Source organism: Phasianus colchicus, chromosome 1, assembly GCF_987193195.1.
Source record: "Phasianus colchicus chromosome 1, bPhaCol1.hap1.1, whole genome shotgun sequence".
Lineage (NCBI taxonomy): Eukaryota > Metazoa > Chordata > Aves > Galliformes > Phasianidae > Phasianus > Phasianus colchicus.
The window spans coordinates 53,998,478-54,251,173 of record NC_143436.1 but is presented as its reverse complement, the minus strand read 5'-3'; the positions used below and the strand labels follow the sequence as shown (position 1 = coordinate 54,251,173).

The following is a 252,696-nucleotide window of genomic DNA, read 5'->3' as shown; positions in this document are numbered from 1 at the left end:
GCAGGAAGGATGAGGTGGGTCCAGAGGAGGGCCATGAAGATGACCAGAGGGCTGGAGCACCTCTCCTATGAAGAAGGATTAAGGGAGTTGGGTTTGTTTAGCTTGGAGAAGAGAAGCCTCTGGGAAGACTTAATCGTGGCCTCCCAGTACTTGAAAAGGGAGCTTAAAAGCAGGAGGAGGACTGATTTTTTACATGATCTAATAGTGATAGGACAAGGGGAAATGGCTTTAAACTAAAGGAAGTGAGATTTAAGTTAAATATTAGAAAGAATTTTTTTACTCAGAGGGTTGTGAGGCACTGGCACAGCTGCCCAGAGAAGCTGTGAGTATCCCATTCCTGAAGATGTTCAAGGCCAGGTTGGATGGGGCCCTGGGCAGCCTAATCTGGTAGGCAGCAGCCCTGCCTATGACAGGGGGTTGGAGCTTGATCTTTATGGTCCTTTCCAACCCAACATGTTCTATGATTCTATCTTTCAGGACCTCTTTTGATGTTCCCAATAAGCCCCTCAATGGCTGGAGATAAGATATAAAATGTGAATACTCAGAGGTGCAGTCTCCCTGTAACTGTGCATTTTTAACCCAAGAACAGATAAAGCTTTCTACATTTACATCTTGCTATCTCAAAGAAGCCCAGCCACAAAGGTACAAAAAACCCCAACAGAACGGCACCACAGGTTTGCTTTCCCCCTGCATAAACATGCTGACTTGCACCAGGTGAGATCTGAACACGTGGAGAACTTGAGAAGCTGCGTGTAAGCATCCGAAGTACCTTCTCCTGTATTGATACATTGTAAAAAGTGGAACAAGCAAGTTGTTAAAAGGAAGAAAAATTGCTCATCATAAGTATGATGTATCTTTCACACTTGCCCAGTTTCCCTGAATTTCTTCTGGCAAGAAAAATGCACTGGGAAAGAGTCCCTTAAAAGCCCATCTCAGTAACATCAGGCATGAACACAACACCTCTGTGCACATCACTTCTTCTAAACCTGTTGAGTTAAATGTTTGCCTGGATATTTCTGTTGTTCCTCTCACCCTGTGGTCTGTCAGCATTAGCAAACAGAGTCTAACGTCTGTGTGCACAGTTACCCACTCTGGTTCCCTCCCTCCCTCCCTCCCTCGCACTTAGCTTTTATTCTGGAGAGTTCACAAAAGGAGAGGGATAAAAAAGTACTCAACTGCACACCTACAATGTACTGGTGAGTAGAGCTATGGCTCAATGCAGGTGGGCAGCTGTGCTCATCCCCATTCCCAGACAGGGAAGCTCAGGCACAGAGACCCTTGGGAGGTTTGTCCAAGGCTGGAGAAGTTCTGGAACAGAAATGGGAAGAGAAGAAAGCACATCTTGTGATTGCACAACCACAGCTCTGGAGGCCAGCATTGGCATCAAGGAAGCCATTGGGCCGTGGCTGAAGCACTGGCAATTTTGTCCCCTCTCCAGCTGGTAAGTGAATTTAAACAGACTCATTCTGGTCATCCTGGTCATGGTTTAGCGATGGAGATCTGTAGTCAGCTTGGTGATTGGACCTGATGATCTTGAAGATTGCTTCCAACACAGTTATTCTGTGCTGATTCTATGATGCTCCTCGCTACCCCTAGAAACCACAGTACTAAAAGGGGCAAGAACTGGTCTCTTCTGCCTTTGAGTTACTAGGAAGCTTCATCTGTTCCTTTGAATCATGACCCAGCCTTGTTGCCTGTCAATTATTTTACTTGATGCCAAAGGGGGCTGCGTCACAGGGGCTGCAGCATGCCCCACATACCCTCTCATGCCCAAATATACAGCCATGGGCCATGCTTTAAGGCTCTGGGCAGATAGGAGGAGCAGTAGATATGCCAACACCTGCAGAGCATGCCTACTGTTTCCTGCTGAACTGGGGCCATTTGTGGGGTGCTGCAACCCTTCTGTCCTCTCTTGTCACCCCCTTCTGAGGAGTTTCCATCCTGTCCCTGTCCAGAGCAGAATTTGGGGACTGGAGACAGCAGACAGAGCACAGAGCTGTGGTAAAATAGAGCTCTGTTCTTCCCTCTTTACACAAACAAAAGTCCCATTGAAAGCAGTCAGACATTGAATCTAATGATTGAAATATATATATGCGTACATATAAAAAATTGGAGTATTACTGTTTCAACTCTACTCTCCCTTGATTTTAATTTTCTTTGTGGAGTTCAAACATAGAGTATTCCTTCAGTGCTTACTTTCAAAGCCTTTTCTTTTGGCTATCACATCTAAACTCTCTTCGATTTTTCTCCCAGCTGTGAAAGGCAAGGACAACGAGGGACAGAAAAGTCAGAGGCTGTCTTACAGCACTGGCACCTTTAAAGATCATCCTTGAAATATAGGAGGAAAAAAACCCTGACAGGAAATAACCCTGCAGTTTTTTTAAAGCAAATTTTCTTCTTGAGTATGAGGTCTTTCCCCACTTTCAGAGCATGAACTAATTTAAAGTGTGCATAATCATGTTTTTTCTCTAAACCTGTCAGGACTGTTTTTTCTTTTTTTTCCCCTCACTTTCGCTCCTGTTTCATCTCTGGACTGGACGCTGCTAGGAGAGTAGGTGCCCTTGGAAAGGAGAAATGCCTGAGCTTATGCCAGCATCACCGTCCTGGTTTTTCAGCACAAGCAGGTTTGTGACATGTGCCCTGTGCTGCACGCGCCCTGCCTGAGCTGCTGCCTTGGGTAGAGTGAACTACAAGCATCTTTCTCAGGTTTCTCTTAAATACTGAAACATAGAATCATTAAAGTTGGAAAAGACCACTAAGATCATCTATTCCGGCTGTTTGTCTACCACCAATATTGCCTCTAGACCCTCAGTGTCACATCCATACAGTTCTGGAACACCTCCAGGGACAATGACTCCACCACCTCCTTGGGCAGCCTGTGCCACTGCAGCACTGCTCTTTCTGGGAGTAAATTCTTCCAAACATCCAACTTCACCTTCCCCTGGTGCAACTTGAAGCCATTACTTCTCATCTCTGTGACTCAGGAGAAGAGACCAACCCCCACCAACTTTCAGGTCACTGTAGAGAGGGATAAGGCCTCCAGTGAGCCTCCTCTTCTCCAGAATGAACAAACCCCAGTTCCCTCCCCATAAGACATCAGCCTCTGAAGTGTGGAGGTCATTCAAGGGCTGGCCTTGACACACAGCCTTCCTCATCCTGGATAACAGTGAGACTGTCTTCCCATGGAGGAAGCTACTCCAGATGAAGCTGAGGAGGAAGAGGAGGAGGGTTTTGCTGGAGCATCCCAAGCACTTCAGGGTGTGTGTACCAGGACCGGAGGTTCCTGGTGTAGCACCTGCCAAGAGAGAGCAGGAAGGGAAGGTGGCAGATGTAAATGTATGGTGTTGGTTTATAGAGTGCACTGTGTGTTTGTAAAACACCTCGGCAGTACAGCCGGGGAGGGCAATTAGCTAATTTCTTCCTCCTTTATTTTCTCTGCATGAGGCATTTATTTGTGCAGTGTAATTAGTGGGGATCTGTGCAGGTGTGTGCCATCTGGAGTGCACCCAATTAAGTCAAGAGAATAAAAAATGGGCTGGGGAAGATGGGAGAGGAGAGCTGGGAATAACACCTCAATGGGGTCCCTGTTCATCCCAGTGGCTGAATGTCTCAGAACCTGGGAGAGACCCAAGCTCATTTTACAGAGAGGCTCACTGACTCAAAGAAATGGGCCCTGATAGGGGTTCACCAGGCAGACCACATTTGTGGCTCAGAGCAGCCATTGCTTTTCCAGCATCTTGCACGTGCTTGTGCCACCAGAAGTACAAGGTTGTGGCTGGCTACTGCTGAGGACTGGGGAGCAGAAGATGCAAATCTGTAGAAAAACAGGCTCCTGTAATCCCATGGCTTTGCAAATGAGGGTGTGAGGATGAGGAAGCGTAGTAACTGCCAGGATGCTTCTGATTCTTAGAACAATGCCACTAAAGTCATGAAATTAATATGCTGAGGTGCACATCTCTGGATGCTTCTATTCAAAACTCACTTCTTTTGCTATCAGTCTTTGGTTAGACAGTTAAAGAATAATTAGAGGGCCCCAGCCAGTGCTTAGAGAGGCAAACTACATGAATCAATCTGCGCATAGGTGGGGAAAACTCAGGCAAGTTAAAGAAAACACCTCTAGGGCCCAGAAAGGGAGAGCATCTGCATACTCTGCCTCTGTGTGAAATGCATCTCTTCAGCTAGATTTTTCAGGGGATTACTCTGAAGAGGCTGTGTTGGCTTTATTTCCTAAATGTGTCAGAGAGGCTCTTCTGAGATTGCTGATTGTAGTCGCATTTCCATTCTGTTTTGTGAGAGCTGCAGATTCTCAGCTATGCCTGTTACGAAGCCACGTTCTCTCCAGTGTGTTAAAAAAAAAACCATACCCATATAGCCACGTTTACCCATCTCCTCTATGGGGACTTGAAATATTTTCTGCATATGTTATAACACTCTCAGCATCTCTTGAGCAGCTCAAGTATTTCTTCTGTTTAGAAGTGTCACAAACCCGCTTCCTAAACCAGAGTTCCAGATGTGTTGTTGCAGGGGATCCATTAAATGTTTATTTATTTAGAACAAGTAAGCATGCCCTGCTCCTAAGAATGTGGCCCATTGCATCTATCTAAACTGCAGTGCAGACTGGGGAACCCATTGGTACCATTGGTGTCGGCTTGTGCCTCAGCACCTGTGGGCTCTGTATTAAACTGGGCCCTGCTGGGAGCACTATTGCACTGCCATGTATCAAAAGCATCACTGCTTCTCCTCCACCCCGACCCTGCCAAAAAAAAAAAAAAAAAGCAGTTTAATACAATATATTTTGCTGCTTTTTGTCCCGTATGCAGCAAGCTCATGATTCTCTATTCCTCTGGTCTCTCATTTGGTGGGTGCCATGTGCTGGTCTTGCTATCAGCACCTCACTACCCTGTGTGTTTGTCCCTTTAAGAAAATTATTGTGTGTCAGATCTTGTATAATGAGAACTCCTGATAGCAGAGTAGTGCAGACACTTTGTTCTCCATGTAATAAAAATGAAATCATGGGCCCAGGTGACACTGGGAAATATTAGGTTGAAAGCATCCTTACTGTTAACAATTGCACTTAATTGCTATAATTGTGGTGAGTTAAAATAGGGTCAAACCCATTGCTAAGGTAAATCTGAAGTGAGGTCATTTGTGATGTCAAAACTGAAGTCGCCTGCCTCAGGCCTTCCTTTATGGCCGTAACAAGGGGAAGCACCCAGGGCTGCACAGCAGATTGCAGAAGGAGGCTCTGCTGCTCCATTGCTTCAGCTGGTGATTCCAGTGAAGGACAGCAGTGCTGGGGGAAAGGGAATGGCACTGCCCCCACAGAGGAACCTGCACGGCCTTCCCTGATGGCTGCCAGAGACAAATGTGCAAACCATTGCTCTGAAGTGATTGATATAAAATGTAAAAGGATTAGTGAAATTGGTTTGTAAGATAAATTAATGCTGACCTTTCAAGTGATGGGTTGGAGCCAGCAGCAAGAAAGCAGGTTTTGACGGAGACCAGTGTTGACTGGCTAAAAGCATCACAAGATAAATGAGGGTGTGTTTGGTGATGCCTAGGCACGAGGTCACGTTGTTGTGTGGGGCTGCTGCTGGCCAGCAAGGTGGTTGCTCTGTGTCAGTGGGCCACTTTCTTACAGTGTCACTGAGCTATCATGGCTTGTGTGCCTGCATGTATTGTCCTTGTATCCACTGAGTGAGCTACTGTTGGTGTAATATCATTATGAAGTTAACAGTAAGAGTTGGCATGTTGTTTTATGTGATAGTCCCTCTGTACTTAGCATTGGTGAGGCTGTACCTCAAGTGCTGTGTTCTGTTCTCCAGGGCCCCTCACTACAAGAAAGACATGGAGGCCCTGGAGCGTGTGCAGAGAAGGGCAGTGGAGCTGTGAGGGGTCTGGAGCACAAATCCTGAGGAACTGAGGGTTGTTCAGTCTGAAGAAGAGGAGACGCAGGGGTGACTTTATCACTATCTACAATAATTTGAAAGGCAATTGTGTCAAGGTGGGCGTCAGCCTCTTCTCCCAGGTAACTGTAATAGGACGAGAGGTAATGGCCTTAAGTTGTGCCAGGGGACACTGAGGTTGGATATTAGGAGAAAGTTCTTTAAAAAACAGGCTGCCCAGGGAGGTGGTAGAGTCACATGGTCCAGAACCGTGTGGATGTGGCACTGAGGACATGGTCAGTGGGCAGTTCTGGTCACAGGTAGACAGTTGGAATGAATGATCTTAGAGATCTCTTTCAACCTTATCGAATTCTACGATTCTATGTGATGAAGAGCGCGTAACTCGATGATTCCACTGAGCTCAGTGATCCCTTATTAATAGAAATAGAACTACTCTATAGAATAGATTATCAGTAGAAACAATCCAGCAATATTGTGATGATTTCTCCAACTCTTCCTGGAAACCAGGAGTTTTGCCAGCTGTGCTCACCTCTAAGTGTTCAGATTTCCTTTTGCTGCCCACTGTGAATGCACAGACAGCCGTGTCTCTATCCTGGCGTGACAAAGCAATGAGAAAATTGTATCTTTAAATACCAACTTAATCTAATCTGGGACAAAAACAATGAAAGGCTTTAATCATAATTGCATGGTGCCTGCTGGCTGTCACCAGAGGGCAGAGACAAGGTTGTTCATTGCCACGTGTGGATAGTTCAGAAATTAAATCTCCTTTCCACAAAGGCAATAGATTCTGATCTAGCTTGTGTCCTTTCCAAATATTTCAGCCCTGTAACCAGATCGCTCATTTCATCAGCATCTGTCACAAACGCTGTCTTGCTTCTGTCAAGCTATGTACAAAGGGGCAAGGAGAAATGTCTTTGTCGTACTGTGGGTGCCTGACTTTATAACATCACAGCTTACACAAAATACTGGCTCACAATAGAAATAGGAGACTCACTTTCCCTTTGCAAGGCTTTTCCAGAGCTTGGTATTTGCAGTGCCTGCACTCTGTGAGTGCTTCCCAGCTGGGCAACCACAGCAGGAACAGGGGGAGCCCGATGGGGATTCATCTTTGATCAGGAGCTGCTCTTACACAGTACACATGGAAAGCTGTGCTGTGGTCTCAGCTTAGAAGAATGAAGATTTTAAAGCCCAAGGCAGTACAGTACAACTTGTTCGATGCTCATCCTATATAGGGAAGGCAGATTCCCTACAGCTGGCAGCATGGATACCTGTGGCAGGGGGAACTCAGGCGTCTGCTCTCCATGGCTGCATACCTCCTTGATGGAATCTGTGAGCAGATAAGTTTGTTTAGGAAGAGTTTAAAAGTGTTTACTGTCCTCCTGGTGCCTCCTACGTAGTTAAGCTGCATGAAAACACCGGAGGGCTTTGCATCCTGGGGAGGCTGAAGGTGCTGCTCCAGATGGTGCTGGAAACATGTCTGAAAGATCCAGATTATGTACAGGGTCTCAACAACTGTTTCAGCATATAAATTCAGGTGAAACACTCAGCTCTGTGCGTTTCCCTCTCAGAATTGGGAAAAATTATTCCCATAGGCAAGGAAGGATTTGTCCTGTGGCCGAGCTCCAGGGCCATAGCAATGCAGAATGATGCTGAAGGCTCTTTGCAGTGTGTTAGCTCTGCTGTACCTCCACATCTTTAATTTCACTGCTTTTCAAAATGAAAACAAAGAAGCTAAGATGAAATTAGCCAGTGACCTAAATATGACATGGAGGACTTGTGGGAAGCAAAGTGGACGTGCAGCAGGAAAATTCAGCATCACCAATGTGAACCATGGTGTTACAGATGCATGGTCAGCTTTTTGTCCATTGCTTCCTCCTTGCTGCCAGCTCTGGCAGGTATGATACCTACTGCAAACACACAAAAGCTCTCACTGTCTTTTACTCCTAAAGTAAGATACAGAGGTTCTGTCTTGTTCTCTACTTTCCACCTACCACGTTTTTTAGTTAGCTCAGATGATGAGGGATCTGATACTTATAAAATGTTTGTGATCTTGAATTTAGGATCAAAAATAGAATAAAAGGTACAAGGAAGCAGACTTGCTCTTTCACCTGTCCCTTTTTTTGATCTCCTTAGTCCTTAAGGGTGGTGAGGCACTGGCACAGCTGCCCAGTGAAGCTATGGGTGCCCCATCCCTGGAGGCTCAAGGCCAGGTTGGATGGAGCCCCGGGCAGCCTGGGCTGCTGGGTGGCAGCCCTGCCCATGGCAGGGGGTTGGAAATGGGTGGGCTTTAAGGTTCCCTTCCAACCCAAGCCATTCTGTGACCACTTTGCTCCAGGTTATCTTATTCTTTAACTGGAAAAATATTTATATACTATCTCAGGCCACAGAGGAGGGAAGAAGGCTTGTCAATGCACATTACAAAGATACTGTAGGGTGATGTTATTTTGTCTTACTGGCTCACATTAAGATTCTGCATTTATCATTTTTACAACTTAAGCCTTAAATTGTTGTAAGATAACCAAACTATAGCAGTCTTATCACACTTACATGCTTATACTTTTATTTTAGTTTTATGGTTGTGATATTGAATCCTCTTAAAAAAAAGGCAAGTAAGTTGCTTTGACTGCAGTGAGAGTTATTTCCATGCTCAGCCAAGCTTGCATTTTTTTCTCAGTGCATCTTTCATTCTGAACATCTTATGTTTATTTTTTGGATAACTGCAACCTCTGTAGTGCTTTATCTCAGAATGCAGTTTTGGACTATCTCCCTTCAAGAAAAGCTACTCTACGCAGAACAGCCCTGCATGAGCTACCAGAAGAGCTACTGCTGCTCAAGTGTCTCTGTGCCATGCACTGCTGCATGGCCAGTCTTGGTGTCTACAAACAAACCCCTGGACTCACTGTTTGCAGCTCCACCACCAAGGCTTAACTGGAGAAGGGATTCCACAAGTGGAGAAACCAACGCTGTTTATCAGAACCAGGAGTTATTGGGCTGACTTGCCAAATCAGACTAAGAGTTTATATGGCCATTATGAGGACTAAGAATAAAGTGTGTGGACATGCAAGACATCGGTACGTAAACATTAAATGCTCTGATGTTTTAATTATTTTGGCCTGCAGCAGCGAGGAACATTTTAAAGGCTGGATCCTTTGTAGTGCTAAATATCCTCAACACCAGTTGTGTTCCTCAGAACCCACCGTGCTCCGCGCCTTCCCATGAGGTGCCTCGGGTAGAGCCCCATGCTGTCTGCCCTCCCAGCCAGCAGCCGCCACCACCCTGGGGGTGGAAAGTACAAGGGCAACTTGACGCCATTGAGAACCACAAGACATTCCTTGTATGTGAAATTTCTGCAGATTCAAGATTTCTACATAGCTGTGCTGCCACTTACTTACAGAAACATGTTTTCACAGCTTAAATGCATTAACCCCTAGTGGGCCTTAGATTTCTGTGTAGGATTTGACATGACATGTCTTCGAGAGATCTTCAGGACAGGAAGACAAAACACCATTCCTGGAAATTAAAAAATAACTGAATTTAGATCAAACACTTGGAAAGTCTGGCTTTTGCTCTAAAAGATTAACCAGTATTTAGAATTTTTTTTTTACCATTGGAGATTCCTTGTGTAATTATTGAAAAGCAAGATCAAAAACCAGCATCATCTTTGGAGTGTCAGTGTCATGCCTGGACAAAAACAAGCCAGATCAGCCCTAACAATATTTGCTCCTGGCCACACTGCAGAATCCCTGGCTATGCTTAGGATAGGAAGGAATTTCCTCATGTGGTGAGTTGGCAAAGCCTTTGGGTTTGTTTTGTTCTTGTGTATTGCTCAAGGACTGTCTTGGAATTCTATTTCAGTTTTTTTTTTTTTTCTTTCTGCAGCCTTGTGATCAGAGCTGAACATTAGCCTTGTCTCCTCTATGGGCTCTGTTTTGTTTCTGAAGATTTCCTCTGCTTTTTTTAGGTATGGATTGGTTTGATTTACTCTAGTAATCACAAAAAATAATCTAGATTTTTGTCCACCTACAAATGAGATGCAGGGAAAGGAAGAGGGCTAAGGGAATAACTAGCTGCTCAACCAGCTACAGCCTCCTGGTCCACTCCCTAGAAAATCAATGGATTGTAGGATGCTCTGATGTTCAAGATCACAATCAAAGCACGTGTTGTGTCAGTTGCAGCACTACACCTAAGCAGCAACCTCTCCACTTCTGTATATGTAGCTAGATGTAGCTAGATCATTGCCAGGCCTAGAATAAGGTGAACAAAATTTCTAATCTCACAATTAATGACAACGTGCCTTTATTGTTTTATTGCTGTTATGCTTATGAAAACAGTCTGTATGTGTGATGAATATTTATGCACGCTTAGTTTTCTTATTTCAGGCACATTGTTTCTAGATCTTTATAAACAGTCCCAGGGTTTTCTTTTGGTGCTCTTTTGGCACATAATTGGCCATACTTGAAGCCGATGGGAGAGTCTGCATTGGACTCAGAGCGGGCTTTGCCTTGGGTCAAGTAAAGCCAGCAACTGGATCCAACAACAACTACTTGATCTCCAGTTTCCAGTTTCTCCAATTGTTTTGTCTGTTCTGCAAAAGCTAAGTTAATTACAAATAATAAGCTCTAACTTGGCATACACCCCTCTCATATTCAACCCCTATGATTAGAAAAACACCAAGACTAGATATCTACATGAAGTCTGTCTTGTGAACTTGTAGGCAAGCTGGAAACTAGACCTCAAAGAGAAGAGTAAGTTGAATTCTTCCTCCAAAAGGGATATTCACTTCAAGACATTGTAGCTACAATGAACAGCATTTGCAATTCCATATCTCATCCCATTAGTTAAATTGGTTTGCTTCAAGGGGTGATGGGGGAGTTTTCACAGAGAAGACACAGATGTCCTCCTTTCCCTCTAATGCCCTGGCATTAAACCAGTGCTCATGTGGCTTAATATCCTCCTTGTTCATGAGTTTTCCCTAGATTAGAGGCTGCAGAGGAGGCTTGTGTAAGGCCATAGCCCCAGCTGTATACGTGACCAACAAAGTGCTCTTTGCTGCCACCAGCTCCACCAGAGACAAAGCTTAAAAGGCTCTTTGACATGGCCCAGCCCCTCACACTGAAATCTCTTTCATTTAGGAATTCAGCAGCAGATGTCCTTTGACTTCCGCTGTGTGTGAGCATGTGCTTTTCTGAACCAAAAAAAGAGAATTTGGTCCTGCCAGGGTAGACAGGAGCCCATAGTAGTGCACAGAAGGCAGGTGGACAAGAGGGAGCTCGTGCTCCTTCTACCACTATTTCATTACTGTTCATCATTTATCATAATTGTGATTTCACTGTTATTGCTGTGTATCTTAGGAACACACTCTGAGCACACTTCCTATTTGCACCTGACAGAGAGGGAGCATCTCAAAAAATCCCCGAGGGTTTTTGAGATCACAAAGCTCAGAAAGATAACACAATTAGCACACATAACTCCCCTTGGTTTTCCTTATGCCTGCTGACAAGGTTAGCAATAACCCGTCTTTGTGGGGGATTGTTTTGTCTCCCCTCCCAACGCATCCAGACTGGCAAGCTTTAGGTCTGACTTATTAGAGTGTATCTCATTTTTCTTAAGGAAACGGTGGTGAAATTAGAGGCATATTACATAAAGACATCACAAGTTATAAAAGGATGAATACCAAAGAAAATTAAGAATTAAAAATCCACCCTTTTTATTTTCTTCACTAAGTTGAAGCCTGACCTGAAGACTGTTCACAGTGGGCTTCTCTCTGCCCACCTCTAGCTTGAACTGGGAACGGTTTAAACATCTCTGCTGGGAGGTGAATGGTGAAGCCCAAGCTCAGTGAAGCTTTAGACAGTGAAGTGTTTAGACTGAGTGTGGTCTGTGATGTGGCTGCTGGTGCTGGAACCAAGCTGACTGTCCTCAAATGAGCTCCTCTTGAGTTACGGTAACTCAAGCAATTCTGACTTTATCCTAGATGCCAGCCCTCAGTAATTCCTGGAATTAGAGTCTAGGCTAGGAGTGTGTGTTTTAATAGAAAAACATCTATAGCATCTCCAGTTTTTTTCATTCTCCTAAAGAAATGTTAATTTTTCTGATTTCTGCTGATTTTTCCCATGGACCCACTGACTCTCCCACACGTTCTGCCTTATGATAGAAGCACTTTTGTGGTGAAAGAAAGTAGAGCCTATTCATGGGAAAAGGTAGATAGTTTGAATGCTTCAGAGGATCATCTTGTAAGTAGCTTGTCTTTATTGCTTCACAGTACACATATAAGTTGCAGTCCTTGCTAATCTGGTTGATGCAGAGCTAGGGATGGTATGCAGTGATACTGATGGATTATCCCTGTGGCTAAGGACTGAGAATACCCCATTACTTCTGTTTGAAAATCTCAGTTACGTTCTCATCAAAACATCCCCATTTTCTCAGGAATTTCTGTACACTCAGCACAAAATGCTTGCACAATAGGCACAGTGACTCTTGCAACTATTGTTTACAGTGTGCTGGCTAATCCTTTCTGTGATCCAGGCGGTGCCTACTGGGTTTGGCTTTGGACTGGGATTAGAAACTGGTGCTGATGCATACTGCCATGCTGCCTGGGGACCTCAGCAGGATCATGGCCACGCTGTGCCAAGCAGCATACAAACCCACAGCTCAGAGCCTATTGTTTGAGTCTATTGATGTCTAATTCTGCATTTGACCCCCTTTCTCCTTCCAGCCCTTAAGACATCTATCCTGTTCCATTCCCCTGTCTTTTCAGGGATTCGTTTCTTACTATCAGTCAATGTCTATATAGGGGGGATACCAGGATGATGCCACCCAAAGGCCACAGGAAACTATTACAGCTCAAGTGGATAGCTCTGTTTCCTCTGCTCAAGCACCTCTACTATTCAGTGAAATTGCTCTTTCAATGGGAATTTTCCTTCTGGCCTGTCCCTGTTGCACATGACTCCAGTGCTACTTTGGGGTCTGTGTGAGCCAGTAGGGAGCCTTTCTTCCTCCCAGTTTGTTCAGCTTCAGGGATTCACGTTGCTTTTGTCCCAGTTTCATGTCAAAAGGATGGTTGCTGGGTCTAGGTACAGCACACCCTGCTCAGGCTCCATTCCTGCACTGCCATGGCCTTGCATCCATGTCTTCAGTTAACACCAAGCCTCGTCTGCAGCCTATTGCTCCTGCCCTACAATGCTGCTTAAATTCAGTTTAAAACCTGGCCATTTTACTGCTTCATCCCACATTCCTCACAGACAGTAGCAAGCTAATAACAACGTGCTGGTGCCATCTCAGCCATCACAGGCTGGAGCTGGCATGCCCAGTCTTGTTTCATAAACTTCTTTGTCCCGTGAGAGGTTTGAGAATTTAATACACATTTGGTCTGTACCTCCTTAATTGAGGCTGACCAGTCTGAATCACTTTTGATAAACTCTAAGCAGGAATTTCAAACATAGTTAAGTTCCTATCACTTTAATTAAAGTAGATCAGTGGGTAGAGAAACCCTGTGAAATGTTCCTGTTGAGGAGAAGGCTGTGCTGGGTGTGCCTCTGAGGAACCATCAGGGAATCTGCTCAGGGCCATGGCTGTTATCATGGGGCACTGAGGAGCTTGAGAGCAAGACCTCTCACACTAAGAAAGAGTTAAGACAGGAGTGACTATGGAGTAATCACTTCTACTTAATCATGAGAGTAGCTGAGAAGAAATAGAGGAGCTACTATAAGATGATATGAGACTTAGATCTGTAGAAAACTGGTCTGTGTTTTCTTGTACAAGAAAGAGCCTCTCTGATATGGCCAAGATTTCTAGATACTATAAAAACTTTACTTTAGATAATACTTCTGTGCTATTACAAGGTCAATTTGTCTGTAAAATGTTAACATGTGGTAAAGGCTTTCTTTACCTACTGCATTACATTTTTAGGATGTGACACCGTGTGGACATGGGAAGCTGGAAAGAGAAAGGACAGGCATGACATGGAGTTTACTTTGCCAACACTGGTGAGTTGCTGGTGCTGGCCACAGTGGTGAAGGACACCTCTGACGGACTCAAATTCATCTGAGAGGCTGTTCTATAGCTTTCATTGTGTCTTCTCTCCAATTGACGTTTGTAGAAATTAACCACAGATTAAAATAGATTACTGCACTGCTCACACGGGACACAGACTTTAGGGTTTAGGCAATGCTCTGTGGCTAACGAGAGCCAACAAGTTTTGCCTGAGTCATCCCTCTGGGTGAAATGTGCCCTGCTCCAGTGATGACAGCAGATGCCAAATGTCAACAGAAGGGCAGTCATCTCCCATGGTGATTAACCAGGCAGAGCCTGCTTGGAAGAGCCATCGAGACGATCGATCTTATTCTTATCCAGCAGTGATAGCAGTCTGCCAATGAGATTAGAAGGACTACACTTAATGTAGTCTTTTGGTAGTGAGGGAAGATTTATATTCTTAGCATAAGCTGCTTAGGAAAAGCTTCTTTTACTTAGAATTTATTATTTGTTATTGACATTTTATTACGTTGATAACCATCCCAAGAAAACACTTCCTACCTGTTTAATACATAGGCATATTCTCTTTGAAACCAAACATATTTTGAGAGTACAAGACTGGTGATAAGCTAGGTTAGACCTACTTAGTTACACTAAGTAAACTTAGCATAATTATTTTTTAGAGCACTAAAGCATTGTCTGATGTGCTTCCCAAATCATTGTGTTTTTTCCTGCTGGCATTGATATATACAACTGATGGTCATTTCAGATCTGTGGACTGTACTAGAGAGAAGCTCACACTGAGCCAAACAGGATCTCTGGTTTGAGCAGGAAATTCCACATTTGATCCTGTAGGGTGAAACATGCTGTGTTTCCTCAAACATGACTTTGGTCTGCATTTTTATTTTATTATATTTTTTCTCAAATGAGCAGTGTCCAGAGCCAGATGCATTTCATGTTGTAGATGAAATGGGCTTTTTTGTTTGTTTTTTTTTTTTACCATACTCTTCATATATACAGAATGACAGTGCAGTGTTTGTGCATCATCACCTAACGGTGCATGTGAGCGGTACTATGTAGAAGAGTCCCAAGCTGTTGTACAATGAAATTCTACAATAACCTTATTAACAAAGAGCAATTAAGAGCAGCAGTTAACCTATGTTTTTCTACCCTACTTTAGGTGTCAATGTATACCCAGGAACTGCAAATACTGGTTGGAAACACGTTCTGCAGTCCAGAGGCATAATTACAGAAAGCTTGTAGTTGTCTTTATCACAAAGTTTTAATTAGCAGGACACATTAAATAACCAGCTGATACAGATCTTAATGAATCATTTATAGGCCTACATCTAGGATAATTATATGTAGCTGGTCACATGAAATCACTTGCATACGCCTGGGCTTATGTGAAATGGAATATGCATCTTCGTCGTGAAATAAGAGGTGAAAGAGAGGGATGGGATGAAACTGGGGCACCAGCCTACCTTCCCCAAGCTGTTTTTGTGTGGAGTATTGCCAACAAAATAAATAAAGCTGGCTTCAGGAAGTCTGCCGAGCTCCAGGATGGGCATCTCGGGCCAGTCTCCTTTCTTTTGGCACATTTGTCTCTTCCATCATGATGGGTACCCTATGGCACTCATTTCCTACCTTCACTGCATGCTGGCCCATGGGCAGGGGTCTTGGTCTTAGGTCCTTTCACAGAATTGTAGGGGTTGGAAGGTTGATTTCAAGAGATCACTGAGTCTAAACCCCCTCCTAAAGCAGGTTCCCTACGTAGATCACAGAGGTAAGCATCCAGATGAGTCTTGGGTATCTCCACTGAAGGAGACTCCACAACCTCCATGGGCAGCCTGTTTCAGTACTCTGTCACCCTTACAATACCCTTAGCTTGTAGAACTGGGAGTTGTTATTTTTATCAAGTGATACTTCAACTGCTGGTTGTGTGTACTGTTATGTGCAAAAAGAAATAATGACCTCCTGTATGGCACGGATGTGTTGTCCAATGATTTTTTGTATAGTGACTTATTTGGCTTGCTCAACTGGAGCCCCAGAAGGAGCAGAGCCCCTTTTTGACTGCAAGTCAAAAGCAAGGGATAAACAAACCATTGCAAGTGTATATTTGAAAAGATTAAGAGCAAAGTATTACCAACACAAGCAATATTGTAATCAAAAGTCCTTTAAAAGCAGCGTTGACTAATTTTCTCAATTATCCACAGAGTCTGCTGTTAACAGGTTTCCCTGGTTTCTCAGCACCAGACAAACTCTGCTGATCTCTGCAAAACATCTTCCACCTTAAATACAGAGTTCTCCTTAAAATTAGTGGTTTTTTTCAGAGTTAATATGTTAGTCTCCTGATGTGCCACAGCAGGCGTCTGGAGCAGATCTTACCAGACTTTTTATGCTGCACTTCCTCCTAGATTGGTTTGAGGCAAGGGAGCACTTGTGGCAAGAGCTGATGTGATGCAGGGTTTGACAGCATCTTTCCACACCCTAGTTTTTGTTTTTGTCAAGGACGGAGGAATGGAGTCTCCATGTATGGCTGCTTAGCTCCCATAAGGGGACAGCCACACAGCAGGGCATGAGCCAGTGCCCCACTTCCAAGGTGGCAGAGATGTCCTCTGCCACTTTTTCCTGAAGGAAAAAGAGAAATATGTTAAAAGAGATTACTCTCTCTCCCAGAGCAGGAAATGGTCAGTATGTGATCCAACCCTGAGACAAGAGGCACTTTCTCTGGAGGACTGTGCTCCACCGTCCCACCCAACAGGGTAGATATGATCAGAACCACATATGATAGCATGTTACGTGCTGAAGCTGACAGCTGCCTGGCCTGACGTCTGTAATAACTTTGCACATTGTGGTTGTTGCTGTTTTTATCCTCTTACCCCCTTTGGAAGTAAGGAAGTCCTATTAGTCATTTTCTGGGGAGAAACTGAGATGTGGCTTGATGAGGCCACACAGGGAGCCTGCAGCACAGCCATGCAGCTATCAGACCAACCGTCCTCATTCCTTATCAGTTCTGCTACATACTTGTGCATAGCTATGAAACACAGACATGGCTCCCAAATGGCTGTGAGGAATAGGACAGAGCCAGGGAAGCGGAAGAGCAGTGCCTGCTCCTGACACCAAAAAGATGGTATGGGAATGCCCTTAGTGGTGGCAGAGGGTTCCTGCCCCACGCCTTCAGTGAAGCAGATTTTTCCCAGTTTCTTGTTAGACACCCAGTCTTGGCTTTCCAGCCACCGCCAACACTGTCTGGGCACAGGGCCACGTTTACTCTGGTTCTACAGCCAGAAATATGGTGATCTCTGGTTCATGCTGGTGTGTGGTTGGGCTGAATGCATCAAAATGCGTCATCAGAAGTCACTAGCTGCATAACGCCGAGCCATGGCAGGGAAACTGGGGGGCATATAGCACAGCACTGAAGAGAAAAGCAGCACAAGCAACCAGGCACAGGGAATGCTCTTCATTTTCAAATCACTTTAATAGAAGGCCACTTCCTAAAGTAAAGCATCTCTTTCAGAGTGCTGTGTTTCAATTTCTGAGCTGTATCAGGAGTGCAGTTTGTTTTGCAAGAGCCAATGTACCAATTACAGGCTGAGACTTTGAGAGAGGCACGAGGGACTCAACCACACATCTTCCATTAATTATCTCTTGGCCACATTAGTGCTACAATGATAGCACCAGTAATATGTCACAAGCTCATTTTCTGTCATTAAAATCAGCAGATGCAACCCTGATCCTTGCTGGGAGTGCATCTTCTCAGCAAGAAGGTGCTGTTTTATCACAGGCACTTCTAAAGCACAGTGCCATTTAAATGCCAGATTGTGCTGGAGCAGAGCTCTGCTCCTGCTTCCCCAGACCTCCTGGAGCAGGGGAGAGTTGAACTCTGCAATAGTCCTCACAGCAGTGCCGAGCCTGGACTGAGTTTGTCTGTGCTGACCTCCTCCTCTTAGTGTGATAGAGAAATGGTCTGAGTTTCAAAAAGCTGATGCATAGGCACTGCTGGTAGATATTAATGCATCGGTTGTAGGCTGCTGGAATGCAAATAATTTGGCTGTTGTTTCACCCTGGGTGTCAGATCCAACAATTCAGGCTGCGTCATGGTGAGGCACCTTCTCCCTCTGTCCCTTGCAGCCATGGGCTGGGCGCAGAGTATCGAGCCCCAGGTTGCTGCTGTATTCAGCAGCAGGGTTGCTGCACATAGCCTGAACATTGTTCCAACTTCCAACTCCTCTTCCCTCTTCCATCCTGCCATATATGTTTTGGGGGCCGGAAAGCATCTCTTTTCAGGGTATGTCTAGTGCCAAACTCAGTGCGTTGAAACTTAGCAATCCACTCACCTTAGCAATGACAGCTTAGGCAGCAGCTTGCTCCGCCAGCCTCTTCCGTCTGTTTCTGAGAAGAAAAAGAACAAAAACTGCTCAGTTTGAAATATTGCGTAATATTGCCATTTGAAAGAGAAAATGTGGAAAAACCCAGCCACTGCTATTGGCCATATCCTTCCCTTACCCTTCACAAGGAGTGGTGCTGGTACACAGACGTGTGCCTGTGTCTGTCCATCTGGCTGCACGGTGCCTCTGAAGGCGGCAGCTGGGCTGGACGCGGGCAGGAGGTAACCTGCTGTGGGAAGACATCCAGATTGTAAATTAGCCCCAAAAAATAACAGCAAGAAGAAAAAGATTGCACCGTCCAAAGATTAGAAGTTGAAAAGGATAGGTTGACACCACATTAAGCAGCCTCTTCTGGCTGCAGTATGAGTGGTGGGTGTCAGCAGCAACAGAGCAGGTTGCCTAAACCCCCCTGCAGGTGCTCCAGCCTGATGGGTGTGCAGGCTGCATGGCTGTGGGGAGCTGCTGAGCCTCGGTGTGCACAATTACCCTGGCACACACTGGCTGGAGAAGGTGCTATGTGGCTCAGGTGCAGCCTGGGCTCCTGTGCTAATGCAGGAAGGATCCAGTCTGAACTTCTTTCTGTGCACAGACATTGGTTTCTTTTCTTTTAATTATTAGCTTTGTAAGATCAGAGATGGGGCTGCCTTCCAGCGCCAGCAATCTCATTTCTGTTGCAGGGTTATAAATGTGTCTGGGACCTCGGCATGTATCTGCATGGCCCAGGGGCTCCGAAGCATCCCTGAGTTGCAGCCAGGAGGACCTGCATCCATGCACACAGCAAAACAGCCTTTCGCACTGTAAAAAGGTGGGCCAAAAGCTGCTGTTTCAAGGCCAACAGGAAAATATATTGCACTTCCCTTCTGTGTGCCACAGAGCCTTTCCGAGCAAGGCTCCTGCTGTGCTGCTTCAGGGCAGGAGGCTGCTTCCCCATCCCATGCTGCTGCACCAGCAAAGCTGGAACATGAGCCCATGTAGGCAAGAGCTAATACTGCTTGAGCAAACACGGATGAAGAAATAACTCTTTGGCAGAAACGTTTTAAAGCTGCAAACATTAAATATTACTATGCAGTGAAATGCTGGAGCAGTGAGATCCATATACATTCACCATGGGCTGTATCTCATACAAGAGAGACAAGACTTCAGGAATAAGAGGAAACTGCTTTTAAGCTGATTTCTAATAAAACCAGGCTTATTATTTAATGGTGTGTTTTATGCCAGGAAGACTATTGGTAGAGCCTGGCACTGCTGTGTATGGCCCAGCTCCCGTCTCTCAGGAAGCAGTTATCAGACAGAATTTTAATGGCTCTTATGAGCCGTACAAAAGGCTAGTAAAATCAGAGGGAATTCTTAAACAGAGTTGTTCTGAGCTTTTCATGAGGCCTCTTTCCTCACCTTGCTACAGAAGCACAAGTCCTCGCTGCACACCACAGAGCGGTATGGCTGCTGGGTGTCCCAGTGAGAGGTGGGTGGCTGTGCCCCACAGGCGAGATGCATTCACTGCTCTCTTTGATAACCTGGCTCCTGAGCTCTGCTCCTCCCTGCGTGCTGTGCTGTGTCCTGTCCCTCTGGATGGAGCCATCTCTGGGGCCGTGGTTCAGTGCATGGTTTAGAAACTGAGCGCAGGGAAAGGGAGAGAGGGAAATCAATAAACCTCAGTAAGGGGATAAAAAAGGCAGTAGCTTCAGGGAAGATCTAGAGAGCTTGTAGTTATCATTAGGAGGGACAAGCAGTGATGTCTTCGTGGCATATCTCATTAGAAAGTGCTGGGAGCTACTGAACTGGACAGTGGCTTCAAATGCCAGTGACCTCCAGGATCTGGAAGTGAACGTTGTAATTGATATAAGGATGGAAGCTGCTGCACTACAAAGTGGCATTTTGGATGCTGTGGGAACAGGTGATGTAAAGCATCCTTGGCGAGATCTGTTTCCCTCTACTCTTTTGACTCCTGTCAGAGGTGCATGTTCGAGCTTTTCTCAGGGCAGATGGATTCTGCAAATAGAATCATCTTTGAAATACAAAGTTTTGTCGAATTCATTATACACCTTCTGACTTCAAAGCCTTGCCGTTTCTTCTTCAGTTTCAAACAGAGTGGTTGCTTTCAGGGCTGTTACATTGGAAACAGACACTGCATGTCGCCAGCACATTATGGCAGCCCTGGGAATGTCACATGGGCTGTACCACATCCCTGCCCACAGCTAGAGTCATGCGGTCCTGCACTTATCTGGACCTCGGTGCTCTCCTTGGTGAGGACATCCCCAGCTTTTCCCATTAGATGAGGTGCAGCCATGTGAGCCCATCCCAGCTCTGCCAGGCTCAGAGGGCAGGGCAGGTGAGAAGGGCTGGGGATAGACTTCACCCTTGGAGCTGCCGTGTCCATCTGAATGCCAGACCTCCTTGTTGAGGTGTTCCAACGAGAGGCTTCTTCCTCAAAAGGGAGGAGTTGTACAAACTCAGCCTCACGTCACAGCATGGTGGTTATCCACTCCAGCTCAGCAAGCGGGTGCCGGCAGTCAGAAGCTCCTACGAGCTCCTAAAGCTGTCTGCATTACTTCACATGAGCTACATGTGCTTAACATTGACCAAAGTTATGGTTTTGAGGTTTCATGTCTCATTTTTTCTTTTGGGGATGTGTTGGAGCTGCTCTCAGGGATGTCAATTAGAGAGCTTTCTCTTTGTATCTGCTTGCTGCAAAGAGAGATGACATTTTTTTGGCCAAAAGTTTTCTTGGAAAGAAAATGTCACTTTGTGAAACTGAAATGTCAGTTTAGTGAAGTTGTTCATATGCAAAAAGAAATGGAGAAAAGAAGCACCCAAACTTCAAAGCAGAAGAAACACTCCTTTCGACATCTTCTGATTTGCCACAACTTTGTTTTGAAAGGCTTCAGGTTCATTTTGGAAGTTTTAAAAGGCTCAAAGCCAAAATGTTGCAACCGAGCAAAATGTTTGCTCCATCCTCTATTCATTCTCTTCTTTTTTATTATTATTTTAGAACTGGCATCGAACTGAAGATCTATTTTTTGCCCTGCTCTGGTTGTCTACAGCATCTGGATAAGCTGGAGACAGCATTTGCTAAACTGAAAAGTATTTAGGGAGAAAAAGTTCTCTGTCTCTACTTTGACTCTCAGCAGCTGGACCCTTTATGGATACTCTATAAGGGCACTGTATGACGACTTGCAGCATTCCTCCATGTACGCTTGCACCGAGAAGCTTTTGGGGGATTTTTGTCTTATCATTAGCACATTATAAAAATGTCAACTATTTCCAAACCTTTCAAGTTTCACTGCAAGGACTACTCTGAATTTCAGCCCTGGAGTCGGTTTATGTGTGTGGTTTGATCATCTGTTCCTTCTCTCGTACAGATGCTCTCAATGTGGGCAGCAGAGCAGCCCTGTCACAGCAGATTAATGGCAGAACGCAGCATTGCTTGTGGAAGCAGAGTAACTAAAGATGAACAGCGTTGTTGTACCATCTGAATAAACTCTGAAATTAGAACAATTTTTCTCAGTGTTTCGGCATCCGAAGTACAAAGTAATAACCCTGTCAGGAGCAATATTTGCTGCTGTCTCGTGTGGATGCATTGGGAATTAGCTGCAGCCTCCTGGGCAGAAGGTAGGTGTGTTGGTGGTGGGGGACTGTACTAAACAGAAGAGTACACAAGACCCTTGGTTGCTGTGCAGGATGGAAGTACTGGGAAGATCAGTGCTGCTTTGAACATGGCATTTGGTTTGGTTTCCTCATGAAAAGGACAATTGAAAAATGGGGAATATATATATATATATATTTGTATAGCAGGCAAAATGTGTTGTAGACTTTGGTAGAAGATGGCAGTCAGTATGTGAAATCCACACCTGAGGCAAGTACCAAATAGTGGATGGTGAAGAAAGCCTTGCTGAGTGCTCCTTGCCTCAGTACAAATTGGACGAGGGCAAAACCTCAGCGAAGGTTACAATATTCCTGTAAACCTCACAAAAATAGGAGTAATCTTGTAGCATTACCAGGCTGGGGGAAGTCACTTAGCCATTTTTTGAATTTGTTAAACTGCTTGCTTCTGGGCTTCCATGTACATTCTTTTTTGGAGGAGTCTCAGAGGAGACCTCATTGCTGTCTACAACAACCTGAAAGGAGGTTCTGACAAGGAGGGCATTGGCCTCTTCTCCTAGGTCACAGAGATAGGATGAGAAGAAGCCTCAAGTTTCACCAGGGGAGGGTCAGGTTGGATGGTTGGAAGAATTTCCTCCCAGAAAGAGTGGTGCTGCAGTGGCACAGGCTGCCCAGGGAGGTGGTGGACCCACTGTCCCTGGAGGTGTTCCAGAACCGTGTGGATGTGGCACTGAGGGATGTGGTCAGTGGGCACAGTGGGGATGGGCTGGTGGTTGGATTTAGAGGTCTCTTCCAACCTTAACTATTCTATGAAATGATTTTCAGAGGGGCCAGCCAAAAGATGCTGAGGAAACTGAAAATTCAGCTCTTTGCTGTCTCAAGGTGAGTGCTCAGGCATTTACATTTTGGAAATGCGAGGTCCAGGCCATTGCATAATAAATCAGATGTGCAATTACTGTTTATTCTATATCTGCTCACAAACATACTGAACCACAACTAGCCTTGAAACGAAATCCTCCTCTATAGCACATCCAACTTCACAGGTTGTGTTTGACAACAGGACAGGATTGTGCCTTCAGTGGGTGCTTCCCTGCCCTCCTCGCAGGCCACATCCACGTGCAGCACTGTCTCTGGCACTGCTGCTCAGACGTTTGTTTTCCAACATGTAACCAATGGCCCTTTCACCACTCCTTTATGCAGCAGCTACCCTGCACAGTCTGGGCCATGTAAACAAAACCCTTGCATTTGCATCTTGCTGAAACGGGTGTTCTGAAATCCTTTCCAAATACTTTTGCCAGTGACTGCTGCAAAGATTTTATAGCAGTAAGAATGTGTATATTGGGCTTTCTTTCAGAGGTACTGAAAGGGACATTTTATGTGCTGGTGGATTATTTTACCAACTGAATAAATGTCATCTCTTTTTCAAACAAGCAACTTGGAGTCTGGCAAAAGATTTATAAATGAGCTTTGCACATCCTGAGCGGGAGCTGAGCGCGTTTGTTATGCAGAGCTGCTCAGCTAAGTGGCAGGCTCCAACTGCCCAATACTGTGCACCTTTCTCTCCCCCTTGGAGAAACTGGATTCTTAAGGCAGAGATCAAGGGGAATATGTGAATACCCAGACCCGAGGGGAGAAGAAATATTTACAAAATCTCACACAGTTTTGGGTCACACCATTGTAAATTTGAATACTTGACTTTTATCCCCTCTCTGCGGTTGTTTAGGAGGATGATCAGGCTGTACCTGTTCTATACAAGGCGGTGGCTTATTGCAGTCTCAAGCCTTGTTTAAATGTAAAGCTTTTCCACTTGCTAGCGTGTTGCTGGAGTATTTTTCCATTGAAAAATGTGAATGTACCAGGAAGATGTCCTCAAAGGATTTGTCATCTGGCTTCGTATTTAGTGTACAAGGAAGGAAGGTATTGTGTTAAAATGAAGTTTCTGTTTCTAATTAGGAGATAATCTAGGTGCTGTTCTCTGCCACTCAGAGTAGAATCATAGGATCATAGAATCATTAAGGTAGGAAAGGACCACTAAGTCCAACCATCAACCCATCCCCACTATGCCCACTAACTGTATCCCTCTGTATCACATCCACATGGTTCTTGAACACTTCCAGGGAAAACTTCCACTGTGGAGAAGTCTCTCAGACACTGAAATGCCCCAGGCAGCACTACTGATGAGGTACCATAGAGATGGTGGCCCTGTGGGGTCCGTCTCCTCCATATTTGTCTGGATGCCTCCGCCAGCAGCACAGCCTGGGGGACACAGCATCCTGTGGCCATGTGGGCTGTGGAGCCAGCTTCTCCAGTAGTTTCTATTGAAAAAAATCTCTGTATAAGCCTATTCCCCTCCTTCTTGTCTGTATGACTTTGAAAAAGGCAGGGTACACCTGAAGTCCCTGCAGCTCTGTGTCTGTAGATGGGAGATGGGCAGAGGCTGGTGCCCAGGGCACACAGCCTTGTGTGCACTCCTGAGTGTGAGAAGCATCTCTGCTGTTTGTCCTCATTATAAAAATGTACAGGCTGTGGCATTGCAGGAAAGAAAGGTTGAACATTAGAGAAAATTTCTTCTCAGAAGGAGTGGTGCTGCAGTGGCACAGGCTGCCCAGGGAGGTGGTGGAGTCACCGTCCCTGGAGGTGTTCCAGAACTGTGTGGATGTGGCACTGAGGACATGGTCAGTAGGCATGGGCTGGTGGTGGACTAGGTGATCTTAGTGGTCTTTTCCAACCTTAATGATTCTGTGAGTCTATGAAATCCATGTTTTTTCAGTCTGAGTGTGCTAAGCGAGTTTTAAAGTTGTGGGCAGCTCTTCTGATGATTTAGTCAGTACTGCTGGGTGATGAGCAGGGTGTCAAGAGGGAGCTGGAAGCAGGCAGTTCCTCGACCACAAAGGGCTAAGTGCCTTTGGGCTGGCTTTTAGTGGAATTAAACTAGTTCCTTCTGGAGCTTTCGTAGAAGAACCTTAAGTTGGTTCTCAGGTTTGCCTGGTAGCTGGAGTACAGGAGATGTTGGCCTGAGCTTGTGTGGAGGTTAGGTCAGGAGGTTTCTTTCCCACTGTCAGCAAAAAGGACAGTACGTTTGTTCCCAGACAGTTTTTAATTTTTAAAGCTGATAAGTGCTTCACTTCGACAGAGTGTTAAACATTTACATGATCTGGTAGGGTGCCTCCTTCATATCAAACTCAGATGTCTGATCTGCAAAAATAACCCCGAAAACGAACCGAAAACAATTCTCCTCATATGTAGAAAGCTTGGCCAAAAAAACTTTCTTCCTTCTGTGATCAAAGCAGGAAATATGTAGTTTGGTTTGTGCAATGGCGTTAGGTTTTCTTCCTGCCTGTGACATAGCTTTAGTCAGTTGTCAGCCAAGAGATATGTTTGGATTTTTCATCCCCATGTGGATTTGTGAGAACATGCACTAAGAGACCAGACCAACGCTGTCATACTGCCTGCACTGATCTAGCAGTGTTTATGTGGACTCCAGCCACCATTCATTCCTTCTCCAGCATCCAGAGGCTATAATGGATTATTTTACACATAGTCATGATAGTACTTAGCGTTTGCAAGGCATTTTATAGAGCAGGCCAACAAAATTACTGCCATTTTACAGCTGGAAAACAGAAGTGAGGAGACTCAATGGGACTGGGAGGAGGATCGCACTGCCCACAGGCCCAGCACAGGGTCCTGACAGATGCTGCTTGCCATGGGACAGGGCTGTGAGGAGTCCTGTGACTGCAGGGTGCCCCCAGGGACACATGATGCTGCCACAGCCCCAGGCCCACACCATGGGGAGCACTTTGTCTCCAAACCCAGTCGCTTGGCCAAGAGCCACGTAGCAGTGTGCACAAAAGGGAAGCGCCTACGCCATCCCTCCCTTGGCTGCCTTCCATTTCGAGAAATCCCAACATCGAGACTTGCCTGGGGCCTCTCAGGTGTCTTGTCTCCATATACCTGTGTATGTATAGGACTGGGTGGGCTCCTGGAGTCCGTCTCAGCCCTGCCTTCCGTGCTGGAGGTATTGACATTGACCCCCTTGCACCTGGCCCCACACAAGGCACAGCAAGGAATCCAGCAGGAAAGCTTGTTGGGAAAGGTGTTTTGGCAGGTTTTAAAGTGAAATACAGGCCATCAGAGAGATGTAAGGTGAAGTAACCATAACCACCGCTTCCGGCCCTCCTGTGCTCCTGTGCTCAAAGAGCCTTTAGGCAGCTGCAAATGCAAGAAATACTTGAAATTATAAAAATTGAAGAGGCAGGTTGGTAGCTCATATTTCTTACAGTACATGAAATTCCAGTAGGTCACTGGCTGGGCAAAGAGTATAAAACATAATCCCTGTGCAGACCGTAAATATTTTGTCTGTTGCCAGCAGTGGAGGGGGAAGAGGGAGAGGGGATTTCATGATGACTGGGGCTGTGATTTCCCAAAATATTTGATGCTTTCCTCGCACCTTTGCTGTATGTGAAGCCAGGCGTTAGCAATGAGGAGGGCTGCTAAGATGATCAGAAGGCTGGTGCATCTCTCCTAGGAAGAAAGGTTGAGGGAACTGGGCTTGTTTAGCTTGGAGAAGAGAAGGCTCTAGGGAGACCTCATTGTGGCCTTCTAATACATCAAGGGAGCTTTGAACAAGAGTGGGAATGGCTATTTACATGGGTTGATAGTGATAGGACAAGGGGGAATGCTTTTAAAATGAGACAGGGAAGGTTAAGTTAGATAATAGGAGGAAGTTTTTCACTCAGAGAGCGGAGATACGCTGGAACAGGTTGCCCAAGGAGGCTGTGGATGCCCCATCCCTGGAGGCATTCAAGGCCAGGCTGGATGTGGCTCTGGGCAGCCTGGTCTGGTGGTTGGCGACCCTGCGCATAGCAGGGGGGTTGAAACTAGGTGATCATTGTGGTCCTTTTCAACCCAGGCTATTCTATGATTCTGTGATTCTATGGTTCTGTGGTTCTGTGATTCTATGATTCTATGAATGACTGTATGACTCCTGGAAGCACACTGGTTCTGTTTGGAAACTGCAGTGGGTTCATGTTAGATGTCTGCTCCTACTTGGAGCCTCCCACATGGCCATCCTATGGCACGTCAGGGCCTATGGTGCGATGTAATGGGTGATGAGACACAACCTCTGGCAGAGCTGGGCAATGTCAGGTCTTAATGCATGGTGCTCCCTACCGCTAACCTTAAAACAAAATAAAAACAAAATCCAAGAAATACTCTCAGTCTTCAAAAACAAAAAAAGATTTCTATAATAGATTGTCATATTTACCATTTGAATATCTATACATTTTTAACACCCCCTCATCCATCCCATGTGTCTAGGCATGGTTTGTTGTTGAGCCTGCTGGTGCGCTCAGGAATGTAAGTCCTCTGCAAGGAAGGGTGCTGACAGCAATATGAGCTTTGTTGTTGGGGACAGTTCTTGTTAGTTTTGAGGCTTTTGTTGTTGTTGGCTGATTTATTTGCAGTCATTTCAGCAATGCTTTTGGTTGCTCAAGGAGCGAACAGAATGCTGTAATGTTAAAAAAAAAGCGAAAAAAAGATATAATCAGGTTTTTAAGTAAACTGTGAGGAAAACATGCAAAAGGAGTTGCAAGCGTTAGGGACAAAGAAAATAGAATGGTACAATGTTGCTCAGTTCCTTAAACCTTATCTTATGCCAAACATGCCTGGTTTTTGTTTTCTTTATTTAAGGGATGAGTTGTTGGAATGAAAAAAACCATCTTTCTATTAAAATGACTTCTTTGTTTGCTTCTCCTGCAGTCTGCCTGCAAGACAGCGAGTTCCCCTTAGTACCAGGGTATGGCATCTGCCTCTCATCTCAATGGCTCTGTGCAGCTGAGGGCTCCAGAGGCCCTCCAGAACCAGAAGGAGCCCCTGCCCACGAGGTAACCTCCTGGGGGCTGCTTTCCCCCTGTCTGTCAGTCCTGAACTGCCACATATTAAGAGGTGGTGATGGATAGATGGGGAAAAACGATCACTTAAAATGCAGAGTGAGTTAAACTATTTCTGTCCAGATCAATGCAGCAGTCACTGCTGATCTCCAGCATGTATGTTGCTTTGTGTTTCACCTTGAAATTGTTTTCTTGCTTACCTGAACATTTGTCCCTGTTGCAGTCTTGGTGTGTCTGGGTGGGAATGGAAATTCCCAGTGGCAGAGCACTGCCGTTCCCTGTCTCCGTGCTCAGGGAAGCCTGCTATTCCTGTTTCCTTTAGTTCTGATCAAAACATAGCATGTATGTATGAACTGGCTGCACACAAAGCATGCAAACACTGTAACGCTGTATGGGAGGGGTGTAGAGAATCGTGAGAAGCACCTGGAGCCACTGGCTGGAGGAGAGCTCCGTTTATCCTGCTTGGCTCTATTTGCTTTCAGTGCTGCCTAAGAGAAAGTGATGTTGGTCCAGGCCACTAAACAAAGGTTGGGAGCATCTTTTTACCCTCTACATTTGCAGCAAAGAAAAGCTTAGGCCAGGTGCTGGGAGGGCTGTTCCTGGCAGCAGTGGACTCTGAAACAGACCATACAGGAAAGCTGTAAATTCTTCATCACGCATGGGTTCAGCAAGAGGAGAGACTGAAATCTGTCAGGATGGGTGTAGAGATCATGGCTGAGCCTTGCTGAGAACCAGAGGCTCGAACCAAGGGGCTTCATTCCATCCCCAGCACTGTCTCTGCTCTCACGGCTGCCAGCTGAAGAGCCACGAGGCACCAAGTGACCACTGAGTACTCTTTCCCCTGGCATCATCTCCCCACTTCTGGCAAACAGCTGTTGAGAAACCTTCTGAGCTGAAGATCGCATGTGCATCATCATGTTTAATAGTTACCAGCGGTCTTAGCCAGCAGGAATGTGTCAGCTCTCCCTGAATTCACTTCAGCTTTCGGTTTCCAACAAAAAACAAAGGAATCTGGCACATGATGGTGGCACGGGGCAGCCTGCTCTGGGGCCTGCCCTGCTGCTCCCCCACCTCCCACTGCAGTGCAGCCTGCAGGCAGTTCACCAGCTGGGGAAGGCGAGAGAAAGTGCTGCGCCCCTCACTGCTCTCCCCACACCATCTCATTCCTGTTTGCTTCAGTTTGCCCTGAGCACCTTCCTAAACCGTGCTTCAATTTACTTCTTTCAGAGCTCATGCTGGCACTTATCATCCCCTGCAGGTACTTCATCAGCTCCTGCCTGAACTCTTTGCTCTGTCCATGGATAAATGATGCCCATGGCCCCAACTAGTGGAAAATCACCACCCCCTACCCGGCATTTAAGGAACCGTTCTCTGCGGTGGATGTGTCTGGTAGGCAAATGCCTACTCCCAGGCCGTGGGGAGCAGCTGAGGTCCCTGGGTTTGCTCAGCGCAGAGCAGAGGAGCTGAGGGGAGGCCTGATGGCGGCTGCAGCTCCTCACAGGGAGCGGAGGGCAGCGCTGAGCTCTGCTCTGTGTGACGGCGACAGGGCCCGAGGGAACGGCATGGAGCTGCGTCAGGGGAGGGCAGCTGGAGGTTGGGGACAGGGTCTGCAGCAGAGGGTGGTGGACATGGAACAGAATGCCCGGGGCTGTGGGCACGGTCCAGAGTGCTAGAGTTCAAGAAGCTCTGGACACCGCTCTCAGACACTGGGTCTGAATTTTGGCTGGTGCTGCGTGGAGCCAGGAGTTGGACTCCCGGCTGAGCACGAGGGCACAGCGCTGTGCAGAAGCGTACGGGCACGCTCAGGCGAACGGCACTGCTGGAGCAGCTCGAAGCCGAGCGGAGCGCTCTGCGGGGCTGCGGACAGCAGAGGGCTCTGCTGCGGGGCGCTCGCGGTGCCAGCCCCGAGGTGCCGCTGCTCCGCTCCCAGGACTTTGCTCACGGCGGGGTCTCCCGGCCCGCGCCACCGCCATCCCCGCCGTGCCGTCCTGCAGAGGGGTCACGCTACGGCACCGGTGCCCAAGGCAGCTCGACCACTTCGGCTGCGTGCGCTTGCTGCCGTTAGCGCGTTCACAGCACAACCCGCAAACTAGAGGAGCGGAGCGCGGCGGGGCTCCCGCCTCGTCCCAGAGGAGCGCTGCCGGCGGCCGTGCCTCCGTCCCGCGGGCAGCGCCCATTCCCCGCACCGCGCTGCGGCTCCGCACCCCGCGGAGGCGAGGGGTAGAGCTGAGGGGCGGGGCCTGGCGGCCGGAGGCGCCGCCCCATTGGCCGCGGGGCGCGGCGCTTTGCATGTCCCCGCCCTTCACGCCGTCCCATTGGCCGAGGACCGGCGGCGCTTTGCATGTACCCACCCAGCCCTCCCCCCTGCGCCGCCCGGCGCTGCGCTGCGGTGCGGGTCGGGCCGGCGGCGCAGTGCAGGAGCCGGGCTGGCAGCGGTGTGAGGGCAGCACCGGCAGCAGCAGCAATAGCAGCAGCAGCAGCAGCAGCACTCCGCGGGCTGGCGGCGCTCCGCGGGCTGGCGGCGCTGGGAGCACGGCAGCGGGCTGCCCCGCAGGGCTCGACGCTCCGCCTCGTCCCCGCCGGCCGCCGCACCCCGCCCGGGTCCCGCGGGTGCAGCATGAAGCGCGGCGATGATGGCACGGCGGGGTAAGACGGCGGCGCGGACGCTGGAAGACCTGACGCTGGACTCCGGCTATGGTGGAGCGGCGGACTCGGTGCGCTCCTCCAACTTGTCGCTGTGCTGCTCGGATTCGCACCCCGCGTACCCCTATGGAGGAAGCTGCCGGCCGCACCTAACTGACTCCATGCACAGTCGCCACAACAGCTTCGACACCGTCAACACCGTCCTAGCGGAAGACTCCGAGGTGCTGGACTGCGCGGGGCAGCACTGCTCCCGGCTCCTGCCCGACCTTGAGGAGGTCCCCTGGAGCCTGGAGGAGGTGGAGGCGCTGCTGCAGCCGCCGCAGCCGCGCCGGGATCCGCGGGCGCCGGGCGGCGGCGGCGGCGGCGCGGCGGGGCGGGATGCGGCGGCGCGGCTGTCCACGCTGGTGAGCCGCGCTCTGGTGCGCATCGCCCGCGAGGCTCAGCGCCTCAGCCTGCGCTTCGCCAAGTGCACCAAGCACGAGGTGCGCAGCGCCATGGAGATCGTGCTGGGCTGGACGCTGGCCGCCCGCTGCACGGCGGCCGCCCTCGGAGCCCTCTCGCTCTACAACATGAGCGGCAGCGGAGGGGACCGCTTCAGCCGCGGCAAGTCGGCGCGCTGCGGGCTGGCCTTCTCCGTCGGCAAGTTCTACCGCTGGATGGTGGACAGCCGCGTGGCCCTGCGCATCCACGAGCACGCCGCCATCTACCTGACGGCCGGCACCGAGAGCCTCTTCCGCGACATCCACGCTCGGGTGCTGGCCGGGGCCGGGCCCTCCGCCCCGCTGCCGCCGCCCGGCCGTACCACCCCCGGTGCGGCCGCCGGCCCGGCCGAGAGGGAGAAGGAGGGCGCCGAGGGGCCGCGCTTCACGCTGGAGGCTCTGGAGCAGACGGTCAACAACGACCCCGAGCTTTGGGGGCTGCTGCAGCCCTACCAGCACCTCATCTGCGGGAAGAACGCCAGCGGTGAGTGAGAGCGAGCGGCCACCTGCTGCGCCGGGTAGCGGCGGGGGGAGCGGGGCCGGGAGGGGCCGCCGCCGCATCGCCCCTTTCTGCATCCCGCTGTCAGCCGTTCCGCGGCACCGCGCCGCCCCGTGCCCAGTCCGTGCCGGGCGGCGTTGGGAGCTCGGAGTTTTCCACAGGAAACGGCAGCAGCGCAGCGGAGCGGTCGGAGCGAGCAAACTTTGCTCCCCGGCAGGCAGCGGTTTGGCCGGGCGCTGCGCGCTGGCACGCAGGCTTTCTGCACGCATCTCCGGCGTGTTGCTGCTTGTTTACCCGGAGCTTGACACGGCGGCGCACCGACTTCGCGGGGGTTTCTGTGTTGGTTTTTTTTTAATCTTTGATCCCGAGCGAGAGGGTGGTTGGGGGGGTGATGCCTCGAAGGAGTGCCGTTCGGTAAAGCAGGACTCCAAAGTTGACGTTCCTCACGCTGCTCGGCGAGGGGGAGCGCGGCGGCAGCCCGCAGCCGGCTCGGGAGCCGCGGTAGGAGCTGGTGTTGTTCTCCTACGTATCAGCATGCACGGGCACATCGGCTCCCATACAAAACAGCTGTCAAGCCGAGATGCAAATGTCAGAGCAAAAGAAACCGGGAAAACGAGGAGAACTGGAAGCACAGAGCAGGTTAACCCTGCCGGGGTGCCAGCGGAACGCGGCCCATAGCCAGTGTCTTCTTTCCCCACAGAGACCCAGGGGGAGGATGCTGAGTGCAAGTAAAGGGGCGAATCCCCCTTCCCCCTTCCCCTCCGGTCTAAATAGCGGTGTATCCGCTGCGTTTGCCCCATTTGCCCCAGGGTGCGTTCCCCAGGGCCGTGCCCAGCGTCCCGTCCGGACGCGCTCGCCGCAGGATCCCCCGGTGTTTGGTGGTGTGGCCGCAGGCAGGCGGGCAGCCTTCCCCGAGCGCCTCTCGTCCTCCCGTCCCGGTGCTCTGCCCGCAGGTTTCAGGCGTTGCCACTCTGGCGTTGCAGCACCGGCTCGTATCGAGGCAGTTCCTATCGCAGAGCGACTCCCGCTGAGCCGTTCATTTTGGTTTGCGGAGCTGTGACACCTTCTGTATCAGCCTGGGGGATTGACGTGAACTTCAGCCTGCCCTCATCCGTCTCCCTCCGGGGACATGATTCAGACTTTTCGTCTCCATTTTGTTGCAGCTTTACCTGGCACAAATCTCAGCCCTGACTTGAGCAAATGGCATTTTTTCAAGGTGTTTGAGCCGGACCCCAGCAAGTTGTCCATTTTGTTTTGCCTCTCTCCTGGTGTCATTACGTTTCCCATGCAGTATGACTGTAATGCTGTTTTAGCTCCTTGTGAGTTGCAATTTGATGTTCTCTTATGTGCATTTGGAGTTACAGGTGAAAAAAAAGATTCAGGCCTTCTTATAAAAAAAGCCATTTTTTATTGCTGTTTATATTCTGTGCTTCATAACCCAAGTATTTCCATGGCAGCTAAAGCAGACATAAGTCATTAAAAACATCGTGCTGCTCCTTCACCAGGGAGAGAGGCATCTGGTTATCAAGCCCTCACCATTCTGACGTCTGAGTGTTCAGTGATTGCTTGTGAATGTTTCCTTCCCAGGCACTTGAAAGGGGGGAAAAGTCTGATGGGAGAGGTTATCTGACCTGCTCAAAACTCTTGGGAAATCCGTGGTAGGTTGCTAGAAAAGCTGGAAGCCATGTCTTCATATGGTGGCATAACCACAAGTTGTTCATCCTTCCTCTATGCTCAGTGCTTGAAAGACTGCAACAAACAGGCTGCCCAGGGAGGTGGTGGGGTCACCATCCCTGGAGGTGCTCAAGAACTGTGTGGATATAACACTTAGGGACATGGTTATGGGCACGGTGGGGATGGGCTGATGGTTGGACTAGGTGGTCTTCAAGGTCTTCCCCAACCTTACTGATTACACGATTCTATGAAACAGCATGTAGCAGGCTTCTCCTTACGTCTCCGTGGACTGTCCCAGGGAAAGAGGCAGGTCCTGATGCCCTGAAGGGTTGGTGAATTGGGTAGCGTGTGGCATGCAAACATTGGAATGGGTTGACTTGGTCCATTGGACATGGATGACAATCATAGGTTGAGTCTTTTCCAAAGGTACAATGGCCAATATTTTTTGAGCTGGCATAAAAGGAAAACAGTGCAAAAGCAGACCCCCAAGCAATCATTGTTCCGCTCACAGTTTTGATAGGGAGAGGTGGTGCCATCTCTGCCAGGCAAATGTCAAACCACAAAAACATCTCTAGGTTAAATTCAACACCTTGAATTCTGACGGGACTGTGAAACAGGCAGCCCATGAAGATCACAGGATACAAGTATGAGAAGCACATGGTTGGAGCATGAAGCAGTCAGAGGCTGCTTTGAATACAGGCTGTGAGTGCGGGCATTGGGGCCCGCGGTCTGAGGATCTGAGAGGCACAACTATTCATGCAGGGTTTCCCTGTCAGCTGTGCTGAGCACTTAGTGGTTACAGCTGAGGTTTTTTACCCTTGTATCATACCCAGTCATCTTGGAAGCTGCTGAATAAGATCAGTATTGCAAGATAACCCTCTCCTTCCCATAAATGATGGTCATGCGCCTTCAGATGAGGATGTTGTTTTGGTAAGTGCGTCAGCCCGCTGCGTTTGTCATGGGTACATCTGTGCAGATCCTGCAGCTGCCTTGGCATGAGCCATGCTCTCATGCAACGTGGTCATGGTTTCTCATGCAGGGCTGGAGGTACCTGGATGTAGGTACATGGATTAAGTTCTTTACAGAGCGAGTGGTGAGGTGCTGGAACAGGCTGCCCAGAGAGGCTGTGGATGCCCCATCCCTGGAGGTGTTCAAGGCCAGGTTGGATGGGGCCCTGGGCAGCTTGGTCTAGTATTAAATGGGGAGGTTGGTGGCCCTGCATGTGGCAGGGGGGTTGGAGATTCATGATCCTTGAGGTCCCTTCCAACCTTGGCCATTCTGTGACTGTGTGAAGGTGATGGCACTCATTAACACATTGCAGGCCAAGTCCCCATCTCCTTTACAAGCCTTTTGGCAAACTCTTCTGTGCTATGGGAGTAGGGATGGGAAAAGAGGATTAGGTAGTAGCACCAGGAACAAGCTGCAGGCATCTCTGCTGAGTTATCCTAGTTACTGTATCAGAAGGAATAGACCTCAAAAGCACTCTGAGGTAGTATTTTCTTTTTCCTGCACAACCAGAATTTTAATGCCATGCTTGAATGAAAATTAAAAACTTTACGCTTGGGATTTCATTGGCTCTCAAATGTTTCAGTTATGAGCTCTGTCTGAACAGTGGAGTACACATTTACATCCCATAGCAATCACATGGAGCATTATTTTCCTTGAAATAGTGGGAGCAAAATATTGTATACTCAATAAAAGGAGTAAAAAGTGGCACCTCTGTGGCTTAAGCTGCATTATTATTTTTTTCTGTATTGCTCCTGAAATCCCTACTTTTATGCCAAGTCTCAAAGCTGCTTTGAGAAGGGAGGGAGGTTTCCCCAGCCCTTGGATCCAGCACAAAGAACAGGAGTAAGTCCATGGGAGAGCTTGGAGGGGCAGTCCAACTGGCTGAAGTTATCTGCCCTGTATGATAAAGCTATTAGGCAAAGTCTGAATTCATAGAGTCATAGAATGGCTTGGGTTGGAAGGGACCTCAAAGATCACTAGCTCCACCACTCCACTGTGGGCAGGGGTTTTGCAAACAGATTGTTTCTGTCCAAGTCGTGGGGGGTCTCATTATTTGCTGCAGAGATGGCATTGAGCATGTCTTCCTGCTTCAGCAGCTGAAGGAGGTGCTCAGGTTGGGGTTGGTGTGGAATATCTGTGCACATCCTTTGGATGGGATGGGAGGGCTGGGGAAAGGAGAACAGGGTTTTGTGGAGCGGCCAACATGCATAGCTAGCCTTCATCTGTTTGTGTACAGCTCCTAAAAATAGTTATTTGGAACACAACAACTGTAGCGCTGTGGTTTCATCCTATTCTTAATATAATTTAGAGAGAAAGTCACAACAAGTTGGAATAAACCAAGGATTAGGTCAGGCTTGGCTGACATGTGCCAGCTAACCTCAGTTTAACCTCAGCCTCTCCTCATCCGGGGGAACTAGCGGGACTCCAAGCAAATGAGATAGACTGATATGTGAGCACAGCTTAACCAAGTCAGTTAATGCTTTCAGCTTCTGATACACACGTGTGTACAGGGACCGTTCCCTTCACTTACTGGCGAGCGCGCTGTGTCAGTTGGTTACTTCTTTCTGTTGTAATCGAACCATGTGAGATGCTATCATGGCTCTGGGGGTGTTATAAAAGTCCATCTAAAACTGATTTCAGGCGCTGACATCGGTAGCGGGGCAACGCATGAGATGTGGTTTTACTTAAGTGACAGCCTCCTGTGCAGCCATCCATGGCCGTGGGAGGAGCGGGGCTGGGACTGGAGGTGGAGGCCTGGCAGGGGGCTGCTGACTGACTTCCTGATGAAGGGCTGTTTCCCTCTGGACATTTTTATTCATGTAATTTGTTTCGGTAATGAGAGCAGCTTGAAGAAGGGAAAAAAAAAAACCAAAACCCACAACAGAAATGATTCTACTAGAAACACCTTAGTGCTAAAGCATAAAGATGATGTATGCCGATGTAATTATTCCCTTTATCGTATTGGAAAGTACCTTGGCAGCAGGGAGTTTTAGGGCTGCAGCTATAGAGCTTTGCTTCTGATGTAAACGAGACTTCGGGGTTGTGATGCAGAACCAAGGTAGGGGAATAACAGTGTCCCTTGAGCAGCGCAGTGGTTTCCTGACTTTCTGACTGAGGGGCAGCATGCCTCCGCCTTTTCTCTCTCATCCTGGAAGGGAAAATGGTTCTCTTTTCTGGAAAGCTTTATGGCTTTCCCCATGCCTCACTCCCAGTGGCAGTGGGAAAGGGCAAAGCTGTGCTCCACTGGGTCACAGAGGAAGAGAGCCTGTTCCCTAAATGTGGGTGCTAAGAATTAGCTCCTCTGCTGGGAGTGATTTCCTCCAGCCTGCCGCAGAAAAATACAGGGCACTGGAGGTAGTTGGGGAGCTTCCTTCAAACTGCTCCCTGAGACCAGCAGCTTCCACATAAAATAGCTGCTGCTGGTGTAGTGAGGGTGAAGAGAACAGTGAGGAGGTGATGGAGGAGGGCATGCCTGTCACCAGGATGTGCCATCTTGCTGCAACACTGCTACTGTTAGCAAGGCACCTGGGCAAGATTCTTTTGATGTTACCTCCCTCAGAAACTCCCATATGATCTCTGTGGCTTGCATCAGTGCTTGGCCACTTTCCCATTGCCCTCTCAGTTTCAGCATCCTCTTCTCTCTCTCTGTCTCCCTGGTGGGACCATGCCACTGCCACATCCTTCCCTGGCACCAGTGCTGTGCACCAGCCCCTCCGTGTTTCCTTCATGGGACTGTCTGCAGGGTGTTTTCTTTCCTCCCAGGTGCAGGAGAATTCAGAAGGGGAGAGGAACCAGTAGGGGTAGTAGTAGGTGCCTCACTACCTTTATTGTAAAAATCTTTTTCCTTAAATCCAGTCTAAATCTCCCATCTTGTAGTTTGAAACCACTTCCATTTCTCCTATCCCAGCAGACCCTGCTGAAAAGCCTGTCCCCTTCTTTCTTATAGCCTCCTTTTATGTGCCAGCTGAAGTTTCATGCACAGCTCTCGATCTGTCCTTGCTTCCAGAACTACCTACAACAAAAAGTTTCCAGCAGTGAGCTCAGTGTGGCCACGTTTCTCTGTCAGTGAATAAGCTTCCTATTTCCCCAGAAGGTGATAAAGCAATCCTTCTGTAGTAGGCTGTGAAGAGAGAGAGTCTTGTGGTCAGTTGCTCATTTTGCTTTCCGCGAAGAGAAATCTTTCTTCTTTAAAAGCAGAAGAGACGTGGCCTCTGTTGAAGGGAAATGAATCAACGGATATTAGGAAAAATTTCTCAGAGTGGTGCTGCAGTGGCACAGGCTGCCCAGGGAGGTGGTGGAGTCACTGTCCCTGGAGGTGTTCTGGAACTGTGTGGATGTGGCACTGAGGGAGTGGGCATGGTGGAGGTGGGCTGATGGTTGGACTGGGTGATCTTAGAGGTCTTTCCAACCTTAATGATTCCATGGTTCTATGACATGGTCTTATTTTGGTAGCAGGGACAAGGGATGTGTTTCTGAGAGTACTGCAAGACCTAAGAGCCACTGTTGGTGTTTATGCATTCAGCAGAATGGACAGGTTGCACTCACTTGTACAGATGCCTTGCGAGGGCTGCAGAGACTTGTCTTGATTAATTAATTTAATCCCTAATACTGAGCTGGTGCTTTTGAATTGTCACATCCCTTCCTGTAGTGGTTTGTGGGTGGTGCAGAAGTTTCACAGCGTGGCTTACAGTTGGTTTCTGCTGAGGTAGCTAGAGGGGCTTCCATTTTCCAATCTAGAAAAAATGCAGAGAGAAATTCTGTTGGGGCAGACATCCTCAGGTGTAACGCCTGATGGATTCATATGGTCTTTCCCTTCTCTTGCCTGTGGTCAGAATTGAGCTTAAAGAAGATATGACCCATCCCTTGTGTGTATGTGTGTGGGGGGGAAGTCTTTGACAGTTGATTTAGAGTTAAATGATGCTGGATTGGTAGTGACAAAATTATACCACTCATACAAACAGTGGGCATTGAAACAGGTGGTGGAACCCTGTTGAACTGATGGTGGGCAGGGCAGGAAGGCGTTGCTGAGTTGGGTCCATGCTGTTCAATGGTGCCCTACTTGTACAGTATGCTGGGGCCAACTCCTGGTCCCAGCGGCTCTCTAGAAGACCTTGTGTAGATCTGCTTGGTGGTACATGGATATCTGTTGCTGGTGGGATATAGTCTTGAGGGGTGGGAATTTTGCTGATGTAACACTCCAGGACTGAGCTCATCCTACACTTGTGATTAAGGCAGTAATGAACGTTTCCAGTAAACCGGGGGAGAAGGGTTGAAATATCCCCAGATGTAGAAGCATAAGAGACAGAAGCTTTGTTCCCTGGGTGTTGTAAGGCAGCTGAAAGCGAAAGTATGAGGAGGGTGTGAGCTGCGGCCGTGTGGGAGGCGGGATGCTCGCCAGCAGATAGGAGCCCACGCTGTGTTCAGCTAAGCTGGAGAGACAGGCAGTACCTCTGGGTCAGCTCATGCACAGCCTGATTCCCCACCCCTTCGCTGCTGGGGCCATGCGTGTGAGCAGCACATTGACTCCAGACAGCCATGAGTGAGTCTCATGAGCAGGAACGCCCAAAGAGATTACAGAAAGAGGCCTCTTCAAGGAGCGGATTTCTGTCTTCGAGAATTGTGGGGTAGCACCTGGACCTGTGAGAATCCGAGGCTTTAAAATTAATAAAAACCACCCTGCCTTTAAATTGCAGTGCTATGAAATACTGCTCCCAGGTGGAGTTGCAGTGGAGGTATGGAGAATGCATTTGCATTTTCAAGATGGTCAAATAATTGGAGGAAACTTTGCGTCCCGCAGTGTCTTCCAGTTTCACTGGCCCTGTGGTAATCTTGAACAAACACTGCTGGGCTGTAGTGCTTTCGCTAATATATTGTGCTTGGCTGTATGGGGAGCGTTGGGGCTGCAGAGCCCAGAGATGATGGGGAGTGAGCAAAGAGCACAAGGAGGGGAAGGATGGACTTCCCTGAAGAGAACTGAAGGGGACCCTGCCAGCCTCTCTCAATGGGTACCCAGCAAAAGGAGGTCACAGGGAAAGCTTCTGTAATATGGGAGCATGTGTGGCACTGAGGGACGTGGTCAGTGGGAGTGGTGGGGATGGGCTGGTGGTTGAACTAGGTGATCCTAGTGGTCTTTCCAACCTTAATGATTCCGTGATTCTATGTTGTAGCATGCCAGCATATCACAGAAACGAGTTTCACTCAATCTTTAGAATGAACGATGCTGGGTGTAGGCTTTGTACACAGATTATTTCACAGCGCGTTGTTGCAGTGTAGTGAACAAAGATGCTAGGGATAGAGTCAGGAGCCTTAGGCTGCTTGATGCATATAAACCAGCAGTTACAAAACTCAGTACTTCAGAAAAGTTATCCTTGTGCTGCAGGTTTTTCACTTCTGTAGGTCATGTTTGGTGTGGAGCAGTACGGGATGGAAGATGCCCCAGATGAAGTCCCAAACCCAATCCTGTAGCACTCTCCTGGGCAAAGCTCCCATTGATGCCAGCTCCAGTGATTTGGTAACAAATTAAAGGAACTCTTGCGTCAAAGCTGTAGGCCCAGATTTAGTTTTGCTAAAAATAAGCTTTTTCAAAACTGAAGATCGGTTTCAGTATCTGACTGTAGGTGTTTATTCTTAACTTGAAAGGAGAAATTTTTGTCATTGTTTTACTAGTTCGTTGTGCTCAGCTTGAAGGCTGCGAAGTGAGCTCTGCCAGGAGCAGCCTGCAGCCCGCCGTGCTCACTGGCTATAGCCTATTTCTGCTGGCCCACATAGGAAACGTCCTAAAAATAGCTCCAGCAGCATATGTTTTCAAAACTAAATTAGATTTTAAAAATAAGAGCTTCGGTTTAATTATCTGGCAGGCTCTCAGCGAGGAGAAGGGTTTTCAAAATACCCCGTGCCCTTAACATGGAAAAAAGGGACATAAACAACTTGCCTCTGAGTAGCTGGGACATGCTGTTGCTTTACTACTGAGTTTTTCCTATTAACCACTTCTTTCTCACACCACTGTGCTCACTAAAATAATTGTCCTGTGCATCAGATAGCTCTGAGCAATGCAAAGTCTTGCAGGCGGAGTGAATGAGTTGAAAAAAGCAGGAGTAATTTCAAGACATTTTACAGGTTTCAATTTGGGGATGAGATAAACACCCATCTCATGCAAAGGACAACGAACTTCTGCAGCCATCAGTTGGGAGCTGGTGTTGATAAGTAGGTGATGCTGCCTGCCTGGCATACATCAGCAGTTAGCTGTGGGGGCTGAATGATTCCACAGCAGGATTAAATTCAACAAGAGAAAATACCAAAGCATACCCTCCTTAAGCATACAGACAGTCACGTTGATTTTCAGGAAGGATGTAGGCTGTCACCTCACTTTAGCTCATTGATTCTGTGTGTGCATGGGATAATTGGTGGGTTCTGCAAGGAAAGCTGTGGTGATGGGAAGGTCGATGTCTGCTGGCCCTGCCTCTCTCTGCTGACTGGGTACTGGGATGGAACCACCAGTGGCAGGGCATGTGGTCCTGGAGGAATGTTATCAGATGGGTGTGTGTTGTCCCACAGAGGCGCCTTTAATTACAGATTGTGCCTGTGTGATACAGGAGCTGGTGAGTCATAAAGTGTTTTCTAAGGTTTTGGCTGGTCCTGAATGCTCAGGCTCTGGCCATTATCACAGGTAACCTGGGGAAGAAAGCACATGGTGAGCTACTCTTCGGGAGAGGCCCTACTGCCATTACCCACACCACCGTCACCTTGAGATTAGATGACACCAATTTGCCCGACCTAGGGCTATGCTCTGAGGCTCCTTGGAGTTTCATTGGAGCGCTGCTGCCTGCTTAGTAGTTGCTTCTCATGCAAACAGCACAGCAACACCCAAACTGAAAATCTGGCTGTAAATCTGACTGCTGTAACATGGGAAGGAGCTGCATGAACACCTTGTGCAACGTGTGTTGCAACTCCCAGCAGTGGTGATGAGACGTCCCTTGGCTGGAATGATAAGGTGTTGATGGCATGTTGGAGTCTCTAGGATTGGGATTTATGCCTTTTTTTGGTCTGACAGGCTCTGAGGTGGATGCAAATAGCATGATCAGCAGGACTAGGGAGGCCCTTTACTTGGCACTGGTGAGGCCACATCTCAGTTACCATGTTCAGTTTTGGGCCCTTCACTACAAGAAAGACATTGAGGCCCTGGAATGTATCCAGAGAACAGCAATGGAGATGTGAAGGGAGTCCTCCCAGGTATCTAGTGACAGGATGGGAGGTAATGGCCTCAAGTTGCACCAGGGGAGGTTCAAGTCGGATATTAGGAACAATTTCTTCACAGAAAGAGTGGTGCTGCAGTGGCATGGGCTGCCCAGGGAGGTGGTGGAGTCACCATCCCTGGAGGTGTGTCCAAGAACCGCATGGACTGAGGGACGTAGTTAGTGGGCATGGTGGGGGTGGGTTGGTGGTTGGACTGGGTGATCTTAGGGTCTCTTCCAACCTTAATGATTTTGTGATTCAATGGAAACATACATTTTTGGGGTAAAGGCAGCAATGAAGAGAAAAAGAAATGAGAAAATGAGGAATTAGTAGTTTTCCTGGTGTTGATCATGGGTTGAGGAGCAGTCGTGTGGATGGGTTCTGATGTTCCCAGAAAAGGTTTGCATCCCTGCTGGTGTTACACTCATACACTCTGAAATAGTTGTAGATATTGAAGTAAGTACACGAATATTGGCTCTGGCACGAGGAAAAATGGGAACAATTCAGCACCTGCATAAAACATCCTCTGAGCCTGGAGTAATTAGTTCAGTTTCACTAGCCTCATTTCCAGAAAGGAAAAGAATAGAGAAGCAGCAGAAAAGATAATGGAAGCCTGGAGGCCTAAAGGGGGTGTTTCAGTATGGTGATAGTCAACTGGAGTGGCATTATTTGGTGCAGAAAGAAGGCACCCAGGAGAAGCTGTGATTGAACCATGCAAAGAGTGAGTGGCAGAGCGGAAGCAGATCAACAGCTTAATATTTTGCAGAGAAGCAGAATGCAAGAAGATTAAATGAAACTGAGAGTAAATTTAAAATAACTATAAAGAGCCTTCTCCTTTCAGCAACGTACTGGGGCTTTGAGGAACTCAGTATTGCAGGAAGGGACTAGGAAACAATTGACTGGGATTATGCAAGTGAAGGAGGATATTTCTAAAGATATTAATATTCTCTCATATTGCAGAGGAAGTACTATTTCATGTTTTAGGCAAGGCTTCACTTGGACAGCCTTCCCAGGCATTGCACAACACATGGCAGGCGTTCCTGGTCTTCCTCTGTGCTCTGTAACCATTCACTGCTGACTAGGCACTCTGCAAGCAGACTCACAGCTACGACTTCATTCATTTCAATAGTCCCATGAATGAGTAAGAGATGCAAAATTGGATGATCTACCATTTTGGGCTTGTTACATCTGTCTAACAGCTTCTGTAGGCTTTCTTCTTCCGTTTGGACACTGGCTTTCATATGTGATCTCTGCCTTACAACTATCTGTTGTCAACCCTCTAGATATAATTTTTTTTCCTTGACATCACAGAATTATCTACGTATGCATCCTGATAATCTACTGCATTCCAGCTTAATCTCTCTAGAATGTCTTTCTGAAAATAGTCTGTCCAAATGATGTTATCGAAGCAGAATTTAGAAATAAATGCAATTTTGAGTTACATCAAATAGAAACCCGGGCATTCGTGTTTGATTAGGGACAGGTGTTTCACTTCTGTGCAGCTGTTTTTGTGTTGTTCCTGGAATTTTTGACCTACTGAAGAAAGAAACCCTCCCTAAATCTGGCACCAGCGCTGCAGCACAGTGAGCTCAGTGATCAGTGGGAGGCATGCAGAGTACCGCTTCATTACACCAGACTGTTGCATCAATAATGCAGCACTGTAATGTCTTAGAGGAAAAATAATGGGCTCTAATGGTGTAACTAGTGTGTTCACTGATGCTGTAGCACAATTAATTGTGGCTTTCTTGGAATTTAGTGCTGCAAACTGTTTCTGTTAAAAGTGGATGCAGGGCATTTGAGCTTAACTAATCTAACAAGGAGGCTCATGCCTTTTCCTTGTACTATTGGGACCATCTGCAGAAAAATTTTTAAAATGGCTCATTAATTGAAAATGATGGGAGTGGATTTCTCTGTTCATTGGGTAGCGGCATGTTATAGGTTGGTTGGTGCTCTGCTTTCTCAGGCCTCTGCATTGTGCCTTCCTGTGAACTTCATTAGGCCTCCAGTTGTGCCAGGGGAGGCTCAGGTTGGATATTAGGAAACATCTCTTTCTCAGAAAGAGCAGTGCACAGGTTGCCCATGGAGGTGATGGAGTCACTGTCCCTGGAGGTGTCCCAGAACTGTGTGGATGTGGCACTGAGGGACATGCTTAGTGGGCATGGTGAGGATGAGCTGATGGCCGGACTAGCTGACTTTAGAGGTCTTTCCAACCTTAGTGATTTTACAGTTCAAGTATTCTCACCTTTTTACCTTTTTTTTCTTTCTTTTTTTTCCCCAATTGGGACTGTAGGGGTTGTGAGAAGTCTTGGCAGGAAGATAACAGACCACCAGCACTGCTAGCTGGTGCCTGCCCAAGTGCTGTGCCCTCTGAGAAGTGAGCATCTCTTCACTAGATCACAGTGGCCGTTTTGAGACAGTGGGTAAACTCTGCTTCGTTCTGTGAATTATTTGCTGTTGTGGCCAAAACCCAGGGATGGAAGGTCAAGGAGAGCTCTGCATCTGGGTTACACTGATGAAAGATTTTACCCATCTTTCTGTCATCTTTGTGTCGCTTCTCTGATCCTTGATGTAGCTTTGGCTCGCCATCAGCATTATGGTCTATGGGAGAAAATGTTGTGATCTTTTCTGGATCTTCTGTTTTCATACTGTTTGCAGAAGCACGGTTATCGGTGGCCATCTTTTGGGTCATCGTGCTTGCAAAGAGTTGGGTGAAAGCTGCCTGTGAATAATATGGAAGGCTGCTGGGGGCGACGGAAGGCCTGGCAGGCACAAAAAAACTGCAGAAATCTCATTTTCTTAAAAACTAGGTAAGAAATGCAACTTCCCATTTTGCAAGGTTTTTGAGAAATGGTCTTCATGTGCTCATTCATGTTTCTTGTAAACTCACTTAACAGTCATGCTTCAGGTACAGAAGATGGAGAATTACAGCTGCAGCTCCAGCTCCAAGCAGTGGTTGAAAGCACCCCTAAGGATCTCGGTACCTTTGGCAGGCACAGCTTGCGCTGTTTTTGTATCAGCAGGCTCAGAGATGTGTCCTGATTTCTTTGCTGTGTATTATTGAAAGGGGAGATATAGAATAGGAGGGAATACATTTCTTAAAGCACTTTATAATGTACCCTTGTCCCCGCTTTGAAACTGAACAGTATGTTTCTGATGAGATTTTAAGTGACAGTTGTCTGCTAGAAGAAGTTTCCTTTTTCCTATTATAAAAAGAAAGAATTATTCAGTTTTATCTTTTAGTTTGTTTCAAAAGAGCCGAAATGATACATTCAGTCATTTCATAACCACTTACTTTCAACACCCTGTTTATCTGATCTTTTTGCCGCAGTGGATAACTTATTTATACAAAACTAGATATTTTTTTGGTAGCTGTTTTATCTGCTTTTTCACATGTATGTAGCAGCTTTGTTTTAAAAAGACTGTGTCAGAGAGAGGTCATAACTTCAGTTCACAGAAGTGACAGTGTGCATTTAAAAGTAGGGCGCTTTGTTTCCTTTTATGTAGCACAGAGAGGCAGGCAGAGATGTCCGTGTGATGAGAACGTGGGATTGGGACTTGCTGGGAAGATTTCCCGTGTAATTAAGTGAGAGTTCTTTGGAACTTTGCTGGTGGCACTTTCTGTTAATAAACATTTCCCTCATTACCTGAAGATGCAGACAGACATTTGGCTTATTATAGGCTACCTGTAGCCATGAGACCCAAAAGGCATAGCCAACTGGTGGCACTTTCCTCCCTGGGGACAAGGGAGAGCTTCTGATGTGCTTGGCCATTGGAACAAGCCGTGCTTATTTTTTCTTGCATTTGCTACATTAATTTGATGGCAGCTTTCTTCCGAAGAGTACAAAAACATAATTTATGTTATTTTTAGAGCTGTATGATTTATATCCTGAGATATGTCTCAGTGGTTTCAAATTACAGAGGAGCATGGAAATACTTGCTGATTTTTCCCTTCCCCAGTCCATAGATTTCAAGCTGTAGGTCCAAGCTTAAAACTCAGCAGTTTGTAACGAAATCATAATTTGGTTTCGTGGCCTCAAGTCTTTCCTTAAACTTCTGCTTCCTCATATCTGATGATCTTCCTTATGATCTTTCCTTGTGGAAAAGAAAGCTACTTTGGTTCCATTTAGGTCAGATGTACTATCAGGCAGGTATTTTGGTGCTTTAGGAATGGAAAAGTTCCCCTGAAGTCAGTGAAACAAAAACAAACAAACAACATCACAATGAATGAGTCTGTGAGCTGGTATCTCCACCAGTTATAGAGAGCTGACCTAGAAAACATCCATCCATCCTTTTGTAAATCACAGTGTTTTGCTGCAGTTTCTATTACTGGAGGACACTTGTTGGGAAAAAACATCTTTTATATTTGAGCTTTCATGTAGCACTTCCCTCCTCTTCAACAATTTTCAGCGATACAGGTCTTCATGTTTCAAGCGCCGCTGCTAATGGAGGCAGCCCTCGGAAAGCACACACTCCAGCCACCACAAAATGAATGTCTGACATGAGATGTTAGTGCTTATTATGCCACAGCTTTGGCATGCCACCCGCTTGTGAAGGCAGCTTCAAGGATGCGATCCAGATCTAGCAGATATGCCACAGCCTGTTGCCGTCTGGTTGTCTGATGCACGTGATTCTCTGACACCGAGTGGTTCCCGGCGGCCCTGCTGCCTGGAGGTACTGGGTAAGCTGTCAGCTAGCCCAGAGCTTGTCTCTATTTTACATGTGTAAATGCAGTGTTTGGAAGAACCAGCTCCCTTGAGCGCACACAAATGAATCCTGTACTTGTAGCGTATATTGTATTCTGAGGATGTTGAGGTTTGCAGTCACCTTGCTTAAAGCAAGAGAGCACTCTCAGGTAGGTGCAGCTGCAGGCAGTTGTGGCACTAATACATATGATGCCTGCATTCTAGTGTCGCTTCAACTGCCTGACTCTGGGAGCTCTTTTTCCTGACTCTGTGGAAGCTGGAAGGGATGGGAAATCCCAGGCTGTGCTCACTGGAACCGGTGCATTGCAGCTGTGCCTTAGACTGAGCTAAAAGGGATGTAAAGCAGGAGTGGGTGCTGCCTTCACATATGGAAATGCCACGTCTCCTGGCATGCCCAGCCTGGCTCCATGCCCCTGCTCCACCCCTGGTCCCTGCCAGGTGGAAGGTGTGCAGTGTCTGTATAGCTGTGATCTGTTTGCTGCCCTTTCCTTAGCTGGGAGCCCGATGTGCCTGGAAGCAGTGCCCAACTTCAGGCAGCTCAGTGGCTGGAAATTCCTCTTTCCCCATTTGGGACGCCCCTTTTGGTGTCTCATTTCTGTCTTTGTTAGCAGGATGCTCAGCTTTAAAGCATTAGGGGAGAGCGTTCTCAGAGTGCAAGGGAAAGCAAAGTCTTAAGAGCTTTGTCTCCTTGATTCTCCTTGCAGAGACAGACTGCTCCTTTCCGACCTGTGCACTGTGAAGCAGTCAGCTACAAAGCCTCGCAATTTCCAAAGAACCGGAGCCAAAGCAGAGGGGCTCTGGCAGCCTTCTCGGGGTGACCTTCAGAGCCGCTGCCGGCTCCCACCTTGGCTCAGCAGCCTTGGGAGGCTCCCCGGGAGGTACTTGAGTGCTGAATTGTTTCCAGGACCACAGCAGAGCCTCTGCACAGCAGCTGATCACACTCAGAAACTCCGCACCTTTTTATGGCAGCAGAGGGAACTGGAAGGCTTAACGAGTGCTGTTGGCTCCTCCAGAAAAGGAAGGAGGGATTTATGTTGTTCTCCAGGCTCTTAAATAAAAACAGTAAAAAGCCAGAAACGTTCTCTGACTTGTGAGAAGTAAATGTGTAAACTTGCTGGAAATGGGGGAAGTGTTTGTGTGCTGTGTTGCACCAAGCTGAGCAGCTTCTAGAGAGGAGGAAATGCTTAAAGGAAGTGGCAAAGAAGGACAGATCCCCATAGGAATAGTGATTGCCTTGCTGTGGGAACACGGGACATTGCCTGCTCTGTTTCTGCATGCATACATTGAATTTCCAAGGTCTGTTCAACACTGCTGGTGAAGATGTATTCAGAAAAAAAAAAGAAAGACACAGGAATGACTTAGCCCTCCTGAGAAAGCACCATTTGGGCATCAGAATCAGTGGCTGTTTGTTTGTTTATTGCTTCAGAAAGAAGCAAAACCGAAAAAAAATTCTTCCCCTCCAGAGAGTCATTAAAGTTGCTGGAAAGTGCACATGTCTGTAAAGAGTGTGTGTGTTTGCACTGTATCGATCTGAATTTGCCTGAGATTTAAATGACCGCATTTGTTTGCTGTCCGCTGTGAGGCAAAGCAGCTGGAATTGCACGTGCGTAAGGAAGAGAAAATGCGTGTAACCAGGAGTGCTGTGAGAACTCAGAGAACTGAGTGACCAGCCAAATTCAGTTTTAGTTCTAATTGCTCAGGAACAACACAGTGAGCAGCTTCCAGAATCTCCTCAAAGTGCAGGAAACACATGTCACACATCATGCCTTCAGCATGGCCAGCTGTTGATATGCCTCAAAGAAATGCGTGCGGCGGTTAGTTGCACAAGTCTGGCTTTGTCTGGGCTGCCCACGTTTGAAAACCTGGCTCAGCATCTGCCTGCATGGTTTGCAAGGTGTTGGTGTGGTACCTCAGGCACTGTGCCTCTCCAGCACCTTGCAGGATGTGCTCTGTAACAGATTCAGCAGGAACAGGGAGAGCCAAGACTGTAGGAAATGCAATCATCAGCAAGTGGTTAGGGTCTGCTATGAGTCTGGAGTAATTCTCTTGCTGCGGCATTTCAGTGGTGTGTCTGTAATTGCTTTTTTAATTATCATGGATATCCATTGCTTTTGTTATCTGTAAAGAAAAGGAAGCAGGGAAGAGCAAATAATGTACCTGAGACAGCAGCACTTGCTGAATTCATGGAGTGAGCTCTGATGCCACCTTTAGTTCTCCTCATCTGTGACCCAGCACTGACTGAGCTCAGTGGGCATGTGCTGTAGCAAGGCTGGAAAGCTAAGCTTTCCTCTCTCTCACTCCTCCTCGAGTAGTGCCCAAACCTCAAGTCTCATCGTTCTATATTTCTTAATGTGATGATGTTGGGCTGACTAGAAGTGTCTGCAGCTGCAATTCAGTGCGTGATAGGGTATCCCTCTGGGCGATTGATCTACTCTGCCCTCCCTGTGAAGGAAGCCAACCTCATTCACTCCTCCTGTTCTTGTCAGTAAACTAATGTCTAAGTGGATTTGGAGACTGAAACACAGAAGGAAGGTGGACAAGAACTCTCCCTCCCATTTATGGATGAGGCTCTGAGCACCCTGGTTGAGCTGTAGGCATCCCCATTCATTGCAGGGGAGTTGGACTAGGTGGCCTTTAAGGGTCTCTTCTAACTCAAGCGATTCTGATTCTGTGATGTGATCACCCTAGAGCACCATAGTTAGAACCATAGCTCTCCTCCCACTCCTGTCATGGGTGCCTAGAGGGAAGGATCCTTTTTACACAGTGCCCAGGAAGACTGCAGAAATCTGCTCAGTGTTTGAATGTTTCAGCTGCTATCGAGGTCGTTTGCCTATTTTTACCCATGCATATGCTACACAAAAATAAGAAAGGTGGGTTCTCAGAGGCAGACAGCTCTGAGTGAATGCTCTTCCCAACACCAGTCTCTTTCCTCAACATTTAAGTAATGGAGGCAACAGCAAAGACCAAGTTACGCCAGGTGAAGATGGGATATAGAAGTGCTCTCCATTGTTTTGCAATAACGGGAGCTCTGCAGTGCCTCTGACTGGCAGCAATACCAGCAGCTGTGTTTCCTAGCACGCCCTTAGCAGTGTCCCTTCTGGTGGTGCTTCTCAAAGGCATGCTGCAACAAGGCCTTCTGCCCGCATCTGCACTTGATACCTTCATAACAATGTACAAAGCAGAACCCCCAGGGAGAGGCTTCTTTGTGAGAGTTCTGCTTTACTTCTAAATTGGAATTGTGAGCTTTCATTTGAAATACAGTCTGCTGGCAGTAATAGGGTTGATTTGGGGTTTTTGCCTCAGACACGATATCCAGCTTTGTTGTTCTTCGATTAGCAGTATGAGGCATCCTTGGAATTAACGGCTTAAACTCTGTGTTTTGTCAGGAGGCGTAATCTCCCTCCTCCCTTAATGTCACATACCACATATGATGTAGCATGTTACTAATTATTGCGTACAGGCACAGGCAGCCCCATTCCATACATTCTCATTTCTGTTTGTTGCTAATTAGGAATCGTCATGCTGCTGGTGGGCTCTGGTGCTCCATCTGTATTGTCTGTAGGGTAGGCATCTGCCAGAGGTGGTGGTTACTTCAAATTAGATCTGAACATCCATCTCTCCCTTGCTATTTTCCCCAGCGTTACAAGCTTCCCCAGCTTTAAAAATGTGAGATATGGAGAATTAGGCATAGATGATCTTGCTGTCATTCATAACCTGATGCAAAGAAAAGCTGGGAACACCAGGCCGTGCAGTACAATCCTATTTAGCTTGAAAGGATGGCTAGGAAATAGAAAGCAAGTGTGGGAATACATGATGAATTCCTAAAGGCGACCTGCAAAGTGCTTTAAAAATTGAACTGTTCCTTTAGCAATATGCAAACAGCAATAGGAAAGGGAGCATTTAGTCACATACTTTTTCTTTTAAACCTCTGAAGTTTTCTGAAATTGCTGCAGCAGCCTGCCCCCAGTGTGCCATGGTGCCTCAGAACACTCTGATGTCTCCGGTACCCCACTGGGCGATTGATGTACTCTGTACAGGTTCTGTGCTGTGGTGATTTTCTATTATGAGGTGGTACAGTTTAGTATGGGCTATGATCATACTGTCTTATATCTTTTTGGGATAACATAAACATTTTTGAAGATTGTGGAAGAAGTGTTGCTCTTTTGTAAGCAGAATTTTCCATCCTTTCCAAATCTGTCCTTTTTTCGTTGAGCGGAGAGGTGAAATGAGTGGAGATAATTGCCTTGGCCATATGGGCAAGCCAACCAAGTGTATGGACTTGGTATTTCAATTTCTGAGTTCCTATCAGTGATGCTGAAAATAGTTGGCTTTTTAAATGCTATCAGTTCTGCCACTTTAGGATGGCATGAAATTTGTCTGTAGTGTTTTGCAGCTTTTCGCTTTCACAGTTCGGCTTCTGATGGCCAAGTTGGCTCAGCTTTCTCTTGGGAGCTGCTCTATCTCAAGTTCCAGCTGGGCTGAAGCTCATGTTGTGCTGGGATCAGCAGAGGAGCCACTGAATTTCTTTCCTAATGGGTGCTACAAAACTTAATCAAGTGAGCTGGATCTGCTGAGCGTGGCTGTATCAGTTAGATTTAAACTGTTAACATGTATTAACATCCTACTTGCACAGGGGATTAAGGGACAAAGCAAATTGCCACTGCTGTTGCTAGTGGAGGAGATGCAAACAGCCTAGGATTTGCATTTTGGTCTCCTCAACTTAATTCTATGCTTTGTGGTTGCCAAAGATGTATTGTTTACCAAATTACTTCAAACATCATTGAACCATGCAGGTGACTAAGAGAATGTTAAGGGAAATCTACAGCGATTGACTAAGTCCATGTACTGTCACTAGAAGATACCGATACAGGCCTGAAGCTCTTAAAACAGTGTTTCCAAAGTCCTTCCCTTCCTCTCAGCACTCTTCTTTCCCAGTTCAATGGCCTACAAGACCCTCTGGCGCCCTGGTGCACAAGGAAATTGCAAATACTGAGTCATGGTGAGGTGTGAAGGCTGGTGCTGCTCATGGCCTGTGGCTCCTTTGGTGCACTGTTGGTGGCATGGGCAATGGCAAGGCTTACTGCCACCAAAGGACTGGGCTTTTGCTGGCATTGTTCAGTGAAGCCTGCAGAAGCCTGTGGTGTGGCCAATGTCCATATCGAAGTTTGGCATTGATATCCAATCCTGGCTTTCCAGGAAATGACGCTCAACCTCTGCTTCTGGAGAAGGAGGCTTAGCAAGGAAAGAGAAAGGTAGTTTAAGAGAGACATGGGGAGCTGCACAACTTGTGATAATCTCTGGCTAAGCCACCTGGCACCAGGCTTATCTGCCAAGTTGCTGATACAGCAGTTGGAAATCAGTCGTCTTTCTGCAGGGCTTCCCAAGCAGCTCTGGCTGTGTCCTGCTGGAGGGGAGTCACCGGGGCATGGGCGCTGCAGGGAGGCCTGGCAGATGGGGGGGCAAGTTTGTGTTAGCGGCCAAAAAGTGGCCAATTCTGGCACAGGCCAAACAGGGATGACAGTAGCTCTTGAACTGCTGTTTATTTTTAGGTGACAAAATCCATCACTGAGAACTGATCACTGGGAGAGTTTCTCAAAAATGTACAAACCCTGCATTTCATTTGTCAGCTCGTGCCAGTACCACAATAAACCTTCATGGCAGTGATGTTTCTGCACCATACATAGTTTCAGGAGAGACACAAATTGAAAGTCAGGATGAATGCAGATATCCTGGAAATCCTGTCTGGAAATGCCTGTCACCTTTGAGTGGTGAGAGCAAAAGAAAAAAATGGCATTTTCACGAGGGCCATGAACTCCAGACAGGCTGAGTGAGCCTGAATAAACTTGTTCTTCTGTTCCTGTCTCAACAAGGTGAACTGCCTCCAAAAACACAAAGCACGCAAGAGAAACTCCCAGCATCTGTTCCAAGAAGCAGGAATCACCGTGCTGTGGGCCTTTTGATCTACAGCTGTGGCAGCAGGCCTGGATGGGTGTTTAAACGCCCTGTGACGTCCTATGTTCAAGGCCTGGCACTCACACCCATCCCATCCCAAAGCATAGGATCAGGATGGTGCTGGGATGCGGTCCAGGCCGCACGTGGAGCAGAGTTTCTCTGCTGTCCAGAGTGGGCGCATCGTTTCAGTGCCAGATCCGCTGTTTGCTCCTTCCTTGTGAGGGACAGGAGTACAGACTACTGGACATTACAAGGGATGTGCAATAAATAGTGATTTTGCGGTATAATGCTGGGGCAGAGATGTGTGGGTAGGAAGCAACAAGCCCACACCATGGCCGCTTGGTCTGCTGCTGGCTTACAGCCACCTGCACAAGCCTTTCTTCCGAGCTGCTCACGAGTTTCCATCTTTTGCACACTACCCATCCTCACTGCCGCATACTGCTATTTTTCAATTACATGTAAATTGTCTCCACTTCCTCTTCCTTCCCTGAACTAATTTCCTCAAAGCCTTCAAGCCTCCTCGATCTGCAGATCATTTTGGCAGCCTCTCCAGCTGTGTCTCTCCCCCCCCCCGGTGCCTCTGCGACCTCCCCATGCAGGTTCACTCCGACAGCAAGCACTCTGAAGGCAGCTGTAGGGAGCTGCTGCCAGAGCCCCTGTGTTGGAGCTGCAGAGCCCTGCAAGCCCCTTGCAATTGTCCCTTCCATGTTTTGGATTCTTAAGGGAGGGCTCTCCATTTTATGTTTCTGCTGGGTATGAGTTTCAACTCTATTACTGTACATTTTGTCCAAATGAAGGCTTCTTCCTGAGTGTGCACGTTGCCTCTGGGCTGCAAGGTTGCTATGTGGTTGTTCTCAATCTTCCACTGTGCTGGTCATGGTCCTCTGCCTTGTAACATCCTCAGCGCTCATCAAAGCAAAATGCATTTTCTTATTAGGCCCTAAGTGGAGGGCTGAAGCAGATGCATATCAGCCCTCTTCCTGTGATCAAATGCTGGTCGGTGCCATTTGTAAATGTGATCAAGATATTTACGTGCTACTTCTGGTCTTCAAGACCTTTTGGTAAAAACAGTGATACAGCATTTGTAACATGATGGCAGTGGGAGATACGAGAGGTTCTGCAGGCAAAATTTTCAATTAAAATATGGTAAAAATTGTGTATGTACGCATACATTTTTTAGAGTGCCAATTGCCTAGTTTACCTCCATTGTAGATATAAGTGGGTTCTCACAGTGGCCACACCAGCGGAAGATGTGGCTGTTTGGTTTGTGTAGCTGAGCGAATGTCTCTGGACACGTTCCCATTAGTCATGCTGATCTCCAGCAGAGAGAGTCGGCATTCAGCATTCTGTTCTGAGTTCATCCAAATCAGTCCTCCCACTGGCTCCTCCGACCAGCAGTGGTCTATTTACTGCCTTATTCCAGCATGAGAACTAGTGTGCAGGGCACACCGTGCAGCTTTGCTTTCCAAGACAAGCCGAGAAGGTTATTATCCCTGTATGCTACATTAGCACCTTTCCTAAGAGCATTAGTTCACACTGTGCAGGGATTGGGTCCAAGGCTTGGCTTCCAGCTGTGCTGAGCTCAATCTGTGGCGGCCAATGACTGTTCTCCAAACTCTTACCAGGGGAGATGAGCTCAGACTATGACCTGGGACATGCCCATTCTTCTCTGGTTTTGTGGGGCTGTTCCCAAGATCATACTCTTTCATGGATGTTTATAATCCTACAGTAAAGACTGTTTAATTAATCTAGAATTAATTCCGTCAAGAGTTGTATGTTTGGAAGGCAGTGTGATTTCTCCGGGCAGAATCATTCTTTATTGAACCTCTCTTTTTCTCGTCATGCTGTTTTATGCCGTGTACTTTACTTCTTCTAATAAAGCAATTGATTGGAATTTCCTAATGTTTCATCTTACCCCATCCTGATGTTGTACCTATTTTCTACAAACTGTTTTTCTCCACACTGCTGGTGTCTTGCTAGTTCCATATGAGCTTCAAGACTGCTCAACAGCAGTTTTATGGTCTGTGTGTATATATGATTTCTTTAGATCCCTTCTGTGCTTCTCATTTGGTCTTACTGAGTTATAAAGTGTATGCTAAATTTATCCCTTGTTTAATTCCGCTAACTTCAGTGGATGTTTGCTGAAGAAAGAGTTTGGTGCATTGATTAAATGGGTATACTTCCACATTTTCTCTTCTTTTTTTTTTAAGGCTTATCTAGATCATGAATTTTATCTCCTGCCTAATTATTTCTGTGTGCTTTGTACAGAACACATAGAGAAATAACTACTGAGTGCTTCATCCGTCTGGATTCTTGTTATGTGATCCCCTGCCTGGCTCAACAATAGACCCATTCTCTCCCCTGTATTTTCTTTGGTTATATTTATAAAAACATAAACTTGTTTCCCATTACTCTTTCAAGCTAAAAGCAAAACAAAAACCTTACTGTTTGTTTCCTTAACTTTATACCTTATAATATTTTACCTCCAGCACATATTCAGACTTTGTAACTTTTCTGTTTCCTCTCTCTTTTTTTTTGTCTCACTTAAGAAATGAGCTCACTTCATGCCAAGAGCCAGAGGAGCCACTTATTTTGACCCACTTCTTTCTCTTTAGCACTGGAATTATTTTCACATGTATTTCCTCCAAGTTAGCCTTTAGGACATTCTATTCTGTGCATTTTGAAATGCTGTTTTCTCAGTGTTTTTAATTGAAGATAAGGTTGTTTCCCTGCAGAGAGATGGAAAATACCTCTCTTAGTACTCAGTTCATGCAGAAGGGGCACCAAGATTTCTCTTCTAGGTTTTTAGTAAATGCCTCCCAGTTAGCACCAGATTTAGCATTACCTCATGTCTCATTGCATTCCCTGTTGAAACGTGTTATCATTACCTTCACAGTTCACAAGGTCCTCTGACCTATATATTATAGAATGTCAGGTCTTTCCCAAGAGCTGGCTCAGCAATTAAAACTTCCCACTGGCACAGATGGTTATGATAATAGGACATCATATATTTATACAGGGAGAGTGAGAGAGAGAAGGAGAGCACTCCTACATTTTTCAAAGCAGTGTACAAACATTAGCTAATTAACCCTAATAACAGCTCTGCAAAGAAATTAAATGTGATTATTCCCATTTTATAGATGGAAAAGCTCAGGAAAGCAGTCTAAACGATGAGGCAGAGGCCGGCATGAGAGGTCACTGTTGAAAGGTGAGATGAGATTCGAGATCCCATTGTCATCCTGGCCCTGCTGCTGTTCAGTCCAGCAGGCTGCCAAATGCCAGGTGAGACCTCCTGAAACCCAGCAGGTTCACAGATTTTGTATGGTTTTGTGTTGTCCCTGTTGGGAGAACTGGTGCGCTCATTTGAGAGAGTTAAACTGCTATTTTTATAACTCATCCTTCTTTTTCACCATCCTCAAGTAAGAAGAGGTATTTGACACTGGAAGTTTATTTTCAGTCTACATTTTTGGTGATGAAAACGAGTAAGTTTGTTCTATAGCTGCACCCTGGATCTCCACCAGGTTTCAGGGCAGGGTGCTTGGTTCCCATGTGACTGCTGTTGGTTCAAGTTCAAATATCATCACTATGGCTGCTTCTGAAAATGCTGAAAAAATGGAGAAGTAGTTCAGTAGTGAGTTTGTTGTTCATCAGCCTGAATGACTTTTTCTGCCTTCTTAATAAGGGACTCAACATAGACATCACCAGTCCTGGCTGGGCATGAGCATATTCATACCTGAACAGTGCAGCCGCCCAGGATGGAGTCTCACAGCTCTCATGGAAGCCATGTCAGTATTGGAGTCAGTGGGCAGTGTCCCAGGGCTGCGATGGCACTTCAGCCTTCAAGTGGTTCCTAGGATTTGAATCACAGAATCATAGAATCATAGAATGGCTTGGGTTGGAAGGGACCTCAAGGATCATGAATCTCCAACCCCCCTGCCACAGGCAGGGCCACCAACCTCCCCATTTAGTACTAGACCAGGCTGCCCAGGGCCCCATCCAACCTGGCCTTGAACACCTCCAGGGACGGGGCAGCCACAATCAGTCCAGGCAGTGTGTTCCAGCTCTTCACCACTCTCATAGTAAAGAACTTCCTCCTGATATCCAACCTAAATCTCCCCTCCTTCAACTTAAAATAATTTCTTCTTGCATGTATTTGAATATACCTTTGAGTGGTATATATTTGAATGTAGGTTTGGACTTGGTCTTCCTAAGAAGATGTGAAACCCCATGTTGTACCTCGTGCACCTTCCTCATCTTCTCTCACCTTGTCTATCACTTCTGGTTTTTGAGTGCTGGGCAGAAGTTTTGTATCATGTTATCAGCTGCTATTTTTAACCCCTGCAACCAGCGCCAGAGATAACCTGCACACTTGCAAACCATTCTGGGAATGCCCATATCTCTAAGCATACAAAGTCAGATGTGGAGGTTGCAAGTGTTTTGGGAAAAGATGGTGGAATTTTGCATGTTGTTTGCTTTTTATTTTCAGGTAACCATCTATCTGGCTGAACGCTTGAAGGGGGGTTAGCGATATGGTGTTTGCTCTGTCATTATCAGTCACAGGTCAGGCTGTAGCAAAGCTTGTCCCCGAGGAGGGCTGTCCTGGTAAGGGCAGAGCAGAAGCATTTGAATTGAAAATGCTTGTGCTATCTGAATTTTTATGTGCCTTATGGAAAGCGTGGGGAGCTGGAAGAAACAAAAAACATTTCTTTTTCCGTGACTTCACTATTGTAATTTACAGTGTCATGAAACCCAGTGTATATCTAGATAGCCTTCAACCCAGAAAGCCGGGAGGCAGTGCAAAGCTGTGCTGGGGTGATGAAGGGCTCTTACTCATTGTCCCGCCCCTCTGCACAATAGAAATGCTTTCTCAGCAGCAGGCATGTGCAAAACCTGAAATCCCTCTGCTGCCCCTGAGCCTGGGAGCTGAAGCAGCGTGTTGCTGTCTGTGCCCAGCGTGTGGGACGAGGCCAGGGGCTTTCCTCAGTCCCTGCTGCTGGGTGGACTGAATGGCCTTCTTGCCATCGCCCTGCAAGCTGGTGAAATGCAGTTATCTCTGCATGACAGGCAGAGGGGACCCAAAGAGGGGCTGCCTCCCCACAGCCAGGAACTCTGCTCTGCTTGCCCACGGGCTGAGCCTGAGCTAATGCCTTCAAGAGGAAACTCCACGTTGTTTTCATTATCTATGGTTTGTGCTCAGGCTTAGTTTTTAAATGGATCATTCAGCACAGTGGTGGAATTAGACCCAGTAAGGTTTAAAGTGGATTTGGTTTATGAAAGAATGTAAATCTAGCAGTGCCGCTTCCAGAGAAGCCTCTTGGAAAGTGACACCACTTAATAAGGCTCTAAATATTTTGGTTTGTTTGCTTTTTTTTTTTTTTTTTTCCAAATCTGGCACCTATGAATTAATTTCCATACATTAAGAACTATACCAACCAACACCTGCTTGCTGGTGGCAAAATTCAGGAGTGATGCTTATCCATTAGGTGAGCCCCATGCTGTGAGCAGGCCTGGCGAGGTGGGGAGCTGCCCTGTTCTCCATACGAGCTGAAGGTTCCTAAGTCTTCTTCTAAAAGCCCAAATCCCTCCTTCACCCATGACTTCAGCACCACACCTTTCCTATGTGACTGCCCCATAGAGAGCCTGTTGCCCCACAAGGGTTGTTTTTGGCATGCTATAGCAAGCATACAAGCCAGCTCTATGTAAGAGTGGTGCACAATGAAGCAGTATCAAAAGAATACACGGTATGATTTGAAATGCTCTCTGGAGTTTCTGTTTATATTCCGAATTAAATTAAGGTTTCTGAAATTTCAAATCAAGGGGAATAGGGGTTTACTGACTGAGAGGTGTAGCTCACAAGAGCACATTACAGGGGCTGGGTAAAAAGGCCCTGAGGAATCTGATGGAGCTGTTATATGGAATACTGAGGAAAACCAGGCTGTTTTCCAAATTTTGCCCTTAAATGTACTTTCCTGTCTTCATTAAAGCTGGTGGCAACCTTACATATACATCTGGGGTCAGTGTTTCATGTATTAAAAGAGGCAGGCTCAGGGTGTTTATTATTGGTGCACAGATTGACTCTGTGGGGGATAAATGCAGTTTATTTTCATATGGTGATGTATAAGAATGCTTCAAGGAGCTGCAGGCACCAGCGGGGGCTTAAAGCAAAATCTGGAAAAATGCTCACAGACTTAAAAAATTAAACTACAAATCATGACTTTATTTCCAGTTTAGCGTGATATTTTCATTCCGAGGAAAAAAAAAAATAAAAGATTAAAAAAATCAGTTTTCATATGGCACTAATGGATTGGTTTGAGCAGATCGATGCTCAGGCTATGGACAGTGTCTTGCAGTGAGACTGTGCGGCGTGAACGAATACAGATGCTGTTTCCACAAAGTTTGCTGTGCATTACAAGTGGCCTGGCTGAAGCAGAGGTAAGCTGTGCAATACCCAGTATACCCAGTTACATGAAGAGGGCACATTGGGCATGCTTTTCACACAGCAGCAGCAGAGGGCTGAGACAAACGGGCAGCTGCTTGTGGCACTGGAATTAGCATAGGTGTGTGGAAACACTAATATGCTTGGGGTGAAAATACTATCAGCTAGAAATTGGAAGGAGATTATTAAAATGCAGAGGAGCAGGGGAGGCCTGAGGATACCTCACATAACTCTCTAATCACATGTGAGTATTCAGTTTGATGTGTTGCAGAAAGCAAACGTTATTCGCCTTCCAGGACTACAAGAGAGTACGTCCAAGAGCAAATAATGCATTCTTAAGTGTACCTACTTAGCATTCCTGTGAGCTGGTGTAGCATAAGCTGGTTTGTACTGGGGGGAATAAGAAGGGCCCTCGATTTCTTTCTTGGTGGGATCTGCCAGCAGGAACTAGCTGTGGCTGGAAGTCACACTTAAATGCATTGTACATTTGTCTGTCATGCAGGCGGCTTAAAACTGAAATCGCTTTGGCAGTGGTATTTTTCTTCATTTAATACCATTTTTCAAAGGTTCTGGGAAAGTGCAGGAGGAAAAAGTGGAGATTTCTTGATTCTCGGCTGAAGGAGCAGCCTACCGATCCATTGCTTTGGTGTTGGGCATGCTCCCAACCTTAAATGGCCCGTTCTCAACCCATTAGCACAGTTGTCATGGGTTAATTCTCACTGCCTGGCTGGCCTAGGAGGGTAGCTGCACTTCTGTTTCACCGCTATGATCACATGGCAAAAAAACCTAAAAGGCCTTTTAATCTGCTTGTCAATAGCATTAAGAGATGGCTGTTAAGAATTGAAGGTGTGGTGTTAGAGGGTTGTGGCCAGGCTGCCAGCAACGATGTGCTATTTGCTTTTCAAGCTACCTTCAATTTCATGTGCATTTGCTGGTAATTTCTGCCTATCTGTGCTTCTTCAGTCATTCCTCTCTGCTTGTATCCTATGAAGGTCGTATCCCCCATCTCTCAGCTGGTGAAGGTGAAGTGATGAACGAATTCTTTTTAGAGAAGACTTTGCCTAGTCTGTCGTTTCCAGCAGGGTGGTTACAGCTAAACATGGGTTAACAGAATCTGTAGGCTTTTGATTTGGTAGTGTTTATTTTCTCGTACTTGCTGAACAGGTAAATTTACCCTAATTTCAGTCACGCTGTGCTGCAGCCCAGTCCCCTGGAGTTCTGGTTCACGTCCTGTGTTGGTAACTGGAAGTCAGCCTTGCTTCTCAGAGACTCCCATGAATGAAGGCTGATTGTGTGTTGTTGCTTTTATTCCCTTTCTCCTTTGATATTGCAAAATATTTTATGTGAACGTCAGCGGAGGTATTAGTAAATGACTGTGACACTGCTGTTTTGTTGTTCTGCAATTATCCTTATGCTTTTGAGAGAACAAACTGGAAGGAGTTTCTTTATTCTCAACGCAGTCTAATGCATGTGCATACATGCATAGCGACAGGTGAGCCATGCTCAGCAATGTGCCTTGTGTTCTCTGTGATCAGCCTGTCCCACAGCACTGCTGTCTGAGCACTAGTCAGTCTGTGGGCTGTGACACTCTGGAATTTAATAGGGGAAGGGGATAGCATTGCTTTCTCCCCAGTTGTACTCCTGATCCAGCATAACGCTCCACTTGTCTGAGGCAGATGTGCTGCCTCCCTTTCTCTGTGCCTCCTAAGCCAAGTGCTCCAGCTAGGGTGTGGTGTGCTCATAGCAGCCTACAAAATGCATCCACCTGACAACTGCCCTTGCTTGCTGTGTGCTGGGCTGCCTGGTGAGGCTGTGCTGCTGGGGCAAACCAGAATAACAGCAGCAGCAAAACTACTTCAAACAGTGTGATTTATTTATTTGTTCACGGCAAGATGGATTTTGTTGCCGAGCAGCTTTTGTCCAGCACCTGTAAACTCATTCAGGTTAGCCTGGTGTTGGTCTCTGTGCTCCTCCACCCAGTTTCTGCACTGCGCTGCTTCCCAAGCATTTTCTCTACTTGCCATGAATGCTTCCTACCTGCTGTCATTTTTCTGAGCTCCTTGATCTCATCTTCAAGGCAAGCCCAGGATGTGGCATCCCAGCTGTATGGAAATGTTTCTGTCTTCCAAATGTGAGTACTTCCCTATGATAACAGAGGCCTGACTCACTTGCAGAGCACTTTCTGTGGTTTAAGCCATAGAGACAGGGCTGGGGGACCACACCTTCAAGGACATAGTGGTGATGGAGCAATCACCTTGAATTGCTCAGGGCTCAAATACTGTCTGCTGGAGGTGAGGTTGTGTTGAGTCTAGGTCCTACCTTTGGAGCTTGCTGCAGTGACAGCAGCAGAAACTCAATGAGTGAACCCAGGGAGCCCATCTGGACAGAGAACAGCATTTAGGGTGATTCAGTTTCTTTTCAGTTACTGTGTGTGTGTTTCTAGCTATATTGAGGAATGCTCTCTGCAAGAGGTTCAAACCACTGCTAACATCTATATCCTCTATATCCTGATGCAGTGTTCAGATTAACTCCCTCCACTTGAACCAGATTGCATCCCAAGAGAAAATCTCTTTTCAGGGAATAAGATCAGGCAGCTTGACTGTATCATTTTATATTGTCATTTGAAAGAATCCTTTCTCTGCAGCTGGGACTGTTCCTCTGCAAGAAATGAAGGTTATAATTTACTTAGCTCTAGCAGGGCAGTGGATGCTGCATGGCTACACTCGCATCTTATTGTTTTCACAGTGGCAAGCAGCACTGTCTTCTAAAATTCAGAGCCTAGGGTTTAATACAGCTTTAAAGAAATGGCAGCTTTCGAGTAGAAGGGTTAATCTATGTGTCTTTATAATTCCCACATGAAGTGAAAATTAGCTTCTTTCCACTTTGCTGGAAAATTTTACTAAGTGGGCATCTGAAGGAAAGATTGTTTTATTTTTACTTAATATGCTGTATTACATTTTACCTGCCTCTTAGCAGTAACTGAAACCAAAGTGTAGTTGTCAAAATGAATATGCTGAGCACGTTTTGCCTGCTTGTGGAGGGCTGTCTCTGTGTATTGAGTCAATGCTTGGTCCTGGATGTGCACAGCTGACAACTGAATGGTCATCCTACTCCTGCAGCCTTTCAGGACAGTGTTCCTGGTTTCATATGGTCAAGGCCAGCTCCTGAGTACGTCACTGGAGAAGCACCTGGAGACTTCTTTGGACCCGCACTTTGAGACTCTGTGGGGTTGCTTGCCTGCAGGGAGAGATGGGATGTAATTTCCATGCTGAAATGAATTATTTTAGCTTGACGTCCCAAACTATGTTGCACTCTTCATTCCTTAGGGTGACAGGAAGTATTTTCTCACCAGCAGTGCCTTGGGGCCAGGGAAGCATTCCTACCCTTCCTGCAACAGCTGGCGGAGGAGAGCACCTGCTGGGGATCCCGTTGCCTGGTGTGCTGTTATTTCTGCTTTAGCCTGTCAGCTGTTGTAACAGGAGTTGCATTTACTGTCTTCTGGTGCCGTGGGGTGAGATCAGATTGCTTCTTATGGGCTGGAAGACTTTAATGCATTGGTAGGTACTGCCATATATAGTGCCTTTCCCATTTGACAGAAAGGCTACCAAAATAGCGCAGGAGCAGAAGATACGCAACCAACTGCTCCCTCCATCCCAGTGTGAAATGTGATGGTGCTGGAGATGAGCTCAGCCATGTCCCATTGGAAAAGTCAGTTAGAAGTCAGGAGAGGAGGGCCCAAGAAGGGAGAATCAGCTGTGTGGAGTACTGTGGCATTGCTGGCAGCTCCTTGGGGTTCATGAAGTGTTGTTTTGGACACGCAGATTGGCTGGGGATAGGCAGGAGTGAATAATAATTGACTTCCAAAAAATAGATTCTACACAGACCTGATGGCAAATTAACATGGGTTTTAGATACTGAAAGACAAAGCTATTGTGATTTGGTTTGCCTTTTTTTTTCTTTTCTTTTTGTCACCAGTTGGATTTTGCATGAGGTGACTGGGGTGATGCAAGAGTTCTAAGAAGGCAGTACAGGTAGATGTAAGCATCCCTCATGTTCTCATGTAAAGATACAGGAAATACATATTTTATTTGTATGTCTGTGAACATGCATATTTAGAAAATTGTGATCTTAACTGGAAAGCTTTTTTTTTTTTTTTTTTTTTTTAAATAATGCTATTTCTAGTTCCAACTCTTTGAAAGAAGGACTAACTTTTTTTGGCTATACTGCTCTGGAAAGCAAGTCCAATATTTACATATATTTGTTCATGCTAGAAGTTATACAAGCCTTTCGCAGAGCAGTTCAGGCATTGATACCAGTGTAGGTTCACAGAGGTTAGATGATGCAAACATAGATCAGCAGAAGTTGGGTTCCAGAGAGAGTTCTAAGTTTTCAGAGCCCTGGAAGGCACTGACAGTCATCTTAATGTGGAAAACTAACACACAGACCATAAATATGCTGAGTGCAGTGGATTTTGTGGCCACGAGCAAAGCACATCAACTTTTATTTTATTTTTTTTAAAGTAGCTATTTGTCTATTTTTGTGCAGCATTTGCTTGTCACTGCCAATACAGCTTCCCTTCGCCCCTTTCTCAGCTGTAATAAAACAATCCACCTCTCTGTTCTTCCACCCCACCCTCCCAGTCTACCCCTTCTTCTTTTGGAGGAACCCAGATTTCACTGTACTGTGTTTAGCAGCTTAGGAGCTTGTATGCTGTACATGCATGCTCTTTGGAGCATGGTTTTGCCCCACCTATCAAGCTGGCTTCCCCCTCCTGTGGTTTCACAGCCCTTTGGCAATAGTGGAAAATAGTTTCACATATCTGAAGTAACCATAAATGATTTCTCCATTTTCTTCCTGTCTGTTCCGGTTGCAATACATTTTCCTATGTAGGTTTTGTGTTTCAACCTTACCAAGCTTTCAGTCTTGTGGGGGTAGACTGGTTCTTGTTTTCCTAAATTAAGCAAGCTCGAGCCATGCTGTTGCTGTTACGCTCTCAAATCAAACCTTGTAATCTCTTCATAAGCTGTGTTTTGGCCAGATCACGAAGTTTGCACTAAGATAAAATCCATAATCATTTGCCTGAACAAAATCCTCAGGGTAAGGCTTTTTTGCAGGATGAGCTCACTGTGTGTTTGAGTTCAGTCCTTCTCTTTAAACCAGTGGTCATGCTTTGAACCAAGTTTTCATTCTTACCTCTATAGAGTTTTCTTGTTTCCATTGTGAAGGCTTTTATTTTGATTCTGACTGCTCTCTCATATATGACCATGAAGGTCTTTTCTTGGTGCCACTCTAGAGTATCCAATGTTATATATCTGTGCAGTGCCTTTATTTCAGAAATAGTGGAAGACAGAACTGTGGCTACAGAAGCAACAGTTCTTCCTCTTCAAAAAAAACGGAATGAGGAAAGCATCCATATGGAGCTTAACAAAGTGAGGTAAATTGTCTCCTCTTTTATGTCATGATGCTCCAGAGAAGTCAGTGTGAGAATACAGTCGTGTCAGGACAGAAACTGGGTCCTGTGTTGCAGTGTGTATTGTGGAGATAAGCCTGTTGGGTGGACAAGCATCCTTCTCTCTCTCCTTTTTTTTTTCCTTTCTTTTTTTTTGCATTCTCAGAAGCTGTCAAAGTAGCAGCATAGTTCTGGACCTTTTAAAATAGTGGCAGTTATGAGCCAAAAGAAAAGAAAATGTGGTGTGTTAAAATGATGAGTAGCTTTGACAGAAGGATGTAATTATGCTGGGGATTCTGGTGACCTCATAAACCACATGAACAGATTCAGAGTCACTTTTCACCAAATTCCCGAGGTGGGAGATGGTGAGATTGTATATGAAAATGAAACCAATTGTACTTCAGTCGCCCCAGCTCACTTTTCACACTTCTTGCTTGTGATTGTTTCAGATCTTTCTCTTCTTCCATCCCGTGTGTGCTCAGTGCAGAGCAGAGGAGCTGAGGGGAGGCCTGATGGCGGCTGCAGCTCCTCACAGGGAGCGGAGGGCAGCGCTGAGCTCTGCTCTGTGTGACAGCGACAGGGCCCGAGGGAACGGCATGGAGCTGTGCCAGGGGAGGGCAGCTGGGGGTTGGGGACAGGGTCTGCAGCAGAGGGCGGTGGGCATGGAACAGAATGCCCGGGGCTGTGGGCACGGCCCCGAATGCTGGAGTTCAACAAGTGTCAGCCTCTGTTGTGATCTTCAGGCAGAGTGTGTTTGTGTGGCAGTGGCTCATGGGACACCATGCATGGGACTCCTTCTGGAGTTCAGGGTTGGGCTGGTGGGGCTTCTGTGTGGGGCTCCCACCAAGGTCAGTGGGATTACCTGGATGTGGGAGTAACAGCAACGTTCAGCTGTCATATATACAGCTTTATTCTATAAATGGCACCTTAGCAAACATTGGTCTGCATACAATCTATACCATGTTCCTAGGTTCATAATTTCCATTTTTCTCTCTGAGGTCTACTGCTCTGTAATTCTAAGTCTGAGAGCCTCACAATAATAGTGCCTCACTGTCAGGAAAAGTCCCTGGGTAAGCAGATGCCTACCACGCTCAGCTCCATAAAGTGCAGTGCAGGCTGATGACTGAAGATGCATGTTTTGCACATATCATGGGGAGAATTTCATGCTAGTGAATAATAATAAAGTGATTATTAGTGGCATTAGTAATCATTAATGATAGTTTGCATTTCTGCAATGCATTTATTCCAAGAATCTCAGAATGCGTGTAGTCGCAGGCTGGCCTGGAATAAATCCTGAAGCAACCAGGGAAGAGTTCAGTCAATGGAGTTGCCCACTTAACTCTGCTGGTCCTTGATGAAAAGTGTGAGAAAGCTGGAAGGGGGAACTCCTCATCACTTGTGCCATAACTTTGAGTAATACTTGCACACAGCTGCTTGTCAGGTATCCTGTTAAATATATTTGCTTTATTGTATCTATTGCAAGCATCAGCAGATATCTGTTCTGCTCTCTGCAGAGCAAAGCAAATCAGGAGGTGACCACAGATGTGGAAAGTTTGTAACCTAGAGCCTGACCCCACAACAGGCACATGATGCCCCAGTATCCCAGCCTGTGTGCAGTAGGTTCTGCTGCTGCTGGGTGATAAGCACTGCTGGTAATGGTGTGCTGGTAGCATGGTGAGAGGTATCTGGAGCAAAGTGGGTCTGTCACAGCTCGTTTTGTTTAATGAGTGGAGCCCTGTGGAGACACGGATTCATTTAGTGGACAGAAGGGCTGATTGCTTCTCTGTCTATTCCCTGTACTTTTTCTTAGCACTTAGCTGTGCTTTTCATATTACTCAGAAGACTGAAAAGCAAGATTGTGCCTGTTTATTAATCTCTGCCTAATAAAGATGACTACCAGATATGTTCTTTGGCCTTAACAAAAAGGTATAATTAGCGATGAGATTAGACACGACCCAAGAGGAAGCACTTTCTAAAGAAAAAATTGAGTAGTAGCATATAATACAGTCTGTCTGAGACACCACATCCTCCCTGGGGACATCATCTCGAACCGAGCTGTGACCCTTTCTGGCACTTCGGTGCTGCAGGAAAGCTGGGAAGAATATTAATGATAAAGGGATATACAAAGCAAGCTTCACCTCAGTCAAACAATGCACCACCAACCCGAAATTGTTTAGCAGAAGTTTAGTTGGCAAACTTAATAATTGATGGTTCTGGCTGATACCACCACATGCAATAGCTGTGTGTATAAGAGCCCCGGACCTGATTAAAAATTTATGGACTCATTGGATGCAATTTCAGTGCAATTAGTGTATGAAGCTAGAAAGAGCAGTGTCTTTTAGGGAGTTGTACCAAAAGACTTGAGTAGTTCTTCTTTTATAATGTTGTACAGAGTAGTAATTGTTCCACACTGTCTGTATTTAAGTGCGTTGGTATCTTCCCACAGCATTATCTGTTATAGGAGAGTACAAGAGCTCTGTGTGTCACCAGGCTCAGAGTAGAAGTGGAAGTAGCTAGCGCAGGACAAGAGAAAACTTGTTGCTGTAAATCTTCCACATGTGCTGAATTTGGACATGCTAGCAGCACTGAGCACAGCGTGAGGAAGAGGTTAGAGTGAAGAGGACCATTGATATCACTTGTTTTTCCTTTCTTTGCTGTAGAAACTTGTAATATATTGTGCTCATCGCCGGGCCTTCTGAATGCTGGGTGCAAGAGTTTAAATATTTGTAGAAGCACTTCAAACAATAATGGGAAAAGATGCTTCTTGGATACTCCATAAACAGCTTTGTCAGCATCTGTGTCCGTGTCCTGGCAAAACACCAACTGCTCAAGCTGCTTCGCTCCACCTCGCCAATGTTTGCGTTTCAGCCCCAGCATGGACAGTTCCTCGGATAGAGATGAGCCTGATCAGTCTGCACCAGCTGGCATCTGGCTTGTTCCTCTCTTCTCTGCAGCTTGCTTCATTCTCCTTTCTCTCTTTTGCTCCCGTATTTTCCTTCCTCCTCTGCACTGACTGCTTTTTCCTTCCCGCTGGCTGTATGCTGTCAGTCTGCCTGCTTGTGTGTCCACATTTTCTGACGTGATTCCAGCTCCTTCAGTTTGCGTGCACATATGCTTTGGTTAGCAGGTAAAACACATCGTTTAACTAGCTTGTCACCAAGCAGCAATTTACTTATGAGAGCCATTGGAATGCCTAGATTAACTTCAGATGCAGTCCCCTTGCTGCAGTCACCTGAATGAGCAGCTCCCGACAGCTGCTGCAAGGGGAATACTAGGCTCAGTAGTGCATGACCAGAAAGGATTGTTAAGGGAAAAGTGGGCTACGAACTGATCCATAGTGTTTCAGTCCTCACCTGTGGCAAAACTGTCACAATGCAGTGGCATTACAGTCACATAGAGTTGAGCTTGGAGCAGGTTGATGGAAAGCAGCTCATCTAACACCTGGCTCGAGGAAAAACCAACTTCAAATTTAGGTCACGTTGCTCAAGGGCTGACCAGTCGAGGGTGGTAAGCAGAAATAACAAGAAAAAGAACCTGTGTTTCTGCTCAGCAAATACTTTTATAATCCACTTCTTTTGGTTAGTCTGTGTGAATTGTTCATGCTATGGGAATTACTTTCACACTCTTTCTTTTGTTAAAATCCTGGAGAAGTGCAACCTATGAGAATGTTTATTGGTATGAGTTCATAAAGATGCTTGCCTGGCTGTTTGTTCCCTGCCCTGTGCCTGTCCCATGGAGGCCAACTCCATGGTATTTTTAACATGTGACAATGCAGAACTTTGGAGATTTCCTTCCTTGTATCCCCACAATGCCATTTCCAGTGCTGCTGTTTCCCAGGGAACCTAAGGGAATGCCAAAAGTGTAGTGGGAATTACATGTTGAGGGCTGACTGGATGCTTAATTTCACCCATGTGCATGCTGGTGTTACCTACTGGCTGGCTCTGGCTGCGTGATGGCCCTTCAGACACCTCAGAGCCACTGGTTTCTGGCACCTGGGAACTGAGGGCAGCTCAGTGCCTCCCTCAATGCCTTCTAGTACCCTTGATTGTTCAAACTCTCTTCTTTGGCTTCAGTAATCTGGGGATAACACAGGTCTCGCCTTTTTGGAGGAGCTGGGTAAGCATTTGGCAAACACTTTGGAGACAGACATGAGTGTTGGTGGCGTTGCAATGTGGCAGTTGGGATTCACTTGGTGGGCAGGCAGGGTGGCTTGAGACATCCCTGGCTGAAAGTATAGCCCCTAAAAATGTTGTACAGTGTACAGGGCAGCCTGTGCTGCTTTAAAATAAGCGTGTGCCCCAGTTTCCACACCTGCTTCCAGCACTGCAGACACAGACGCAAATGCAGCTCAAAAGCAAGTGCATCCTTTCGGCTGGAATTTTTGCTTTTCAAGACATGTGGTAGAGTTTCCAGTGAAGTTAGAGGCGTCTGTGACCAGAACAGGTTTCCAGAGGGAGGCTAATTCATTTTAAATTATAGCCCGTAGGACAGAGCTCCTCATGTGAGATCGCTCAGCAGAACTCTTTCTACATCAGTCACTTCTCTGCCTGTATTGGCTTTCTGCTTGCATTCAGAAGTAGTTGTACTTCATAGGAGAACAGGCACTCCATCTTGTTTGTGGAGCCCAGGAAAGGAGCCCACACAGTTAAACACTTCCTAAATTGCTTGTCATTCATGCAATACCCCAGAAAGCCAGACATCTCTATGTGGATGGTGCACAGGAGAAAGTCCATGCAAATAGCTCATTTCACCCCAGGCACTGTGGTATTATTGACCTTTATAAAACACTTGGTGCCTTTCATCACCAAAGGTGTTAGTCTCAGCTGTGTAACAACCTTTTGAAGTAGGTAGCTCTTCATAATGTGCTGCACAGATGCAGCACCTGGGCACTAAGTAGCCTTGGGTATTGCCTGGGAAACCTACAGCTGGGCAGTGATGGAAATTAATGCATCTCTGTGATTTCCTGCTGGGCTCATCCCCCTTTTTTGTTTAACCGCTGAGAGGGCGGAGGACTGCAGGTTTGCTTTCTCAGAGCAATTCCTTGTTCTGTTTGGATGTTAACTGTCAAAATGCCATGGCAGAATTTCATTGAGTGGCTGGTGATACGGTGAGAGCAGCTCAAAGGAGATTGGAGCACCGAGAAGGGAGGTGAGAAGGCAAACTAAAGGAAGAAAAATAGAAGAGGGAATTATGGTTCAAGAGCAAATGCATTTGTGCTCATTTATGTATAAATCCACGTGGAAGGGTCTTAGGTGCTACTTACATGTTATCTCTGTAATGTGTGTCTCAAGCAAGTAGGTAGAAAGAAAACCACAGCCTGATGAGGAGAGAAAAAGGCCAGAAAAATGAGGGATCTTGAAAATAAGTGGCAGGCTTCTTGTAGCTCATGGGGAAGTTCTTGTTTAAGTATCTTTTTTTTTTTTAATCATAAAAATCATCTTTTGTTACCTTTTTAAAAAAATCTGGTTTGTACTTAGTATTTTCTTACTACATATTTTGTTTATGTTAAAAAAAAAACCCACACCCTTAAAACCATCCTTATAAAAGTTTTGTTTGGAGTTACAGCTGTCATCTTATTTATTTTTATTTTTATTATTTTCCTGAGTCAGCAGATTTCCCACACTTTATTTTCCATGCCTTTAATTCTGGAGGGTCTGTTCTTTTCCAAAAATTACCTATTGCACATCTGGCTGCCAGTAGCACTTGTGTCCCATTGGGTTCATTGCCAACGCAGGAATTTTCCTTGGGTTGTAACCTAACAAAATCAACGTGTGCTCTGTGTGTGAATCTACTGACCTTGAATACTCTGTTCTTGTTCTTCCTCGAAAACAGTCCTTCAGGGTATTCTTACAATGTTTTCAGAAAGGCCCTTCATCAAAGGAGAAATCATATTATCTTCAGTAATGAGCTTTTTCTGGAGTTAAATGGGTGGAGACTCTTTAAGGTAAGGGAGAACTGGGTATAAAATTCCCCATTTTTCTTCCTGAATTGATTGCTTTCTTCTTTACGTGAAGGTTGTGGAAGTACTGAAATACGTTGCTGAGAGGGTAGGCAAGACATTAGCCAATGAAATGTTTTACCAAGTGTTTTGCAGTTATTTGAACAGTTGAAGTTTACTTCACAACATTTGTATGTGCTCGCACATGGTAAGTAAGAACTAATTTCTCTGGTTAAAAATGGCCTGAGAATTTTCCAGAACGCTATTACAAAAATTAATTATTGCAAGCCAGATATTCTTTATGGAAGATAGTAACGGAATAAAGTATGTATGTAGGGAATAGATTTTTGCCTTTAAGGCAAAGATACATTCATATGAAGTTTTGCATAAATATAAATAGATACATAATCAACTCCTGCATATTCAGCAGCTCTAAAAGAGAAATTGTTTCATATCTTCCATCAGTCTTCAACAATGGACGTATGCAAATTATTTGCTCATGAAAATTTTAAGTTAAACGTTTGCAACCTTATTAATCTGATTACTCAAAACAACTTTTCTCAAAAACAGCGTTAAGCCAAAGAGCTATTGGTTGAATGTTTGTCTTCCAAAACAACAACAAAAACACAATTTTTCAATGGAGAGTATTGATTAGTTGGGCCATGGGAACTGCTTAGATTAGTAGTGCAACTTAATATAGCAGTATTTTAAAATAATAGGGTAGGGAGCAATTAAGTACTTTATTATTATTTCTGGAATATCAGCTGATAATTTCAGTGTAAAAAGGAAAATAGGAATTTTTCATCCACCCAGAGCAGGGTGATACTGTCATGTAAGTGAGCTGTGGTTATTACGGATTGCAAATAGGAATTCTAGATGCATAAAAAAATTTGCTGCTAGCTTCGTTTTATCCCAAACCATACGGTGTTTTTGATTAACTGGTTATTCCTGGTCTCTCGAGGGAGAGTTTAGCAGTTTGGAGTAAGAAGCAATAGCATGACAAATAGAAGAGATTAACAGTGTTCTGGTTCATATCAGCTCAGATGGTGTTTGGGACAGAACCAGTGTGATTTAAAAGGTGACCACAAAGTCCATGTTTGACTGTGGGTTTCAAACTCGCTTTTCTTTTTGGCAAAGAAAAGCAGCACTGAAGTTTACTGAGGTCTGGGTGCTGATGCTATTGTGCATCATAAATACAATCACAGGATGGTTTGGGTTGGAAGGGACCTGTAAGATCACGTAGTTCCAATCCCCCTGCTATGGGCAGGGACACCTCCTTCTAGACCAGGTTGCTCTAAGCCCCATCCAGCTGACTTTGAATGCTTCCAGGGAGGGGGCATCCACAACCTCTCTGGGCAGCCTGTTCCAGTGTCTCACCACTCTTACAGTAAAGAATTTCTTCCTGATATCTAGTCTAAATGCTACTGTCAGCTTCTGTGATTTTACTACTCTTATTTCAGGGTCTGTTTTCTTACTCTCTTTAAAGCCCCATCCATTGCAGGAAGACTTCAGAAGAATTGCTGCGTTCATTTAGCCTTCTTCCTTCCCTCCTATTCCACACCCACCACACCATGTCAGTTTCTTCATGCTGTGGCTGCACAAAGAGGCTTGAAAATATGCAGCACGTATACTCCAGAGGCTCAGCAGCTTGACAGCAAATAAAACGAATTATGGTTTGAAAACATATATGTTGGGCTTTTAAAGAGTCACGTTAGGGGGGAAGAGGGCAGCAGACAGATGAATTTCAAATATTTGTGGTTGACTGGTCTGAGCACCTTACCCCATGTACTGCTTATTTATGTCACAGGAACTCTGTCTAGACAGGCGAGTACAGAACATTTGAAAAGGTGTTAAATAATGTATTAACATGAACTTTACATTTTGCTATAAATAGAGTTGAAATGTTTTTCTACTTAAATAATTAGCCTTAACATCCTGATGCTTTTGCCACTCTTGCCCCTACAACGTAAGCTTTCTTAGGGATGAACTTATCAAAGACATACTGGAACATCATCTGGTTTACCCAAGTGGGTCTTGCAGATTGTTGAGAAAATATACTAAGGGAATTGGCTGTGACTGCTGAGCAGGTTTGGGGTGGTTAGTTCTTGGGTCAGAGAGGCCATCAAGATATGTCTGTCTTCAGTGGGTCCAGGACTAGAGCTGTGCAGAAGCTTTCTGTGTCCACAACATCTGAAGGCTTGATTCCCCATCAACTCCCACATTCACTACTGCTACATTCACGCTTACTGAGACAATTGACAGAAGGATTGATGTACTACTTAAATTCTATTGGAAATGGCAAAACACAGCTTGATGTTCTTGGTGTCAACGGGTGCATTTGTCATGGACTACTTTTTCCTCCTAGTTTTTATGAAGTAAGAAGCAGTAGTACCTAGTAATCAAAGATATAAAATACATTTATTATCTGGACCAACCTACTGTAGGAACTGGAGTCTGTGAATACAAGAATTGTACAAGATGCCAGAATACCATTCAGCTCTATAATTAAGTGCTTTTACCTGGGGCTTGTCCTTACTTAAAAACAAACAGGACTCTTGATGGTAAAAATGTCAAGACAAGTCTGCCAAGAGAATATACAGAATGTTACGGAACAAATGTGTTTTGGGTTGTAAAGGTTCTATAGAAAAATGTAGCTCAAACACAGCATTAAAAAGGGGAAGATTCGATGAGATGGAAAATTGAAAGACTGACCACTTCTTGGGATCAGTTGACTGGAAGTAGATACAGTGACACTGGTTTGGGATAGGTGGGGTGAATGTGGCTTTCTGGATATGACTATTCATAGTACCCATTGGTAGGATCTTGTCTGGGTGGAAGAAAGGTCGTTGGCATAGAGTAGGGTAGCCTAGGCTTGGTTCCTTCAGGGTTTTGTGTCGTACTGAGGTCCTCCACAGCCTCCCTGCTGTAGCAAGACTGTGTGATGCATGTATTGAGCATCTGCTGCTTTCCAAGAGAACATGGTCCTTGGTGTGATGCTTTCTACTTTGAAAGTGTATATTCAGTCTGTATTGCCATTCTGGGAATAGACAGGTTCTTAACAGGCGTGTAGTTTTCTCTTTGACTCATGGCTACAGAGGAAAGGTTTTATCCATTCTGTCATTTTGGAAGGCTATTTGATTCCCATCTTGCGGTGGCATTCTTTTATTAATGTTAGAGAGAGTCCACTTTAATTTCAGATTTTCCCAAATGTGCCCCCCCCTTTTTTTTTCTGTATTCAATCAGGATGAAGTGGAAATGCAGCTTGCACTCCTGGGCATATCCTGATCCTTGGAGATATCTCTTGATGATCTTGAACCATGTCATCACAGCACATAAGTTACACTGGATCCATACATCGTATGTGCACGTGTTGTGTACTGCTTGTTTGTGGACAGTGGACATACCAGTCATTGGTTTTGTCTGAAATGAAATCTGGTACAGAATGACTGAACAAATGGCTCAAAGCTTGTGGAGAAGAGTGAGCGCATGTGCAGTGTGATTCAGGCAGGAAGGATTACTTAAATATACCAAATATAAGGGCACGTCATGTGTGGATTTAGCATACCAGAAAAGAGTCAATGGTGTTGTGTGGGCATTTCCTTGGAGCAGTGCTCAGAGAGGGCACAGTCTGGGCTGAGGTTTAAACCTGCTGCTCCAGCTGTGAGATCTATTAAAAATATCCAGCTTTTTCTTCAGAGTGATTCTTGATACTGGGTACTTCTGACAAAAAAAATGCCACCTTGTACTCCAAAGAGGAGATGTATCGTGCTTTCAAAAGCCAAGTCTTCCCTAATTTCTCTCAGAGCTGGTACCCAAAGCCACTTATTATTGAGTCCTTTGGCCACCAGCAGCAGAGACTTCAAGTGCCAACTGAGGAAGTTTACTGTGCTCTGCTTGCTGCCATTACTGCTTCATCTGCTGTATTTAGTTTGGGGTACCACTGTCAGTCTAAATTGAGTAGTCAGAGAGGATCAACAACAACAAGAAGAGATTTGGAAGCAGAAGACTTGTAACAGAAAAGGCTTAGGATCAGCCCCATGCAGAAAGGAGGCAGAGAGGCCCAATATCTATAAATACATACAGAGCAGTTTCAAGGCAGGCAGGGATCAATTCTCTGCAGGCAGCTGGGATGTAAATAGGGATGAATTTAGACTGCAGCAGAGAGAAGAAACAGCAGAATAGATGGAAAGAGGATGAAGACCGCTTCAGTAAAGGCCCTGGGAGCTGTGCTATCCATGTGGCTGGCTGGGCCCTCATGGGCCCACTGCCCCACAGGTGGCTGCAGCAACCCTGAAGGCAATGGCAAAACTCATCCCAATGACCTGCTGCTGGTAGGGACTGAAAATAGATGAGTGGATGCTGTAGGAGGACAAAGAGAGCTATGGGAAATTATTTTCAGTCCAGGCCTCAGTATTGAGAAGGTGCTTGGGCATGCACTTGCTTTGAGGCATGATGGTTTCAGCAGTATGTTAGGTGTGTTTTCCTGAGTCACAGCCCCAGTGTTGTTTTTTATTCCACAGAAATGGAACTCTTCAACTTGTGCAAGTCTAGATCATCTCAGAGTGATTTTTTAAATGGTTACCGTAGTCCAGAGCATTTAAGAAAGCATTTTTCTGTGGTCACTAAAGCTATAATGCAGGCTGTTAGTTCCACCTCAGAGGCTGTCTTTGCAGACCCTCAAGCTGGACTGACATATGAGCCAGTGGAGGAACAGGAATAGTTTGCAGTGGGGTGAAAGTTACTCGATATGCCTCTGGAATGAATCCTTTTTGTGTTGAGAGTGTAAATAAAGAGTTACCAGGATGCTGATTTGGTCGGTGGTGAGCATAATGCCAAAATGAGTGATGGAAAAAAATTAATGGTTCCATTTATACTATTTGAGACTTCTTGCTTCTGTGAGCATGGCTCCCACAGATGTATCATCATTTTAAAGAGATCTTTATGGGTAGGAGCCATGCTCAGGTCAAACACACAATTTTTTGGGTGTTACTTTTTTGGAAGCACAGTCTGCTTATAGAAATCAGTGTTGCTTCCTCAGAAACCTGGCCACCTCTCTTCCCACAAGGCACTTTCCTCTTCATTGGGAAAACACAGACGCCTTTAATGCTACCAAACTGAAGTTGCATCAGACTCAGTAAGACAGGCATTGGCTTCTCTTGAAGATGTATGCATTCAGGGCTGGTACAGTCAGGTTTTGGTAAGGACAGTTTAAACAGACATCAGGTTTGAAAAGCTTTTAGCTAACATACTGAATGCAAATTTGCTTGTTTGTGTAGTCTTCTATTTTATTGGTACCCACCAGGCTAAAAGCAAAGTTTATTGGTGGAGAAGTTGTGTTTACTGTGCCATGGGGTGGATTTGGAGCTCTGTAGGAGTGGAGAGCTTGCATTCAGGTGCCTGTGTGTTCTAAACATAGATGCTTGGCCACATATGTTTGCACAAACCTAAAGTGCTCTGAAAGTGTCCCTCCGTGCTGCTGCTTCTGGGTGGAGAACACACAAATGTCTGAGAGGTGGTAGTCATCCATCTCCAGCAAACACATGAGTAGAGAGCATCATGTCAGAAACCATGTAGGTTAGTGTGTTTATCAGTGTTGACTCACCACATTCACAGCCACACTAGTCATTTTACCTGTGGTAATTACTGTCTATATCACCTTTTATTCATTTTGTTGTAGGCTACAAGGACTGAGACTCAATTACATGCATTGCACGCAAAGCAAACACCCTTATAGGAGTCCCAACCTGTAATCTTTAGCATTTCTCATCCAAATGCAGTTATTCTGGTTGTCATATTTCAAGCATTTCTGCAAGTGTTAACCCTCTCCTGCCATCTTTTTGTTCCTTCTCTGAAGATCCTTTAAATTCCAGTCAGCTGCTGCGTCTGTGTAGATTTCATGGTCGTATGGTTGTGCTTTGATTTAATTTTGATGCACTCCAGCTTTTGCAGAATGGGACTTGGGTAGGTGCGAGGCCTCTGTTGCACTGAGCCCAGCAGTGGGGTTTAGAAGAGGGGCACGCACCCAGTCAAGGCAGATGAGAATGTGGCCAGCTGAGGGAGCTTGTGAAAGAGCCCAGTGTCATCAGCCCAAGGCTTTCTGCAGAGCTGAAATCATCCCTGGGATCCAGGGGAGTTATGAATCCCCCTTTCCCATCCGTTGGCTGAGAACAGGGTGAGGAATGTGGCATGCAGCAATCTACTCCTGCCCAGCTTCTCCTTCAAGCTCCTAGCAGTCTGCAGCTCATACGTAGCATCCCTGTGAAACAAAGAGGATCTGGGTGCTCTGAAAGGAGGCCTAGGACTGTGTTACAGTCCTTAAGGGTCTGAAGTGTTCAAATTTAGCAAAACACTTAAGCATGTGACTTTGTCCCACTGACTTTGGTATGAATTAGTTACGCACATGGACGCTCAGGAAGACTCAGGCGTTCCCTCTGCAAACAGATAGGAGATGCAGTTGTAGCCTAGAGGCACTGGAGCTCAGGAAAATTTCTGTTCTAGCATCCACAGTGCTTTCATGCCTTTTCTTCTGTACCTATTTTCTTTGGCAGAAATGCACAAGACTTCATTATCTTAGAAACAAAAACAAAACAACCTTTTTTATTTTATTCATAAAGTGATGCCTGTTTTGAAATCTCATGAAGAAAACACATTTGTTTCTTTATTTGTGTGCTGGGTTGTTTATCTCCGCTTGGTGCTGTGGGTAGAAATCCCACAATAGGCACTGCAAGGCAAAAAGCGTTTCGGGAGACTGCCTTATTTAGAAATGTGATTCAGCGGGGTCCTAGAGCAGAAGCTTTAGTGCATTATGGAATTGGGAGCTAAAATCAGACAGAAGGAGAAAAACAGCACGGCCTCAGATGTAAAGCGAGTTACTTGTGATTAAATAACTATTAAGAAGGAGCTATTAAAAGCAGCTTTCTTGGTGGATTTGTGTCACCCAACCACAAGAATCCCAAATCCCCACACGAGCTTCCAGTGCCCTGTCTGTCCCCACATCCCTAGGCTCCTGCCAGCCCCTTCCCATCCTGCTCACTGTGCTGTGCCTGCCGACCCTGCTCATCAGTTTTCATTTGTGACACAGACTCTCCACATTTTGGGAACCTTGCTCCCTCTGTCAGGTAGATGTGAGAGCTGCCAGTGAGTGTAGAGGCAACCCGAGAGGCCTCAGCAGGCTGAGTGAGCCTCCCTGCCCTGGAGGGGAGGGCAAGGATGTCTGTGAGGCTACTCTTTGGATGGAAAGGCAGTGATGGAGCTAACAGCCAGCTATAATCCTATTACGTCTGCTGCCAAGAAAATGGGAAAAAAAAAAAAAAAAAAAAAAAAAGAACAACTTCAGAGCTTTCTGTCCTGTATTGCAAAGCATAATACAGATTTATAAACGATGAAATTTGATGTGTGAAAGAACATCTAAGAACGGGAGATTTGGCTTATCGACGCTGATTATTTTTCATTTTCTGTTCTCCTGAAATTATGTATAATAACTTTTTTAATTACCTTTTCAATATTGTTCGTTATCATAATGGTTTTACTTTTTGAGGCCATTCTGTGTTTTCCTCTTAAAAATTAATCTTTTCTTTACGTTTCCTCTCTTCTCTCACGCCTGTTCGGTGCTGTTGAGTCAAGTATCAAAACAGATAATTTTTTTTTTTTTTTAGGGATTATATAATTTTATGTCAGATACTCAGTTATGCATATGAAAATAGAGCTAAACAAATTTCATGCTTCAGGTTATAGCTGCTTCTCTGGAGATCTGGAGGGATGGTTTGCCGCACTGCACAGCTGCCAGTCTGTGGTCCCATGGTGGCCAGCGTGCTCTGCAGGTGGGGGCCTCCAGCACCTGGCAACATTGGTCAGGGTCTTGCAGCATTGAAGCCTCAGGCTTTCACCTTCTACTGGAGCACCAAGGCTTGCTCACTGCTGGAGGCAGGATTATGGAACTTCCTGACCCGCTGAGCTTTGCATTCAAGTGACGCATATATGCTTCTGCATATCTGATACAGCCCTTCCCTATTTTACAACGGGGATTCCATCTCTGCTTCTCTGAGAGCCAGTGTAAGAGGCAGTGCAGGTAGTAGCTCCATAAATCAAGGTGCTTGACTGACTTGTACTTTGGGACTTAATTGGCTGTTCACGACCGTGCCAAACTGTAAATCACTGTGCTGAGATTTCCCAAGAAGGTCAACAAAAGCAATGTGTTTGTTTATTCTAATTTTGGATTTGGAGCAGGTGGGAGTTTCTGCCAAAATAGTTCAGATGTTTCTGAAAGCGATGTTAGGGGGAAAAACACTGAATGCCTAGGTGAGATATTCTGGGAGTGGAGGATTGCGGTCCAGCAAAGGAGCTGCACTGAGACAGGCATGTTCTCATGAGGACCTGCACATTTAGGAGAAGTGCAGAACTGTGGAAGGAGTCACACTCAGAAGAGAGCAGGTAGCTGCTGCCTTCTCTCTGCGTCAACACAGAATAGTTTGAGTTGGACGGGACCCTTAAAGGCCCTCTAGTTCACCTCCTCTGCAATGAACAGGGATGCCTACACCTAGACTGGGTTGCTGAGAGACCCTCCAGCCTGACCTTGAATATCTCCAAGGATGAAGAATCTTCTTTGCTGTGGTGTTGCCATCCCCATTAAAGGAGCCCTTGCTGCCATAATGCTGTGCCCGGTGTTGGCTGTGGGGTGACGCAGTGACAGCAGAGCTGCCCTGATAGGATGAGCAGCCTTCTGCATTGCGCTCCTATTCCCTCAGCTCCAGCCTCCTGCATACCATGGGTTTTAGTAGGTGAATAAAGTAACACCCAGGGGATTTTGCATGCATTTTTGAGGCAATTTAGTCCATATTTAGATAATCTGGGGAGCTGTTCTTTATATCCAAAGCCTGTTCATGTAGTGTCACATCTCAATGTCCTTTCTCAGTTCAGATTTTAATGAGCTCAGGTGTGCAGGGTGCCTTCCAGCCACAGCCCTGAGCAGCAAGCAAGCCTCACCCTCATCAGGGCTTGCAGCCACAGCCATACCTGCTAAGAAACTGTGATGTCTTTTTGCAGCCTTCTCTTGTAACGTTTCCTGTGCGTGCCTGTGAGTCTGCTCTAGCACCTGCCCTATATTTTCTGTTGTGCTTTTTTTTTTTTTTTTTAAATCATAGTTTTCAGGATACATATGCTATCCTCCACACTGCAGTCTTATTTGAGATTAGAGACAGACTGGTTCTTGGCATCACTGCTTATTCCCAGTGCTTCTACCTGAGCAGGGATGGTGCCTGAGGAGAGGGGAGGGTGGGAGAATGGTGTACAGGGGCTGAAACAAGACAAAGGGTGCGCGGGGAAGAAGAAGAGGGCAAGAAGGTAGCACAAGGCCAACCAGAACGCTATGCAGCGCTGACAGATCTTGCAGTGATGAAAACAGGCTGAGTGCTGCACAGAATGTGTCTGAACAGTTTAAGTCTTGGAAAATTGTTTTGATGGAGGTTTGTGTCCTGTTACTGAGAGAGAGAGCGGAGTCTGATCAGCAAATTGCACAGGGCCCTGCCGATCCCGGCTCCCGCTGGTCCCATCACTGCGGTGGCTTTGCTGGATTAATTTTCTCCCTTCAAGAGAACTTTTGATAGGTGTCTGCTGCTATTTCATGCTCCTTTTCTCTTGCATTTTAGGGTGGTTTTTTTATGTTGTAGTTTTCCAATAACTGAGCAATAGTTTACTTTTGCTCCACAGTAAATTTAATTTTCAGTGTACTGGCCTAGTTACATAAGTGATCTGAATCCCTATGGATCTCTCTTGTGGTTGCTTTGTATTTACTACTCCCTTCAGTTTCATGTCATCAGCAATTTAGCAATTTTACAGCTGGTTTCTCCAAGTAATTTATAGACATTACCAACAGGGAGACGTAGATACTGAAAATTTGCTGCATAGATCCCACTGACTCTTGATGAACTGCTTTTGCAGGCACAAGAATAAACGAGAAGGGGGTGACAGCAAATACTCATGTCTCAGGTGGGCAATGTGTGGATGCTGGTAACTGGGATGCAGCCTGGCCATCAATTTTGATGCCACTGTTGGGGCGTATGGGATCGATGCTTCTGAATGTTTCCGGCTGGAGGCCCGCACTGATACTTAAGCTCTTGCAGCAGACACTGCTGTCAGCATCATCTTGAAGGGTGCTGGTAGTGAGAGACAAGTTTAATTTCTTCCCCTGGGAAACACAGGTATTTCTTCTGCCGCTCCTTGGGAGGGAGTGCTTGGGGCAAGGATGTTAAATCTCTGCAGTGCCCTCCACTGAGTGGAAAAAAAACCAAACCCAACAAAACAGAGATCCTGAGAAGAACCATGTAGCTGAGAAGTCTCCAGCTTGGAGTGAAAATTGGTGTGAGGGCAGTTCTGTGCAGAACTATCCCTTCTGGGCTTACTGCACTCTCAGGTGTTTTCATGGAATCGTTGAGGTTGAAAAAGACCTCTAACATCATCAAGTCCAACTGTCAGCCTATCACCACTAAGCTACTAAACCATGTCCTCAGTGCCACATCCACACGGTTCTGGAACACCTCCAGGGACGGTGACTGCACCACCTCCCTGGGCAGCCTGTTCTTGAGCACCACTGTTCTTGAGAATTTTTTCCTAATATCTTACCTGAACCTCCCCTGGCACAAGTTAAGGCCCTCACCTAGAAGCCTACAGTTGCACAGGCCTGGCATGTAAGGGATAATACAGCATGCAGGGGCTGGCACGTCGAACACCGGCTGCTTGTAGTAGCTTGATGTGCTTGGTGTTGTCTGAAGATGTGGCACAGGCGTTCAGGGGTCTGTAGGAGGGGTTGTATGTGGAAATGCAAGCTGTCCCCATTAAAAAATATATCAGCGCTGCCTGGAGGCTGCCTCCTCCCTATGTAAATTGCAGACATAAAGATAGCTTTGGGGAAAAAACCTTGGAGAAAAAAGCAATGGAAAAGGAGAAATTCTGGCTCATCCCCCAGCATGTACCTGCCCCACTGCCTGCCTGCTATCTTGGTGCCCAGTGAGAGCTACAGAGGTGGGGCTGAGCTGGGCTGGGGGAACACTTGGGGGACTTTGACATGACCCCTCAAATGTGCCTTACCCTGCTGCCACCCTCGGACCTCTCTCCTGATGCTTTCAGAAGAGGAGCAGTGATATACCTTCAGGAAGGTATTTCTGCACTTCTCTTTATTGTATGTGAAATCAGTGCCATTGCTAGTCTAAGTCCTATGATGGCAGTTTAGAAACTAGGGAGTGACTGTTCTGTCTGGTAATATGGGCTGAGAAAGCTGGTGTCTCCAACCTTTCTTTGACATCTCAAAGGTGTCAACCTTCCCTTCTGAGTAAAGTAAACTAAGAGTGCCCATTGAGTCACGCTAATGCTGTCATTTTGAAGACTTGCTTTACAACCACAAATGCTGATGTCTGGGTTAAAACACTGCAATTAAATAATAAATAATAGAAAGGGCCGGTCCTCACTCCCCCTGCTCTTTGTTCATCTTTGGGAGGAACTGGTGCTCAGAGAAACATTACTGTAAACATTTATTCTAAAGTGCAACAAACCAAATCCCTTCTCACGGGAAGTATTAAATGTTGACCTTTAGCAATAATTTAACGGGTGTTAAAATCTTTAGTGAATAATGCATGGGCTTCCCCAAGACGCCTGAGATTGTCTAGGGGAAATTTGTGTGCTGCACCTCATCTCTAGGTGGTAGGAGAATGCAACACAGGGTGACCTGCTGTCCCTCACCACTGGGAAAGTGCTGTGAGCATGGCAAAAATTTGTTTGGAACTTGGGCAGGATGCATTTCAGCCTGTCAGAGTTTGAAAAAAATAATCAGACAGAACAGCCCTTGGAAAGTGGTTGGGATATTGGATGGTTTTAATTGCGTTTCTTGGCAGTGCTAACAAAGCGGTCCCCTCCCCACCACACATCTGTTATTGCTGTATTTTCCTTTGGCTTATCTGCACATAACTGTTTTATGTTTTTGTGGTGACATTTCCTACCTGGTTTTGACACTCTTTGTTTCACTGATTCTACTTTGTTTCTGAAAAGGGATGAGAAGAGCTCAGCCTTCTAAGGTACAAATAAGCCCCTTATCATCACAGAATGAGAAGCGCGATTAAGGTTGAATCTCAGGTTTTTTTTCTCATTTCTGTTTGCCTTAGTAATTCCTTGATCCAAAAACTGTCTCTGTTGATTTCTCAACTGATTGGAGCAGCGCTCCAAGCAAAGAGCAAGACTGGTAAAATGTGTCTCAGGAAGAGCACCTCAGTAATTTAATTACTGGAGTAGAGTGGATACTCATTAAAGCCCCTTAGATTTAGTCCAGGAAATTCAGGCACAGGAACAGTCAGGGGTGATGATGAGGATGACGTCTACAAGAATATAAAAGCACATGTACATACTATTCCAATATTTTTAAGACACTAAAGGTTAGCAGTGTAGCTTCTGGGGTTTTTCTCTGGAGTTCATCCCCAATGGCTTGTCTTCTGTTGACTTACCTCCCCTCTGTTCATCTCTGTATGTGTGAACAGTGCAGCACTTGGATGGGGCAGGACCGTTAGAATTGTAGTATCATCAGATGATTTGGATTTGGTTGCCCAAAGCCCTCCTCACACCCCACTCCTGCAGTCCTGCGCACCCCATTCAGCCCTGCAGCTGTTCTGTGCAGGTGGGGATCCATCAGCACAGAGCCTGCACCACTGGTAGGGTTTATGTGACCTCAGGGAGGCTGAGTGCTTGCCTGGCCAGAGCTGGACAAAGAGGAGAGGCAGTCAAGGAGCCAGGCTTTTTCTCAAGGGGAGATGAGCTTGCTTGCTAATGGCTGGGTTAATGAAACTGCTGGGCAGAAGAAATGACAGCCTAAATGAGAGTGTGCAAAAAGCCAGTTATTGCAGGGCTACGAGCAGACCATTTTCAGGACTATGTGCTGTTTTAGTCTTGCAAACAGTCTGTAATAGTTACAAGGGTGACCACTTGCCAATGTAAATAGTTGAATAAACGAATGTATAGAAGAGCAACTGTGGTATGAATAAGCCTCTCTTTATTTTGAGGATATGAGGACATGTGTAGCTCTAATCAAATTTGCTGGGGAAGTGGCCGCAGAGGGGATTCTGGTGTGATGAGGAAATGGCAGTGTTAGCCTGGAGGAACAGAGCAGCTGAGCACCGTGGCACAGACCTGGGTCCAGGGGCAATGCCTCTGTCCTTGGAGCTCTGCTTGTCTGCAAGGCTGGGTGAAAATCAAGGGCACGCCGAAGCTCAGCAAAATGCTCTGCAGTTCTGTGCTATATATGTAGCCACTAGGACTAAGGGTGCTTTAATTCAGTGAGTTATTGCTTCTTCTTATTAAAGAGTCTGTGAGGACAGCTTTTCTAGTGCACATAGTGGGGTGGAGGTACAAAGGGGAGCTGCTGTTGTCTGTAGCCAAGAGAACCCATCCTTTCTGAGCAGAAGGAGCTTGGAAAGGCATTTGCTCACAAGGGGTGATTGACAGCCTGGGACCAGAAGAGAGGAAGGCAGCTAGGAGCAGCTGAGCTCATCTCTGCAGGCTGGTACAGCAGCTGGAAAGTAGGAACATGGGTAGTAGGGTTGTGACTATGGGGTGAGGAGAGTTGAATGGAGAAATGGATTTTCTCCTCCAGTTTCTCTTGCTAAGATAGGAAAATACAGGGTTTCAAATGTGCATGCTTTCTACTCATCCTTTTCCCCACCAGCAAATAGAAGCTTGTAGTTTGCTTTCCAGAACTGATGTCTAAGTGTGTATAAATAGCTGATGCCCTATAGGAAGAGCTTTATGGGATGGTGCTGTTAGCTGTGCTTTCCAGGAAGGTAGCTGCTAGTGAAGTACCTGGCAATATTTCCTATTAGTAAAATGTTTTGAGAATATTTTTCAGACCATGGATGTTGTAGAATGTTCTCTGGGGTGCATTACCAGTCTCTTGCTGGTGACAGTGCTGGTTGGGTTTCTCCAAATGTCAAAGAAACACCATCAAAGTTGTTCTACCAGGTGTAGCACAGGCATAAAACTCAGATGTGCTTCATCTACCTTATGCTGTCAATTTAATACAAGACAGAAATGATTCCTTTTTAGCTTGCTTCTGGATTTGTAGCTACTTGATGTAAAACACTTTGCACAGTTACGACTTGGTAGGGTCTGAAATATTCTTGTCCAATTGGGTGGTATTATTATTTCTTTAATCTATTTATTTATTTGTTTGTTTGTTTTGAAAGAATAGCCAGGAGAATGGGTGAGCAGAGCCCTTGAAAAATGGGTGCAATGTGGCTCTAATCCGTACTTCACGTGACCTACTTCAGATCTAGAGGTGTGGTACAGGGGATCTTCAAATGGATGTTAGATGGTTAGATATCATAGTTTTTATTGCATTCAGAATAAGCAAATGGTTGCATGTGCATTCAGTGATGTTTTATTAGGTAAGTAAAAGGCAAGGTGCAGTGCCATGAAGGCAATTGAAAAGAGACATTCACACGGCCCATCATTTTATCCATTATCATTTAGTATGACAATTAATTATATGTAAATACGTAAAAAGTTTAACTGTTGCTCACCTAATCTTTATTGCTGATTGGAATTCTGAATGGATCGTAGGTTCGTAGAATCATAGAATGGCCTGGGTTGAAAATGACCACAATGATCATCCCCCCTGCTATGTGCAGGGTCGCCAACCACCAGACCAGGCTGCCCAGAGCCACATCCAGCCTGGCCTTGAATGCTCCAGGGATGGAGCATCCACAGCCTGCTTGGGCAACCTGTTCCAGTGTGTTACGTTTGGTACCTGATGGATTAAGCAGAACAAAGCTTGCATGTCTCTACAACAGAGGTAGTTTAACTATTTAGATGAATGCCAAAGATCATTATTTGTTGTCTCATAGTTCATAGATGCTTTTGTCATTGCTCTTAGGTTTTAATAGGTAGCAGTGGGTTTGGTATTAATGTTGCCATGATTATAACATGGCTTTTGTGGATGTAGGAATAGGTTTAGGGTGCACCACAACCCATAATGTAAGTCAGACTTAGAGACCTGGTCCCATCCATCATTTATCAGTGTGTTTTGAAAACTTGAACTAAATTATTTATCAGCGTACTGTTTTTTAATATCGAACTGATGTTCAAAATTATCACATATAACAGTAGCATCCTTGGGAAGATGAGCAAGAATGATGGAAAACACAAACTTGTACAGAAATGTCTTGGATTCAGTATATACTGAGGTGAAAGGAAGCAATAGGCCACTGGGCTCAAAACGGCACATCCCTGTAGGTGGCCCAAAGCAGCAGTTTTCAGACAGACACTCCAGTAGTTTTTATTACTTGTTTTCCTTTAGAAAAGATGTAAGATCTCAGGTACACAAGGTAAAAAGCTCTGGAAGTTCCCCAACAAAGGCAGCTGCAAGAGGATAATAGGACTGAATCTAATTGAGATATTTTTGGCACTTTTCCTAAGTGCCAAAATTATCATTGTAAATTATAAACGATGCTGTTTGGCTGAAACTGAGCCATTTTGTAGAGACATTTTGAGTTCTTATTAGCTGGAAGATTCTGAGATCCAAGCTAAACCTCTCATGTACCACCGCCCCCATCACTCCTAAGGAAGTGGTAGGAGAGGGGTAGGATTGGGTTGAGGAAGGAAGGGAAAGGGGAGGGAAATAGAAAATCTGACCTGTTCATGCTGTCATGTTCCTGCTGAGTTCTCTGTTGTTAATTGAGTCTGTAAAGCTTCCAGCTTATTAGACACAGAGGAAATTCCAGAAAGGTAAATTAAATATAATTCTTAGCTAGAAAAAGTGTTTTATCCTGGGGAAAAAAACCATCTCTGCAGAGCAGCTGCTCTTTCTTGGGCCATTCTAAAACCTGGGGGCCTGTCCTGAAGGATAATATTGAAGTCTGCATGTGTAGAGGCCTGACAGGAGAATGTCTTTTTCCATGATGGCAGGAGTGATCCTCTGGGTCAGAAGATCTGATGTTAACATCTAAGGGAAATCCATGTGTCATGGTTGTATTGAACCAAACACAGCACACATTGAAGCCCTTCCTAGCACAGAGGAGGTTGTAGATAAAATATGTTGTAAGATTACTCCAACAACTGAAAGAGCAGGACAAGGGTTTTAAATTTGAGGGAGGGAAGGTTTTGGTTGGTTGTCAGGGGGAAGTTCTTTACAGAGAGAGTGGTGAAAAGCTGGAACACACTGCCTTGAGGGATTGTAGATGCCCCGTCCCTGGAGGTGTTCAAGGCTAGGTTGGATGGGACTCTGGGCAGCCTGGTCTAGTATGACATGTGAAGGTTGGTGGCCCTGCATGTGGCAGGGGGGTTGGAGATTCATGATCCTTGAGGTCCCTTCCAACCCTGGCCATTCTGTGATTCTGTGAAGTCAGGTAGAAGCATTGCAACTTGGTGGGTTATATAGTGATTGGAAAGTATAGCAGGACTGTTTGCTCTGCGTTTGTCTGAAGACATAGCATGCATGCTTATAAGGTGAGACATCAGAGGCTGAACCCTGAGGATGAAAACTGAGCTGTGATCTGCTCTTGTTTGAGAACCCTCCTCCTGCAGCTGATGGGTTGCACTCAGGAAGGTGGCCCCAAGAAGCCAGGATGTGGCCACGCATGGGGCCCTGGTTGGACTGGCTGCTGAGTGCTTGATGTCACGTGGCAGATACCCTGTGTGAGCAAAGTAATATCCTCCAGCCAGCCAGGAGCCAAGTGCTGCTGCACAAGCTGTGCACTGTGTAAGTCTCTGTCACTTTGAGAAACCGAATATGTTGATGCGGTTTCCTCTACGTCATTGAAATGAAACTGCTGGAGAGGAGGCTCGTGCCTGGCTGGCTTTGCTGAGCCACAGCTGGCAGTGAACAACCCTGGCTTTTTGGGGCAGCTGGATCCCAAAATGCCTTCTTCTGAAGCTGCTGGTGTGCAACAAGTGATTTTAGTCTAACACATTTCGTAACCTTGGAAATGAAACTCACAGAATAAATTTCTCTTTTGACCACCACTGGAGTCTCAATACCTTTATCAAATTGTACCAGCACTTTAGCGAGCATGAGGAATGATGGTTTGGGCTGATATCTCCTCTCTCAAACCCCTGTTTGCACTGGAACAGCACCATCATCTTTCTTATAGGGATGGCAAACTTGAGTGAGTGCGTGGAGCAGATGCTGCATCAAAGGTAACTGCACTGTCATTCTTTTCAGCTGGAAGCATACTTGTAATTTTAGGATTAGCAATAGAAATTTGGGTCTTTGTCAGATGCTTTCATACCTGTTTTTTTTCCTAGTGAGTTACTTATCAATCCTCCTGCTGTATATCAATTTGAGGAAGATGTGCAGTGCCCTTAGATAGTCATTGGGAAGTCAGTGAATTTACATCAGCTGGAAGTCTCAGGGTGAGAGGATTGTGAATGCTTTGCCTGGTGTGTCCATACCTTCTGCCACCATTCTGATTGCTTGCAGTAAACCAAGTCAGCTCTCTATGTAAAGCAGGGATGCCAGTTCTTGGAGCAAAAGGCTTGTCAAAGTGCTTTGAGATCTGAGTTGGAAGGGTGTATGCTTTGTTATGTATCTGTTTGTCAGGATTGTGTTCTTGCTCTTTCACTTCTCACATGTCTGTGTCTGCACTAAACAAGCAATGCATGTATCGTGGATAACCCTCTGTGGAGCAATATGGTCATTAATGAGACTGAGTTATACCAGCCAACAAAGAGTTTTGAAGGCAAATGGCAGCCTTCCACCCTTCCTTCCTCCTGTCCTCGCCCACAAGCACAAGGAGCTCTTATTATGTACCTGTAATAATGGCATTTACTATCTCTCTGTAGAATCAGGCATCTATCACTTACTCATAAGAACAGTTCTGGAAATTATTTGGGAAGTCTATCCTCTTGCCCTTGCTGAGATATCTTTGCCATTTTTTGGCAGAATTTGCCTATAGGCTTAGGTAAGTGTCTTCACTATGGGAAATTTACAGCATCCCCCAACAAACCTCTCCAAGGTTATCTTTACCACTGGAAAAAGCTCTCCCCAGTGCCTGAATTAAATCTTCCTTGCTGCACTTTCAATTTTGTTCTTGTTCTCGTCACTGTCATTGCGGAGAACGAGTCAGTTCATTGCTATTTGCAGCAACCTTTATGAATTTGCAGATCTCTGAACAATTCTGTTCTCTTCAATCTCTTCTCGCAGGTACAGTCCTTTGATTATTTTTATCCTAGTCAAAGCATTTCCTTCAGCCACTCAATTTTGCTGTTCCAAGTATGGATGACACAGATAGATACACAAGTTCGATGAAGGAGCATGTTTGGTTAACCAAAGGAGCTCATGAGTCTTGAAAACTTTCCTTTGTAGACTTGGTACCATCAATCTAGTTGCTATTCTGGTAATTTCTTATGTCCTTATTTCAGTCTTCCTACACTAAATCTAGCATTTATTTTAGAAGGGTGAAACCTCGAGGAGTACTAGTGCTGTCTTTTGTTTCCCTTTGAGATAAATGGTATGTTGTCTTTCCAATTTCAGATGGCAGCAGGTGACTAGCAAGGACATAACACAGTGAAATACATAAAAATCATAGGTATGGGGGGAAAGTCTCAATGTCAGAAATTGACACAAAGCAGTAAAATCTGAATCGTACTTTAATGTTTGTGGTAGTTAGGCACTGCTTGACCCCTATCCTAAACATTTTGTTTCTATGGCAGCTTTACTTCCTAGCTCCATAGTTTTCAGATATGTTCAGCAGTTTACAGTGGATTAGCTTTGAGCTGTCTGCAAAAACACAACTGAGAAAAGCAAGCTGATTGTCACGCAACTGAAATGTGCATCTGTGGTTTCACTAGAAAGCTTTTAGGAATTGCATAGTGAAAAGGGGTTAAAACCACTCCTCTTGTTACCTAAGAGACCCTCCCTTTTCTAAAGTAAATAAATGGTATTCATTCTTTGTCACTCAGCTGTAAGTCCCTTTCCTGTAGGAGTGCTTTCTTCATTCTTCAGCAGAAAAACCATATTTGATTTCATCTGTCAAGGAGAATATTTAAGTTCTTGATGCTCAGAAAGATTAAGATCTGGTCAGCTTTATTGTTACCTGTTCATTAAATGCAGTAGGAAGTCCAAGAATATTTTGTAGGATGAGAAGAACAAATGTATTTCAGTCAGATCATGTGTAAGCAACTAGTGAAACTAACGTAGGCTGTAAATGAATCCCTGGCACTTTGAAAGGTTGCTTTCCTTAATCATACAATCATGGGGTCATAGAACATTTGCAAATATTCACAGGTAACCGTTCCTGCAGAATAGCAGGTGAATGGTAATTACAGAGTCTCTTCTTTGCCTTCAGTGAGCTTGGGATGGGGACACAGTAACTAGCTGCCAAATGAACAGTGAGCTAAACATATTTGCATAAGCTATTTGTTTCATAGTTGTGAATGCTGAACACATTGGAAGCTTTTACAGCCTCCTTGAAGATCATTTGAAGCATATAAAGATAAATTATTTAGGTAAATAACGCACAAATAGCAATTTGACAAGATTTAGTTTCTACTGTTCTGAAAGGCAAGGGCTTAAATATCATTGTAATGATATTTAAATGAAAAAATCCTGACTTATTTATTGTACAGAGTTTTAAAGACTGCGAACGTTTGCTGAGCCTCAGTGAAGCATTATGAATCACCTGTAATAGGGGTCTCGCAGTGACACTAATAAAAAGGCAGTGGCACATCCAGGAAACATTATAGGGCTCATTTATAAGGACTGAGTTTTCAGCTGACAGAAATAAGAGGGCAGAGGAGACCTGAGTTCTTCTTTTCCCTGTCAAGGCAGAATTCATGTTAGAGGTGGTACTCAAGAAAAGCTTAGGAAGTTCAAAAAACCCATCACATTTCTCATAATTTAATTGCTCAGCTTAGTTACAAGCCTTGAAAAATATCTCAATGTTATGTCGTTCTTTTAAATTTTGAATCCTAGTGTTGGGGACTGGATGGCTTTCAATAGTAATTGATAATAGTTGGATGTGTTGCTCAGAGGGTGCTTTCTTTGCTGGTTTTCAGAAGGAATGGGAGCAAACAGATGGGTATGAAGAAAGTTCTCTGTAGAGAAACTTCAAAGATCTGTTTAGTTTGTAGAAAGCTAATCTGCAAACTGGAGCTGAGAGCCATCAGGGCTATTTTTTGTGCAATTTTCATGAGCAAACATGGGTGTGCAATAACATATGTGCTATTCTTTTGGGACTTTTTTTTTTTTTTTTTTTGATTGAGAATTAATGATGCTGTACCTGTAACTCACTTTTAAGTATTTAATTTCAAAGAATACCATATTTTTTTTTTCTTGCCTGTTGGTATATTGCAGACTTGAAGAAAGATTGAACAAGAAGTTTTATTAACTGTAACCATAGCAATTTCAAAGATACTGGTTGCACTGGAAGCTTTTCTGACAGGACTTATTCATAATGGCCTGAATGTGTTGAAGGCAGCGTGATCTATAGCTTTTAATCAGTTAATGGATTGAACCTCATGGTGGAACTTAGCTGGATTCAGTTAGATTCAGAACAGAAAGGATTTTGCAATTTTACAGTCTGGGGCAAGTTTCTGAGGAAAGCAGCGGCGTCGTTCCCAGCTGCTGGATGACAAGGCCATGTGCAATACAGAACAAAAGGCCCTGTTTAGATGAGGTTTGCAGAAGCCTTTGCCCTTGTCCCGCTTTAGGATTTTAGATCTTTATTTGGTAGTGTTTTGGTCTTGCTACAAGTAAGAACAAGTAAAGCAGAGCACTGAGAGATTACTGTGATTCAAGGATGGATTTCCACTGTAAAGCTTTATAATCTGTCATTTTCCCCTGGGCCTGTGTGTTCAAATAGGTAGAAAAAAGGGACAGTGAAGAGAAATATGCAGTAGTTGATGGGGGGTCTCTCCACACCTTACCCTGGTCAGTGCCACGACACAGGTATATATATAGTGTTGGAGGCTGTGTACTGGCGTTTCTAAAAGTTCTCTTGTCAAGGTTTCTTCATGTTTGAGAACTCCTGGTATTGATTAACAAGATTCCACGTTTCTATTTTCAGTTCTGTCGGCTGTTTCCTTTGTTCTTTTAGTCCAATCTTCCAAAACCGGTATAAAAGAAAAAGATCAGGTTGCATCAGGCCTTGGAGAACAGGAGTTGCTGAGGGGTGGAGAGGAGAAGTCATTCTGCTCAGAGCAGAGTTCTGGTGGGAAGGTGAAAATTGCCCTGTATATGTGAACTCATCAGCTTTACCATATGGGTGAACGGAAGGCCCCAAGTCCTGTAGCACAGGCACTTGCTGCATGTAGTTGCAGGGTAAGACAAGTCTTTTTTTTTTTTTTTTTCCCATCCTTTAAGAAATATCCAAGGGATCGAGCTGAAGATTGGCCAGCGTGACTGCAGGTGATGATGGTGGTGGTCACGCTTACTCTACTTTGGCTAGAGCTGGCTTGCCTGCTCTTCCTAGTTCTGTGCCTGTAGGGTAGAACAGTATCTTTTCACTTTTAACAGTCTCAGATTTCCTCAATGTTAAATGTCATCTTCACACCTGGCACTGCACAATGAGAGCACTGTATTTTAAATGAGATCTCCCTGTCCCTCAAGAGTGGGTTGCTGTTACAAACATAGCATGCCAAGCTGTCAGGCACTCCCATATGCTGCTTAAGCCACCAGCAGCAGGAGGGAGCATCCCGACTGCACCCTTTTTGCAGAGAGCAAGGCAGGGCTGTGCAACGGTGAAGGATGTGGTCAAAGTAAAAGAATAGGTAGAGGTTCCTCCTCTCCATGCAGTGATGCCATGTGGGGTGAGTAGTGGGGAGAGCAAGTCAGAGCAAATAGACTTTCAGTTTCTCTTCATGTAATTCTCCTACCTTCTTTGTCCTTGGATGCCCTTCTTCTCTCTTTCCTATCTCTTCCCATCCCTCTGCCTTTCCCAGTGCTCCCCAGCTTCCCCTCTGGCCTGTGACTAAGCTATGCATCGCTCCGAGCTGTCATTTTTTTCATGCTTCAGCCTTAATGGCCATCTTCATGACAAGCCCTGAGCCACAAGCGCAGCTGCTGTGCCCTTGACTCTCAGCCCCGAAGGAAGCAGAAAGTCAGTGCAATCACAGATTTTGGTCTTTCTGGGGATGCACACAGCCAAATACATCCCTTTTCTACAGCTGCTCAGAGAAGGCTGTGATAAAGCATGTACTGCAAGGAGAAGCACCAAGAAAGTGAAGGAGCTGTGCTTCAGGATTATCGGCTGTGTCAATCTTTGTGGGGCATGAAGCTGAGCAGTGTTGACCAGCTCAAGTCACCATTTCATCATAAGGTTTCTCTTCTCCTGCAAGCCACATCTCTGAGCAGTGCAAGCATCCCATCTTTTGGTCTCCGTCCTTAGGGCTCCAGACCATGTGCTGGCCCAAAGATTTGTCCATGTGATGGAGACACAGCAGAGGAGGAAGGTAGCACTGACAGTAGGTGTGGGACCATAGTGGCTTTATGCCTGTTCTCAGCATGGGATGATGGCAACAGGCCCTGTCACATTGCTACGCTGGTTGTGAGTTCCTCAAGCGGTTCTTTAATGGGATTATTTCACACGCTGTTACTACACAAGCTGGAACATGACTCAGCCCTTAATTAAAATGCCATAGTTGGTAGCTATCTGCATATAAGCAGTGTCGTTTTCCCACGTGTAGAAGGCTCATACTTCAACTTTGCCGTGAGACTGCTCAGAAAGGCAAATTTTGGAGTCTTGTGAAGAAACTTTTCTTTTGCAGGGTATCATCTTGAGCAAAGTTAAATCGTGTTTAAGGACTGGCCATGCCAGCACCAGAGCTGCTGAGCCTCGCATGCGCTCCTGGAGATTGTTGTTTTTACAGTGATGGGTGGAGAAGGATAAAAAGGAGAAATGCAGCCTTGTTTCACACAGGACAGGAGTGATTCACTGCCCACCTTTGTTATTGCTATGACTTAGGATTTGCATTGCCCAGGAGTTATGTATGTCACACCACGTTTGCTCCTTGCAGTCATGACTTGATGTCACCATAGCAAACACTGTAATTTTAAACGGGAAGGAAGAAAGCTGATGGATGACAGGAAAAAGGTAACATTTAATGCATCTGCAAATATGAGAGCCACAACAAGCAAGTATATCTGCAGCAGATCTGATGTGCTCTGCTTTCTGCAAAACCAATCTGCAGGAGAGGTGTTTGATAAAGCTGTTCTCTGATTTTGAAAGAGAGGGAGTGGATGAGAGTTTATTTGATTGAGAAATTAAAAGATTGTCCAGTATCAAATTTTTTTGAATGCACAAAATGGGTGCATTGCTTATTTTGATGAGTTTTAATGAGAATAAGACTTTGGTCTGTTTCTCTGAGCACTATTAGCTATTGTTTTGTCTACCAAACCTGATACAACACAGTGTGGACTGATATGCTGAAGTTCCTCCTACTGGGACAATTATTATTTCCGGACTGTTCCAGTGGTTAGATGTATGAACAAAGAATTATGAATATGCTTTGATTTTGGCTTATTATTGTTTTCAGAAAGCCATGCAGAGTTGGGTGGTCCTTGTGAGCTTCTTCCAACTCAGGACATTCTATGACTGGTTTGCACCTGTGCCTTAGAGCCCCTTAGGGCCCAAGGGAGCCCCGGTGTCCCCAAAGTGTGGTGGTGCCAGCAGGTGCCAGTGCTGGAAAACCTTGTACTGCCGTGAATTGAGGCCAATCTGCACATTTACGTGTAGGTTACAGCACAGCATGTCAGGGTTAGGAGCAGGCCTGCTAACGTAGTGCTTAGAGCAGCTCATTTAGCTGCTGCATTCACACCACATATGGGTATGAACATCTGGTTAGGGCACGCAGCTGCTTCACAGCTCCAGCTCCTTGTTTCATTAGATTTCCCAAACTCTTCTTTTCTGCATCCTCCCCAGCTCTTTGTGCTTCCTGAAGAGGAAGTAAATCTCCTGATGAATGGGGAGCAGCCTCATAGAAGAGCTGAGTGGGTCAGAAACCTGCCAGAAAGATGCATGTGTGCTGGCAGAGCCTAGCAAGATGTGTTCACAGCACTTTGATAGCATGGGGGAAAAAGCAGCAACTATCAGGAGCAGCAAAGCAGATAGCATCCCCAGGTGTGGAGGCTGATGTGCAAAGGGGTACAGAGTGGAGGGACCAGATGTGTCCAGGGCTCTGCTTTAGGCTGCTGCATTGAGAACTCTTGTCTTAAGTAGTCCTCCTGGCCTAGTCTCTGAATTTCCCTTAAACACACTCATAAACACAGCAGATGAGTAAGTCTGAGTGCTGGCAGAAGGTAGAGCAATGTCCAGTAAACCTTTCCACAGCATGACATAAAAACATGCGCAGCAAATAGCAGAGTAGCTCTGCGCAGGAGCTGCATGCATGTGTAATGCAGCTCTCTAAGTACAGACGGGTTATCTATCATCTTTGTGTTTGACAAGAAAGCATAATTCCTCAAGTGCAGCAGGTCTTCTCTCCCTGTACACTCCATCTATAAGAGATACAGTGGCAATTGGGGAAGTTTTAAATATTTAATCTTTGTGGGGAGAAAATGTTTTATCCTTTTCCTACTACATATACCAGTGGGGTTGCCTTTTCATGTGATATTTCTGCAGGTGGAACTTTCAGCAGATTCTTTCTGGGTGGTTGCTGTTAGCTCCAGCTATCCCCAGCAGCTTTATTTGAGGGACAGCATGCTGGGGAAGTGGTGGAAATCCAGTGCCAGGGGAAATGAGTAGGAGTGGCATTTCTGCCAGGGCCATGGGAGGAATGGCTCTTCCTTGCTGCACCAGAGCCTTGCTTAACACCATATTCCTTCCCTCAGCAAGATCAATAAGGTTAAAGGATACTTTTCCTAGCTCTGTTTTGAGCGTAGGGACCTCATGATTACCCTTGAGTGGCTATTTGTGTGTGTGGTCTGCAGACCCCCTGCCAGCACAGCTGGTTTCATGGGTATTAGGACCAGTTTTTTTAGCAGACAGGTTTTACCTGTTGTTCAGGCCCTGAACAGAGGTAGGTGCTGCTGCCGACAGTGGGAGTTGGCTGGCTGAAATACCTCGGTGGAAGCTGAGCTGGGGGTCAGGGGCACTGAAGAGGCTCCCAGCATGAGCAGGGCCCTGGGCTTGGGGGGTGGGGTGGAGGTTAGTAGATGGTTGCAGCTTGAGGCCCAGTTGCCTGTGTGGTTTCAGGCCCCAGCGCCAGGATGCATCCCATTTAAGCTCAGGAACCTGATCAGAGCTGTGGAAGCAGGAATTGAATTTCCAACCTCCAGCCTCACAAGAAGTAAGGAGTTCAGGCATTAGGTGGGAGAGGGGCTGGAGCAGATGTGTTTTCCTGGTAGCCCATCCTTCCAGGTGGACTAGAGGAAGGCAGAGGTCTGAGTCTGACAGAGAAAGGAAGAGCAGTTGTTTGAAGTATACCTGATCTTTTTTAATTAGAAGACATGGTAAATTAAAAGGCCTAGGAGTGATCCTATGGATGTCAGCTTACAGGGAGATAATAATTGATCTGAGAATCTCAAAGTTTGCTAAGCTTCATATCTGTATTTGATAGCATTGTTAGGCTTTTATGTACTTTGTTAAACCGAGACAAACTTGACCCAGATAGAGAGCTCAAGTGTTGCTTTCTGACTTCTTCAGGACTGGCATTGAACAGATTTACTTAATAATAATCTAATGTCTGTAATCTCAGATAAAATAACAGCTAGCTTTAGAAGCCTTTGGAGAACAAATCTCTTAATGATTGCAGCTGTGGACTCAACCTACAGCTTTTCACAGCAGCACCTTGGGGTATATTTCTAGGAGGACACATCCGAGGCATGGATGCTGCTTGGGATACACAGGGCAGTGAGCAGCAGGGATGCTCTGGCTCTGCTCAGCAGCAGGCAGGAAAATTGGCTGTCTTCTGATTGAATACAGCAGGGAGATTTCATCTTTTTAGCAAATTCTTCTCCTGCTTTGGGGTGGTGCAAAAAGGTGCTTGTGGATTTCAGCGGCCTTTGGATTTGACTTGAAAGCATTTTGTATGAGCAACAGCATTAGAACGAGTAAAGGTAATCATGAAAACTTTACTGATGTAGACATAGTTATAAAGAAGCAAAGAATGTTCTTTTCAGCCTGGCCTTCCAATACAGTAATACAGTCAACCCAGTGCTTTTCTCAGTAAAACCAGTTTTTTACTAATGTTTACACCAAATGTGATGGAATTATTCCCAATTTAAATTGATAAATGAGAAGAAAATCAATCTTGGTGCATCGATCTTGAAACGCACTAATTACTTGCAGCATGCAGCTTGGTGCACGGGGCAGCACAGGGCCACTCTCTGTGTTTGGTGAGGCTGCTGCAGCCTTCCTCCTGCCCAGTGCTTTCCTCCTGTGGTTTCACTGCTCAAACAGGCAGCATTGCTTTCCTACCCTGCCGGATAACATTTTGAACCATGTTGATTCTGAAACCATTCGTTCAGTGAAGGGGAATGGTTTTAAACTGAGACAGGGGATGTTTAGGTTAGATATTAAGAGGAAGTTTTTCACTTAGAGGGTGGCGACTGGAACAGGTTGCCCAAGGAGGCTGTGGATGCCCCATCCCTGGAGGCATTCAAGGCCAGGCTGGATGTGGCTCTGGGCAGCCTGGTCTGGTGGTTGGTGACCCTGCACATAGCAGGGGGTTGAAACTAGATGATCACTGTGGTCCTTTTCAACCCAGACCATTCTATGATTCAGTATTCTGCACCATGATGGAGGAAGGATGGGCTCTGCTCTCACAGATGTTCACACACACAAGTCCCATGTCCTGGGGGAAAATGAAAGCCTCGGACACGCTGTCGGCTGAAATTTGTGTCTTCTGTTTGTCGTGCAAAAATGCCAGCTGAGAGACAAAGCAGGATGCTTGAACCAAGACGCTCATAGGCACAGCCCTGACAGCAGAGCCCCGTGGGGAACCGAAAGCTGGGGCTGGGCAGCAGTGAGTGAGATTGGGCTGGAAAATTGGGAGCCTGCCAGGGGCTTGTCCTGATCTCTGATAAACAGAGGATGTCCCTCACCCCCATGCCTGCAGACAGAGGTAGAATTTCTGGTGGTTTTTAGGTTGTAGGGTTGTTTTTTTCTTTGGAGTTGCTCTGAACCTTGTTGAAGTGTGAAGTGAAACCCGAGGTTGTATCCCATGTTACATAACTAGTGAACCTCTTTTGTCATGTGCCTGTCATGCTTGTCATCCTTTTGAGGTATAGAACGGTGCTTTATCTCTCTGTGTTCAAGAGCTTGTGGCCTGGCTTAGATGTAGAATTAGATAAAAGTAAAACGAGATCAAGACATTGATTCGGCAAGGCGCTGCATTCAATCCTGTGCATACCCTTAACAACAGCAATCATAATTATACTGTGACTTAAATTTCAGGTGGCAAATACTGATTATAAGTGCTTGCCTTCTTGCTTGGCTGAATCGACACCTGGTGTCTGAAGTATGTGTGGGAAGGGGAGGGGTGTACCAGCTGAAGGGTAGATACTGCAGATGCTCTCATATCTCATCAGGGCAAGGCTTTACACCCATGTACCTGCACCAGTGTGAGTACACTTGCTGTAGAAGTGCCTGGCTGAGTGTACCAGCAGCAAAGTGCCATTTTTCAGCTTTTGTGTCCTGCAGTGACATAAAGGGCAGTGTGTGCTGCAGTGACAGTTGTGAGGGAAGAGCAAAAAAAAAGCATTCCAGCCAACGAACAACAAACCCTTCAAGAAAAACTGTTATCGGTAACTGTCCAGCCTCTAGAACAAGAATTGCATTCACCTTGTGCTTATAGCAAGGGCTGGTCTCATGTCTGGAAGGTATGTGCTCCCTTTTGTTTCAAACACAAGGAAGTCCTTTTTTGTGTGGCAGTTGAGAAAGAAAACCACAGAAGTTTCCTCTTCTTTCAGTGCACTCTGCCCAAAGCATGTTTGCAGGAAGTACTTGTTCCTGCTTTAGAAACAAGAGTGCTGGAAGCTCTGCAGTGCACAGCCACGATGCTGTGCTCTCCATTTATGTACTCTACTACAAAAAGTGTGACCCTGGGTAATTTTACAGGCCACTACTAGAACAATCCATAGTCCTAAAATAAAGGAAATTAAGAGGCTAAATAATGTCAAGTAGCTGTCAATAGTAATTTAAAGATGATGCTCCAATAAGCAAGATCTTCTCTCAAAGACTTCTGAAAAACCTGAAATACTGTCAGTCCTACTACTTTTTATCCAGCTTGTGACTTCTGATTCTTTGTTTCGTTTGTACAGCCACAAAATATCCTGAATCGGAAGGAACCCACAAGGATCATGGAATCCAACTATCATAACCTTGTTGTGTTATCTTAAAGAATGCTTTACCCTGTTGAAAAGTCTGGCAATCTTAGCCTTTTTATACATGCTCCAGACAGAACAGTGTCCATTTTCTGCTGGGTGAAAAGGCTTTACAGCTTTTCACTTGTTTAGCTGGCTGCTGTCTTTTCTTTCATTTCTGAAGAGGAGAGCAGGTAAATCCATCTCTTTTCTCTTTCAGGCATGAGTGAGACATCTGAAGTGGGCAGAAGCTGTTTATCTGACTTTTCATTAGAGCACCTACCTCTCCATCAGTTTTATTTTGAGGCCTTTCAGCATTTTGTATTCAGTGAAAAGCCTAGTGTTAAATTATATAAAAACAACATCTCCTTTTTCAGTGATCCATGCAATTCTATCGATTGTTTTGTGTAAGTTTTGTGCAAATGTCAACATTATGAATTGATGGCGCTTGGCTTGTTCATGACAGATAATGATTGATGTGTTTTGGCACACAATATTTGTTCATAATTCATGAACTTGCCTTTCTGCGTGGCTTCATCTGTGGCCGGAGTACACTGCAAAGCTGTGTAAATCCAGAGAGCACTTTGGCACTCGCAGTCCCTGGTGACCTGAAAGTCTTTGTTAAAGATGGGCAAAGATATCTCATCTCATTGTCAGATTTGATGTTTCCACCACCATAGGGACTGAAAAGGGGCTGGTGGTGAAGTCTCTGTATCTGCTTGCTCATGTACTTGTATTGAATTTGAAGACTCATTGAATGGCTTGGGTTGGAAGGCACCCAGTCGTCTAGTTCTAGCCTCTCAATTAGTACCCAGACTTCTGGCTGAGATGTTTAGGGCTGAGTCTTGATTTCAGGCACCACTACAAATGATGTGCTGCCATATTCTGCTTTCAGACAGACAGATCTGCTGCTTATTTTATATAGAAACTGTTAAAAGGCAGTAAAAGGAAGAAATGTTTTGGCTTTGTAGGGCCTTTTTCTGCTCTCTTTCTCTTTGTAGGACATATGCTGATGGAAAGCTCTGTTTTAAGCACTGCTTTCTTGCTTCTGACCCAGCTGGTGACCTTCAAAGTGCCCTAATCCACACAGTGCTGTCTGTGGACAATATTCCAGCCAAATTACTCATCACCGCGGTACAGTCCCCGAAAGGCTTTAAATGATGCATTAAGTGATGCAGCAGCATCTGCCACATGTGGTTCCTCCTCTTGGGGATGTTTGCATTCAGGGAGCTCTTTGTTCTGCTGTGTGCTCTGGAGGGGATGGGAGGGGGTGTGTGTATGCATGAGCAGGAGGCAAGGGCACGTTACTTGTTTTTGGGGGGACCATTCTAAGGAGGGATATCTGGATTCAGAGTTGCAGTATTGCTCCCGCAAAGCCTTTAAAGATGCAAACAGATGCAAGGAATCCAAGGAAGCGCCTTGAGCATTATCCTGGCCAAGAGCCTGATCACTCAGCACCTTCAGCAGAGGTCTTTAATGGGCAGGGAGGTTAATAGCACTGCAGGTGCTTGGCTTGAAAGAAAAGGGAGGTGCCATCTTCTGTGCCTTAGTCAGTGTTGGCGTTGGAACTAGATAATCTTTAAGGTCCCTTCCAACCTAAGTCATTCTATGATTCCTGCACGGATTACTGCAGAATTTAGATACAACCTTGGTGACAGGATTATGTTTGGAAGGAGTAAGATACACTGTAGCAAATCACAACAGTAGCACATCACTTGAACCATCTACCTTTGGGATGCTGGGATGAACTGTTATGGTTTTGATCTGTATCTGGGGAATAACACTGAAAAACAGCCCATTTACTAACTGAACCAAGGAGTTACCATGGGCTATCGCTGATTTTCATAGAATCACAAATTATAGAATGGCTTGGGTTGGAAGAGACCTCGAAGTCCACCTGGTTCCAGCTCTGTGCTGTGGGCAGGGCTGCTCCCCATCAGTTCAGGCTGTTCAGGGCCCCATCCAATCTGGCCTTGAACCTCCAGGTATGGGACACCCACAGCTCTTCTGGGCAATCTTTGCCAGTTCCTCACTAGTCTCTCAGTGAAAAAACTCCCTGACATAAAATCTTATTTATTGTAATGTTATCTAGAAGCTCTACATTGTGACAGATGCATTATTTATGTATTTATGTATTTATTCTGCATTGAGAAAGAGGTAGCTTCTCTCCCTGCGAGCCCAGAGTCTTGTGGGCAAAGGAAGTAGGCTGGAGATGGGAGGTTCTCACAGGTGCCTCATCTAGGGCCCCATTAGGAGTCTGCAGAAGTGAAGCCTTGTCTTCCTTGGTTCAGTGCAGTGCTGAACGCTGAGATTGCCATTATTAATGGCCAAGTGAAAAAGAATGACTCAGGAAAAAGCATAGTGTCTGCGATGCTGACAGGTGCAAAGTAATGGTTGTTGGGAGCCAGGGCTTGATATTTTATTGAGTGTAAAGAACCTCAGCATGTTCCTTGGTAAGATTAATACCTGCGAATCAACCTGGTGTACAGCAGGAAAAAATACACAGATTGCTGCTTGTAAATTATCCTAGAATGGAAGCAATGTTTCAGATCTTCTTTGGAATTGGTAACGGCGTTACAGATAATCAGTGGAGTGCTTCTGGGTCTCTGCTCCCCTCCTGCAGAGAGAGAAACAGCAAATCAGTGCTCTGTCGAGATGTGGGGTGGAACAAATCTTAGCAAGAGTGGGTTCAGGTGGCAGAAATCTCAGTGCAGCCCTTGGGTCTCTCTGGTGGGTGCAGCTGCACAGCAGTGGTTGTAACAGCAGAGACCCGGGGCAGATGCTGCCACACAGAAACGTCTGGTAGGGAGCAAATAAGAGCAGTATTTCTTGTTCTGTAGTGAAGGGAGAGTAAAATTCTTTAACAAGGTTATGTCAATTATCCACCCAGTATTTGAGCTATCCTTCCCCTCTTGGAGGAGACCTCAGCATAGATTCTTTGAGATGCCAAGTGCTGGGAAATTTGGAGAGCAAAAGAAAATGTTAGTACCTAGAAGAGAAATTCTCTGGATGTGAACCATCAGAATAACTGGTTTCCTTTTTGCATCTTGCTGATGGGAGGGTAAGGATGACTCTCTAGAGCACAGGTGAGATTGCTAACTGCTTTCTCAGCATATGTGCCTTTCTATTTGCACTATCCTAATCTTAAAAATCCAAACAGAAAGAACGGTGAAAAAGGAAAAGGACAAGGCAAAAAACGCTGGCTAATCCAGCCACATCAATGCACTGCTATAAACTTCATGTCAACAAACTGAGTGATTCTAAGGTTACGCTTTAGTCCAGTGTGGAGATATTTAAAACCTCGTCAGTGGCGATGCTCGGAGAAATAAAGGGTATAGAAACAGAATATAGCTTCATTTGGCACAGAAGAGGCATGAGCCATATGGAGCCCAGATGTTCCCGGTGCCTTCCGAAAAGGTAACAAATCCAGAGTCAGTGAAGGAGGAATTTCAGACTAAACAAATGAGAAAAATATGTGACTGAACACAACAGGGCTTTTCAGCGCAGCCGTCTCTCTTGCCTCTCACCTCCTCGCTATCGCCCTGTTTTGGTGCCGCTTGTGGGAATTCTTTAAAGTAGCGAAACCTGCATCTTGATAGGCAGAATTGTGTCTCAGTTTCTTCTCAGGGTCTGTCTCGGCATCTGTATGCAGTTTGAAGTTGGCAGACAAGGCAAGGTGCCCCACTTTGAGGGATAATAAATACAAAAAAAAAAATGTTTAACGGGTAGGAATAAATAGAATAAATAGAAAATGTAAAACATACCCCTTTGAAAAATGAAACAACCCGCTTTCTCTTTAGTATGTTTCCCATTTTCCTACTCCTTTCTTTCAATATAGGCCTCAATAATTTCGCTTTAAATCATCTGCATTGAATTGCAACTTTTTATCAATAATGCATAATTTGCATTTGCAGCACAGTGCTTCATTTGCATTTTACTTTTCAAGCAGCTCGAACACAAAGAGGTGGAGGCCCCTGCTCAGCAAACATCTATATGTATGAGTAACGGTTCAATTAAGGAAAGATGTACACATGCATACATTTGCAGGACCGAAGCCTGTGTGTTCCTCCTGAGGTCATTTTGCAAGTTTGGGGTTTATTCAAGTCGAGAACACAGTCCATGTTTGTTGATAGCCAGAATACCAAGTGTAAGTTGTTTCAGTACGTAAAGGAGAAAGAAAGGGTGGTAAAACAGTTTGTGATGGGCAGCACTTGGATATTCAGGACCATATTCCTCAAAGAATATGCACTGGCACAGGCTGCCCAGGGAGGTGGTGCAGTCACCGTCCCTGGTGGTGTTCCAAAACCATGTGAATGTGACACAGAGGGACATGGTCAGTGGGGATGGCTTAGCAGTTGGACTTGATGATTTCAGCGGTCTTTTCGAACCTTAATGATTCTGTGACTTCATTCTGGCTTGCAATGCCTGCATTTTATGCTAAAATTGCCACATCTTTCACCTTCGTGTCTTGTAGCGGCTGGATAAATCCCAGCAGTAGCCCCGTGCATAGGTGCAGATAAAAAGGCAAATGATGTCTATCATCAAGTTTTGCTTGAGGTGAGAAGGAAAAGTAAAAGCTCTTTAGTAAATTGCAATTGCCCTAACCATTAGGCAGAGCCCACTTCTGTAAGTTGCTTGCACATCTGCCTAGGAGAGCACTGGCTGTGCCTTGGGATACCCTCATTTTTTTTCCCAACCGCTGTTTGAGGGACCGATGAGCAGCAGAAAGGGTGAGACCTCTGGAGCGGCTGCTGCTGCTAGCAGAGGGGCCCCAAGATGGAAGCCAGCAATCTCTGTCTGCCATGAGTTCGGACAGCAAAGTAAGCATGGCTGCAGTATCTTCTCATAGGGTTCACCTTGTCCAAATTAAGCGAGGAAATTGGTTTTCTAGAGGCATGCTCCTTGCGTTTACCCTCATTAAGACTTCTTGCTAATGTGAGCATTCAGCAGTATATCGCCTTTGCAGATTTCAAAGCTAATGGGTGCGGGCTGCAGCTAATGAATGGTCTCCTCCATTCCTGTGAGAGGAGAAAAATACTTGGAGGATCTCACCTGACAGCAGCACTTAGTGTTTCCGGATAGCTCTTGCTTTGGATGTTAATGAGGCACACTTACTGCAGGCCAACTGCATCCCGGCGTTCTGCTGCATATACTCAGGAGACAAGGTCTGCCCGGGTCCATGCACAGCCAGGTGTGACTGTCATCCACCAGCAGACTCAAGCCCTTGGCTGAGATCCTGGTGCTGCCACTGCGCCTTGCTGGGTGTCACAGGCCCTACAGAGCTGTTGGTCTCATCCCCAGGCTGCTCAGTTAACAGAGTGCGGCCGTTTTGGTGGCTGGGAGACTGCACTGGGCAGGTTGGTGTGGGTGAGATTTTAGGGAAAACAGCTGGAGCGACAAGAGGATTTGCACACCCTCGGATGTGCTAAAATACCAGTGATGTGGTGGTTTTCTCCCTACCTGTGCTGCCTAAATTCCTTTCTGTTTGCTTTGAATGAATTAGAAAACAGCAAATGGAAGTAAAGTGGCATGAAACACGAGAGTCAAAGTGCATCTTCTTGTAAGCAAAACAGTGTTTTCAAAGGGGCACTTCCTATAAAGGCTTAAAACGTTTTGCTTTTTCATGTGTGGGCACTGCCTTATTAAGATGCTTCGAGTTTCAAGCTGGAATTTAAGTTCCACTTCCTTGCCTACTTAAGCAAGGTGTTGCTTTGTTCCTGCTTTCAAAGCTGTGGGTGTCAGGTTTGGCTTTTTGATATCCCAAATCAAGTGTGCCAGCATCGTAGCAGCAGCCTGCTGGTGTTCCTCCTAGAAACTGCTCACTCTTTATATTTCTTGCCTCACATCAACAGTTTTTCAGATGCTTGGGCTGTTTGTTTGCTATACACCAGCTCAGGTAACATCCATAAAGGTCTGTTGTGCTGGGAGCAGTATGAGCACACCTGGTTTTGGTCCTGAAGTATTTACTATCCTACGGATATGAAGCCTGTATAACTTTGCACTTGGCCTATTTTCAGTGTTAGCTGAGCTTGCAAATAGGTGTGACACATGGCTGATGATCAGCAGTGCAGTTTAGTATCTGTTGCCTTCTGGGACCAAAAATGGGACCCCGTTCTCTGCACAGACTGTGTGTTTGTGGCATTCAAGAAAATCAAGTGGGACACTTTGTTTCTTGTCCTACACATCCTCTGATTTTTTTCTTGATTCGTCCATCTGTTATTTCAGAGAGGATCGTTGTGCAGGGATAGATGCCACTGAGGATACAAATAATGGTGTACTCCTATTACTCCCCATTTGTGACATCAAATAAATGGTATGAGATTTGGGGTGTGTGGACCTGCAGGCAGTCCTTTAGGTGTTTAAAAGCTGACTGCAGCAGTGCTACAGTGCTCACCACTCCATGCTGTTAGAGAACCTCGCCCTTGAAACGTGTGCTTTTTGTGCTTCATGAAGTTTCTGTTAAATAACTCATTATAATGCAAGCGTTTTTACCTGGAATTTGCAGAAGTCAGAAGGATTTCAGCAGTACAGCTGAGACAGGTGATTGAAGGGCCCGAATTTATAGTGGGCAGGGAGTGATAATGATTGGAATAATGAAAGACTGTGCTTACCATTGGAGATTTAATGATACAGAGAACAAACTGAAGGCTTCCACCCTTGCCGTCAGGGTCCTTAGAGACACCAGGCAAATCTTTGCTCAGTGCAGCAAAAAAAAAAAAAAAAGGCTCTTGGACATCAACAGTCCCCCAGTTCTCTGGGGTTTTGTGCTGCCTGTTCAAGCGGAGATCCTGCACGGTGACCCAGATGGGCCATTTAATGAGATGTTCCTCTAATGAGAGGTTATCGTTTCTAAAGCCAAGCAAATAAAGGGTGAGATCTAGTTTCAGATGCTTCCTTTCTGGGTTTTACTGGGAATTCAACCGTCCTACTTAAGATGAATGAAACTCTGGCGTTGCTGAGCAGTATTTCGCAAAAAGCAGATTGGTGCCATGTTTCTATATTCCCTGGAATATTACCTGTTACAGATGGGAAATCTATATTTTTTTTTTTTCTCCCAACAGAAATTATCACTCTGTAACTGTTCAGTCAGTGAAAAAGTGGCTGGCTACATTGGGAAACCTAGCATGTAGATTTTCAGCCATCCATCTCAGTGACACAAGGGCAAGCTCGCGCAGTGGGTGTTTGGGTTATCTTTTTCTTTCTTTGTTACTATTTTTCTCCAGAATCATGGATTAATCACTGTAATCTCCTGTTATTTCTGCTTTCCTTCCAGCCTTGCTGTAGTTATTGCTGGTCTCCTGTCAGTTTTCTGAAAAAAAATCATATGCAGTCATGGGATAAAATCATGTGTGGTAGTGCACATGCATAAGAGAATAAAATTACTGCACTAGTAAATTTAATCTGGCATTTCCTCGTTTTAGAATGCTTGACTTTGTGACCTTGACTTCCTTTTAGTGTAGTTTGGGCACACAATCAACCAAGTTGTTCGAAAACATTTTCTGATCACATCATGTACAGAACATACTCTAACTTAAAAACCATCAACTCAAAGGTATTTATTTATCTCTATATTTTGAAAGCTGTATATTGATGAGTGCAATCATATTTTTGTATGCATCTAGTTGTTCTTTTCCTGTGAGTTTCTCTTTATGGTTCAGAGGTATTTATTTAGTGCTTACATTAAAATGCATGCAGTTTTTGTCAACTGTAATATTGGGCCTTGAAGTCTAATTTTAGTCCAGGTCATGCACACATTGGTCACCTAAATGTTAGTGGATTGCTAGCAGATCCAGTATGCTATAAGATATATATTAGTTGAGAGGCGATTGCATTTGCTGTTTGGGAGGACTGATATTGCTTTACACAGCCACCCTTTTCTTAAATCAGCCTTCATAGTTTACAAACTTACAATGAAGAAAGACATCGTGTATGTAAAATATTTATAGAAACATTAAAATTGTAAGAATGGTATGTAGGAATTCCTTCATGTAACATCTCATTTTCAGCTGGCAACGTCCTCTTCTCTTAAGCAATGACTTTTAAATATCACAGAATTGTTGAGTTGGAAGCGACCCTTAAAAGCCATCTAGTCCAACTCTCCTGCAATGAACAGGAACACCCACAGCTTGATCAGGATGCTTGGAGCCCTTCCAGCCTGTCCTTGGATGTCTCCAGGGATGGAGCACACACCACCTCTCTGGGCAACTTCTTCCAGTGCCTCACCACTCTTATTGTAAAGAACTTCTTTCTTATATCCAATCTAAATATCCCCTCTTGTAGTTTGAAACCATTTCTCCTTCTCCTATCCCAACAGACCCTGCCAAAGAGTTTGTCCCCTTCTTCCAACTCCCCCTTTAGATACTCTCTCAGGCCGCTCTCAGGTTCCCTTGGAACCTTCCTTTCTCTGGGCTGAACAGCCCCAGCTCTCAGCCTGTCCTCGTTAGGAAAGGTATTCCATCCCTTGGATCGTTTTTGTGGCCCTTTCGAATGCTTCGTTTTCTAGCACAACTTATAAAACATTTACGTCAGTGAAGATCGGAGCCATACAGGGGGACAGATTTATGGCCATTCCCCAAGTGCTTGCTCATGGGCAGTTTTGCTGTACATATGGTGCAAGGTTGGGCTGCATTTGCTTGTGCAGGAGTTGCAGCCGTGTTCCTGCTGCTGAGCCCAGCTGGCATTGGGTAGGCAGAGTCTCCTGCTGTGGCTGCCACGGCCCTGCCAGCAAAAACCCAGAACGCAGCAAAATGACTGTTTTCAGTAGCTGTATTGCTTCAGCCATGTTTTAATGACACGGTGTTTTATAGACTCCCATCAGCTGAAGGTGAGCAGAAACTACTCCAAAAAATGCACCTGGGCTCGCAAAACATCTGGTATTACTTCCACCTTTCCCAAGGTTTTTTTACACCATCTTCTGCTCTAGTTGCATCTCTACCATACTTGCCAGATGTTTTCACCCCATTTTCCAAGTTGTCCTATAGACAAAATACAGCCTTGGAGTAAAAGCTTGTTCATTTTATGCAGTCTTCTTATACACTTGCTTCTAACAGCATTTGCCTATAGGTATCCTTTAACAATGTACAGCTTTCTTGTCTGTGTATCACAGCAAGAATAACATTTTGAGTTGTAGACTTGTAGTCTGTAAGAGTTTGAGCTGTAGATAAATTTTTTAACGATTGAATCCTATTTAAAGCACAAATGCCATCTTTTCAGTTGGTGACATTATCCCAATTGGCTGTGAGTTACAGCCAATTATTCTACAAACCGCATCACTTCTTGTGAGGTGGAAGTTGTGTTTTAATTACAGTTCTTCCTCTGGGGTCAGTTGTCTTTTGTCAGGTCTGTGTGTTGGCTAAGTTACACCTGGAAGACTTGGGGACTTTGGAAATGCCATGCTTCTTGTTAAACCATATACTGTGTGCCACATATATATATATATGTGGCTCTGGGAAGCCTGGTGGTTGGCGACACTGCCTGTGGCAGGGGGGTTGAAACGAGATGATCTTTGAGGTCCTTTTCAGCCTGGGCCATTCTATAATTCTATGATTGTTACCATTTTCAGTTGTTTTCCCAGTAGAGTCACTGCAGTGCCCAGCTACAGCAGCGAGCAAATTTTCGCTGATCTGACACCAGCCTTTATGTTGAACCATGTATTGAATCTGCATTTGCTTTAAGTATTCAATCTGCAGCTTGGTATAAAGACTTGATGATGTAATTGTTTTTGTTGGCAAGCTTAATGCTTCAAGATGTTCCAGAGTGAACAGTGATGAAGTCTGTCAAGTACTTTCTTGAAATCTCTGAAGTTTATGATGAGTGAATTTTGCCATTCTGTGCTTTCTTTGGTGATTAGTCTTAGAGTGAAAATCTGGTCAACACATGAGCTTTTGGGTCATATTGTTCACTCTTTCTCTTTTTTATTTTCATGGATATTTTTCCTTTTTTTTTTTTTTTTTTTTTTAATTAATGCTGACATTATTTCCTTGAGTTCAGTAAACCCAAATTTTTCATAAAATGAGGGAGAAAAACACCTTGGGAGAAATGATGTCCTAAATGCATTAAAGCATGCTGTGTTGCCAGGCTCCACATCGTGTTACTGGCAGTGCCCATAGCTGAAGGCTGCAGGGGCTCAGGGTGGGTGCCAAACGTTTCTTCCAGCAAAGACTAACAAACTCCGTGATGAATTTTAGGTTAAATTACTTGTAAACGCTTGTCATCCACATGTGTTTTCAGCTGGGATTTTTAAACAAAGGCTTTGCAGAGATAAGTGTGTTCTGCTGGAGAGCAAGAGGTCCTGTTTTTGTGGGCTGCACGCCTGCCAGCCGGCTCCATTACCATCTGTGATTTTCCCCTGGGCTGGGAAGTAAGCAGTTAGTAACCTCCTGGTGAGGTCTGCTTCCACCCAAAACAGAAAGAGAGGGAGGACTGATTTCTGTTTTGGAGTGTTTTGCTCGGTGGCAGCCTCAGTGACTGTGTTGTCATTGCTCCTTGTTTTTCACTGCAGTGATGGAGAGCTTGATCGGGTCCACTATCTTTATGGCGGGTTTAAAAAACAAAAAGCAGATGAGCAGGCAGATAAAATAGTGTGCCATCTTTGATCTTCACCACGCTCGCAATGAAATCAGTGTGAGTGTTGCCTTGTCTCAAATCTGTTTCTTATGGGCTTTGTCTGCTAAGAATATTCCTCTAAATCCCTGGCCGAGTTGAAGTCATTTATCACTGTCCCTTGACGTTTTCATTAAACTTTCTCTTAAGAATAATTGGACAGGTCTTCTACTGTAAAAGGGTGTCAGGTTTAGAAAAAAAAAAGAAATGCTGACAACCAAAGCCCAAAATTTCACATTGGGACGCCATGTTTTAATTTTGAAATGGCCGTGTTTCACACGGATGTTCATTTCTGTTTAATCCCTTGCATCATGTTTGCATTCAAAGAATGATCTAGATAGGGGCGTTTCATTCTGCAGCCCAGCCCTAGTGCTGTCCCTGTGGCCCCAAACCCACAGGGCAGGTTGAGCTCAGTGTTAGTCCCAGCAGAGCTCAAACTGCTGGGATGATTTAGGAAAGAAATATAAGGTCAGAATGACAGCTTACAGAAATGACCTCCTGTCCTGGGACCGTTGCATTGTATTTGGACTATTTTATGTTTTTATCAATACGGGCTCTTTTTCGTACCACTGAATTATTTTTACTGTCTTCTCTTTCTCCTCTTTCCCTGGCTAACTGCATGAGTTGTTTTTTTTTTGTTGTTTTTTTTTTTAATATTCTTTTTTATCCTTTTTTTTCTTTTTTTTCTTTTTTTCCACAAAAGATGAAAGAAAAGTAGAAGGCTTTGATAGATTTATTGCCTGTAAATCAATGAAAATTGCTGCTTAAAATCTCTCACTGAATGACTGAGATACCAGTGAGGATTCAGTTAAGAAGCATGGATGAGCTGGTCAGTACAAGTCTCTGCATTCAATGGCTTTCCTAAAGCCCCAGTTCTTGGGACGCTGCGGTTTTGCGATCATTTTTCTTCTGACATGCAGAAAAATGTAATTTCTATTTTTCTTGTTGGAAGAGATAAGTTTGACAACACGACTAGAGCTGAGCATATGCTGAAAGCTGTGAAAATAAAGCAGCAAATGAAAAGACTGCAGTTTAACTCATGTAAATGTATTTATTTTTAAGCCAGTTTCAGGACTTTTCTGACATTTGGATTTCCTGATAATGAAATGTTTAAAAGTATCTTTGAGACTGTTAAACAGTTCTACTAAGCTACTTCATAATATTTCACTGCACTTGAATATTTGTTCTGTTTGATTTGAAACGTCTGTACTTGGCATTTTTTTTTTCCTTTCTGTCGACTCTCCCAGGTAGGCTGTGCAGGACTTAATGGATATAAAACGTGCTCTCTTCCTTGCATTTTTTCTTTTGACTTTTTTTTTTTTTTTTACAAGGCACAGTTTTAAGAATTGAAATCTTAGACATCTGGATTTATTAAAGTCCACTGTGTTGGATGAGGGATGTAATTTTTTTTTTTTTTAAGCGTACTTCGTTTTTCACCTCCACGTAGCAGAGCTGGCACTGAAGTGCACCCATTTCTGATTGCGGGGCCACATCCTCTCTGGCTGTTTAAATACATCATCACAACGCTCCATTTTCTATATTCACTGCTCTTTTGGAAAATCTGTTCATTAAGAAACCTCCCAGGGAGCCAGCTGTGTAGCAAAGCACGTCCCACAGGGCATTTTTAGCCAAACAAGGTGCCCAACCATTACCAGTCTAACAGGAATATGGTGTGGCTTGTTGGAGGCCTTGCAATGCCATGGCAGGGTGGTGGGCTGTGGTGCCCAGGCCCTGAGGCATGGATAGGGAGGATGCACTGGGAGAGATGCTCCTCTTCTTCCACTCTGTTCCTGTGCAGTGTGCTCCTCTGGATTTCTCTGTTTTTTTTGTGGTAAATAGTGTTTTAGGCTAGAGGTTGGGGTTGTATATGCAGTGTATGAAAGGAGCAGTACCCGTGTATGTACAGTGGAGTGAAGCCACACTGTATGAAGTCAGGATGCAGTGTCTTTTGTTGTTGTTGTTGTTTTTAATGAACCATTCCTGGCTCATGGAATTATAGAATCACGAAATGGCTTGGGTTGGAAGGGACTTCAGAGCCCACTTAGTCCCACCCCCTGCCCTGGGCAGGGCTGCCTCCCACCAGCTCAGACTGTCCAACCTGGCCTTGAGCACCTCCAGGGATGGGCACCCATCCTTCTCTGGGCAGCTGTGCCAGCACCTCACTGCCCACTGAGTAAAGAATTTCCTCCTAACATCTAACCTAAGTTTCCCCTCTTTTAGTTCAAAGCCATTCCCTCTTGTCCTGTCGCTATTAGATCGCATAAAAAGTCCATCCCCATCCTGCTTATAGGCTCCCTTCAAGGACTGGAATCACATCCTACTGCCCATTCATTCATCTACTACAGAGAAGGAGGCTCAGGCTGTTGGTTCAGACTTCCCAACTCTGGTTTTGTCAGGGGTGCAGATATATCTGCTCGCATTCAAGGCAGCAGAAGCACTGTGTATTAAACATGCCAATAATGCAGCCGTAACCTTACTCGCCTGCAAAAAAAATTAATGCCCTAATATTTGTTAATTGCTTTGAAGATATATATCGAAAATAACTGCTAAGTATCTCGGTAAATATTGTTTCCTTTATTACAGCAATGTGTCTCACGTTATCATATTCATCTGCACAGCATTTAGCTGACGTTAATAAAGCAAACCTGGCCACATGCCTTCCGGAGCAGTGCTGGTGAGGGTTTGGTGTGCGCTCATGACCACGCAAAGCCAGCAGATGCTCTCTGGTGAGCACACAGGAGCAGGCATTGCCCACAAGCTGCAAAGCACGAGCCCCGGTAGGCGCTTGGACCTCCTCCTGCGTATGCTGCTGACCACAGCCTGCAAACCACAGCACCTGAAATGTCACGTACATCCCCGCAGCCTCCCACAGCTCTGCAGAAGAGGCTGGTCCCTTCTCATGAGCTCTGCACAGCCTGTGTGCCTGCAGGGCTGTCCCCTGTTGCCGTGCCAGAGCTTGGGGGAGCTGTCCTGGCACAGTGGTGTCAGCAGTGGTTTCCCTGTGCTTCTGGTCCATTTGACCCCCCAATCTCACAGTGGTGCCATGGCCACCAGGCTCTTCTTTGCTGCACTCACACTCCAATCTGTAGTTCACAGCATTTGGTTAGCAGCCAAAATAAACCAACAGAGAATCGAGTAAGAGTGGGTGTTGGCAAACATACACACATCCCAACAGGGAGCCAGCGATGGAACAGGATTTCCACAGGCGGCCAGCTCACTAGGATTTTCCACTAGCCAAGCCCCAGCACAGCATGCATTTCACTTGCCTATGGAAGTCACCTTTCACATCCAAATGTGCCCACTCTGTTCTGCAGCACGTTTCCAGCCTGTCCCACTGGCCCACCTACAGCTTTTTAAAGCTAAATCTTCAGCTTCCAGGCTGCTGGGGTTGTTCTGACCTGAAACAAGTAAAAGGAAAGTGATGTGCATGGGTGTCCTGCACCATTTGATATCCAGATGGGATACTAACTCAGTAAATGTACCTTGTGTGAGGACTGCAGGACAGTGGAATGCCATTGAGCTTTAGGTCTGAGGAAGTGATGGCTTAGCAGCTTGCAGGAGCCTGTGTGTCTGCAGCACTCTGTCATGAGCCAGGGTTTGCCAGGGCATGTAGGCTTTGCAACCAGGAATTGCTGTTGTCCAGCTGATTGACAGCAGAAGTCTATCTCCTTCCACCTAGACTAGGTTCATCTGTAATAAAACATTTCTTTTGAGAAGATGTTGCCTTGGACGCTGTTTGCTCTTGCTGAAGACTGGCATATTCTTGTTGCCACCATCTTCCTCTGCATCAGTATTACATGTTTTGAATGTTTCTCCTTGCTTTGCTTCAAATTTGTTTCTTGATCAGTCTGTTTTTAAAGCACTAAAATTAATGTTTTCAATATAGTTAAAATTAGGTGCAAACTGGCATTTGCTTCTACAAAGCTGTCCTCGTATGTTACTGCTATGCATAGCAGCTTGTTACTATTAGCTCGTAAAAAGTAGGAGGGTGGCAGATTGCACAAATATTATTGCACATTTAGCTGTCGTATCTTTGCCCAAAAGCATGCACAGTGCCAAAGTGTGAGGATTACTTTCCATCATTTATGTTTTTATTGTTTTTCATCTTTGTAGGTGCTTGCATTAATCTTGTGTGTCATACTGATAAACCACAGTTCACAAGCTCCTTCTCTCTCTTTCCTACATCGTACTCCTTTTTACTGAGTCTTGAGTTATGCACCTAAGGATGTTTTAATCACAGTTCCACTTGCACATGAAAGCCATTGCTTCATCCTGCATATTTCCCATGATTCTGAAGTCATCCCAAAAATATTTTACCACTTTTCTCCTTAGAGTTGCAAGTACTGTCTAGCAGTCATATTTTTCCTTTGTTCTTCTCCCAGGATTTGCAGACACTGAAATACGTTTTTAGCTTCTAGGAACAATCCTTGTTGAATTTTTCAAAAGATGAAGGCTGTGGATCCTAAAAGCCAAATTCTGGGTGCTTCAGGAGGGCATTTGACTGCATCTACATCCATTTCCTTATCACAGAGCATGCTGGGGAAAGCCACACTGCTGGACTTGCCCTTTCTGAATCAGATCACTTCTGAAACACTTTCTGCTTAAAAACTCCATTGGGCAGACTTTACAAGTGGCAGCCTTACGATCAGTTCATTATCGACCTGAAGGACAGTTTCCAGTTCCTCTTCCCAGCTCTGTGTGAAATAAGAAAAGCCTGTCTCAAAATTTCCAGTCAATTCTTTCATTTCACGATCAGGGCAAACGTGTCAAATTGCCTAGCTCTGTGTAGTGCACAAAGAATACCATCCGAGTGCCGAACAAAGATGAAACTGCCTGAGGAAAGCGCTTAGAGTTATATTAAATGAAAAAGTTTTAACATTTTGCTGTTTTCTGGAAATATCAAGAATAATAATTTCCACATGCAGGAAAAAACAAACAAACAAAACAAAAAAAACAAAAGCAACAACAATGACCAAAAAAAACCACCCCAAAACCCAACAAAAAAATTGCCAAAGTGGCTCACTTTGTCAAAATTCCTCTTCATGAGATGTGATCTTTTAGTTCTCATACAGAAGGCTTTGCCTACTGCAGTTGTGTTTGTGGTTAACATGCCTATTTTGCTGTTTGCCGTTACTGTAGTGACAATATTCCCTTCCACTGTAGGAGGTGGAGAGCAGGGAGATTGGTTCCAGGTCTTTGAGAAATGTTTTTACTCAACCAACCATTTTGAGCATCCTCTAAACCCATCGTTAGCCACCTCGAGACATGATTAACATGAGGAGTTCAGGCTAGAAGAACTGTCTGTGTTCTTTAGGCAAACCTCATGTCAGAAAAGATGACCCACATGCAATATATTTCAAGTACTGTGTCTGTGTATATAATGATGCAAGGGAAAATGATACCTTTTCCTATTTAAATGAACAGTTTAGCTGTGCCTACAAATAGTCTGTAGATAGAAATAGGGTATATTTTTGTCCCTGTATATTTATACATATATATACATGAACTGTAATTCCTTAATGAAGCTCATAGCTCACTTGGCACACTCTGTGGCTAAGATCAATGGCAGTGTGTAGTCCACTCATGGCTGTAGGCCATGAATCCACAAATGATTTAAACTGGGAGCTCAGCCCTTTCACTAGAATGGAATTAAAATAACTAATTATAACATTATTTTGGAACCAGATGTGGAATCTATTTTTGTTAGTTTTCCTCGCGATGTGCAGCTGAGGCAATTAAAACTTGCTTGTAATTCCTGTAGGTTTTGCAGCGCAGTTCATGCTTTGTGGTGTGTTTCTATGCTACGAAATCACAGTTCTCTCTGAATCCATGTCTTGTTTGGTTATTATGATCTTCATAATTCCCTAACTTACATAATTCCCCGTGGTTTATATCACTGTTAACATTAGAAGATACAAACCAGGGAGTGTTATGTTGTGCTGTCCTCAGAGACTGGAATAAGTGTAACACTTGAAAGTGCAACATGTCAGTGTTCTTAAGAATGTGGTTGGAGTGAGTTTATTTAGACTGGATTTATCTTCAGTTCCAATGTCCTTTAGAGCACGTGCTGCTCCTTAGTCAGCCTGCATGTTAAGTAATGCAGCCCACTGCAGCCAAGTCTGGAAGTTTCAAAATATCAGTTGAATTCTTTCAGTCTGCTTAAAAGAGAAAAGGCTGAATAAAGCCAAGGATGAGATGTAAGAGGTGAGGCAGTTAGCGTGGCTTGCTGTTACAGCTACCTGCTGATTATCATTACATGCCCCTGATTTGGGTTGCTGTAATACGTTCCAACTGCATTTTCCATTTTCTAGGGCAGATGTCCCCCTCACAACTGATTTAAATATAGATCTGTTTGGAACCATTTCAGCAGAGTTAGCTCAGCCATTTCCAGAAGGATGCAATGGGGGCAGAAGCAGGGCTCTCACTGCCCTACAGTTTGTTCTCCCTTTTAACTGTAGTGCTGGTGTGCTACGGAAGGCCTCGAAGGCAGCTCCAAGGGGCAGCCCAGGCACTGCCATGGATGCTGCAGCTCTGTCCCTCTGAGGGCAGTATGGGAAGCGGTGAGCCCATGAGGAATGGCGTCGTGCTTTACTCAAAGCAGAGGATGAATGAGATGCGGTCATGCCACAGACTGCACTGAACCAGAAGGATATAATACTGAATATCTGTTTATTCCTTATCTACTGGCTAATCAGTGCACCGCAGAAGGATCTGACGGGGAAACGCTCGTATTCCTTTACTATAGGGTTTTTGGTGTTTGTGAATTTGTATGTGAACGTCTGGGTGAAGAAGTGGAGGAAATGAATAATGCAGAGGTTCAAATCTGAAGATTATGCATAAAGCGAGAACAGAGTTTGACCTTTAGCTGCTCTGAGAATAAATGCACAGCTTTCTCTGTCTGGGAAAAGTAATAGAGGGCATCATTTTCAAAAAACCGAAATAGGTATTTTAGGAGTAAGACTGTATATCTTGATGTCATAAAATTCAGAATGTACAAACTGATACCCTGTGGGGATCAAAGCAAAAAAAAAAAAAAAAAAAAAAAAAAAAAAAAAAAAATTAACTCCTGTTAAATAATTATTAGAAGTCTTTCTTCAGTTAATCTGGTAGCCCTGTAATGAGTTCATGCACCTGAACACAGCTTTATTGTAGTTGGGTGTGGGGTGTGGGGAAAGAAGGCGTCTGTCAGCTCTGTAAAATTGGAATGATTTGAAATGGGGTCAGCCAGCCAATCAGTGGGGCAACCAGTCATAAAAGTCTGCCAGAGACGTAGTCTAATGTCTCTTCTCGTAAATTTTATTCATTGTCTGTAATGATTTTACCATATATATACATATATATATATATACATCTAGGCTAACCTTTACTGGTCAGAACTGATTTATTGCTGTAGGTATCTATATCAAAGGTCTGGATGGCAAAACATTTGCTAATGACAAGCCGTGTCTACACATTAAGCCAAGTGGAATTTTTGAAGAACGTAAAGGTTACTTTTAGAAAGGACTGTCCCCTGGCCAGCATCCAGGCTTTCCAGTCAGTGAAGCTTTTAGACAAATTCTTGGCTTTAAATACATGGTGAAAACCCCTTGAAGCATGTACCGAAGGCAGAGTCTTATTCTTTTAGTGAGGCTGGGGGGGGGAGGGGGGACCCCAGACCCACACAGCTCACAGCCATACCTGGTTGAGCTCAGGGAGCTCAATTGCTAGAAATCCCACAAATCACGCAGCCAACCTGGGCTGGGGGCAGGTAGGGGGCTGTAGGGTGCATCCTGCCCTGAAGTTATGACTGCTAATGGGATGGCGGTGGTCTTGTGCCCTTTGCCTTCAGGAGTGGGTGGTTTTCATTCATTTTGCTCAGCGCTGCCCTTCGCTGGGTGGGTGGGAGCGTGGTCAGTGCTCAGAGTGATGGGATACTGCCCTAGAGCCAGTAAATAGCTGCGTGCGTTTCTTAAACATCTCTGCTTTCATTAAGCGTGGGCTTTCCTGGGGAGGGTGCAGTGGCTGATCTGATAGTCATCTGCACAAAGCGGTTGAAAGGAAATTCTAATTACTCAACCTTTGCTGTGGGCTCCGCACGCTCCAGTTTACCCAGAACTCATTGCTCAGGGATAAAACCCAACCTTGACAAAGCCAGTAAGTTCTGCCCGAGCTGCCTGAATTTCCCCCAAAGCGCAGCTCTGTGCCCTGATGACTGTGGATTTTGCTCATTTATTACTGTACTCAATCACGTTCTTGTACCCTCCTGGAAATGCTGGGGGCTGATGATTTAGCCCCCCTCTTCCCTTCCCCATTAAAGTGTGATCATCATTGCACTGCATCTTGGTAATACCTGAGTGTTCTCCAGGAGAGGGCCCAGCACTTTGGTGGGCCCAGCTCCACAGAAGCGTGTGTCACCTTCCAGTCAGCCCGCTACCCCAGCCTGGTAAGGGCAAATGCTTTGAATGTATGGATTCCATAAGGATGTGCGTGCAGTTGTAGAGCAATGACTGCACACAGACCACAGGAGCTCTGTCCCACTCTCCTCTGTCCCATTATTGGCTGCTGACACCGTGCCCGCTTGTGAAGTGTAAAGGATTTGATTGGTAGCTGGTATGGGAATGCCCCGTATTCAGTCTGAGCACTGAATGTCTTTGTCATTATGTATTATTCATGGCTTTTGTACAAGCTGATGATGTTTTGAGGTGAAGGGAGGAATTTTGGCAAACAATCCCTTCTGTAAAAGGCATACTGATCTTCACAAATATTGAAGCAAATGGGGGAGGTATTTTTTTAAGGTATTCTAAATATTCTTGCCAAGTGTATTGTATAGTACTCAGTGGAACTGCTCAGAAATTGCAAGCACATCGGGGTTTTTGAAATGATGGGGCCAAGCCTTGAAGGGATCCGATGCTTGGTGCCTATGCCAAATGAATGGAGGTACACAGAGAAAGTGATGGAAAAAAAATGCTCTGTTGCATCAAGCATTTTGTATTGCCATTCTGTAGCTGCAGAACCTGGTGTAGGAGTTTGTTTGGATAGTAGGTCTCACAAAAATGGGGGATTATGTGCTTGCATGGGGTTATTCATTCGTAATTGAAATACTCAGCCTCTGTTCTCAAGAGGTCCACAGTGCCACGGCATGGGTACGAGTAACTTGTAAAGCTGCTAAAAAAACAGAGTTGGATACAGACATACGTGATAAAACCTGATGAGTTGCTGGTGTTTTGTTTATCACATAATGGATGAGCCCCGGCTGGGCTAGGAAAGATGCCTTATCGGCACAGCTGGGCTTCCGTGCCGCGTGTGCATTCCGGTCGCTGAGCAGGAAGTCGTCCGTCGTGGCTGGGCATTTCGGGAGGCTGGCGGTAATGAGTGGTGGAAATTACGGGCTCTAGGAAAGCATATTACGCCATGAATCACTGAATCCTCTTGTTCTGCTGCTGTCAGGTGATGGGTCTTTTTCTGGGAAATAAAAAACTGCTAATGCATTCTTGGTCATTTTCAGTGACTCAAAGGCTTAGACCTTCTACAAACTCTCAGCCTAATGGGGGATTTTGTCTGTTTTTAGACAGACGCATTCTTGCATGAGTTAGTACTGCAGTGCATTCCCAAACATCCTTTCCCTCCTGTATGTGCCTGGTACCTTGAGTGCTGGCTGGACCTGGTAGAGGCATCTTGTGATCAGGCTGCATGCTGCAAAATCCAGATTCATCCCTAAGTTTTCACCCCAGCCAGTACTGCCAACACATTCATCATTCTCTTTTCTGCCTGCAAATTTCCCACAATCTATCAACTTCTAGCTGGTATTGAGACGCTGAGGGCAGCACGTATTGTATTTATTTGCATGTAGCAGAGAAGAAAGATGACAGCTGTATTTTTTATTATTATTATTTATTTATCTCGATGCCTCCTGTCAAAGAATGTAATAGAAAGCCTTTCTCCTCCACATTGCTATTTCCAGGGCAGCATAGCTCAGATCCGGGTAACCTCAAGCCGATGGGTGCTCTGTGTGAAATAAATGCACTGTGTCAGCTCAAACATCTCCGTGCCAGAATAATCCCAGCTTGCACTGGAACTTTTATGACTACTGTGACAATAGAATAGGCTGGCTGATCACAGCGTGCTACTGAGCAGTTTCCTGTTGTGAAATCCATAAAACGCTACTTTGTGGTCAACAGGGAGAGAGGTGTTGAAAATCACAGGTAGGTAAAGGCACATCAGTCTCCTTGCTGTGGAAGAGGGAATGTGGCTTCACATTGGATGCTGCTCGCTGTGCCACTGCCAGGTGCTGGCTGTTCAGCCACGGGTGCACAACACTGAGCAGCATTGGCTGCTTCATGCCCAACACAAAGCCATGAAGTCCATCTCATGCCCAACAGGAGGATCTCAAGGGCCACTCTTGGGACCTGGTAGAGACCTGGGGAAAAGCATGAGGAGATGGATCTCCATTACTTCTCTTGTTTATGGACAGGCTTGCTTTGTGTTTGCTCTTTTTTTCTTTCAGTGATCGTTCTGAGGATTTAGAAGTTTTGTAATTGATTTTGATGGGACCGAGGTTTTGCTTTCTTTATATCTTAATAAAAATAAATGTAAAGCTGTTGCTGCTGATCTGGGAGTTTAGTTTCTCTGTTTAGCGGGATCTAATCTCCTGATTCTTCTTTCTTTTGTAATTTATAACCTAAACAATCAAATCCGTCCTGCTTTCCACTTGGTTGTGCACCACTTAACCACTTGGTACCAGCAGAATATATCCTAATTTAGTTGAATTGTTGTTACTTCAATGCCATTTAAAGCAGCGGTGATTGCCACTCATTATCATTAGGCTAAAGCGATTGCCTTAGAAGGCTCCTAATAAGGAGAACGTCCCAATTAAGTAGAATGTGTTGTGCTAACAAACTCCTTACAAGAAAAGATGTCACAGCCGTGTGTAGCAATATAATTCTATTATCTCATCTTCCTATAACATCTGTTCTAATAACTCACAGAGGTATTCTGCTTTGGATAACGATCATCCATTCTGGCTTCTGATGAAATCAGATCCAGCCCAGCTGGGGTACTGCCCTGAAAACGATCACACAGCTTTGGAAGAAACTGCTCTCCAGACATGCAAACAGTTGCTGAAATTTCCAATTGCAAGGAGCCAGGGACAAAATTGCTCAGACGAAACCTCCACACTTGGCCGGATGAAATAACGAAGCTGCACTCGCACAGCTCAGATGATTGCAGTTGTTCTGCTAGGATCCCAGCCCCTACGGTTTGCGCAACTTCTGATTCTCGTTTATCGGTGGTCGCTGCTGTTGATCACTTTGTGGCAGATTTATTAGGATCTCCATTCTTCTCATTTTTAATTTTTCATTTGCTCTTCTACTGATTCTTCCAGGAGAGAAAGGGTGATCTCTTGCAGTTAAACAGCATCACTAGAGGCCTTATGCTCTCTTCCTGCTTTTCTCTGACATTTCTTATTTCACCTTGAATTAGCTACTAAGCTCTGCAGTGCTTTACTTTCATTTCACATATAAATTGGACGTGCATATTATCTTAGCTGCTTAGCACCAGTGCCTGGAGGCTAAGTGGAGAGCTGGTAATGCTTCTTAATGGCTTTGGTTAGTAGGTGTTAAAGATGCACAAAGTGGTGTTACCTTCCTGACTTGCATCCGATTCCTGCGCCTGTCCCACGTTTCCTCATTTGGGCTGCTTTGCCTCCCCTGTGACTTTGATTCTGGAAACTTTTTATCACCTTCTAGCTTTCCCAAGTGCTTTGCATTTTCTCCACGCAAAGCCACTCCCTGTTATTTAACCAGGCTGGAATGCGTGGAAAGAAGACACTTTGCACTCCTTGCCTTGAATACTTTCCAGGCCTTCAGTTAACTGAAAGCACTGGTTGATACGATAAGCATTAAGGTTTTCCCCATAGTCTCATTTCTGTAAGGAGAAGTCAAGATGTTTTCCATCTGTCTTGCCTGTCAGTTTGACAGGCTGAGCTTAGGAATCGTGGTGCAGGTTGCCTGCTGTTGGCAACCCAAGTTGGAGGGAGCTTCTGCCTAGTTGGAATGAGTTAGAATTCACCATCTTACGGAGTTGGACTCGATGATCCTTATTGAATTACAGAATCATAGAACGACCTGAGTTGAAAGGACCTCAAGGATCATGTAATTTCAACCACTAGACCGGGTTGCCCAGAGCCACATCCAACTTTGCCTTGAATGCCTCCAGGGATGAGGCATCCACAACCTCTCTGGGCAACCTTATTAGGTCCCTTCCAGCTCAAGATATTCTCCAATCCTATATTCTCTGCATCGATGTTCCACAGCATGCTTCAAAATCTGCAGCATGGTGCATCTTCCTAACGTGCTTGTGGCTGCCACAGCAGCCAAGTGTAGGCTCAGGAGAGAGATTTTGTGTGTGAGAATATCAACTGTATGGGGTTTGCACTCAGTGAAGTGTATTGCTGTTGTAAAGGTAGTTGGCTACGCTTTTGTCCTTTTTGCACTCTTTCCAATAGGTCTTTATGCTGTAGCTCGCAAGGTTGCTCCTTGGTGCTGGAAATATTTTAGTAGTTGTGGAATAAAAGGGATTTTCTGATTGGATATTTTGTGAACTCTTGAAGTTCTTATGAGGCTTTATGAGAGCAACTTTGATAGAACTTAATAACTTTCTGATCTAAAAAGTCAAATGATTAAAATAATTTGATGGAATTCCAACCCCTGAACTTCGTCCTCCTGGGCAAGTTGGCATTCATTGGAGCAGTGAGCAGCACTGAGTTTTGGGGACAGTTCCAGATTAACTACCATTTTCAGGCTCATTTTACAGAGTAATTTGCCCAATACTATCCCAGCACTCTTAATCTCTATGAACTCGTGGAAGAATCTATGAAGTGGGAGTCTAAGAAGTTTTCCAGATATGTATGTTTGCTTAAGATGTAAGAGATAGATAGAGATATCAAAGACGCTTTGAATTATTTTCTACTAAAAGTGGGAGCCCTTAATAAAAAAAAAAACCAAAAAAAAACACCAGCAGCAAAACCTTCCATCTTCTGTCTAGACTGTAGATTCACATATAGCAGTATTCTCAAAGGAAAAGAATAATAATGTTCAAAAAACTGTTTTACAGTCTTTACAATGCTTATATTTTTAGTCAAAACTAACAAATATGTGTTGGGTTCCTGCTAGATGTCTCTGCATGAATCATTTGAATCACATTGTCTAGTGGGCATTTATATTAATTTAGTGCCATTGGAAGTTTGTTTTATTTTAGACCATGGGATTTGAAGGAGAGAGAAAACAAAGAATTTGAAGCACAAGCAACCTTTGGTTTGTTTCTTTGTGTATATGTATATATAGCAAATGGAATTCAGTGGTACCTGCATGATCTTATGATCATATACAGTCAATTTTCTGTCTGTGCAAGTAATAGCTTGATCAAATGCCTCTGGACTCCTTGAAATACAACTGTGACCTTCAGAAGGGAGTTTGCGCTGAGTGGATAAGAATGAACAGAAACTTCAGGCTTGCAGTAACTAGAACTGCACATGTAGGTTCTGTTTAGAATCACAGAATGGTTTCAGTTGAAAGGAACCTTTAAAGGCCATCTAATCCAACCCCTCTGCAGTGAACAGGGACACTCAAAGCTAGACCAGGATGTTCAGAGCCCCTTCAGCCTGACCTTGGATGTCTCCAAGGATGGGGCATCCACCACAGATTCACAGAATGGCCTGGGCTGGAAGGGACCTCCAGGATCATGAATCTCCAACCCCCCAGCAGGACCACCAACCTCCCCATTTAATACTAGACCAGGCTGCCCAGGGCCCCATCCAACCTGGCCTTGAACACCTCTAGGGATGGGGCATCCACAGCCTCTCTGGGCAGCTGTTCCAGCACCTCACCACTCTCTCTGTAAAGAACTTCCCCCTGACATCCAATCTAAATCTTCCCTCTTTAAGCTTGAAACCATTTCCCCTTGTCCTGCTGTTATCTACCCTTTCAAAGAGTTGCTTCCCCTCCTGTTTGTAGGCTCTCTTTAGGTACTGAAAGACTGCAATGAGGTCACCCCGCAGCCTTCTGTTCTCCAGGCTGAACTTCATAGGAGAGGTGCTCCAGTCCCCTGATGATCTTTGTGGCCCTCCTCTGGACCCTCTCCAGCAGCTCTCTGTCTTTCCTGTACTGGGGGCTCCAGATCTGGATGCAGTAGTCCAGATGGGGCCTCACAAGAGCAGAGTAGAGAGGGACAATCACATCCCTGTCCCTGCTGGCCACCCCTCTTCTGATGGAGCCCAGGATACCATTTGCTTTCCGAGCTGAAAGCACCACCTCTCTGAGCAACCTGTTTCAGTGCCTCACCACCTTTATTAAAAATCTTTATATCTGGTCTAAATCTCTCCTCTCAGTTTCTCATTATTCTGAGATGGACTTGGTGCTTGAACTGTTTCTTTAGCTGAGGAAGCGAGTTTGGGACTGAACTACAAAACATTTAAGGATGTAACGTGGCTTTGACCAAAAAATTGCTACCCATTCCAAATAAACAGACTTACCATTTTATTACTTCTCCCATTGTGTGGTCATTCATGGTGGTGTAGTGAGTGTGTACAGAAGACTGTACATATCAATTTTTTACCACTGTGCCCTTTGATCTGCCTTTGCCCAGTGAAAATAGCTAGATAGTGACAACAGCAGACCATGGGAAGCCTCCAGGCTCCAATGTTGCAGTGGATATGAAACCCTATTGCCAGTTCTGGCATATGGGCACTATAGGTACCAGCGCTCCAGGAATCAACTGTTTTGCAACAGTTGCAACAGCTGGCAGATAAATAAATGCAGATACCTGTCTAAATAGAGGAACAGTGGAGGAGGCTTATGTTTTTGATGCCTTCTCTGTGTTTAGGTGAAATTTGGGCTACAAACCCACGTTTCTCCTGCCCTGAGAACTGAGGAGGTTTCCCAGCTGCTCCTGTGTCCAGTGTTAGAGCTGCTCTGGGCCCACAGATCTTTCAGACCTTGAGACAATTTCTGCCAAGGGCTGCTGTGCAGTACTGCATGTGGGATGTTAGTGGGATATGCACACACCTCTGCCATGCTGCAAGGACTGCACCCACAGCTCCATGCAGGAACATGCATGTATTTGTGCCAAAATCTGCCTTTCCATTAGAAGAAGTGGGAATTTGCACGGGCAAACAGGAACGGAGCTACCAGGGACCTCTTGCTTCGGAAGACATTGCATGAGGGTTTGAAAGACTTGTTGCTTCTACAAGTTCAGGCATCTTCAATGTCATTCTGTGCAATACTTCTTTGGTTTGGGATTTTTAGGTCTCTGGGGACTGAGCTCTGGCTTTTGTTTCCACTGAGCCCAGAGGGCAGGAAAAATGTAGAGTGTATTAATTGTGCATTGGATCTTCTCTGTGATGGCTGTATTTTTCTCCCTGAAGATTTGGGAGGAGAGCACTAAGAGCTTGTCACTGTAAGTTTTTTGGCATGCTGCTGATTTTAAAGTATTTTTATTGTGTTTCTCTGCAGTCTTTTACCTACAGACTGCAAGGCAAGCTGAGGCCAAGGGCAAATCAAAACCAGCAGCTTATAAAGCAAGGTTTGGGTTTGATCCATTCTGGATGTTTTAGACAGATACCTGCCCCAAGGATGTTACAGCCAAGCATGACAAGAGGTGACAAAAGCCAAACACACAGGAGTGCTTTGGTTATTTCTCATTGCTCCAGTGATTCATAGCAGTCATAAATGCAACGTATGGCTGCTGTACATCACCATGGACATGGAGCAGCCAGGGGCATGTCGCGTGTGGTCCCACATTCATCCTGCTAGAACAGACAGCTTGATTTCTACTCTAGTGAATTTGAAGGAAGATGAGGAATAAAGTAATGGGCAAAGAAGAGCACAGGGCTGAGTAACCATGCAGAAAGGAAGGACATTTAGCAATGCCAGCAGGGAGGAAAGACAGATATTGTAGTTATTTCTGAAGATACTGCACAGAAATCTTTGGCTTGGAATGACAGCATCAGCAGCAACAGTCAAGAGAGCGAAAAAAGCAAGGGAAAATGCCCTGTCTTTCAGGCTGCTGGAAACATGAGATCCTTACCTGTGCATCACGTGTAGCGCAGTGGGGCTGAAGTAGTGGCTGACAAAGCAAGTGAATAATGCCAGTCAGCAGGGAATTAACATGAGGAGGTTGAACTTCAGCCAAGCCAGTGAAAGCAGGTGATGGCTATTTAAATGTTTCTATTTATATGAAGAAGACATTTATAATCACAAAGATTTTACCTTTTTTTTGCATTCGTCTTCAATTCGGCATGCTCCCTTCTTGCTAGGGAGCAATTTCCTTCCACAGTCATTCATCAGCAAGTTTGAGCTTTACATGAAGCACTGATAAAATAGAGCAAGTTTTTCTGCCAAAAAGCATTTTAGTAACTTTTCTTTAATTGTTTTGGGGGAAAACAGTTGAAGCTAGGAAAGTGGCAGAGTTGTGTGCTCAAGCATAGAATTCCCTCTCTCCATTCTGGCAAAAAAAAAGAAATGCTCTCCAGCAAAATGATGAGAGTTATAAAAAAAATCTTCCAGCACACCACTGGTCACCCGCTGTGGTCAATTATAGTTGTGAAGCTGGCGTGTAAGTATCAGATGTTTGGCTATTGCATGGCTTTAATCATGTCACACTCAAGTGAAAAAACCCTTTGGCGTGACATATCCTATAATTTGCTAAGTTTTCTAACAATGGTACATTTTGCATTTCATTTGCACTTTTCATCTGAAAACCTAAGAATACACTCTCCTCGCTACGGAACAGAGTAATTAATCATCAGGGCTGTTTGTAAGGGAAAGCACGGCTGTGGGTACAGGCAGGGACAAAATTGAGAATAAAATATCTGTATGCCACCACTCATCACTCTGAGACCGCTTTCCTGTGCATCTTATGATTTTAAACCATTTCAATCCTGTTCATAAGGGTACCTAAAAACAGTTCTGTTTTGTTTCCCCCCCCTCCCCCACACACACACTTTAACATGTGTTTTCACTAATTATTTTCTTGTTGGGTATTCTTTTTCTTTTAAAGATGACATAAAGTTGTTTGCACTATTTCTTGTTTTTAGAAGTCTTTTAGAGTATTTGATGTTACACATCTGTTTTCTTCAGGGAAGACTCTTCCAATTTTGTCTTAATTTCTATCCATTAAAATTATGAAGAGGAATCTAAATAAATGAGAAACATTTCTGGGAGAGAATACTTATTAAAATATGCAGGCGAGTCTGCATTCTAAATCCAGGTGTTGAACATCTCAAGATCTGCACATCTACAGAATATAAATGTCATGCTAAGTGTTGATTCAAGGCAAACACTAAGTGATCAGAAGTGAATTTGGAAAGCTTGTTTGGTAATTTTTGATTGCTTGTTTAATACTTTTTATTGCTGCCCCTTTTTACCCCTTACCTCAGTGCTTTTAATCCTTCAGTCCCTGTTGCTGTGTCAGAGGCCTTATATCCCACAGCTCCCCTCCATATTCATGTTGTTTGACTGCAGTGGGCACAACCCTGGCCCTGTGGTCAGGACTGGGATTAACGGCTGCCACTGCTCTTCTATCCCCAGTGCTCAAATGGGCTGTTAAGGCATTTGGTCCAGTCTTGCTGTTGTGTGGGGATGGGGAGCCAGGTTCGGTCTGCTGTCCTACAGCTGTGGGATGTGAGGCCTTTGGTCCTGTTTTTTCCAATGTATGCCCCCTGCTTTTCATACACTGAGCCTTCACCGCCTCTCTTTTCTCAGGATGGGTGTTTTTAGGTTCGTGCTGCAAGTAGAACTTAGACCAGACTGTTTGCAGGCAGAAAGGGGAATGTATGTGAAGCTGGTGGAGCTAACAAAGTGTCTGAGAAACATTCTTTCCATGAGCATTGATTGCCTGGCCTTGCAGTGCTCCAAAGCAGCGATGTTTGGTGGGTTGTTACCAAAATAAAGAAGGGGTTAAGGCAGCCATTCAGCAAGGGACTTAAAATGTTGTGTACCCACTGGTTACCCGGAGAAGTTGTGGATGACCCATCCATGGAGCCATTCAAGGCCAGGCCGGATGGAGCCCTGGGCAGCTTGATCTGGAGGGCGGCAGCCCTGCCTGTGGCATGAGGTTGGAACTGGGTGGACTTTGAGTACCCTTCTGGTCTAAGCCATTTTGTGATCCTGTGATACTAACAGAATTACTGGTTAATAGATTTAGTCACCAGTTACTTCCTGAGTTCTCCCTCCTGAAGACGTAAGATACATACCTTTTTCTTAAGGCATTTTGTAAAGTGTTTTCTTGGTCCTTAAGGGGGAATTTCTCCCCTGTGCTTAAATGGAACAAAGAGCACAAGCTAATTTAAAAAAAAATACATTTCCTACTTTATCTTATTTTCAAAGCAAATTGTTGCAAATTCCACAATCAGAGATAAGATGGAATTTAATTGCCATGAAGAGGTACAACCCCACTACCTCCCAGAGGTGTCCACTTGTGTGGTCCCAGAAGGATTTGGAAGGCAATACTGTGGAAAAGCATGGCCATAGTTGCTTGTTTTCAGAGCTCAGGACAGGAGGAGAGCTTACTGTCCAGGCTGGGCTTCCATGTATCTGTTACTCAAGGATAGTAATGAAGCATTTGCTGTTGTACATGATTTCTGTTTTGTAGCATGACAGTGATTTTGATTAACAAACACATGCCCTCTGTCTGCCCCCGAGGGTTTAAATATCATGGCAGAAAGTGACTTTTGTGCCTGCATGGATGTGTATTGTAAATTTTTTTTTAATGTCAGCAGCCTTGCTTTTGCCTCCCCATTAAAGTTCGCTGCTTTGAGGACTTCTGCATGATGGGCTTTTGAAATCTATGCAGTTCAGTTGTCAGGAGCTGTATTTACAAAAGAAATCCAATAAACTCATCAATGACACAGCAGGCATCTTGATGCTGCCTATTATTTTGGCAACTGTCAGTGGAATTCCCCATACAGGAAAATCCTGTAAATGTATCAGCCTTCTTATGTATAATTTTAAAGTCAATCCCAAAGAATTCTTTTGCTGAGATGTCATGGTTTTGAGGATGTTTCTAGAAGGCTTCTTTGGAACCCTCTTGACTCCACCATGGGCAATTAAATGGGGTTTTCTATAAGCATTATCCCTTGCTGACATCATGAGTGACTTAAGGATATTCAGAAGAGTTAATGAGGGCCACTTCTGAGAACGAGTCATCTGTGACACTGAGTTACAAATACTTATTGTCTTTGGGCTGTACTCACATGAGCCTTAAAATGTTCCACGAATACTAGGTGGTGACAGCAGTAGTGACTGAAATTACATGGAACTTTTCTTTTTTTATCCACTGTAGGTGTTCTCTGCTTGCCCGACAGCTTGAACCTTCACAAAGACCAGCAACGGTCAAACAAGCCTGGGGAAGTGCAGATGTTCAGCCAGTCCGAGCTAAGGACCATCGAGCAGTCTTTACTGGCTACACGTGTGGGGAGCATTGCAGAGCTCAGTAAGTACAAGGTTGTTTATAGCGCTTGGATTTCTTTCCTCAAAGCAAAACAAAGCCACCTGCATTGTCTGGCTGTGCAGTGGGAAGACAGGAGCACATGTGTAACGCTGAAGGAGACACTGGAGCAGACTTTAACCATGTTTATGCTCCGTGGCTGGCATTGAAACTTGAAGCTGGAGCCATAGGAGGGAAGAAGTCTCAGCAATGCCTACAGATTCTTTGCACACACTCTTGTTTTTAAAAGTGAGAGATCCTTGAAGTGTTTAAAGAAAAGGTAGATGTGACATAATAGTCACAGACTGAAGCAGAGCTACGTCCATCTGTGTTACAGGAGGGGTTCCTTGCTTTTCCAGTTCTAGCAGAGGAAAAAAAACACTGCACAAACCTGAATCAGACCAATTAGCACCTGGATGATAAATAATTTGTTATTAATCAAAACATTTCTGGAGAAATGTGCCTGATTATTATATCTGAAAGCTTCGATTACAGCACATATAAATTATTTACAGTTTTCTGAATACTACCTGGCTGCTCTGATGGCAGGAGGCAAATGCCATGTAAATCCTTGTGCAACATGGAGTTTACAGTTAGCAGAAGAGCCTCCTTGGGATTTTTTATAAGTAAAGGAGCCTTCCAGTCCCAAAAAGAAGAGTTGTTTTTTGTTTTTCTTAGCTCCACTATGAAATTTTTGGGAGAAACTCTAGAGTCAAAAACACACACAGCTCAACTTACTGTTCTCAATGTTGGATTCTACATGATTGACAATAAACAGTAACATTGTCATCTCAGGTGCAATTTCTCAGCCTTTTCTGTACCAACACAAGCAATGAAATGCAGCCATTTCATAATGTCAGGGCTCAGCTTAGGTGATGCACTGTGAATGTTTATCTGCAAGCCACAATATAAATTTGTTTTCAACTTGCTAATTTTCCTCTGTTCTGGTGAAATGTCAACAAGCCAAGAGCTCTTTACATGCCTTAGCGTGAAGTGTTGCTCAGTCTCTGGAATCAGGTGTTCAGTGTTATTCAAATTAAGTAATTTCTGCTTATTTATTTCACACATATGAAATACACAACAGTATTTTCCATGTGCCAAGTGAATTATTCATGATATTTCTCCCTCTCTTAAAGTATGTATGGTTATATTTTAGTATGTGATCTGTGGATATTTCAGAGTTGGGTTTTTTTTTCCCATCTTGGGCTATTTTGTACCTCTATACACAACAGCAGACCCAGGATCTTTCGGACCCCCTCGCCCCTGGTGAATATGGTTTGCTCTGTATGTGTCTGTTGACTCCAGACGCAGGCAAAACACTCTTCAGGGTGGCCAACTTGAAGAACACAGCACCTCAGTGGGAGTTAGATGCAGCTGTCAGAGAGAGCTTGGCACGCAGCAGGCTGACAACACTCCAGAAAGCCCTCTGGACAACAGCGAGGGCACCTCCCCATCCTCTGCAAGCAGATGCATGTTGTGGAAGAAATCGTAGGAGTAGTGGTAGCTGGCAAAGCTTGCAAGGCTTTCTGTTCAAGCGGATAGAAGCCTGTGTTGTGGAGAAATGCTGGCGCAGAGTTCAAAACTCAATTCTGAAGCATCGAGAGAAGTGCTGGGTGTCAGCGAGCAAAATGTGGTGGATTTAAGGGAAAATCACTAAACAGAGGAAAGTGTGAGGATACAAGGGGTACTGCTGCCTGTCTGTTCAGCACTTGTGTGTCTACCTCTGGAATCAATGCTGGCTGTGACTTGGAGGTTACAGCGAGCCATGGCTATGGAGGGAGACTGGGGAAGCAGCAGCAGTGTAGAGCCATAGGGAACACCTGGGCATTGCAGTGCATCAACTGGGGGAGTGGAGGAGGATATCTGATTGTCACGGTGTGGGGTAGGGGTTGTAGAGCCTTAGAATTGGTGCTGTGGAGAGAAGGGGATATAGCAAGTTCTGGCATGGAGAAACTGGGTTGTGAGGGAAGTGTGTTACCTATGCAAAAGCCTCTGCTCTTGTGGGGATGTATAAAGTGAATGGGCACAACTTTGAAACAGAAGGGAATTAAGAGCATAGTAACTGTGAAGAAAGGAATAGGATGAAACCAGGGATGAGTGGCAAGGATGAAAGGTTGACCTGCTTGACAGAGCATCAGAACCCAAGTGTGTGTCTGTAATATCCCATGTGCAGTATGCCAGGAGTTAGGATTTAATTTGTGTTCTCCATAACTGCACAAGGAACAAGGACAGAGTGATCTTTCAATAGAGAAACTTACTTCTATCTCAGAGGTGGAAAAAAAAAATTCTAATTGAATGAGATTTTCTATAGTTTATCAACATTAATAATTAAAGCATTGAGAGCATACAGAATAACTCGATTTAACACATATACATTTCATTGGAAGAAAGAAAGACATCCCTGAATCTTGGTTATCCCCAGCATGCTCACACGTAGCAGTGTGACCAGCTGCTGGAGTCATGAAGAACAGGAAATCAAATCTATCCCTTGGAAGATGACAGATGGCAAGCAGGGCCTGCTTACTGGCCAGCACCTGTATTTCTTCTGCTCAGGACTTCTCAGTTTCTTCCCAGTCTTTGTCCCAGGTGGAAAATAGAGTTATCTATCATAAGTGAAAAGCATTTCATAGTGTGACATCCCCACCTTTTCCTATGTGTAGCACCTTCTGGTCTGCTACCTTCTTCTTATCTCCTGCCCATCTTCTTACTCCCTTTTTCTTTCCTCTTTCTTTTCTGTCAAGAGTTGACAGCTGGTTATGCAGGGGAGAGCTGAAGATTTGCTGGGGAAAAATGTTCACCTTTTGGCTGCAGCGTGAAATGAATTACTGGTGTCACTTACAGCAGTTTAAGCTACTTGGTTTGGCTGTGTCATTCCTTTAAGTAATGCAGAAATTGTCTGCTGTGGCAGACGAGTACTATATCTACTGTAATGCCAATGAGAAACTGCTTCTCAGAATGCTGTGGCAAGGGCTTTTGAGGACATTTTTGGGGACAACTGAACTTCTTTACCTCTCTGCCAGCTTCATGTTTCCTGAAACTGACACACCTCGATTGGTGCCACTTGTCAGGATCTGCTGGTGGTATCAACCAGCAGCCTTTCAGCCCCAGATCTGCAGAGCATGCTGACAGGATCTCCGTGCTGCAGTGTGCCCATCCCACTGGGCATGGTCATCCACCAGGAGGGATGCAGGATGGGTGGGAGGTGTCCAAAATTTCCTTTTCTTCCTGCCCTTGCCTGGAAATTCAGTATCCATCAGTGGTGATACCTGTGGGTGAAGTTCCTGGTCATCTGGACTGTGATATTAGCATTTATTCATTTTTTGCTGTTAGCACATTAGAAAAGGCCATTTAGGTGAACTGTGCCTCCCCAGGAGTGACAGAGGTAAGAGAATGGGAAATGGTGGGCTGGTGAGCACAACTGTAGAGGAACTCTAACACAGGAGAAGTCTGACTTTCAGTGAAGTGTCCTCAGGTGTATCCAAACTTACAGACGCTGTTCTGGTGCTCACAAATCCCACCTGCCAGTACAGTGTGGCATTACCTCTTGCTATCTTCTCACAGAGTCAGCAGTTGGATGCAATGGCCTGGACACTGTCTCTGGGACGTCCCAGCATGGCCCAGCAGTGCTGCTAGCTCTGTGGTGCTCTTCTGAAAATAAGATGTAATACTGCTGACCTATGGAAAATGAAAGCAAGGTTTTGTCTCTAGGATTCAAGAGGAGAATGTAAATAGAGACCTAATTCTGTAACGCAATTACTGAGGTAATATGTGGTTCTGAGGAAAAGGCTTGAAAAATTAATGTGAAACCTTATTCATTAAAATATAATGAACATGGCAGAAAGTTAAGGAACAACAGTAAATTTTGCTTATGTTATATTGGCATTTTAGTATTCAGGAATTGTAATTGCCTACTACAGTGTGTTTTAAAATAATGTCATTTCATTTGAAATGCTTATTATATAGAGAACATTGGGAAGAACTGAAGCGCAGCTGAAATAATAGGATTTAAAAGAGCAGTTAGACAGTATTTCACTGTTTGTTCTTAGAGAAAATATTTCCAGACTGCGAGAATTCTTCTGGATTTCCAGTTTTTCCCTTTAATCTCCTTCCTATTTAGACAGAAGCAGATCTCTGCTTGAGTCCTGCTTTGTCCAGATATTCTGGCCTTCCTCAGTGAGAAGTTGGCTATCCAGTCTTGTGCAAACCATGGTGACTGGTAATGGGGAGGTATTGCTCTTGAGTGTTAACTGGGATGAGTAGGTGTTTTGATTTTAAAATGGGGTTAATCTGAAGATAAATATGTAACTAAACACTGCTGATCTCAGCACTTGATAGCCTTTGAATGATGTTTAACTTAAACAGCTTCCAACTTTGATGTTCAAGCTGGTATTTCCTCCATATCACCACTCAGGTCTCAGTGAGGTTTTCCTTTTCACCATTGGAAAAAATGCTACTCTTCCCCATCATCCTCTCTGTGCCTCCACAGTGCTGAATGTATGCATTTCCAAAATAACAGACTCCCAGTAGATCTTGGCACACTTTAGGGATGAAAGGAAGCTTTACTGCTCAAGTGTTAGTAGAAATGTGCTTGTACATACCAACACTTTTTCATTTCTGCTCTCAGCCCCAGCCAAGGAGATGATGAAAGTCAGCATCCCTTCCCTTGTCTTTTCATCTAGTCTCAATCCTGTACAGCTAACAGGGAGGAGGGCTGCAAGAGCCATACAAATTGATTCCTATATTGTAAATAAGAGGTAAAGTCCAGGCTTACGCAAATACTGGGATAAAGGTGATTGCTGGAAGGGTGGCATCTGAAGGAGAATTGTTGTAAGTGCAGTGCTTATTTACTGCCAGAACAAAAGCACTGTTTGTCAGATATTTTTCTTATACTAAGCAGCACTGTAGAGAAAGTCCAGAGCCTTTTCTTGATTAACAGTTCTCTTCACTCAATGCAGTGCAGAGCTAAGCAGAGATACTGGCTGAGTCCTGCAGTTCATATAGCAGAGCTCCCTTCAGTGCAGAGTTTGACCATAGAGCTGACAGTTTCAGTGGGTACTTCCTGGATGTGACAATACAGCCGTCACTGCTGACAGTACAGTCGTCACCTTGGTGGATGGGGGTTTCTGGAGCTCCAGCCCTCCACCACTCTCCCCGATAACCCAACAAATCAGCTCGGGACTCCCCTGCATAAATCACCTTTGAGGTACAGACTATTAAAACAGCATTCTCCTTTCCTCAGGTTTGCTATCATCCACAGGCAGACCACAGGCAGTCAGCTGGGGCAGAGTGAATATGCTTATCCTGGCTTGCTCAGGCACGTGGGGCTCTTAATTCTGGTCCATGTCAGGCCAGAGAAAAATCCAATTATGGTGGTCCAAAAGAGTGAAGGGCTCTGCCTTAGGTTAGGAGATGAACTTCTGAGTCAAAGGCTGTTTTGTTTGGAGCTGACATTGTATGAGGGGAGTCAGATGTAAACATTATGCTGGCCTCATTGGATAGAAGATTTTGAAAATAAGAATATTATTATAATAGGTGTGTAAAGTTGAAAAGGCTTAATTATTATTGTGGCTTTTTAATGAGATATATTCAATCCTTTTTCTATCTTCAAAGGCTTTACAAACACTAAATTGTACACAAACACGTACTCTGTCATATAAATAGAACCTTCTTGTGATAGGGGGATAAGATGAGATAAAAGGTTAAATGCTCTGCTGGGGGGCACAGTGGAGCCAAAATTGGCTGCTTGTGTACTGGTCCTTCTTTTGGTACCAAATTCGGAGCTTGGGACCACAGCTTCTTCCTCTGCTTTTCTGTAGGAGAGATAAGTGGCTGCTAAGAAAACAAAAAATGGGCTGGGATAGCAATTACACACGGGAGCAATGCTGGCACTGTAGACAAGCAGACAGAAATGGGGAGACTATATTGCAAGGTGAGCTTGATGATGATTCTGCAGCAGGCGGGGTATTCCAATGAGTGTGTGTTATGACACCCCAAGTGCACCCATAGCCCCAGGCAGCTGGCTCTTGGGTTTGGAGTGTGCTGTATGCCAAGAATAGCATAGCTCCATGTTTGAATATACATGGTGCATGCACACCGTAGGGTATGTGATAGACTTTCTTGTGTGCCCCCACCCTTGATGACTCCTTTCCTAGTACAGATGGGAGTTAATAATATTAAGACCTCCAGTAAATAATCTCAGGGAAAGTTTTGCTTAAGCAGTTCTTGCTTAGCTGACTTTCGAGACATACAGATGGATGGACTTCCAGAGGCAGAGCAAGCATGTAGGAGCAGTGTAGCTGGAATCATAAACGTGTGGATGCTTTGGGCAGCTGACTGAGCAGATGACTGCAGGCACTCTGCTGTCATACAAGAGGCACTGTTAAACTGCTTGTATTCACCTGCATTCATGCGCTCACAGGCATACGCCTGGGTGAGCTGTAGCAATACATCACTTTGATGCAGAAACCAGATGCAACAGGCAGGCAGGAAGGGAGAGAGACTTTGCTTACAGTATAGGGAGGATGCAGGATGCCATGGCTACCAGATAGCAATCTAACTGGATAGGTCTCGATTTTTTTATCAGGGTTATAATTCATGTTTTCAACACAGTCTCTCTAGAGCTGGCCCTGAGCAAAAGCTGTAGATCCAAGGCCTTAACGGTGAGCTGTGAGATGAATCCATATCAAGAAAAGGAATTTGAACCTGAGTTGTATGTGCTTGTAAGGGGGGCAAACTTTGGAAACTGCTGGCCGTGCAGTGGAATTTGGTATCTGAAGTGCAAATCTCTATCCCAAACTTCTCCTGATCATGCGGAAGCTCTGAAGGATAGACAGAACTGCAGCTTGTGGCTTTGTCCTATTCTTTAAGGAGAACATGTTCACCCAGGGAACACTGTGAAGCAGCAGTGCTTACTGTCCATATGCCCCACTGCACGGCATGACTCTCCAGAGCAGGCCAACACACACAATGGAGTCATGAAGAGCTGGAGGGGTGGTCAGACCACTGTTACTGAACCAATGTGTTCTGCTTGCAATATATTCTTACATGTTCTCCATAAATACGGTCTACTGCTTAGTGCCCCAGTGTCACGCCTGAAGAGATCTGTGGTGACACCAGAGATCCTCCTCCCTCTCCTGAGCTTTGAAGGAATGACACAGGTTGAACAACTGTGTGTAGAAATATTGTTTCTAAGTTGTTCTTGGAACAAGAAAAACTAGAGACTGGTGTCATTGGGAGCGACTCAGCAAGAATCAGCCCAGCATCATTCACCAGTTAGGCACGGCTGTGCAAGCACACAGCTGAACACTTTAGGCTACACAGCTTTATCCCTGAGCCTGCTCCTAAGCAGGTGGACCCGGAGGATCAAGTCCATCGTGCCAGACCATAAAATCCTGCAGGTTGCTTGTCAGAAGAGGGATATTAGACATCTTTTATTTCTTCCTTCTTCCTCTTGTTGTTTTTCTGCTTTTTTCCCCATTCTCTGTTAAACAGTGCAAAACAGACATTACTTTGTAAGCACTGGGGTCTAAAATAAAAACAGTGGTGGTAACAGGTTTTACTGAAGGCATTCACTGTCAAAAAATGTTTAGCTGGTCACTGTTGAGAGGGCTGGAGCATTCCAGTTGCGTGCTGTGGGTTGCTGAACGTAGCACCCCCGTGCAGCTTAACCTTCCCTGTCACATCACATCTCCCACTTGCAGTCAGTGAAGCTATTCCTTAAATATTCAGTATGGCCTTAAACCAGGCCCGTGTCACAGCATGCATGTTACATAATATTCTGAATCTTTAAATTAAATGTATGCATGTGGGTCTTGAGTTCATAAAAAGCACTGAGGTGCCCTTCTTCTTGTAGTCATGGGAAGGCTGTAGTGCTGGTGGATGCAGCCCTGCCTTCTTCGTCCCTTTGCTGGCAGACAGGCAGACAGGCCCAGCCTGGGCTTCTCCTCAAGGCTGCCAAGCTCATCTTGGGACTGCCACTGTCTTTGCTGTGCTCTAGGAGCCTTCCCTCCAGTTCTGGCTTCCTAGCTTCACAACACAAGCACGCCCGCACGTCCCCCCGCCTCACTGCTCGTTTCTTGTCTGTCCCACACGATGTGATGTCTTCCTTTCCCCAGTTCTGCCAGCACAACAGTTGGTGTGGCGGCTCATTTGGCTCGCGTTGCATAAATTGTGGAAGTGTTTATTTGGTTTAAATTAAAAACAAAGTCATGTTGGCGAGGTTTTTCATCAGGCAGCTCAGTTCCACGGTCTGCTCTGCAGATGGGTTGCAGGCCGTGGCACAGGGGCAGGAGGGAGTGCAGGGGATATGGGATGTGGATCTCTGCCCAGCCCCCTGCATCATGACACTGCAACCATCAGGAGCAACATCAGCGGCTTACAAGAGCAACTCCAATCTGGGATTTATTTTAGGTTTTTTGGCAGTGTTGCACTCAGGGATTTATTGCCCTTTTGGATGCACTCAGCTCGTATGTTTGAGATGTATTTTGAGGGCCAGAAGCTGGGATTCTCACACGTACCCATCAGGAGTGAAGGGAAAGCATGCAAAACTGCAAGCTGCACAAGTACACAAGAGCCAGCAATGCTGTGAGCAGGTGAGTTCACCTTTCAGAGCGTTGCTGTAGCTCCGAAGAGCAGAGTTGGCTGACAGTGATGAACAAGGAGTTTCCCTCTCTGTAATTGGCCTCAAATTCAAGATTGCCTGTGATGCTCAGGTAGACTGCAGCTCATACAGCAGCAAGGAGAGTCTGCTTCAGCATGGAGGTGAGACTGGGTTCTGCACTGAGACTTGAGCAGACTGAGCGACTGCTGAAGGCCAGAGCAGGGAGTCCCATCAAGGAGCTGCATGTGCATAGGCTATGTGGGCCGGAGTCGAGAAGAGTTTCAAGGTCAGTGAATAAAGCAACTGAATTCGTTGCATTCTTTGTTGGAAGCAAATAGAGAAGCAACAGCATCTTAGTGAGGAAGAACAGACAAAGCAAAATGTGGCAGGGACTGAAAGAGTGCACGTGCCTCTCAAACCAGATGTTACGCTACACCACATTTTACAGAGTATGCATTAAGTACTGCTGTACAGTGTGCACGGCTGTCAGCTCCCTCCTCAGCCCTGATGTGCTCAGACACTGTCTCTGCCCTGAAGATTTGGCACTGTAACTCGATGTGGCTGGAATAGAGAAGGGCACTGGGGGCGTGGTGGCTGCTCCAAGGTTACACAGCAGAATAAAATTGAAACCAGAGATTCCTGTCCTGCCTCCAGTGTTTGGACCGCTAGATAGCAAGCTTATAATGCGGCTTTTTATGCTTCCTTACTGCCCTCAGTGAAACTGAGTGCTTTATAGGTATTGATTATTTAAGCCCTGAGTTGTGCCTGATAGAGCAATGTTATAATAATTGTTAGTACAGCATTTATTTCAAGTGTAGCCAGAGATAACATAGCAAAGGGTAAAGCAAGATCTAAGCCAATCAATTCTTGGAATAATGTAATTAAATGATACTTTATACATAAGAAGCATTAATTCAGCTTTAATGGCTTGAATTGGTTTAGGTTTCTTAAGAAGCAATTGAGGAAATACAGAATAAAAGGATGAACTCCTGGTCATGTTGAAATTGATTGGAGTTTTGCCATCAATCCCAATGAGGCTCGAGTTTCTCCAGCCTTGCATCAGCAGTGATGCTGAGCTGGCTGCCCTGCACTCGTCATTCCTTCTGCTGCTGCTTCTCCTTACTCAGCGTGCCATTCCCTCCAGTGCTGGATGTGTCATACAAGTCGCATCACCCTGGGACTTGATGAGGAAAGTGGGTGAAGTAATGTTGCTGACTGAATCTTGGCCTAAACCGTATTGTGATTTTATTTATCTTTTGGTACAGAAACCAGAGTAGTTCTCTGATGCGTACCGTCTCAATCCATTTAACTATGATTGTTCATATGTCTAGCTGTAACTACATGCTGCAGTGCCTTGGTGACTTGGGTCTGAAAAGACTGCATTCAGTGCAACTCCTTTTTTCTGTTTTTGCTATTATTGCTAAACCTGGATGTTGCACTTAGCATATCTACATCGTCTTTTTATTTTTTCCTTTTGGAGAAGAAGAATTTGCCTCTGCTCTCAGTGATGTTGCTAGTGTCCCCATGTGAGGCTTGGCAGTGCACATCTGCTGTGACAGATTGGGATGAGTGAAGGGTGTCCCAAACTTTGCCACTGTTCGTCTGCAGATAATTTTGAGCAGGACTGACACAGTCCTCAGTCCTGACTTAGGCACATCTTTTTCACTGGTGGGCCTGATTCTGCAGGCATTCCACATGCACAGCTTCTCCTGGAAATTATGTATATGCAGGGCTGCAAGACTGGTCCTATCATGACTATTTCCTGGCAGTGGGAAAAGGCAGAAACTATTTTTAAATGAAAGCTTTGAATCAGAAGAATATTGCAGAGTGCAGCAAAATTTGTGTCAAAACCCTGAAATCATGGACTCGGCAGTTTTCTCATGCCAGCGGTTTTCTTCTTTTCATGGTTTTAAGACTGTGTTTTTGGAGAATTGGGCTGAGTGTTTTTTGGTGAGATGTTTCTATTCTTCTTGGTGGGCATTATCTCAGCAGCAGCATTCACTGTGCAAGTCAGGCTGGGGAGAGACAATGCACTGTGATGTGTTAACAGGGGTGGGGCTCTGCAAAAGAAAACAAAAAAACTTCTGATTTGCCTTGCACATAATCAAAATGGTGCTTAAAGTTTGCCCCCAGCTTCATTATTCAGCTGTTTGGTTTGTTTTCAGATTTTGTGCTATGTTCCTACCTCTGTGTACATTTCCAACTTCTCTGTGGTCATTTAGGAAAGCCAAAAAAGAAAAAACCTGTGTTTCTTTCTCTTAGCACCAGGAAATTATGCCCTCTTTTCCTCATCACTTGCTTTTGCATAGCTCAAGGATGACCCAAAGGGCTTTTGCTCAGATTTTCATTTAAAACGAATCAATTGATTTGATCAGAGAACATTATTTCCCCCCAAAGAACTTTCTGAATGATCTGAAGATGTAAAAACAGGCAGTTTATAATCAAAATTGTTTTGCTGTCTTTTATATAGTGGTCACTAGATAGCTAATGTCATAAAATCTACTGCCTCAGAGGGAGATGTTTTAGTTAATTAGTTACAATCAGCACAATGCTTAGGGAGTCAATGCTCCTGCCTGTATATTTGCCTGCTAACATAATCATAGGTTAGCGTATCGTGGCTTATTTCCCATACCTGTAATGCAAGGAAACTTTCAGAATCACATAATCATAGAGGGAGACAACAAGCATCTTTCTAATCAGCCATTTTCCATTCTCTGAACTCCTGAATAGCTCAGGTGAGCCCAATTCTCAGATTTCCTGTTCAACAAACATGAAGTTTCCCAGTCCAGGACTTAGAAATCGTTATTTCAGTTACACATTTCTGATACTGTCTTAAGCCTTGTTTTCCAGAGCCATGGAGTTGTCTCTGCTCACAGATCCATAGGTGTAAGTCCTCCTTGTTTTTTGGGCAGCAACCGCCCCTGTGGGGTAAGGGACTGAATTTTGGGAAGATGGCACAATGTTCAAAGTGAGGCCATTCACAAGTGATGTCCTCTGGGGCCTTATGCTAGGTCCAGTCCTCTTCAACATCTTCATTAATGATCTGGATTCCAAGCAGTGTACCCACAGCAAATTTGCAGATTTCTTTATAAGAAAACTGGGAGGAGTGGCTGATGTACGAAAGGCCATGCTGCCATCCATAGACAGGCTGGAGAGGTGGGCTGATAGGAACCTCATGTTGTTCAACAAGCAGAAGTGCAAAAGCATGGGCACGCTGCTGGAAAGCAGCGTAGTATGAAAAGGACCTAGGGGTCCCATGGACACCAAGTTGAAGCTAGCAATGTGCCCTCGCTCCAGAGAAGACTAATGGTATCCTGGGCAGCATTAAGAAAAATATTGCCAGCAGGTGGAGGAGGTGATCCTTCCTCTCTCCTTTGCCCTGCTGAGTTCACACCTGGAATGCTGGGTTTGGTTCTGGGCTCTCCAGTACAGAAGAGACATAAAACTTGGAGAGACTCCATTTAAGTCCTCTCCTATAAGGAGAGGCTGAGAGAGGAGGGGCTGTTCAGGCTGGAGAAGAGGAGGTTCAGGGGGATCTCATCACTGTGTGGAAATACTTGAAGGGAGGATGCAAAGAGGACACTTTGCAGCGTTACCAGAACAAGAGGCAGAGGGCACAAACAAGCATAGGAGATCAGGAAACACGGTGATAATGTGATAGTGACTGAGCGGGCCCAGGCCAGGGCCTGTGGTGTCCGTACTTGAGCTGGGGTAGGAGCTGATGGATCCAGAGGTCCCTTCGAATCTCAGACATTCTGTGATTCTGTAACTTTTGGAACTAGGAGTTTGACATTCTCCAAGGGGTGTAGGTGGCTGTGACCCTGGCCCCAGTGGACTTGCTCTCGAGGCAGTGTTGAGATGGGCCAGCCTGACACTGCTTAGGGTCACTGAGCACACTGTATTCACACATCCCTCCAGGGGTTTGTCTGCAGCCCAGATATGTCACCAAACTGTGTAAACAACCAAGCCTGATGATTAATATTGCACAGATTTTACTTTTTAGGTTCTCCAAAATTAAATGGTAAGGGAAAACAACCTGGTGCATTCTTTGGTTCGAAAAGTTGGGGAAAATATAGTAGCACAAGGGAAAGAGAGAGAGGTAAAAGCCCAGCATTGACCCAGGTCTTGCTTTCCAGGTGACCTCGTATCCCGAGCCATGCACCACCTCCAGCCACTGAATGCCAAGCAACATGGGAATGGCACACCAATGCACCAGAAGCAGGGATCACTCTACTGGGAGCCGGAGGCTTTGTACACCCTCTGCTACTTCATGCACTGCCCGCAAATGGAGTGGGAAAACCCAAATGTGGAGCCATCAAAAGTCACGCTGCAGACTGAGAGGTAAGAGCCACCTTAGAGTGTGTTTAATATCTTTGTGAAAACATTTTGCTGATAAATCAGAGTTGCTGGCTAATTGCTAATTACGGCTTGTGCATAGGAGGCTGCAGAGCAGTCTGTTTTGGCTTGGGATCACCTTTTTGAAATCCCGTTTCTCTTGCTGAAGTGCTCCATGGCTGACCCAATATATATCAAAAGTGACACCCAGTGGCTACATTCAGCAAATTGGTTCCAGATGTGCACTTGGTAGAGATTTCCGTTTTCTTTCTTTGTTGCTCAGCTATTCTATGTTTTGGAAAAGAAAATGAGAACTTCTATTTCTGGCATAGCAGGTCTAGGTTTAAATGTGTCTTTCTACACATTAATAGGGTTTGACAGCTGTGATTTGGGAAGTGGAAAATGAGTAGAGTAGCGTGTAGCAAGGAGGGGTTGTTAAAGATGCAGTGCCCCAGTTGTGCGAGGTGCCAGGGTAGGTTATGTACTCAGCACAAGAACCTGGGGGCTGTGAGCTCCTGCCCAGCCTGTGGGATGTCCTGCTTGGGATGTGGCTGCATCCACCCTTTTATATTAACCAGGGCAGAAGAAGTGAGTTCAAGACTCAGTCCTGACTCAGAATCTTCTGTAAAGAAAGGAGATGTAGATAAAGCCATCTTGTCAAAAACGCAGCAGCCTCTCTAGTAAAAAGAGCCAAGCTCTGCCTCCAGTTGTGGGCTGAGGTATATTCTGTTATTTCACTTCCCTGAACCAGGAGTTGCTGCTGAAGAGATGAGAGGAATGACCAGTGCTTGAAAAGAGATAGATATTCAAGTTTAAGATGATGTATCATGGTGGTGCAAATGCAAGCTGAACTCCACATTCATGTCCTGATGTATCATGCTGTGTTTGTGAGCCAAACTGATGCACACATGCACTGACAGTTGCATGTACGGGGTTTGGTTATTGTTTCAGTATGAAGTTTGCATCTCAAAAGCAGTGTTTGAGAATGTCATTATATATGTAACCATAAGTGGTATATAATATGATATCTTCATTGAAATCTTTTTATATTGATTCATAGAAAATCAGACAAGATGAAACTCTGGCATTAGTTATGCTACTGGGAACTTTGCCAATTTTCTTTGGGTGGCATTTTGTTTCTTTCCAAGTTTGGGTCACTCAGTTTGCACGGTCTTTGGTTTTTGCTCTGTTGATTCTCACGTGTGAAAGAAAACAGAAAGGGAAGTTAAAAGAATCTGGAATTTTTATATCTTTCTAAATTAGTTTTATTTCATGAATTGTTAGCCAACCTGGCTCTTGCAGAAGGCCTAACTCATGAGCAAGAGTTCTCGTGGTTAGTACTATGCTAAAAGTGGTGACTGAAATTAGAAGATATTCTCACCTGATCTGCAGTCACCATCTGTGGGAGTTAATGCCATTGGGACCAGTGGAACTATAAAGGTTAGTAACAATGAGGCTCTGGTTTTGTAAAATTTCTAAAGACTTTCCCATTGAAGGTGAAAGGGGCAGGAATATTTGTAGAATCTCATTTAGCATTTGCTTTAATAGGTTTTCCTTTTCCTGAGGTAGTCTTAATATATCTTCTCTATGTTAGAGCAATTGAAATGCTGATTATATAAAGCCAGATGCAGTTTCTCTTCTTTGCTATATTACGAGTATTCAGTTTGGCAAAATGTCTTCCTTTGGAAGACCGGTTTAACAACTGTGGTGTGTGGTTAGGGCCAAAGTAAGTATTCAGTGTTATTGCCAAGAGTTTGTGGTCAATTTTGGAAGGAACAGATACTCCTTCTATTGCCTAATCAAACATGCGTTTGTACTTTGTGCTGGAAAACACAAGTGGAAGTGATGCAGGGGTAAGCACGTGCCCAGATATTTCCACTGGCTGTGCTGTGTAGCATGCCTCACCAGCACCAGCTGGATGCAAGTATCTTGGGCTGCCCAGCAAGTAATCCAGTTCAGCTGATTTCTATTTAGTGCTCTGAGAAGTCTCCTTTCATATTTCCAGTCAAAGACTTATCAGTGCTGTTCTTTATATGCAGGCATGCTTTATGGTCCATGACTTATTTCTGGGGTTTTCAGTTTTCATGGTGGGTTTTTATGCATTATGAGGAAGTGGGTTTGTTAAACATGACATTTTTATATGCAGAATATTTGCAGGCTTGATGCCTTATCTCTGTTCCGTATTCCCTCTCTTTTCCTTCGGCTGTGACAATGACTTTAATGTTGGAAAAAACACAGAGAGAAGGAAGGAGATCCAGGCAATTTCCCCCTTCCCTGGCCTCTCTGGGTCCCAGCTGGTGCAGAGAAGCCAGGAAATGAGTGGATCTGGCCACAGACAGTATTTTCTTGGAACGGGGGTTGTACTTGGCTCATTTGAAGACAACCTGGCTACTATTTTGGCCCTCTTTCCTGACCATGCATGCCCAGGATGGGGAGATGGTTATGAGACGTGGCCAGAGAACTCCCCAAGTTCTCACAGGGCTCAGTGGCCCAATGGGAGCTTCTCCTCCTTCTCAACATCTCTACTCCACTCGGGCTTGGGCTCTCAACCACAGCTGAATTGGGTTGAGTTACAAAACCGCAAAGGCCCTGCTTGTTCTTCTCTAGCAGCTGGGTGTGGAAGGGAAGCTGGAGCCTAATCCCTGCAACCAGTATGGTTGTAGTCCTGCCTGGGTTAGCACTTTTTAGCACAAAAAGCAACACCTCCTGTAAAGTCTCATGGGATGCATAAAATCGGATGTTTACCTTTGAATAAATCCAACACTTCGCTTCTAGGGAGTATTTTCTAGGGAGTGTTTCTCTGTGTTTGCTCTTCATGGAGGTAAAGGAATAAGAATGCAGTCTATTTATAATAGTGGTTGTCTTCACATAAAATGAAAGGGAAAAAATATTATGCAATAATGAGGCTGAGAGAGTAGGAAAGTGGCTAGGATTTCTCATAAAATCTGGAAAATACTCTCTGCTACTCAAGCTCCAGCAAACCCAATCAGAAGACAGTTGTGTGACAGTTCCCCCATCCCCAGATTTGAATAAACCCTGTGCCTTTTTGGCTGTGTTGTTGGCACTACCACAAGCCAGTCCTGCTGGGATGGATTATCTCATGGCCCTGGGTACCATGTAGATGCTATTTTGGCAGATGTGAAAGTGCAAGAGGGGATTTGGATCTGTTTGTGAGGCCACTGTTCCTAATGCATCCAGCCAGGATGCAGTGGAGACATTTCTCTTGTGCCAGACATTGTCTGTGAAACCATCATTCCTCTAGTGCCCTCACGTGTGAGTGGCTGCAGATTATTTAGGTTTGTTCATTCTTCTGCTTTCCTGGGAATTAAAAAAATAAGAATTTGTCAATTAGACCGCTGTTGCCAAGATTTCTTTCTAGCTTGCTGCTTCTAGTTAATAAAAGGATCTGTCCCGTGGTTGTGTTTTGCTTCTAGGCTTCCAAAATTATTGCAAGTAATTTCTTAAGCACCGGAAAGCACAGAATCTGTAGTTGCAGATTTGTTTGATGCTTTCCCTTAAGTGGTTCCTTACCCACTTTTACCCACAGCTGAATTGACAAAGTCCTCATGACTTCCTAACTCTCCATGTTCCCCATTAACAACTCATTGAGAAGTGGTGGCTCAGCACTCCGCCTGTCCAGGGCCTCCCATTAATTCTGCTCACAAGGCAGCAAAGCGCCTTCCCCAGCAATTCCTCAGTTCCTTCAGCACTTGGTACGACTGTGTCCATAAAATAGTCATAAAACCATTTCACTAAGAATACAGCCAGGAAGATGTGGCCCTGCTTTAAATCATTCTGTGGTCCAAACTCTAGTAAAGGCCAGCAGAAAGCTGAGCAACCCCAGGAGTTCTGCTGAGGAGGGAGAAAGCACAAGCATTGCACCTCTGGGAGAAATTAGAATGGGGAAGTCCTGCTGTGAAACCGGTTTACCCTGCGGTGTGTTTGCAGGACATTACACTTGCTTGGCGTGCTAGTATGGCATAACCTTGTATTAACCCCATGGTAAAACCATGGCCTCGCTGAACTCAGAAGTTATCACCATTTCTAATTTCTCTGGGAGTCACTGAAAGGGAATCTCAGATTCATCCTCATTCATCCTCTGCATTCGCATCGTAAGTATCAAACTTCCCACTTGTTAAAAATCACTTCAGAATTGGTATTGGCAGCTGCCTGCAGCGTGCTAGATTGCACGTGGCACACGAAGCAGCACAGACAGCATTTGTAGCTCTGCTGTCAGGCACCATATCCTTGCGGTGCTGGGGCTGTATTCTAAATCTAATTTATCAAGCGAGGCTTAAGCTGTCCGTGTGATCGCTATAGCATTTGTTAAATAGAGAAAACTGTGTGCAGTGTTGAGAAGAACGTAGCACCAGGGCTGCTCTGCGCCGTGTTCCCGACAGCGTTCCTGCGACTGGCTTCTTTCCAGGGATTTCTGTCGCAGCCAGGCGTGTCACATTCGATGTCAGAACAGCCTGGGAAACATCTCCCTGCTGTCGCTGCCGGACAAGTCATCGCTCTGACTTGGTTGTGTTTCAGGTCTTGCCCAGAAATGCTTTCATGCAGGAGAGGCAACAGAGACTGCGTGCCCAACCCCTGGGTGTGAGCTGAAGGTCCATGACTTGCAGATCTCCTGGTGCGGACCCAAGCACTGCAGGCTGGGTGCATAGAGCATATGGGTGAACGCTCCCTCTGCTCAGGCAGATCCTTCAGCCTGATTGAAATGTAGAACTGCCTTTGTCTGAGTCTTGGGCCATGCTTAGCAAGGCTTCTGGAGTCACAGAGGCGTTGAGCAGCCGGCTCCTTGTGCAGCATCTCTGGAGTGCAATGGGAAGCATTGGCTCTCAAGGAAGACAAGGAGTTTGTGTTTAAATATAAAATGCATGTATTGCAGCCCAGAAACCCATTCAAAATGTCTGCTAAGGACTGGAGAAAGCGTACTTTTCTGGTCGTCAGTAGTGCTAACAATGGGCTAGCATTATATGTATGGTTTAACGTGTTTTCTAAAAGAAGATTGTAAGAGTCAAGAATGCTTTGCAATCTGCATATTGGGATTTTCTTTCTACGACACCCATGAAAATATAAACATTAAGGACAAACAAATGAAGTGATCTTTGCATCATTTTAAATTTGCTGACTCATATCTGCAAGCAGAAACATCTCTCCACCTTTGTCTGAATATGCTTTTCTTGTAAAGCTACAGCCTTCCCTTCTCTGCTGGAGGGCAAGGTGTGTGAGGAGCAGCTGAGGTCCCTGGGTTTGCTCAGCGCAGAGCAGAGGAGCTGAGGGGAGGCCTGATGGCGGCTGCAGCTCCTCACAGGGAGCGGAGGGGCAGCGCTGAGCTCTGCTCTGTGTGACAGCGACAGGGCCCGAGGGAACGGCATGGAGCTGCGTCAGGGGAGGGCAGCTGGGGATTGGGGACAGGTGCTGCCCCAGACAGTGGTCACGGCCCCAAGCTACTGGAGTTCAAGGTGCATGGGGACACTGCTGTAAGACGTACAGTCTGATTTCTGGGTGGTGCTTTGTGGAGCCAGGGGTTGGACTCTATGATACTTGTTCTATATCCTATGTTCTGTGATTCTGTTGTCACTCACACTCTCACTTATTGCTTTTAAAATTTTAAATGCCAGCAATGACCTGTGTTTTAAGGAAAAGCAAGGTCAGGTCTGTACAGCTGTGGCCACTTTCTATCTGCTGAAACTGAGAGAGGAACAGCAAGAAACATCTGAGATCCAGTTAGGACGGTTGTGTCTGCAGATGTCTGCAAAGCAGAGGAGCTCATGAGTCCTGAACTGTTCCAAAATAGATGTGAGAGAAGTGTAGGGTGTGGGGCTGCAGCAGGGAAGTAGGGAATGCCAGTGAGGTCAGGATTTGGCCTTCACAGCTGTAGTGGAGTATGTGCTGTCACCTCTCCAGTGTGTCCCATGAGCCTCAAATAGGTGTGGAAGAGGAAGGAGGCCTGAGATGCTGCTCCTGTAGGAATAGGTGTCTTAATGTGATGAGAGCAGCCCTGATAATTCTCTTCAGTGTAAGCAGGAGTGCAGTGAGGGCATGCTCGAGGATGATCTGGTTGTCCCCTTGCCAAGGGCTGGCGACAGTGCTGAGAAGGGTCTGGCCTCTTGGGAGCTCTTCATTCTCCTCCCCCTGCAGCTTTTCTGCATGGGACCAGGGCTGCCTCTGCACAGAGACCTCTCTTTGCATCCCCATCTGGGACAGCACTTCCCTTAGTTCAGGAAAATGTCAAAGCTTGTGCCAAAATCCATTCATTTTTGGGACATGACTTAAGATCATGTTTAGCTTCCCAGCAGTGCATGGAAGTTGCCTGGTGTGTGCCCTAACTGCTAAGCGCAGGTGCAGAGGGGCTGGAGGAGGAGGTCAGTGACTTCTCTGCTTTCTCTGCTCTGGATCTCCTCAATGCTGCCTGCCTTTGTGCGGCAGAGATAAATCAGTTGTGAGTGCTATAATGATGTGATGCATTCGCTTGATCTGTTTTTGCAGAGTGTCATTTGGAAAGTGATACATATCTTGCTGATGTCATGCTATCTTGTGGATTGCCGCCTTCCTATAACTTTGTGATCCTCTTTCTCCTTTGGCACACAAATAGCATTCAAAAAAAACCAACCAACTTCACATGATGCATGGACTCCTGAAGGGTATTTTTAACCTATTGCTCTCAACCATATTTGGTTCTCCTCTCAAAACACAAATTCCCTGACATGCTCAGATAGGCAGTGGCGGGGCTTTTTGCCCTGGAAAAAAGAATGTAATATATTCTGAGTGAATCCCACATCCTTCCATGCAGAGTAAAACTGGTCTTTAGAGAAAATCCCGCAGCTTCCCTATAACACTGCTTCTCTTCCCTTTCAGGATTTATTGCATCAAATAAATTCATTTCTATTTCTCTGCTGAAGCTTGCAAGATCAGGAGAGAAAACATGACATCTTGCAGCAGAGTTGGTTCCGTTCCTGTAAATAGTTTTATTTGCCCTGCTCAATACTGCAGCGGGACAAATCTTCTGAGCTTCTGCCCTGCACAAGAAAGGAGAATAAATGAGCCCCCGAGTTGCCTGTTTTATAGGAGGGTGAACCATAGCCTAGAATTTAGCTTCCTGTTAACTGTTTCCAATGCACCAAGGTCTGTGTGTAATTATATGCATTTTTACACTTCCAGCATGATTTGCACTGCTTCCCTGTTTGTTCGGTGAGTGATGAAAGCAACTCCCACCGATCAGTTGTTCCCAGCAGTCCTGGCTGCAAGGAGCTGCCTTGCCAAGCCCTTTGCCATCAGCCTTCTGGAGCAGCACACAGCAGAATTCCCTGCTTTTTTGTCCCTTGCTCCTCTTAGGGTGCAATAGTGTACCCTCTCCATCCTCCGACCATTGCCATCACTGCGATCCAGCTGGGCTCTGGAAATCTGATCACAATGGCTGTGGGAGTTTGTTCTCTTCTTATCGTTCTCCTCCCATGGCAGTGGCAGGTCTGGAGAAAGGGAAAGCTGGGAAACAAATGCAGCCTGGTCTCGAGGTGATGGAATTGCATTTGAATGGAATAATAATGGAAGTGTCAAGTCAGCAAAAGTTGTCATATTTCAGAAGGAGGTTATTTGTTTACGTACCCATGCGAATTGGGAACCTGGTGTCCTAGGGAAAGTCAGTGGCCTTAGGGCTTCTGCGTCCTTCAACACTTTTGAAATATCTCATCCCTCCTTAAGGATATTAATATCAGAGCTCTGTAAACTTGGTTCTTAAAAAGAAAGAATAAATGCCATAAAAAGCTATAAATAGGAAAAAGATATTCCAGAATCAACATTTGATTAAATCATTTTTCTCAGGGTAGATTATTTTTGGGTAAAGTTAGGTATTTAAAATGCAAAGTTTTTGCCTACAGGGTACCTAATCCAGCTTTTTTTTTCTCTCTATTGGGAGGGACTACAGAAGGCAAGACAAGTCAGGCAAAGCAATATCAGATAAAAAGGAGCAGGAGAAAGGAAGGAAGCAGAAGTAGGGGATGATGCTACTAACAAAATGAGATACTGAGCTAATAAACATAGAATGTATGGCTAAGAAGGAGAAAGGGAGCCATGGAGGAAAGATAAAATGATTACCTTTTTTCCAGGGCAAAAATGATAATAAAAGTTATAAGGTTCAGGAGGAGAAGGTAGAAGCGTGTTAATAGCAGGTGATCCTTTAGCAGTCATTTACAGACTTCATCTCTCTTTCCCTTCCTTCCTTTTTTTTTTTTTTATTTAATATTATAATATAAAACAATCTCTGTTAACATCCCTTAGCCATGGTATCTTCTTTTGAATAGAATGATCTTACTTTGTCTACATAGTTTTCAGCAGTCCTAAGTACAGAACTTTCAGCATAGTTTACATGTAGCTTTTGGGCAGATTTTTTTTTTTAACTATTATTTCATGATTTTAGAATTTTATACTAATCTTCTACCCTACCTCAGCCCTTCTCCACTCAGACTTTGCTTTCTTATGTGCCTTGGAGGATACCATCAGTACTGGGATGTCCACAAAAACCATTTGGGGGTGGGAAGGTTACTGCTGTGACTTGCATTGCTCTCTAGGTTTTGTTCACTGTGATCTCCCAGGCAGTGACCTTCCAAGATGTTCAGCTGCAGATCTTCTTTAGTTTTTTTAAACTCTAAACTCGGGCTTGGAGTTATGGTTCTTGAGTGTAGATGTGGTCAAGCAGTGTGCTGTGTGCTTCTTGTAAGGCATGGGCTGCTCCTGCTAGAACATGGGGCTGCCCAGGTGCTGTGGAGCAAAGGGCTGTGTCTCTGGCAGCAGCCACATGCTGGCAGTGACAGAGTGAGAGCTGTGACCAAGTCCCACTGTGCCCTTTGGGGACAGTGGTTTTGCTCACGTGGCAGAACAGCCAGTACCTAAAGGCAGAGCAACTTGATACAGACTGCAATAGGTATAAAAGTGAGATGATCCAGTCTGATTGCTGATGCTGCTCAACAATGCAGTGGGAGCAACTGTTGAGGTCCTGCTTTGCAGCGAGGTGCGCCTTGCGTCAGTGGAGATGCTGGAGATGTCCTTGCACGTTGCCTCCGCGTGCCGAGCAGTTAGGGTCAGGATCTACTTTCTCCACCCTTGTGGAGCAATAAGGAGTGTGCCCAGCCCCAGTGCATCATCCAGAGCAGGATGCCATCCTGTGCTGTCTCCTGCCCTTTTTTGGGACGTATGGTACAGAGGTAGGGGGGGACTTTGGGTGCGGGTGCACCGATCTCACAGGGGCCCCGTAAATGGGCATGGCTTATAAATCTGACATTTTGACTAATCCTGCTCCAGAGACGGGGCTCTTGATTTAGACCTGCATGAAATTTGCTGAGCTAGTTTGCTCCTCTACAGTTTCATTTTGTGTCTTTCCTTCTCCTTGTATTCTACATCCTTTCTGTACATTGCAAACGCATCCGTGCACTCACCCCCCCCAAGCTATCACCCTATAGCCGTTGTTTTGCTGTCTGTACCATAGCACTGATGTCTGTGTGCTTCCCCAGGCCGTTCATCGTGCTGCCGCCCCTGATGGAGTGGATTCGGGTCGCCGTGGCTCACGCAGGGCACCGTCGCAGCTTCTCGGTGGACAGTGATGACGTACGGCAGGCAGCCAGGCTTCTGCTGCCTGGAGTTGACTGTGAACCTCGACAGCTAAAGTAAGTCCACAGAAAGATCGGATGCTTTGTGCAAAACGTGTGTCTCTCTCTCTCTCAGTGACGGCGAATTAGCAGGCAGGCAGAGGGCTCTCTCATTTCCCCGAGAGGTGCACGGATGCTCGGGCTCGTCGCTGCGTGCGCTGCGAAATCGGCTCTGGGATTTGCTCACATCCGTGGATAAGCCGGTTGCACGGTAATGGGTGCCTGAATATCTCACAGCTGGACCGAGCCCGTAATCTGCTCGCCTGGCTTTTTTCTCTTACTGTTAGGTTCTGCTTGGTAATGAGGGGCTGAAATTTTCTGCTAATTGTCTGCTTCATATTGCTTCGCCCTAGAATACTGAGATACAACTGGCAAGGCTGCAGATATTTTCAGTGCTTTGTTTTCAGCATTAATGGTTAAAGGGCAGATTTAAACTTATAGGTAAGACTACTTCTCATGGTAAAATTGTATTTTCCATGCTAATGTCAGTTCAAATTAGTTGTAAATGTCAGCCTGGATAATTTGACTTTTTCATGTATCAGATGTGACCTTTTGGTTTTCTAATGAAGTCCTAAAGTATTTATTGCCAGAATGTTTTTAGTGTCTGTTTTGCTTCATTGTTATGTACATGTATAAAAGCATGATGTAGGGTTGTGCTGTAGTCGAGAACATAGTTGGTTTTGATTTTCGTATGAAAAGGCATTATGAATCTGACAAAGGAGAAATTACTCACTGATAACTACTTTATGAATTTGTATGTTAAAAAAAAAAAAACATTTTTCAGCAGTCTGCCTCTCCTACAGCACTAGGTGCATTCCTCCCTGCAACGCAGAAGGCAGAGCAACGAGCTACATGATTAGCTGTGACAACCTGCATCAGAGCAGCTGGGTTGTGTTGACTCTTGCCTTGACATGCTCTTTCACCAGAGAGCATAATACTTTACTTTGTGATCTGCATGAGATTTTTATAGTTGAAGCCATTGAATATTTAATTGAAGAAATATGTTGAATTTCAAAAGCTAAATCTGGAGCGTTTCATATTTCAGATACTGACTGTAATTGCTTCCCTTCAGTGTGAACATCTTGACCCTCATTTCCAGAAGTGCAGCATTCTGCATCCCTACTGAAGTGCCAAGACTTATAGGCACAATGTACTTTCTGAGGACCTCGTGCTTGGTTTCTAAAATGCATCATAAATTAAATTCCTGTTTTGATTTTTAGGTAGGATTGTAAAAAAGGCAATAATGTTTGCACCGTAAATATTCTGTCTCAAAAAGGGAGGTAGATATAGTTAAGTATTTGTGCACTTAAAAAAAATGCTGTTCACCATTCTTCTTTGTAAGTGTGTGTGTGTATTTGTGTATATATATAGAGAGGCTAAATTGAATGGAGCCATGGGCAGCCTGATTTGGTGGGTGGTAGCCCTGCCCACAGCAAAGGGTTGGAACTCGATAGGCTTTAAGGTCCCTTCCAACCTTACCATTCTGTGATTCTCTGAATAACTTGTTAGATGATTTTCCAGAAGTTTCAAAATCACTTAAAGTTGAGGAGAGTTGCATTATGCCCAAGGAAAATTTATTAGTGATGAGGAACAAATCAGCGTTTAGTTTAAAGCTGCCATCAAGAATTCATTTCCTAATGAATGGAAGCAGTAGCTGTTGTCCTGCCTGTCTCACGGGCAGGAATAAGCCTGAAGAGCACAGCCCAGAATTAATCAGGTGGGAATGAAAAACTAAATCATTCTGGAGACAATCTCTGGAGTTCACAGAGACCAGGCATTGCAGTGTGCCCTTGTTTGACTCTAGAGGCCTGATTCACCTGCTGATGTCTCAAAGTGAGAATCTCTCCCCACTGCACGGGCAGAGGTCTGCAGATGAGCTTTGGGGCACTCATGTTTGTGTCAAGGTCCATCCGTGGAGGAGGTTGTTTGTGCAGTGGGGGCTTAGGCCCTGCATGCCTGTAATCGTGAGATGCAGAGGAGGGCTCTGCTGTTCTGAACAATAATGTCAAGCATCGGGATATTAATTTGAAATCTTGCACTTGTTGGTTTTTATTTGTATTTGGTACAGACCCTCTCTGCGTCTTACTGCCATCAAACCAAGTGTCAACCTTCCATGCCTCCCTGTGAAGGAGGGAATGTTCCCAAATGTACTTTCCTCAGCAAGCACTGATGCCATAAATGTAAACACTGGGAGAGGACACAGCAGCTTTGCAGGGGATGGCTTTATAAATAAGCTGTGTGACGGATGGCAGCTGAAGGATTTTAAATGCAGTGAGCTTGATATATTTTTGTGACTTTTATAAAGATGTTTTAATAAGTAGAACCTTGAGAGCCGTTCAAATTCTAGACTTTTCTTAGCGTTCTTCTTTCGTCCCTTAAATACAGAAACCCAAACCAAAAAACTCACCATGTGTTACATCCCATGGCCCCTGTCCTATCCTGTGTGCAACTGCATCATTCCGTCGTGTTGATTCACAACCTGTCATTGCTAACACATAAAGCAAAATCAGCTTCCACACTGGAAAAATGCACTTATGGAGGGAGGGAGAGCTCTGGCAGAATCTCAGAGACTATGAAGTTCAGATAAAAAACAAATGTTCAGTGCCTTATCTGGACTACAGCATGGTCTCCCAGCGGAGCCATGTGACATCTCCCGGCACAATCACATACTCCAACAGTGAGGTTCCTGATATGTGTTTGTAAATCATCTTTGCTCTCTTCCTGCCTTTCACTCCAGTACTTCCTCTCTTTCTTTCCTCTTCTGATCTTTAAAAAAATCCATCTCCTTAATTTCTTACAGTCTCCTGAAAGAGGAGTTGCTTTTGCTGTGTGCATAGGACTGAGGGAGGTTGGAATCAGGCAGAAGCTGTCTGTCTCCTTCCCGGTCTCTTTTCATTTTAAGCACCAGACATGCCAGAAAGTTTCTACCCTTCCCCAGCTTTGGGAGATGAACAAGGATATAAATGTTCAACCTTCTCCCAGGAGTGGGAGCTTTAAATAGAGTTGTCTCCACCTCTTGCAAGGAGGTAGGTTTCACAGATGGGTTGACTGCTGGGTGTACAATAGCTAGCTGACACTGAAGCACAAGTTGTGCCAAAGACATAGTGGGAGACCAGACCTAAATAACATCCTGCCTGTTCCCAGGCCATGTTGTGCCACCCAAAGCAGCTGGATGTAGCCAGTAGAGAATCGCATGCCAAGCAGCTCTCTGCTGGCAAAAATCTGGTGAAGGTGGGTGCTCTGCGCCCAGCACTAGGCTTCTGGTTAGTGAAGGCATCAGGGGTGAAAGAAATTTGCTGTCAAAAGAGTGTGGTGGTATCATTTGTGTTGGACCTGCTCCTGTGCTGCAGTAAGGCAGCATTGTTCTCATACTTCTCTAGGTCTGTCTGGTTGTGAACAGATGCCCGCCTTTGGCTGCTCCTCTTCATTGCATCAGCAAAGTGTAGCTTCCCTTGCTCAACCTAAATACAAGCAGCTCGTCACACATCTCTTTCCTTCCTCCATTCTGTAGGACATTTATTAAAAAAATAATATCCAATGTGTTGGATGTGATGTGGAGAATTCCTAATGGATGACTGCATACGGGGTCTGGAGGCTGAAGGCAGGGAAACAGAGGAAAGGAGGAACATCCTGTATTGTTCAGCACAAAGGCTGCTGTCTCTTCTATCAGTGGTTTTATTTCTGCTCGCAATATATTATGGCAGTCCTGCAGGATGCAAAGATGCTGGAACAGATTGACCGGAGAGAGGTGGTAGTGTCATGCAAGAGACTGTTACACAGTCAGTCTTGCACGTGGATGAAGCTCTATTTTCTGGACAGTCAGAAGTTAAAAGAAGGCTATAGTCTGGGGTGCAAGTGCATATGTGGGCATGTATGTACATTCTGATGTCAAGAAGCAATAAAAATTCAATTCTTTGCCAGGCTAGGCATTTTTCTGGGGCTGCAGCAGTGTCTAGAAGCCCTCTCACGTTTGTCAGTGCCCAATCCCCTTGCCCAGGTCACTGGAAAGCTGCAACACTCCAAACTGGCCTCTAGGAGAGAGGCAGAGTTCAGTAGCTTTGGTGAATGGTTTCTACTTGTCTCTAGATGAAGAGGCTTGTGTTTTGAACACTAGAGAAGCAAGACAATTTTCTGCAACATTCATGACTATCTAGCACAGGTCACAGCTGCTTCATTGGAGGCAGGTCTTGGCAGGAGGATCACAGGAAGATGAACTCCATTTGGGTGATTTTAACCAACAAACCCATACTCTCCCTGGTGGCAGATGATAGAAGCAGAGGGAATGGCATGGAGCTGCATTAGGGAGGGTCAGTTTGGGTGTTAGGAAAAAGTTATTCACTGGAGGGTAGTGGGTTTGGAACAGGCATCTCAGGGCAGTGGGCATGGCCCCAGGCTGCCACTGTTCAAGAGGCATCTGGATAATGCTCTCAGACATATGGTCTGACTTTTTGGTTGTGCTGTGTGAAGCCAGGGGTTGGACTCGATGGTCCTTGTGAGTCCCTTCCAACTCAAGATTCTGTGACTCTCTGATTCAAATGACAGTGGTGGGCAGTGGCATTTTTGCCATCATGGGTGAGTTCCAAAAGAGTCGGTTTCTTACTGCCCTATCCCATCTTGATGTGCAGAGCACGGAGCTCCCCATATGTATAGTCAAATGTCATTGGAGGTGATAGCATTGCTGCTGCTTGTCTCAATGCTGTTCTCTCAAGTTGCTGGGCTTGCCTCCAACAGTGGCAGTAAATACTCCTTTCTGCTCTGACTGGCTGAGAACCTGGGTCCCGTCTCTGCTCCTGACCATGGACGTACCCATTTTTTTCCTCTTTTCCTGCAGCACAGAGAGGGAACTCATATATTTATGTCCCAGCCTTGAGAAGGCACCTGAGAAAGGTGTGCAGCAGTGCTAACAGATGCCATCAGCCAAGACTGAATACTTTGTTTTCAGGAAGAAAATCCTGATGGGGAAAGAAAACTAAATAATAACAACAAGGTTATGAAAATGGAAAAACGGCCATCAAAAAGGGAGTGAACTAGGCAGCTTAATGCACTCAAAATTGTGCACTCATCTCTATCCCAGAGATGAGAAAGAGCTGCCTCATGAAATCAGAAGGTCAGAGGGAAATATTTTTTACAAAGCTCAGAGTGGTACCATAACTCTAAGGATTAATAATAGCAGTGCCCAATATTTGAAAAGGATGAAAAGGGATCCGAGGAAAATTCCAGCCCCTTAGTGTAACGTCAATAATATGCAAGGCTTTAGAATGGTTTTAGAAGCAAAGACTAATTAAAGAGGTTGTTGAGGGAAAAATGGGATAAAATGTGACACAGATTTTCTAAAGATAGAGCTTGCCAGACTAATCTAATAACTCTCCATAAGTGATTTTCTACCCCAAGGAAATTTGGTAGATTTCATCTTTTTGGACTCGAGTGAGCTATTTGATGCAGTCCATGCAGGGAGCTTTCAGTTAAGGCAGATGCTCAGGATTAGTGAAGGAACCAGGAAGTGAGCAGAGGCTGGCTTAGAGAGAGGTGACAAGGGATGGATTGGTTGCAGTGAGGTTACAGCCAGAGTTATTCAGCTCTCCAATGTAAGAGCTGCTCCTTTTTTAATTCTCAGAAAGGACTTTGGCATAAATATTAGCAGTGTGCTCATGATGTTAAAATTTGCTGATGCCATGGTGTTGAGAGGCATTGTCCAAACAGAGGAAGTTTGGGAAATCATCCAGGAAAAAGTGGACGACCTTGAGGGCTGGGACAACAGCAATGGGATGAAATACAGTTTTCCACAACTGTGAGGCAAACACATACAGCTTAGTTAAAAAATAATACATCCAATGGTGTGCATGTAGCTTACACACTGTATATGCAACGTGATATATTCTTTATTGAGAGCTGAGTATTTGAGTGGGGTCAGTGAACACTATAGTGCAGTATTTAATCACAGAATGATTGTGAACCATGCAAGTGACTTTTTCCTTAGCTGTGGGAAACAAAACAACAAACAAACAAACAAACAGTGCAATTTGAGGATGCACAAAGGGCAGTACAAGCTGGAAAATACTGATGCTTCTGTGGGTGTAACTGGTAGGAAGTGATGTGGAATAGCAAATACTGTGTCCATGTGGAGAGAATATTCACACTGGACCGGGCAGAGAGAATGGGCTTCGGTGATTTGGGTTTTGTCAAAATGTTGTTTTAGAGAAAGGCTGGAAGAATGGGTCTCGTGTTGCTGAGCAAGGTGACTGCTGAGAGAATGTGTGGCTATTTGCTACAAATACGTCAGGAGTCAACACCACAGAAGGGAAAACACTCTGTTTAAAGGGCATGGTGGACACAGAAATATCTGGATATTAGCAGGTCATGAGCAAGTTTAAGCTGAAAGTGCAGATGGGTTCGAGCCTTGCTGCAGAAAGAGACAGGGATTATTAACACTTCAGTCTTGTATGCTTCTGTAGTGGCTACCCCATCCCAGCCTCACCCTGCTCGGCCTTTACAGCTCTGATCCAGAAAGTTCTCTGGGCTGTTTCAGTATCTGAATGCCTTTGAAAATCTGTTTTTAATTGAAAATCACTCCTAATTTCCAATGTGCCTTGAACCAAGAACACAGTCTGCTTTTCTGTCTGGGGCCATCCTTCTTAATGAAGGTTCTCTAGGAAAATAGGATTATCAAACTCAGGAATGAAGCTCATTTAGTGTGAGGACATCCTTAGCTCACTGCAGAGAGTTTTCTGAGCACCATGGAAAGGGAAAGACACAATGTAAAGGCAAGATGTGCTATTTTCTTCTTTCAGAGCAGTCTCTGCCATTTGCCATGTCATCTAAATACTATACTGTGCATATGCTTTTCTTACTTAGAGGTGAAATAGGAAGAGTTGCATTTAATATTTTATTTATGGAAATCCTGTACTTGTACTAGAGCATGAAAATATAAATAGACTTAATAAATAGAGATGTGAAAGCACAAAAATATTTCTACTGCTCTTTGCTCTCCCTTAAAACGCAGAGTAAGGGGCTGAGGTTCTGGAGAGAGACAGTAGAAAATTGCTAAGAAAATCCACTATTTAATTAGATACAGGCGCAGTTAAGTAGGAACGGTTGGTGTTTGCCTACCTCCTTGAATGTCCTTGTTCTCCCACAAATTTTCACTAATCCTTTAACACCAGCCATGTCTATCGCCGTAATTAGGCACAAAAATGCCAAACGAGCAAGCGGTTGCAAACAAGCTGCTTGACAAAATCCAGCAGTCCCTTGGGGCAGATGGTGTCGGTGGATGAAAGGGATTTTATTACTTAAAAGATAGGGCATGGGTTTCTTGAGGTGAATCTCAACCTGTGCTGCCAACCGGCTGTTGGAAGGCAACAGTAATGAAAAAAAAATATTGATCAGAAGGGACCTTCTCCTTGTGTTCTCCTTCACTTCCACAGTAGAACACACTTGTATTTTTATAGGCTTAAGAATACTGTCTTTTTTGTAGGAGTTTTTTTTTGTTTTTTTTTTTCCATTGCAAGTAAGTCCAGCAGTGTTTCATACACTTCTTTTCTATCTATGTTCCTGAATACATCCATCAGGATACAGATAACATATTGTCTTGCACTAACCAGGGAGAACTTGTGTTGTCTATTTGTATGAAAGATTAATTTGTGCCCAGTCTTTCCTCTGCTCCATTGACCTTATTCAAAATCTGAAGTCAGATTCAATTTTGAGTATGGCTTCTGGCCTATGTACGTGGGACTGTAATACTAAAAGTGCTTTGAAATACAGATTTTGATCTTGATTTTATAGTTACATCACTTTTTAAGTCTGTTTTCCAGTATCTGTAACAAATCTATTTTCAAGCCTTTGACAAGAATAAGAGATTGGTTAATAAATATCCAGAGGAGTTTTATTTTCTTGTCTAATTTGGCTCCTGATTAAAGTAAACAGAGATACTTTATGTCCATGTTAAAAAGCAGCACTCTTCATCACTTTGATCAACATGTTTGTGCTTATGTTTCGCTTTCTCCAAACTGCAAATGCAAATGATTGTCTCAATATAGTATTTATATTGCAGTCCCATTAATATCAGCTGTGTATTCCCTTTTAAAGCCTGTCTTTGGAAAAAAAAACTGCTCACAAATTTAAATCAAACCGTCTACCATTCCTCCTGCTGCTGTTGTGTCTGTAGTCTCTCTGAAGAGCCCCAGGCAAGGAACAGGACCCTTTTGTGCTATGGGCTGTACATACCCAGATCAAAACTGTGATCCTTGACCCCAAGAAATTAAGCATTGCAAATGCATGCATATTGCCAGCTAAAATATGACTCCTTCCAGACTTGCAACCAGCTGAACTATAATTTCTGACATGAGACCTCATTCATATTTAGGACGGAGGCATAGTGAATAAACTCAACAGAGCTGAAGAGATGGACTTAATTAATAGATTATCATTCTTTTAATTGAAAGAGCTGGTGATTTGGTCCCAAGTGGACAAACAAGGTTTTGGTGCTTGGATATCACGATGATGATTTGTTCCTTTTACCGGAGGGAAGCATTTGTCCTGCTGCTCATCACATTCAGCTTTCCTTTTCTTTCAAATTAACTATTAGCTTGTGATGCTGGCACGTATAGCTTAGAACATAATTAGGATGTTCTTTTTTTTTTTTTTTTTCTTTTTTTTCTTTTTTTCTTTTTTATAACATTTACAGAGCATTGCATTTTTTAATTGTCCACTACTGACTATGGCAATAATCCCCTCCAAGAGAACAAATAATTAAAAAGCGATGTAATAGGAGAACTGCTGCGTCTACCAGTTACGATGGAAACACTTTGAATCATCTGTTTCCCCAAATGTATTCAATCCGTGAGTAACTTATTAAAGATCAGCACAGACCCTTTCTTAGCCAGTCCAAATGAAAAATGACAAAACTTACATTTGTAACAGCTGCCGTAGAAATGCTGCATTCCGTTGTCCTAATATGAGTTTGGGAAAAGAGAAAAATAATTTGCTCTGCTGTTAGGACCATTATAAGTGAGGAAGATTACCTTTGGCTCCTGTCAGAAGTGTGAGTATTTTGGATTAGGATAGAATGTCATGGGCACCGTGCAGAATTTGACAGTGGCCAGTCACAAATAATTAACGTTACCATGGCATTGCCCATATGATGCCACAGTGAAGTTAATTATGTGCAGTGGCATCACGGTAGTGATCTTGAAGATAACTGCTGTAGAAGAAATATTGGTGAGGAATTAAAAGACGTTTGGGAGCAAACCTCTTGTAAAAAAATATTCCAAAATGTGGTTACAGCTTAGCAATAAAAATAAAAGAAGATTTTACCTTCTAGTTTTCCTTTTACTTAATAAAAGGCAGTACTTTGCTTGATGTAGGTTAGTGAGCTTGTAGGCTGTGTTACTGAACCCCTGAGTTACGGGGACTACATCATCTTCCAGAGCCCTTGAAGCTGGCAGCCCTGGATGGATCCTATCATCCTGGGACTGTCTCCAGCAAGAAGAGGGGGAGAGCACTGCCCCTGTGATCTGCTCCTCTCATAGCAGTCCTAGCTGATGAAGAAACACCTTTTTTGCAGGGTGAGGACTTGAAAAAGGACAAACTGTGAGCGCTGGCAGCCAGTAGATCTGGCAGCAAACTGAGGTGGCTTTGGAGGGTACATCCAGCTGTCAAGCCAGTGTCAGCATCCTGTGTGACTGGAAAGATCACAAATACTTCTTGGCAAAAGGGCCACAAACTGACTGTGCAGCTGGGGACGTTTCCAGTTCCATTTCTTTGTAGGTACAGCTTCACAACTCTGAAGAGTGACCCTGTATGTTTAGCTGACCTTAGTCAACCTGATCTTTCAAGCTTCTTTCCCATCCTTTCCCTACCTCTTCATAGCTTGTCAGTATATTCATTACATTACAAAGATGGGAAGTCTGAATGTATCAAGTTTTGGTGCCTGCTCTCTTCCTCCTTTTATCTTGCATTCTTTAATGTTTGTGAGTCTCTATGTTGTCTGTGATGGGAGAACATCCATTAGTGTAATATGGAGCAGAGACCCCCACTCGTGCTTCACTTCACTGTTGGAATTAGCATTGCACAGTTCCTGGTAAGAAAAAGGACCTGGGAGCAAATGCAGTGCCGGGTTAGCTTAGGGCTCATTTTTGATGGCTTTGGGTTATTTTTTTCAGTTTCTTTCATTTTCATTCTGCAGTGTGGCTGCTCGCTCTGTCTGCTGTACCATCTTCCCACTTGGCTTTTTCCAGTTTTAAATGATGCTGTATTCTCCTATTCTGTACTTGTAGTTCCTGATCATTTTTGATCCGTCTCTTCACTGCTTTATATCTATACATGTTAAATCTCCTTTCCTTAACTCATTCATCTCTCTGGTTTTTCTAGATGCTGCCTTGCTTTCTCTTCTGAAACATCCTCCATTCCATTCCCTTACATCATGTTCTTGTTTTATTGAACACCCCAGTTTAGTCATTTTATTAGTCAGTATATGATAATGGTGGGAGCAGCAATGATCTGGGTCCAGTTTTGCCATTGTTCCATAAATCAGAGCCCTTTTGGGGGTATTGGTACTGGTAATGGTACTAAGTTATGGCTTCTTGCTTTGTGGTACTTGGTCTAGATGGGATGTCTTCAGTGCTATCCAGCAGCCTTGCAACTCAAACACTGCTCTGAATCCAGATTGTTGCAGTGTTTACACAGCTGCTCACAAAGCTATGGCCTTGAACCAAAACTTATTCCCCACAGCTGATTGAGGAGTACTAATTTGCTGATATCCAGTATGAATGGTAAAAAAATCCCCCTTCTGGGCAGCCCATACAAAATAAGTAAGGTAGGCCCTTGTTCCCTCTTCCTTCCTTGTGTGGGTGTGTAACTCAGGTCAAAATCATATTTCTGGGGAAGAGAAGATCATCAACTGGTGTTCTGCGTGCACCAAGTCTGGCTGACGTCAGTGAAGCTCTGCCTGTTTCTGCCAGCACTGATTTTGACCCATTTTATTCAGTGTATGTTATATATCTTGGTACAAATGATGAAGCAGTGGCTTGACACAATCAATGATTCATAGTGGCAGACACCTCTGCAGTCCTCAGAGGATGTCTAGATCTTTCCAGAGCTGTGCTTCACCGAGAAACCACCTTGTTTTCAGCCCACAGTCATCTGGAAATGGCCAGCTGGAGCTGGGAGGTCCAGGCGTTCCCTCCGGGCACTGAAAATCCCAACACCTACTTGTGAGCATGCTTTGTCTTTGTTGTACATTAAAGGAGAGCACAGATGATCTCTAGTATCCTGTGCTATGGGGGTAGCAAGTACCAAATGTTGTGTGGCTCTTGTGCCAGAAATGTGCCATACGGTGTGAACGTGTAGAAGCAGCAATTGCTCCTGTGGATCTCTGTGTTATCGAGCTCAGCCCTACATATCTGTGCTGGTTTTTCTTCTTCCTTAAAATTGCTCAAAAACATCTGTGCAACAAACAGCGTTGTTATGGTTTTCTTTGTTCATCTCCTTTGTAAGCATATTACTTCTGCAGATCCGGTTGCTGCTGTTACAGTGGTATTATTGTGGTTGTGTGTTGTATGGCATGCTGTTGTGATGAAGCGTCGTTCTGCTTTTCCCCCCAAATAACGGTACTCCAAGCTTGCTTCGTTTGCATTTGTAGGACATGGACTTCTCAGCAGACAAAGCCAAAACTGAACGTGTATAATGAACAGCACTAAAATATCCGCTGGCTTCCGGTCCAGTCACAGCCCAGCAAGGCAAAGAGCAAGCTCAGGCTCAGATACCAGCTTCAGTACTGAGCCCTGCAGAAGCTTTGATCAAAATACTTTGTATTTCCAGTTTAATTTGCTTTCCTCTGCTGAAAGAGGAAGAACAGTACCTGTTACTACATATCACTGCTTCTGTATAAACAGCGTATTATTTGCATATTGCTGTTAAATATTAAGCAGTGTTATATATTTTATAAGGCACCAATACAGCACTTTGAAGAAGAAAATTAAATGATAATGATGTTCTGTTTATATACTTTTTTGTTCGCTCCATTTTTTTTTCCATTTGAAATAGAAAACAAGTACTTGCTGTCTATATGCAGTTTTTACTTTTGATCTTGATTTTGTTTTTCATTCATAAGTAGCCCCTTGTTTTCTGACCCGGTGTCGTTGGAGAATCAAAGTGTTGTTTTTCCAGTTCTTTATCCAACTTCACACCAAAAGCACTGTGGATTTGGACTCCACCCTGTACCCAGACACTCTTCAGCATGAAAGAAAAGCAAATCTGTCTTTTAATAAGATGAAACCGAGTTAAGTAAACATCAGATTTGAATTGCCTGCTCTCTCTGGAGCTGTAGATTCACATCTTGGCTAAATAACTCCTAGTCCTTCATCCATTTGAAATGGAGATCTTGAGCAGCTTATAGTTTGTGGATCTTTTGAATAAGAGCTTAAAAGAATGATATCTTGTCTGTTATGCACAGCCAGTGAGGATGCATGATATTTTGCCACAGTTACCTGGCAGAAATGCTTTTCTCTTACCTGATCACACGCTGCCCTACTTGTCTACAGGATTTGTGCTTTCTGCTCTGCAGAGGCTCCTCTGTTACTGGGGCTGCGCTGGTAAGACACTTGAAGGCATTTGGAATTATGTTTTCTCTTTGTTGTATTGTCAATGATGATACATCCATTTGATGTTAGTTCAAAGCTAACTGAAGCTACTGAAACTTTTCAGAAACTGAGGGGACTGGATCACCTCGCCATGCAGAGGGAGAACTTGCGGTGAGAATGCACTGTGTGTTACTTCCATAGTGGAAAAAAATCAAGTGAAAACTCTCTTTTTTTTCCCATTAAAAAAAAAGAAAACATATAATTTGTCCCATGAAAGATAGACCAAGGGCAGTCTCCATTAGTATGCATTAGTATTTCCCATTCAGCACTTTCCTTCAGCATACAGGTCAAAGGAGAATGAATGTGTGCATGACCTACATCCTTCAAAGATAGGGCAAAGTATTATTTTCCTAAGGGCAGCAAGGTCTGTCCTCTGACTGTCCTCTGAGAGACATTATTTCTCATGTTCACAGAATCGACGACTGTTTTTGTGCATCTCGGAAACTGGATGCAGTTGCCACTGAAGCGAAGTTCAAGCAGGACCTGGGCTTCCGGATGCTCAACTGTGGCCGAACGGATCTGGTTAAACAGGCCATAGCCTTGCTGGGGCCGGATGGGATTAACAGCATGAGTGAACAGGTAACAAGACAGAAATGGAAAGAAGAAATGAAACGTGAGAGTTTTTTTCTGTTTATCAAAGCAAATGAGCCCAAATGTTAACTAAGTATAGTCAGGACCTTAATGCTTTCCCTGTGTTATTTTGCATTGAGTTAAAGCCCCACCAGCTGAACAACTGAAGTTTGGTCATATCAGGTCATACTGATTATTTAGAATTGAGGTAACTCAGAGTGAGGGTGAATATGTTTCCTGGAATCTTCTTAACAGAAAAGTGAATCAGTTGAAGCCAGGAGATCAGAAGAGAGCTTAGTCTTGTTCTGAATACTTAAAGCAGTTTTAATGTGAGGCAGAGCTTTGTGAGGTGGACATCTTCCAATAGAAACTGCCCTGGGATTTGCAACACATTTCACATACAGCACCCCAGCAGGAGAAGGTTAATCGCTGGCACTCTGAGTTGAGCCCTGTTTGAACTGGTCTTCTAGATGTGAAAGCCTCTCTGCAATGTTACCACTCCATTAGTCTTTGTGGCCAATATCCACCTACTGAGGAACCTAGATTTCTCTGGAGTTACTTCTCCATGAGGCCAGTGCTTGCGTTGAGGGATGAACCTGCCTCTGCAGTTGCCTGCTGGCAGCAGTCTGTTGGACTGTGATGCTGGGAAGGTCATTCCCCATTCCCGTGAGGGTAATGATGGACACAAATATTATGGTTTCCTTTTGAAGGGAATTTCCCTGAATCTTCTGATGCCCCAGGATGAAAGTCATGGTTGGGTTGTGAGTTGGTTTAGTTCCTCTGAAAGGAAAGCTGCTCCAGAAATGTGAGTTATGTTGAATTCAGGAGCTTCAGTTTGAGTCAGTATTATGACAGATTTACTTGAGAGAAGCTTTAGAAGAGGGCAGTACTCGCTGCAAAAAAGATTGTGTTAGAGAGCCCATTCTAATGTTCAAACATTATACTTTAAAAAAAATGATTATTATTTTAACTTAGTCTGAATCTGGAAACTTTTTGCAGCATATTTCCTCTATCCTCCAGGCTGAAAGCTGGGAACATTCTGCCTTGATGAATCAAAGTGCTTAATCACATGCTTAACGCTGAACACATGCTTACATCCCGTTTGAGTGAAAGTTCTTAAATGCTTCCCTGAACCAGACATCTTGCAGGACAGAGCCAGAAGTTATACAAGGCTGAAAGAAAAAGAGTCATTTTTATTTTGCCAAAACCCTAATGCCCTAGGTGTTGATTTTTCATGTTGTTACCATGTTCCTGTGTGAGTAGAGCAGTAATGATGGGCTCATTAAAATCCCATTCCTCCCACACGCAAAGAGAGGGTTTTGAGGGATGCTGAAAGGCTGAGCTGCAGATCAAGCCTGGGGATAGGCAGGAGGGACAGCAGTGCAAGGGGAGAGAGTTTGGAAACAGTGTAAAACCCTGATACCACAGCATGAATTCAGGGCCCCTTTTTGTCAATGGTAAGTCTCTCATCAGTTTCAGTGGGTCCAAAAGCCATGTGTGGCACACAGGAGTTGCCATGGGGCTCCTGGCTGTGCAAATGCTGGGTCATGTAGGTTTTCAAAGTCGTGTGCTAAATGCTTGATTTAATCATTGACTGACACCATTTAGAGAATTTGAAATAATAATTTAAGTCACCGCAATTTTAAGCCACCAACCAGTCACTGTGTTTCAAGGCCCAAGCATTTTTTTTTGTAGTTCTGGTGGACTCATTTTTGCTGGTACTGTTTGTTAACTACCAAAAGAAGTATTTTGCCACTGACTGTAGCTGAAGTTGTTTCAAATTCTCCTTGCAAGTAACTTCAAGTCACCCACACCTGTCCTTGCCTGGGGTGAAGCTGTTTCTTAATAATAGCAGGAGACCCAAATTTCTTGTTCCCTTTTGCTGTATCTCCAAAAGCGTACTGCTCCTTGCACTTAAAGGAAACTGTGTCTACCTTGCAGGGACAAACCATAATTTTTATTTTCTCTACAATACTTCCACATGCAAGTGCCTGCTACCTTCAACCCAGTGTGCAAGCAGGAAGAACGGGTAATTCAGCAAAAGCAATGGTATTGGGCTCTGGCCAGGAAGAGCAGTGGCATGGTCTGTGTCTGGCCATGCTGGGCACCTCCTGTGCCTCTGAAAATAATTTCACTTTGTGGCAGCTCTCAGATTAAACAGTGAATCTGCTGCCAGCTGACTGGAATTTTACCAGAGAACCTTGAGGGAGGCTACAAACACACATCAGAGGTAGCCACATGCTGCAGTAAATGTACTGCAAAACAACTGGTGGCTGTTGGTCAACACCACCTACTATATTTAATAAGCAGCTTTTTCTATTATAATTTATGGTAGATTTAATGATTTTTTCATCGTTTCATCTAGATGCATTACCACAACCATAATAAAACTTATCTCAAGGGAAACGGTGACCAGGTGCTGCAGGTATTTTAGACTAATACAAATTGTGTCCCCTATAGTGAGGGGTCAGTTAATCTAGTTCTCCTCCAAACAGGGACACGCTTTCCTGGAGACAGCAGCTGTTTAGCATTTCATTTAAAGTTAAGTCTTTGTTTACTAGAGAGCGCAATACAAATCATTTGCATCTCCAGTCCCTCATGGTATCCATATGGAAAAAACTGTGCCCAAATCTACTTTGTAATAAGAGGAGCTTTGGATGTTTTTAAAGGCTGTCAGTAATTGAAAAGATTTTAAGAAACAGTGATCATAAAAAACTGAATAAGATTATAAGTTTTAAAACTATCAGTGGGTATATGGTTGTTTTGATAAGAACATTTCTCCATGGGGTCCCACAGAAAAGGCAAAGATGCTGAGTTTTGTACATAAGCATGGAGGTGAGGCTTACAGGGGGTATTTCAGTGGCTACATTGAGAATGTCAAGGGTAACACGGAAACAAAACAGCCAAAGTTGAAAATGGAGATTTTACAAAATGGTTTGCTTTTGTTAGTCTGAGGGGCATGACTGTAATGGATTTCATTAAATACATACTGTTAGTTTTAATGATATATACTTAACTAATTATTTTTTAAAAATCAGAAGAGTTCTGTGTTAAATTTGTCAATTCCTTTGTTTTTTAACTCCAAAAAATGACTAGGGCATGACTCCACTGATGTATGCTTGTGTCAGGGGTGATGAGGCTATGGTGCAGATGCTGCTAGATGCTGGAGCAGATCTGAATGCTGAGGTGAGGACTTTTTGTTGGTTGTATCTTTGTTCTGTTGTTTGTTGACATCTTAAACTACCCCCTGAAACAGTAGCAGAGGGAAAATCCCAAGAAATAATAATAAAATTACCTTGTCCTGGACACAACTTGAAATGAATAGTGAAATCAGACTGCATTAGGTTAACATTTGGATTCACTTCTCAGAAAGGGTCAAGTCATCGGACTTACCCCACAGGTAATTTTTAGTTAGTTGTATTTATATACTGCAAATGAAAACAGGCGTTAGCATTAGCACAGAGCACAGCTCTGATAGTAATGGAAGGAATCCCTGAACCTCATCTGAGTAGAAATGAAGAGAGTAATAGAAATGTCTGTCTGATAGCCTGGTACAGCTTGTGCGTTTGTATGTCTTGGGATGTTCCGTCTAAGCATCCCCAGCACACAAGTGCAGTGTCCCCTGCTTTGTTTTATGAAATGCTTTGGTCTGAAAACTGTTGAATGAGGAGCTTGAAGCTTCCAGAATATCAACGTCTCTTTGATGAATGCACATCAAAAACTTACAATCTGTCCACCAAACAGATTGTGGTCCGACTCAGTGCAATGCAGGTATGTACATTTTTTAAAAAGCTGCTTGAAAATCCGCAAGAGAATTATTTGTTAATGATTCCGGTTTCAATTTGTGGAGGTCATGAGTAAATTAAGCTGTCTGCTTCACTTATCTGTGTTCCATCTGTTCTGTTTGGATTTGAATGAGCTAATAAATTGTAGGTGCTGCTTTCAGCCAGACATTTTGCACTTCTAAAACATTGAATTTAAAAGCAGAAATAGATGTCACCTGTACGAGACTGATAGCTGTTACTATCTTACTGCTCTTTGGTGTCTTGCTGATGATTTCTTGTGGAATCCACTCTCACCTCTTCCTTCCCACAATTCAAGTGAGCTGCTGTCAGAGCCAGCAATAACTGAGCATTTGAACCCTTGTTAGCACTGTAGATAGACAGACCAAAGAATGGATGAGCATGGGCTGATCTCTCCTGCTGCTGTGATCCTACAGCTCAGAGCATTATCTGGTTATCACTAGGAGCAGAAATCCTGGCCCTTCCAATTGGGCCAGTAATCTTCCAGACTTGAACCAAATGTAAATTTAAACAGTTTTGTCTTCCTGAAACTGCTGACATCTGAAAGAACAGCTCCAGTGAGAAATTTGAACCTCCCTGATTCATTTCTGTAGAGTGTTTGCTCTCAAATCAAATGAAAACACTTTGGGACAAGAACTATGAATAATTATGGTGTGCAATTAGAAGATGATTTGTGCACACCACAACCAACTGTGCAAATTGGGCAATTACGGCAAAAAAAGGCAAATCAACCATGAACGAAAATAAATACCCTGTCAGGTGCCTGCATCATTTTTCTTATTTCACTTTGCAAATCAGTTATATATATATATATTTCCAAAAGTAGCCTCAAATGCTGGGTGCCTCCATTTTTGATTGCCCGTGTTTATCGAAAATGGACTCATCTCCAGATGTGCTGAGAAGCTGCAATCCACTTTGGAGTCAGTGGGACCTGTAGATGCACAGCAAATCTCAATTGAGGTTTTAAAAACTCAACCAGCCACATGTCTTTTGCAAACACCATGTCAACTGAAGAGAATTGCAATCAAAAAGGAGCAAAGGAGTTAAAATGACTTCATTTTCTTTGCCGCTTGCCACGAGCTGCCCCAGACAGCAGTGGGAATTCATGCTGAAGGAGGAGATGCTGGACACTTATCTCCCTCTGCTGCTCTTGCTCCCCAGCCTAAATCTCTAGGCACCAACTGCTTGATCCTCTTCCTCCTTAGCAAACCCAGACCTGAAGAATTCCTGCAGCTTTGCTCAGACACCAGCAGGCTTCTCCAGTTGCACCAGGGCTTGCAATGTGCTGGTCTCTACTGGACTGTAAAAGAGAGAGGGGCACTTCAACCCCCTCTCTTTGGCAAATCTGAGTGATGCAGCCAGGCTCTGGAGCAGATCCACTTTAATTGTGGGATCTGTACAGACTCTTCTGATTTTGTCCTCATCCCTTGTTCTCAGGATCGAGGGCCTGGTTAGATGCTTCTAACAAAATGCTGCATGTGGTGCTTGGAAATGTGATCTGCTCATGGAACTAAGCATTTAATAACTAGCCTTGCTTCCCTACATGTTTAAAAGTATGTCAGACAAGTTAGTGAAAGCATAGTTGGCTGACAACACAGTGAGGTGATGCATCTTTTACTCTTGATTTTAGTCCTCATTCTAAGATGAATAACAAGATTTTGAATTTTGGTATCACACTCCATCTGAGTGTGCAAGCTCAGATTGCAAATGTTCATTAGATATTTCCATCTCTGTGAACCTCATCAATATTAATATCCCCATCTTTAAGACAGGGACACTGAAGCAGAGAGTGGTTATTCATCTTTCTCAGTGTCTACATTAGAGGAACCAGGAACAAAACCATAGAAAATGGAAGGAGCAATGTAAAAAAATACCGCTTTTTCTGAGAATATAGTTTGCATCTCTTTTAACTGAAGCCACCCTACTCTGTTCTAACTCAATTCAGACAGGAGAAAGCAATAAAAAAGACTTTTCTTAAAATGTCTGTGAAATGTCACTCTGCCCCATCAGTTCTCAGCTGTCATTTTCCCTTTGGTGGAAGAGGAGGATCCTGGAAGCACTGCTGGAAAACTCCAGGGCAGGGACTGTGATGTGTCTTCCTTGATGTCAACGACAAAAGTCATACCAGTTTATGTGGAGAGAATTCCTTTGGGCCTGAAGCAATTCCAAGAGCTGGGGCTGTTGATACACAGTCTGCAGAAGTCAGTGGGAATGGTCCTTAGCCATAAGTGTCCTGATCCATCCCTGCTCCCCCAACGTGCGCTGCTGTAAACAACTGTGGATGTTTTGACCTTGTGCAAAAGTGGTGGCCAGTGGTTTAGATGGAGCTACAGTAGTTGGTAAAAAGACTTCATTTGGTATAAAGCTATTCAAGCTGTCAAATCAGCATAAACAGTTTTAGTATTAAGAAATTTTTTTGCTCGACAAAAATGAAACCAATCATTTTCTAAAGCACCTTTCCCAGGTTTTCTATTTCACTTACTCCCTCACGTGCCTGGCTTTCAGGCGGATTGATTTTATTACACTTTAAAAAAAATAACTTTAATTTGTTTGTAGGTTGTCAGTACTGCTCATAAATACCCATCCGTCCACCCTGAGACCCGCCATTGGACAGCTCTGACATTTGCTGTGTTGCATGGACATATTCCTGTAGTTCAGGTATTATTGTATTTCCCTACCTGCATCTCATTCTTTTGTTTCTCCTCTTTAGTTCCAATTACACCCATCTCAAACCAGTATCCTCTTGTCATACTCATATTGGTTACTTCTGCTTCTTCTAGAGTGTACTGATATATAATAGACATATTATATAACAAATACGGTGTTCAAACCTTAACCAATATGAGGTTTAAATAGGACAATTTTAAAGCAAACTTGCACCAAAGAAAGTCTGACAACTCCTTGTGCTCCTTCCTGACCACTTGTTTTGTGTGTTTGTTTATTCATTCATTACACTTTCTTATGCTATAAAACTCTAACAAATACCAGACGGCTGCCTTGGTGGGGAGAGGCAGACAGCCACAGCCATCGCTCTGTCCCAAAGGGGGAGAAGCTCTCAGTCTCCTTACCCAAGCAAGGCGTTGAGTGGGATATGCTGGTTCTCTGCTTTGGCATCTCAAAAGTCAAGAAGGTTTATTCTTCAAAACAGATGTGTCTGTGGCACATGTAACGAAGCTTTGTTAAAACTTTGAAAGCCTAAAGACATAAATGGCCAAGAGCGGCTAGAGGGCAGGCTCTATCCTGCTCTCCTTGGCCACTTTTGTTTTCAGCGTTGTCACTATTCATGTGGATGTGTACCTGATGGAAACCACAGCTTTTGGATCCATTGCTGCGATTTGTTCTTAATGATTGCCTTTCTTTGGCCATGTCTTTATAAAAAAGATGGAGGCAATTGAAATCTGTTCCATTTTAAGTTGGTCCTCAGCTTCTAGAAGACCATAAAGGAAGGATGCTTGTTGGGCTGATATTCAGTATTTCCATCTTCAGTGCATTACTTCCTAACACCGACCTTATTCGCATTTCCCATTCAAAAACACTGGGTTACACTTTTTTGGCTCTGAGCTTGGACACTAGTGTTCCTGGTGTCTGGCAATGTAAAATGAGCGAAAAAAGGAATCAATTTGCCTCTGTAAAATAATGGGCAGAACTTGCATGTCACTTGTCTCCATTGTATCTGGTTTGCAGATAATGAGAAGCATTAGACTCTCATTCGTCACTGTTCATGAACTCTTGAACACTGTGGCATGCCCAGTTGCTCTAAATGGTGAATTTTCTTTCTAGTTGTTGTTGGATGCTGGAGCAAAAGTAGAAGGTTCCTTGGAGCATGGAGAGGAAAACTACTCCGAAACTCCTTTACAGTTAGCAGCAGCTGCCGGTAAGGACTTTCTCCTCCATCTGTTATAAATTCTTCAGTTGAGGTCTGTGATTTAGATGAGCAAACAGTGGGTTTTAAAAGAAGTAAAAGTGCCTCTCTTGAATTGCAGGAAATTTCGAACTGGTCAGTTTGCTGTTGGAGCGAGGAGCTGACCCTATGATAGGAACAATGTACAGGAATGGCATTTCCATGACTCCACAAGGTGACATGAACTCTTTCAGTCAGGCTGCTGCGCATGGACACAGGTAGAGTGGGAACAAGTCTAGTGGCATCCTTCACGTGATTGTTTTTTTCCTCGGAGTCTGGTTTGAGCAGATGGGTGAAAGTTCTGCATGAACAGTCAAACAAGCCACCAACTGAGCAGAGATGTAAGGCTTTTCGCTAGCATGTGAATTTAACCAGTTGGTGATACAATCTGCTCTTTTGTATCTGATTGAAAAAAGAGGAAGGATACTCCTTGTGGTGTGTTGTAATGTGATGTTTGTTAAATGGTAGCTGATGTGATGGTGGGAAGGAATGCCGAAGACATTCCTTCTGAATTTCTTGACATATTTCTGAGGTTTGGGGTGAATTGTGACTGTACTGCTGCAGCCTTCACTGTCATTGAACAGAGTTTCTGCATCCGTGTTTACCGTTAAGTCCTGTGTGCTTTAATGTTGTATGTATGCTGCGATTTTTTTAAAGACAGTAATGAAATGAGCACCTGGCATGCATGATCTTGCAATGTTCAGGAGTTTACTGCAGTGTGATGGATTAGTATTATGATCTTCACGTTCCTGCTTTTCTGATTGTAGCCATCCAGAGGAACATAGATACAGGTTAGAGACAGTACCTACCGTCTGTTTGCTTAGAGAAGAGCTGCCAGTGTAACAACATGCTCATGGCATGTCAGGGCGGGTTCAAACAACACTGCCCATCTGGAGCCTGCGAGGGATCTCTGGGAGGACAGGCAGGACAATTTGTTGCTGGATTCTTACCTTTACTGCTCAGGCCTTGGTGCCAGCTGGTCTGAGTGGCTGCCACATGCCTGAGGAGAACCTGAGGCTCTCCAAGGCTTGGCTGCTAACTGTTCACGTCACAGACCCACAACTTCTGAGAACTGGCTCTTGCACTCCAACTTCTACACTGCCCACACAGGCTCCCTTCTCTTTCCCTCTCTCCCCAAGCCAGCATTTGTTTGGTACGCCCCATGGCCTGCTGCCACCCCATGCCAGGTTCCGAGCGGGTGTGGGGAGAATGTCAGAGTATGATGGAGGTGGGATGGTGGCCAGTTTGGCTTCTCTTCTTATAGTCGTGGAAACCAAGAGCAACTCCTTTGAGATTGATGAGTTCATGCTGGTATGAACCTGAAGGTACCAAGTGTCTGGCTGAATTTGGGCTTTGGTGTGTCATGGCCCGGATTTGATCACCCAGCCAGAGCAGTCCCTGATGTGCTTGAACCTGCCCTGACTGGCCTTGTTGAATGTCTAGTTGCTCTAGCTTTCCCAAACTGCTTTGAGTGTTAATCGAATGGTGGTGCTTTCGGTAGCTCCAGACAGCTCCCTTCTCAAGTGGCCTCCTTGGTGAAAGTCTTGAGAGCTTGTCCAAAGACAGTTCAACCTTAACCTGATGGTGGGGCAGGTGCCAGAAGTCATGAGACGCGTGAGAGTCACGTTTAGCTCATGGGTTTGTGTTCCCACAAAGTTCGTGCCATTTGTTTGACGTCTGTACAGTTGCTGTCATTACAGCAGCATCTTGCAGTCGTGGTCTGGTGGGCTAACAGGTGGGCTATCAGGAGTGGTGCTTGCTCTAGGACTGATGTAAACTATTCAATTAATTGGAGTAATTTATGACCTGCCTGCTGGATAGGTGTCCTGCACCAAACACCATCACCACTAACTACTCTCCTGCTCTCTCTTTCCCTGCCTCCCTCTCTGTGTCATGCTGTAATTGCCAGGAATGTCTTCCGTAAGCTACTTGCTCAGCCAGAGAAGGAGAAGAGTGATATCCTGTCACTGGAGGAGATACTGGCTGAGGGGACAGACTTGCCCGACTCTGCAGCAGCTCCACTTTGTGCCAGCCGCAACAGCAAGGCCAAACTGAAAGCCCTGAAGGAGGCCATGTACCACAGTGCTGAGCATGGATATGTGGATGTGACCATTGACATACGGAGTATAGGTCAGTGCAGGTGCCCTTGCTTCTCTGCCTCACCAGAGACACCACTGTAAAAAATGTGTCTTTCATGTGCTGCTGCTTAAACTGACCGCAGCTGTGCCTCCTGAACTTCTGTGGAGGTGGTAATTGCAGGGGGTTTCCCAGCAGGTTTGTGGGTGAGGATGGGGAAGGTAAGTTCAAGCCAGCCCAGGCTTAAAGCCAAGGCTCTCGGAGCTTCTCTGAAGCCAGTTAAGATTGCTGCTGCCTAAGTAACTGCAAAATAGGGCAACTGCTTTTTATGTCAAATCGTGTGTGCTAAACACACTCTAGGAGCAGTCCTTTATTTTCCATCCTTCATCTGGAACGTGATAGGGGATCCTGCAGGTTCCGGGGCCATTTTAGCTCCACAGCATATCCTGCTCTGCAGGACAGCATAGTTTCTACCAGCAGCCATCTTCACTCCTGCTTAGCAGAGTGTTAGCTAAGTCTCTAGGGCAGTGTTTGTCTGCTGCTTCCAACAGCTTCTCTTTTGCACTCTGCCATAGTGCAGTCCACAGTTTAAACATCTTTCTTTTCGAAGGTTTATGAGCCTTTGAGGGGAAGAGCAGTGAACTGGCTTCTCCATGTGCTAACTGTGCCAGCATGGAGCTTGAGCATCGTAGGAGCCTGTTTGGAGTCTGCTTCTTCTCATGGCAAGAGTGGTCAGGAACACAGAAGGGAATAAATCTGGACTGTGTGTCCGTTATTCTGTGCCCAATCTCCATTAATCTTTCCCCAGAGAGAGGGCAGCATGCCTGGTGTGCCTCCATGCAGTGCAGCACTCCAGCCCTGGGGACCTCTTGCCTGGGTCAGGGTGTGCATTCTTGGTGTGCCAGGTGCACTGGGCAGGCAAAGCTCTATGTGCTGAGCGAGAGGAGAGAACCAGAGCTGCTCTCAAAGTGCTGGGCATTTGCTGAAATGGAAGGAAAGTACTTCTGTTGCCAAACCCTGGGCTTGTGTTTCCTCCCACTCTGTTCTGCAAGAACAGAAACTAGGTCACGTCCAGCGTAATGTCTGGAGTACTATATTAACTTTGTGTGTTTTCTCATTCAGTGCAGGGAAACATTTCCCTTTAAGTTCCTAGAGAGTGGTTCTGCCATGACAAACAGCTACTTGAAAAGGCTAATCTCCTTAACTCACTCAGTGCTGTTTAGGGGAAATAGTAATGATCAGTAGAGGACATGGGGTAGGGCTTACAGAAAGTTGTAATCTGAAGACCACCAGTTTGAATACAGGTAGGTAGTGACCAAAATCTTTTTTTTCCAGTCAATGGCTCTTCAGGGCCACATTCGAAGAAATGAGCTTGTATAAATCTAGTTTCCAAAAGGTTTTTGCGTCGCAGAGCACCACAACAATTACCTCAAATTGGCAGTCTCAGCAGAGAAGCTGAGGGCTAGATGAGCAAAGAGACCACAATCTTCTCTTAGCACTTGGAGGAGAGCCTCTGTGTATTAGGTCTGGGATGTCTTCATAACCACCCGCCTTCTCAGCTGTGGGTAAATAGGAATTTTATTTCTATGGTTATTCGGTAGTTTTTGCTTAAAATCTGAAGATTAAGACAAGTGAAGGTAGAAATAGTAGAAGGGCACATCTTTCTCTGGAGCTGAGAGTGAGCTCTGTCTTCTGTCTACAGGTGTTCCCTGGACACTGCACACATGGCTGGAGTCCTTGCGAACATCCTTCCAGCAGCACAGACGACCCCTCATCCAGTGCTTACTAAAGGAATTCAAGTCCATTCAAGAGGAAGAGTACACAGAAGAGCTCATCACACAGGGGTTGCCTCTGATGTTTGAGATACTGAAAGCCAGCAAGGTAGGATAAATTATGTATTCTAAAGGAATCAGCCTCATTCTGATCCTGTACAACAGAAACTGCAATAATGTTTTTGCACAGCGGTCCCAAAGCTTGTTTAGAGCTCTATAGGATTATTACTTTTGTACTGTGTATCTCATTTATCTTTACTGTGGAATCATGGGTTAAAAACACACAAGCTAATTACATCTCCCACTACAACAGCTTAATACTGATGCTAACAATGAACTGAGAAGACAACAGGAGTTAATGCATAGTGGTGAAATTAAAATCACAGGGGTCACTGCAGCACATCAAGAGATGCTGATAACCAAACCAACCCAGAGACTAACCTCACCCAGCTTTTTTTACAGCACCATGCAATAAAACTAATGCTCATCCTTGGTTTGCTTTGTATTTATCTAACCTCTCACATGATTTTCTTTTCCCTTCATGTGGGATTGTGAGTTCTATTCTTCCTTCTTGTGAGGAGATGGGTTTCTATGAGAACACATGCAGAATGATTTTTTAAAATCCTGTATGTGTGTCTACTTGCAGCCTCCCCAGATTTATTCTTTCAGTTCACATCGTCTTAGCCAGATACATCAGACTAACAAAACCTTTTGAGGGAGGAAGGTACCATTAGGTACATGAGTAAAACAGCAAAGAAGAGATGATCGTTGAGCAGGAAGGAGAATGAAGGTTGTTTTTTTTTCTTAGTGTTAGAGTACATGTTGGTACAGTTTTCTATTTGTTAAACTGGGAAGTAACATTTCTCGCCCAAGTCCACACGCAACAGCAAGGAGCAAGTATTTTTAGCACCTACAGCAATAACCTAAATAATGTGAAAAGAAGAGAACTCTGGTACAGACTCTCCATACTAAAGGATTCCAGGTACAGTCTAGTTAGTGAGAGCTTACATGGATTTATTGTATACTGATGCAAATGCGGGCTTGGAGTACAATCCTGAGCAAGTACTGAACATTTATCCCACCAATTGTTCTGATACCTGCTCCCATGAATTTTTCCTTTGGGGATAGTCTGAGGTTGGTTTGTATTACATGGGTATTTATGGAGAATATTTAGAGATATCTTTCAGAAAATCATTCCAAATCCTCGGATTTGTAGTCTGAACTGCCTTGGGTTAATACACATTCATCCAATAACTGACAGCAAGGTGCTGTTTGTTTTGAAAGCTGATATAAAACTAATCGTATTGGAAAACTTAATGGAGATTAAGTTTAGGCCCTGTAATCTAGGATGAGGGATGGCTTTAGCTGCAGTTCTCCTGGGTGGCTGAAGCCAAAGCCAATTGGTTTATAGATGATTGTCATTAGAATAAGTTATTTACATAGGATCACACCTTTTGGAGATGTTAGACTGGGTCATCTGGAGTGTCGTCTAGGAGACATGGCAGCCAATGAGACTGCTACCTTCTGCTTTGGGTTCACTTAAAAACTACCATGTGGAGGAGTAAAGCAACTGATATATCACACACACCGAGAAAGTATGATTAAAAAAATCGGTGCTGATCTTTGTTCCTGCCTCTGGGCCTAAAGGAGCTTCCCATCTTCACTCTTCATGAGCATGCATATTCACAACCACATGCACTTACAGTGCTTCAGATTCTTCGAAAAATAATGAATCATTCGGGGATGCTGTAAGGGCTTACAAATTGTCTGCAAATGGCTTGAATTCTTGCTACAGTCTTGCCCAAACGGTCTCCCACAAAGCTCTTAGAGACAGAAATGAGGGCAGACTCTGAGCAGCTCTTTGGAAGGAATCAAAATAAATTCATTTGCAGAAGAAGGAGACAATAAAAGTTCTCCCTGGTCACTCCACATAAATCAGACAAGGAAAGCTGAGATTTAAAGGATCCGCTCTTCTACGAATGCTGAGAGCAGATACTGTTCTTTGTATATACCCACAGAATGGAAATCTCCTTGAAGAGGTACAGAATGGCTATAGCTGTGGTTCATGGCCCTCCCTTTCTGCAGTGAAAAAAGTTTTGCATTTTGTGGAGTTGTCAGGAGAGGATTTTGATTTGTCCATGTGGGCATCCTTTTTCCTGTGGGCCGGGAACTTTGAGATTACAGCTCTTGCTAGACATCGCAGTCTGTCCCAGTACATTTCCTTAATGAGTTTTTCAGGGCAAAAAATATATAATAGGCAACTGGAAAGCACAAAGCCACTTAGCGCTCCTCGGCTGATGTAAAACAAGATGTCCCATTTGCTACATATTGTGATGCTCAGTATATTTTAATTGCATGGCAACTTGTACCTAATTGAAATGGTGTTTCACAGTCCTATAAGTAGTCCCAACTATCCTGCAGTCTCAGAACAATTTACAAATATTAATGAGTTGAGATATGGAAGAAGATCTTAGCCTCCTTTTCTGAACAAGGAAACAAAGGTAATTAAACAGGCAGATTTTCAATGCCTTACAGAGTTGCAATCTCAACTTCAGAAGCTGTGACAACCTGGCTAAGCCAGACATCAGTTTATAATTTGAGTAATTGGCTTGAGAGACTCTCCAGAAGTTGCACAGAAATGTAGATCAGATCTCTGAATAGGAAATGGGTGTTCTACCCCAGCTTCCACTTGCACTGTAGGACAAAATGTTCTTACTGGTTCACGGGATATGCAGAAAGGGCAGGTATTGTAAAAATGAAAAGACTAAAGAAAAAGTTCTATTTACAAGGACATGACCAGATAAAAGGAATGCCTTTTGTCTTACAGATTTTTTTTTTAAATACCCACACCTAGAGGGTCTCAGGGTCCAAATGTGAGAACTTGGATGGGATCTCTGCCACCACCACTGATGTGAGTGTCCTGGAGCCCAGTAGATTGGCATTTATATGACAGGACACCAATGATGGAAAGGAAAACAAAAATAATATTTTCTGAAGCTCTGATGCTGGAACACAGAGCAGTAACAAGAATTAGCAAATCAGGCAAAACTGCCTGAACTGCAGTTCCTAGAGTTACTGCCTCTCCTAAAGCTGTGAAATAGGAGGGGAAGAACAGTTAATAAATTGCATTTTGGTCAATCACCACTGCACTGAAGCCCTGGGGAAAGACTTCCAAAGGCATAAATGAGGATTTGGTACCCAGCCTCCTGGTGGCTGCCAGTAGGACTGAGCACTTTCATTTCCTTTCATGCCTTTAAATGTTTTTATCAGCTGCTTTGCTCAGAATTGATTTGAGAGTGGAGGAATGAAGTATTTCCATGCAGCTGAGGCAAAGCTACAAGAACAGGCAGATGGCTTTGTCCCCTCTGCTGTCCTGCAGTGGGGACAAATCCCTGCCAAACCAAAGACCAGGCAAGGTGCTCCAGGGGAGGCAGTGGTGGTGGAAGGGACGTGGAGAGCCTTGTTTAGGGCACTTCCCTAAGAGAAGGCAAAATTCAGATTTAAAACTTTGAGTGAAGCTGTGCTATTCACTAAGGGGATTTGGGCCACTGGATGAGGAGGAAAGGCTTTCTCATTTTGGGACTGACTGCTCTCTGAGGGAGATGAGCTCATGGACAGTCTGCTTAAATTAGTTTGGACAGGGCTGCATGTGACAAAAGCTGGAGAGACTTTTCTGGGAGCAAGTAGCCCTGAGCTAAACTTGGGCTGCTGTACAGGGCAGGATTGAGTCCCTCAAAGCTAAGATGACATTGGAGATCTTGTGAAAGAAGAAAACAAGAAGGTGCAACTGAATTGCTGCCTGTCAGCATCTGTATCACATTCTTCATGGCCTGAGGAATCCCTCCAGACTTCTTACTGGGCCTTCTTGTTTGCCTATAGCCAAGGCTGATGTTTTCATTGCCTGAGCTTGTCTCTGAGCTGAATTGACATCCTGTCCCATGTCATAGGCCCCACATCTGCTTGACTAGTGTAATTGTGGGCTGGTGGCAGCACTGAGTTTGGGCCCCTCAAATGAGAATTTAAGAAGAGTCTGGTGGAGGAAGCACTCAGATTTATGGACTTGTAGTGCTTGAGGTGGGGCTGGCAGGTCAGCCACAGGCAGGCACAGTGATCTCAGGCCTTACCCTCAGGCACAGAGTAGCCTAACTGCATGTGATAACAGCTAATAGCCATTCTCCTATGACGGTGGGCAGCAACCAAAGGGAAGAAAACCTGCGGCTGTCCAGAGCACGTACACATGCATACAGAATCATTGAATGAGGTTGGAAAAGACTTCTCAGATCATCTAGTCTAACCATCAGCATTTGGAAGAGGTTGGTTTTAGATTTCCACTCTTGAGGCTCAGTGTGAGCTTGCATCGTAATTAAATCAGCCAGCTCCATCCATGCAGATGAGCCAGCTCCGTCACCAGCAGTACTGGGTGGTGGCCAGTTTTGTCCACTGCTTTTTCTGTATGCAGCAATTTAGATCAGATTGTCTCTGGCCTAGTTTTTGGAGAAAGAAAATAATCTTTTAATTTCAAGTAATCTCTTGCATAGCTTTCTCCCTCCCACCCATGTTACGGGCATGGAGCTGCTATTTGCCATTTCTTTGAATACTTTGGGGGAACTCATTGGCAGAGTTTCTTAACTGCACATTAAAAGTGCACATGCTGAAATTTTGTATGAAGCCCCGTCTGGCTCTGGAAGTGCTTTACACCAGGAAACCTTGGCTTAGGACTACGAGTATTGCTGCTAGTGTATTGCCCAGGGCAAAAACAACTTGAAAAATCGTGGTAGGTCCTTCACTGCCCTTTCTCTGTAGCGTTCATCCTTCCCATCGGGTTCTGTTAGTAGTTTATTTTGAAAAACAGCCCATTAGTGAGGTGTTGATTACACTGTGCATTAAGACTTGATGAAAGATGCAGGAAACTGTTTGCAAAGGTGTTTCCTCAGAATTTAAAATTCCTGCTGAGCTTCACACACACTCCATATGCATCTGTAGGCAGCTGAAGAAACCCGCAGGAATGCACAGAGTTATTTGGAAAGTTGAGCTGTTTGAAAAACAGCCATCAATACCATGTTGACAGTTATTTAGAATAAATAACAATTTAAAACAATAGCCAGTTTTTTAAAATTCCATAAGGATTCAGGCATATAGGTATCTTGAGAAACTTTGGCCTATTTAATTTAAAAGCCAAAGCAATCTCTAACCAGTGACTTTGTCGCATGTAATCCAAAATCTCCTAGAAAGTTAAGTATTTAATATATCCTTTCAGAAATAGCAATGTGTAGACTCTGTCATAAGTGCATTAACTGTTGGAAAAAAATGTTGATGACTCCAGCAAACAAAAAGCAGTAGGAAAGCCTACAACACCTGCCTGCTCTGTTATAGCAGAATGTTTAGAAGCTGAAGCTTCAGGTGTGTGTCCTGATTATTGCTGTGGTCTTTCTAGTTTTGGTTCCTCTAAAACAAATACCAGGAAAGGTTTCTCAGAGTAATGTCAACAAACTCAGTTTGTGCTTTTGTGTTCTACAAAGTCCAGACACAGTGGCCAGCAAACGACATCTTTCCCTATAGGTCTGTACATGACCTGTAACATGGCATTGGAAAATGAAGGAGCTAGAAAATTCTCCTTCATGTTCCTTGCATGACAGTGGGTTGAAATGTCTATTAATTAAGGTGGGCTTAATGAAATTGGTTTTGCTATATGAAGCCAGACTGTCCTATTCTGCAGGAAAGGCCTAGGTTATAGGGGAGAGTTACACTTTAGTATATTTGTTCTTCAGGCCATATTTCACTTTTCTTGAAAAAATAAAACCTGGAAATCGAATATTTTGGCCAACAGTTGGAATATTTTAAGTGAAGAAAAATGTAAACTTTACACGTAGGAGACAGACACACCAAAACCAGTAGTAGAAATAGCCCTGAAGACCTGCAGGATCCTAAAATGCCTGCTTACAGGTTTCACGGAGTGGCTGATACCCTGCCGTGTGTTAGCTAATGCTCAGCCTGAGCTCAGTGATTGATCTTCTGGCTGAGACTTTGATTTCTTGAAGCAAGTTTCACTGAAAAATCACAGTGGTCTGTAATGTTGCCGATTGTCATTTGTAGTACTTCTGTGTCTAAACAGTTCAGAATAACCAGGACGCAAGTTATCCACACCTGTACATCATGCATTCTCCGTGTGAGATGTGAACGCCAGGTACCAAGTGGCATTTTAATAACCAACTATTAACCCTGTATTGTGTTTTCATAACACAAATTAGTTTCATACTAACACAGGTTTGATTTATTTTTTTTTCTACTCTCCGTCTGCCTCCTAAAATGTTTTCCTGCCAGAGGCAGGAGCCGTTTCTTCATTGACAATAAATAACTGCCATGGATGTGACACCTGCCCTGTTATGGGCTCTCACCCAGGGATTAGACCGTGCCCGGGGATCTCAGCTTTTTACATACAATGCACAGCTGTGATATAAAGAGTCTTTTGAAAGGAAGACTTGGCAGCTTTCCCAGAGCTAGCTGAAGGGTCCATTTGTGCCTTACCTGTGATTAATTCCTTTCCGTTTGTATTTGCAGTGGAATGACTTGAGCCCGGCACTAACAAAACCCATTTTGTTATGCAGTTCACTGCCTCTAACTGTGACTTCAACCTCTGGGGCTTCCCTACCTTTGCAACTGTTGACTAATATAAATTATGTGTGTGCTGTTTAATCATCTAGGAGTGACCGTCTAAAGCGGCATTTAATCAGTTTGGATGCAGCTGGTAAAAAATGAATTATGCTTGAAGACTGTAGCGGAAACACCCAGGGAAGGATGACAAAGATTCAGAGGGATGGCAAAGAAAGACTCATAACAGAGTTTGAGTGCTTGAGCTTGGGAGGTCTATGAAAAGTCCTCTCTATTGCCTTACCACTTACTGACTGACTCTTTATGGGAAGAGGGGAGGGTAAGTAGAGGAATAATTAAAAGGCATCCCAGCTTGTTATGGAGGGAAGTTCATGCATGACTCCTAAGTGGATCTGAGGCATCTTGAGACTTCACTGCTGGAACAGTATCTGGGGACCACATGCAGAACAGGTGACTGGAAGCAGCACTTCTGCTTCTCTGTGTTTAGCAGAGAGCTGGGTCCTCCCAGCATCCTCAGGACCAGCAAGAGAAAAGTTACCTTTGCCAGCACCCCTGTGCCCTGAGCAGCATGGTTTCTCTGTTTACAGGGCAGATATGTATTAAATGACAAACACTGAGCCCAGAATGAGAGTGTTGTTTTTCAGCTTAACACTGTGTTTGTTTTTGTGGCTTTGTGGTAGAGGAATTCAAGGGCCTGGCACTCTTGGGCTAGGTTGGCAAAGAAAAGCAGCCTAAATTGTTATTGCTGTAGAAGGCAATGAGGTGGAGGTGGCAGGGTGTCTTAGACCAGTCAGGATTCCTAGCCACTGGGGTTTGAGTGATCCAGGGAGAATCAGTGGGGAAACCCATGAAGAGGAGGCAACTAAAGGAAAGTGTGATCTTGCTGGAAAAGCCTGACTTCTGAATCCAGCATAGGTTTTGCTTCTTGAGATTTTGGAGCATGAGCCACCAAGATGACACTTACTTTCCACAGGTACTGGAGAAAACTGCTTGGTACGTCCCAGCTGTGTCCAGTACCTTGTAGGACATTCCAGAATGGCTAGGCCAGGTTGAACCCAGTCAGAAGAAATGAAGCAGACCAGACCTTCATCATCAGAAAGGCGTTCAGGAAAAGATACCCCACCCAGTTCTTCACCTCCTCTCAGATCATTCAGTCATCTCTGCTCTGGCAACTTGAAAACCTTCAGCTTTGCTTCAAAAGAATTTATGAATTCCTCTCACAGTTCAAGTGTGGGGAATTCTGTTAGATCTCCTCTGAAGAATGCTTTTAAATCAGGAGGCCGCATGTATCTACAAAGCAAAGTTGCTTGCTCACTGACCAACTCTCAGCTGGAAGCATTGTCTCCTTAAGAAGATTGACTGTTGTTCCCTGTTCCCTTTAGCCTATTTATAAACTACCCTGTGGCTAGGTAAATATTTTCATTATATCCTATGCCAAGCTTTCTTCCCCCTCCCATAAAAGCAGATGTACGCGGAGCTCCCTTTGACTGCAAATGCATGCTCATATCTGAGAGGAAACTGGCCTTGATCTGGATCTCAGCATCAAGCATCAAGGCAAAATATTTTCTAACTTCAAACCGTGGCAAGAAAACAAACAGGTTTGCTTCTCTGGTGTTGATATCACCACCCACAACTGCTGCAGAGAGCTCCTTCATCTGTTCTTACAGTCAGCTGGTAGGGTGATGGATAAGCAGGAAAGAATAATGCTCAGAGCTTAAGTGGGTTGGATATGGTAACCAAGGCAGCTTTGGAGCTTCTTGACATTGGTGCACATACGGTGGAATGTCATCTTCTTCGTTGGAGCAATTCTGATGTACCAGGTCGCCTGTAGTTGTTTCCAGTTGCTTCACAGGCAGCCGAGCACAACTTGCTCCAAGAAAAAAACATTGGGCTTCTGGAAAAGCAAGAATTTTTTTTCTCCAGCAATGCTGTTGCAGACTGTACCCTTTTATCTCTCCTCCTTGCTGTTTCTTTCTGCTGCTTTATTGGAGATGCCAGTAGGCTGCAGGGAGCAGGGCCAGGGCCCTGGGAGGCTTGGCTGTGTGCAGATTTGCGTGGGGAGCAGTTGTTCTTCTTTTGTTTCCATGTCTTTTTGCTATATTTTGTTAGTGATGACTTTAAATGTTTTGTCTTTCTATCTGAGAGTGTTTCTTAAAGCTATCAACAGAAGCCAAAGGTCTCCAGCCTCCTGTCTGCCAAATGAAAGCAGTGTCCTATGTGAGAGCTCCGAAGGTCCATGATGCGTAGTGTCTCTGTCTGCTTGATAGCCCTGCTTCCTTTGACTCATTGATCCTAGTCTCCATTTCCTTTGACATTTTTCCCCATCTTTGTTCTGCACTGTAGTGTTCTAAAGCTTCTTTTATGTGAGCGTATCCCATTTTGAGTTAATTAGAGCTTAATCTAGACCAGTTTTCAACGGGGTTGAAAAGAGTGGGCAGTCAGTGGCAAGGTGGATGTATGGTGGCTGGGGTCCGCATGCTGTGGCAGGGCTCATCACCCTTTTTGTGCTGAGGAAACTGACAGGTTCCCCAGGCTTGTTTGCATGTGACTCGTCCATCATGCCAATTCAAGTTACAAGTGTGGATCCTCTTCCCAGCCCTGCATGGCTGTGGTTGGCTCGTTCCTTCCCAGTCTCAATGCACCTGGACTTCCTAGTCTGCAGTGGGTGAGACCTCTGGCTCCTAATGAGGCACTGGGAGGTTGATATCTGTTTTATTATCAATGCATTCCCATAGGCATCTGAGGGAAGAGGAGATGCTTTGTCTTTTCTGACGTATATGTATGTGTAGGTAGGCACTGCTCTTACTCCTCTCCTCTCCAGAAGCTTCCCTTCACTCTGAAATATGGTATTAGCCTCATCCTGTGTTGTATTTATTGACATCTTAGTGCCTGCTGCCTCCAGCTCAGGCACTGGAAATCGGCATCCCCCCCGGACATGCTCCTCCCTGGCTGACTCAGCCAGCACGGCTTCGGCACAGCCCTTCTGAGCAGAGAAGCAATTGCTCTTTCTGCCCTGTCTGTCTAGAGCTTTCCCCCCATCCCTCCCAATGGCTGAGTCACTTCCTTCTGTAAATCTGGCTTTAAATCTTCCTTTTCTTTCTGCCCTGTGATTCACTCCCTTTGTGAAGCGATTTGCAGAGCTCCAGCTTTGCCGACGCTGAACAGAGATGCTCCTGGGGCACTGCATCCAAGTTGTCCTGGAGCCACAACAGTGAGCCCTCACTGGTGGCTGCTCCCATGCCGTGCTGAATGGTCTCTCTTGGTATCAGTATTTCTTAGTATCTCTCTCTTATCCCAATATTTCTTTCAATATTATGTCTGATGTAGTAATAGGAGCCAACTTCTGCCTGCAGGCGAGTGCATGTAATTTCCTTTGACATCAGCGTGTGCCTATGAAGGCACAGCTCGTTTCCTTTTCCCACCCTGTTTAATTAGATACGGTGCAAGAGTTATTACAGTATTTCTGCCACTCCTCCTCATCCCTTGTGGGATTTAAGGAATTTCTACTTTTAGAACTGAATTGAAATGTGCTCAGAGAAGGAAGACTTCAATTTCTGCTTAATAAGCCTGAAGATATTTTTAGTATGACATCTAAACTCCTCCATTGTTTATATTGTTATTATTTTACCTCCTTACCTGCTTACTTCCTTGGTCTTGGACTGTCTAAGCATCACATTTTTTCATGGTTTCCCAGTATGGAAGGGAATTACCAACCAACATGCTAGCTGAAAGTCAAGATACTTCATTTTCAGGAATTGTCTGTGTGGCTCCATTGAATTTGATAAGTTCCAGTTACCAGCAGAGACTGGGATACAATCTGCCAAAACTTTTAAATCCTGCTATCAGATGTGACTCAGGTGGTTAAGCACTAAATTCATTTCACTATCATTGAAGCTTAGTCTGAGTAGAGCCAGGGAGCTGTGAGGTTCTGGTGGTCTCCTCAGAGTAGTGTTACCAAAACCAATGCCAGGGGTATAAGATCATATTAACAACATGTTTGGGGTTAAATGAGGAGCTTCGGTGGCATTCTGTGATGCTTCTGTCATTCTGTAAAGGTGGGGCTGTATGTGAGGATGTCATGCTTAGAAATGTATGCTGGCTGTGCAGCTCTATCTGTTTGGTAACCCTGGTTTTCTAAAACAGGAGCAATGACCATTTTCCAAAGAGCAAAAAAAGGTATTTTACATTGAAGTAAGTTTGAAAATAAAATGAAATGGCTATTGTAAAGGAACACGGCTTATTTGGAAGGTTTGAGTTTGTTGGGAAAATAAGGTCCAAGGAGAGGACGTTCCATTTTACCTGCTTCCTACAGGGGATGCAACAAACAAGTGGTTTATAACAAATACTGAAGTTCTGGTTTTTCATAAAGTTTCAGCAATCACATTTTTCAGCTTCAAAACAAACAACTCTTGAGAATAATGTAATGTCTCCCTTTGAATACTAAGTTTATGTTGCTTGTGTTTGTTTCCTTTTGCTTAGAACGAAGTGATAAGTCAGCAGTTATCTGTCATTTTCACTCATTGCTACGGACCCTACCCTATTCCAAAGCTTGTGGAAATTAAGCGCAAGCAGACCTCTCGCTTAGGTAAGCATGACTTGAAGATGGTTCTTTGGTTCTTTAAGGAGAGCAAAGGGAAATTCTCATTGCTGAGTGTACAAGTCAGAGAAAATGTGAACTTGGAAGGCAGGACAAGAAAAATGAGAGGCCCTGAACTTAGCCTGTCCTAAACTCCCACTGAAATCAGTAGGACCATCAGATACTGGAGTGGGACTGTAAATCTGCAAAGATCTGAGTTGTTAATGAGGTTGAAATTACAGCCTAGGGCCCGAAGCCAAATGTCTGTCCATATCTCAAATCACTGTGGTGGCTGCGGGTGACATTGTGGTGGCATGGCACTCCCAGTCCTGCTGGCAGAGCCCAAGTTGGTTTAATGTGACCTAGAGAAGAAGTGAGCCAATTTCCAGGATACTTGTCCCATTGGCACAAAGTCTTACCTGCCCAGGGAGAGGGTGAGGGTATAGCCTGAGGGTATTTCTCTGCAGTTTGCTTTGGGGAACCAAGCTGGGAAGCTGTGCTGGCTCCCTGTGGCAGGCCTGGCTGGCCATCATCTCAGCAAAGGTTGACATGGATTTCAAAGCTTTGAATTTCCTCAGTCTGAACTCCATGTAGACTGTAGGTCTCCTGTCTCAGATTGTCCAAAATAGCTTGATAGACTTTACTCATTATAAACAATATCCTTTTACACCATTGTCTTCTTTTGTCAAAACAGGAAAATATTATGTACATTCATGAACTCTTCCGAACCAAATTTATTGGTGGTTTGTTTCTTTTTTTTTTCCTTTCTGTAATTCTAGATCCCCATTTTCTTAACAACAAAGAGATGTCAGATGTTACATTTCTGGTGGAAGGAAGACCATTTTATGCACACAGAGTGCTGCTATTTACTGCATCACCACGGTAAGATGTAGAGACATTTCCGTTTCTTAGCAAAAATAGAAATTGATTTTATGTTTTTGTATTTTTGTTAGTGTTGTTAAGATTCTTTGAGGGTTAATGGCTCAATCTGCAAGTTTTTCCTAAGCAGCAAATCTCAGCAGCCTATTCCTGATTGATCTGCAGGGTATTAACAAGTGCTCCCATCACTAGATTCCCATCCTGTAAATGCTCCACGCTTCTTGCCATGCAGCTGACTTCATTCCACCAAGGCACATTTGCATGGAGCTCATCACTTTATCCAGCCCTTAAACATAGGGCATAATAGTTTGCTTCTTAATAGTCATTTATTCCATGAGCAGCTAAATCTTGTCTTGCATCCATGTACACAGTCTCTAAGAGTTACTATCACTTGATTCACTGGGGATTTTACATTTTTTTAAAATAAAATTAGATGCATACAAAACATGTCATGCTGTATCAAAAGGCAGTACTTATGGTTTGTTCCCCAAGCTCAGAAGGCTGGATGTGGGTCACTCAGCTCAGCCTTCAAGAGTATTCTTTTTTTACATTGATCACAAACGGTATTTGTACACAACTTCATAATTAAAGATGTGCAAGCACAATCCAAACTTTAGCTCTAAGCTTATTAAATTGCCTTTAAAATAGAGTTTGTCACTAATAAGATCAAATCAATTGTTAGCCATATTTTAATTAAAATGCAGTCATAGTATGGAAGAGGTTACCATCCAGCAAATGCTGGTCTTGATAGATAAACTAAAGTTTGCACTGCCTCTAGAAGGTCAGATGAATTATTGACAAGAGAGGGTAAAAGAGCAGATGTTTCTGATGGTGCACTCGCCTTCTAATCAAATGAGAATATCTAGCAATAATTAACTTTAGAAGTGTTTTTATCTTGAAACCTATGTCTGAATTTCAAGTTTTGATCATCAGAAAAAGTAGCATACCCGGTTTTCTCTCTTACTTCTTACACAATTGTATCAAGCCCGTGTAGAAGCAGTAACCTTAATGTAATTGTTTTAATGTTTTGTTCAAAACATTTTTGCAGCAGCATAATAGAAATAGGCTAAAAATGATCTTCAAATAAAGTAAGTGCACAGTTTTAAATATTGCAACTTCCTAAACAACCATGTTTCCTTCAAGCAAAAAAGAAAAAAAGAAAAGAAAACAAGAAGTTTGATTTTGTGATATGCATCTTTCTGGTATCTGAATCTCCTGTATGCATTTTTTCTATTGTGGTATCAGAAGTATTTTTCCAAAATTTCAAATTGAAATATCCTAAAAGAGAGGCTTCTTCCTTTCAATCTGAACTTTATTTTGTGTAACTGTCTGAATCCTGATGCATTTCAGTGACAAATCCATTCATTTCAGTGTACTGTTTTTGCAAGAGCTGATGCTGTCCTTCCACTCTGCCATAGTTTTCCACGTAGATAATTGGGCTGGTATTTCAATCTTGCTCCTTTCTATTTAGGTTTAAAGCATTGCTGTCTAGCAAGCCCTCAACTGATAGTACTTGTATTGAGATCAACTATGTGAAGTACCCCATCTTTCAGGTAAAGTCAGTTCTCACATTGAATTTGAATGGAACATAGAAACATTGTACATGCCCTGTCCGAACTAATACATGTATATTTGATAAGCATATAGCTCAGAGTAGTGGTTTCATGAGCACAGAATCCATCTCCTTGCATACACTAAGCTGCATAGTGCTATTGATTGCAAATGTCATGCCCAACCAGATTCAATAGCATACATTTCACTTATACAGGGTATGCAGATAAAGCAGAGCATGTCATTGGGAAGTACTTGGTTCCTTTTTCTCTTGCTGACTTTTTCTGTATTTAATGGACAGGCTTCCAGGCACAGTTCATTTGCTTCTTTAGCAATGTTGTTCAATCAGTTTTTTTGCCATGAAAATACAGAGTATTTTCTATAGCATATACTTGTATATGCTTCACTTCTCTTGAGTCAGAGCCCAGGCAGTTCCATGTATCGACTGTTATAGATGAAGATATTTCCCAGCTCACTACAGTGACTTTAAACTTGCTGGAAGCTCACTGCAGAGTGATCTTAGTTGTCTCGTATTACAGTGCAAAGCCTCCACAATTATTTATTGTCATCCATGCATGCCCTCACACAGCTGAGTGGAGGTGTTGGTCCCATTGCCAAGGGGGAAATAAAGGAATAATCGTTATATATGCTTTATTATCCTGAATAAATGATGCACTGTACATATTGGAAAAGACATTGAAAACTCAGAATGAATTAATCAGCTTTCTGCACAATGTTTAGGCATCAAGAAAAAGCATGGACAACATGACTGGCGAGGGTTAAGAATACCCAAGAGAAGGAACAATTGAACTGTGCAGGGAGAGAGAGAGAATAACCAAATATATCTTGAAATTAGGAGGATTTGGCCAGTTTTATCTATGTATCCTTAGTGATGCTGGAGAGCCTCTGGTGTTACATGCAATCTCTACATCATTCCTTTCTTCCTTTGTCACTGACTGTTTTTATAAACACTCCTTTTGTTTTGTTACAGCTGGTTATGCAGTATCTTTACTATGGAGGTGCAGAGTCACTCTTGATTAAAAATAATGAAATTATGGAGGTAAGATACATTTAGGTAAATTTCAGGGAGAACAATGCTAAATGATTTGTTTACTCTTTACCCAAGGGTATATGACAACTGGGCAAGACATGAGCACTCCTGTAAGAGACATCACTGCCTCCTGCTGAGTGCCCAGAGTGCCCATGTAGAAAAATAATGATCACCAAACAAAATAGTTTGTCTGAAATAAAAATATCTACTGAGATACTTGTGAGGCTCTTCCAAAGAAATGCAAAACAGGTGTTACCAATATCTGGAAACAGCTCCCAGCAGCATAATATGTTGTCTTTTCTGTCTCTCAGCCCATAGGTGAGGTGCTCTGTTGAGTTGGGCCAGTGAGCTTCTCTACAACACTCTTACTTTTGGCTTATTAGCCAAAAGTGTTCGTATCTTTCTTCCTGAGATAATTATTTGCCACTTTCTTACTGGGTGTTAAAGTCCATTGCCATTGTGCCCATTTGCAATACCCACCAACGAGCCAAGCCCTCTGGAACTGGTTGAACCTCCAGCACAGTCACACGTCCATAACCTGTGTGGATGTTAGATCCTTCTCTTCCAGATGTTGTGTGCTGTCATTACCATCTCTGATCAACCTAACAATTCCAATTCAACAGAACTAAGACACATTAGATCAAACTTGTGGTAGTCACTCAGGAGCTTTCCTGTTAACAGTTAACTAATGGTACCAAAATGAAGCAGTTATGATAGATACAGGGACATCTTTGTGAATCCTGCTGGCAACCAAAGGATGGAACTAGTCAGGACTGAGATCATCCCTGTCCTTTGCAGATGGTGGACCCACCCTGGCTTTCTGAGTTTTACAGGGAAAGGTCACTGGTTCTCTCATTCACAGATTTGAAAAAAGCTCCTTAAATTCCTACCCTTTCTGAAATAAGGAGAGTTTCAGACTAAAAAGCGCAACAGCTTCGTAGTGATGCATATGTAATCACCGAGGTTGTTAAAAAGTTGGTGCTGCAGTTCAGCTGGCTGCTTGCTCTACTTTTGTGGCATCTCAAAACTTCTGTGACTCCAGAATGTATGGCTGATTGATTGATCTGTTGATAACAGATCTGGCTACGGTTCCTCACAGTTTAAAGTAATTACAAACCAGCACGTGACTGCTTTAGCCACAGAGGCAGCTGGAATAGGATTTAGCTTTATCTTTCAAAACTGCATTTAGCAACTTGCCTTATTACAAATATGATAACAAGAAGCACCAGAAATACTCCAAAGAAATCTTTGCTGCAATTCATAATTGAGGCCAGCTGGCTGCTATCACATCAGCACTGCAGATTTCCAGCACTTGGATTTATTTATGGGACTAAAGCAGAACTTGAGCAGACTGCATAGGAGAAGTAAGAATAATGTTATGGCAGTTTGAGGGTTTTATTCCCCAGCGCTCCTACCTAGAAGCATAATGGCCATTCTGGGAATCATGAGAAGTCTGTGCCCTAAGGTCTGTGTTGGTAAGGCCCTTATAAACACCAGAACTTGTGACCAGCTCAGCCTGAAGGGACCTTCCTGGGTTATAAAGCAGTGAGGAACCTCAGTCTGCTTTCTAAAGCAGAGCAAAGAGCCAGAAGTGATAATGGACTTCAGAAAAGCAGAAAATGAAGCTCACTCCCCCAACTGTGAGAGGACAGAAAAGGAGCAGTAGGGGCAATCCAATGGAAATCAGCTGGAGAAGGCACAATTTAAGCCAGTTTTTCATGCTGCAGGCTTCAGGTTATGTTCACTGTGCCATGCAGAGATCTCCAGAGCAGTGCCAGTCCAGGCTGCCTATCCTGGGTGGGCACAGGACCAAAGAGAGAGGTCAGTGTGAGTCCTGATGGCACAAGTGTGTAGTGTTACGGATGCACAGCCCTCATGTTAGTGGTGCTAGGTGCTGCCTCGCATCAAGCTGGTTCCCAGTCATTTGGAGCCAGGTGACATTTCAGCACCCATGGTCTAGACATAACCTTACTGCTGCTGATGAGATAGAGCAAGGAGCATGTGGAGACCTGACTCCATTTACTTGAGCCTTCTGAGGTGAGAAGTTTGAAGTGTATTGCTTCTCTAGGTTTTTAAGACTACCTAGGGTGGTTATCCTCATCTGGTTTGAATTCTTCTATACTCGTGGTCCTGACCCTTCTGCTGACATCCCCACATCAAACCCAGGTGTTCTGTTTCAGCCAGATCTTGAGGAACACTTGAATCCAAACCTTCTTTTCCTGGAATGTAGCCTCAGATCCCTACTTGCATGTTTGCAGAGTGACCAAGGACTCTCCAGTCTGCCTCTTCTTGACACACACACAGATCCCTGTCCCAAGGCCAGCATATGGACCTGAACAGGATGTGGTGGTCCCTCCATATCCACCTTCTCACAGTGGGATCTAGAGGAGACTACAGTAACCCTCTCATTCTGATTGACTGTCAGGGGTCAGTGCTTTAACTCAGACTGAAGCAGGGGCAGAGAAAAACTATAATGAAGCAGTAAAGAATCAAGCTCTGAATGTGTATTGCTCAGCAGTTTTGACTGTTTTTTCCTTTCTTTCCTATTTTTTTTAGCTTCTCTCTGCTGCTAAATTTTTCCAGCTTGAAGCTTTACAACGACACTGTGAGATCATTTGTGCAAAAAGCATTAATACAGAAAACTGCGTGGATATTTATAATCATGCCAAGGTAAAAATAACCACACATGCATGTTACTTGTCTGTCCTCGTGCTCATAGGTCACTACTTTGGATACGCATAAGTAGTAATGCGTATGTCATGTGCTTACTATGTTTGTTGCATATTTAGCATTTGTCATTCATGTACTGGGACTGTAAAAAGGTACTGGGAGAGTGACAGTCCGTAATCACGTCTAAGAATGTCTGTGGCAACTTCTCACCCTCCTACTATCCTCCAGTGGTTCAAACTCCACTTGTGGCAGGTCTGTATCTTATCACAGCGACCCCAAATTGCTAAGTTACTTAACAGGAATCACCTAAGTGAATAAGATGCCTCTTTTTCACCTTCCAGGCTGCATTTTCCTATTAAAGTTCCTGTTGCCTCTAGCCTAAACCCCTCAGCGCTGGTGACAGCTTTTTCATTTTCAATATGAAAATGCCACATTGTCAAAGTGTAGTGTCTCACAGCAATGCAAGCACAGTAGTGAGAATTTTATGTCTTGGAAAGGAGAGACTAGAATTAAATCATTTACTTAGCTTGTGTGGAGGCCACCAGCCATAACCGTGTGGCATGTTTTGACCTAGAAAAGGTATTTTAGGTCACTGATGAAGATGATAGCCACATGGAAGAGTTTCAGTTTTTCCCCTCATTTGCTAAGTAATAAGTCTTGGAAGATGGAAATGATAAAAAATAGTTGCAATAAATAATTTTAAAGCAATCCTTGAATGATTTTCCTCACATGAACTATATGAAAATGTTGTAGTGTGGTACTGAGGTTTGACTGAACAGGGTAATCCTGCAGATTGCTCCAAGCCCCTGCAGATCTGACCTCCATTCCAATCAGCTATTTCCTACACTGAGTAGTAACGTTAGATCCTGATACCATGCAATCAGTGTTCGATATAGCATAAAGTTCCATATAAAATGAATAAAAAATGAGGTGTATTTGCAGGATCACTTATTGTAATAGGAAATAAAATCACCAGTGCAGTACTCTCGAAAAATTCTTCATTTATCTTCAAGTTCATGAGGGAACTTTTCAATTTATATTGCTATTACCAAAAGTAAATGGAACAATTTTGTTTTAAAATCACATGCTTTCTTTGGATTGTGAAATATGGTTGTATCGTGATTGAAGAATGTTCTTATACCAAGCTTTAGACTTGTCTGAGGGACTTCTACGCTGCCAGTGCTGCAGAGGGATTGAAGAAACCCAGTGTTCATGGCTAAATCTGGTTCCTGTTTTCCAGTAAGGGCTTCAGCCTGCAAGTTTCCTGTGCCTTTATCTCTCAGTAGTCAGTGCAAATGGTTTACTTGAGAGGTTTTTAAGGCCAGGGTCACGTTTGCATTGACATGTAGCACATTACAGAGATAGCTAAGCTAGCTGCGAATGAAATCCTGACTTCTGGAATTGGTTAAACTACATCACTTCAGAGCTCTTCTAATTGACCCTGCTTCCAGTAAATTACCAGGGCTAAGCTTTATACTTCTATACCTAGAAGGTTTTTAGAACATGAACTAACACATTTAAAGCTAGTTCAAATACTTCTCCTCCGTGCTGTGTGAAGAGTAGACTACTCCATCTTTTTGCTTCTGGTCTGTGTGTTGTGCAGCTTACTAAGCTGAGCCTAGTTCATTCTGCTCAGATTGCTCCCACCACACTGCAGCTTCATTGCTTGTTTACGTGAATGGCACATGGCAGAAGAGACCAGATGTCCTCATGAGCCAGGGGAGCTCACAGGCAGTTCAGATGCAGCTTGCCAGCACACTGTCTGCCTTTCCACTGTGTAGGTACAATTTCTAGTCCTCACTACTTTGCAAGATCAGCTGCACCTGCAGGAAGTCAGGAGATGCTGAGATCTGCTTTTCCAGGTGAAAATGTGCAAGCAGGCTGACCTGGACACAGGGAACACAGTCTTTCTCATTACAATTAAGACCTAATTTGGTGGAAGCATAGGATGAAGTGAGCAGAGATTTGGAACGCTGTCCGTGGTAGGGGCATATGTTATAGGAAAGAAGTGTTTATCAGTGTGAAGAGCTGTAGGAATGAGAGTTTAGGGCTGTGGGTTAAGGAGGTGAAGTACTGCTAGAAATGTGAGAGAATGTGGATTTTGTCTCACTTGCAATTTCAAAACTGAATGGAAAATATTAAATCACCTGTGGTTTTCTGTTCATAGGATTGCAATATCTACGAAGGCAGTTTTTTTATCAGCATCACTTTCAGGGTTTCATTTACATGCTACCTCCAGAAAAAGATGAATTCACCAGGCAAATTCTTGACCAGGATTTATAATGGTGACTGATCAGTTACCACCAGAAACCAGTTGTTTTTTACTCAAAGTCTCAGAAAAATCAATTGGAGTGTTAAGTATTTGTCTAAAACACTCAGTGCTTGCACAGCTTGCAAGCTAAGCCTCAGAACAAGCCTGACAAAAAAAAAAGAGAAAAGAAAAGAAAAATACAGCATTTTCTCAAGACTGTGGATATATTAAAATAATGAATAGAGATGAATGGTGTTTCAGAGAAGAATACAGATTCAAACATGTGCTATCACACCCAGGTGCAAAATAACACACTCGTAATTTGTTGAAAACCTGCATGGTTTGAAATTGAATTTTCCTCTGGAAGATAGAACCTACCTTGTCCTAATACATATTCCTTCTCTTAGTTTTTAACAGTTTCCATTCTTAGCTCCAAACATAACGTTAAGATGGTGTAGGATAACAGTGCTGTGCGGTTGTTACAGTCTGGACCCAAAGCTATGAAATTTCCCAGCAGTCCTGGCCTCACGGATGCACTCCAGAGCCAAAGATTCATGCTTTTGTCAGAGCTCAGACTCAGCAGGAGCTTACCTGCACAGGAGGATGTGCTGAGCTGTGCTCTGTACACTCACAAAGCTTAAATTCCTATGTATCATGGCTGTACTGCTCGTGTGACCGCAGGAACTAACCAGTGGGTGATCACCACTACGAGTCACCCATCAGATGGCCAGTATGGGTCATTTTGGTTTGCTCACACAGTTGAGCTCACACCTAGCCTCCATTCCTCCTCCAGAGATCCCTCAAAGCTGTTGTTTTGCACAACAGGCTTCTGCAGTCAAGAATCCTACTCTTGCTAAGGATAGAGTTCATGAAACTTGAAGGTCTCTCGTAGTTCTTCCCAAACTTATGGGCTTAGGATGTGGCTACTAACATGAAATCATGGATCTGGTGAACGCAGTGGTAAAACTCACAGCAATTTCTAAGGGACCAAAGCTTCATCCTCTTAACACTGAACTTGTAGCCACTGGTATAAAATAATTGGTATAAAATACTGTTTGATTAACTTGTGCCCCTGCAACATGTATATCTGTAAGTGTTAAATGGGCCATCCTGAAAGGCTCCGCTTGTGCATTTGTTTGAGTACAGATCTTAGCACTGTTCATGCTGACTAGGTTTTATCAGAATGGTTATCTTTCTCTAATTTCACTTCTTGTAGTTTCTCGGAGTCACAGAACTATCTTCCTACTGCGAAGGCTACTTTCTAAAAAATATGATGGTCCTCATTGAAAATGAAGCTTTCAAGCAGCTGTTATATGACAAGAATGGAGAAACGTCTGGTCAGAATGTACTACAGGACTTACAGAGGACGTTGGCCACAAGGATTCAGTCAATTCATTTATCTTCTTCAAAGGGCTCCATTGTATAAAGCTGAGGAAGACGGTAACGCTCTAATAAAGACCCTGCAAGTTAAGTCTCCTGTTGCAGTTGCTTAAATGAATACACACAAAATAGATTCTACTTCACATCCAAATAGTTCTGTGTTGGCCAAAGGTGCTGCACTGAGACTTCCGCCTCATTTGGATGAGGGAATATGGAAAACATAGCTCCTGTATGCTTCTGAGCAACAGGCCTACCAGAGCGTCCAGTGCATCGCTGTTGTACCCAAATTCTGAACACAAAAGTGTAGTCGTGGAGCTGGATGCCAACAAAAGCCAGAACTCACATCAGTGAACAGCAGCAGCCCCTACCTGAACGGTGGTGCCATGGAACACCCGAATTGACCAATTACACATTTAAAGCAAATGTTCCATCATTTCACATTTAAGAACTATATCTATCCCGGAGTCCACTATACACTTAAAAAAATGTAAGAACTGTTGTTGCTGTTGAGCAAAGATCGATTGTGTTAGGAGAGTGGGTAAGACTGTTACAACTGAGGAAATATACATACTGGCAGATTTTTAGGGGTGGGAACTTTTTAAATTGTTCATAAAAATAATGGGGTGGCCTTGTAGTTTAAAAACTATTTCTTAAGCTTAAAATTTCATTTTCAACAGAGTTGTGTTTGAGAATCTATGTAACATGTTTTGTTTTTTAAATGGTTAAAATGTACATTGTGTAAACACACATATGATCGAGTTTTGCTTGTATTCTTTCCTAAAGTGGTATAATCTTGCCTACAGGCTATGGTTACACCAAAGAGGTACATTACCCAGGCTATCTCTAATACAGTAGTTGGGGGGGCAGGAAAACTGCATGCTTCTTGTGATTTGGGGTTAAAAACAATGACAAACTCAACATGCATTTGCATGGTAACTGTACCTGTGAAATGTTTTGTTCGTGCTTCGTTTTGCCAAGACAAATGCAATGTTACTTCTTGTCAAACTCCATTTGTAAAATCAGCATATTATTTTACTCAGTGCAGTTGGTTGTGATATGATACCCCCAGAGACCTTCTCGAGATGCTGATTTCTGTTTGTTACAGTGAAGGGATAATAACAGATCTTTCTTCTAGTGATGTGTCGATACTTTGCTACTGACCAGAGATTGTGTCCGAGTTAGACTTTTTTAAATTATAATTAAATATGTACTATAGAATGATTTCTCACTGTATCCTGAGAATGTATAGGTTATCTACAATGCAGGGTTTGGGTGAGGTGGGATGGAGGGTGCGATTTAATGTCCAAACTTCATTTGTTTTGCAACCTGTTGTTAGCAAGACAGATCTGCTCCGTGCCACAACATTCCTGATGCTCTGTCTTTGAATAATGCTTTTCATGAATCTTTTGATTTAAAACACAGAAAGACCGCAGCAAGATGCAAGCAAAGATATTGCCTTTTCCGTGGCAAAGTGACATTAATGTATTTATTTTCTAGCATGCTGTTCAGAAACTGTGCCCAGCTCATAGACTCTAGAAATTTTATTTTGATGGTGCATGGTAGCCTCTTGTTCTTCTGTGGAAATATCTACGTTAGGTGCTCTTCCATGTTGATGGTTTTGGGCATGCTCAGAGAACACAGATTTGGATTTAGTTATGACTTGAGGTGTAAAGCGTCCCATGTGGTTGGTCTTTTAATGCCTTTTAATTTCTGCAAGAAAGTACAAAAATGTCTTAACTGATGCTAATGTCTTAGAGACACAGCATGTCAGTCAGTTAGACCATTTGTTTTCCTGCCTAGCAAAATATTCACACAGGATGTTGTTAGGAACATTCAGGTCACGACAGCTTTTTGTGAATGTTGTGATTGTGGAGAAACATGACTGTGGCTGATGGAGCAATAACATGCAGGGTGCTTGTTGTCATTCACTGTGCCTCCTCATCCAAGGAAAGCCATCCTTTGTGCAAGGCAGGAGCAGACCTCATCCAGCAGCTTCATGCTTTAAAGTAGGAAAGTTTTTCAGACAATAATCATGATATTAAAAATTTTCCCTTGGGTACATGTGTAGTGTCCAATGATGTCATCAAAAGTTGCACACACGTATATCCATAGGCAGAATGTCTTTTTCTGGGAAACAAGCACATTGGTGTACCTTTTGATAGGCAGTCTGGTGTTGGATGTTCTAATGGCAGCCAGAAGTGTTGTGCCTCTGTTTCCAGCTCAAATATTCATAGTGTTTGGTAAGGGGATAGAATCCTGTGTGCATACTTTCTCCTTGAAGGTGATGTTTTTTGAGCATGAGTAGGAACCTGCTTTGGACTTACCAGGAAGGCAATACTGATAACTCTGCTAGTTGTTCTCCTGATAAGTTGAATTGAGACTATCTGTGGTAATATTCACTGTTTTTTATTTTAGAGATGAAGGAATTAATATATTCTTTGGTCCTATACATGAACTTCATGGACATCATGTTTGGGTCCTCCAAGGGAAAATAAGAGGTTGTGTTGTAGCAGCAGAGTGCCCATCTCCAGGCTCACACTGCCGTGTCCATGTGCAGCACTGCTGGTCCACATGTTGCTGCGTCCCTGTGCTCCTCTGCAGGGTTGTGAGTCTGGGGTATGACAGAAAGCGTGGCACCCGCTGCCGCCACCAGATCTGCTTTGCTGGTCTGTAGCAAACAGTAGGAGCAAAGGACCCCAAATAACCTGTCATTCAGAGCTGTTGCACGATCCACCATCTCCACCAAACCCATCATCAGAAAGGTTTCCTGACAGACTGTTCAGAAATTCTTTGCTGCAAATCAAAACACTTTTTCTTCCAGCCTCAGTCAAGAGGAAGAACAGATAATCCACAGCCTTTTTACAAAATTATTCTGCGTATGAGAGGAATTATCATACCTCCCTCACTTTAAGTCTTCCTTAGTCCTTTCAGGTAATATTTTCTAAGCCTCTGATTTTTGCTGTCTTTCCCCTCATGTCTTCCCAGCTTCCCAGAATGTTCTGCTCCTGTGGGGGATTTATACAGCAACAAGCAAGGCTCAGAGACTGTCTCATGAGTTTTACAGAGAGCATATCAGAAAATATATCCCAGAATATTTTCTACATCCCGTGGCTGACTTTCATCTAACCTACCTTGCATTACAATTCCTGGGTGACTTACAGCTGCTGTCCCAGAAGTTCCCTTTTTTATGTGTGTGCTTGTTTACTCCACCTTCCAAAGTTTTAACACTTTCAACTTGTCTTTATTAAATTTGTTCTGGTTTAATTGGGGCAATTTCCCCAGTTCATCAAAATCAATTTCAATTCTGATCCCGTCTCCTGGCTTGTTTCATAATCTCCTGGTTTTGTGATATGTGGTTTCATGCATGGATTCCCCATTCCATTAATCTGGGGCTGGGGGAAGGGCTCTATTGTAAATGTAATCTAAAAAGCAGTGTGAGTTTCAGTGGGTGCCTGTGACCACCATCCCTATCAGATACAGCTCTTTCCATCAGAGCTTTTTATTAGGAATTTTTAGAGAGATGGTATTATCACTTTAGAAAATAAATAGCCTTCTGCTTCTTTAGTCTTTGCACAAGTTGCTATAATTTCCAAATTTTGAGGGGAAAATATGGCCTTGAATCTTCTCCAGCCACTCTAGGTAAAATGGAAAAAAATACAAAATCCTTAGAAAAACGTGTGATTTTTTTTCCTTCTCTTTTTTAATAATAATTTCCTACCCTACAGGGGGTGAAGGGCTGCTTTGGTTCTTTCCGTGTGCCTTTTTTATACAAGCCCCACACTGTATTCTTCAAGCCTTGCAGGCATCCTATCCCTGCCTCACTGCAGATCTTTCCCTCTGCCTCTCCACAGGGACCTCCCTTTGCTTCCAGAATTTCCTCACATTTCCACTTTGCCTCATGTGCTGCCAGCTTCCAAACTTCCCAACTTGTAACTCTGGAGCCCCACTGGATCCCTTCCCAAGCCCGGAGATGCTAGCTGCGTTCTCCTGAATGGGCAATTTCCCAAGAGCAAGCTTCAGAGCTGGGAAGAGGATGGGGAATGTATGAGGGCAAAGGTTTTGGACATCAGAGAGGAAGGCTGGTATTCTTTTTCAGGACAGATTTCAGCACTGTCTGCTCCTTTCTCAATTTTTCCCTGCTCTGTTCCTTAAGCCCGCTGTCCTCTCAGCACAGCTGGCAGCCAGATGCTCTCCATCCTGGAGCAGGGCCAGCTTTGTAACGGCAAAGACTTTTTCCCAGCTAAATCTTTGCTTGCTTGGACTCAGTTTCTAAGTAGATTTGTGCAAACGTGTGTTAAAAGACAGAGGAAACATTCTTAAAGAGGTGTGGGAGCTTAGTAGCCAGTCTGCTGTTGGCACAGTGAGAGCTGCTTGCTGAACGTCCACGTGCTGCTTTTGACACTGAGCCTCCTGTACTGGATAGCCACCGTTCTCCGGCTCCGTACAAAGTGCTGTATGTGTCCTGGGTGCAGCATGGTCTGCTGGTGGCTTGGGGGACACGATGGAGGTTAAAAGGAAAAAAAAAAAAATCCTCATTTTGTACTGCAGTAAGTTGGTATGGTGAAAAGAAAGAATGGGCAGCTTTTCTTCGTCCCAGACCTGCCCCACATCAGAGGAAGGTTCTGCTATTGCAGATTGCCGCTAAGCCCACAGGGACTCATGTGTGCAGGATGCTATTTAAGGGCTTTATTTTTTTAATGTTCAAAAGAAATAGAGGTGTTGGAGTTCACACATTTACATCCTTGAGGCAAGACTCGGCCATCTTAACAAAAAGGCCGTTCCTAATCCTGTTGTCCATGGGCTAGATCCCAGAAGCAGCAGAGGACATGCAAAGCTCCTAGAAATTGGCTACAGGTATTTGCTGCCCCTCAGTAGCTGGCTCTGTTTCTAAAAACTATTCCAGAAAGGTGACATCCTGAAGCCTGCATTCACTAGGGCTGCTCTGAAGTCGGTGGATGATTTCTTTTTTTGATGAACGACAGTTACCTGAAGTCAAAGACTTGAAGTTAGTTTGTTTGACAAAGTGTCTTTCATGTGAGGAAGGAAGCGCTTTGCAGAAATGAAGTGCCTGACGTTGCTTTCATCCCCTAGCCCAGAGATGTAGGTCTGTTCAGATACATAAGCATAAAAAAGGCTGCTTAGGATTTGTCCTAATATTTAATAAACCAGCTTTCAGAAAGTTTGCTTTGAAACAGCAGTCAAATTAATATCTGAAACCCCGTCGATGAGAACATCACTAATTTTAGATGCTTGCATATAAGCACTTCTGTATCTCTAATTCCTAGCACTTCAGTCATGTCTTCCACGCATTTATAACAAAACAAATGGTGCTTATTCTTTAACATCCTATTATAAGGCGAGTTTTGTTGTCTTCAGTGGGTGCAAAAGGGCTGCCAGCTCTGAGCCAGATTCCATGTTTCAGTAGACCTACAGCTTCTAACTGCTCTCCAAGGGCAAAAAGTAGTGAATGTGAGTCTTGGGCTGAGAGCGATGAGCCATGAGACCACTGCTGAAAGTGCTACGAATACAGTGCCCAAAGCTGAAGGAAAAAATCTGGAAATGTGCTGAAGATAATAAGCATTTGTCAGCTGTCTTCAGTGAGCTTAAAAGCTGGAGAAGTAAGCGTTGGGGGGGAGGGGGAGGAGGAACTGGATTTTTGTTGTTGCTGCCTTTAAATTGTCATGCTTTTAGCTTGATTCGAGACTTCTTGCATAGATAAGCCATGGATGGCCTGGTTTATCTTGCACTGTTTCACACAGAGGGTTCTAAATGTGGCAGCTCTTGTTTTCCTCAGATTGGTGTGATTGGCTACTGTGCTTTGCAAGGGTTGCTTGGCTTTGAAACAGCTGGGAAACATGGCAAAAACTTGCAGGAGGGGTTGCATTGGCTCGATAGCTTAATTTCTATGAACATCTTGTGGCTTTGTGGGCTGTGCTGTTTAGTTGACTCCATCTATCCACCTGATTGTACGTGATGTGCTGGAACAGCAATTCTGGTGGGTTTTTTTTTTCCTTTGGGAGGCATTTTTCTTCCTTCTTTGGGCTCATAGATTTATTTTTTTACCTCTCGTCCTGTGAAGGTGATGGTGCTGTGTGAGTAGGTGCGCTTAGAGCAGGCACAGGTTTCTGTGTGGGTTGGATGGCACGGTAATGAAAAGATCTTAGTAAGGGAGAAGGATGGGGTCCAAGAATTTACATGCCTAACCCCTGGTCTTTGCCTTGAGTTTTCAAGGTATGGAGTTCTCTCCATCCTGCTTCATTTGGTTTCCAGTTCAGAATTTCCATGCAACCAAAGGGGAGAGCAGAGGACAGGAGGAGAGGGGAAAGCAGCCCTATCTCCCATCCCTCACCCAGTATTCCCAGCCAAATGCTTTGGCTCTGGTCTTTTCAGTTCTCAGGGTTTGCTCAGTTACACTGCTCAGATGTGGCTGTGGAGCTCTAGCAATTGGTACTGCTTTTTTTTGGCCTTATAAATATCTCCACCGCTGCAGCTGCAAGAGTGAATTTGCCTGAACTCTTTCGTATGTGGTTAACTTTGGTCTTCCCACTTCCCATCATCTCTGCTGCTGTGTTTTCATTAAAACTTCCATTACCCGGCTTTGCCTAGCGCAGTGAGAAGCAATCTTCTTTCTTACTGCCTTTCTGAAGCAAACAAAGAAAGGGAGAAAAACTCCCTGAAATACCCAATCAGAAATCATTCATGGTTTAAAATAAGCTACATTAGAAAATGGAGATGCTCAGACAAAAAAAAAAAAAAAAAAGAAAGAAAGAAAAAGAAAAAAAGAAAAAGACAGACACATTAGAAAAGCCAGTTTGCTAGGAGGTCATTTTAATTAATTAAGGTCACAGCCTTCACACCTCTGATATTTTGGCAGGGATGGATTACTGAGATTCAAAACATCTGGACTTGTTCAAGCACAGGTTTAAGCCAAACCACCTTGCCCTTTCCCCTTCCCAGCAGTGGACAAATTGAGTGCCTTGTGGTGTACTGCATGAGATGCTTTCAAATGAGACTTTCAGAAGTCTGGTTCACTGTGCTTTGTGGCTTTTGAAGAGCTCACAGCACGTCTGTGGGCTGAGGTGGCAGGAGATAGGAGTGGTGGGAAGCCCCCAAGGTCTCCTCACAATGGAAGCTACTTCCCTACTGTCAGTGTTCACTCAATCAGGAACCTTGCTTCACTGAGTCAAACCTGGGTAAAGTACCAATAAATAAGTTTGGGGCAGTCGGTTTTATAGCTTCAGAAATTATCTTTGGCTTTTGGTTATTGCACCAGAGACTGATATGCCTCTTGGCAACATGGTAAAGTGCTCAGTCTTCTTTGAGATGTGAACTCGTGGTTATCCATTGAATCATGCAGAATGACAGAATCATAGGGGTTGGAAGGGACTTCTGAAGATCATCTAATCCAACCCTTTGCTAAAGCTGTTTCTTTACAGACAGTAGATTACACAAGAAAACATCTAGGTGGGTTTTGAATATCTCCAGAGAAGGAGACTCCACAACCTCTCTGGGCAGCCTGTTCCAGTGCTCTGTCACCCTCAATGTGAAGAAGGTTCTTCCTCATGCTTGTATGGAATTTCCTATGTTCCAGTTTGTGCCCATTTCCCCTTGTTCTGTCACTGGGCACTGCTGAAAAGAGCCTGGCCCCATCCACTTGACTCCCATCCATTAGATATCTATAAACATTGATAATATCCCCTCTCAGCTTTCTCCTCTCCAAGCTGAACAGTCCCACAGCTCTTAGCCATTCCTCATAACAGGTGCTCCAAGCCCCTCATCATCTCTGTGGCCCTTTGCTGGGCTCTCTAGAAGATCTCTTTTGTGAACCAGGGAGCCAGACCTGGACACAGCACTCCAGATGTGGCCTCAGCAGGGCAGAGCAGGGGGGGTTGGCCACGCTCTTTGCAATACACCCCAGGATGCCATTGGCCTTCTGGGCCACAAGGGCACACTGCTGACTCATGACCAACCTGTTGTCCACCACGACACCCAGGTCTTCCACAGAGCTCCTTTCCAGCAGGTCAGCCCCTCACCTGTACCAGTGCATGTGGTTATTCATCTCCAGGTGTAGGACTCTACGCTTGCTCTTGTTGAACCTCATCAGGTTCCTCTCTGCCCAGCTCTTGCTGAATGGTAGCACAGCCTTCTGGCGTGTCAGCCAGTCCTCCCAGCTTTGTTCAAACTTGCTGAAGGTGCACTGTATCTCTTCATCAAAGTCACTGATGAAGATGTTGAACAAGAATGGACTCCGTATCAACCATAGGGGAGCACTGCTAGCTACAGGCCTCCAGCTAGAGTGCACCACTGATAATAACCTTCTGAGCTCTGCCAGTCAGCCAGTTCTCAATCCAGCCCACTGTTCACTCATCTATCTTACTTCCTGTGGCACTGCAAAGGAATTTGTTCTATATTGTTCAAGCTGTGAATTTTTTGCTGCTTGGATTTTAATTTGGTTATTACTATGTGGGGAAAAAAAGGTTAAGGATATGAAATATATTTCAGACTTTTCATCCATAGTTATCTTCATGTGTTTGTACGTTCAAGAGAGAGAGATGGACAGTAGATAGATTCACAGGATACGTTATGAGGCGTGAAATCATGTTTGTAATGAGATTTCTTGTTAATAGCAGTCAGGCTTGATGCTAAGCATTAATGCAATATCCATTAGTGCAACTAAACCTCCCTCCACTCCACTTTCCCAAAAGGGTTTCACATTTTACCTTGTTTAGCATTTATAAATATTTGATACAAGGTTCAGAAAATAATTTACATGTTAAATGAAGGATATATGAATGTCCTAGGGAAAATACAAGTTAAGATTCTACTATAACCTCATTCACAAACCAAACATTAAAGTCTGATAAATTTGCCCCATTAAAATTGCTGGAAGCCTTTTCATTGATTTTTTTCTAGTCTATGGATTAGGTCTGTTTTCTATCTCTCTTTCATACCGTGTCAGCTTTGAAGTCTTCTTGCATCTCATGCTTCCCAGGCCAAATACATATCTGCAATTAGATCCTTAAAAGAAGAAGAGGTCCTTGCTCTGTCATCCAATTCTGAAGGACTGGTTTTGTGTCTTTATGTTCACCACTGAAAACAACAGCTGAGTGGGAAAATCCCAGTGCAAGAGTCCTGAATAGCACCATCCCTGTGACAACTCTTTGCTTCCTTCATCCCTCTGCACATCCACTCCCACTTGTCTCTGAGATGTCTTTGATGTTAAAGATAGAAGAGAAAGATGAAAGCCAGAGGAACGGATGTGCTAGAAATAAGACGGTTTCTGGAATGGTGCAGAACCATCAAGTGAATCTTGATTTATTTATTGTTTTTTTATATACAGCTTTTGGGAAGACTCTTAATTTGTGTAATATAAGAACCAGGAACGGTTATGATTGTTTTGCATTTGTTACGATTGTTATGAGTGTTGTTGGGTTTTGTGGTGGCTTTTTTTCTTTTTAATCTTAGCAGAGTAGTTTTGTTTGCTGTCATCCATTGCTGGGGTTTTATGGAAGGTTTCTCTTCACTTTTTATTGAGAAACAAATGAAAGATCACATAACTCAACTTTTGCCAACAAAAAGCTATTGTCCTCCAGCCCACAAATGCAGCTTAAACACTGGCTTATAGCTTCACAGACGTGCCTGAGGTCATCTACAACTAACGGCACAGGTGAAACTTTCCTCCCTTTTTCGTATCCTTCTCGGAATGTTGAACTTCCAAAACACCACAGAGTCAGAGAATAGAAGTCAGATGGCAGATGTTTGTCAGTAGACCAAGAGTTTAGCTAAGAAAAATGTTCCTGGAACCAAACATTTCGCCGCAAAAAGACAGACAGACATCTGTAGCTCATTCAAAGATGTCAGTCTCTGAAGTCTGCTGGATGATTCTGAAAATCCCCTGCTTGGCACTACGAATGCTCCTGAGCAAACTGTTCCACTGAAACCACAGGGCACTTGGAAACAAGACAGGAGGAAACGTATAGAAACAGAGGAGCTCAGCCATATCTTGAAATGGTAGATTTGTCCACCATGTCCATGACTTTAACGTTTGTTTAAATTGTTTTTATTATTATATTTCTCTTGATTTTTTTTTTTTTAATTTTTATTCCAATACGAACATGTTTTTCCCTTGAATATAATGCCTTCAGTCAGCTGGATCAGAAAGCTTTACATGTTCTATCACGTAATATGGTCTTCAGCATAAATGTTGGAAAAACTCCGAAGGAGTGTCTTTGTCCACCTCATGTTCTTTTAAACCCCATTTGGTCTGATGCTAATCCTTTTAAAATCTCCAATGAGATTAAGATTCATTTGTCATTGCTGAATGTCATTTTGTTAATGCTGTACAAATGCAGGAAGGCAGATGAAAGTAGCAAGCTCTTTTTCATTATTGTATTACTTTGAAAAAAAGAGAAAAACTAATCAGATCTTTGCTTCTAGTGTAAAATGCTCCCTGTAGCTTCAGAGTACATGTGCAAAACCTCTGCTTTGAATGCCTTGTTAAAATCGAGCTACAAAATGGGGGAAAATGGTGTTAGGAAAAGATCTTTGAAAAGCTTACTTCCAGTGGTGCTGAACACACTTGGTAAACTCTCATGAAGTCAGTGGGAATACAGCAAGGTTGCAAGGCTTTTTAATGCACTGGTGGATAGAATTTCCCACCCAGTTATCCACACAGTTGTGGTTGGTACACCAGAAAGGCTGATGGCCAAATCCTGCTGCCACAGAACAGCCCTACTTCAGCAGGGATCACAGACATGTATTTAAGTTACATTCGTTAGCTGCACAATTTTGAGGTTTCTGCTGAACAGAAATGGGAGAGGGTAGGCTTTCCTTGTGCTCACTGATCACAATCTTTGCATTTCCAATGGCTTCATTAGAAGCATCTTATATTTACGTGGTGCAGAATGAGGCCTTTGAGGGGTGGGAAAGATTTTTACAGATTTAGACCTGCCTGAGAAAACATCAACCATTCTAATTTTAGACAATTTGCATTCCATATCCATCTGCTTAGCGGATCAGTCTGATGTTTACTGTTTTGCATTCAGTAAATTACATCTGATTTTTTTATTTTTTATTTTAATGTTTCTTTGAGGGCATTGCCTGCCATTGGCTTGGTGTAAAATAGTGCCAAGGACATAAAAATGTACCCTTAGGGCCAAACTGGGTAGCTTCACATGCCACAAATAGTCCCATCCAAAGCAAGGAGAGCTGAACTGGGCACATGATCTGCAGCCCCCGTGATGTCCAGTTGCTTCATTTCCATCCTGCTTCATTTCATAGAGATTGATGACTTCCTGGAGAAAAAAACAACAACAACACGTGTTGCCAATTCATCCCGTCTGAAGTGTATTGAAGACAAAAAATATATATATGAGATGTGACTGTAGTCTACCAAATCCGGTCTCGTGCATAGAGAGAACTCCAAGGGAAAGTAATGGGAGTTTCCATTCCAAAGCTTGTAGAACAAAAATAGTGAGCTATGACAAAATATCAACTTTGTGTAAACTCCTCTGATGAGTTTGTATAAAGGTTTGTAAGAAATCTTCACTGGAATACACCAGAGAATAATAAAATTGCACCTTGATAGAATAGCTTTATTTGTATATACTCCATGTAAATTTTTAACCAGAGGAGACGTATCATTCCTTGTACATACCTGACTAGAACAGGGGCAGTGCTGTGCATTGCTGTTTAGGAGATCCAAGTTCTCCCTTCTTGGGTTTCCAACTGTAAAGGCTGCGGGAGACTACTTGGAACCAGCCAAAACACAGGATGGATAGATGCTCACCACTCACTGCTTGTGAACGTAGGAGTAGGATTGGAACAGGCGTTGGCTATGGAGAAGATTGCTTGCCTCCACTCCTGGCTAAAGGACAAGTGCTTCGTTTGCCATCATCTCCAGCAGAAGCGATTTATGGTTCCAGATGGTGTGGAGAACATTCAGAGCCCTGTTTGAATCAGTCTTTTGTAGGGACCTGGGCTTATACGGAACCCACACTGCTCGTGTAACATGGAAAGGAAGGTCCACGAGAAAGCAGTGTGTACAATACATCTACCTATCTGTCTGTCTGTCTATCTAATATCCCGGTGTTTCTGTATTGAATGGTTTCAGTAACCTGTAAACAAGTGATTGCTCCTGTTGTGTTACTGCTTTGAAATTCTTTGCATGCACTCCGGCATATAATTCTTTAAGAAAAGGTTATACATATTATATATATATATTGTAGCTTGCAAAATATTCATGTTGAAGAGCAATGTTTTGTGCAAATTGTACATTTATGTTGTGAGCAGTACTGCAATATGAACTTTTATTAGTTGTTGGCATTAAAACATGTTTTTATTGATAGTAAATTTGTCACATTATTTTTGAGCGTATGTACGCATCCCAAGCTTTCAAACTCAGGCATTAGGTCAACTACCGAAGGAGACTTTTCTGTGCAGTAGAAACAGCACAGACCTACTGCCAATAGGCAAGTATGCAATCCCATGCTGTTTCATGCCTGTTGCAAGGCTGATTATTCATCAAGTCTGTCTGTTAGGCCAGTACTTCTCTTTTGTCAGTGCTGGAGTTTGTGTCGATAGAAGGATGCTGTTGCCCTCACCTTTAACAGAAGTAAAACCCCAACCTAGAAAGCAAAGTGCTTAATTCCTACTGCCCTCTGTCTCTGCAGGTGCTTTAATATACATACAGTGAGGTACAATGAGGACCGAAGAAACTTCTAATTTCCTGTTGGATAGCAAATGTTATAATAACTTCAAATGTCCATGCTATGTAGTTTTCAATGTAGGGACTAGATAGAAGTGTAATACCACTACGGCTTTAGGAAAGCAACAGTATTTGGAGCTTGACCTTAAAACTTCGACCTGCCTTCTGAACATCATTGGTGGCTTTGTTTGCTCAATGTTTACCTCTGAGAAATGTATGCTGTTGATTTAAATGTTTAATATATTGACTGCCTTTTTGTATATTTGTTATCATAAAGGTTTGGTTTAAACGCTAACAACTGTAGTCTATTTTCAGACTTTAAATTACATATGGTTCTGTATTTGGAAGGCAAACTTATTAATGAATATAGCGATTTGGTATTTTATTCCTATTTTATACAGCTACCCCCATAGGTTACTATCAGATGGCGACAAATATTGCTGAATAGCAGGTGGAATTCTCTGGAGCGTGTGATAATGAGCCATCTCTGTTCAATAAAAATTCCATTGTTTTCTAGCCTAGGCGATGGCTGCTGTGAGTGTTTTTGTTGTTCCTTCTGCTCAGGTGTTTCTCCATGTGCTTCAGATAGCAGAATGGGTCTCTCCCAAGGAAACATCTCCCAGAAACTGCCTGTGTTCAGTGTTTCACATCTGGAAGATTTGGTGCTCCCACTCGCTGCTGTCAGTATGGCTGCAGTGCTTGTGAAGAAGTGACAAAGAGGCCAAAAATTGCCTGAGACCTAATCTGTCAAAATATATGCATGTAAGACTTGTATAATGGAGTGTCATGGTGCTTAAAATTGAGCATCTGCAGGTGTATGGTAGCCAATCAGTTTGACTTCATGAAGATCCAAAAATCTGGGAGCTGACTTTGTTACACGATATTGCTGAAAGAACAGACAAGTAAGTGGCAAATACGTATAACAAACTTAACTTGTAACAAACTGAGCTGTCTCCTTTTCTAAGGAGAATATTGATAATGAAGCAGTTCAACATTTCTGAGCATCTGAGCTAACTCTTCACTGAGCAAATAGCTAAGTTCAGACGTACCCACTAATAACATTGTTCTGGGTTCTCTGCAAATTCATCTGTATTTTTGTTACGGTTAGTTCACATTTTTGGAGGGTTTGTGTGCAATCATAATGCGTAGAGACAGAGGGCTTTTGCAAGCACTCACAGAACTAATCAAGGTTTAGGACTGTCTTGCCCACTGCCATGTTTCCACCTCTACCAGGCAGAAGTAGGCAGCAATGTCTTAAACCACCACTGCCACATCACAGACTCACAGAATGGCCCGGGTTGGAAGGGACCTCAAGGATCATGAATCTCCAACCCCCCGGCCACTTGCAGGGCCACCAACCTCCACATTTAATACTAGACCAGGCTGCCCAGGGCCCCATCCAACCTGGTCTTGAACACCTCCAGGGATGGGGCATCCACGACCTCTCTGGGCAGCCTGTTCCAGCACCTCACCACTCTCTCTGTAAAGAACTTAATACTGTGGTTACCCGAGAGGAGCCTCAGGTATAGTCCAAACAAGAGACTGCTGTCCAAAGTGACTGATGGAGCCCTACAAGTGGCCCTTATATCAGCAGTAAAGGCCTCTGTGTAACTTAAAAAAAAAAAAAAAAAAAAAAAAGAAAAAGAAAAAGCTAATTATATGTCTCAATTTAAGTAGTTTAAGATAGATCATTCAGACAGTAACATCTGAACTACTCGGAAAACACAGTTTTAAAAGTCTGCACAGTGGCTTGTACAGGCATATTTCTAGGTGTGTGGCAGTATCAGCCAAAAATTTCCATGTCAACAGAGCTTTATACTTTAATGAAAGCTTTTGCAACGGCTTTCATTTTTTCTAATGCATGTTTCAAGGGAGATGTTGCAGAATACAAGTTTGGGCTGGCTATCTGAGCTTTGTTACAAAGATCTAGGCCTACAAGACAAATGATGTCCATGAACAAACACCTTTGGAGCTCAGGAATCTGCCGTACATAGGACAGCCCCACTGTCTCTCAAGAGCTTCTTGGCCCATCTGCTCTACAAGCCCAGAGGTTTGTGTAAGTAGCTAGGATCTTCCTGAAAGCATGGGTATTTGAAGCAATCAGTAATGACATATACTTAGATGCTGAAGTAGTGTGTCCAACCACAGACACAACCACTTCTCCTGTATCTCCCATTGCTCCCATGGTGCAGCACAGCCGGAGAGGTGGGAATCTTTTTGTGTGTTCACAAGTGCATCTGCTTGTGGAGATGCGATGTTGTCCTGACACACTCGCATGTTCCCCTTCCTTGCAAATGCTCACTCACATGTACACTGAAACAAAGGCATGCAGGCTCCACTCCCCACTGTCCGTGATAACAATTATAGAGTAAAACTTGGAAAACTTGGCAGAGCCTCAGCACTTGGAGCACATCCAGTTGGGTTTTCCCATACCCATATGTTTGCTGACTTTCATTTACTAACAAATCCTTAGCATGTTGTATCATTCTATCCTTATTTTCAACATCCTTCATTCTCTGTGAGTTGGCCAACAATGGCATGCCTTGACTGTGTCCACCTTCACGTACTTCTCGGTTCTTCCTCTCCCACACTCATCTTTTCCTCCCTCCTGGATTTCTACCAATACATTTAAAGTCATTTTTCTCAATTGGATGGCAAACATGACTGTTCTCCATGGCCTGCATGCCTATCTCCAGCTTGCTGAGGGAGCGCTGACTGCATTTCTCTCTTCATGTTGACTCCAGCAGTATCTTACAGCAGCTATTGCTGGGATTATGGAATTCTTACATCTAAACTGTCAGCACACAATTTGGGAAAGCAGATGCTCCATAAGCAATACTTCTCACATAGAATATTTACTGCTCCAGTAGGCATTTAATGTCTGTTATGTGTATCTGGCTCACACTGAGATCATACTTATTGCTTATATTAACTATAACTTATAGTTAATTGATAAGGAATGGATCTGGTTTATTTCATAAAGGTAAACAAATCTAAGATTTGGGAAAATAAGCCTTGCACTACGAATGCTTTATCTTCTAATGTGAGGAGGTTGGTGATTTCCCAGACAACTCTTTGAGGAGATGGTGAATGAAAAAGAAAAACAACAAAGCAGCTCTATTTCAACTACTTGAAAACTTTATGCCTAGCTATCACTTCAAGAGTTTTTCCCTCCAGGCTATGCTGCTATGTGCAAGCAGTGTACTTCTCTCCCCTGACAAGATGCTGCCCTATTGAGAACTGATCTTCCTTTGGTTTCCTCCAAATTCATGCTCTTTATCTTGTGGAAACACCCAGGGAATGCAAACAGAGAATCAAAAGGTAACCTTGAGGACTTTTGTGGCTACCCTTGGTGTTTCAAATCCACTTGTAAGTAGTTCTTTATATCTGTCTTAAGTTAGAGTATTTCTTGATGTTGTGACTTTGCTTTTAGCTGTTCAGCATACCTGGGACTGCAACACATATTTTGCAGCTCATTTGAGAAAAGGAATTTTCTTCTGAGTGAGGTGGCATGCTTAGTGTATCAGTCCCTTTACTCTCTTCTCATCTGAAGAGGTCAGCTGAACCCTAGCCATAAGCTTACAGCATAACTTCTCAAAACATAGAAAATTCCCTTTGTTTTCTTGCTCTCAGTCTGTATGATTTGCAGTATGCACCATTTCATGGCTTCGTAGTACCTTCCAGCTGTGATATTGGAAATGCTTACAGTGTCTCTGGCAGTTTCACAATTCAAGGTATTTCAAGACCTTTGCAGAGTCTGGACACTGGAGCATCCTCTCTGCAATTTTCAAACCACTCCTGGAAAGCCTGCTGGCACAAGTGGCTTCTGCATCACTTCTTTACCGACAAGCTCTCTTATCTCCCCCACCCTTTACTGTAGTAAATACAGTAATACTGTAGCTCTCTGGGCTCCTTGACATGTCCCCCCAAAAAGAGGCTGACCCTTCCCTTCAGAGGACCCATTGATTTTCCTAATTGATACTGTTTCTCTTGATCTGGTAAATCCATGCCGGAACAAAAGGTCCTTCTGCTCAGCTGGGTTCCATCACCCAGCTGAACTTTGCTGAATGTTTTTGATGCCACCTGGAACAAAACACACACACATTTCCTATTGATGAGAACTATGTGGCACTTTCCTCCTCAGATGAAAAGCAGAAGGTTGGGGTAGGTCAAATGCCTCAAATTCTGCATAAGCAGATCCAGAAATAGGGACAGAGCTTTACTGCTTTTCACTTCAGACAGGCAGGAGGTGCTGACAGCAGAAGAGGTGACTAAACTGAGACAGTGAAACTCATCGGTATCAAGTCTCGCCTTACTTTGCAGAGATCCCTCAGGAGAAAATGAAATTCAGCTCTGCTCATGCAAGGTTAATAAATGGGTCTAAAACAGATTTCAGGTACAAACCAGCTCTGGGGGAGACATACTGCCATTTCTGATTGATCAGTGATGCAGGGGGAAGCCTTTAAGTTTTGGAAGCTCAGGTTTAGGAAAGACCAGTCCAGAACACACTGTAGCACAGGAATGTTTGGTGAACATTCTTGTTAGAGTGCTCTCATTGACATGGGACCTGAACTTGGTCCTTGCATGTTTCCTGGGACAGCCATTGGAGCCCTTGTCTCCCGTTGTATGCACCAGACTTCAAGGCCATTTCCTGCACCCAGCAGCAATTCAAACTTCTGACATCTATGTATCATTCTTCGTAGTTGAGACAACTTTTTAGGTTCATCCCAAATTTCCCCCAATGGTTGTGTAAGAATTCCATCCAAACTTAAGAAATAAACATCTGTTTTCTCCCTTAAGTCTCACACCTCTGTGAACAAACTATCTTTGGACACTGGATAACAAGAAGCCTGAGACATCCTGGCTGTTCTTTGGGGTGTGTGGGCCATATCTCACTAGAGCTCAGTCACTGTCCCAAGTGAATTTGGGGAGCTTCCTGCCTGGGGCAGCACACTTTCAACTCCATCTCTGTAATTACCAAGGCACTGTGGAACAATGGTGCATGCAAAAATCAGCCCAGTGGTCTTTCTATTCTTAAGAAGACAGAAGACCAGCTCCACATCTCCAGTAACCACATAATGGATGAAAACGTTGGAATTATTCAGTTTTTATGGACTGGCTCTCAAATAAGAAAAATTATTTACTATTAACTCTACATTTGTTATCTGTAATCCATATGCAGACTTGTTACCTATTTTCCTTCCCACTTCCATCTTTAGATCTGTTTTCTGATACTTCTGTTGCTAAGTGTCACCACAGAATATTGCTGTTTTGTAATTACATTTGTGCTGAGAAGGAAGATAGAGCATGTGTGCCCCCTCTGGGTATTGCTTTGGTAAAAACAGGTCTGGCTGAGGGTTTGCTGTGCAACCATGCACCGTGTAAACGAACATATCTGCAAAAAACATATTCAGGAGCCACATCCCCTGAAAGTAACCTTTCTTTTTTGGCTGCTTAGCATTTCCCACTGCCTGTCCTTTGGGTATAGCACTGGCTTGCATGAATCTTGCCTCAGAATCTGGAGGAAGACTGACAGTGAAGCTGCAGCCAACCCATGTGTGGGAGGACAAGAAGGATTTCTTGAACACTTTAAGACTTGACAAGCAAAACAAATAATAACAGTAAAGAAAAAGAAAGCATACCAAAACTCAAGGCTGGTAAGTATCTGTCAGTCCCTACCACAGACTCCAGGCTAGGTGAGGATGCACACGCTACGAGGAACTGATAGCCAGATACAGCTTTTGCTTCTACATTAAGACAAAATACAGCAAATGGGTGAAATGAACCAAGGCAGGCAGCAATATTTTGATAATTATTTTTCTCTCATGCAAGAACCACAGAAGAATCAAACTGAAGAAAATGTTACAGTGGTGCTATCTGGGGACATGGATTAGGTGACATGGCCACTCTACCTGCCAAATTGAAATTCAGATGCCAAGTCCTTGAGTCTTACCACAATAAATGCTCATTCCCTAACCCTGGGTACCTGGACACTGGAACAGGCAGCCCAGAGGTTGCGGATGCCCCCACCCTTGAAGCATTCAAAGCCAGGCTGGATGGGGCTTTGAGCAGCCTGGTCTAGAGGGAGGTGTCCCTGCCTATTGCCAGGGGGTTGGACTTACATCATCTTAAAGTCCCTTCCAGCCCTAACCATTCTATGATTGATTCCATATGGAAAAATGGCACCCACTGACATTCACTGACGCTTGCTGAACATTGATGGAGACCAAACAGTGGATGTGATGACAGTCATATGAAAGATGAGCCACGCTCCAGCCAGCCACACAGACGTTTATATGTACAGCATGCATGCTCTTGTTCATTGCTGGCAAAAATGCATAGCCACTGGCGGTGACTATGCCACTGGCTATCAGTTCCTATGAAAAAGTGCTTAACAAATGAGAATTTGCTCTATCAACTAGTGTTACTGTGCTCTTTGTAGCTGTTACAATTCCCATGGAAATAAACAGGAGGCATTACTTTCAAAGCAACCTACACACTCCTCCTAACACTCAGCGAGCTGCACACAGCTCAGGGCACGTACGGATGCTGACACACAGATCCTTGTGCTAAATCACTGCAGCCTGGGTTTTTTGTTGTGTTGCTGCCTCTGATTGGGGGGGATTACCGCTAGAACACTTCAGCGCCGAAGCACAACATCAAGGAGAAACACAATGGGAAACCGCACAAGGCACAACACACGTTACAGCTGCCAGCAGGCAGCCGGGCGCTACCAAAGCCCGGCCCCAAAGCACCGCCCCCAGAGAACTACTGCCATCTCCTCCACGACATTCCGGTCACTTCCGGCGCACAGATATGACGTCAAAAACAAGTCCCGCCCCCTCGCTCTTCCCACAGGTTCTCAGGCGGAGCCCCTCCCTCTGACGTCACTCGGCGTGCGCCGCGGCCCTGCGCACGTGTCGCCGCCATGAGCTGCCCGGTGACGTGCGCCGCTTGGGTGCGCCGCGGCGTTGCCAAGGAGACGCCGGATAAGGTAGGGGTGAGGTGGGGTTGAGGGACCCCCTGAGGGATCTTTGGTCTCCCCCTCTCTTCACGGTGCTGTGCGTCCGCCCGCAGGTGCAGCTCAGCCGGGAAGAGCTGAGGCGGCTCGTCGGGGAGGCCCGCGGCAGGCTGCGGTGAGCGGGGACCTCGGGGCGGGGGGCGGCTGGTGGCTGGGAGGCGAGCAGCCCGGGGTGCTGGGGGGGGGCAGGAGGAGGTGGGCGTTCCAAAATCATCTTCAGCGTTTGGGAGAGGCTTCCCTTTTGCTGATTTCTCTGAGTCGTGGAGTTGTTAAGCTTGGAAAAGACCTCTAAGATCACCTAATCCCACCACCGGCCCATCCCCACCATGCCCGCTGACCGTATCCCTCAGTGCCACATCCACACGGCTCTGGAACACCTCCAGGGATGGTGACTGCACCACCTCCATGTGCCACTCCAACATCATGCTCTTTTGGAGAAGATGCTTTTCTAATATCCAGTCTGCAAACTGAATCATTGCCATGAAAGTTCAGAGTTCTTGAGATGTTGCAAACCTTGCTCTGTAAGGAGTGACCTGCAACATGCCCCTATACAGTGAACTTTATGTTTTATTATCTTCTAATACAAGTATGGGAAGTATGAGGAAGTGTAGTCTTAAAAATCTTCAAGAAATACAGATGTTATTGTCCGTGACAAGGCCTATGGGTGGGGGGCAAAAAAAAAGGGGAGGAATTAGACACCTGCAAACATACAGAGTAGAGGTTGAAAAAATGGCATTCGCAAAAGGAGGGCAAGATAAATGATTTAGACACACTTAAATTTTGTTTGGTGGATCTCATTTGAAATCATGCATTGTCACAGAATAGCAGAATATCCTGAGTTGGAAGAGACCGCAAGAATCATCAGAGTACAGCTTCTGCCTTCACACAGCATCACCCAAAAATCAGACTGTATGCCTGAGAGCACTGCCCTGACACTCATTGAACTCCAGCACTTGGGGCCGTGCCCACAGCCCTCTGCTGCAGACCCTGTCCCCAACCCCCAGCTGCCCTTCCCTGACGCAGCTCCATGCCGTTCCCTCGGGCCCTGTCGCTGTCACACAGAGCAGAGCTCAGCGCTGCCCTCCGCTCCCTGTGAGGAGCTGCAGCCGCCATCAGGCCTCCCCTCAGTTCCTCTGCTCTGCATTGAGCAAACCCAGGGCCCTCAGCTGCTCCTCATACACTTTGCCCTCCAGACTCTTCACTGTCTTTGTCAGCCCTCCTCTGCATGCTTGCTAATATTTGTCAGGAAAATATGCGAGAAAAAAATTTCATCACAATTCTAAGGCAGGCTGAGAAAGCAGTGACTTCTGTTTCGGGGAGAGGTAGGAAGGGAGCGGATAGATTTTCAAGTGATTGGCATAAAGGTTGTAATACAGTCTGTGTGAACAGCCAGGACTCTATGTGCTGAAGCCTTGCTAGCAGGCTGCTGAGCAGTCTCCCAGAAGCATTCTGTCTGGGTTTCTCAGGGGATGTGTCTTTAAACAGGGAGGGCTCTGATGGCAGCGATGAAGAAGATGAAGGCCAGCCAGCAGATGGCATGGATGTTGCCATTGCTGACAGGGTTGAATCACCTCCTGACAATGAAGAGCAGGAGGAAAGTGCTGAAAAGCTGACTGATGATGAACTGGCTGAGTATGATTTAGACAAGTATGATGAAGAGGAAGATGGAGGTAAGAGAAACTGAAAGGTCTGATATGTATTAAGAACGTTCTTCACTTCTTTTTATGCTTAGCACACAAGTATATTAAAACCACATACTGCTGAGTTTAAAGTGCTGGAAATTCACATTTTGAATTCTTTGCTTGTCTCAATTTAGAAAGTGATTTAATGAGTGAAATAACCCCATGTCCGCTCCTTGCTGTGTTAGTACTGGGTGGTGTTGGAAGGGCTGTTGCTCCCCCTGCTGTTGTGCTGAGCAGAGCAGCACTGAACAGTGGAGCTGGCTGAGGTTCTCCTGTTTGAAAATTGGAAGTTCATGTACCCCACTCCTGATATTTCACAGTGCATGGAGTGGTGTGGGAGTTTCTGACTGGGTGGTCATTGACACGTATGAGAAATATTTTGAAATTCCCACGTAGGTGATACCAAACTTGGAGAGACTTTGGCTGGTCTGGCAGTGTATGGAAGCAACGATCAGGATCCTTATATCACTCTGAAAAACACTGTAAGTACTGTAAAAATATTAAATATCTGAAACAGCATGAACTTAGAATTCATTTAGGTTTTCTACCGTCCCAAGCTGCCTTAGGGTGCTTGCGGTCCTTTAAAAAGTTTGCCAGATTTGTGCTCAGGCAGAATTATTTTCTTTTAAGACTGCTTTGTGCAATCCTCTTTATGTGTGCTTTTTATGTTTAAGTTAGATGTTGAGGTGAACTGACTCACCATTTTAGACATGTACTCGTGTATATGGAGGGCTAGCTTGAGAGCTAGCTAATAGGACACCTAAAATGCTTGAAGAAATAACAAATCTCAGGTCACTAATGATCCTAATAAGACAGCTTCCCAGACTGCAAGACTCCTACGTGTTCCTTCCAGCCAGATGAACTCAGGCTAGTTTAGAAAACAACTAAAATGCAAAGTAATTGTGTCAAATCAGCATTGTGGCTTGAAGAAATCCATCTGTGTTTGTTAAGGATACTTTCTGGTGCTCCGGCATGCATTTTGTTGTTCTTGGTGTTTGCTACCACCACTGTTGAAGAGTTAAGTACTGTACAGTATTAATGGACCAATTCGGAAAATTGCAATACTTGATAGAATGCAAATATCAAAAAATACTTGGAGTGAATGAAGAAGTAGTTATTGAAAGCTTGCAACGTGCTGCCCAAAAAGTCTCGTATGCATTGTTTATTTGAAGGATGGCAGTCTCTGTAAGGCTACTGACTTTAATACTCAGTTGCTAGTTTTCCACTAACAAAAATTCCCTGAATGCCTTCCATTCCTCAATAACAATGAGAACTGGATGGAGGCTACATCTGTTCTGGTGCAGCTGAATGCCAGTATAGCTGCAGGCACTACTTCTCTGGAACTATTTTCCAGAATGTGGACAATGTTTTCATGCTCTGGGAATTGCTTCCTGCTTGTGGGAAGCAGTGCCTCAGTGCACTTATTGTGCAGTCCGTTGTTATATGATGTAGATGCTCAAGGCATGAGAGACAAAGGGAAATAAGCTACAAATGTGGGATCCTGGTGGTGATTTTCTTTTCAGTGATGGGTTGCATCTTTATGGGCTCAAAAGATGGTTTCATGCGTGGTAATGAAACGCTTCTCTAAATCCAATCACGTCCACATTAATACTATCTCTGTAGTATTCAGAGATAGATTCAGCCTCCCCATGACTGAACCTGGTTCTGCCTTTCTGCATCTACCATTATACGATGCTTTTGGGTGGATGGGCTGCAGGGTGTTGGTTGTTTTCTGTAATGTTTAAAAACTCTTACAGATTCAGCCTTTAGAACTTGTGCAGTTGTGTGTGTTCTTTGCTTAACATGTGTTTGCCTCTCCTTTTCACTGTTCAGGATCAATACGAACAGGAGGACTTTTTGATTAAGCCCAATGACAATCTTGTCCTTTGTGGCAGAGTCGATAAAGACTACTGTAGTTTGGAGGTCCATGGTAAGTAATGTAAGATTTATGCCTTACAGAGAAACCTGTTTGTTTTTTTTCATGTGGCTGTGTAGAAGATAAGGTTGCTTTTTGGAGTCTTCAGCTTCCTCCAAAGTGAAAACTGTTCATCTGTTATCTAATGTCCCATGTTACTGAATCTGGACTTTATTTCTTTTTCTTGTTTCTATGAAATGAATGTTTCAACCTTCGGTAGTGTCTCCTCATGTAGAAAATTGAGATCGTGGGTACAGAGTATTTATATTGAAGTGATTGTTTAAACAAAGTCATGCACATTGTGATGTCTGAATTTTACTAACTTTTCACTTTGTCTCTGAAGTACACAGGGCAGTGTTAGTTTTGTAGTATTTTGTGAGCTGTAGCAGTCCTTTAAGCTATGACTTCTACTTGGGAGCTCTGAACATATTGAAAATTTGCATTTCAAATCTCCTTTGGAATTTAGTATTTGCCATATCTTCTTTCTGCAGAGGTGAGCTGATCTTGGTTGCTTGCTTTTCCTCTTCACTGATGTCACATACATCTTTTTCAGTTTATAATCACGAAGAAGACTCATTTTATGTACATCATGATATTATCTTGCCTGCTTATCCTCTGAGTTTGGAGTGGTTGAATTTTGATCCCAATCCTGAGGAATCATCAGGTAAATGACAAAGGATACTGTAATTGTCCAATAAAAGTATTTGTACTTGAAAAGTACAGTACGTAAATGTCATGTTGTTACTATGTAGTTTCCTTCACCGAAACTTAAGAAATAAACTCAAGATGTTAAGAGGGAAAAACTGAAGATTTTTTTTTTTTCTCTTCATTTGGTGATAAGTTACCTTAGTGATGCTGGCATAACAAGTGATGCAACTAAAATATTGGCTTAATTAGAAATAGTTAAGCTATTGTTAATTAGCAGAACAAAGCAAACTCTGTTTTTTGACATTTGCAAGTGAAAGGTTTCAAATTAATTATGGCACAGCACTGTTGCAACATTAATCTATATTTATGTTTTTAGTAACACTTTTCCTGTGGTGCTTTAATAGGGCTCATTTGAACAGTTACGTGTACTGAAGGGGAGGTGTACTGAAGGAGCACATCAGTTGTTCTTCTGGCAGCATCTGCTTTCAGCAGTTTTAAACTCGTCCTTCTCAGTTATAATAATCAAAAATGTTCAAATAGAAAATTCTGGCACATAAATAGAAATTTTACTTGAAGAAATATGCAGCAGCTGGGTTGCCAAATATGCTGTTTTATAATTCTAAATGTTGTTGGTTTGTTTTTGTGTGTGTGTGCAGGAAATTATGTTGCAGTGGGTAACATGACCCCAGTTATTGATATTTGGGACCTTGATATAGTGGACTGCTTAGAACCTGTCTTTTCTCTGGGGAGCAAGAAAGAGAAAAAGAAGAAAAAGAAAGGGAAGAAAGTAAGTACTGGTTGAATAGAGGAAACTTAGAGCAAGGATAATGTTCTTACTTCTTTCCTGTAATGGAAAAAATAAAACTGTAGGTAGTCTGGTTTAATTTCCCCTGTTGTGTTGAAGGATGATGTCTAGACAGGTTACAGAAGATAATGTCCTGGTTGTATACAGGGGGCTGGAACTGCTATTTGCTTGTGACTCAGGGAGTTGAAATGGCATTGAGCAATAAGGGACAAGGTTTACTCTAATAAAACACAGCTAGTTTGGATTCCTCTGTCAGCTTTATTCATCTGAAACTGAAGCATGTTTAAAGTAGTCATTGAGATAAATAGCGTGTGTACATAGAGGCACACCCAGAGAGTGACTGAGGTATCAGAATTGCTATTAAAGATAACCATTCGTAAATGTTACTTCAGATTGAAACTCATTGCTCTGTGCAGGGATAGTTAAAGCCTGGAGGAAAGAGCAGAGAAGGAGTGGGATAACTTGTGGGTGCCTTCCAGTTGTTCTCCTAGAAAAATCCTTCAAAGCTTAACCATTTAAAATTAGAATTTATAGGAGCTGGTAATTAAAGGACCAAAAGTGCAGTTGATGGGGAAAAGAAGTTAATTCCAGGAGAGTTTAGAAAGAAGCTGTTGTGCTCCTTGATTTCCATTGAAGCTGTAACGTTCTGAAGTCTGCCTGTGCTGTATCTGCCTATGCAGGGTTCATCTCAGGAAGGGACAGTGGAAGGACACGCTGATGCTGTTCTCGATCTCTCATGGAATAAACAAAGCAGGTAAAGGAGTATTTGAAGAACGATGCTTGGGTACACATTGACACAGTTAATCAGGCATGCTTTTTCACTAATTCAAAACCTTATATATACAGTATAGTGCTGAACTTGAAAGCAGTTCTGAAATGAATCAGTTCTCAAAAATATTTGCCCCTTTAAAAAACAAAACAGAACAAAGCTAGGACACCAGATTTCTTCTTTATTTTTATAATAAATGTTTATATACTGCTGCAGATAGCTTTTATTTCCAGGTTATCCAGATGAGGGCAGAGCTAAGGTGGTTCCAAGCCATTCAATAAAGCAGCTGCATTTAAGCCAGATGAACAAACTGGAATAGCACAAGGTCTGGGCCAGTCTGCCAGTGACCTAGAACAGCATTTCAGCAGATGGAGGTATCTTTATAGAAGACAGTCCTTGCTGTGTATTATTCTCCTTTGGCTTTTGCCCTAGAGCTGTGAAGAGAAAAGTCTGTAAAAGCCCTCATAGCACCACTATAGACACACCTCTGACCTGTGGGAATTACCTGAGTGAGTTAGCAATAAAGTAGTGCTGTTGAAGGAACACAAAGTAGGCACATCTAGGGGGAGAGGTTAAGGATGATGTGCAGGCTGGAATAAAGAAGCTACTCGTTATTGCATAGGTAGTTTGTAATGAATCAACTGTTAAAGGATTCTTAGGATGGGTCTTGAAACTGTCCTGGTGATAATTTTTTTTTTTTTTTTAATTTTTTTTCCTGCTGTCATAAATTCTCTGAAGATGCACGCAATCAATTCTACATTCTCTGATCAGCAGGTGTCAGCCTTTACTTAAAGCTCCTTGTCATCTAGGCACCAAAGGAGGAAACATGCTCATAGATATTCAATAAACGTGCAGAAGTTGTGTTCTTACAGTGTTGTTGTCTGTTGATCTTAAATTGTGCACATGTACAGTGTCATATCATTCCATCAGTCTGACTCAGACGTAACTTTCATATTGCTTAGAAGTGATTGTCTTGTGATAGCACAGAGATAAGTCACAAAATTACAGCTACGAGAGCTGAAGTGTCTGGAATGTACAGTGCAGTAATACACTGGGTTATGAACTCCACGATACCGATAGAGCTTTCAGGAATTAAAAGTTGTACAGTGTTGGGTCTTTGTTAGTTATATAAACACTCAGATACTGGAGAGCTACGTTTTTTGTTAAAAATAGATTTGTCTGAATCTTGGCTGCAAGCATATGCTTACAGACTGAAGTTGCATTAATGCTGAAAAATACCATCTTTATGTCAAACACAGGGAAGCACTTGAAGTCTTTCTCACTTTGTTTTGCTCATGAAGTCTTCCAGTAAATTATATTTTTAAGTGCTGTGGGGAGAAGATGTAAGCAGATCTTTAATTATATAGACCAGTGTACTTGTGGGTGACCCATCTCTGGAGGCTCAAGGCCAGATTGGATGGAGCCCTGGGCAGCCTGAGCTGATGGGGAACAGCCCTGCCCATGGCAGGGGGTGGGGTTGGGTGGGTTCTCAGGTCCCTTCCAACCCCAGCCATTTCATGATTCTATGATACTTGATCTCCAAATCAGATCCTCCATATATTTAGGATTTCTGACCATTATTAGGTTTTGTGTCTGTAAGATTTTTTTAAACCTTATCTTTTGGCTTATTATCAGGAATGTTTTGGCAAGTGCTTCTGCTGACAGTACTGTGATTTTGTGGGATATGTCTGTGGGCAAACCAGCAGCCAGCCTGACACTACACACAGACAAGGTACGTAATAATGATTGTGTTTATTTCAGTGTAAAGCACAGAGAAAATACTGCACTTTTTTCGTAGTTGCTCAGAACTGAACACATACAACAGCAGCTCTGTTTTTCCAACCAACTGTGCAGAATTCTTTGCGTTTCTGAATTGTTTGCTTTTGTAGACAACTCTGTTTGGTTTCAAAAGTGTTAATCAGCTTATTCATTAGAAAATCATGGGAGACTTACACCAATTACCTGGTTTGTTGTTGTTTTTTAATGCCTTTTGTGTAAAAGTCCAAGAGATTGGGAATCTAACAGTGCTGCTACGAAGCTTCAAAAAACAAGTCTCTAACTGTAAGCTTTGCTTAAGGAAACAATAAGTGTGGCCTGTAGTTTGTTCTAGGTAAGAAAGGTTTAAAATAAGCGATACCAAAATTCCATAGTGATGGATATTTGGGAAATGAATTAATCCTGTAATTAGAATGTGGAAGTTAGTTATTCATAGCTATGACTTTATTTTGCTGTTAGCAAAGTCACTGCCTTTGACAAAGGCAGTGGGAGATACTGATGATAGGTAGACAGTTGGACTGGATGATCTTAGAGGTCTTTTCCAACCTTGGTGATTCTATGATTCTGTCTTAATGCTTATTCTTTAATAAAATCTTCTGTCACCTAGGTCCAGACATTGCAGTTTCATCCCTTTGAAACTCAGACCCTTATTTCTGGATCTTACGATAAGTATGTCAGAGTAATGTTTTTAAATGTTACACTTAGCCCTGTGTTAATGCCCATCTTAAGCCCATTAATTTGCCTCGGGTTTTCTTTTAATTTGCTTTTAAGAGTGCCAGATTTGAGTAAGGTTGTTATTTCTTTCCAGTGAGGTAGCCAGATTTGTACGTGGCCAAAATACAGCTTTCCTTCCCTCTTTCTCAGCTTAGCCAAATATTTTAACCATCTGGACTGAAATTTTCTGTGCCAGGCATCTGCTCCAAACTGAATTTATTTCTTAATTTGTCTTTCTCTTTTCTGCAGTAGAAATGTACCTCTGCTCATCCCCCTGTAAACTTCTCTGGGCTTTTCCAATCTGTAAGACTAAGTTGGGCTTTATGTTGTCTGGCTTGTGTTATGCACTTGCTACGCTGGAGAAGAACCCCATGTTGTTGGGAGCTGGATTCTGCCCATTTTCCACTCCAAAATTCCTTCTGTAAAAAATAAGAAAAAATCTCCAAGCACTCAGACCAGCATCCTGATCCGTTGTTAGCTCTCCTTTTGACCCCCTGGCCACCTACATGCCAGTGCACTGTCTGTAGACCAGCAGGCTGTCTTTGTGGATTCATCCTGTAAAGCATCCAAGGACCATCTGTAGGTGCCAGTAGTAAAATGAACTTCACAGAGTTCTGTTGTGATCTTGCTTTTTTCCTTTCCTGTCTGTTTTCCCACAGATCAGCTGTGCTGTATGATTGCAGAAGCCCACAAGATAACCATCGAATCTGGCGGTTTAGTGGTCAGGTTGAAAGAGTAACTTGGAATCATTTTTCACCTTGTAATTTCTTAGTGAGTATATTCTCTTCTCTTCTCTTCTTGGCCTGTTGGCTGCTTCATTTAAGCTGTGTTTTTGTATTTTCTCTCAGTATGATTACACTTCACTTTGTGTAGGTCTGTGAGGCAGCTGTTAGATGGCTCCAAAGTTTGCACTGAGTTTAGAGACAAAAAGCTCAGTGTTTCAGTGCTGAGCTCAGTAGTGCAGCCGTATTCAATACAAAATACAGTTAAAGAAATTTGCATACGATTAAGATTTCCATAGAAGTCACTGCAGCATAGTTTATATACACAGAATAGTTCAAGCTCCAGATGTATGAAATCTGACTTTAGAGGTGAAGAGCTGTGTACAGGGGACAAGTCTTACTAAGAAGTAGTGCAAATTTGTCTCAGATGACAGGGGTTTAATAGAGAATGGGTGTTACTGCATAGAACATTTTTAAACAAATGACTGCAGCTGTTTGCTTTCAAAGTATTGTGGTTTCCTTAGGCAAGCACAGAAGATGGCTTTGTATACTGCCTGGATGCTCGCTCTGATAAGCCGCTGTTTACTTTGAAAGCTCATGATGAAGAGGTATCAGGTAAATTATGTGTGCGTTGTGTTTGCCCCTGTGGTAAGGCTTATCAGTCTTCAGCTGATGTGACTGAGATGGTGGTGATTCCTTGCTTAACAAAAAAATAAACTAGTGCATAGTAATAGTGAATGGCTGGCCCATTACACCGTCTGTGCTGAGAACCACAGAATCCCAGAATGGCTTTGGTTGGAGGGACCTTAAAACCCGCCAACTGCTACCCCCTGCCATGGGCAGGACTGCCACCCACCAGCTCAGGCTGCCCAAGGCCCCATTCAACTTGGCCTTGAGGCTCCAGGGATAGGGCACCCATGGCTTTTCTGGGTGTCTCATGCCAGTGCCTCACTGCCCTCTGAGTGAAATATTTCCTAATATCGAAATCTCTGCTCTTTTCATTTAAAACCATTGTAAGCAAAGTATTTTAACAACAGTGAACTTGTCTCAGTGAATATCGTGAAGAATAAGCATACTGAAACACATTTGTTCATCTGGGATATGCTCTCTTTGCTTTTTGGGGTGAGAAAGGACAGAAACTGCAGAGTGCGGTCCAGGACTATGAACTAGAACTTCTGTATCCATAATATTTTATACTGGCATTTCACTCTGATGGTGACTTAGATGTGGCACATGGGAAGGCTTCCACACAGCCTACTTTCAACTCCTTAAATCGTTTCACCAGTGTAGAAACTTCTAAAAAGCAACTTGAAGGAAGTACCTGATTAGGTGCTCAAAATGAGATGTCAGTATGTCCCATCATCTCAGATCACTAGAGAGATGGAGTTGAATGAAGAAAACTGCCTGGGGAAGCCAGATTATGTCAAGTGAGAAGCTATGTCAGTGCTCTGCACTGTTACTGTCATGACATTGAGAGACAAAATAGGCCTACATGATGTTTGCTCTCAAAAGATTCTTCTGTTGCTGTAGAGAGCAGTGGTAGCATAAAACTGTCATTAACTTTTTGCTTTGTTTTACTGGAACTGAGTTTAGTGTGTGAAGAATATTAGGTTTGTTTTGCTTTTGCTCTGAATGTATCCTCATCTCCAAAACAGTGATTGATTGATGCTCTTATACTGATGCGTTCATATCTTCCAGGGCTACAACTAAGTAGTCAGGTCAAAGGGTGCCTTGTGACATCATCTGCTGACAAATATGTGAAAATTTGGGATATCCTGGGAGGCAAACCAAGTTTAATCCATTCCAGGGATATGAAAATGGTAATCTTTGATTACATTTCTTGCTTCTAAGAAGGTGTATGTATAACTGCTGAATCTGTTTTCTAATTTAAATCTTGTTTTGTGTAATGTGGAGTTTTTGTTGTTGTTTCTATAAGACATCTCTGTACTCTGGGTAAAACGTTCCTCATTACAACACAGTATTCAGTTCAAGACATAATAGGCAGGCTGCTTTGAAGCCTTGGATCTGAATGTCAGATACAGCATTCTGCAGTAGGACTATTAGTTCTCCAGCATGCATCTTTGAGGTTCAAGATGAATACGTGATTTGTTAAATGCAATTAACAGCTCTTACAATGATTTTGTAAGGACACAAAGTCAAGTTTCAAGAAACAAAGAGCTTACATTTGTTATAGCTTGCCCAGCAGAAGTATTTTCAGATGATAAAATCATTTTAACATGATATTTAGGAAAAAAAAAAATGAAAACTTTTTCTCCCTCCTTCCCAGGGTGTTCTCTTCTGCGCAGCTTGCTGCCCTGACTTCCCATTTGTTTTTGCCTTTGGAGGAGAACGAGAAGGGCTGCGTGTCTGGGATATAAGCAGCATTTCTGCAGGTAATGTTCTCATTTTCTGGGATCTCGAGGCTCTGCCCCCAGGGTGTATCTGTATATACAGTAATGCAGCGTTGCTCTGAGTGACACTTTTAAAGAAATACCCAAAGACTGAATGTTTTCACACTACCAGCTTAAAAATATCTTTTTTTTTCATCTTGGAGAGCTGTATTTGCCACAATTTATTTTCTTGTAACTGAAATCTAATACCTCATTGCTCACAGTCTTCCTTTTTTCTTAATGTTCTTGGTATAAACAAGCACTGCACAGAAGTGAGGACTGGTTTTGATCAGTTGTCTCAGTTGCATGTAGCTAAATGGTGTGAATTTCTTGAGGCTTTTAAGAGCTTGATGGAACCCAGAGAGAGTAAAACCAGAAATAAATAATTTAAACTGTTTTGCTGTACAAAACTCATCCATTTCACAGTGCTTCAGTAAGGGAATTACACACAGGGAAACATCTAGAGATTCTCTGGGGGAGAAATACCGTGACTTGTAATTCAATTATCGTACATGGGGAAACAGATTGTTCTGACATGTGAGCTTACAACTCCCCGCTCTGGGTAATGGGGAAGGCTTTGAAACTGCATCAGGTGAGGGTTTCCATTCTGTCGCATTTGCTTCGCTGTGCTCTTGTCTCTGAGAAAGTAACATGTAAGCAATCCCTTACCTGTGTTGCAGTGAATGAAGTTTTTGGAAACAGAGAGAGACTTGTTTTGGCTGGTGCAGACTCTGTGGCTTGCAGCTCCTTGGCTGGTAGTAGCAGCAACAGTTCAGAGACGGCGATGGAATCATGATGGACCAAACCTCACAAAATCAAAGTAACTGAAGGGACTACAGCTCAGGTGTATTTTACCAATTCCCCTGTTTGGAGAGCGTTTGTGGAAGTGCAAACTGCAGGCTTCTTTATTTCAAAGAAACATGGATACGTGGGTCAGCTCCCAAATCTGCAGTTGCGAGTTCTGCCTCTCTCACCAGCTTCAAAAGACTGAATCACTTCCATATGCTTGAGTTTGCAATCCTTGAATTAGGGGCTGCTGGGTGTGGAGTTGATATACAAGATGAAATCGTCGCCAGGAAAGCATTCTGCTGCCAGAGGTTTGTCAAATATTGCAAAGAAGGTAAATATCTCCTGATGGTGTTAAGGAACAAAGCTACACAACTGTTGGCTGAAATGGCAGCTGTAAATAGTCAGATAACTTATCCTTAATTTGAGATGGATTGACTAAAATTCTAATACAGATTTTAAGCTTTTTTCATATTTAAGTTTTTTTTTAAATCTTAAGAGTATTTCTTAGGTAGTATGTCTGAGTCCCTGAGTAGAATCATGGAATGTATCACTTGAGACCACCGAAATCAAACCAGAAACATCTCTGCTGTCCCACCATGACCGAGGGTTTTTTCCCCTGGTTCCCTTTAAGTCAGTGATTAGGTTGACACTCAGTTGATTTATAGCAGCAGAAACCTCTTTAAGGCTCCTCACATTTAAAATGAGCACCAGGTGCCTTACTGTAGGCCAGAAGATGTTAAATGGATACTCTTAACTCATGTGAGGTTCTTCCCTTGCCACCTATTGGAAGGTGTTTATTAAAGGTGTCTGTTAAAGCACTACTGCTGCAAAACCCCTGGTTATTAAAACAACTGCTCTCACAGACAGTGGGGTCAGCGCACACAGTCTACAAGCTGTTATGGCTGCTTTCCACCCTGGCTCATTGTAACTTCCTCTGGTCATTAGCAGACAAATGATTGGCATAGGCCCCTCTAGGGAAGAGGTAGAGCTGTAGGTTTCTGTCCTAACCCTTGAAATAAGTGCCTGCTTCTCACTTCAGCTTCAGAAGGCTCTTTCCAACATAAATGATTCTATGATGCCAGTTCAGCTGTTCCCAGGCTGGTGCCAGGTATTCAGAATGGCTCTGCAGAAACCAACAAACAATTCTTGCATGTGCCAGGAGCCATGCCTCACTCTGCCAGGCCCCAGTGAATGGGTTGGTGAATCTGAAGGTAAAAGCACCAGAACCACCTCTGGTCATGTGCTGTGCACTGAAAAACTGCAAGCTTTTCCGAGCTTTCATTTGAAATAAATGCTTCATGTTAAGCTCATTTGAGGGTAGTTGTTGCTTTGCCTCTGTAATTACTGGCTGTAGCAGCTGCTTTTTGTTCTAGTGAGAAATTGTGTCCCTGCAAATAGGCATCACTTCTCCCAGCTCTCCCTTGACCAAACATCATCTCTCACCCTGTCTCACTCACTGATCTTTGAGGGCAAGCATGGTACACTTCTGGGTTTGAAGCAGAAAGCTCAAACCACACAGAGACTTTAAAGAAGCCAGGCAATACAACGTAGAGAGAGAGGTACAACTGAAATGAGGCTGTTCATGGCAAGAATCTAACAGGGATAACCAGGCACCTTGTCAGAGAAGAGTTCAGCTCACTGTCCCCCCCACTTACAGCGGAAACAAACAAGCCACAAAACCAACCTACAAGGTTTAGAGACAAGTTGTTTTAGTCTTCTCTCTTCGTGGAGGCATTCCTGCCCCTGCCTTGTCCCAGGAATGCTTAGGAGAGGCAGATACGATGGAAAAAAAAGTGCTTTTTTTTTTTTTCCGAATGCTTAAATATGTAAAAAAAACATTAGAAAAGAGCCACATTTTTAATTTTTTTTTTCCAAAAAGAAAACAAGTGAATGAAATACATTTTCATTCCATAAATAGTATTAGCAGCAAACCCTCCCATCACTTCTAAGTGGTAAAAGGTTTACAGCACACAAGGACATACTGTAAACGCTGTCTGATCACCTGTAAGTTTCTTCCTTACTGATCTGTACAGTCCTTACCTCTTCACAACATGCTCTTGTGAATCAGAGTGAGAGAAGGTAATATCTAATAGCCAATTTTTGGTTTTCTGAACACTGCTGTACTGGGATAATTGCTTTATCTACAACTGTTGATTCCACTGCCTCCAAACCAAAGCATTTTTTTCTTTTTTTAGAAGGAGCCCTCAGCACTGACATTCTTTGCTCTGTGCCAAACCACATCCTTCAGTTAACAAGTATTAAAAAGATAAATACAACTAACTGCTACCACCATTTTTTTTTTGTCTTGTTTGTTTTTCTTGCTGTCAGGACTGTGGCAGTTCAGTTAAGGAGAAGATGGCTTACAGGTCATGGCCATTACTCATCTACATCTCTGGGTTGTGGCTCTTCCCTCGAAGGACAATGCAAGGTGTGTTATGTATCCCAGCACTGGGTGGGTTATCTGAGTATGCACAGCACGTGTGAAAAATCTGTTCCTCATATTTCCTTTCTAGCAACTGTTCAAGCTTAAGCACATGATCCATTCTCGTTCAGTGTTTTGGCTAGAGTTTATTAAGTGGTGGTAGTGGGGAGATCACAATGAAAGGAATACTCCTCATTTGACATACGCTGTTGACTGGGGAAACAAGGAAGAGATCTGCAGTTTTTTCCTTACCCCATTTTAACATCCACAAAAATTTCCCTCTCCCTTTTCTTCATTTGTGTCCCGTGAGGGCATCACCAGTTGAGTAGACTCCATTGTTAATCCTACAGTCCTCAGTCCTCAGTGAGTCTATCAATTCCTCCTCTGAATCTTCCTCTTCCTCCTCTGGGGCTGACAGACTGGATGTGGGGCCTTTACATATTTTTAAGTGGCGAGTGAGGTGATATTTGGTTAGATAAGCCTTGGTGCATTTTTCACAGACATAGTCCCTCTTTCCTTCATGTGAGTTGAGATGCTTCTTCAGATGATTTGTCCTCAGAAACAGCTTGTCACACTTGGGGCACTTGATCTGCCGTTCTCTGCAAGAGAAAAAAGTTAGTTTGCTTCTGCAGCAAGGCAGCTGATGTGTTAAATTGTAGGCGGGGGATGACAGTGCAAGTGGCAGTCTTGTTCCTAAATCTTGGTTCCAATGCATCTGAAGCAGAAATAACAGCATTACCACAACACTGACATGTAAATGCTGTTTTCTCTCAAAAAGCAGCATGTTCACACAGCCCTTTTCTGCTTCCCCCATGCCCCTGGCAAAAGTAAAACTTTTTGGATCAACTCTTAGCCTGCAACCAACCATTTATCTTTCCTGATGATAAATCAGAGAAAAGAAAAAGAATTCTGCAAGTTTTTTTTGTTTGCCTTTTAAGTGAGACCAAACTCTGGTTAAGCTCCATGTTTTGGCAGGACAAAGGTGTTGCCATGGTGGAAGGGTGAGCCCCCCCTTCTTTCCACCCTGCACAAACAGGAAGGGAAGGAAAGAAAAAAAGAACAAAGCTGCTGAGTGTTAACAAACCTCAGCTGTAAATACTAAGCTGAGGCTTACCAGACTGCAACAGTCAAATTGCACATGACTATGCAAAATGCCTCCCACCAGTAATGTTCTTAGCTCTGGTGTAAGAACAAGAAAAGCAAATCTCTTCGTCTCTCTCATGCTTGCTGCACTGTGCTGTCTCCTAGGCAGCAGGAAAGCAACAACAGTCTGATTCCAAGTGCATACAAGAACCAGATGCTGAAAAATGAAACAAGCAGAGGGATTAGATTTAGGCAAGCAGCCTTTAAGGGAGGGACTTAAATAATTCCAAACAGGATGGAGAAAATGCGCAAAGCAAAGGGAAAGATCCGGCCTGGCAGGGCTGAAGGACTGGTGAGACCTCCAGAGAAATGGAGGAGGGCTTGGGGGTGGCATCTCCCTGCACAGAAGAGACAAGTGCATGAATGAGAGTAAATCACAGAATCACAGAATTGCCAGGGTTGGAAGGGACCTCAAGGATCATGAATCTCCAACCCCCCTGCCACGTGCAGGGCCACCAACCATTCCACCGAATGCTAGACCAGACTGCCCAGGGCCCCATCCAATCTGGCTTTGAACACCTCCAGGGACGGGGCATCCACAACCTCCCTTGGCAGCCTGTTCCAGTAAAGGGGTGTAATGGTGAGTGGAGAGAAACAGCTGGGAAGAGATGCATCCCCCAGGTGCAAACTGAGTAAGAGAATTAACTAAAACGTAAGAATGACAGTATTAAGGGCTCATGTTGTGACTTGGAAACAGTTCTCAGCAGAGAACTAAACGTAAATCAGCTGTAGTGATGAGCACTCCAGAATGCTATTTCACAAGACAGGATGCATGCCTGGAATTTCCTCTGTCATTAAAAAATTGCAAACAAACACCAGAATAGTCCAACAGCAGCAGGCCAGTAACAAGGCATTTGTCCACACTTATTTCTCCCTTGTTTTAGAAGGTGAACCTGTGCTCCCTGGGCCAAAATATTTGCACATTAAATTCTCAGGCCATTAGGCTTCATTACTGACTGCGGCCCAGCACATCCCCAGAGCTCACTTACTGTGTGTGGGTAAGTACGTGCTGCTTGAGGTCCTGCCTCCGCATGAACAGTTTTTCACAGTAATCACACTTCAGATTCTTCTCCCCGGTGTGGATGACCATGTGTGACTCCAAGTGAGCCTTCTGGGTGAACGATTTGTCACAGAGGGTACACCGATAATTCTTCTGACCTACAATTACACACATATCCATAGTCAGCGTAGCAAGAGGAACAGTAAGCAAACAATCCTGACCACTCCTGAAGAGTAAAAGTTTTACCCTGAAGAAAGGCAGATGCTTTATGAACAGGGCTTGTTTTCCCTTCTGCAGTTCTTTCAGATGGTGCATCAAGACCTCACCAGTTACAACCTCTATTTAGCTATCGGCACCTGACTTCACTTCAACATTCCCAAAGCATTTCACTTCCCACCCCAAGTCAAAAAAATGCACTTCATGCTACTGTTTCTAAGCACTGAACCCTTCATGTGGTGTGGGGCACAGCACATCTTGTTCTGGCAATGCTTGAACCCATTCAGTCCTTCCTGCAGGACTCTCTTTCCACTGCTTGTCTACACCAACCCCACCTCCCTGGATCAGGCATTAAAGCCTAAACCAATATACTAGGAAATTTTCCAGCAAAGAAGATGAGGGTTATCCAAGGTAAATTCTTGAGTAAAAATAAGAGTATCTCCTTTTTAATAGTGACCACCTAGCTACTGCACATCAGTACATTCCCTTCTCCACTAATTCTCACTGCCTGGAGAAAAGAAGGCTGCGGGGTGACCTCACTGCAGCCTTTCAGTACTTAAAGGCTACAACCTACAAACAGGAGGGGAATCAACTCTTTGAAAGTGTAGGTAACAGCAGGACAAGGGGAAATGGTTTGAAGTTGAGGGAGGGAAGATTCAGGTTGGATGTCAGGGGGAAGTTCTTTACAGAGAGACTGGTGAGGTGCTGGAACAGGCTGCCCAGAGAAGTTGTGGATGCCCTGTCCCTGGAGGTGTTCAAGGCCAGGTTGGATGGGGCCCTGGGCAGCCTGGTCTAGTATTAAATGTGGAGGTTGGTGGCCCTGCCTGTGGTGGGGGGTTGGAGATTCATGATCCTTGAGGTCCCTTCCAACCATGATACCTTACTCAAGCCCAAACACATGCATAGGATGCCCCTCATTCTCTGTCTGAAATAAAAAAAGAGAAAGCTAGCTCTCATATAACACCCATGTACAAAGCTCACTAAGTTTCTCCCTATCCCAGTGAGCTTTCTGTGGTCACACACACAATACTTACACTCCATCTGTTCAGCACCAAGCCCATGGCTTCCTATGCTTGATTCAAGCGCACTGAACTCAAGAGTTTTACTCCCCCCTCCAGCTTTGTGATTTGCACTCCTTGATTTCCAACTGATATTTCAACCGTACTGAAAAAACAGGCAAAAATATCCACACTACCTCTTGCTGGACTGTACTTATCTACATCCTCTCCCCTCTCTTCCCCCTAAGTTAAATACACTTTCTTACCCCTTGTCATCTTCCTACAGAGCTGAAAAATTTCCCTTTTCATTTTTCTCTTTTTTCATTCACTAATCTTCTGGCAATTCTTCCTTTATATCCAAAGGCCCTAGTGATATCCAAATGCACACAGAGGCCATCAGCATGTTCAGATTTGGTGAGTTTTGATGAGTGAAACAGCTGAGTCTTACCCACTTCAGTCTGACCCCATAGTCACCAATTTCAGTCTTGTGTCATTTGCTTCAGATGAGAAATGACTAAGAATGAGGAAAACCATCTCAGCCCCACATTTAAGTGTGCAACTGTCCACATTACAAGCTTTTAAACCCAGCTGGCTTTTTCCTCATAAGCAGAAGAGAACACTTGTTCCCTCACAGCAGCTTTGCTGTTGGCAGCTACGATAGAACAAGGGGTTTCTGTCTTGCACATGAAGCCTCACAGTTCTTCCCAACTGTTAATGTACTGCAGCTCATCAAATGCTCTTTTAAGCACGGCACCATCAGGCAGAACATAGGGCTAAATAACGTCCTACAAGCACTGAATCCATCTCAGTCCTATCCCACACCTTTCAGCACTCTTCAGTGATGCCGGGCCATTAGCTGGGCTCAGCACAGACCAGAGATAATTCCTACCCACACTCAGGATGCTGCTAATCGTTTCTGCTAAACAGAAACAATGCAAGAGCTCAGCTTTATGGACACAAGCCACACTCTGCGAGCTGGCCCAGGGATCAGAGAACAGGTCCTGCCTCAGTGTTTCCCCTTCAGAGGATACCCATGAAGTCCCCAGCCCTCACCTGTGTGTATCTTGAGGTGCGTGCGTAAGTTGCTAGGATCACTGAAAGCTTTGCTACAGAAATCGCACTTGTGCGGCTTCATGCCCATGTGCCCCATGAAGTGGACGTGGAGCTTGGAAGGGGAGATAAAAGCCTGGGGGCACATGGAGCACTTCCACTTCCTTTCCTTGCCGTGGCCTGGACCGTGGCTGCTGCTGTGGCCCTGACTGGGGAGGTGGCTGTGAATATGGCTGCTTAAATGGGCCTTGAAGTCCGCATAGGAAGCACATTCCTTTCCACAGTGGCAGATGTGCACATCCGGATGTTCAGGGACACCTTTGGGCACAAAAACATTGCTTTCAGTGAGGCACAGCCAGGGCTAATTGGACAACAAACATGATCCACATTAACACTTTAGGGTAGTAGAACCAGCTGAAGAGGTTTTCACTCCAGCTCCCTTCAGCTCCAATGTTTGCTTTCCAGCTTTTTCTATATAGCCATTTCCACTGCTTTAGGGGGAAAGCTTTGGATGGGTTGGAGCACCCTAACCAAAGGTGGGGGAGAATGGGAACACCTTTCAGTGAACAAGCCACTCTTAATATTAGATAAATAAACAGAAGAAAATCAGCCCTTTTTCTACAAAGCTTCAATCTTGTGCTCCTGATCAGTGGAATTAGATAATTAAATATTTCTTTTAAGCAATGGTACTCCCTTTGTAATGAAATAGAAACTATAATGCGCACTGCTGACAAGGAACATTAAGCACTCGCTAAGTCACAGTACCCAGAGGTGGCACTAAAAGGAATTCATGCTGGGTAGTCCCTGCAAAACCAATGAAGGTGAGTGCTTACTTACCAAGCTGTCGTGCGTAGTCCCGACTGTAATAAAAGAAAAGCTCGTGCTCAGGAGGGATGTCCCGAGAGGTGCAAAAGTAAATTTTTCCATCGTGAGGATAAGCCACCAGATTCTGCTCTTCCCGGTTCCTACAGCAATATGGAGAGTTATGAAAAAAAAGTGTTCCAGGGATACTCAGAAAAAAAAATAAAAAGAAAATTCCTATAAATAAGTAATGAGGGAACCTGAGTGCTTGCCAGCACATTAAAAAAAAAAAAAAATCTGTCACTTCAGTCATTCGTAGATTAGATGTTAGGAGGAAACTATTTATTCAGAGAGTGGTAAAGAACTGGAACAGGTTGCTTAAAGAAGGGAGCCATTCCTAAGGAGGAGTTCCAGGCCAGGCTGGATGGAGCCCTGGGCAGCCTGAGCTGGTGGGTAGCAACTCTGCCCATGGTAGGGGGTTAGAATTGGGTAGAATAAGGGCATTAAGGTCCCTTCCAACCCAAGTCATTCTATGATTCCATGAAAATAAACAAATAAATCAACACTGCCTTCACAAATATATGCAAAATGAATGAGACAAAGGGAAGACTAATACAAACTACTACACAGCAAACAATATAAAAAAAGAATCTGGTAAAGCATTAGAACCAGGTTTTATTACAGCATGTGTATTGGCTTCCCCAGAACACTCTCCACTGGGTACTTTGTTTCACTGCTCTTCACCCAGTCCAAGATGCCTGGATGCTTCCTGCGGGTCCCCTGATGCTGAATTCATGACCTAACTGAGTAGTCAGCACAACAGGCTGAGTTATCTCCAGCACAGCCTCCTATAAACCCAGATTCCAAGACACTTAGCACAGTATAGATGGCTCTCACCTGGCTTTGCGTACAAACATCATCCAGTTACATTCAGTTTCATCAGTTGTAATGATGCAGAACTCTAGGACACCATTGTGATAGATCTAACAGAAAAAAACAAACAAAGGCAATCTTAGGATAAAACACAGCAAACAATACAGTGAAAGAGCTTCTTTCTCTAAGAGAGGATATGTTTACCTAGAGCAGCATGCCAGGAGGTCTCTATTGCCGCTGTCAAGGCCACAGCCCTGTTTTTATTCCTTATTTCCCCTTCACACAGAAATCTTGGCATGTCTGCTATCCAGGAGACTAGAAAAATTATTTATCAGCATCCTTCCCACTCATCACCTTCAGCTCCCAGCAGAAATGCATCTGGTTATTTTTCTTACAAGCCAAATCTTGTAAATAATGCTGTCTGGGCAAACAATACCTGCTTTATTTATAAAGATCAATTTTATTTTCTCAGTATGAAATGATGTGGCAAAGAAACCTTTGAAGCAGCTTTCTGACAACAGATGATTTATCGCCAGTGGGAACTTTCAATAAACAACAATACAAAACAAACAAGTGCTGCCTAGGAATATACAATCTCTGCTGGCACTTCACATAAATATGGGAAACCACAAAGGCATTAAAAGAAGCTCCGTTGTCAGGATTGATTACCAGAATACTACATGACACAGAGCTGTGATATGCTGATACTAAGTGTTAAGCAATCAAACTGCATTAGTTTCAGGTTTTGGCAAGGATGCTAATGCACAAGCTGCTGTGTCATGTGGTGTCTTTCATCAGAGAAAGGCACGCAGCAGTCTGCAAGCTGGGCACCCACTGACCTTCCAGATGTGACTAGCTGCTTTGTCTGTCCAGTCAGCCACCTCCAGAGAATGGCTCTGCTGCCCGATCAGAGGTCCAAAACAAGTTCTTACAGGAATGGTTTCTCGTGTCCACACACCTATCAGTAGAAGACCAACATCTGCAGAAATCAATGATTTAAACAACTAAGAACGCTTAACAAAAAGGTGGGAGATTTAGGAGATAATGCTCTGAGGGTGATATCTAGGCATAAGATCAAAGCTTCTATTTCACATGTAGAGCACACCTAATGCAGAGACAAGAACCACCACCACCACATGACACTATTGGGAGCCGCTTTGTTATAATTGCAAATCTTTATGTGTTTGCCAAAAGCAAGTCATTTATTTTTTAGTAAGCTACAAAACTAAGATCCTAGCCACTTGTACCAATTAAAGTTTTCATGGCACTTTCTGCAGAAGCAGAAAATACTAGTTTCAGTAACTACATTTTGCCTACCTAATCCCCAGGAATTTCCAGAATTGTTGCTGGGCATTGTTAAGCAGCTTCTGCATTTCTCCCCAGAGGCAGCTGTATTTCTGTCATGGGCAGAGGGATTCCTGCATGTATATTATTTATTATTAAACATTTATATCGAGAGAGATCTACATGAATACACTGAACAGCTTTCAGGAAACTAGTGGAGCTTAAAAAGAAAAACAACACAATAGATGTAATCTACTCTCAACAAGCAGCAACACTAAGTAAGCCAATAATCACACTCTTCTCTAGCCTTCAGATCCTTAGAGTATTACATTCTATTCTTCGATTTCCAGGAGACAATGGTGTGTAATACTGTTACAAGGTCCACATCCAGTGACAAGGTCAGTCTATGTGCCAAATGTAGATGAAGGGGAAAAAAAAAAAAGAGGCACTTTTGATCAATTCTCCAATGAGAGCATCCAGAAGACCCACAGGTAGCAAATAAAGCTGATGAACAAGCAGGCAGAAATATTTTCTATTATTTCTACTTGTTATCTTCCCCCAAACTGCAATTGCTGCTTTTTTTTTTTTTTTTTTTTTTTTTTTTTTTTTTTTTTTTTAATCAATGCTGTGCCCAGGAGATTTAGCACATGATAAAAATAAACATCATACCTTGCTGGCACTTGACCTTATCAAATGTTACAGTAATGCTGTGTGGCAGCACCCCTACAGTCTAGCTGAAGTCTAAAAAGTAACCGGGCACAAGTAGTTCTTGTACATTCAAAAACAACAGAAGCCAGAATGATTATAGAAGAGGGAACCACTTCTCTCTTGCGGTGTTTTTTTTCCCCACATTCAAATCCCCACAGTTCTGCATTTCAGGCAGTGAGCATATTTTAAACTACTGCACAGAAGTACACAGTAATCTGATTCTTACCCACTTCAGCTCCCATGAGAGACTGCCGTAGGACAAGCTGCTTAGGGAGAGAAAGCCTGGCTCGGCTCTCTATTGGGGTGTCTGGGACAAAGGTGACAGGTCCATGGTCAGGGCAGTCGGATGGATACGCCTTGTCACACAGTGTGCACCCTGCAGAGAGAGGAAAGGACAACAGGCATTAAAAAGATGCAACAGTCCCTGAACAGCAACCAGCTCCCTGTCAATATGTTATAGATCAGCTTCTGCCAAAGGCTGCTTCTATTTTGTTTAACTCAACAGCTTTGGGAGCTCTTGCTCAGAATACCGTGTGCAATTTTATTACGGTCAGGTGGGCACCAACATACATATCACTCTTCCAATCAAATTCAGATCAAACATGCAGATCCCCACCTGCCTTCCTCTTCACCAAACTACAGCAAAACTGAGGGTGTTTTTCCCCAGAGCTGGCAATAAGGCTTATGGGAGAAGAGCTGCATTTGCTCTGTTCACAAGTGACATAACCTTTAATGGAAGGCAGGAAAAGCCAAGCCACAAGCTTTCTAAATGAGCATGGCTTTTGAATTTACCAGGAGCACAAGAATTTTATGGCACGCAGAACCTCAAGGATATTCATGTAGAGGGACAGTAAGGTTTTCTTCCTCATGTTTTTTTGTACTGAACCCACAAACCCCCTTACTGCTGCTTAAATTCAGACAGTGCACTGTTTCTTTTGAAGGATCCACTGCAATACACTCACAGAGTACACCTTTACAAGATGCTACTGAATGGAACAAATTAAGTGTTCAAGAAGAGTCAGCATCACCTCCTTTCCAATCCACCACTTGGCACACACAATGCCAAAAAGCAAAGCGGCTGAAAGTCCTCAGTCCAGTAACTTCAGGCAAAAATACATCATAAAAATGCTCTCACCTCAAAAAAGGATGTCATTTTAATTCTGCACAAATGGAGCAACCTCAGTAAATACACCCTTGATAAATTGTTTATCTTCTAAATAAAGGTGCTCAACTGATAAAGCCAGACCTCCACAAAGACCTTCTTCAGCTCCTTGACAGTCCAAGTGCAGTTTAAAATACCTTATCACAGAAGTAGTCTTCAGTATGCATAAACAGGTCCATTATTAAGTCTTTAGAAGAGGTTTTTGGAGAGAGATGTTAGCATACCAGAATCTGATTCTGTACAAAGTACAGTTTGAGCAACTATACAGTTACAGCTAGTAAGGCACTCAGGGTATCATCAAGTAGAGCTTATATAGAATTACTTCATGTATGCAGATGACACGTAAGAGTACAGCAGCTACACCCAACCCAAGTAACAAGAAATACTATTTCTAATACTAGTTTTTAAGCCTTGCCTACCATGCACCACTGATTTTAAAGAAGTCCTTCATTTCACAATCACTTAGGACTGTAGCAAATGCACACCTTTTTCTTCCAGCTTGGGAACAGTGTAAAAAGTTTTCTGAAAAACTTTTTTTTCTGCCTTCTCAGTGATGAAAAACTAAGAGGTTCTGATACAACTCTTCTTCCTTACTGTCACTTGCCTGGGCACAAAGCCATGTTTTATTTAGGAAAAGCTACAAAAGAACAACAAGATACAACGCAAACCTTCCCAAGCCAAAGATTATATTTCAAATCACATGAAATCATATGGCATGCAGTAGCCATTGTAACATCCTATCAATGAGGAACACCAGCTGGGAAACAGCTTAGGTCTCATGAGTGATAACAAGATTGTCAGCAGTGTAAATAAGTGACTTCATCACAAGCACGTTATGTATGATAGTATTTTGATCACTTCAACAGGCAACAGACGTTAGCAGGAAATCCTGAGTGCATCCATAGCAGAACTTCTCATCTAGGAGTTGCAGCTTTATCACAGTCCAGACATCTGATTTTAAGTCAGAGCTTATTACAAAGAACAAAAATTTTAATTCAAGTACCTGACTAGACTCGGGAGACAACGCATTAAACTGCACGTCTCCCATTGCTGATCAGACACTATTTCTTTCAATTCCTTAAAAATTTTCCACAAGCAAACCTTACCAAAAGACAAGCAGCTGCAAGTCCAGTTCATGTGTAAAACTGGTGGTCAGCAATGCTACCACAGCTGACAGAACCAAATATAAATGCCACTGGCCTTATACTTCAGGGACAGGAAGCCAGATATGTTGCGGATAGAAGTTCAAATCTCCATCCCCTCAAACACAACTCCTTTAACTATGAAAGGATTAAGAGAGTGCAATGTCTGCTGCTTCTCTTCTCCTAAAAGATCAACTAACCTGTGTACTGAAGTCCTTTGATGAGAATAATTAGAAATATTAAAAACTTCCCTCCCTCTTCCTGCTCTTTTTTTCCAATAAATCCTGTTGAGAACATTTCCACAGTGACTGTTCAAAGCTTAATAACAATTTTACGAAATGACAACATCAAACTCAACAGCTATACCACTTGGTGAAATGCACAGCTCATATTGTTGTTTTTCTTCTTTAAGCAGAGAAAAATGAGTAATTTGTTATGTCACTTTGAGAAACAAGAGTATCATTTGCAAAGGACAGCATCAGCGTACCCACAAAAGGCATGATCGTAAAGAGCTAAACTTCCAACCTCGAGGGAGCAGAGGAACATGATACAAAGAGAACAATGCTATAACACTCTACTGTGCCTACTGTTCGGCCTATCAATATTCCAGTTTGTGAGGACTTGTTAAATGCTACGTTTCTTCCATCAGAAATTCGTAAGACAGACAACAAGAGTTACGTTATCCTTCCCGACAACAGCTACAAAACAACTCCTGCCCAAAGAAAGCAGCAAATACACACTCACATATGGTAAACAAGGTTGCCATGTTCTCCTTGTTTGAATTGGAGTCTTCCATTTGCAGAGAGGATGGTACGAAGGCAAGATTGTCTGCAGACACATCCACATGACCCGGCCCCATGGCTACTTCCTGATTTATGGAAGACACCGCCACTGGCTCGAGGCTGAGGCCCACTTCGTGCAAGGCTACCGAGTCCAGGGAAGCGAGGTTGTGTGAGGTAGAGAGTGCCACGCTCACAGAGTTGGTGCTCATGGCCACGGTATGAATGGAGTCATTTAGTGTGCTGTCCGACATCCCCGCCACCCGCCCAGCAATGTGGTCAGGCTCCATGACGACAGGGACAGGGAGTTCCAAAGTGCTACTGTGAATGGGGATGACACCGCCGTGCCCCACTGCGTCTGGTGTCAAGTTACTTCCCACCGTGTCTACGGCCAAAGGTTCATGGCTCCGGGAGCCATTTGGGATCTGCGAATGATCCCTGGCTACGTCGTCCATTGTAAGCTCCTCTGTCATCCCATCTGTGGAGATGGGGCTGGTTACCCTCGAAACGCTCTCCATAGCGATTGTACTATCCAGAGCTACCTCGTGGCTGTCGCTAGGATGCATGTTTTGAGCACCATGCGCATTGACTGTGCGGGAGTCCATGGGCACAATCCCTGGTTCCAGCCCCACAGTTCCACTGGGCTGGTAGGGGTCCAGGGCTGAGGGATTGCTGGGCACTGACAATGCTGGATTGCTATCAACATTTATAGTGTTGGGATGGATGTACTGAGGCGGAGGTCTGTCAGCCAAGTAAGATAAGATACCTGGTAGAAAGAGAAGGGAGAAGAGGTGAGACATCATCAGTTCTCAAATCTTAAGCAAAAATACCCCATCACTGCAGTGTAGTATATTAAAACCTAAATCCCTAACAGTGTGTTCTGGCTCAGCTCCTGCAAATACGAGGAGACACACTCTTTATATTATGCCCAGTTAAAAACCTGCCTCACAAACATATGCCAGCCTGACACTTGCCTGAGTATCTTTTGACAACAGAAAAAGACAGAGCTTCCATCCAACAAAGTAAGCCTCTGGTTATCTGTTAAACTCTAGTCATTTGTCTCCTAGCTATTTGTCAAAGAGCCATGTTTCTGGCAGCATTTAGTCTAGACTCCTCAGTACATTGATCGAATCAGAAAAGGCTCTTTGCATTTTAGGCATAATTTTTCATTCTTAAGAACCAGCCCAGAAGCAACGAAGGACTTCTAGTGGTATCTAATATTTGATTAAACCCTGGTTCATCTTTGCTAGAAGTAGAAACAGTTCCCAAAGACACATCCTTTACAGCTCAAGTATTTAAACTGTAACAATAACTACTTCCTTCCTCTATCACTGAATTACACCTCCCTCCATCTCAGAGCTCATCAACTGCATTTCTGAAGAACTAATGTCTCTCAAAGGTATCTTGCATCACCCTTTCTTTTTCCTCAGAAAGAAAGTATGCTGTTTCTTCTTATAAACAATAGACTGGTTAAATATAAATTAGAAGCCCTAACATCTTTTCTGGTAGGCCTGGAAAGCTCCTAAACATCAAATAACCTCCAGACTTAAGATACGAAGAAACACTAAAGAAGTTACTATATTTACATATTATCAACTTCTTCAGTTAGTCAAAGCTGAAAAATCTTCAGAGGAAATTCATTGGCACAATCAAGTAAACAGTCCTCCAGTGTAGACAGAGAAAGATCTTGCAGATTCTGCAAGATCAGAGGTAGCATGCTTCTTTTTGGCCTTGACCCCTATGAGCCATTTGTTCTGTAAAAATTTTCCATTCCAACAGTCCGGTATTGAAAGCATGAAATTATGGTTACTCTTTCTGCAACACAACCCCCCAGAAATGGCTAAGTTAAGAAATTAATAGTAAATGAACAGTTAATTTGATCAGCTGCAGCAAAATTTCTACAGATGACGCTGCCCTGTTGCCCAAACAAGGAGGATTCTTGAAGGCAGTAAGATGGCTGACAGAAGAGCTCTATAAAACATCAGACTAAACATCAAGTAGGCTAGGGGGAAAAAAAAAAAAAAAGCTAAAGAAAAAAAACAAACAGAAACAAAAAAAATCAGAACACATTTCCGCATGAATTATACCAGCTCAGAAGGATGACAAATACCTCTGGCCCTCAGATGCACTGCCTTCTCCTCTACTCTTTGCCCACAAAATGGCAGGCATGTAAATGCAGTAGGTAAGGTTACTGCTAAGCAGCTGACAAATCCAGACATGAGTTGTCTGGTAGCCCGACGAGATCTGGGCTGCTGTATTTCTTTTCTTCCTCCAGGCTGAACCAACAACACCCACAGGGTGACCTTGAGGTTTATCTAACCCCTTCCACCCTGTCAATCTTAGATACAAAACAAAACAAGGTCTACATTTTACAGCTCAGATTTCCGTGTCTTGATATAGTAACATATAAAATTCTACATTTTTACTCTAATATGTATGCTAATAGGGATTCATATGATAAATATCAATATGTTTGGCAACCAACCCTGAACAAAAATGGAGAAACCTACACCATGGACTAAAGGGGGGGTGGGGGGGGGAAACAGACCATACTCATTAGCTCCTTTTGAGCACTGAAGTGCTATAACCATTTTACACACATCTACTTAAGACTACAGAACAACAGCAACCACAAGAAGACAGCTGCAGTTTCCAAACTCTGCCAAGATATGTGACATCAAAACGAGGCATTCCTTGCATTCTGTTGATCTTAAAGCAGGAGAAGTAAGAGGTTCAGTTTAGAATTACGGAATGGCCTGGGTTGAAAAGGACTTCAATGATCATCTAGTTTCAACTCCATTGCTGTGTGCAGGGTCGCCAACCACCAGACCAGGCTGCCCAGAGCCACATCCAGCTTGGCCTTGAATGCCTCCAGGGTGGGCCGTCCCTTGGGCATCCTGTTCCAGTGTGTCACCACCCTCTGTGTGAAAAGCCTCCTCCTAATATCTATACCTAATATCATCTATAGATAAATTTAAAATAGCTTATCTCCTACAATTCTCTTCATATACATACATATATATATATATATATATATATATATATATATACACATACAACAACAGAGATCTGAAAGTGAAGATCTGTAAATGACACGTCAGACCACATGAAAACTTAAGTTCTGCAAAATGTTTCAGCTGCTTCAGAACAGAAACCAAGGGGCTCTTAAAAAATTTCTCTTTGCTTCCATCCATCAGCAGCAGACCACTCACCAGGTAGAATGTGTCTGAAGTAGCTGCTCTCCAGGTGAGGGTATGGCGGTGGAGGTAGGGTGTAGTTTCTCTCTGGTATACCACACATCACTCCTCGATCCCCAATACCCATTGGGAGCATCAGAGACAGAGCAGAGGGCAAGGAACTCAAGGAGGGGCCCAAGTTTGGAATTGCAACCGGCAAACCTGTGAAAGAAAATGCCCATTTAAATTCAATGAAACTACAGGAGCTTATGGACAAACAAGCTAACAAAGAGGTTACTAATTCCTCAGCTCACTGTGGAAGTAAAACATGGTGCTGTCAGCATAAGGCGACAGGCTTCAAAGAAAGGATCACAGTTATCACAGCACTGAGAGACATGTCTGCATGTGGCTAGATCTCCCTTTGAACACACTAGGTAGGATCTGAATCTACTTTGCAATTGTAATGGACTTGTGTCTATGCAGTCCCCTGAATGAACACCTAGGAAAATAAGTTTTTTTATGGATGAAAGATTATTTTCACCTGAGTAAAGATGGACTGAAACGGAGGCAGATTTGCAGTGACAGGTCATATTTCAAAGGACTCTGCAGCCACACACCCATCCACAATATAAAAAACCCCACTAGAACTGAATGAGACCACCACTAAGGCATAAGTATAGTAAGTAACACATCCCTTTTGTCTTCCCACATAAGCAACTGGCTTATGGTCTATCTTTCCACAGTTCTGTTACCTGCAAAAGACATGACTTGCTATTCAAGGCAAGCACTGCTTACCCAGTTATGAGCTTTCACAAGACAATAAAATGAAGAGCATCAGCTGCAATACCCTTAATGGGAGCTTCTCCCGTTACCTGGTGCCGGTATGGTGTTGTGAGTGGGTGATGCTGCCAATCCCAAGTGACTCCCTGAGACAGGCAGGGCATTGCTGACAGAGGACGAGGTCAGCTGGTCCATCCCTACAGGACTCAAGTTCATTTCATTCATTCTAGAGGACAGGGAATAGAGAGCAGAGGTCAAAAAAAAAAAAAAGAGAAACAGAAACAAGAGCATTCCTGAGTACTGACTGCAGCATGTGGAAGAAGGGCTGAACAAACACAAACTCAAAATCAGGTACTGACATGTAAAAAGTCTGTCTTAGAAAGCAAAGTATAAAATACGTCAGCCACTCACACTGTGATCACGCCATGGCCAAGATATATTACAGAATCACAGAATGGCCCGGGTTGGAAGGGACTTCAAGGATCATGAATCTCCAACCCCCCTGCCACATGCAGGGCCACCAACCTCCCCATTTAATACTAGACAGGCTGCCCAGGGCCACATCCAACCTGGCCTTGAACACCTCCAGGGACGGGGCATCTTTAACCTCTCTGGGCAGCCTGTTCCAGCATCTCACCACTCTCTCTGTAAAGAACTTAATATATTAGTCTCATTTGATAGCAATGACCGAGAGTAGAAAGCCAGATCAAAAAGACAAATCAGAGCACAGCGCTTTGCTTTCTATCCAGAATACAAGGTCTCATTTCCTCCAGCTGAAGCCAACATGAATAAAGTATTGTGATGGCAGGTCAATCTGCAAGCTGAACATCACAATTACTTGGACAACATCACCCAATTTGTATTTCATTACATCTGTACTTTACATTTGAAGATCAAAACCAGGTGAGGGGAGGGGGGGAGATGGTAACGGACACAAAATCCCCAATTCACCATCAATCCAAACCTCGCCCATGGTGACAAGAGCCACCTCTGCAGAATAGCCATTTTACAGAGCTTTAACAGCCTAGTTCTGAAATGGTACGTGCTCTCACGTTACTGAAAACTGGCACCGCGGGTGACACAACCTCTGGCCGAGCGGCTGCACCTCCCGAGACACTCAAACAGCCGCAGAGCTGCAGAAAGGGCAGGGGCCGCCCAACAACCCAAACCCTCAGGCTGGGGAGAAGCCAGCCGTCACGGGGCACACCTCGGGGCGCGATGCCGCACGAGCGGCCCGAACCGGTCCTCGAGTGATACCGACGGGACACCGTCGTCGCCTCCAGCCGCGGGCAGCTCCGCGAGCCTTCGCTCTGCCCATCGCGGCACCGCCGCCCGCTCACGGGCTCAGCGAACAGCGCGCCTGAGCACAGCTACGCGATGCTGATGGACCGCGGGCCTGGAAGCGGGGAAGAACAGCCGCAGTTCACGCAGGCCCCGGCTCTGACCCCGCACGCAGGGCTGCCAATGTTCGTCGCACTTCAGCCCGGCTCCAGCGCGGCACCGCGGCCCCGGCGGGGCAGCGCTGCACGGCTGGCATCCCGTTCCCCTCTCCCGGGCCAGGCCCGAGCCGCCCGCGCACCTCCCCAGGCCCCTAAGCCCCAGCGCCGCTCACCTGGGGTACATGGAGCCCGGCGGCGGGGCGGGGCCTCTCCCGGCGGCGGAGCGGCCGCAGCCGCATCAGGGCCCTCAGCCCCGACCCGCCGCCGCCGCCGCCCCTCGGGCAGCCGCCTGCCCCGGCCGCAACCGCCGCCGCCGCCGCCGCCGCCGCCTCATGGGCGGGGCCCCGAGCGGCGCGGGCCCGGCCGCGGGCGGGGGAACGCGGAGGAGGAGGAGGAGGAGGAGGAGGCGGTGATGGCGGCGGGAGGGGGCCGGGGGCCGCTTCCGCCGCCGGGCGCCACAGCCAGGAAGCGGCCCCGCCAAGGAGCAGGGACGGGGATCGGTGCGGCGCCGGACAGCGCTTGCATCGGTTACGAAGCAGGCCCGGAGCTGCCGTTCCTTGTTTGGTTGTGATTTGTGGCTAAATAACGTACTGCTCTGGCTAAGGCTGTGTTACAATGGAATCTCTTGGCGTGTAGTCACCTGTGGCACGTGCACGTTAATCACATTTGCTGCTCAAATCGGGCTGCAGGTTGCTTAACACAGAGGTGAACGGCTGTTTCCTGAAATGCTGTAACGTGCTTCTGCAGTCGGATCGTGTCTGACACCTAAATCATAGAATCCTTAGAGTTGAAGGGACCTCTGAAGGCCATCTAGCCCAACTCCCGTGCAATGGACAGGGACACCACAGCTAGACCAGGGCCTGATCCAGCCTTGCCTTGAAAGTCTCCAGGGATTGGGGCATCAAGCACATTGCTAGGCAACCTAGCCTCACCACCCTCACTGTAAAAGTTTTTTTCCTTCTATCTAACCTAAATCTCCTCTCTGATCTTGAAACCATTTCCCCTTGTTCACCACACACTGCTGAGAAGTCAGTCCCCTTCTTTCCTGTACCTCCCTTTTAGATGCTGAAAGCCCACTCTCACTCACCTCATAGCCTTCTCATCTCCAGACTGAACAGCCACAGCCTGTCCTCATGGGGGAGGTGTTCCATTCCGTGGGTAAATGTTGCCTCATATAATGAGAAATGTCTTGACTGGGAGTCTGCACAGGAGGAAACACAAAGTATTTGTCTTCCTGCTGCCTTTTGATCCAAAATGATTGAATGTGCAATCTGGAAAGATCATTCCAGTTCGATGCACAGCTGTTAGTTCTTTTAGGGGTGGAAACAGCTCCTCATTTGGCTCTAGCAGTCTGAGAGCTGGGCACCTCTTATACGCTACTTCATAGAATCACAGAATCATTTGAGTTTGATGGCCTTAAGGGCCATCTGGTCCACCTCCTCTGCAATGATCAGGGACACCTACAGCTAGATCATGTGCTCAGAGCCCCTCCAGCATGATCTCTCCCTCCAGTTTGAAAGACTCTTTCAACACACTAAACTCCCCACAACATAAGGAGACTGTGACTGGAGACCTTACATTTTCCCTTGTTGTCCTTACAACTTCACCGTTACTCTCAATACATCTCAATTCTGCCCTGAAACACCATGACCTGAGTTTGATGCCAGTTTTGATAATGCACTCCTTCTGGAGGACCATCCTGGTGCTGAAATCCTCGTTATCTGAACTGAAAGTAATACTTTGAGCCTATGAGTCAGATTGGATGTAGATAAGAGTGTTTTCTCTTGCTGGCAAGCATGAGTCCTCCAACATTCCAGTTTTTTTTTTGTAGGCTCTTTACGCCGTTGAAGAAGTGATAGTTTGACTACCAACATAATGTACCAGTATCAAAGGAAACCAGGAAAACTATGAAGTGTCATTGGATGAGAAATCAATCTATGTTTACAGAGATGTATTCTGCATGCCCAGAGTATTACAGCAAAATACATTTCAGAAATGTCTCTTCTGAAAGAGAAGATTTTTCTAGAGATGGCATTTGTAATATATGTGAGTTGTTTCCATAAGACAGGTGCACGATGTCTCCTGAGAGCTTAGTTTATTGACTTGCATGGTACTTGCTGCACGAGAGCAAATGACATAGTTATTTTTCAAGCTGCATTAATACTCCAGAGACATGCTGAAAAATAAGAAATGCTCATGGAATCGCGGGGAAAAAGATGCAGTTAGCGTGCATTAGTAATTCCAGGAGTGGAAATCCCCGCCAGACCATGCCACATGTCATAGCCATTGGTTCTCTCCTAGTGATACTAACATGCCCTTGGATTCTTCTCAGAGGGAGCAGAATTACTCTGTACAGGGATCACGCAGACAACAGTGGCTGAGGCCAGTTGATTAACATTAAATATCCAGATATCCTTCCACCTTTTATTGGCATGCCAGCACTTTGCAGATCCACCTGTATCCTGGTGACAATCCCAGTATGCAGCCTTGGTAGATCAGATGCAGCACTCAGTGCCAGCTAGAGAGCTAGAGAGATGACCCATGTGAAAGTACACAACTATTAACAATGTACAAAACTATTAAGTTACAGTTACAACTGGAATTCTGTGATATGCAGGTAATATGAGAAACTGTTAATTTCACATCTTTTAATAAGTTATCTGTTAGTAAACTGCAACAGCCCAGACAATCCACAAAGTGTATAATAAATCACATTTTTTCAGTATAATTACAGTACAGTAAAACATAAGAAATTCATAACGTTGTGAGGACTTCTTTTTTAACTCCTACTGTATTTTCTTCCTCCTCCTCCTCAGTAATATGTTCACAGATGAAATAGTTGAGACCTCATCTGTTGGGAAATAGATGCACGTGTTCAGCTGGAGTTTGAGTTTCTACAGTATTTCCAATGATGACTTTCATTTCAGCCACAGAGGGATGCAGTGTCAAAGAGAATCTGTTGCTTTGGGTAATTCAGAGTAATTCAAAGCAATCACGGTGTAACACAAGGATGTCTGTAGTGTTATTCATGATTCTTGTGGGAGTGCGAACAGGCTGAGAGTTCTTTTGTACAAAGATTACATTCTTGTAGATAGTGTTAGGATATATGCAATTAAAACCACAACTAAGTTGCAAATAGAAACAGCACAGCTCCCAGAAACTCAGAGCCTGAACATCCTCTTGCAACAGCTCTGAAGCAGGATGATTCTGCCACAGAGCAGTGAATAATATCTGATTTCTACCAACCAAAGGCAAACCAGGCTCTCTGCTTCCTTTCAGCTTGAAGAGTCTTGTGTTCAGGGCAAGGGAGGTAATTTGAGTAGCAGCATCAGAATTAAGAACAGTGGGTTTTCTTAGAAGGATATTGTCCACGGAGTCTTAATCTACTTACTACACTGTGGTGCCCCAGTCCTGCTGCTGTTCCTATGTTCAGATGCATGGGTTGATACAAGCACGATGCATTGCCCTTGTCCTGCTCATGCTCTCATGAGAGTGTGTTGCCTTGTGCTGGCTCCCTGCCCGTGTTCAAAGCCCTGCCTGTCAGCATGACATTAGATTTGTCGATAAGATACAACATTCAGCAAGCGCTTGTGGTGTGTTCTCTTCTCTTGCTCAGAAACACAATCTGCAGACTCTGACATGAGTTCAGTTATGCAGGTTAACAATTCACATTTACATGTATTGGATTTTATTTTTTCCCATGTATTTCTTTAAGGAACTAACAGTGGGTTGTAATTTTATTTTATTTTGTCTGTAGGAGTAGTTTAGCACAGGTGTGGTTCTGACCCTTTAAGAAGTGCAGGTGACCTGCATTTATAGTAAACATGGACAAGAGCTCTGGCAGCAAAGAGCAGTGTATTTGCACGACAGAACTGAAACATAGCCATGCTTTTTGAACTCAGCTGGACTTCTGGAGGAGTCACGGAGGGCTGTGAAAAGTTTTGGCACTTGAGAGCCTTAGGAGACATGCTGCCATTTCCTTATAGGCTTCTACAGAGATTGTAGAGACTGGGGAAGGTCTTTGCTTTTCTATTGCTGTGCAATAGAAAAATGACAAACATCAAATGTCCTTTTCCTACTTCAGGTATTTGCTCAGAGGCCAACATCCTTCTTGCTTCAAGAAAGCTTCAAGTCCTTGCCTACCATAGTGCTTCAGCAAATGTGCTATTTTCAGAATTCAGATCTGGAAATGTTTCTACTAGAGAACTCTCTGACAGCAAAATTTCTAGTGCAAGTGATGTTGAAAAGCCAGTGTTGTTCTACAGTTTCCACACTTTTAAAAAAGACAGAAAGGGCTCTTGATTATTTGATCTGAAACAAATTGTGAAATGAAGGGTGTTCCTTCATACCTTCCACTTGAGCTCTGCAGATGTTTTAGAAAGGCATTTAGATGTAACTTGACTCAACTCCTCATGAAAGGCATTTGCTAACTGTTAGGCAATGCTGAAAACCTTCAGCTTGAATCACCAGCAACACTGGTGATGGAGGTGAAAGTGGATGGATGCTTCCCCTGGAGTTTCAGCCATTTTGGTGCTTTTCCAGCTGCTGGCATAATTCAGAGGCCAGGATTGTTTTCATTTACATTTGTCTGGAAGGGTCTCCCTGTACATTCATCGTATTTTGAAGATTCCCATCTAGATTCCTCTTGTATTACTGTTTTTTGAAGCAGCAGAGTAGGTCAACAGAGATACTGACTTGAAAGCGTGCACTGGCATCACTGCTGCTGGTTTCTGACTCAGCAGAGACACAGATGTGTTTCTCAGAGCAAAGGATGTTGTTTCAGTTACTCACACTTCTGAGACTGTTTGGCATGAAAGACCAAACAGGGCGGAAACTTTCACTTTGAGCAAAAGAACAGTTTTAATAGAGCCCACATGCTTGTACCTTTTCATGTCTGTCCTTTCCCACTGTTCTCCTGGGCCAAACGTTCAACTCACTGAAATGATGGTAGCAAAAAGAAGCCAATTCTGTTAACTGTGAAGATGCATTTCTGGGGAAAAAAAATTATAACTATGGGGCTTTTGAACAACAAAATAAGGAAAGATGTTTCTAGCACAGTAGATTTCTTAGAGGAAGCACACAGATGACCACACAGTACCCTTGTGCTGCCAAAAGTCCTTGTCTTCTTTCTGCCCACCTCTTCTCCTTGGCAGGCTGCAGGTGAACTGGTAGATGCAGCACAGGTCTGCCGTAGCTGAGCGGGGTTTTCAGCTCCCCAGTTAAAGTACTCTGGAGGATGCATCTAGAAAGCCAGCATTGATGTAAACATCTGGTAACAACTACACTGGGCAATCAGGGCATAACCTCTGTATTTCATTGCCTGAAGAAGGTGATTATAATGATGATTAGAACATCTCTTCAGTGAGTAGAAATGAGCAAAA

At 44.3% G+C, this 252,696-nt stretch overlaps 4 protein-coding genes across 8 annotated transcripts in view; 3 read left to right on the top strand and 1 right to left on the bottom strand.

The window, feature by feature from the left end:
- The first annotated feature begins 30,145 nt into the window (after positions 1 to 30,145).
- On the top strand, positions 30,146 to 209,720 carry ABTB3 (ankyrin repeat and BTB domain containing 3). Of its 3 annotated transcripts, XM_090143270.1 has the most exons (18): positions 30,146 to 31,362; positions 127,957 to 128,106; positions 140,836 to 141,040; positions 150,547 to 150,699; positions 163,730 to 163,895; positions 166,983 to 167,072; positions 170,246 to 170,347; positions 171,470 to 171,563; positions 171,673 to 171,808; positions 173,500 to 173,720; positions 175,369 to 175,547; positions 181,551 to 181,622; positions 186,527 to 186,632; positions 187,403 to 187,505; positions 188,974 to 189,055; positions 190,045 to 190,113; positions 192,661 to 192,774; positions 196,242 to 209,720. In XM_090143270.1, the coding sequence occupies exons 1-18, from the start codon at positions 30,387 to 30,389 to the stop codon at positions 196,449 to 196,451; spliced, it is 3,228 nt and encodes a 1,075-aa protein (XP_089999396.1). In that variant the 5' UTR covers positions 30,146 to 30,386; the 3' UTR covers positions 196,452 to 209,720. The 3 variants fall into 3 exon arrangements, with proteins under 3 accessions (XP_089999396.1, XP_031455920.1, XP_089999390.1); XM_031600060.2 differs by lacking the exon at positions 181,551 to 181,622 and having other exon boundaries at positions 196,242 to 209,719; XM_090143264.1 differs by lacking the exons at positions 170,246 to 170,347; positions 181,551 to 181,622.
- Positions 209,721 to 215,982: 6,262 nt separating this feature from the next.
- Positions 215,983 to 230,349, top strand: PWP1 (PWP1 homolog, endonuclein). The gene is made up of 15 exons (XM_031600065.2): positions 215,983 to 216,105; positions 216,189 to 216,247; positions 217,618 to 217,802; positions 218,211 to 218,296; positions 219,648 to 219,744; positions 220,283 to 220,393; positions 221,034 to 221,164; positions 221,863 to 221,936; positions 223,587 to 223,683; positions 224,335 to 224,396; positions 225,101 to 225,212; positions 225,688 to 225,778; positions 226,862 to 226,983; positions 227,451 to 227,556; positions 228,234 to 230,349. The coding sequence occupies exons 1-15, from the start codon at positions 216,040 to 216,042 to the stop codon at positions 228,347 to 228,349; spliced, it is 1,515 nt and encodes a 504-aa protein (XP_031455925.2). The 5' UTR covers positions 215,983 to 216,039; the 3' UTR covers positions 228,350 to 230,349.
- A 541-nt stretch (positions 230,350 to 230,890) lies between these two features.
- PRDM4 (PR/SET domain 4) lies at positions 230,891 to 247,578 on the bottom strand. Of its 3 annotated transcripts, none has more exons than XM_031600061.2 (11): positions 247,489 to 247,578; positions 245,969 to 246,102; positions 245,133 to 245,318; positions 241,886 to 242,686; positions 239,064 to 239,213; positions 237,685 to 237,824; positions 236,870 to 236,955; positions 236,009 to 236,136; positions 235,175 to 235,489; positions 232,897 to 233,065; positions 230,891 to 231,363 (listed from the first exon to the last, which is right to left on the bottom strand). In XM_031600061.2, the coding sequence occupies exons 1-11, from the start codon at positions 247,497 to 247,499 to the stop codon at positions 231,057 to 231,059; spliced, it is 2,427 nt and encodes an 808-aa protein (XP_031455921.1). In that variant the 5' UTR covers positions 247,500 to 247,578; the 3' UTR covers positions 230,891 to 231,056. The 3 variants fall into 3 exon arrangements, with proteins under 3 accessions (XP_031455921.1, XP_031455923.1, XP_089999370.1); XM_031600063.2 differs by having other exon boundaries at positions 237,685 to 237,803; XM_090143244.1 differs by lacking the exon at positions 247,489 to 247,578 and adding an exon at positions 246,929 to 246,952.
- A 3,957-nt stretch (positions 247,579 to 251,535) lies between these two features.
- The window catches only part of ASCL4 (achaete-scute family bHLH transcription factor 4), a 3,928-nt gene continuing 2,767 nt past the window's right edge, over positions 251,536 to 252,696 (top strand). The window contains exon 1 of the mRNA XM_031599997.2: positions 251,536 to 252,696. This exon is cut by the window's right edge and continues 2,767 nt beyond it. The gene's annotated coding sequence lies outside the window, so the exon portion shown is untranslated.

Bases quoted from the DNA above. Each gene is read 5' to 3' on its own strand.
- ABTB3 (XM_090143270.1), top strand. From the start codon at position 30,387: ATGATGGCACGGCGGGGTAAGACGGCGGCGCGGACGCTGGAAGACCTG. The intron at 128,107-140,835 runs GTAAGTACAAGG...CTTGCTTTCCAG, and splicing joins GGGGAGCATTGCAGAGCTCA to GTGACCTCGTATCCCGAGCC. The intron at 187,506-188,973 runs GTAAGATGTAGA...CTTTCTATTTAG, and splicing joins CTATTTACTGCATCACCACG to GTTTAAAGCATTGCTGTCTA.
- PWP1 (XM_031600065.2), top strand. From the start codon at position 216,040: ATGAGCTGCCCGGTGACGTGCGCCGCTTGGGTGCGCCGCGGCGTTGCC. The intron at 216,106-216,188 runs GTAGGGGTGAGG...GTCCGCCCGCAG, and splicing joins CCAAGGAGACGCCGGATAAG to GTGCAGCTCAGCCGGGAAGA. The intron at 217,803-218,210 runs GTAAGAGAAACT...ATTCCCACGTAG, and splicing joins TGATGAAGAGGAAGATGGAG to GTGATACCAAACTTGGAGAG.
- PRDM4 (XM_031600061.2), bottom strand. The intron at 235,490-236,008 runs GTAAGTAAGCAC...TTGTGCCCAAAG, and splicing joins GGACTACGCACGACAGCTTG to GTGTCCCTGAACATCCGGAT. The intron at 231,364-232,896 runs GTAAGTGAGCTC...TTTCTCTTGCAG, and splicing joins CACGTACTTACCCACACACA to AGAACGGCAGATCAAGTGCC.